The sequence below is a fragment of the Nipponia nippon genome, unplaced genomic scaffold (genome assembly GCF_047370975.1).
Source record: "Nipponia nippon isolate SJK-2023a ecotype South Korea unplaced genomic scaffold, ASM4737097v1 scaffold_10, whole genome shotgun sequence".
In the NCBI taxonomy this organism is placed as follows: Eukaryota; Metazoa; Chordata; class Aves; order Pelecaniformes; family Threskiornithidae; genus Nipponia; species Nipponia nippon.
Window position 1 is genome coordinate 6,220,750 of NW_028262291.1, and position 243,793 is coordinate 6,464,542.

At 36.2% G+C, this 243,793-nt stretch overlaps 1 protein-coding gene across 1 annotated transcript; it reads left to right on the top strand.

The window, feature by feature from the left end:
• Positions 1-45,741: 45,741 nt before the first annotated feature.
• LUZP2 (leucine zipper protein 2) lies at positions 45,742-243,111 on the top strand. The gene is made up of 12 exons (XM_087746719.1): positions 45,742-46,153; positions 134,977-135,094; positions 136,565-136,635; positions 137,486-137,567; positions 144,213-144,275; positions 174,579-174,641; positions 177,995-178,057; positions 195,545-195,619; positions 200,277-200,441; positions 229,077-229,163; positions 241,727-241,804; positions 242,492-243,111. Exons 1-12 carry the CDS (start codon positions 46,092-46,094, stop codon positions 242,594-242,596), a joined length of 1,032 nt encoding a protein of 343 aa, XP_087602845.1. The 5' UTR covers positions 45,742-46,091; the 3' UTR covers positions 242,597-243,111.
• The last annotated feature ends 682 nt before the right edge of the window (positions 243,112-243,793 follow it).

Below are 243,793 nucleotides of genomic sequence, written 5' to 3' on the forward strand. Positions count from 1 at the left end.
TGCCAGATTGAGAAACTGCCAGGGAACTTTAATTTCCTGAAAAGAGGTTCTCCTCTGTGGATTTTCCAGCAGTGGAGATTTAGGTTTCCATTGCACAGGTCACACAAATCTGTGGTCAAGGATCTAGTCAAGGGTGTACCCCAAATGGGCTTGAAATATTAGCAGTTCAGCTAGATTAGTTTTACATCCAGCCTGTATTTCACAGATGACTGAGCATCAATGACTCTCACTTCTCAAAGGACTGGAAGAATGAAGAACAAACTTCCTCCATAGTCATAGTGATTTGATTACAATTTGTTGTTGCAGCATAAACATGTCTTTGAGAATCAGTTGAATGTAAAGTACCATTTAAACATTTAAAAAGTGAAAGTTCACTGTTTGAACAGTGAGAGACACAAGGTGTCGTATATATTAACTTCTAGAGTCCATTTGTACTATAACTTGTCAAGCTAATAATTAGACATCTGCTTGATTACTCAGAAGACCTAGCCATGTTGTGCCAAAATATATCATGTAAAATTTCAACACAGCAAGGAAAAGTGTACTGTCCACAATTTCTTACCAAGAGTAATTTGCAAGAAAATGTAGAAACACTGCACTATATTGTAGGTTTTTATAAATAGTTTTTCAATTTTTTATGTATTCAAATGTAGTACTGTGCCAAAAGCTGCTTTCACTGAGTATCAAATTTAGTCTTCCTATATCTAGAAATATAAATATGCAGTTAGAAGCCTAGTTCTGTCCACCTGCTCAAGTCACCTTATATTTACTCATAAATATGGTAGCTTCTTAATCTCTTTCTTTTTACAGATGAAACTGGGATTGTTCTAGTGTATTGACTTGCTTTTAAAACTTGAGCGTTGGCTCTTGGATTTCAACATGTATGACAAAACTGATTCCTTCCCCACTCTTGCCTAGGTGTGGGCAAGCTTGACTGTTTTTAAGATCTGGTTAAATCCAAGCCGAAAGAGTTTCAGCTGCACCATAAAGGTTTTTTGGCTTTCTCTTTTTTTCTGATTCCCCAATGATGAACATCATCCTTAATGTTTTCCAAAGAAGTTCACATTCTAATACTGCCCTTAAGATAGAAAGGTTCTAAATGGCTGCAGGGGTCTCAAGTATCTATGATAAGAAGTGATATAACAGAATAAACTTACATCCAGGGAAGACTCCTGGAATCCTACTGCTAATGTATGCACACAGAGCATCGCAGCTCTGTTAAACACAAAAAACCAAAAAGCAACCCCTGACACACACAAACACTCTTCTGACAAAGCTGTGGGACTCTAGCTGAAGAAACACTAAGATGCAGGATCCACCTATAAGAACTTTTGAGTCTTTGCTAGAAGTAGGACTAAGGTAAAATAAAGTGCCAAAGTTAATTGCCTGCACAAGCTATTCATGCAGTGAGGAGATTCACAGAAAGTTAATTAGCTTTTTTTTATAGGTGCTCATTATTTTAGGAGGAGTATAAATATCTGCATTGAATAGTCCTGAGAACTGGTGGATTAGAATCCTGCTTAGTTCATAAAACTTCAGCTATTTGCTGCATCTTTAAACATAATAAGCTTTTTTGTTTAACCCTAGCACCTGCTTAGAAGAAAAACAAAATTTTACTTGTGCTACTGATTAGATGAAGTGCTTGGAAAAGAAAGTCAGGTTCTTGTATGCATACTTTGAACCAGAGCTACAAGACGAACAAAGGAAACTCATGGATGGAAAAAGATTTTCAGCAAAGCTAAGCAATTGACAGAAGTTATTAGCCAACTTCTGGCCTCAGTTTCAAAAAGAAAGTTTAAAACAACATACCTGAGGTTACATAATTGCTACAGTATGCTATGGTACAGTCAAGAACGGTCTGGTCTATGAATATGCAGTAGACTCCAACGTGCTTTACATAATATTTTTTTTTGGTCACCAGCAATTAAGCTGAATAGTTCTAGTGACTGTTAGTGTGCCTGTAGTTCTATAACATTTATTTATAATACAAAAATCTGGAGATGTCTGAAAGAACACTTCTTCCATGACTGAGATGGCAGAATATTGTACCTCCTGTATTGAATGAGTGATTCTCAATTGCTTCAAAGGTAGGGAAAAAAAATTCCTGGTTTCCAGGCATCACAGTACCTGTAGTTTTTATGACCCTGTGGTATTGTAGAGTACACTTATCTAGGTGCTACTTGTAATTGAGATATTTGGTGAGAAGCATAATATATACCTGCTGAATCAGAAATATTATCTATATTTACTGTATGGTAATATAGAACATGTTCATACTTAGGTGTGTTTTAGAGTGGAGTCTATTGTGTAAAAAATAAATTAAAAAAGAGATCCTTTCTCTCTAAAAGACTTTGCAAACTAAACCCATCTGTTCCTTTACAGGTGAAGGAGAGGAAAGAACAGATATCTGAGGCTAAGAGAATGAAATCAGTTTGCTGAAGGTCAAAGTCTGCAGTTAGGGCAGGAATCTAATTTCAATCTGAGTTTGTTACTTTACTATCAGAGCACCTGCTCTCGCAATCCCAGATAGCTGTTTTCTCAGATTATTTCTTGGATTATTTCACAGATTTCCTTGAAAATTTTCACTATTTGTTGCTTTGAAAAGACTTCAAGAAACTTTGCTGAAGGCAAACTTTAATTACTGTTCAATTAAGTGTGGCAATGACACCCACCCACCCCACCCCCCCCAAACTTGAACAGGCTGTATCTAAATATGCATGGCACATACTGTCCCATTTTTAGTGACTTGTACAGGGTTGAGAAGTTGGAATAGATGACCTCTACAGATTTGTTGCAAGCTAAATTATTCTTTGAGACTCTTTTGGCAAATATTGAAAGTATTACTTGAAAAACCCAAGTAATCGTGGCAGTTAGTAACTTTTTCTTTGTTATTTAAATGATTTACAAATGCCTGTATCTGTCTTTGGTAGAAACTGCTGCAATGTCGCACTGCACACGCATTGTACAATGTGGAGTTTGCATAATTGCTTGGCTAATTTACTCATTTTCTAATCTAATTTGGAGTAGATTGCTTTGTGGTCTATTAATCTTTCTAAATTTGCTTTAGAAGACCTGAAGATACAACAATAGTGGGGCAGTTTCAGAAAACAACTAACTTTGCTTGCAGGCAGATACATAGTTTGAGGAAAAATCTGAACTAAAGACTTGTCTGGAAAGTGAGAGCTAGGTGCGAGAGTGCTATGCTTCCCTGTAGGAATTATTTTGGTAGCTGGTTCAGAAGCAAGATTGAACCAATTAGGACTGCGGATTGGGTGAGTGGGAGGAGGATATGACAGATACGGTTTTTAAAGCATAAAGGTTCATTTAAAGTGTGCTTTTTTTTTTTTTCTTTCTCATTGAAACTAATGGGTGAAACTTTTGTGCTCGCTCTGGAAATGGAGTTTGTGATGAAGCCCATTATAAGCCAGATTTGGGCCTGTGACAATGAGTGCTGTGTTTCTTAACACTTCTGCCTTTTGATGACATAATACTACTTACTAATATCTGGAAGTTGCTCCTTGAGAACCTGACATGAGTAGAGGTTGTTGTGTACTTCTTCAGCTTCTAGGAGTTTAGCAGGCACGGAAGGATGTGTAAATACATGTTAAAATACTCTTGCAGTGTCCTTGCTTAGTTTGCGAAATGCTTCATGATCTTCTGGTAAAAAGTGTAGCTCTTGGCTGCTGGATTTTCTATATATTACCAGTTCAGTAGGAAATTATTTTTGTGGCTGAACAGCAATGCAGATTTCCCTGACAGTCGATGAGCTAATTAAGTTGGCTACTTCCATATTGACTCTCCTTTCAAATATAATGTAAAGAAACAATGATTGTGCAGAAATCCATAAAATTGGTGGGAGTTATTGTAGTGACCAAGCCTCTTCATAAAAAAAAAAAAAAAAAGGGCTGCTCTGCCGTGCTTATATATTACAACATCACTTCATTTGCATTGGGAAAGCATTTCTGGTTTCTGGCTTTCCTCAGCACTTGCTTCTTTTCTCAACCCATTCGTTACTCAGCACTCTGCACTTCTCCACTGGAGATCAGAGCTGCAATAAGAAAGGAACAGACGACTTTGTGGGAGCTCTGACCTCTGAACACAGGATATCTTTCTCTATCCATATTCCATCTTACAATTTTTTTTGGTGGGGCAATATAAGGCCATAAGAAGTAAATGGTGTGATTTAGTACCTGGTCCTCCTCCCAATCAGTTATACAGTTAGTTCCCATTTTCCACTTCGCAAGTTTGACAAGAAGTTTTCAAGGCAAATTTCTGATTATGCAACTTGTTGTCAGGTAAATAAATCAAGATGTCTGAGACTTGTAGCAGTTTGATGAAGAGTCTAGACTCTCCAAAAACAAAGCAAACAAACAGAAAATAGCTGTGACAAGATATTTTGAGTTGATTTCATTCTAATGCTTGAATTTTGAGTGACTTGGGATGAAATTAAAGGTAGCAAGGGGTACATAGTTGAAATCCTTCAGATAAGGGGATTTTTTATTTAGTGTAGCTGGCTAGTGTGCTATCAAATTCACACAGACTTGGAGATAGTGAGCTGTATTTCAGCTTTGACCCTCACCTTCACCTTCACTGTGTGAGGGGTTTCTTTTTAGGCTGGCAAAGCTATCTGGAGCTCTATGACAGAGGTGGAAAAATGGGCGGGGAGGAAGTAGCGGGCTTCTCTCAGAAGTTATAATTAAGGGGGAGGTACATGAACCACGACGCCCTTGGCACAGTTGTATTTCCTTTTGTAGCAACTCTTTTATTGTGTACAAGGAGAACTGCTTAGGTTTTTTTTATTCAGCAGGTTTATTCTGAGCTCTGTGGAGGGTTCCTGGACTCCCTCACATACTTCTATCCTAAATCCGAAACACAGTACTATAACAGCTACTAGAAAGAAAATTAACTCTATCCCAGCCAAAACCAGGACAGTAACCACATTGACAGTTTTCCAGTTGGATAGAACTTAATGAAATGCTGAGAGTGGATAGCAACAGGGAAGAGGGTGTTTGGATTAGTACATGCTGCGTAACATGGAATAATGGGAAACAAAGGAATGTTTTCTTGACTGGAAGAAAACCATTTATTTTTTATGTTCTAGAGCCCTCCTGAGAAATAGGGGATCCATTTGGGGAATTATAAGTAAGACTAAACAGCCAATAGAAGGTATTATTTAAAGAGAAGTTGGAAATGAGCATCACTTAAGTACTTTCTCTGGTTAATTCTTGGATTGATTTTTTTAATTGCATTTCATCTTGACATTTATAAGTAAATTGTACTGTTGGTTTGTACATTTAGGAAAAATACTATGTTAGCTTACCATGGTTCTCAGTCTCAGCAGTGTCCCATATTTAACCAAAGAGTACATTTTGATCTCATATATCTGATTAATATATTTAAGGTATCGGAATAAATTTAGCAAGATAGTAATTAATGTGATTAGCGTACAAGGATGAGTTCTGTAACATGTCAGATGCAGCTATGGTTTACCAGATATGCAAACATACAGCATATGTGTAACTATTTTGAGACATGCTCAAAATAGATTTCTCATAAAAAGTAAAATTGTTCAGTTAAAGAAACGTACAATGTCAAGCCACACAAGTTCAGTGGCACTTCAGAGGTTTTTGTGAAGTTGAGGGTATAGAGAAATATGAGCATGCATCTCCTGACTCTGAATCCTGAACTTTAACTACTGTCAAGCCCTGATTCAATATGAATCAGGGCATGCATCTTTAGCAGGTGAGTTAAACCTGATCCTTAATTGCCCTGCAGGCTTTTGTGATCCAACACCATATTTCCCATTTTTTTTCTTGGTTTTTCAGATTCAGGGTCCTTCCTATTAATAGTTCTTTTCCTTAGCTTAAGATCTTCTAGCTAGTGAGAAGAATCCAGTAAACTGAAATGTGGTTGGAAAAACAAAACAAAACCCAGGAGCTTTTAAACCTAGATCAGCTCCATCTTTTACCAGCTGTCTTCATCGTAGCTTTATATTTTCTGTAGAAATTATGTTTATTGTGGCTTTGGTAGGCACAATAAATATTTAGGGGTATGTTTTGTTACATTATGCATACCCTACTATCATCTTATGTGCAAACATCACTTAATATACATAAACAGTACATATTATCTCAAAATATATGCTTCATTATAAAAAGTAAGAATTGAAAAATTCCCAGTGAAATATTTTTGCAGTTGTTCAAACAGTCGTCGTCTCTGTAGTAACTGAACATATGTTGTTAGAATAGCTGATTCTTGTCAGGGCAGCTGTGCGAGAGACAAAGGAAAAGAAATGCAGTTTTATCTTTGGAGGGGGCAGAGGGGTAGCTATTTTATTTCAACTTAAAACTAGTCTTGCTGCCATTATGCTAATAAGTAGGGCAATGCTAAATTACAGTTTTATTCAGTTTCTCTGAAACATCATTGGTGTTACTTAAGTGATTAATAAATATACATAGACAAGGTCGTATAGAATACCGGTTGTGATTTTTAAGGTCTTGATGTCAGTTTTTATGTCTAATTGTACGAGACATAAAAATGGCTTATCCTACTTGTGCTAGGTATCTGAGATTGTATTCAGGTCAGTTGCTGCCTCTCATACAGTACTGAACTCGAAGCACATGTGCAGCAGATCAAAAGGTGGAGATTCTAGTAGAAGGCTTTTGTATCTGTCCCAGAAACTTCTTCACACAGTGGGTAGCTCTTATTCAGGTGGATTGTATAAAGATATACCTACAGAAATTGTGAAGTTTAATGTAGTTGCTACTGCCTGGTTGTATGGTTGTTAGGGTCTTTTATCTTTTCTGTGAAAACACAAAGCACAGTAAGCTTCTAAACAAGCATAAAACTGATGTTCTTGCCCCTGTAGCTTGGCTAAGTATTCTTTTTCTGGCTAATCAGTACTTCTCTCTTTATGACCACAGTTATGAAAGTTATGGTGTTGTTGCATCATCAATGTATGTTGGGTTTGTTTTTTTTTTTTTTAACAAGGGTAAGGGTGGTCGTGGTGATAACCCCTTTAAGAAAAAGGGTGGGGGGTGGGAAGCCTGATCCTACATATCCTTGTGGGCCCTCAGTTCTGCTGGATTGCAGTTGAAACTTGAGGGTCTGTAACAATTTTAAGGCCTTTCTGTCTTTTGACAGTTAATACTGGAAAAATTCTGATGCTTAGAATCTCTTCAGTGTATAGATAATCAGTTATCTGTATGCAAGACAAGTGCTGAATATAACAGGGCCTAAATTAAAAAATAATTAAATAAAACAACAGTGGAACTAGCATGTGCAATCAGCACTGAGAGAAGTGTGTGCGAGTAAAATGGGACTATAAGAGCAGATTTATCTATGAATTGCGTTGTGTAGGAGATTAAATAGGACATAATGATACACTGGTATGAAAAGAAGAAATAACTCTAGAAGAAAATAATCCTGCAGAGTAATATTTTTATGACAGAAATGCATCCAAATAACACAAAAAATAAACATTTACCAAACAATGAAAGAAGAGCTATATATTGTAAAGGTAGGTGACTGATTATTGCTGTAGATCTGTACAGCTTAGGATCAGTCTGGCTGTGCTGTCTATTTTTTTTTTTCCACTGTTTTTAGCATGTTTGAGTCAAACATCAGCACAACCCATGTGGCAAGGGAAAATTATTTGTGTTTATCTGTGAAAAGTTAAACAAAAGAGCTGAAAATGCAATATTTTAAACTGTATTGGCAATGGAAGGCTTTGGTTTCATTATATGCACTTTACTGTTTGTGTTTGGAAGATATTTTACATGGCTAGATGGTTTTATGGATCTTCTTGGACCTTCTGACAGGTATACAGTTGCCAGCAACTGTGAGGATTTCAATGCAGTCGTAACTCAGACCATTCTAGTTTTGTGCTTCAGTTCTCTTGTAGGTGACTACCAACTTACAAACAGTGCTAACAGCTGTCAAGAAAAATAGTGGAGTTAACTATCAACACCAGAAGTGATATTTATGTGGAAGGCTAGTTCTGCTCTCACACTGTTTCTGCATTAAGACGTATTTTGAATAATAGCATAGACCCAATTCTCAGTTTGTCATAGATTTTAAACTTGCATATAAAACTTGAATGTTTCTTCTTTTTCACCACAATTTAAAGCACTAAAATAGTCTGGAGTGTGCTGTGTTGGGATAAAACAGAATTATTGAATGTGAAAGCACTCTTGACCAGAAACAAATTTCAGTTATGATTAAAACATATTTTGCCCTTTACTCTTGGTCAGTGTATTGCCACTCTCTGAGGTTTCAAGTTGAGCTGAGCAAGTAATAAATTATATATGTGTGTGTGTGCATGCATGCATGTATATATATACATATATATATATAAAAAAAAAATCTTAAAAGAATCAACTGGATGGTATAAAAGAACAACTAAAGAGGACTTTAAAATATTGCAGACTTAGAAGACTCAAAGGGAGAATAAAAATACAGAAAGCAAAGGTGAAAGATGAAAGGAAAGTTGCACAAAAGGTTATGGTAAATAATAAGAAATTTATAAGCAACAAAAGGTCAGTGAAGGAGACAGCCAGGCCTCTGTTCAATAGCAGTAGTAATTTATTGACAAAAGAAAGTAGAGTGCTAAGAAATTAAATGAATTCTGTTTCAGCGCTTACAAAGGAGAATCAGAGTGAGATGCCAGAACCAGTCATAAATTCCCCCAGAGCAAAGAGTAGAAGTGAATAAAATAGGGGTTGTGCCAAAACAAATGCTCTAGAAATTAGAGGGTCTGAACCTGAGAGCTAACTAGATTGCACAGCTAAAGCTTGTGAGTCTACCTCAGAGCTGTGCTTAGCACAGCTAAGGGAACCTTTGTCTGTTTCTTGATTATTTTTATTTATTTTTCTTTCCCTTGGAGGCAGCATCACTCTAATAATGGAGAGGAGGTTTTGCAAGGTCCTTTCTGTCTCTTTGAGTGGAGTAGTAGGAAGGAACGCTTTTATCTTCCCCTCTTTTCAGTCAAAAGCTGATTTTTTTTCTCCCCCCTCCCCCTTCCTTGAATCACTAGTTATTAGTGACTGGAAGACAGAATAAGCCAACTACTGTCACAAAGACTAAGGATAGTTGTAGAGACAGTGATGGAAAAGTAAAAATATGGGAAAATCTTGGCAAATGGGAAACTACAGAAGAGTCAGCATTACGGAAGGCTTTTTTTAGAAGGAAAATGGTAAAAACTTTGGGAGATATGCTAGAACCTTCTGGGATGACGATGTTGAAGGACAAACATGGGCATCACCTTTGTATCCTTAGTGTTTTGGCTGAGTTTAGCTGTGATAGGAGAATACCAAGTGGACAGTGGAAGTCCATCTTGCAGGAAAAAAATAATTTGATGGATTTGATGACAGGATGTGCAAGCAACCCTCTTTTAAGTGATTACACTTATCAATGCCTTTATGTACTGGATTTGGGGAGCTGCACAGCTGAGTGAAGGATACTTTTAGTCCATGTAGTCATTTATTTTGAGACAGAATATCTGTAGCTATAATCTCAACTCTACTGAACAGAAAGGCTCCAATATGGGGATATTTTATATAAAGATTATCACATGGGGGTTTTTTTTGGTTTGTTTTTTTTTTTTTTTTTTCTACTACAGTAGTTGTGACAAATTGTGTTATTGTTGTAGACCTGGCATACTTGGTAGGTGCTTTGGACTTCGTGGTCTTGATGGCAGTTAGAGAACAGAGTAATCTCTCCAGTGAAGTAAAGGAAATGTGACTCTCAGAGAGAAATAGGGTAGTAGAAGATGAATAACTGAGTGGGGAGTATGAGTGTGTGTTCAATACAGACCAAGAAAGCTGGAGTAAAAATCAAGTAGAACTTCAGAGAGGTAGAAAATGTGTTGACAAGTTAGGGGAGGATAAAAGAGTTTTCCAGGATAAATGGCTTCCCTAAGGGGGAGGAAACAGTAGGAACAGATGAAACGTGTGGAACACTTTAGGAACATGTTACAGGCTGCCTGCTGCAAGTTCAGAGACAGGCTCTTCACTACCATTCATTTTCATTCTTCTGATTCTTGAAGAACTAAAACAGAACTGTTCAGGCTTAGGAGAGATTCTTGTGATCAGAAGCTGTTCATCAATAGCCTTCCAAGTCTTCTGCTTTCCATGACTGGCTGTGGAGAAATGCAATGAAGCTTGCAGCATTGGCTTTAAAAGTAGTGCACTACCAACTGTGGTGGAAAGGACTTACCAAAAGACTAAGTACACTCACCAGCACTAGGTTTATGAATGAAGCCATCCTAATTCACCTTGTATTCTCTTTTGTAGAGCAGCTTTTTTAAGTTATCTGTACAAACAAAATGTAAAGTACTTTAATTTTAAATTGTTTCCCACGAATGACAATATACAAATTTATTAATACAACTTGTGATCAAATATGATATCTTTGAAAAACCGTGCATAATTTTGCCTCTGGAGCAGCCACAGCTTCATTTTCATAAGTTTATCTACTCTTTGATATGACATTTAGAGGGGAAAATGTTATCCAAATTATTTGGCATTTGCCTGCACTCAGGATCTTCCAAAACTTCTCGCCTGAAATTTCAAGCTACAATTTGCTATGTATGGAATAAAAAAAAATTTCCATACGTCTTTCAGACAATGTGAAAGTATTGGATGGATCCTGATATCTGATAGCTCTATTCAGTTAGTGAACTAGTGAAGAAAATATATTTGGCTTTGGGGGGGGGGGGGGGGGGAAGAGCAGGGGTCTCTCTTTTAGCAAGCGACCTCTGAATTAATTGCGACAGTGGAAATGTAAGCTATGGCCAGATAAAACCTTATTCCACAGAATATTAATTAAAACATATTAAGATGGGCTGACCTCCATTATAAGTTTTGGGTTTTTTTGATAGTGGAGACAGAAAAAGCATCTCATGGTACTGTTAAGCACTTCAAACTGTATCACTAGACAGTCTTGTGTAGTGTGCGTCGATAGTGCATGTATCAACATTATTGGCAAATTGAAAGAGTTGTGTGGTTTTACCCCTGTTGGAATCACAAGGTGTGGATATTTTATATAAACAAAAAAATAAAATGTGTGTAAATATATATGTCAAAACTCTCATTTTTAACAACAGAAACAGCACCAATCTTTGGTTAAACACCCTGGGCAATGTTGGTTCTTATTACCTATTATTTTGTCAGGTAATACAAGCACTGCTCCTCAGTGAATGAAATCTGATCTTATGCTGGAAAGCTGAACTTGCTGGGAATGTGATGGGAACTTGGTATTCTCTCTTGCTGATGCTGAACTGCTTTTTTAAAACTTGTCAAAGTTTAAACTTTTGACCTCTGCAATGTGGAGAACTGTGTTCGTGCCAGTCATCTAGAGTTGATTATACCTGATGTAGGGCTAGGGACACTCTAGAAAATGGAAACATCTTGTCCTGAGTCAGTGCAGTATGTGCAAAATGAGTTATTCTCTGTAGATGTTTATTTTCATTGACTGTGTTAATTACAGGGAGGGTTTATAAAGACCTAAAAGCTTTAGGTGTTTTTAGTATGGATGTCTCCGTTGAGCTCAGATGAATCTCACAATAATAGCTTTCCTCTCTGGAATAAGAGGAACAGAGTTGACCTTGCCATTATAACTGAGACTTTCCTGATGGCTACCTTGCTTCACACTAGTCATGTTTAATGATGGCTAAATAGTTACGGAAGACTACACCAGGTGATGATTAGTAAATGGCTATTTTTTTTCTTTATGATCAGTAGCACTTAATATTTTTTTTTTTTTGCTCTCATTAAGAAAATATATTTTTCTTCATTCACTGTTTTGTCTTCTTGGATTTTTTTTCATCTGCCATGGTTTTCTTCCTTCATTGTTCTTTTCTGCCTCTACCCTTCCTTTTTCCCCCCTTTAATTTTTTGTTTCTGCTAGCTGGAACATCCAAACTGGTGTTTTAATCAGTGAAGAACTGCTAAGTAAAACACAGGCTTTCCTCTGCAAAATTAGGGATATGTATGTGTGTATGCGCCACGAAGGAGAATGCTGGGAAGACTGGATACTGTTTCACTTGCTGTTTAATAAATGCAACTATGTGTGCATCTAACAAATGCTTGGGTTTCCTCTTGGGCATCAAGAGCAGGGGGAGTTCATTGTGCAGTGTTTCCTTCCCCAAGAACAAATGGAGGATCACAGTATTTAATATTTCGATTTTCCCCGCACAAATGCCTAAAAGCTCTTCTATCGGTGTTACGTTATTTTGGACATTATTTTCTATGTGGAAAGATTTATTCCATCTCTGTTTTCTGATACATTTTTTAGTTCTGGCAACTGACCTTGTAGCTTCAATTTTCTTTTCATAGCATTGATTAGGAATCTGCTGCCCCTACCACATACTAATGTCTGTCAAACACTCGATTCATTCTGCAGTCTGAAAAAGTTTGAGCTCTGCAGTCTGCCAGTGTTACCAGAGTGCTGTGGACTCCCCTTCCAAGGAACTGTCACGCTGTATATCACTCACAGCTCTCGCACATCCAGCCGCTTCCCATGTGATCCTCTCCTTAGAGAGAGCTTCCAGTTGGCAGCACCAGAGACTGCACTGAAAGAAAGCAGGCAGCGAAATATTTGCCAGAAGTTTTAAGTACGGAAACCATAACTGAATTGAACACTAAAGCTATGCCTGGGTAATGAATGTCTGCTTGATTCAAATGCAAAATTTGTTGCCTTACTCTACTCATTAATGAAGGTGATGGGTGCTACTTAACTCATTTGAAATGAAGCATGGTATACAAGTCAGGTGAAATAGAAGAACTAGGAGGATGACTATAATTTTGCAGTGTTATATGTGGTATCATCTGATATGCAACCAGGGTATACACTTGAGGGGGCTGAGCAATAAGAAAGAAGACTTGTCCTCAATGGCAGCCAAAATCCACGATACTGTGATGTAAACTCCTCATTGCTGGAAAAAGAACTGATCCACCCAGAGGTTCATAAAGTTTAATATATTGTAAACTGTCATAGTATAGGGTATTGTTCATGTAGTACATTGTTTCTATGTTGCCAAACTTTTTCAGAGGTGGTTGCATTCACTAGTGAATAGATTAATCCCTCTACCGTTTTAATCTAATGCATTTCTGTGAGGCTTAATTATTTTAAGGCCTGATTCCTTGCAATAATTAGTATTTTGCTGATTCAGGCGTTGAGCATATTAGTGGATAATGTCCTTAGCCTTTGTAAAGACTATCTCAGTATTCTTCTCAGTAAAGATATCACAGAAGTGTTAAAAATACTGTTGCATAATAATGGAAACATTCTTAAAAGTTAATCATATAGTTGAAGTCTTCGGTAATGATACTTTCTACCTAGGTAATAAGGGACTTTGGGTCCATTTATCTCTAAAATTTGCATTTTAATGACAGTAAGCAGAAGGGCAGGGAAGGAATATTAAGGAAAAATCCAAGGTTGGGATAACATATCCTATAAAAGGGTCTTTTAAAGCTGGTGATAGCTATTCCTTTTGTTCAGTGGTGCCAAACAAGAAAATTGAGATAGTGATTAATGATTTGGTGAAGTTCTACTGAGTAATGCGCTGTGCTGGAACTTTATAGGCATGCTAGCTCCTTTGTGGATCTGGTTAAAGAACAAGCCTTGATTAATGAACAATTTTTTTTTTCCAATTAATTTAATAAATGGTCCTTCCCCTCTGCCCCCTTTTTCTTTAGCAGTCACTGGCCGTAGTTCTCCTTTGATTGGCATATTGTGCGCTAATAGTGTTGAGTGAGTACAGAAGAGAACTTTGCAGAAACCATACATCAAATTGTCAACAGTTTCTGGATAGTCCTTAGGGGGACCCTTTCCAAATTACTTTAGGTGACAAAGAGGGGTATTTTTTGTTTCCCACAATTTATTTTCCTACTATAATGACTTAAGCTACAAATTTCAAAATATATGGGGCCAAGCTGTCTGGTATGAATTGGTTGCGTATGTCTTTCAAAGGACTTGAAGTACGGCATCTATATTTTGTTTGACGCCTTGGATAAAATAGGTCTAAAAATAGTACTTATGCTGCCAGATTATGTCTGGAAGGACATGACTTGGTTTATAAAGAAAAAAAAAGTTTCCAAGGGTGTCATTGTGTTGTGGTAAGTTCACTGTGAGCAGAGTCAGGGAAGAACTTATTGGGTAAAAGTCAGGCATTTCAGTGTCATTATGACAGCGGTTTTTTGCCTCTGTATAAGGACTTAAAGGAAAAATGTTTCCTGGGAGTCAATCTGAGCTTAGGGTGTGCTCAGCTTCTGAACATGGATGTGGCAAAAGGTCCATCTTCAGTGTTTATAGAACATAAGATTCTAAATATGAATATAATAAATACAAAGTTCTGATGATTGTTGAGTAAAGTACCAGACAAGCTGAGATCTTTAGAAATAGTCCTAGATTTAGGTGGCCTAATTTCAATCTAAATCTCACTGTTGGCATTTCTTTCTGACTAGATCTGCACTCCATCTGTTAGAGAGCTACATCTAATAACTGGAATTAGGCCTATTGATTTTTATAAAATACATTTTGAACTACCCCAAGCAACTCTGAGAACATCAGTTAGAGAGCTTTCTTCAACTATAATTTGTACTAATCATATTATTCACAGTGAAACTATATCAATATGCAGCTGGCTGGTCGAGTGGCTTGCTAGTTGTATGTCTCAAGCTCTTCCTCTGTCAGTAAATTCTAAGACCTGTACAATAGAGAAGTACTGCATTGTTGTTCATCCCACAAAATAAAATAATGATATCTAAGAGTTGTTATGTGCTGCCTTCCAGCATCTTTGTGATTTACAATCTTTTCTCAGCAGGCTTATCCCAAGTGGGCTAGGACTAGAAATACCAGTATGCTTAGGAGGCATTGTTTGATTAATGAGCACCTACTCAGAGTTATGCATTAGACTTCCTGCCTTTGAGACTGTCTTAATTAGCTAAATGCAAAGGCTCTCCTATAAGTACACAGACAGATTGTGATATTTTAAAAACAAAAATATGATAAAAAGGATGTTAATCATGTTCAAATAACTAGTGAAAGGATGGCAGATTTTTCAGGGTGTTATTCTTTGGGGGCTTTTTGTTCCACATAGCTCTGCTTTTTTGCATAGCTTATGTATAAGAGGGTGTAGACATGGTATAGTGTTTGATGTATTTGAAGCCTGTCCTAGAAGGCTGGTGGAAAAAATGGGGTGTACTTGAAATGCATGGGAGTTTCCCAAAGGTGGGACCAAATCTTAAATCCTAACCCAAGGACAGGCAGGTGAATCTGATAGTGAGTACTTAGAACTACTGTGATTTTCAGTATCGTCAGTAGGGTGAAGGGAATCAAAATCCATTCTAGCTGGTAACAACTTCAACTTTATGAGAAAGATCAGGGCTGTTTTGGCATTAGCAATTTCATTTGCTAACTTAGTCTGATTATGGATCTAGTCTCTAGTTCTTTTAAATAGGGCAGAGTAAAGTAACTTTTATTCTATGTTAACTGCTCTGTGTACTTTTCATGTTGAGGGCAGAAGTTAATTCTCTTTCCTAACACACAAGTGAAAATCTGCAGGAATTTTGAAGTGTCCCAGCATTTCTAGAGTCATCCTACACAATTCTGGTGGCAAACCAGGAGTATTTGAGCAGCAATTAATGCCAAACTGATTTCCAGGCATTCACAAGAATGTGTGCATCTTCATGTAAACCTACATCTGCTAGAAGAACTATTCACCTTGACTCTGGTTTTTTTTTTTCCTTTGTTTTGTTATACGTACACATATTGTGAAAAGTCTTTGTACGGAAGAATCTTTAGTTCACTGCAGCTCATACATTGCTCACTGTTCCCTCTGTCACATTTCATTTTTCTAACATATCAGTTTTGAGCTCCATCAATCAAAGCGACATGGAAATTTCAAACACGTCCAGTATTTTAGTAGTTGCTAAAATTGGTATAAAACATGAATATTCCTCTTTACTCAAATTAGTTTTCTGTCGTGAATGTAAGTATGCCAGAAACTTGAATAATGCTGCTGGTAAGCTTACAATTTATAACTGCAGTTGATCACTTTTCTGAAATCAAAGGCTTTGAAATCATTATCATCAGAATTAAGAGTGAAGCATGTGCGGCTTTGCTCTTCATTAGACTGAAGAAGCTAATCTCCTTTTAATGACTTATTTCCTTGGTTTGATCTCTATTTGAAGCTGGAAAAAAGCTAAGCTGTTAGATTTTTGAGGTGTTATCCACCACCTTTTTACCATAATGTTGCAAAACTAGATCAGTTCTTGGCCGTACTAAACACGGTTAGTAGAAGAGCAGGGAACTTCCATTTCAGCTTTTCTATATTACTTGTATTGAAGTGCTGAATACATGTATTCTAGAAATATTTTAACAGTCTCTAGAACAGCTGAGAAGCAGGGGAGTGGAGGAGGAGCTGTGAGGCATTCAAAATCAACCTTCAATTCTCCATTATGAATAATAAAGAAGCCTAGTGAAACCAGCTTTAATCTGGACTAATAAAATATTACAACTCACAGAAATGTGTTGATAGTTGTAAACAAGCACTGATAAGGTCTTGCATCTTCAATATTTGTTTTTTTTGGCTTCAGTGTATTCCTAACACAAAGAACAACACTGCTTTTAATCGGAGAGGTTTCTGATTCAATATTTCTATTTTTGTAGAATAAGTATTGAGATTTTCAGCCTGAGGAATGCCTCTATTCAAAGTATGTCCAAACCTGCCTTTCTTAATTGCTTCTTACTCATAAAGTGCTTGCTTGCTTGTTTCATGATTTTTAGGTTAGGTGCTGAGCGCCCTGTCTCTGTGTATGCTCTGTGCATCTCTATCTGCTGCTGATCAAGAATCAAGAAACTCATGCCAAGCCTTGAGAAGGAGTTTGTCTGCCTTGTCCTGTACTGCACAGGAGCACTCTAATAGTATTCAGCTTCCTATAAACTGGAGAGTGCTGAGTTGTGGAAAACATGCTTCTGAGGTGAGGAAGTATTTGAACAGGAGTAATCCACTGCCGGTCAAGGGCTCTGACCTTTAACTTGCCTCACGGGGGGTTGAGGGGAAGCATCAACATCACTGTATTGTTTGCCACCCTATGAAAACAATTTAACCTTGTTTGGCTCCTTTAAAAAGGCCATTTCCATAGCCAATTTGCAGTCTGTCTTGAGTGCATAGTGGTGTATCTTCTCAGGCTGAAGAACTAGGAAGCATTTTATACCTTTCTGGTATTTAAGTTGCTTGCAAAGACTGTAAATTTTTTAGTTCCTGAGTTTCCTGGGGTACAACTTTGAGAAATATATCCTTTTTTATTATTATTTATGTATTTTTCTGTTAGGTATGGCTATCTCTGTTAGGACCATGGAAAATACAGAACAGCAGGTACAATGTGCTTACCTACATGTAAAGCATCATGCAATGAATATAGTTCAGGCTTGATTATCAGAATCTGAAGCCTTGCCTATACTTGGTTTTTGGGTTACTTAAATGAAAAAATTCTTTACTGATGTCTCTTTACCTTGCTGTTCCATCAGTTCTTCAATGCTGAACAAAAAAACCCCAACCATAACCTCAGAACTCTTTTGCAGAAATTTTGAACTGTTATCACTATGATAATGCTAATTATGTGGTGCTGATAGCTGCCCTTGGTGACCACAGTAACTGTCAGACTGTCTGGGTAAGCTAGCTTCTGTTTTCTGGGTCTCTCTCTGTGTGAGGAAAGATGACAAGAGTAACGAACTGAATTGCACCTTTCCTCTCTTCATTTTGTAGCGTGGTTTTTGATCTGCTACAGTTCAGAGTTTAAGGAGTCTGCATCATGTTAACTTGGAAATTCAGGAATACTTTAGGTGAACAACACTACAGCTCTCTGAAGCTATTTCTTTAAAGCGTGCTCTTAAAAGAGAAAACATATGCAAAACCCTTTAAATTTTTATGTCATTCTTATGACATAATAGGGAAAGAAATGTTTTGGATGGGACATTGAATCATTTTCCTATTAAAACTCTTGATCTCAAATACTTCATATTGTTCTGGCTGTTTGAGAAGTGGAAGAAAATCTTCCGTTTCTCAGATTCATGCTGTATTTGCCATCTCAGTATAATAATTTCTCAATGTTCCTAACACTATGCTGGGTAACCATGACAGTTGCTCACCAGTCCTCATACATTTTACATTGTAATGGGTCTGTTGCCCTCAAGCATTAATTTGCATTCAGAAACCTGGCTACATCTTATTTTCCTTTTCCTTTGATGCAGTACATTGCTAATGAAAATCAGATCATTAGTTGGATTTGTGGACCAACAGTTCTATCTCTTAAGGCCAGAAATAAATCTTTTCACATGCTCTTTTGAAACTGGTTCTCTTGAGCAATTTGAGCACACTCAACTAACCCTAGCAATGGAGAGGACTGGCCATTAAGCTTCTGGTTTAATTTTGGAGGTTGTTACTGAAGTAGTTAAAACAGACTGACACCTGAGAAAGCATTTCAGTACTCCATTGCTAATACAGCAGTTATTTAAGTAAAATTTCATGGTGGCAGCTCTCTATAAATGAATGACTCCTACATCTATATTTATTTTAAATGAGTTGAAGGTCTTGTCCAAAGCACAAAAAAAGTTTAAGGAAAGGGAGCTTATTTCCCCCATCTGTAGTTAGTCCTCAGCACATCATGAGTAACAGACCAAAATTTGTTACTGTTACTAAAGGAGTAAAGATGCAAGTGTTTCAGAGGACTACATGCTGAACATAAATCCTTCAAATGTGTCATAGGAGGGATCTTAGTGTAAGAAGAAAAAAAAAAAATCATCTTGCCCTCTTGCATGCATTTGTCAGTGGAAGAGCTGAGAGTAGTCTTCTACATGACTGTTCCGTAGTAGATCATTCTGGTGGGATGTTACTGAAAAGCTGCTTGTTTTAGAGGTTGTCAACAACATAAGCTAGCCCAAAGTCGATGCAGTTCTGAATAAATAACTGCATAAGTTAGGCACTGATCTAGCTATATACAGATGGCAAATGATACTGGAGACATATTTTCATTATGGATACTGGTCCATGGACAATCTGGATTCATGTGTAGTCAGCCATGAAGACAAAATTAAGGTTTTTTTCTTAAGTTCTTCAACATTAATATTAAATTTTATATTTCTTGAAATACCACAGGTATGCATGCCAAAATAAACTTTATTTAGATGTTATAGAGGAAAGGCAGGATTGCAATGAGATGTTTGTCTGTATATAATAAGCAGCAACAGTGGCTTGTTGTTTGAGTTGTCAGGGGGCGCTGAATTCACAGCTGGATTGTTAACCCCTGTGCAGCATGATGATAATGCTTTTGAAATGTTTTGGAATATTGCCTTTGCTACTAGTAAAATGTATTGTGAAAGTCAAGTTTTCCACATGCAAGTATAGATAGATTTGTGTAATAACTTGGCAAAAAAAAAAAAAAAAAGTCATGTTAGCTATATACAGACTGAAAAAGCTCCTAGTATCCTTATACATATGATTTCTGAGGAGAACAGCAACTGTTATCTAGGCTGTAAGGAAGTTAAGTGACTGGGGTTGTCTGTCTGCTTTTTGCTTACCAATGCATTTAAAGAAGTAACTGCAAGATGAAGATAACTGGATGGCAATGATATTCATACAGACACCTGACAGATCAGAACATGTAGTAAATTCTATAGACCCGATATTCATCACCTGATCTTGTAAGCTGATCACTGACTCTTTTGAACACTATTGTGATTTAACATGACCATTATTGTAAATAAGATAAGGATAGAATTACCACCACCACCAATTTAAAAGATGCATCGTGGACTATCACAGCTGTCGATGTTATTTTGGTTCTTTTCTATAGTCTCAACGTTACAGAGGCTGAAAATCTTAATTTATTTCAAAATTCAGCTAAACTGAAAATATAGGCTAACACCAGTCTAAGGTATGTTAATGGCTGATATCACTCTATGTCTGTAAGGAAGGCCAATATGCAGTATGATATCAGACAGAATCAAATAAGAATGGAATTAGTCTATATTAAAACTGTTGCTTCGATCTAGAAAGACTCTGTACCTGAATAAGGCAAATGACTCACACTGACATAATGAGAAGTCTATGCCTAATCAAACATAAACCAACATAAAACCTAGATATGCCAGGTTTTGTATATAGAAGAGATCCTTATAAAACAATCTCTACAGGATCCGAGAGAAATTATTAAATTGCAACCTAGGTGTTATAAAGGTCTATTCTCTAGGTATTACCAGTTATAATATTACACAAGGAAAGTAACCCTACACCTTATTCTATCACTTGAGTCTCTATGTAATACACCAGCAAGTATTCTCGTGCTTCTTGCAAAAGAATCCATGCAGAATTGGTGAAAATTGGTGCAAAAATGGGAAATTCAGCTTATTGGTTTAATTTAAAATAATGTAGGGCTGATGTATAGCACTTCCTTTTTTTTTTTTTTTTGAGGTGAAATGCTGTTATTAATAGAATAAAGAATAAATAATGGACAGTTCAAATAGTTGAAAGGAATTTGTGAGAACCACTATTTATGTTATGTTATATGTTACATCTTTAATGCATGAACATTATGAGCCACGTTACTGATGTGGTCACTAACAACGAATGACAGAAAGCTGCTTAGAGCATAAGGTAAAGTGATGTTCCAAGCAATATCAAGTGTCTCTTGAGTTCTCAAAAACGCTTTCACTGTTTCTCTAATACCTAAATAACTATGAACTAATAAGGTTGAAGGAGGAAAGCAGAACTAAGTGATGTATCCACTTCACAGATGGATAGGCAGAGCACTAAAGAGTAAGTGATGTACTGGAGAACCCTGTACAAGCTGGTACCCAGACAAAGTTGTTATAGTTGGGTTGCTAAACATGCTGCATCTCAGAACTACTTGTTCCCAGCATGGAGTGTGGGTTGGTTCTTTGCATGTTTTTTGTTTTAAAAATGATATGGTCTTCCAGTCTTTTCTAAATAGTTGTCGCAGGATTATACCCTCTCATGTTTCTTCACAGTGACTTATTATCTGTATTAGCTTTTCATTATTGCTAGCGGTCAGTGTTGAGGTTTTTTTTTCCATGTTGCTATTAGGATCTAAAACCAGATTCCTAGTCTAATATTTTTATGCTGTAGTATGTAGATTTGGTGTCATGTATTGTACTTAATATTTGTTATTGACTCTGTCTTAAAAAAACCCCTGAAATTATTATTATCTGTATAACTAAATATAAAAGGCTGTATTAAAATTCAAGTGTAATAAAACATGGCAATCTAAAAATTTCTTCTTCCTGACTGAAATACTTTATCAAATTATCTGTAAGAGAAATAAATATCATCCTCTTGTTACTACACTGTGTAGTGAGGGAGGAATGACTAAAACTGGGAATGTCTAAGAGTGGTTTTGCCAGCACAAAGTACTCATTTGCTGCAATGGTAGCTACTGCATGCAGTGCAAGGTACTTGAAAGAAACAGTAAGAAAAGTACTATACAGTGCTGTATAAGTTTGCTCTCAAAAGCAACTTGATGCTTCTTAGGGAACAGTACTACAGAAGCGGCTTCTGTCAACAGAAATGAAGCGAAGCTGGGGGACAGCTGTAGGCCCAAGTAACATCAAGCAAAGGTCCTGGCTATAGCTGAAAGTAGTGTAAGGTGGGCCTTGTGCCTAACTGCCATGCTTTTGCATAGCTAGCAGCTCCTCTTTTCGATGGATAGTCATGGGTCAGTCTTGCAATAGGTGACTTCAGCAGAACTAGAGTAAATGGAAGTGTGAACAATATCTGTCTTGTTGGAAAATCAATCCAACTAGGATGAAAGTCTGTGGGTTCAAGGAAGCCCTGGAAAAGCTTTTGAAGGAGAAATCCAGTGTGGGCTGTGTAAAGACCTAGGAGGTCTATTCTTCCCAGCTTTCAGTGGCTTGCACTTCAGTTCAGGGAAGTTCTTAAGTGGTCCTTCTTCAGATGTCCGTTTCCAATTGCTGTCAGAGCAGGGATGGGCTATGTGTCTGTGGAACTATTCTTATGTCCTCATGACTTGTTTTGTATGCTGGATTACTGTGGTGTTTAATAAAAAAGGAAAGCAAAACCCAGGCCCCCTAATACTAAATAGAGTAACTTATGAAAATGTAGAAGCAATTTGAATCAATGAAAAGGCAGTTAGTCTAATGATCGCAGTACTGAAGTAGGTGTGAAATACCTTTGGATTTAATGGCAGGAAAACTGATATTTTCTTTAATCAGACAGCGTAATGAAGTGATTTGTAGCTTTTTTGCAATAATTAATAGTTGTCATCTGCTGTGTTGTACACTAAGGTTTTTTGGGGAAAAATTAGTAAATCTAGTATATTGTGTAAACTATACATTAACTACATATACTTCACTTGATTTAAGCTTTAAATGCTCCATACAAGCATGTTAGAAGTAGTCGTGCTCTCTATTGTTACAAAAGTTTCTTTGCTTTATGTTCGACTTTATTAAAGTGAAGTCCTCTATATATTTCTTCGATTGACACAACTTACCAAGTTCTGATCTTAAATGACACCATTAGTAAATTGGACATTTCTCTATAGTGAAGAATAATTTGGCTTTTTTTTAATGACAGGAAAAAAAAACTTCCTCTGAATTGTGGAAAAAGTCATTAATGTACTTGTGCGCTATAGAATCAGGTAAAAGCACAAATTTGATCTACGTACTCTCTGATCAACTGACATAGTGTTCAACAGATGAGTTGATGAACAGTACAGGGGTTGCCTTTTTTGGGGGTGTGTGAACTTTTTCTTTCTTTTCATATTATTGAATATATTTTTTTCCCTTGTATTTTGTTGGGTTTTTATCTAAATCTAATTTAATTAGCTTTGCATAAAAGATACAACTAAACTATTCACACTTTTTGAAAAATTGTCAGTGGAAATTTATAACTTGTTTCTGGCTTAGTGGAAAAATTTTTGTCATGGACTGAAATAGTGAAGGAAAGACACTTAAATTCTTCCTGTCATATTAGGGATGGGAAATTTGTTTCCAAGCCAGCTGTACTGAAGTACACTATAATGATATTTCTCAGAAGTATGAGTAAAAGAGGACGACTGAAGTGGCAAAATTATAGCATTTTTAATGCATAGATATCAATGTTCTACAAAGAAATCTGCTTTGAAAGAAATTAAATGTAAAGCAAGGCTTGCTCAAAGATCTAAAGGAAGGAAATTCTCTGCTATTCTCAGTCTCAAGAAATCACATCTACTGAGTCTCTGTTGAATTAACTCTCTAAAGAACTTGATTCGACTTGATTCCGCACACAGACTCTCTACCACACCAAGGTATTGCTCAGTAATTCCAATTAAGCCTGATCCCTGTTCTATGCAAGTTTGCCAGTTATACATCTGATGACTCATCTACACTACATGGAATGATGCGTCCGATGATGCATGCATCCAATGACTTAGTCACATCACTTGAGTGTCTCTGTTGTGCACTAGCGGACTTTACGTGAATGCCTCCAGCTGTAGAATCTTTGAGCTGCAAATTCCCTAAGCATCCTGATGATGATTCATCCAGTTAATGTTTGTACCCTCTTACAGAACTCCATTTCTAGTGTCTAGCTGACATATATATATATATAAAAAAATGGGGGGGGGGGGATAAAATTACACCACCTTCTGTTATATCTAAATGTTCAAACATAAAGAACAGTCCCTTTCCTGAAAACTTGACATATATGTAAGGAAAGTTTCAGGCTTTTTGTGTCAACCTCAATTCTCTCAAGGCAAGCTTATCCTTGTTTTATTTGTGGAATAGTCAGCAGGGATTTTTATTCAAGATCTGCCACTTAGTTACCTGAAATAAAAGATACAAAGTGCCATAACTGAAGAAAAAATGTTCTACTTTTCCCTTCCTTCTCTATGGAAATAGTAAAGGGATTAAGGCTATGAGGTAAAGAGAATACATTGAAAGTAACATTTAATCTTTTTCCATTTTTTTCTTGTGAAAAATTGTACCTTCAAATTGCAGTTTGCAGAGCTGTAAGTTGTAGGAAGTTTCTGGGGTTTGGACAGGAAGTTACCGTTGTCACATATGGTTCACACTGTTGTAAATTAAATAGACTTCAGGTTTGTAGTCATCAGCAATTTGATCTAGTTCCCATGGCAGGTAAAGTGCATGAGCAGAGCTTCAAAGCATTTTTGTTGGCACTACTTCAATCTGGTCCTGAATGATAACTTTAACAAAAAATAAGATACTGAAACAAAAAAAAAAAACCTAAGGAAGTATCAGCATGAAACTAGTGCTGCCTTAAGCAAGGAGGCCCTTTTGAACAATGCCCCCATGGCCTCCACCCTTTTTTAAAAAGGCAATGATAAATTTCAAAACATCCAAACCCACTTTGTAACTTTAGATTGTTTCCTACCTTTTGGAATATGAATATCCTGAGTAAGAACTACTCCTGCAAGTCTCTAACTGCTTGTGATTTCCTTAGGCTGATAACAGTCCTGTGATTTATTTATTTATTTATTTATTTATTTATTTTTATATTTATTTATTTTATTCTTTTTACCTGATGACTGGGATTACTCCCCTAGCGGAGGGATACGTAGATGGAAAAAGAAGAAGAGCTAGCTTAGAGCAAAGAAATTTCTCTGTGGTGTTTTAGGGTACATGATAATTGAACCAGCAGTGCGTATTTATTTTCAGGATAGTAATTCAGGTGTAACTGATCTTCCAAATATCCATCCTGAATATTGGAGAACAATTCAAAGTTTGCAGTTCATTCCGGTAACTTATTCGGCTTTTGTGTTAGCTGTTTGTGAGAGATTGACAACTGCTGGCACAGCCGAGAGCCTGTTTCTTAATTGCTCTAGACTGCACATTAGAAAAATTCATCACTAACTTAAACTGCTTTCGGAAGAGAAGCTGCTTATTGTGTCTTGTGCAATAACACAGCAGGACTAAGAGTAATCAATAGTGAAATACACTGTTAAATAAAGCCAATTAGAATCCATTAAAATATCATTTTACAAGGAAAATCCTATCAGTACTTAAGTGACAATTGGAGGTTTCTTTCTTAACTGGAGCATTATTATTCAGAAAGAACAGAAATGTATGAACACAGTTCATACATTAAATATGCCTTCAACACATGCACGCACAAAACATTCGCCTGTGTTGGAATGGAGGTGTAGAGTTTTACACATTAATCTACTAAACATTTCTATTATACAGATATACAACTGTATCACATAAATGAACTTGTAAGTTGCTTGGCTTTCAAAGTCTTGCAGAGAACTTGATTTTTGCCGAGTCTTCAGGCTATATGACTTGCATAGAAGTTCCATACTGCATGGAGGTTCAGGTCACCTGGGGGTTGTGCTTATGTTTCAGTGTGGCAGAGGAATACTTCAGGTACTTTGATGCAAAACAAGGATGGTCTTGTCTATCCGCTCCTCAACAATATATCACTGAGAATCTTTCAGTTGCAGACAGTGTGTAGTTAGTCTTCTGCTCTCTCCTTTCCACGAGGAGATGAGTAACGACATAAATTTGTCACAGTGAATATTCTAGTAATTGCAGAGACTAAGTGGGTGAATGTTTTAGTCAATGAGTATCGCTTCAAGATAAGTTAATTGAGGTGAATGCAACTTCCTTCTGTGGATAAAATTTAGCGAGTGATTTTGTGATGCTGTGGCTTTGTTCTGGCCCACTGCTGAATAAATTGTATATTTAGAGCTGGAAAACAAGAGTACCCTTTCCAGTAAACATTAGTGATTCCATCAGACAGACATAAATACCCATATGTAAAGAATAAAAAACTTAAGATGAATGAATAATGAGAGGAAGTCATTACTGTGTTTAGTTGTTTTTCCTTTGTTGTTGTGTCTGATTTGTGGTTGATTAGAGGTGTAATGCTTACCTGTTTTGACAGGTAGACCTGAACTTACCTCCTCAAATGGTGAAAAATGAGAAATGGGAATGTACTTTTGCTTTTGTGTATGGAGAACAAATAGAGATCAGACAAAATCCAGTGCACTGTGACTACCGCTGTAAGGCATGATGAAGCAGTAATCCCTGAAATAAAACTTGTACCTATAACATATAATAAAATCTTTTAGATCAACATTGGAAATTATCAAAAACGTAAGACATGATCACTTATAATAATGGGACTGTTGCTCTCCTTTTACAGTGAGAAGAAGTCTTATGCTTAGTTTTTGTTGCCTTTTCCCAAATGATACCTTGGTTATTTTGTCAGTTGAGGTTTAGCAAGAATCAATATGGGGACAGAATAACCTGAGATCAGCCAATTCTGTCTCCAGAACTTCCCATCAGCTTTACAAGAGGTAACTGTGCAAGTGCTTAGTCTGCCTTGTGATGGCTCTTCTAGGCAGAATTCATTTATTTGGATAAGTCGAAAAAACAAAAGTGTTGTTTTCAATATTCTGTTGAAAGAGCACCAGTTAGTCTTAGTCATGTTGGCAATATATGCAAACACAAGATGAGAAAAAGGGGTCTGGTGTTGTTTAAAAAGCAAGAACTGACATGAGGAAAAAGTCAGTACATCAATTAAGTGAGAAAGAGGAATAAAAGGAGAGGGATGGTAAAAGAGAATGATAGATTAAAAAAATTATATGCTTCTTAAAAATAGAGCCAAAACACATTTGCTAGAATGGAATAAAGTTATTTGTAAGTTTGAATTCCTAACTTGGAGAAGTAGTATTCGATTTGGGGGTATTTGAAAGTGAGGGCTGAGTTGTCTTGCAAAAATGATCCAAGGATAAAATATAGTTTGCATATCTCTCCTAATCAGACAATGAGAGTTCAGATGGACTTGATTACAAGCAGACTATAAGGTCCTTCTTTTTCTTAACAGTCCACAAACAATGAGCAATAGCTGTTCTGTCACCTTTCCATGCAGTCATACATATCTACATAAGCATGCATTTCTAGCTATAGATAAAAATGTAGACACATTAAGAAAAAATGTGGAGATATCACATATCACTCAACTATTCTTTCAAAAATAATTCCATTTTCTTAGGGTTAATAGGCATATACTGAACACCTCAAAGCAAAATACAAGCTAGAGAATGGTTTCATATACCTATAATAGATCAGAAAGTTTTTGAATTAAAGTATAGTGTCACCAGAAGGTACTTTAATCATCAGAGCAATTGTTATTATTGATTGATCTTATAATTGCAATTTCACAAAAACTTTTGGTAAAGATTTTATGAATTAACTTCAGGAGACCAGACAGATTGTTGGTCTCGGTTAACCAAAGAATTTGGAAATGATTAGCTTTTTTTTTTTTTTTTACACAAGATGTCTGAGACCGATAAAGTACAAAGAAAAAAATATATCCCTCGATGTCAAAGGACTTGAAAATTAATGAAGATGAAATAAAAAATACAAACCAGATAATGTACTGAAACTGAAGCATGACAGCAAACCCATGGTGGTTTATGTAGCCATGAAAGAAATATACTGGCTGTCAGAATCCACATTCCTTCAGGAAAAAAAATGTGGTATGAAATAGATAAGTCACTAATGAGCTAGGAAGTTTGCAATTGCTTTCTGTCTACTTTTGTGAAGTCCACTTGATTTCTGCATAGGAATTTAGAGGGAAAGATGCCTCAGAAAGCTGTTTCAGAAGTTCTTTGCTTATTTGACGCTTTAGTAATTTCCTCTATAGAATGGATGTTGGGTTACTGTATTCTTTTTAGCTGTGTAGGTGAATAATATAGACTAAGTCAATGATAATATTTACATTTATTATGATTCTGGCTCACGGTAGCTTTTCTCCACTGGGTATCAGAGAAGCCAATGCAGTACGCCTACAGGGCCTTTCAATCCTGTACGAAAATCCAAATCAAGGATGAAGTAAATTGATGGAGTAGTATTGATGAAACCTAGTCTTATGTTCTCTGTGCTTAACCTTATGAATAGGTAGCAGAAAGTATTTTTGAGAGCAAGGCCAAATGTTTGAAAACTGGAGAACAAATATTAATTCTCTATAGACTTATTCCCCCTCACAAGTTCCCTTTGGGTTTTGAGCACAAATTCTCCATTAATTTCAGTAGACTTAGCGTCTTAGGTCTGCCTTCTGCCTTCTTTTCTTTTTTAGTTGCTTCTTGGCTAAGAAACACGAGACTCGTTGGTTACCATTGTGCTCAAAAACCCCTCACTTGAGATCCTGACATTAATCATATATTTAAAAAGAAGACTTGACTGAAAATCATACTTGCAAAATGTTTACAAAACATTTTATTTTGAGACTAAAGCTACTGAAATATTACTATGAAGAATTTTCTCCTTTCTCAGGCAATTTATTGTTGAAAGAAATAAAGACTGAGGTTTTCAAGTGAGATTTAAGGTAGGTACTTCCCTTAACCTGAATTTTAGTATGATTGAAGCAATCAGCTCCTCTAAAGTACCAACAATGTCCTAGTATAAACATAAATGATGAGACTCTTAAGCCCTCAGAAAGTCTGCTCTGGGCTAGGACTATACATTTTTCAGGACTAGCGTGAAGCCAGTTACTTTGCAGCATTAGTAGCATGGAATGCAATAGGACAGTAACAAAAAAGCACTAAACCTATTTTCCTGAAATTGTTTCTTGTAAGGCCAAGCACTGTGTTCGTCCAAGCTATCTAATTTACAGTTACTGTAAATGTGTCCTTTAACAGCATTCACCAACTGCACATAGCACTCTGGCTACCTCCCCACCTGCAGGCATCCCAAAAAAAATAAGCTGACTAACCGCAAACTATATCAGAAATTTTGGTCCAAAGTAGTCTAGGGTGTTTCAAGGGCAGCAGCCGCCTTCTCCCTTCTCTGAAATTCTAGATGACGTTTTCTTTCAGACATAAATGACTAGTTTCTGCTTCCTGTTATTATCTTTTCACATGCACATGAAGTGAAGCTGTCTACTTGGCTTTCTAACCAGCAGAAGACAGAAGTGGTTTTTTTTGTTTTTGCTGTTGTTGTTATTTGGGTGTTTTTTTGTGGTTTGGGTTTTTTGGTTTGGTGTTTTTTTTTTTCCCCTCCTTTCTGGCAAATCCATGGGAAAGATTCCCCAGCATTCCTCTTTGCAAAATGATGGTAATAGGTATAAGAAAGACCCATCAAATGGTGATCAAAGTTGTACTTTGAATACCTTAAATACATAACATTCTCTGCAGTGTGCCAGTCTGTGCTTGAAAAACACATACCTAATCATTAAATCTAATAAAATGCGTAATGGTTATGTTTGTATTGTGCGACAAGGATCAAACTAGCCTGTGAATGTGTAAGCCTGTCAGAAATAATAACCAACTGCCAGAAATAATCAATTAAATTCTCTATAATGTCTTGTAGATGAAGCATGTTGAACTAATAATAAAATTAGGTTAATAAAAGAAGGCTGCCTAGTTCAAAAATGCTGGATATCTTTCTCTGTAAACATAAGTCATATTAACCTTGTAATTCACATGCTGTGAATTACTGATCTTTTTACCCTGTATCTAACAATAGGAAAATTGTTTTATTTTGGGGTTTGCGACTGGCTAGAATAATCAAGAAAATACCCTTTCCCATCTCTTGGTGACTTAAGGTGGACTGAGAATCAAGGTTACGGAAATGTCAGGGACAAACTCATCCTACTCTTCTTTCACTGAATAGCCGTGGCTCATGAATGCAGACGTGACTTAGGCTACTGAATCTGTTTCTTGTGAAGCTAAATATCCAGCACTGCTGCTAGTCACCTCAGCTTCATGAAATCCTGATATATGCTTCTACAAAGAAGAATGCCCTTAAACTCTAAAGCTGTGTTTTGAATTAATTTTCAGGAGTTTTGAGTATTAGAAAGTTAAGGATATTTTATAATTAGGTTTTTTTTTTTTTTTTTTTTTGTCTTGCATTTGTAGGAAGGCATTTGCAAATCCTGATATGATAATTCATGCTGGGATTCAAGGGTGAAATTTTGTATGGTAGTCAGTCTAGGATTTTTAAGTTATGTCACCTTTTGGGGGCTATTTTTTATGTGACTCAAGGACCTGGATCCTTGAGGGTCCAATATAAAGGATGATCATCCCCAGAAGAAGCACTTTGAAGATAGAGGCAGATTTCCCTCTTCCTCCCAGCCTCTCTTGCAGCTGATGCAGAGAACGTGGCCACGAGGGTCTGTCTCAGCCCTAGCTCTTGGGTTCTGTTCATGCTCAGGATCAGTAGGTGGAGAAGTCATCTTGGCATTCTCCCCATGTCCTGGGCCATTCTGTATATTGCTCAGCTACAGCATTGAGCAAATACCTCTATTAAAATATATATATATATATATATAAAGGAGAAGATAAATGATATCTCAATTTCTTAAAAGCATTTGGCAAAATCCCTCTAAGTGGGTTTAAAGGGAAAAAAAAGAAATTGACTTTATATGAGCGGTAGGTAACTTTCATAGATCAAAAACAAGCTAAGAGAAAAAGACTTTAAAAAAACCCAAATGGTTGGTTCCAGCAGGGGAAAAAATATTTTGGAATGGGACTCGGAGCACAAAGATAGATTTATTAATGATTTAGGAAGGTGTGTTAATCAGTGGTGCAAAAAGTGTCACAGGAGGTGACGACACCATTTGGAAAGAACAGAGAAACTATTCCAGAAGAACTCAGCAGAAGCAGATGTCTGGCAGATTTCAGGCTGGCAAATGGAGATCAAAATCTCCATGGTAAAATTTTATAAACTCATAACTGGTAGGTCTGAAACTAACTACAGGAAAAGGACTTACTGCTACTGTAAGAGAGCAGTAGTCATCCTAACTGCTCTCCAATGCCCCCAGAAAACAAGAAATGGATACAAATGGAAAAAAAAAAACAATCCCAAACCATTTAAATAATAAAAATTAATTTATAAGAATCATAGTGGGAGTACACCTATGCTACTCCTTGACATAGCATAAGAATAGTAAATCAAATAAATTGAAAATTAATGAGTTTGAGAGATGAGTTTTAATACTCATTTAATGAGATTTTTTTCTTATAAAACTTTTTTTAATAGAACTGATTTCTGCAGAATGTCAGAATTTAAGGAACTGATTGGGGGGAAAAAAAAAAGGTTTGAGCAAGAATGAATGTAGCTGTTATTAGATTAGGTTAAAAAAAAAAAAACAGTTTTTCAAGTTTGTTTTACTTGGACATAAACAGTAAGCCTGAGAAAGGAAATTAACTATTGACTGAAATTAACCTACCTAGGAATCCTGCATTGGCAATTCCTGAATATTCTTCTGAAATAATCCAAACAAGAAACTATCCAAAGATTATTTTATGCCTAAACGATGTTTTGGGGTTCCTGTATTTGGAACTATTGTCTTCTAGTTTCTGGCTTTGAGAATATGTATGAAAGACAAAGCTCTGAAGTGAAGTGTGTTGCCTCTGGGACTAGTCCATGTTTCTAAATATGTGCTGCAGTGATACCTATGTTTTTGAGCTCTATTGTGATAGATTATGCTCTACTACGATTTCAGACTTGCAAAATCCTGGAATTGGTTCAGTTTGATTTTCATCTTGCATGTGTTAATGTTTGGCCCTTGTAAAGTGCTGAAGTTGCGATGATGTATAGCATTAGATCTTTTAGATTTATATATAGAGTATACATGGAAGTCTCACCAATGATTACTTTTTATGTTTTTACAAAGTAACAAATACTTTCTGTACATGTTCTAAGATTATCAAGGAGAGGTGTTCTTTGCAAAAATCTTCCCGGGAATTATTTATCTACTGGGGAAGGGGTGTGGGGAGGGTGTGGAACGGAACACACATGGACAGAATGAATGGAAGAGGAGGAGAAGAGAAGAATTGACAGGCAATTACATTGACGTTTGATGGAGCTGTATTTGTGTTAGTATAGCGTAAAAAAGCTAAACTGGAGGGGGGGGAACAAAACCTGTATGCTACCCTGATAGTCTAGTTACACTAAAACATCTGTCGCTTGCTTAGATGCTATTTACAATGAGATATTTGTGTGGATGACTAGTACAGAGCTTCTGAGGAAGTTATGCAGCAGTGTTTATTCATCACCACCTGCTGCTTTGTGAGCAACAAGACATATAGCTGGTATGTGGCTGAGGAGAATAAATGTCCAAAAAAGAGGATGACTAAAGAAGGAAAAAAGCATAAATCACACACAGAATTACCTTCTGTCATCGGTAATGTGTCAGTTGGATTTGGAAGGTATGCTGCAAGGCTGTATGGAAAATATAAACCTCGTTCAAAATTAAGTTAACTTGAGCAATCTGCATTTCTATAAAGAGCTTAATAAGTTAAGGCAAAAAGTGCGAAGGTTTTAATTCATAATTTAACAATGGCTACATACAGAGATCATTGGACTTCTCTATAGGTTGTTTGATCTTTTTTGTTATTTTTTAAGACCTCACTTCAAAATTTATCGCTTTCTTCAAGTATTCTTTTGTGCCCTCTCCCTGCCCCCCTTAATTAGATAGCTTCTGATCTTTAGAAAAGATGATACACTCTTATTACAAGAGAGATACTGTTAAAATTGTTCGTGAGTCTGATACATGGCATAACCCTGCCAATTCTTTTGTTTGGGATTGGGGCTGCTAGTTCAATGGATGCCGTGTGGTACTATCTTTCTAAGTAAAGAACATGTATGCAGCATCTAAAGCACGTATTAGAGTTTGGATATTGGTCAGCCCTGTTTGCTTCTAGCAAGAGCTATAAACTGAAATGCAGCGTGAGTACCTGAAATCCAGCAAGGTACTATTCTGCATATGATGGGAAAATAGTGTTTAGAAAACCTCAGTTTATAGAAACTTGAGCAAAGTGGGTAGATGACTTCACAAAAGCACTTTCAAACTGATAAAGTATGCAGGGATATCAAACCTAAATTACAAACACTTGTGTTATAAGCAATGTTCATCTGCGTGTTCTGTGTATGACCTTCTTTGAGAAGGGCGAGATCACTTGTCATTGTAGATAGACTTCAAAGTTGCAAACAGTCGAACTACTTGGGAGATCGAGGAGCTACCCAATGGAGCTTAGTTTATTGCATTTTTACACTAGTTTATTTTTCTCACTTGCTTCATAAGAAAAACAGTGAGTTTAATGCACAAAATGTCACTTTTTATTGGAGTGGAATTAAGTGCTTCTCTAAAGTAGAACAGCACAATAGCAGGGTTGAGCTGTTTTGTTTTCGAGACATTGTAGTTACTCTTAGTGTGAGTACATTTAAATAGATAGAATGGAAAAAAGGGATGAGTACACTAGTTTTGTCTCCTGTTACATAAAATCCACTGTGGTTACCTAAGCTATCTAATATTTACTTGCCTCAGAGCGTTTCTGCAATCAGGCTCAGTCAAGCCTACTGAAATTATGGTTCTAAAGGTTTGCCCAAGGTTGGGGAAAAACAATAACATAATATTGCATATTGAAGAGAATCTGTAACTGTAAAAATATGGTTTGAAGACATTTCTGTTCAGTACTATTAACAATTCTGAAGCAGGCTGAGTAGTTCCTCTGTGGAAGGATGCAAACGGGGAGAAGGCCATGATGGCTTTGAACAGTTTAAAGGTCAGTACAGTGATATTTGGAAGACTTTGGTAAAGGACGGCATCTTCTCCGGAGGACGGCAAACAACAAAACAGAAGCTAAACCCTAAATTGTATATATTATGGTTCTCACTCATGTAGTCTGTTATCAAATTAACTTTTTGGCGGGCTTCACCTTGTCACTTACAGTGCCATACCAGATTGTGCAATTAACATTTTTGTGTGACAGGCAGTTACCAGACAGCTGGGAGTGGTAGGGAAAAGCAGATAATTATATGCCTGGTTTGTGACCTGCAAAACCTCCTCTTTCTGTTAAAATCTATGACAGAATCAAGCCCAAATTAAGGAACTACAATAGGAAAGTCTTGAACCATCAAATATTAAAGGTCATTTAGTACAAAAGCATAAAGTTCAAAGATAATACAGGAAAGTTGGTTGGAGAGGATTTAACTACTTAATGTGGAACATTACAAGTTGTGGTGTTTCTTAGGGGAATGAGTAAACTAAAGAAGAATACAAAGTATTAACTTGCATTTTGTAGATACATATCAATTTTTTAAAGTTATTCTTAGCATTCATGGAACTTTCCATGGTTAAATATTGATTTAAAACAATTAGCACTTTTATACATTAGCCTTCACTAGCTAATGAAAAGTGATTAGCTGAAGGATTATATAAAAAATTCCTCATAAACTAAGATGTAATTTAATAGATTTCACAGGGCAGCCAGGGTGAAGATTTAAAATGTCATGGTTTGTCCTAGATTAATAACAAATCTCAGTAGAAATGCTCAATAATGTATTGAGTGAGTTAATCTTTGTCACGCCTGTTCTGTTATGGGTAGAAATCACCAGCCAAGAAAGTCTCTGTACAGTATGAATTACATGCTGATAATTCTTTTATACTTCAGAAATGGTAAACAAACCCTTTCATCACTTCCTATCCTTTTATTGGACTATATTAAATACTAATATATTGCTGCATACTTTGATTTGCATAATCTTGATAATAGGCTTACCCTTTGGAGAGTCACAAAATAAAAATTAGTATTGATGACAATTTAGTTATAAGTTTGATATTTGAGAAGGGATACAAAGACACTGTTTAATTTTAAGGCTACAGTAGCATGGTACTTCAACCTTATTCTCCAAGAATTTCAGCTATGTCCTTCCCTAAACTGCTGCTTTATTTATAAAACAAAACAAAAAACTCCATTATATGTTCCAGCATAGACAGAATACAAGACTAGAAGATGAGCAGAAATATGTCACAAAAGTTTTCCAGACAACGTGATCTTCTACTTTTTTTTTTTAAATAAAATCTTTAAAAAAATAAACAATTTATCTGTTACTGTCGTTTTTTTTTTTCCTTTGCTTTCCTTAATGTAATTTTCCCAATTCAGTCCTCTTCATATAGGCCAGCCTTACACTTGGTACCTTGGCTACAAAAAATGAGCCCCATTTGAAGTATGCCTCTTGCTTTACCAATCTCTCAGCAGCTTATTTAAAAATATGAAACAATATGCCGCCTTAAATTCAGAGTGATCTGCCCTCTGAGAAAGGCACAAAATACAACTTCAGAAAGATGGAGCTAGAAATGTCAGAGAAATGCTTGGTTTCTTTTGGTCTTTTTAGTGAAGGTGATGTTAACAAGGGAATATAACCACAAATTCAGGTGAAAATGTAGGAGCGGGTGGTTCTGAATACATGATTTCATAATTGTATATTATGTATTTAATATGTGCAGAAGCTGAAGCAGACCTTTAGGAAGCTCAGTATCACTGGGTTTAGCAATGTATTGTCACCTTTGAAGTTCTGTCTGAATGCATTTGGTCTCTATTTTAGACAGGGACAGCTTAAATGTCTCAGGTGCCCTTAATGTATAGTGCTCTATATCATGATAGGTGCTCACTGTTTTTTCTCAGCTTAGGCCAGAACGAAGACTCAGTTTTTCTACTGAATTAGACTGTAAAGTGTTTTTTCTAGAGGGTTTTATTGAAATGCCAGTGTACTTAGGGCCAAATCATCCTACCTCATGCAGAGTTCAAATAAATTACTTTTCCACAGAACCTATTGTGGTTAAAGAATAGGATTTGAAAGCTGCATAGTTATGTGTGTAGATGCCATGTTGCACGCTGTGCTTTAATGCCGACCTTCTCTGCATGAGCTTTTTGTTGACCTGGTTCATAGCTATGACAAAAAATCATATCCCTTCTCCAACCTTCTAGCCAGCGGTTATTCACCAAGAATAGTTGCTAGATGCATTCCCGATTACAAGAATCCCACATTTCTTGAAAGAAAAGCAGTAATGCAGTCAGCCATAAGGTGACTGAATAGAGGTTGACTTGTAGCTCTGTGCCCTGCCAGACAGTCCCCTGTGTCGTTCTTTGTTTCTCCAATTGAGTTTTCCAGCCATTAGTACTGGGACATCTTCTTTTTACTTCTGCTGGTAGAAAACTAGGTTAGAGGGGAAAGATGGGCATGGATGAAAGATTTAGATAAGTGTTGTTCCTGTGTTAACTGTTCAGTGATTTGCTCGTGAATGTTTTGACAGATATTAGTCCTAAAATCTGAAAAGACAGCTCATGAATGAGTGAAAACTTACATTTATGAATGGAAGTAATAAAGCAAAAATTTTGTTCCTGTAGAAAGAAAATGTACCTATATAGCAGAAAAAAAAAAAAAATCTGTCTATATATTTATCTAGTTGATTGTCACAGAGTTTATGTTGCTCTCACTTTAGCATCCATTTAAGCACAGGAATTAATTCCAACTGGATATTGGAAAATATCTCTGAACTCTGTTTTTGATATCTTGCCTACTTTGCTTGTTTAAATTTTCACAAAATGAGCATGTATGGGATGGTGCCTTTCACACTTCTGAAGGTGTTTCCCTTCTGTCCTGCAGCAATTTCCATGTGGCAGGAGAGGGCTCTTCCCTTCGCCTTTTTCAGTATGTTCGTCCATGTCAGTCTTTCAGGTTTTTCAGCTACCTTAAAAGCAGATTTATTAAATCTTCTTTTTAAATTACTTCTTTGCATTTACAACAGGTTTTGTATTTATGTGAACATAATTTTACATTGTACTCCATCTAAAGAAAAGAAATTGGGAAACATGGTTTGGAAGCATGTTCAAAACTCGCGTATCACTTTGGTGGCAAAGTGAGCTGGAGAAACAGAGAGCTTAAGGATCACAGTTTTAGCCTCTGGGCTCTCCTGAAATCTATTCACCGAATCAAGGTCTATTTGATACTAGACCTCATAGGTGACATGTGGCACACCCTATACTTGACCAGATTCCTAATAATGATGATAAAATGCTGTATTCTATGAAACCTAGCAATGACATGAAAAGGTAAACAGAACAAGAAATCTTACGTTATGCCACTGCTTGGAAATCCTGGTTGGTTGACTTCTTTTGTTTAAAGATGGAGAAGAAATTCTTGTAAGGTAAATAACAAATTAGGGCTACTATAAATTTTTTTGGTTTTGCTGCTTTTGGTAGTCAAGAATGCTGCAGTAAATGTGAAAATTTTGTGGTTAGTCAACACAATTTTAAAACTGCCTTTTTTCCGCCCTTTGAAATAGCCTTTTTTTTTTTTTTTTTTTCTTTTGGTGTGGTGAAAAACTGCACCAGTGGAAGATTCTTAAACAATCTTAATGTTGTTTGAAATTAAAAAAAAGAAAAAAAAATAACATATTGAGGAGTGTTCCATTTTTTGTACTAGTACTTTTTTAATACGGCTAACGTTTGCCACTTAGGTGTTTAATTTGATATACATACTGGCTTTAATTTGAAACTGCAGATCAGGAAAGAAAATACGAGATAATTCTGAAGTATTATGAAACCTTTTTAGGCCATATTTTGAGAAAATACAAAATAGTGGTTTCTTTGAAGTCAGTGGAATCATAAAGGTTTTAATGAGCTCAGTATTTCAGCTCTGAGCTTAATTTTTTACTGCATGTTTTGGTTTTCACTGTAGATAGGCTCACAGGTGTCTGTGTAGAAGTATAGATACTGTTTTCCTATTGTGATTCCCAGCACTGTATGGGGAGACAAAAGCAATGAGTTTTTTCAGGTAGAGAAAGTTTTTTCAGGTAGAGAAAACAAAAACATCCTGTCATACTTGTTCCCCCTGCTTGACTGGAACTTTACTTTGTTACCATGCATTTTTGTGGACTGTATGTTTTAGACCAGTAATGAGACATGCGATAAATCTATATTCAATTAATAGGAAAAAATAAATGTAGTGTCATGGTAGTCTGACATGACTGCTTCAGCCTGTACTTACTTTGTGTTTTAAAAAAAAAAAACCAATTGCAATTGTTCCATCATAATGCGGAGATCTGCAAGATTTTAACTATGCAATTATAACATCATATTAGTGTGACAATCTTACTGTTGATATAATGTAGCAATTTTCACTGAGTTCCCATTAATTCTATATTAATGACATTTTTATATGATCTTGATAGTATAATCCTAATGCATGTCATATCTAATAAATTTTGAATTAGAGCTGCACTTCTGCTAGCTTTTCAAAAATCAGATTTTTAGTAGGGTATAACAGAAAACAGTTCAAAATATGAGGAAATTCTCATTATTTCATCAAGGAAATCCAATTATCAGTTAAAGCCTTACATTCCTACTTTATTAAGAGAAGTTATGCAGACTTCTTTATGCAGAGGGGAAGGCACATATCACTGGTGTGAATAAGAGCACGCAACATGTTCTATTTGTAGCTTTGTAAAGAAACCGTGGAACATTCTCCTCTGAAGTCTCTTACCATAACCTCTGTTTGGCTATAAAAACACTATGACAACTTGTATATTATGAAACAGCACAGTAAAGCAAGCCAAGTATAGAAGGAAGTGGAAAACGTATTTATGACCATCATAAAGAGCTATAGCGGTTTCAGAATGACATGATATAGGTATGGTTTATGTGTGTATCTTCTATGCTACTAGTCATTATATTGCATGTTATCTGACTCTCCGTTTATACTTTTGAGAGACTGCTCGTGATGTTATTTAACATGAAGTCAGAAATATTTATTATAATGCAGGATTCCTTATAAGAAGCCTATCAACAGTAGCTTCTCTGTGTGATTTCCACCCACACCCCACCCCTCGAGTATCTCAAATTATTTTGCACCATGTGTTCCCAACAGGTAAATGGTTATCAAATTATATGTGGATTCGTCAGAAATGCTTAAATACTTTGGGTATAGGAGTCTGAGTAGTATGGATACCAGCTCTGATATTTGGATCATCTGGATTGGGATGTTTGTGAAGTTTAGACTGAAATATCCTAATGACTTCGTTGTAATAATTTTCTCTTAGATCACATTTAATCTCATTATAGCTGTAGAAGGCCAAATGCTTTACAACTGATTTAATTGGATTTAATGTCTTTCTACAAATGGCTCTTTTTTATTTTTCTTTATTTTTTTGTTTTTAAAACTAGTGGTCAGTTAGGATCCAAATATACTGGGAGAGATCATCTGCCTTACATATAAGCATAGGTGCTAGCCTACCTTTACTATTTTAAATTAAGGAGGGGCAGGGGGAAGAGAAGCAGGGAGCAAAGTTTTAAATGACCATAAATGTTTTAAAGAAAAACATCTGTTCAGCTTTTCAAGGGACCTTTAACCAGTTTCTCATTTTCTAAGTGAAAATTTTTGGATGCTCTAATGAATTGATGCTAAAAGAATTGCTGCTAAATATGCTATATTCTGCCTAAGAGGAGACAATTCTTTAAAGACTTTTCTTCCGCAATAAAAAAACATTGGTTGTTATCAGACAATTTCAGCCTTATTTGATGTATCAAAAAACCATTAGAAAAGTCCTCTTGAGCTCCAAACTGATTTTAAAATTTAAAAAAAAAAAGAAATATGTAATTTAAAATGGAAACAAGTCCTTAAAGCAATTTTTAGCATACTTCTGAGGTCTGTTGAACCTGATACCCAGAATAAGTCCATCCAGTGTGAAACCAGTAAGAATGATTTCTGACCTTTCCAGGGCTACTCAGATGTGACTGAAATTTGTTATTCTTTCCTTGTTTTGTTAAAAATGTTATTAAAATAAATACTGTTGCCAGCCTTTTCATTTTTTAAACCAATTAGTCTCACAGAAATGGAAAAAAAATCTTTTCTGATACTTGATTGTTATTTTGTCTGGAAGGATTGTCAAGTAGCTTTTGTTTTATAGAAGTCAAGCTTATCTAAGTTAACATGATATTTATTAAATGAAACAAGAAATTATTTTGGAGTTAAACAATAAATAATTCTTTAATGGACCTGTATGTAGGTTGTCAAACCACCTTGGTATGCACTTATTCTTTCTGCCTTCAGTTTTGAATGAATGCCGACTTCAACAGTGTCGAATTTTGGTATGAGAGGAGAGATTTGCCCTGAGGTATCTGCTGGATATAAGGAAACCTCAGCTCTGAGATGCTAAAAAAGGAGCTTTAAAGTCAATGACTGCTGACTGAAACACTGTGTTTCTGAAGATGTCCTAACTCCTTTTTTCTGTGACCTTGGTGAACCTGTTGGCATGTTTGATTTAGGTCTCAGTTCATGTAGCTACAGAATGAAAGAGGTGTCTGTGAAACCTTGGACTCGAAGTGCTTGGTACAGGGGAGTCTAAATAAACACCACCTGTGACAGCATCTACAAGTTATCAGGGATGACTTGTTTTAGATGTATAAGGAGAGACATTTGTAACAGCTTCCAAAGCAGAAAAATTGTTTCAAGTTTCCTAATACCAAGTAATAGACTGCAGATCATTTGTAGATGTTGAGCGTTGATCTAGTTCTTGTACTTGCACAACTTACGCAGCAAGAAGTATAGGATCGCACTTCCTTTGTACTGTTTTCTTCTCCTCCTCCCTTCCCTCTACCACATACAAATTTAAACATAGATTTATGGATGAAGAGGTTCAGCACTGCTGCCTCTCTGGTCAATGTAGGGAAGTCCAGAAATTCCTGAGTCGGTTTGTTCTGTTTTCTGAGATCCTAGAACTGCTTCTTATCATTTATGTAGTGGTTGGATCGAGTCTTGTTGTCACTACCAGAATTACTGCAGTTGTAATGTCACATAAAATGTAGGTCTTCAGTGTGGAATGAAGGTAAGTAGCCCAGATATGTTAAATATTAAATACATAATCATTGCTGTTTTGGACAGTAGAAAAACAGGTGTTTCATAGAATAAAATCTAACTCTTTTTTTCCTGTAATCACATGCTCATGAAGTTGCTCATTTCTCTGTACTTTAACAGCAAACCTATGTGGGCTGCATATATTTGCTAAAGGTTTGAATGATAATTTGAAGTCTAACCTGCTAAAAGCAGGGTTAACAATGAGGTTAAATTTACCTACATTTACTTCTTTATTATTTTAATAAACTTGCTTCTGAATTGGCTGGGTTTTAGATTTAAAATGGGTTACCTTGGAAATCTCTTACAAACTTTAAATGACCTTCAAAGGGACCTTAGCAGCAGCTTTTACTCAACTCTGATGTTTAAGCTATAACTCCAGCACTGTTGTAGCCAGGATTTTTTTTGCCTTTTTTCTTGGTTCTTAAGTTAGTTAGGAACTATCCTTGGGCAGTTGCATCATTTTTTTTAGCTGAATACAAATGAAGATGATGTATTAATGCGTTGTGAGCTAGTATTCTAACACTTTTTTGTTACGTCATATGGTCTTTAAACTTACTGCTAGAAATTTATTTTTTAATACTTCAAAAAATTGTGATAATGGCATATCAGACTTCCTCTGAGATGCTGTGAAAGTTGGATTAGCTAACTATGTGATTCTGAATATTTCTGCTATGTGCATACATGTAAGAGGTAATAATAAATATCCTGTCTCACCTGAAATATATACTTTTAAATGGAAGTGTAATACACAGTCCTAAAGAAGAAACTGCTAGAACCTCTTCCACACTTTTTACGCACTTTTGTCACTCATGAACCTTCCTTTGCCGTGCAAGCAAGTCTCCAGGGCTTCACCATTCAGAGCAAGTGGATTCCTGCTGTATTTATAAAAGCATGCGTGTTGAAGATTGAGTTGGGAATCAGTCACCCCAAACCTATTATCTCACAAAGTGGTATTGTTAATGTGTCAGGTTTCAATCAAGAGCAGTAATAAGCTGCATGCATTAATTCTTTGTATACGTTTATGCTGATTGTGTTTGAGCATGTGGATATGAAATATTAGGCCTAGTATATGGAAATCCTTCATCCTGAGATTTATGCTTTGCCTTCCTATTTTGGTAAGAGTGTTTTGCCCTTCGGTAGCTTAACAGATTTGTTAAGAGTTTAGTTAAATCAATGAGCGTTTCCAAAGGCAGAGAAACTCTCCACTGGGGGATAAAGAATGAGAACATGGAGTGGGAAAAGCGGGAAAAAAAATGGGAAAAGGAATGCCGACTCTATTTTCAAAGTTAAAGTGAAATCTTTCTTTGAGGGGAGAGGGAAATGTGAGTAAGAGCTGAAGAGGTGTCCCCTGTAAGCCACTTGTCCCTTCTGCTCCTGCTTAACCACTACTGTTGTCTCAGAAACACACTTGCACTCATCTTGGATCACTGAGGTCTGAAACGTTAACTAGCTCACAACAATTATCCTTAAGAAAAGAGTGCTGATGTCTGTGGTTTTGTACTTCTTCCATTTTTTAAGATGCCATTTATCATACTACATTTCAGAGATTATATTATTACTTGGGAACTCAGTGTGTCTGGCTAGTCTTTTTAAGACACAGAAATGCAGTATGTTGTACAGAGTGTAAAAATGTATTAAGTGACTGTTCTAGTTATCTATAATAGTGCTACAATTCAACAAAAATATATATACATGTCGATTTGTATGTGTGTATGTATATGTGTATACATACACATATATAAAAAGACATAAAAAAGCTGGTATTCTCTGCACCGCAGTGGCGATAGGATATCTGCGTCATACTGTAGTCTGCTTCACAGAGCCCTGGACATGAAATTGGGAGAGTTGAGTTCTACCTGTAGCTTTGCCTCAGTTGTAGGTTTTTTTTCACAAATAAAAATTTACCAATTGCGTTTGTAAAGCACCCTGAAATAAAATGCATTATATTTTTTCCAATGGTTGTGCCCTTATTCTTCTGAAAGTCTTTTGTGCAAAGTCTTGCGAAGGCTTCAACATTTAGAATTTTAGTATTCGACAGCATGATACATTAATGGTCTGCTACTTTAAGTATTTTTATAGAAATTTTTCCCTATTAACACATATGCATTCAAAATAACCGAATACAATATACGCCATCATTTCATGATTCCTTTTTTTTATTACCATTATTTCTAAAGCGTGAAAATAAAATTAGGACCCCTGCTATAGTAGTTACTACATAAATACAGGCATAAGTGGATGTCTTTCTGCTCTGGCAAGCATAAGCTTGTGCTATATTTCGCAAAGGAGCCAGTTGATCCATTTTCCTCTCTAAAGTAGGCAAAGATATTCTTACGCTATCAGTGTATTTAGCCAAATTTGCAAGAACCTGTGTAACAACTAGTGTTTAAAATGCCTTGGAACTTGGCAGTAATAGTTCCATTGTTTTCTTCTTATTTATATTTTCTGTGTATGGTTATTTGTAAAACAGCATATATAATCACCTTCTGCTTGTTAAGCTAGGAGTAATTATTTAGTAAGACTGTCAATAAATTTGAGCCAAGAAATTGAAAGCCTTTAATTATAAGAGTGGAAATATGGTATTTCTTAAGTGTTCTGCAAATCTAATGTGTTTATATGGAATATTTCTATCCAAGGTCTTTGAAGTTGTTATACATTAATATTTGATCTCACTTTAAGTGTACGCAGCACTAAATAAATTGACTATACAGTCTAAGTCTAAGAAAATCTGCAAACAATTCTCTCCCATTTTTGGTATAAATATATTATTCTTTGCTTAAGATGCACATTATGCTGTTAAAATACATCTCCTCTAAAAAACAAAGCAAACCCAAACCTTTCAAAACAATAGAAAGTTCTGGATCAAGGTCAGTTAGATGAATATGAGGGGAAAAAGGGATGCTTTTTTATGTCTTCGGGCAAACAGCTTGAGCACAATCAAGCCTGACAAGAGTAGCATTTAAGATTAAGTGCCCAGTCCTTAATTATAGAACTTTGCACCTAAAAATGCAGCTTTTCCTTTTGTCCTACCTGTATTTGCTCTGAGCGTTTCTCTTCACCTCTTATCTGTGTGTATTCCAACATGTAGGGTAGCAATTGCTGCAATCCCTGCTTAGCCGCTGCTGCCATCTCCTAGTGGCCTGGCTGTGAGCAGGTTGTGCCCAAGGGGAGCGAGAGCCCTCGCTCCCATGTCCTGAGATGGGAAGTCCTTTACACTGAGCCCTTGAGGTGTTCATAGGCTGAAACTGAGCTGTGACAGCCTTTATAGGATATTCACATCGAAGCAGGACTAAAGCAGCAGTGTTGGTAAGCATGAAAGCTTCCTAATTGTTCAATCAATTCTGGCCGGGATGGAGAAATTATGTAAAGAATGATAATACAATGTCTGGGTGGTATAGCACTATTATAGCTGCAGACTACCTGTACTGGGGTCACTAAACCATTTGTGGAGATGTTCTCCCATGCAAGCATGGTAAAATCCTTGAGCTGAAACCAAGACTTAGCAGTAGACCTCTGTATTCTACACCCCCACCCCCCCCAAAAAAAAAAAAAGAAAAGAGGCAGAGTGGTAACAGAATTAGAAAATAATTCCTCAAGTTGCAAAATTTCATGAGTTTTCTTAAGCTCAGTGAGCATCATCAGGCATAATTTACTCTCTTGATGCACCAGTGCCTTCCCCCCATTCCACCCTGTATGTGTGCACATAAAAGGAAGAGGGAAGAAGTAGTAGCTGCTGATACATGACTGTGAGGTGCCTGGTAGCATGGGAAGGTTGGCTTTTTCTGGAAGAGAAAATGACAAACTGACTGCACTTTTTATGACCTTTTTACTATTCTATCATTAAGTATCCATGGCAACATGACTGTTTCTTTCATGCTGGTATGTAGCATCAAAATAACAATAAATGCTGATTTAAATTATTGTGGTTGAATAGAACTTGCTGCCAGGTGTGTTGGAAAAAAAACCTAGAGTTGGGACACAAGGAAGAAGAGTTAGAAATACATTATTCCTTTTTGGCTATGTACGTTGCCTTTTCTTTTTCTTCTTTTCTCTTCCCTCCCTCTCACTTTGTTACTGAAGAAAGTAACAAATAATTGAATTTATTAATTCTGTTTGCATGCCATGTGAATGTCATCTTAAGGGTTAATAGTAATTTCAAAAAGGTTTCCATTCATTTCAGTGAATTTCTATTTGCTCTGATGGAATCCAAAATTCTCTTCAATAAATAGTTGATGCACAACCTTAAACTATGGAAACTTTTATGCATGTGATGTATAATGTAGTTTCTGGATGCCTTTCATGTGACCAGATAAGCACACAGACGACCAAACCTCCTTCTTGTAATGATCACACTTCATTCACTTGTAGACAAGTTTGGTGGTTTTTTTTCTTTGGTTTTTGGTGTTTGGGGTTTTTTTGTTGTGGTTTTTTTTTTTTTTTAATTGCATAGAAAGATGATTCTTGTTTAAATGTTATACTTTCATATGAGTTGCCATCAGATGAGCTTCACTTCTGGTAAGGTAGGGAATACTTGGAGTCTGAAAACATCTTTAACCAACACTGACTCATTTAAATCAAGATTAAGATCAGGTGAAATACACGGAAAACAGGAAAAACAGTCTTAATGGCTCTGAAGGTTTTATCAGTTGCTTCAGGTGATGAAGGGCTTTTAGAGGTGACATCAGTGTTTCAAAATACCATTTTGGAAGCTGTTTCTGCTCTAACCTTCAACTTGATGTGGTACTGGGGTGAATGAACACCTAACTGAAATAGTAAGTTATGAATTCTTGCTTTGGAGAAATGATACCTTTCCAGATGCAGTGGCAGGCTGCTCTGTACCCTGACACCTCCTTGAAACAATTCCTGCCTCTGTATCATCAATCTTGTCTAGATTCACTTCAAATAAAGACACTAATTGCAAAATACTGGTGGTGGTTTCATTGTAGCTTGCTTTTTTTTTTTTTTTTTTTCTTTCCCTTCCAGGAATTTCTCAGCTATGTTCCGCTGTAAGCTTAGAGCGAAGCGCCGGGCCCCCTGCGCTCGTCCCTCCGCGGCCGCCCCTCCGGCGGCGGGTACCGGCGGTACCGGCGCATCCCGCAGGACGCGGCCGGGGCCGGGGCTGACGGCGGGAAGGCTCGCAGGCGGCCGGGCTGTGGGCTGGCGGCGGCGGCGGCAGCTCGCCGTGCCTCGTGACATCACTCCTGGAGCTCAAATCCCCCTCGGAGCTCCCTTCCTCACTCGGTCTGTGGGGCTGTCTGCTCTGGCGGAGCTAGGACCCTCCCGCAGCAGGGCGGGCAGCTCCCTAGGCGAGGCGAAGCTCGGGAGCTGCTGGAGGCAGAGACGAAGAGGGTTAAAGAGTCGGTGTGAGGCGGATAGTGAGGAACGGAACACAGCAGAGGCGCTCCAGTATGAAATTCATCTCTGCTTATTACTTGCTGCCTCTCTTTCCTGCACTGGTCTTCAGCGCTAGGTGAGTACCGAGAGCTATTTTGCTTAGAGTTCTCCTGTTTTGTTTGCTGTTTGCTTTTTTAGATTCTGTGCTCTCAAGAGAAATAATACAGATTTCAGCTTTTACTGGGGTAGTAAGTTTAGAGCAGATACCTTCCCTGATTCTTATCTCTCCCCCTCCTCTGAAAGATACTGAGTCTTGTCTTGGTCTTTCTAGGCTTTTTTATGATGTAAAAGAGCTACTCCTGTATAAGTTGACCCACAGCTCATGTGATGTAGCGAGACAGTAGCAAATATAAGCTTTATATACACAGCAGTAATAGCACATAGACTCTGCTTTATTGGAAATAAGGAAGCCAAACAGCTGAAACTCGGAACGTGATAATGTTTTCCCTTACAGAGTGCAGAAAATAAACACTGGAACAATCTCATCTCAGTTTAGGTTTCTATATCTGGACATAGACCTCAGGCTTACCTTTTTTACTGTGAAACGCAGGTGAGATGTTGCAGTGTTACCTCAATGCCAGGATATGTGTTAAAAAGTTGCTGCAATCTAGAAGCATTCCTTTCTGTGCAAGTATAATAAATCACTGAAGAAAATATGAACAAAATCTATTGCAGCTTAAAAATAAAACCTGTTCTGACCATGCAGTGTTCTGATAAGATAATGCATACTGCTCAGTTGCTGAGAGATGGCATATTCTTCATGCTGTAGACATAACGTGTTCAGCAAAGAAAAGATAAAGCTGAGACACTCTATCCCGTTGTCTTGATGTACACAGATGGGAAGTTAATGCTGGGGACAGAGCAGATCTGTTATAATGACACTGCTCTCAGTTCAGGCTTCTTAACTTCCAGTTCTGTATCAGAAAATCAAGCCCAAATCTTGACTGTGGTGTTTCTCTGCTGTTAGAAGTTTATAGGGTACTTAGTAATAAGTCCGTAAAGCATGTTATCACAGGATATATGCATGTACATTTATCAGGGAAATGTGTTTTTTCCCTTATTCTTGGTCTCTTCCTGCAGAATCAGCATTGAAGCAGCTTTTCGCAAAGCACTGCATGTTTTAAGCCTTATTGTTCACTGAGACTTTAAAAAAAAAAAAAAGAAAAAAAAAGTGTGTTCCTGCTAAGTACTTGAAGTGAGGTACAGCAGGAGCACATCTCTCTATATACTCAAAGACAGGCAAATAATAATTGTGAAAATCTCTGAGTGGGAAAAGGCCCAAATGCAGGTAGAAATCAGGAATATCAAAATGCTTCAGTTACTCAATTACTTCACTCCTTTGGAGGGGACTGTTATTGGCGAGGGAAGGGTACTTTTTTTTTGGTTACACCTCTGATTTAGGGCCTCTACAGTGCTAGTCCATATGAACCACTCCGATGCTCTTCAAAATACAAAGCTTGGAGGAAAATTGTAATATATTGTGATTCAGTAATTGTCTCTTCTGATTTAATAAGTGGTCTAAGGAAACATTCACTAGCAGTCAAGTGTGAAACTTCTTGTCAATTCAGATTAATAATTTTTCACTCATTTAAGAGTGATACGTTCTTTGCTAAATTATGCCAGAGTTAAAAAGGGGAGGAAGCACCAAGCCAGCTTTTGCAGATGCAGGTTTGTGTCTTGCATGAACTTGTGCAGATTAAGCTGTAGTGAAGAGAGATGTGGAAAACTATTCTAAATTTTCATATTTTATTGTTTTTGTGAAGTGTCTTACAAACTACTTGAACATTTAGGGGTCTAAACTGGGACAAGGTATCTAGTGTAAAGCCCTAAAAGCAGGTGCCTCATCTTCTTGAGAAAATATTACCTGTATGAAAAAAGAACTGTAGCTCATTCTTGATAATTGTAAAAAAAAAAAAAAAAATTCCAGTCCCTCCCACCTTTCAAAAAATAGTTGGAAAGAATATGAGGAAGACGAAGTTGGCATGTGAATACTAATTATGAACAGTATGACTCTGAGGAGTGGATATACTGTCATAAGAGTATAATTTTGTGGCACATGATGATTTATATTCTTATGTAATTGAGGGATGAAAATGATCAATGCAAGAGAAATTCCAGTTAAAATTCCACCCAAGTATAGTATGTGTTGCAAAGTGAAGTTTTGCTTCTGATACCAGATTGGTCATTCTGTTGAAAGAGACTGAAACTCTACAGGAGAGCTGGAGATTTATAAAAGTCCTGGACTACTCTGTTCAGCAGTTGCTTTCAGTCGCTTGATTTTTAACTGGCTGTGTAGGGCATGGAGTAATTTTTCAATGACACGTGATGGAAGTTTAAAAAATGATACAGTGCTATCAATATGCCATCTACTGGAAAGAGATTATGCTTTAATCTCCTTCAGCAGAAGGCAATTCTGTCTGTGGCAGTTAGTATTTCTTGTAAACATATGGTTAATTCACTGGTTGGACCCAGAGCAGGCTTGCAGGAGCAGTTGCGTTTGCAAAAAGCAGGGTCTAATATCCTGCTGTATGAAATTGCTTAGCTAAGGTAAAGCATCAACCTTGCAGGACAGAAAGTTTTCCATCATGAGGATTTATTTTTCTTAAAGTTTGTACAGAAGCACAGCATCTCCATTTCATACATTGGTGCTGAATCAGTGAGCACAGCACTTGCTGCAGATGTGAACAGCTGCTGCTTTTCGTTCCTTGTCATGTGATGATGCCATCTTCTTTGCATCATGTCATGGTGATAGTTTTGGAAGACCTCAGCATGTCTCCAAGCCTAATCGTAAACAAATATGAATTGATGACTTCCAACTATGTTAACACAGCATGTCAAGTTTTCTTATTTTATAGTGTTGTTAAAAAGAGAAAAATACACAGCTATCACTTTTAAGATTGCATTCGTAATTAACTTTTGATTTTCAGGACTGTATGCAGCTAACTTCTCAGCATGGTCTAAAGCCATATGCATGAACCAAATGCCTATCAAATTACAGAAAGTTCATGTTTCTGAAGTGAACGATCTTTTCTGTATTCCCTAAACTCAGTTTTAGTGCTGCTTTGAGACACAGTGATTACTCTTAATCGTATTTCCAGTTAGTTATAGTGCAAAAGAGGTAGCAAGATTGAGGTGTATTTGCCTGTCCAGTTAACTACGTATGTTTTGACGGAATAAGTAAAAATTACTGCTTTAAAATCAGTCTTACACAAAGTTAAGGGGAACAAATTTTTGAAGGTGAATTTAACTTGGTAAAACTACTCAGAAGTTTGTGTTTTCCTGTCCACTTTTATATTTCCCTGGACATGTTGGTTTTGGCAGATCTAATGTGATAGTTGTATACGTGTTACTTTTTTCATGCTATGCTGAAGACAACGTAGTTTTTTCATATGATTGCAGAAATTATTCCCACTGTACTGAGTGCTCAGTCAATGCCCAGTGTATAATGGGCTCAGGGTCTAGTTCTGCAGCCACCTGTATGCTTTTGTGGTCCCAGACACCTAAACATTCTGACTGGAAAACTATTTGTAGAAGGGAATGCTTGCACGAAGTCAGCCATTGGTGTCAGTAACTAAGACTGCAGTCCAGATTACCTTGTCTAATGACACTTGCCTGCTTTTAGCTAAAAGGAGAGTTTTCTGAATATTACTTCAACATTACTGTTGAACAGCTGGATACTTTAATCTCTGTTCACTCACAATAATTTTTTGTCCAAATGACAAAAATTTGACTCTTTAGAAGAAGCTTGACGTGAAACAAAGCTTTCCTTTTTTTATATGACAGTAAATTCCTTTCTGTCCACGCATGAAATGTGACAAAGATGCAAGACACTGAATAATTTGATTGAAGTAGAATGCTTTATAGCTGAGAACAGGACCATAAAGGCAACAAGATGTGCTTTAATAACAATATTACAACTACAGCAACTCATTAAATGGATGTACAAACAACAGGGATGTAAAAGACAGCTTATATTATTTTAATGGCAGAGAAATGGCTAGTGGTTGCTTTTTTCTCAAGTGCAGTTTACTGGCAAGCTTACTACTCTGATGTTACAAAGAGATCTAATTCATTTGCTTCAGAAGAATGCCACCTCTGTGTTTTATAGCAAGACAAAAGTAGCGTGCTCATTTCTGGTAGGTGCATGTTGCTGAATGAAGGTATGGGTTTTGATCTGGTGTACGTCTATTGTTGGAAGAGGTAGAAATATAATGAATTCTCTTACCTTATTTAACATGAGAACATGACTTAAATGCTTGCTTTTTCCCTGGATGTATTTTCAAGGTTGACTATTTTCTTCACCTTTGTTGGGTTTGGTAATTATTTCTTAAGAAATATGAAAATACTAATATCTTTCTGTCCTCTCAGATAAAGGTGTGTCAAGGACTCAGTCTGAGACTTGAGGAAAGATAAAGGGGAGCATCTTTGACATTATTACCCTCGTGGGGGGGAAATGTTGAAAATACTTGTTTCTAGTTCTTAAGCTCTTTTCCGTCTTAGAAACGCTGTTTGGGCTATAATGATGTTGGAAGTAACTGTTTTTCATTTAGACTGATATGACAGTGGAGGGAACCCTGCCTCTTTCTGGATTTCAAGGCGGAAGAACGAGGCTCACTGTTCTTCTACCCTCGGCTGTAGCCACACCATTGCTACGTTCCCCAGCAGGCAGCCAAAAGTGATTCTCACTTTTGCTCTCTCAGGCTGAGGTCCAGCAGTGCCCTTCCTTTTCCCCATGATTGAAGGTGAACTCTGTGGTGCAGTAGTAGACTTCAGCAGAAAAGAGGATGGATTTTTGCTGTAGGTTTGCTGGATAACAGACTGTCTTAATATTGTGCTTTCTGAATTCTTCCAGAAATGCAGGGGCATTAACTATCATTTGTCTCCTGCTTAGAATTCCTTTCACACTTACTTTTGCTGTCTGATTTTTCTGGGCCATGAAAGCTTTCTGATTTCTATCAATGTGGATGGTGATGCATGTTTGGTTAATGGCTTGTAAGGACTTATGTTTGAGGCACAGAAATGGCATTTAGCATATGGCTTGTGACCTTATTATACCTGAAGAAACATGCACTTTGTTGTGAACTGTGTTTAAACATAATGGGACAAATTTACCAGTGGCACAGCTCCATTATTTCAAAGAATGTGTTTAGTTTGATAGCTTTATTTTGATGAGTTATAAGCAAATGCTTAATACAGCAAACTAGAAGTTACTTGGTAAAGCAAAGCCTTTTCCTTCTTCTGGGAGAAAAGTTTTGAGCTCTAGTGATATATTTAAAAAACCAACAACCACCACTCCTCCAAACAAAGCCAAAAAAACCAAACCCAAACAAACAAAAAAACCCCAACAAACCAACCAACCAACTAACCAAAAAAACCAAACCACCAGATGTGTAGGGAGGAGAAGCTAAATCTGTTTCTCCTTCTCCCCCCTGCATGAAGCCCATGGCCTCGGGGGTGCAGGTGCTGGGCTACAAAACTGGCAATGGCAAAATGAGAGACCCTTTTCTTGGCATGAGCGCAGTTGCCAACCATACTGCCTTAGAGTATGCGGCCATGTTGAATCTGCAGGCTGCGGTATAGTGCAGAGATTTAAGGTAGCGTTTAAACAAGGTAGGTAGGGTACCCCTATCTTGTGTAGAAAAGTAAACAAGAACCTGCTGTAGGTGGACTTCTTTGGCATCAGAATGAGATTGCTTAAAGGTAGTTTGGGAATCCCTGTACTTGAACTGCACTATATGTGCATATAATAATGTATTCTTAATGCTAGCCTCATGTAATAGACTTGCTTCTCCATGTTTGCAGCCCTTCTGCAATAGGGTAGCCACACATTTATTCTACCTGTTTGTCTTGCACTTGGGAGGGGGGAAGAGAATTTTTTTTGGTCAAAAGTTTTAAATTTTATGGGATTTTCTGCTGTTATGATAGGGCTAATTTTTGGTTAAGAATGATGCCCTTGGAAGTGGTATGCTTGCTGTGTTATCTTATTATCTGGGCTGAAACATTTAAAAGTTCTCCACAGATTGAAGCTCAGCAACCTAAATTAGAAATCCAGAAAGAAAGTCTTTCTCAGTTTGGCCAGAAATACTAAAAATAGATTCTTTTTTGATGTTTTGCCGTTTATGTTCCTGATTTCTGGAATCTGAAAGGAAGAAGAAGGGAACAAAGGATGCTGCTAAAAGCTTTTGTAACCTTCAGGAAAGACTTATTTTAGATTTGATCTAATCTACAGTTAAAATATTCTTCCATGTGATCTCAGGTAAACCTTGAGGATCTCTAGAATTCAGTCTTAATTTAATAGAATAGTTGGAATTCTGCTTGTTATGCTATGTGTAATGCATTTCTGCCCAGGAGACTTGCCATGGAGTTACTTTTGACATTTTAATGTATTCTTTGTGTTTAGAGAAATTATAATGCTGACGCTTTCCTGTTTCTTTCTCATTTATTAATTTATAGGTAGGGCAGAATACAAGGATATCTTAACCTAAACTTTTAATCCTTCTTTCTGTGAGATTGTGGGTTCGATATTGTTTTCTATATTTAACAGAAACCTGTTACCATATAGTAATCCTTATGATGTACCACTCTGCAGACAAATAAATCTCATTTATGCCACTTGTCAAAAACAGTGTTTCTTCTCATTGTCTAGTTTTGCACAATGAGTGCGCCAGCTGTCTTGTAAGGGTCAGATCTGTAAATATTCTCTGTATGGAAGACACGTAATATGTTTGTCAGAAAGAATAAAGACATTTCGTACCGTCCTTCAATCTTAATATTGTGCGAAGGTTTAAGATGTGTATTGTTATGTTTGCTATTTCAAACACATCAGAATGGCAAGTACCTTTTAGAAATGCTGAAGAATAAATATGACATTGCATCAAACAGCAGTTTTTGTGTGCCACTATACATTTTTCTCCCCTTCCTTCTTGTGCTATTACTTAATATCCCTTACCTCATATCACTCCCGTGTTTATTAATCTTTACTTTTACTGCGTATTATCTTAGCAGTGATTTTTGTAGTGTTCCTTCTGAAATCGCTGCTGTATTTGTTGAAACAAACAATATTTTGGTGAATCATGAGAGAAATCAATGTGTATGACCCTTACAAGCTGAAGAAATAGGTGTATATGGAATTTCTCAATATCTTACTTGTCAATATTGATTGATAGCTTCTATGGAAAGGAGTAGAGAAACGTCAAAAATTTTGGTGTGTTTTGTCTCCATGTGCTATCTTAAGACAAGGCTAGTATGCTGCCAGCTGGCGTATTTTACCCAAATTGTTAATTTTTCCAGCTGTTTACACATTCTTATTGCTGTCATTTATGAATGCTCATATTTTGTCAATTTATGGTGACAATTTCCTTGTGAGAAATAGGTAGATTTGCTCCTTATTTGCTGAGTAGGAAAGTGGAAGCTGGTTAAAAAAACAGATTTACCCACTGTCGGACAAATTGCAGCACTTGGAAAACTGAGTGCATATTTGCTGAATCCCATCTAACTGCAGAACTAAAACCTTTCCCTTTTAGTTGGAGATGGAACTGCAGCAGAACATCCTTCTGACTTCTCCGTACGAACTTCTTCCAGGCCACCACGCTTTTAACCAACAATGTGTGTTATCACTGGTTTTGCTACTATCTTCTCACCTAGAGAGCAATGAAACACCTTCTGAGAAAGGACAGGCAAACAGAGGTTTATGATGGGATACAGTCTTTGTAATTTCACTATAATATAACCCTTTAACGTATTTTCAGTAGCCCTTAGGGGTCTTTATAAAACTTGCTTTGCTAGTGGGAGGGAGGGGAAGACAAATCACCTAGCGCTATAAGTGGTAAATAAAATGTGGTTGTTTACTAGTGCTGTATAGTTGTTGGATTCTCAATACTTGATACTGCTTTTCAGGTGTTTCTGTCATTTTGTTGATGTGAATGGCTACAGAAGTAGGAGCTGTGGCTTTGTACCTCAGAATTGCTTGGCGAACTGGGGGACGTAGAGTGACAATAACCACAGTAATACACTTTGTCCACCTGATACATGCCGTCCTCATCATGTCTGAATGATTTTGCAGTCATGTGTTTATTTCAGACTAGCCTGTGGTAGCAAACAAGGGGGAAAAAAAAAAAAAGTGAGATTTTACTGGAATGTGGAAGAGAAGAAAAAGATGCGTGGAAAAATTGAACTGACAAGACTGAAAAGCAGCGGTACTCTGAGTGGCATTAGATTGTCTGTTGAGGAAGTTTCTTCCTCCTGATGCAGTGTAATGAAATGTGTGCTCAATGTGCAAAGAGAGACTGTCTCTCTTGAAAATGGAGAAATAAAATCAATCAAGCTTCTTTACAGCTTTTTTGTAAAGAAATATTTTTCAGGATGGGGTGAAGCTCAGCCAGGGTGCAAATCAAACAACTGTGTTTAGCAAGTAGCTGAACCTTTGAGCTGCTTTGCTGAAACCAATCAGTTGATGATTAATTCTTATTTTCTGTGCCAAAATATGCAACATAGCCATTGTATTCTTACTACTTATTAGTAACTGGCAGAGTCCATCAGGTCTGCTGCAGATCTACCCCTCTGTTCTACGGAGAGTACACAAGTTCCTGGCATGTGCTCCTCTGAAAATAGGCACTGTGGCTTTTTTGTTGGTTTTGTTTTGTTTTCTTCTTCCTTCCATGAAGGGAGCCAAGGTTTGCCAAGGGACCAGACATTTTAGAAAGGCTTAATACCTATAATCTGCAGTGGATTTTCTTTAAATGAGCCGAACGAGTTTAATCTGATGCCTTTTGAATTTCAAAAGGGGACAGCATGTTGGCTGCACTAACTTTGTGAAAATCTGAACATAAATGAGAGCTATATGCTTTGAAAATTAGACTTATTTACCTGCTGATGTGTATGGGGGATACCAAATAGTCGCGATTGTTCGCAATCCATCCTGACCTCTTTTAGAAAGTCTAGCCTTGCAGCTTTCTTTGTTTCGCTCTCAGTTGAGGAATAAGGTTATTTGGCTTAATGCAAATGGTGAGGCTTGGGAAATGAATCTGTAACCATGGCGCCTAGATGACAATGGGGCGAGGGGGGGTCAGAACCCATGGCGGCATTGCTGCTTCCCTTCTGTTTCCCTCATTAAGCATCTCTAACTTTGCATTCAGTGCAGCCTGTGCTATTTAATTTGGTGAAAAATCAATCTCAAATACTGCTTTCTGTGAAATCTCTGCATTCATACATGAATGATGTATGAAAAAAATACACTCCTTGAGTGCACAGATAGTGAATAGAGACTTCTCTGCAGTTGCTTTTTTATTTACTTGTAAAACAACTATCTGCTGTTCAGTGTACACAGATATGCTGTATTTGGCTCAGGAAAGCTTATGAAAGCAGACGTTTAATTTAATATTTTTCTTTAACTCATACCTCTCCCTCTGTCCCCGTTTCAAACATCCTAGTTCCTTCCCTAATTTCTACTCAGCTGGAGCTCTTTTGGCTCAAGGGAAGATTGTTATCTGTTCCTGGGAGCAGAAAGAATTAAATTACTGTAAAAACTAAACAGTAAAATCGGTTTTAAAGAAATACTATTCAGTTCTTCAAAAGGACTTGGAAAAACTTGCATTTCTATCTGGTTTAATGTGATAGTATACGGTATTGCCTGTTTCATATGTACCTAGACTGACAAAATTTAAATAGCTTCTGAAATAGCTAGGAAGAAATACATGGGTACATGTATAGGACATGTATACCAGAACTAAATGTTTAAGGAATATATGTTCCCTTTGTATGAGATGAGTCCCTCATCACTGCCTTATAAAATGTAATCTGAAAGACTTAACCCATTTCCATAAAATAGGCGATGTGCGGAAGTTGATAGTGCAGTAAGGGTTAAATATTATAGCATTCACTCTACTGTAGGGATATCATATGTTTCTTTGCTGCTTAAGCTTGATGATCATATCGCATATTAAAATGGTACTTTTACGTGTAATGGAAAACCTTTCCCAATAACATTTAGTCATTACAGGAACATGAAGTTTTTGTTGCACTGGATTAAACTGGTAGAACAACGTGCTCTTGACAAGAGTGTTTGCTATCAGAGGAAGGTGAAAAAACCTTGGAAGAAGCAGTATGGAATAATTTCATCTGCCTTAAATCTTTCCACGTTCTAGGGAACAAAATGATCCTTAAGGTAACACGAGCCATTCCTGTAGAGTATTCAGACAGGTAACAGAATCTTTGTTCTTGTGAATATTTGCAAGGGCCCATCTGGAGAAATAAGTAGATGTGTTTTCAGAAATTCAGTTGGTGACTGAACTAGAAACAAACATACATAGCCAAGCAATCCCCCCAACCACCTGATTTGCAGGGAAACTGTTGGGAAGTTTCCTTACACAAAGTCAGAACTGAGAAAGTACCATAGCCATTCTGCAACCTAATGGGATGAGATCCGATATCACAGGGAGATGATGGGAAAACCAGACTAATTTTTGTATCTGTTAGGAGGTAGATAAAAAGGGACATTAAGTGGTGAATGAATAAGTTAGAGTATTGATACTATTGTGGAGATACTGTGTTTACCTGTATCTTACCAGAGGCTAGCTACATCCAGGTGCTACTCTTTCTATACAACGATGAAAAATAATGCTATGTATGTAGAGTGTGAGAAAACATTGGAGGGAGGGAGACTTGTTCTGCTCTGCTTGTAACTGCTCATAACTTAGAAATTATGGGATTGGTGTAGGTTTAATTCTTTAAAAGGATTTAAAAATGTGACTTAAAAGTCTCCTAATAAGAAAGCAGTAAAATGTTAGCACTTTCACTTGAATTTTAGGGCAATAGAACGGATTCCTCGTGTGCTACAAATACCTGTGCTCCATAGCCTTAAACCTCATAAATGAGGTACACCTAATGCTAACTTAAGGGTAAATTTTTCAGTGTTCTACAGATAACACTGTTTTATAGATTGTGTGTGTGTGTGTGAGGGGAAAGCTCCTTGGTGCTCATTACTTACCACATGCTAATGAGGATGGAGAGGATTCTTACCTGTTTCTTGTTAATTTAATGAAAAAGAGTGGCAGTGGGAAAGTCCCCTCATCCGGAGTAGATGCCAAAACATAATTGTGGGTGCTGATAAAAAGAAACTAAAGACTGCAAAATTGTATCTGATTCCATAGTGTATTTTTTTGAATGTAAAAAGGTATCTTTGGCTCAAGGGAAAATACGTAAATATGTGTGGTGTATGTGCCTCTGTGTAAAGGATTTCTAGTAGTAGACACATAATGAAGTATGAAAAATTGATTTTTGGCTATCTTTTATCAGTGGCTTGAATAGATATGTATGCTTCTGCTTCTATAGAATGAAATGCTTCAAAACAGCTGAATTTTTTTTTCAGCGGCTAAGGCATCAAATTTCGATACACTTTTTGCAGATAAAAATATCAAATTATTTCTACAGATAACAGCGGGCTTTAATTTTTTTTATATCCTGCTTCTTCCTTCAAATGCAAGAAATTTTACTGGAGACAAGCATTGTTTCTGGCATATACGTTAATCTGCAGTTATTCTGCTAGCTTCCATTTTTGCAGTATTTCAGTTGGGCAGTCTTGCACTTCAATGTAAGAAAAGATAAATCTTTCTCTAGATTCCTTGTATTTCAACAGAATATTATATTTATGTTCATAATGCCCATTAGTTGCTGCCGTTATGGCATACGTCTAATGCTAGTGAAAAAGTTACTTGAGAAATTGGTGTTGTGTTAAATGCTTACTCAGCAATCTGTTACCTTGGTGGGTTTTTCCTAACTAGGCTGGGTTAGCAGCATAATCTCCTGTTGCAGCAGCATCTGACACATCCTGATAGCTGTTCCAAACAACTCCCTTGAAACAGTGGGTGCTTTTGCATACTCTTTTCTTAACTGGCTCTGAAGCTTTTGCAAAGTTTGCATGGCAGGTACCCTTCCAGATCTACTTTAGAGAAAGACATGAATTTTTTTCAAGCCTCGAATCCTTTTATGAACGGGCAGTATTTCATGTAACCTCTAAATCCATGCTAAAAATGTTAATTGCACTTTTGAAAACGACTAGGCTTGTAAAAGTGGATTTCAAGCATCATTGGAACACTGGGTGAGAGGAGCAGAATCCTGCATCTGCTTTTGAGTAATAATAAAAAGAAATAAACTGAGGCAAAATCTTAAAAAAAAAAAAAAAAAAAAATAAAAATCATGCTTACACTACTTGGAATAGCTGGGCTTCAAGGTATCTCTGTACTACCTTTGATAATGAATGAAAATGTCATTCTTCATACAATTTTTACATATAGAGATGACAAGCCATTGAAAAAGTGATCTGTGATCATAGATACAGAACTACATAAATGACAAGGCAATGATGTTATGGGAAAAATTGTTAAAATTTAGGCAATCTGTTTGCTTTGGACAGATATCAGTTGTTATAAACTGATAACTGTACATTTAATATGAATTTCACTACTTTACTTGAGAGTTGCTGCTCTTACCATATTGTAATCCTATTATAATTGGAGAAATAGTAGAAATAGTAGTCTTCTATGATTAATAATTTGTATTTATGCTGATTTACAATGCCTGAGGATGTAACACTGTCTTTGAATGGATGTTTTAATGATTATTTTCTCATTCCAGTACTTTAGCCTATTGACCCATGTTACAGAACACTGTTCCTCAAAGGAAGAGATTAAAGTAATGGAAGCTTTCAGTCAACAATGAGGATATACACTTACAGAAACCACTGTGATTACAAGATATTGATCTATAAAATTGCATCAAACAATAGTAGTACTAACTTCTGGAAGACAGGTGACTGGAGCAAAGAACAGTGTTCGTTCTTTTACCATCGTTACTATGCCTTGCAGCATCGCTTTCAATTGAGATAATTTGGAATTGATGGTCTGTGTTAGGCTTCAAATTTTTATTTGTGTGGAGGAGAAAAGTGGGAAGATTTCTCTTTCTCTCTGCTTTCCTTTATTCTCTTCCTCCAAAAGCCTGTGTGGGAATTAAGATATAAAACTTGATTTAAGCGGAAAAATGGATGAAGTCCTGCCTTCATAAAAAGCAGCTATGGGTGTTTTTGGACATGGTTAGGGTCACTACTGCTTCATTTGGTTTGGATTTTCAGCTTGGCGCTAGTCCAAAGATCATTCTTAATATGCTGGTGTAAATACTGGTTTCTTAAAATATGTTCTTTCAGAACATTTAGATTTCCATTGCAGCTTCATTTGGAGTATTGGAAAAAAAAGGATGGTATAAAAACAAATGAATTGGTGGTTTTGGTACATTTTTGGCTAAACGAAACTGAAATTCTCCCTGGTTAAACCTGTATAATGAAGGTTTGTTGCTACAACCTAGGATATGTATAAGGATTGGAGGTTGGTTTTGGAGGTTCAGTTGTCTTCCAGGTGTTGAAATAGGAATGATAGAAGAAAATAACTCTTTCAGTAATATATGAAAAAACATTATATATATATATATTCATAGTGAACATCAAGATTCAATCTTTTAAAGATTAATCTTAAAAAAAACCAAAACAACCAAACAACAAAACCAAAACAAAACCAAAAAAACCCAAGAACTCACAAACATTTTAAAAATTAAATGATTACTTAAATGGATATTACAGCATTAGAAATGTGTTCTGCCTCACTCTTGATCTTTGTTTGCTTAACAATTGCTTAGGCATTTTAAAACTTCAGGCCATGTTCACAAGACCACTGTGATCCTGGCGATAGACCTCTTCCCGTGTGGCCATGGGATACTTCAATGAAATCGATTTCAGAATAAATAAACTTTCAGCCTTAAGTGAATCCATTTATAGAACCTCACACCGCACCTGTCCTTTGCGCACTTCTGGTTTGAATTACTATTTTTGTGATACTGAGTAAAGGACTTCCTTTTATATACAGAAACCACTCTGAGCAGCTAAAGTGCCTGTATTACAGGGTATGTAAAGCTGAGTTTGATACCTGGTTTCAAACTACTGGTGGAACAAACAATATAGAAGTTTCTCTGTTATAAGAAACAGCAACAGATTTGTATGTGCATCTTGCCAATGAGAGAGGACCATGAACTAAAATATTTTAGCTCGGAAAAAAAGCAACACTAAAACTTTATTGGTTTGCAGTCTCTATGGGTCAAGGTCATAGAAGTTTGCCTTGTTCAACAGGCATGTAGCCCTGGGAATATTAACTGGCTTGGAGGGATTCCACTGGAGTAAAACTCGTAACAGACTGTAGCTTTAAATCAATTATTTGATCACCTTCAGTAATTACTAACAGAAACACCCATTTGACACCTTTGGAGTAATTGTACCACCCACTGAATTCACTGAATCACTGTGACTCTTAGAATAATATAAAGGTCCCAGGGGCATCCTCCTAGCACCTATGGAAAGAGAAAAGGAAGGAGAATAAGAAATTGGCACTCAGTTTAGCAAAGACAGAACCAAGACAACACTCAAAGATTTTTTTTGGATGGAGAATTCTTCTCTTATGTATAGACAAGATGGTTATAGATTATTTTTCAATTTGGCCTTTGATATTTAGCTCTGATTTCTCTAAAATAAAAAATCTCACTGGCTTAAGTCTTCTTGTGTAAAAGGGAGTTGGCTTTTTAATTCTTGTTTTCAATTATCTTCCACTAGCAGAACATGAAGTTTTACTTAAATTTTCTTCATGATTTTGATCCTTGAAATACTGACATACAGTGAATCCTAGTTTTTATTTCTTTCTTTAAAGCATTTTTTTGCTGATACACACCTGATTTACTACACCCTTTAAAGTCTATGGAACCACAGTAAAGGTGGAATGCATAATATACAGATCTGTCTCCTTTTTTCTTCCATAGGTTTCTTGTTTTACAACCTGCTAGCATATTTGCTCTGCTGTTCTTGGTTCAGGACCGACGGAAAAAGTTCATGCATCTTGTTTACTTGACTCTTGGGCTGTGAGGAGAAAAGGCAGACTCTTGGTACAGATCAGAGTGACTGCCACTTGTGTTACAGGAGTAATCTTTCAGGCTTTGCCCACTTCCCCTTTTACTTGTGACATGTTTGGTATCCTGGAGGATACCGTTCTTCAGCAGTTTTATAACTTTCTATTTGAATAAAAAGTACAGGAACTGACCTTGTGTTCTCACTGTCCCAACTTTACGGCATCCTGCTGCCAAACACAGAAGGGTGCTCAGGTATACTAAACAGTCTGACTTAACTTCCTTTTATCTTTCTCTGAGAGCCATCTCATTCTGTGAAATAAAAGGTATTCTGCTTTCAAGTTTGTGGGGTTTCTTTTTATTTTCTGAATGATATTTATGACTATCTGAAATGTTTGCCCTTAATGGGTATTGAATGGGTATTACAGCAGTTGTGAGACACCTATGAAATCTACAGTGTCCCAGATACATCTTTAACAACTCTAGTTTGTTTGTCACTTGAATATTTTAAGCCTTTGATGCTTTAAAAGTTGTTTTCCTCTTGTTTTTCTTAACGTTTGCTACTGAGAGTGGTTCATAGGATATCGCTAGTCCTCTGCATAACATGAGTAGTGAAAATGATGATTGAGAGAATGTTCCAGCACTCATTAAATTAGGACCGATCAACTTAACAATGTGCCTTCTAATGTGCAAAAGTGAAGAATACAGGAATGGCAAGGCTGTACTTTATCTTAGAATTCAACAGGCAACTCAAAAGAATAAAGTGTGTATCTGTAAGTAGTTGGACATTGCACGCCAACAGGAAGAGCTGTACATCATAGCTGAAGGATGGCTCTGTTGAAAACTGAATCTGAATATTTTAATGTTTAAATTGTGGCTGGATCTGTGCCACTGAGAAAAGAAGAAAACAATACTCCCCATTTAAGAGCCACTATCTGAAGTCAACGACAACGCTGCAGTGTAAGAATCACTGTAGTCCCTTCCAATGTATAAGAAAGAAATGCAGTACTGTGTTTCAGAGTGGAACTGGCTCAGATCATCAGCTGGCATCTGCAACTTTATTCCAGCTATGGATCTGGCCACTAACCAAATGGAGACATCTTTTAATTGTGAGCATTGTGTCTTTGCCAGTTCAGTTAGCACTTTCAACATTTTGATCCAAATTGGTATTTAAGGCTTGATTCTTAGGCTGAGCTGTGTAAGAACAGGCAGTGTTTAATGTCAAACAGGAAAAATAATAATGTTAGATGACCTCTTGTTTCCAAAACTAAACCAGCCCCTTTGAGATAACTGCAGCATATAAAGCGGACCTCCCTCCAGACTCCTCATGCAGGAATATGTTCTAGCCTGTGTGCCGTTTTCCACCCTTCCAGACTGTATTCACTTTGTGTGGTATCAATCAGTCTACTGCCTACCTGCCTTATTTCTTACTCATCTGCACAACTACTTCCAAAAGTTTCCTTATTTATTCTGCAGCAGGTGGAAGACATGGAGATGGAGAAGAGAAAATCAGGTGTTTATGTGGGATATAATGCTATCTAATACATCTCTTTCTAATTGCTCACTGTTTTTCACCAATAGAGAAAATTTGTGCTAAGAGTAGGCTGTTAGTTTAAGTAAACTGTAGTAGCTGAGTCTACTTTAGTGGGTGTTCTGTTTTTTTTTTTTCCTTTACTTGCTTTTAAGTATTTGCAAAACCTGGAAACATGATTAGGCTGTCAGTATTATTCCCTGATGCTAAATCAGTGGTGAAGATGGTGGAGAGCACCAGGAGGAAGTATTTATCTTGACAACTTTAAGGTGATTTGGCTAGAAATCCGTTTCTGTTTATTCCAGCAAATGGTATGAAGACTCTGAAATAAAGAGTAATTTACTTTATAATCTGTTATTGCTGTTACTGTTTTTAATTTATTGAGCACTAAAACATAGTCTTCAGTGTTTTCTGAACTTACTTTACATGTTGCATGGAATGCTTAATGTTTGATGCTAATGAAGCAGTGACTAAACAAGCAGGGCTGTAGGGCTCTGTATTGAGCATGGTTTGAAGCTAGAAGTGAGGCTCTGTTTTACCACATAGTGTTTTACCCCCATACTCTGGTGACCAGTAAGATCTCTCTTAAGACTCATATCTTTTAAGCTTGCTATCTTTTTTCCTTTGTATGCACTTAGTTCCTGCTTAAAGGAGCTAATAGTGTGTGTTTCTTTGAGTGAATTGGGCATGCTTAAGCTCATAGTTATTGCTATTAGTTGGCTTGTACCGTCTTTTTTTTTTTTTTGGTAATGTTATGACAGATGCTGTGTTAGATTTTAGTCCGATGTTATTGTTACCACGCCTGCCCTTTGAGCGTCAGGAAAGAGTGTACTCTTGTAATTAAAAACATGGCTTTGTGTTGCCATGTGAAAATAACAATTCTCAGATTTCCCCTAGCAGTGTCAGAATGTATACAGATGTATTGGGGGTAGTGGAATGTAGATGTAGGATACAGCGTTTGAGGGGAAATATAAGGTAGGATGGAGGTAGTTGAGATGTGGTATATAGTAAAAATGCTACAGTGCGGCAGTACTGCAACTACATTAACGCTGCCTTGCAGTCCTTGTCCAGCTCTGCTCAATATCACTGAGATTCAGTGTGCATGCCTTTGCCTTCAAACCTAGCTTTGTCTAGGAGGAAAGTTTTTTTAAAACGTTTGTTTGTGTACTTCCCACCCCCCCACCCCCCACCCCCCAAAATGTCGTAGGCAGTATTGTATGCTTCAACTCCATGGGTCTTGGAAATGTATGGTAAAGGACTGCATCATTAAATTATCTTACATTCAGGGAACTGAACTGAAAATATTTCTGGTTTAGCTTTCGTTATAGGATGAAAGGAATAGGGATAGAAAATCAGTTCATCTTCAGGAAAGAGGAGGAGAGAAGGCAGGTAATGGAGTGAGAAAGATTGAGACTGAAATCCCATTTATTTCTCTAACGGTGCTATGATACTAAGTGATGTCATATGTATTAAATACTAGTGTCGGGAAAGATTCAAATGGTTTCACTAGATGACTAACATATGTTGGACACACTGTAGTAAGAGTGAAACAAATGTTTTTCTCAGAAGGCAAGACTGTAACTTTGGATTTTAATGAGCTGAAGCATGAATTGTTGAAGACTTGATAAACGAAGCACAACTGAAACAGTGGTGATGCACAGGAATGCGTCGTGTTTGTTGCTCTCCCATGGTTAAAGCTTGATGGTTTATGCAGCTCTGAAGAGAAGCAGCACTTCTAGGACCTGTGCTATTAGAGAGTCTCAAGGTGGGTGTGAAAGATCTGCTCAGATGCTGCCTGGAGAAGGAAGTGGGGCTGAAAATGTAACTTGTAGAAATACTCGTCGTGCAGTGGAATTCTTTCCAACAGGTAACAGAGACAAAGTGCAGTAGCACTTCTGGAGGAACTGATAAGTAGTGAAGGATGAAGAGGAACATTGCTTGACAGAAAAATAGAGATCTAGAAACAAGTGACTTTGTAAAAGACTGAGTTATAATATTGGAGTTTTTTTTGAGAATGACCATAAAATTTATAGGAAGACTTGTAGAAATAAGATAGAGGAAGAAATGAAACATGAAGTTGTATGCATGTGTTTCTTTAATTCAAATAGTGAAGGAATATAAATGCTTTGAGTTTTCCAGTAAAATGGCAGAAGAGCCAGTTTACTACTTTCTTATACTTTACCTTACTAGTGTTGAAATCTTAGGTCAGAAATGTACTTGTCTTAGCTACAGAGCAGTGTCTGGATGGATTTCAACCCAGGATCAGAGTCATGCAAATGCAACTTATCTGAGGGAACTGGATCTTGTACCCATACATTTGTTTTGCTGTGCTCCAACTTGTCAGATCATCTTAAGTTGGTCTGTCTGCACTATAATCCTTGTTATCCCTATGGCATTTAATGTCATGCTGCTGTTTTTCTCTCCAAAGGAACATATGGAAACAGGATGAGTGAGAAAGGTTTTGGATGAGCAGAATGTGTGATGGAAATGATGGACTCTATCATAAAAATGCTGAGAGGGACACGCTGATGAAAAAGAATCCTTGTTTTCCTCTTGGATTATTCCACTGGCCTTAGGAAATGACCTTTCTAAATGTTTTTTGGTAAATGCTGACGTAATAATCTAAGCAGTTTGATTAGAGCTGTGCTTTGAAGGATAATGAGCAAAATTTGTAGAGAGCAAGGCATCAGAAGTTATGCTATTTAGAAGCAGAAAAAAAAGAAAATTATGCCCTTGTCTTTTGAGATAAAAACATTAGGGAGATATGATCTGCAGAAATTAACTGAGGAGCAGAGAGGTGCTGCATTTTAAATGGATCTTGAATCAAACCTATACAAAATATCATTTTGAGGTAGTTGTTACTCCATGACATTTTCCATAGTTGGCAGTACTGTCCAAGTAATACGTCCACCTGTCTGGGTGAAACCAGGAAGAAGTTATTTGCTTTGTTAAAGGTGGTCGGTGTGTATTTGCCTGCCTATTGTGTTTCTCAGCATTATGCTAAAGTCAAAGCCCACTCAAGCTGCAGTCCCCCTCTATCCTTGCACCCTCTCATCCCCCAAAAATCCAACTCACTCAGAATCCCACTGTGACAAAATGGTAAAGAAGCTGTTATACTTCTATTACTTTGTCACGCAAGCCTGTGCTATAATTGAAGGACATAGTTTTACCGTGGATGCAGTCCTTCTCAGAAAGCCTTTGCACCAGTTGAGTCAGGATTTTTTTGAGAGTATTGTAGGGGAAATGGTATGGTTGAAATGGTGCTTTTCAGGTACTGAAGTGTCTTTGTAAGAAATATTTCCAAGAAAACCTGTTTCTCCAGCTTTATAACGCCCTGACTATGCTCAGCTAAAGTAATGGAAAGTGTTGCTGTTGACGCTGATGGAAATAGTTACCTGGTGCTTTTGACGGGCCTTGCTCTTGAAGGGCTGAGCACATTGAAGTTAATACTTCTGTCATATAAAGTAAAGAATTGCAGACAGTGAAAACAAACTGTGATCTCCAACCAAAAAAATTTTAAATACTGGTTAATTAAAACTTGGGGGGCGGGGGGGAATTAATATTACTAACTTAGAAATTTTAACAGTATTAAAAATCTTTTATTTTGCGAGTATAAAATGTAGTATGAATATAGTCATTAGCTGTTCCTTAAAAACAGCATTCCTCAAGGGGTGTTTCCTTTGAGTTACAAAGAAGAATTGTGGGAGAGGACTGAAATACGTTTTGAATTGCCCTTGTACTTCCTGAAGTAGACTTTAGACTGAAATTATGTGGATCTTCCTGAAATATATATACTGCTTACCTCATCTTTGTCTCTTTATGTCATTTTATAAATGCACAAAATACTGTAGTATTTGTAGCTTTGGATCATAATTTGTGTTACAGGATTATGATGTTTAACTCTGAGTAACCAGAGGCTTTTTAAAATGAAAAATCTATAGTTAGCTTTTCCAAGTTTTGATAGTCTGATTCCACTGAAGTAGACGATAATGAAATAACAGCTAATTTACATTTCAAAACAAAAGGCTTTTTTCCTTCAGCCCTAAGGATTTTTTCTCTTGAGGCATTTCTTTTTGGAGATTCAGTAGGAAGCTGAGGCATAACGACATATAGTGACTTGCAGCCTGATGTAAAACCCAGAAAGGACTGGCACCCATCTCTTCTGATCAATCACAGATGTTTGATTGTTCACTAGTTCATTCCTGCAGCCTCCAGTTTAAATCAGTGGATTAAAATAGTTTAATAATATGTGCCTTTATAAAACACTAATGCACAACATGTTTTAGTGAAACATAGTTTCTGATGAAATTCAGTGGTAGGAGGTTACTGCTGAATTCTTTAATGAAAAAACATGGTAAATATTTCTTATAAAGGAAGCAATTTTGCATCAATTAACATGCGGTGGCATGTAAATTTTCTGCAACTCATCGGTGGAACTTAGAGACATTTTAGATTAAGCATATAATTTTCAGGACAAAATATTGCATTAGAAAGAATCCTGTTGTGAATGAAAACTTTTTTTTTTTTTTTTTTTTTTACTTAGCTGGTGTATTTGTAGAGATTGGTAATGTATTAGCTGCTGCTTACATTATTTCAAAATTATCCCTGAAGTTTTGTTAGTTCAAAATCATATTTCTTTTAAGCTGTTATGAGCCTATTATTAAAAAAAAAAACAGAAAATCACCCTTCTTGTCAGGCTACTGTACTCGATTGCTAAGAATTCAATATTTCATTAAGCAAGAGATGGTCTCAAATAATTACATAATGGAAAATTGGAAATGTAAAATAAATGTGGTTAAGAAAGCCTAGGAGAAGGTGGGACCTGATCCTGTATTGAACATGGCTTTGTTCCTCTTAGTTCGTTAAATATGATCTGTTTGTACTTTCAAAACGAGCTGTGCAGTTGTAGTACATCTTTTAATTTTCCCTTTATAGGCCCTATGGTGAAACATGTTGTTACTACAGAAACAGAAGATCATGAAGTATTAAACTATCATATTGGTACAACTTTTAAGACTTCATCATTTGTTTCTTTTCTGTTGCATGATTACTTGACTTGGTAATAGTGGGCACAGTATTTCCTGGGGGGGGGGAACCAAAACCAAACCCCCCAAAAACCCAAACAAACTGAAAGCTTTGGAAGAGCAGTAACAAGTACTGTTTTGAATCTGGCAGATTAATGGTTTTTAGAGAGACTCTTAAGCCTCTGATATAAGCCCCCATATATGCATAAGTAAAAGCAATGAAAATAATGAAACTGCACCATTACCGTTGTTGTGGTTTAACCCCAGCTGACAACTAAGAACCGCACAGCTGCTCGCTCACTCCCCCACAGGTGGGATGGGGGAGAGAATCAGGAAAAAAAAAGTGAGTAAATTCGTGGCCTGAGATAAAGACAGTTTAATAGGTAAAGCAAAAGCCACGCAGGCAAGCAAAGCAAAACAAGGAATTCATTCACTACTTCCCATCGGCAGGCAGGTGTTCAGCCATCTCCAGAAAAGCAGGGCTCCATCACACGTAACAGTTACTTGGGAAGACAAATGCCATCACTCCGAACAACCCCACCCTTCCTCCTCCTTCCCATAGCTTTATATGCTGAGCATGACATCATATGGTGTGGGCTATCCCTTGGGTCAGTTGGGGTCAGCTGTCCCGGCTGCGCCCCCTCCCAGCTTCTTGTGCACCCCCAGCCTGCTCGCTGGTGGGGTGGGGCGAGAAGCGGAAAAGGCCTTGACTCTGTGTAAGCACTGCTCAGCAGTAACTAAAATATCCCTGTGTTATCAACACTCTTTCCACCACAAATCCAAAACATAGCCCCGTACTAGCTACTGTGGAGAAAATTAACTCTACCCCAGCCAAAGCCAGCACACAGTAGTACTTTGGTTTTATATTTTGTGGACTGAATGTTGGTTTTGCTTGAAATCAGAAAGAAACCATGCCATTTGCTTGACTGAAATCAGAACTTGTTCCTCTTATCAAGAACTGTGTGTAAACATTTATTGGATGAATCCTTCCTGGCAACACTTGAGAGTAATAGCAAAATAGAAGCTTGTTTCTTGTTTTACTGAAGACAAAACAAGGTTTCAGCTTCTGTGATCGAGTTACATTTCAGACAGTGAAATTAGACTTCATCAACTTTCCTGTCGTGAATTAACATCTAGATGTTCTAGGAAGTTGGTGTTTTATACATAAGCAATCTCTAAGGGAATGTTCAAATAAATATATTTTAAAACCTGTTTTCAAAGAGAAAAAAGTATGGTTATGTTTGGTATTAACAGAAAAGCAAGCACGTAGGTAAGAAGTAGAAGTACCACTATGCAAATTAATGTTTAACTGCATTCTGAATCAAGTCATGAGGAAAGTTGAAATGTAAACTTTATCGCACGTAAGAGTCCTAGCACAGTTAGGATAATCCCAGTTATGTTAGCAAAGTTGAAACTGAAGAATATTTGCAACCACTCCTAGTGAAAAATGAAAAAGAAATTCTTTACCCAATATTAGTGGTTCAAGCAGCCTGGGGACTCTTGAGTGCAAACATTAGAAAGGTGCCATCAGCCTTGATAACTCTTGATGTGAGGTCCGAGTGTTACTTACAAAGTGTGAGCATATCTGATTGAGACAGAGTATCATCCAACTGACTCAAAAAGAGAGGTATAGCAGGTCTTACTTGAAATTCAACTTGATTGAATTATTTGTACCTTAAAGAAGAGTAGATTTATCTCAAAGATCTGTAGTGCCTCTCAGTGTCTCCTGTTATATCTTGCTCATAAAGCGTTTTCTGAAGATGATGGCATCAAGCAAAAACTGGCTATTTGGAGTCTTGCTGGTTTTTTTGGCTACTAGTTGTATGTAGTCTCTGAGCAGGCAGAGATCAGATCTGCTGGGATAAAAGCTTATTTTTACTCATGTTATTGAGAAAATCATGATGTTTCTGAACTACAGAAAGTTATCCTAACTCCTTTGCCTGTTCTGTCTGTAGTATGTAGCAACCTGAAGTTGTTTCCAGGCTTATCTCAGCAATCCTCTGCTAAAAATCCCAACCAAATGTAACTTTTCCTTTTTAAAAGATTCTGTCTGTTACTGTGGGCATATTAGCTGCTCTGTTACTCAGTTTTCTGACAAGAAAATGATGGTAGGGGAAGTGTCTCTCCTTCTCTGTGTCTTTTAAATAATAAAATCTGTCTGGTAAACTCTTTTGAAACTGGTATTTCTTCTGGTTCCATAGCGGGGAGATCAAGAACTCTCGTATCACATGTAGTTCTGCATACTGTAGAAAGATGTGAAGTAAAAAATTCACTTTAGTTTTTTATACATGTTATCTCTACCATGTTGTAGTTTGGCTACGAATCTTTTACAAAGTTATTTCTTAAAAAAAAATAACAGTAAATATACTTTAGAAATCAGTGTTAGATGAGAGACCTTACTGGTTGAAAGAAAAAAAAAAAAAGACAACGTACTAACAAAGTCTGCAGATGAGTTGTCCAACTTATGTACATAGCCTGTATAATTTTTCATTAACAGTATAGATTTAGACCTGTGAAATTGCTACAGAGGTCGAGTTGAGGAAAAAATAGCAAATCAGTCGATTTACTACTTGTGCTGTGCATTTAACCTGCACAGAATTCATGCAGTAATGAGGATGGTGTAAGCCTTTTGAGTGAGTTCACCATTGAAAAGTCTGCCTTTTAAACTCAGGAATCCAACAATTTATAAATCACCCACTCTCCTGGTTGATTTTCATGCAGACACATCCCAGCAAAATAGCCAGCAGTCAGAAAGGATATATTTTCAAGTTCAATTACTATTAATATTGCATATGCAACAGTGCACATTAAATGGCTTCTCTTACAAGAAGTAAATGGAAAAACTGAGTGACAAAAGCAGAATTATGCACTGTGAATTTTCAGGCTGCTATCATACAGAAGAGTAGCTCAGACCTGCTTTCTCAGGTTTTTGGCATTAATTAAGAGCCCTTTGGTTTTGGACTTGGCGTATGGTTAATGATCTTTGATGCTAGCAAATTAGCTTTGGATTTACTATGTGCAGTGCAAGTAATTGGAAATTTTTTTTCTAATGAGTGGAATAATTCCTTTTCTTATGAATTTAAAATCATGACATAGGTGTCCATCCAATGGAAATAAAGGAATGACTAAATATGAGTAATTTATTCCCTCTTTGTTACTTTCTAATTTCACATCAAAGCTATTTTTCATCTCTTTCTTTCCAGATGTAAGTCAGAGCTGTAGTTAAATCTGGTTTGAAAAAACCATTAAGGAAAATGTATTTGTATTTTCTCAAGCAATATGCCCTTAGATTGATGAGTTATATTTGTTCAGTAGAAATATATAGTTACTATTTAAAGGGCTGTATGAATCGGACTTTCTTGCTGCTTTCCGTTTCAGTGTGGACTTTTATAAATGATATTGTACAATATCATACGTGTTACAGACAAACCTATTTGGTCACAAAGATATCCAGCTGATAATTGGACAGGGGTTTGGCTAGAAAATGAAGTCAAATTGAGGTAAGACTTCAGGTTAAGAATTCATGGCAAGGAAAAGTATTTGATTGTTGTTTCAACTTTCTTTTTCGATAGAAGGCACAGTATAGCAGAATACTCTATTTTGTTATTTTTACTTGGTATCTTAAAAGTGTGTGGCTAAATCTGTTGTATCCACCTATATTATTGACTAAAAAGAAATTGATTTGTTTTCTCCTTTTCAGAAACTGCATTCCCATTTTAGAAAAAAAAAAGTGTTTCAACCAACTGAAAATGTTATCTTTTACCAAATAGTGTAGGTGGCTTTTCTGTGCTGATCAAAATTTTTAAGTATATCTACCATGAATAGTCTAATGTGAATGTCTAGTGAATTAGGAAATATAAAACAATTAAAGCTAGTATGGATTGTTTCTATATCTTTAAAATGTGCACAGTTCTTTTTAAAAATAATCTGTTGGATACAAGTATACCGGATGACTGTTCTGAAAGGATTGCTCTTTATTGATTGCCAGAAACACTGGCAAGTAATACAAGTAGTTAACCCAATTTCATTGCCTTTTATACTTCTATGAAACCCTATTATTGTAGTCTTAGAAAACAAGTAGAGAGTGATAGTTTGCTTGGTTTTACCTACTGAAAAACACTAACTTCAAGGAAGACTAATTTTAGCGAGCAATAAATTACCTTAAAAATAAACTTTCTGATTGGGACCTAAGCACAGTCTTCTGTGTCTGCTCTTTAGGAATTTAGTCACATGTAACGGCTTTAGTGGCTTATACAGTTAAAGGAGACAGGATTCTCTTTCTTTCAGTGCATTATTCTCTGTGGCCTCTTCCACTGACAGCTGAAGCATTTGAAAGGACTTTTTCCTAACTGCAATTGCAAAGTCACATATATTGTGATCAAAGGTGTTCAAATCATGCCACTGAGACTGATTTGGCCTCACGCATTTTTGTACAAGATTCATAATAGGCTTTGGGAACAGTGGGAGGAAGGTCTAACTTGATTTCAGCTCCCGATAGGAGAACTTGACTGGCACCTGAAATATATCAAATAAGAATACTCCTCTTTCACATCAGTATGAAATGATAAATGCAGATATTTGCAATATGATTTTTACTCCCTGTGGTTTCATTTATGGGTGGACAAAGCCCCTAAAACACAAACATTATTCTGCAAATTGTTAATTTAATTTTCCTTGGTCACAATTATTGATGATCTCCTCTCTTTTTTTTTTTTAATTATTTTGTAGAACTATTTTACTAGTACTATTGTTTATATAAAACAAAATTCACAAAGGAAGTAAATCTAAAATGCATTCTCCATGAGCATTTGAAGCAGAGAATAAAAGTAAGAATTATTCTAATGTGGTCTGAAGGAAAGAAGCCCTAACATCAATGGTTTTCTCTTGTCTGAACTGTAAAGGTACTTGTGCATTTACTGCATGAAGAAAAGTGGAGCGGTGGTGGTCTGTTAAATAAATGGGTCTTACTACCTCTGAGAAATAAAGGGACATGGGGGAAACAAACTTTCAGCTCTCCCTGAGGGTCCTCTCACATGCCTGCGACTGTGAAGGAGAAAGTAAAAGTGAGAGATTGTTGGAGTGTACAGGACTGTGGAGGCTCTGGACAGCATCGTAGGTTGTTATTGTGAAAGCGTGCATTACTAGGGACCCCAAGAGATCTGAATTAGGCTGGAGGCTCCACTAGTTCATGGAAGGGGACTAATTAGGGAAGGTAGGACTCTTTCAAATCATTTATGTGGGTCAACCAGTAACAAGGTTCAAATTTTATATTGCAGACTTTAGAGTATATACAAGCATGAAACAAAGCAAATAAACTTTTATTAATAACAGGAATGATGATGAAATAACTTTTTTCCACATAAGAACAGAATAAAGGAAATTCATGAAGAGAAATTATGGAGAGTACTTAAAAGTTGAAGGGAGAAGAGATGAAGGCTACATAAAGATTTGAAGTTTTATTTGTTGCTGTTGAATGCTTGGTTATTTTGGTCAGTACCTTACTTGAATCAAAATGTTGTTCTTTCTGCTCCACAGTAGATTTGGCCACTGCTTTTAATAATCACTTCTGAGAGGGGGGTTATTAATTTTTCTTCTGCTTTGGGATAAAAATTTATTTTCAATTTTGTCTCTATGAAAGTGTCTATATTTAAACATTTGTGTGGAGAATTAAAACAAAAATACTTGTTTGAACTATTTGAACAGTTGATAACTGTATTGATTAGCTCCCCTTGTAAGGTTTTGTTAATGCTCTTATCTGTAATGGGAGTAGAGATATTGCCCTGAAAGCAAGGATAGATGTGCAGAAGTTTTGTATGCATTAGAAAGCATTTTTATTAATCATATATTAATAAGAGTATTAACTTTCAATGGGTACTTGGTATTCTTTGTGGTTTTTTATAAGTGGGTAATGCAGATTATGGTTGCCATGGTGTAGAAATGTATCGGTGGTGCTTTGCTTCATTGCAAAAATGGGTCAGCTCTAATCCTTTTCCTGTCAAAGTTGTAGAACAGAATGACTCTTGCGAATAACATGCATCACATTCCTCTGTTCCGATGTTTCTTAAATAATCAACCAGTTTTGGAGGACAGAGGGCAAGAAAATGGGCTCGATTATCAAATTATCTGTTTCCAGATATATGCTCTGAAGGTAATAAAAATTTAGATGGGGATTCTGACTTGGCAAGAGGGAGGCATGATGCAGATAAACAGCCTTTTCCAAGACACTTTCCTCCTTTCCACTTAGTGCTTAGTCATTTGGTTGAATAAGTCTTGCTTCTTTTCACAGAAGTGTTTCCTAGTTACTATTAAGATATTTTTTTCTAACCAAAAGAAGGGAATTTTTTCTGGGTTAATGAACTTTCTTGGGATGAAAATGCATTCACTTCAGAATAAAAAAAAAAAAAAACGAACCCACAACACTTGGCAGAAGCTTATTCTCTGGTGGGTCAGTGGAGTTTTTTTGGTGCATTTGCCAGTGAATGTTTTTTTGGTTGGTTGGTTTTGGTTTTGTGTTTTTTTTTTTTTTTCTTTGGAGGGGTTTGTGTTGTTTCTGGCTTTTTGGTTTTGGTGTTTGTTTGTTTTTTGGGTTTTTTTTGGAGGGAGGGCTTGCTGTCTGGAAGGTTTTTGTTGTTAAGGAATTCTTATGTAATGAATGGCTAACAAAGATAACGATTCCTGAAAGCTGAATATTTTTTTCTTTCTTCCTTTTCTTCAAAAGTATTAATACAAGTGGTATCTGGAAGTAATGTAGTTCTCTGAAAGTATGTTTGTGAGTTAGTATAAGGCCAAGTATATTTTGGGCCCTCGCTGAAAGCTTAAGAAACTTGACTCTTTTGAATTGGTGAAATTGTCCCAGAAAATTCAACTGAAACAGTCAGGTACTGGTGTTGTTTTGGTACATTGGAAGCAATGGAAATGTTCAGCACTACATCTGCTGTGATTCTCTGGTGGCACCTGCTGTTTGCTTTGGCTTTCCATGTGTCATTTCATCTTGTTTATGTCTTCAACATTAGTTTTGATTTTACTGTAAGAATACTCTATTAATGTAAAATGTGCTTAGGCTTTCAAATTCATAAATGAGAAATAGTAGAAGGCCAGCCAGCCAGTTTTGTTTTCACCTGTTTCATTCTGTATGCTCTTCTTCGGTACTTGCTTTCAGAAAACCACCCTGGATAAAATTAACTGCATAAAGGACTGCAGGCATTTTAATCTCTTGAGAGAATAATACAGTGCAGGAAAAACATCAAATAGTACATAAAAGAATTCTAACAATGTGGGACTTACTACCAATTCTGTATTACTTTGTTTTCTATGATCTTAGTAATGTCACTTTTGTTTTTTGTATTTCTGCTCTCTTCTCAATCCTTTAGACTATGTTTCTGAAAAACGTGTGAGGGTTCAACAGTATTAATAAAGTAGCCGAAGTGCTTCACAGAGGAGAGGACATCTGTATTACAGAGGTAAAATGTGAGTTTAGCAGGGTAGTTGAAAATTGAGCTGTAAAACTACTTGAAAGATAGTAGGCTAATTGCAGAACTAGAATTAAGTTGCTCTTTGGTTTGGGTTTAATCTGAAATCTCTATATTTTCCTGCAGAAAAATAGTCCAGAATTCATTCCCAGTACTTTTAGAATACATTTGGATTGAAATAATAGTGAGAACATAGTGCACTTGAGCAGAATGGTCGGTCATTCTCTTCATACAGAAAGAAGTAAGAAAGCACAATTACCCACCTTGGAGAAAGCTCACAATTATGCAAGCATATTGTTTTAAAAATGAGGCCTATAATATTTTCCGTACAAACATGTTTTTAAGACCTTCATAAAAATAGTCTGCTGAGTAGGTGGAATTATTGCTCAACACTATATCGAGACTTAAAATTTAGACCTTATTTTATACTCAACAACCTGTTCAAAGATTTAGTTTTGAAACCCAAAGTGATTTTGGTTAAATATGAAAAGTGAAGTTTTATTGCTTTTATAATGAGTGTTAGTAGGAAATCAAATTATTTATGCCTTCTTAGGGAGGTACTCAAAGCCGTACCACAGTTGGTATACTTTGTATATGTATATTGTATATATATGTGATAAATGAAAACATCAAGCTTCCAGAAACTTATTTCACTCTACCCCTAACAGCTGGTGCGACGTTTTTACGTTAATAGAAATACCTGACAAATCCAAATTTAAAACCTGAAATGAGAAAGACCTTGGGTTTTTTTGTTTGAAAATAGATATATTGAGTACTAATTTGATTGTGGAAGCCAGTGAAGCGCGTTGAGTCAAAAAAAAAAAAAAAAGAAAAAAAAAGAAAAGCAACCTCTTTCTTCTGCTTTACCATTGTCTTAGAAGAAAACTCATTGTCAAACTGAAGGTGTCACCAAATCGGTCATAGCTGGTGTGTCTTTGCAGGAATTTATCTTGGCACTGTCCTCAAGCAGTGCACATGGTCAAGAGATTAAGGCAGAATGAGGAGACATGAAGATCATCAATGTAGGCAGCAGAAGAGTAATAACTAGGTCCTGAGTTTCAAGCTGAAGCATGCACTATTTTGAGCAGTAAAAAGCTATTTCCAAGCATTTCTGGTTCTGGGCAAGCCAGTTCAGTTTCCTGGTGTTGATTTGTTGAAACTACATTGTGAAGCAGTTAGAAATATTTAAAATATGGAATGGTACTGTTATCAAAACCAATGGATATCACCAAACCATCCCATGAAATATGCACATTACAAGCTTTCTGCCACGGTTCCACCAGCTGAAGGATATTTAGGTAATTTATATGGTATATGGATATTGTATCCCACCTGTGCTAGAAAAAAAAAATGCTAAAGCATAGCAAAACCAGTGAATTATAAGTGACAGTGCAGCTATCGAAGTAGAAGTATCTTCTTGCACAGTTGTTGCTGTTGACAGCAGGAAGTCTTGATGAAATAGGGCAGACTGCTTTCTAAACTCTTCTTGAATAGTGTAAATTCTCTATTAGAGAGTCAAGTATGTTGGAAAATATAAGAATAAGATTTATGTGACAATATTTGGCAACGACTCTCTATGAAGTACAAAAAATATGAGCTATGATATTTGACAGTTTCAGGGAGAAGAGAGTCATCAACTATCTAAAATCAATAATGCAACGGATTTTTTTTCATTTATTAATGAGCACATCAAGCCAGATGGCATGAGTAATGACTACAAATGTAAATGTATTGGTCGGAGACATGCTAAATTAGAGACATTCACCTTGAATGTTTTGTTTGATTATGATTTCAGAAAGTGATGTATAAAATCCAGTATGCACTTGAGATTTTTGACAAAAGAAATCGACAAATGAAGCTACAAGTACTTAGATTAAAAATCTTGAGAAGGTGTACTGTAGAACATAGCAATTTGTTGAATGTTTATACTTAGAAAAGTGATTAATGCAAAATAAAAACAAAACCCCAACCCCCCCAAACCCCAAATCCATTAATTTGTTTTAATTGTTGAATTCCTGCTTAGTGTCAAGTTGCATTCTGAAATCTTCACTTTATGAAACCTCAGCTAATGCAGAAAGCTAGTTAGAAATCTGATTCATGTAAGTATGCAAACCTCCCCCTTTACTCTGATCATTGCTTTTCAAGCAGAAATTTTGTACCTATAAATTTTGTAAACTTTTCCTGTAGGTAAATGTTGAGTCAACTTTTACTTACTGTAACTAGATATGAATGATTGAAAATAGGTTTGAAAGCTCATTTTGACAGATTAATCACTGTGTGTTTGTAAGAAACTGAAAAAAGAATTTTGTTGGAAATACAGAGATTTGGTAACAATTTGATTCTATACATAGATTTGACTGGATTTGCTCTGATTTAAGTGCATATGGTCACTGGACCCAGAGCTTTTTGAAATGGACTATTTGGCTCTTAAAAAAAAGCATGCTATGTATTCTAGCAATGTACTTCTAAAGTGATGTTTAGGCTTTAATGTGCAAATGGATTATGTTCTAAAAAAATTCCTGAAAGGCGGAAATCACTCAGTTTTTTGTTGTGTGATATCCATCTATGGTGACTTTAGCATTGTAATATTGAATAGTTGAATACCACTTTATCTAGTATCTCTCAAATCAGAGAATATATTTACTTCATGCATGAACACTTTATGTCTCTTTTTCCCCTTTCTCCTTAATGAGCAATTAGAAGAAGTATATTTGTAGGTTAGATCAAGCAAATATCTTAGAGCAATGTGCTCTGGGTCACAGGTCTGTACGCTACAGAAAGCATTTATTCTAGCCATTCAGCCAGCTTATCTAGAAGCTGCAGCCAGTCCAAAATCTGGAAAATAGCCAGGATTTTGTGATTTAGTCTGAAGTAAACCAGTAACTTCATTTTTTTGTTTTTATCTAGCACAGCTTTCAGTTAGAACTTCTGAAAAGTACAAGTTACTTTCTGATCTAGAGATATACAGTGAGGGCATGTTTGACCCTTGAGCAATCGTTGTTCAGAAACTATTAACAACAAAACAAAGCAAAACCACACAAAAACCAACACAAAACAAACAAACAAACAAACAAAAAGCAGAAGAATTAATAAAAACTAGATTTTCTCTCCTGGAGTATTTTGAGATGCCAGTTAAACTTGCTTGTTAATTTTAAGATATAAGCTTGTTCTTCAAGTGCAGTATTAAAAATATCGTGGTCTGACTGGTGATTTCAAACATCTCATATTTTGGAAAGGCATCTTTTATATACCTTACTGTGTTAAATTTTTTTTAATTTATTTTTTTTCCACCCAGAAGGTGTCAGATGTCATGACTGTACTTCAGTAACTGGTATTAGCATATCAAACAGTTTAATTAGGACCACATATATACATATATATATATTTACTAGACGGGGTTTTGATTACATGTGCATGTATTGGTTTCCAGCTCTTTATGGCTTCTATGGTTCATTTTACTAGTAAATCATATTGCTCGGCCAATAAGGAGGGTCTTTAATGTGTTACCAAGTTTTCTGGCAATAGAAAGTTGCAAATGAGAAGGGTGTACTGATGGGAGAAATCATTAGAAAAAATGACATGAAGGCCTATCTACTTGTGGAATGGCTTGCTGTATGAAGGTGGAAAAGCGTAGTGAACAGTGAAGAGTTCAAAGAAAACGAAGTGCAAATGCTTGCCTGGTGAGCCACTCTATCCCTGTTTTGGGGACCAGGACCTTCAGATTGTGTGACCCTGTAGAGCTAAATACAGACACACAAAATAGGCAAGTATGGCAGATCTTGTAGTAGAATTATTTTATATCAGTGCAGTAGCTGCACAGGTTTTGTCTTTGTCTACCAATGTGAAGTAGACCTTTAAACTAAGTTGAGCACAACTTGTCAGGAAAGAACTGGGTGTGGATGGCCTGCCACAAGGCTAAACAACAAAAGCCCTATGCTAGCTGTTTCTACACAGAGGTGGAGGAGTAGAAATAGCTTGTAACTTCAGAGCACACATGTAGTAAGATTGTGCAGCTGTAAGCAAATGAAGATTATAAACACAAAAATCCCAGCCTGCTTGTCCACTAGCACATCTCAAATGATGGTTTTTTTTTTGTCTTCATGCTGACAGAGGTTGCTAGGGGTTACAGGAATTGTACTCTGTGTTTTAATAAATAACATTGCATCCTGATTCTAACAATGCTACATACAGAAGTGAAACTGCTTTGCATTCAAATGACTCTCTAGCATACACGAAAGTGAGCATCACTGAAATGGGCAAGCAAATGGTAGAAAAATCCACACAAGCAGTCTGTCTATTCAGTGCTGCTCTGTAAGAAGGAACGAATAACGCTACTATTTGGCATAGTCACGTAGGTTCCTAAATCATGTGCTATTTAGGAAAGCAGACAAAACAAGAACTGTAGAAGCAAAATATAAATTTAAACAAAAAACCTAGTTGTGTGCATTGATACCAAGGGGGTTTTTTACTTTAAGGAAGTCAGCACTGTGTTTGTATGCTATTTAGTTTTTTGAAACTTCTTATTCCCTGGCAGGCATTCTCAAAGGAAAGGATAATCTGTTATTTCATCAGTTGTAGTGAGAAATCTGTGTGGTGTGATTAACAAACATGAACCTGTAATTAAGTAGAAGAGAAAACACTTTTCATGGTAGAATAAAATAGGAAATAAAAAAATGGTCTGACTCTACTTTCCTTTGCTCAAGTTTGCTCTTACTGATGTCAGTGGAATTGTCCTCATCTACAGGGATCTACATCTCTTTATCTAGTACCTGCATTATAGACGTGAAGTACCATGTGAAGAAATATTAGAATAGGACTTTTGACATTTTTATTCCAGGGTCAGTGAAGCAGAGAGAGGAATGCCTTTACAAGTACAGATCACAGCTAAGAGAATATAATGTAAAAACCTATACATAATGTTTGCACATCCATTTTTCATTTTATGTTTTAACCTTTATGGGGGAATAGATTCACAGAACTATATAGGTAGGTAGTGCTATAAATCAAACAAGGGCTAGGAAAGAACATTCTCAGAAATGCTCAAAATTTCAGAATCTGTTTTGAGAGATGACTCTAAAGCAGTTGTCAGAATATCCATTACTCCTAGATTATATAGCCACTACCCATAAAAGCTCACACCATGTTCTGTACAAAAGGCATTTAGATACCAGTATAGTTGGACCACACAGTCGCTTTTTGGGTAGATATTGAGACTTGTAAAGGTACAGTTTACCCCAGTATAGAAATGTGTCCTCTTAAATATGAAGTTGGCTGTGTCATACATAAATTACAGTTTTATGCTAGTGTAGAGGATTTCTCTAAGTACCTTACACTAGCAAAACTACACTGAGCAAGCAGCTGTGCTGGCTGAGACACAATACCTAATTTCATCTGAATATCTTCTAATAGAAAAGCAATATAGGTAATCTGGGCTTCCAGAAAGCTTGCCCAGATTATCTCCTTTCTCCTTATTTGTCTCAACTTTCCTGTCTCAGATAAAACCTCAGTAACTCTTAATATGGATGTTAGCTTTCAGGTAGGTAGGACAACTGTGCAACGGGAGTAATTTCTTCTTCTGTTTAGCTTGTGATCTCAGTGGAGTAGCAATATTCTTAGGTACTAGTACAGCATCTGGGGTAACCTTGATCCTGGGTATGATAGCATGCAAGATTTCCATAAATAGTAATTGTAATATGTGGGGTTGAGAGTAGCTGTACATGGAACTTGATTTTTATAGATAATTGTATATTTTGGTTTATAATTGACATGCACTCAGAGATGACAATTAACTTTCCTTTATAACACTAAGGTTTAATTCATACAAACCCTCCAAATAAAAAAATTGGTACACAGTGGAATACTGACTTTCTTAGACAGTCAGCAAGACACTTTTTTTGAAGACTACTAATAGAGAAGAGATCACTCCACATTTTCATCACTCCCAATATTACTTCGGGATAGAACTTCAGTTGTAGCTATATGTTATGTACACTACGTAGGAAAGAATAAAGTATTTTGTAGGTTTAAATCCTCTAATTAAAAGCAGTTGAGGCCAACCTTTTTGAAAACAGAAGGGAAGTGCAGGACGCTATATTTTGAGGTGGAATACATTCCACAGTGGTATGATAAAACCATAACACAAAATGTGCGTGTGTATGTAACTATAATGCAAATCGAAATATCCATATGCAGCTGTAAACCTGGAATTCTCTTTAGAATCTATTCCAGTCTGATAATTTTAAGTGACAATATCCCAGTTGCTTGACAATTCATAATTTCTGATTGAGGGTTCTCAGTGATTTCTCATGGCTATGGTTTACAAGGATTGGGTTTTGTTGTTGTTGGGTTTTGGTGTTTTTTTGCGGGGAGGTTTTTTTTTTTGTTTGGTTTGTTCTTTTTTTTAAACACCGAATAAAAATGAAGGCACTTTTTATGTTTTGAATTGCTATTATAGTCAGGTAATATCCTCTACTGAAAAGTACTAGAAATGTTGGTTTATTAAAGCAGTGTCCCCTGTGATATTAGTGTACAGGGAGATATAAAGCCTGAGAATTTAGGTGTGCCATTCAGTAAGAATAATGCATGGTTTTTGGTGGCCAAGGTTACAAATTAGTAGTCTTCCTCAATGAAATATTTTAGAGGTCGATGGCTTTTCATATGCAAGGGAACTGTAATTTTTGTACCTGCTTTATGAAGGAGAAGAGTTCTTATCTAGTGGAGATGTCATTGCGCCATCAGCTTTCAAAGGCTGCAGAAAGAAGAATGATTACTAATCACAAACATACTGTTGAAATGTTTATCTACTTACCAGTAATTTCGTTGTAAAAAGGACATAGCCTTTTTATACACTTGATCAGCTTATTTTAGTAAATAGGGTACTCCAGTTGATATCAAGAGACCTGATTCCTAGTCTTAGCTTTACTATGGACCTGCTGTCTGATACTTGAGCAAGTTAGTGCACTTGTGTATGCCTCTCTTGCCCCACTCGTAATTTGTGATTTTGCCTGTTAGCAATGTCGGGCAGAAATAGTTACTTTTCATAGTATTTGGATTGTGCCTTTCACGTAAGGGCCTCAACATCAATGTCAGTATTTCAATCCTCTGGACACTACTGTTGTACAAATAAATAATGAACTATAACAACAATTGAATTTTAGGTGGTAAACCAGAAAGAATACCTGAGCTGTTAGTTTTTAGGGACGAGCGATAATGGAGCCTTTATCTTGTTTTTACTGTGTGTATTAGAAATAGTTGTCTTCCACCTGTTTATCTGCAAACCTTGATTATAGGAAAAACAAAATCAGAAATTAATAGCTTTTATCTCTGAGGATTTTTTTATCAATGGGACACCTTATTCCATTGATGATCGTGCTGCATTTGTCCAATTAGATTATGTTTATCTTTTGAAACAATATAAACATTGCTTATCTTAAATCATAGACTAGACAGGCTCAGCTGTAGTTATAACTGCTCCTTTTTCTCAGCTTTATGAAACACAAACTCATTAAAAGAGATTAAAATTTGGAATATGTTTTCAGCATATACTGAATGTTTTCTTGCTATATGTGTCTTTCAGCAGAGTATCTTGAGAACCCTTTGACTTACTTCTAGCTAGTGCTTGTTTTAAATACAAAATATTTGGTTTGTAAGATTAATGCAGTAATAGTAGTGTCAACTAGTTAACTATGGTATTTCCTTAGTAGCAAATTTGAATAGACTTTATATAGCTTGCAAGTTAACGTGACTCCTTTATGGATTTGTCCTGATTAAGTTCCACTCCTATTTTTCCAGGATCTAAATGTTTCAGTGTTACTACAGGTAATGCTGTTTCCCAAATAGTAGAATAACACTGATTCAGTCATAAATCATAAAACTGATTCAGTCAGTTATAAGAATAGATTTAGTTCTACAAGTCTATAATAATGTAGAATTATACTGTAAAGTCTTCTTAAACTCAAGGTCTGTCCTATTTCCTGGTTATTCTACTGCATACTCTGTACCATGTGTGTCAAATTATTCATGCGAAAATTCCTTAGAAAAAGCAATTGGTGAGTGACAGAAAGTTCTTGTTTACTCTGAGGTGCTCTCTGATGTGTATTGTCTCTCTCTGCAGGATATCATTAGACACCTGCATGAGCACACCAAGACTGTGCAGTCTTTGGTCACTTTGTTCTTGATGTTCTTGAGTGACAGCAGAGGGAAATAACATATGCAATCAAAATACAACATCATGGTAAAGTGTCTAAGTCCATGCTACTTGTCACTTAGGTGACAGAAAACTTCAGGTGAATCCAGTTAAAGCATGAAACCCCTGCAACACAAAGAAAAGATTTTGTCATTCATGAGCAAGATGATCTTAATAGGTGGCTGAGACTGCTGTATGTTTTTTATCCAGCATGGGTTTTAAAATAAAAAGAACCAGCAGAAAAACAAATTTAGTGTGACAAGAGAAATAGCTTCAAAAAACCCCACATAAATACCTCATATTGCTGAATTGTTAGTGATGCAGAGTCAGTGAGTTTATGTGAAATGGCAGTGATTTGCTGATGCAAGTAAAAGTTATGCAATTGCATCCCGAGTCAGGCTTGAAACGCTGAAAACTTCAATAAAGTTTGGAAGTTAAGACCAATGCTCTGAGTAGCAGAGGTGAAGAAAGAAGAGAGATGAAGATTCACCTTCAGAAAAAAAAGAAAAAAGCAATATGCTTTTAAATTCAGATTGTCTGACTTTCAGCAAGTGACAACCTTTCAGGAATTTCACATTACTATCCCTAACTAAAATATATTACCTCCATTAAATAATACATATGACAGAGATCTGTAGCTCCCTTTAATCCTTTTACAGTAATAAACTGATGCCTTCTGTCTTCCATTGGAGGTTGATGGTATATTATAAGAATTGTAATTTCTCTTTAGACACCTTCTTTGGATGGCTAATGCAGCTTAACTCCTGTATTTGTCACTTTTGGCAGTGTCTGGTCCTGGATGCGCTATTCTGACATTGTCATGACTTTCTCAGGTAGCTTTTTTCTTGAAGCCCATCACACTCATTAATTGCTTACTGTTCATGAACCACTGCATTCTGAGCATTTTCCCAATGTGTAATGTTTTGCCCCTACTCCATTTAAAAGCTGGAGTCACTGTAGTCTTGTAGCAAGTTTGCATAAGGCCCACAAAATCTTAGTAATTTTGTAGTTTCATGTAGAGGTGATGCGTAGGAGAAAGACAGTAAGCGCATTAACGTCCAGTTAATATTTAGCACGTATTGATTTAGTTTATTTTGAAAGGAGTTGGAGCATTGATCTGGTTGGAAGATATTTTCATTAGTGAGGATGGCTTTGAAGTATTGTCCAGCTGGTAACAATAATAATGACTAATTATTGCAAGGTAAATCAATTAACCAAGACAACAGTTGTAAGCATAAACCAAAAACTAGGCTGGCAGCTGTTCATCCCTGGGTATGAGAGTTTCACAAAGCATGAATTCTCAAGTTCAGCACAATAATGTAATTTTTATTTTAATTGTAATTCTGGTCTTGAAAAGGTCTCTGACCTTTCTTGAAAATCTATAGTGCATTCTTACCCAAATAACTTTTTTTTTTTCCTTGCTCATAAGCAAACATGCAATTATTTTACCTTCTGCTGATTAAAATTAATCTTTAACTATGAAACTTTAATAATTCAGAAGCATGTAGGCTTTCTGTATTGACTACATATGCAGCTGATTGAGCAAACGTGTATGAGATTACATTTGGCATCAGTATCGGAACATATAGGCAAAATTTAATGATTAAGTATTATTCATTTCAAATAGAGATTCTTAACTAATTTTTACTTTTAATTATATAATATTAATATCCTTACTAATATCTACTGTCAGTCTAAGAGCACTGTTGGGCTTTTGCTCTCCTTTTTCATCCAGTCATTTAGAATGAGAGTGAGGAAAGCAAGAGATTTTATTATACAAAAACTTGACCATTTTTCATATACTCTAAACTGACTGCTCTTGGTTTTATCTTTTTTTTTTTTTTTCTGTGTGTGTGTGTGAGAGGAGGGATTGATTCCTCAAGTGAAAGGACATCTATTTTGATTTAAATTACTTATGTAGTAGTAGTCCTACTCTTTTGAGTCAGCAATTTTGCGAGCAGCCAGCACTTAATCTGATATCAAAATAGTGTCATGCTTCTCCTGTTTTCCGATGTGCATTTCCTTATATATGCATTAGTGTACTTGGTTATGAGGCATATCGAGGAAATGATCTTGCTGAAGCTTTATCCAAACCCTGATCCTCTCTTTCTCTGTCACTGCTTGATGATCGCTGGTGCTGGCATGAACAAGGAGAGAGAGGGTCATGTGGTGACAGTCTGTCTTCAACTTACTACAGGGGAAAAAAGAAAGGAAAAGATGCTCCTTGCTGTTGTTTTTAATTCGCTAAGCTAGCCAACTTGACATTAAGTTCCATCTATGGATCTGGCAAAAAAAATTCCAAATATATTTCCAGTGCTGCATGTTGTGATGTGTTTTACCTGAACTCAGAAAGGCAAAAACTTTCAAGATATGTTTAGTGTGTTTTAGCTACTGGGGCATACTTGTGTGTAGTATTGCATTCCTCCTTTCTGTACCTGCTGCAGTGTTCACATGTAGGATCTCTGTGCACAGCAGTATGATGCCTGATGCTGGCTGAGTCTGACGGAGTTACCCCTTTGCATCTGTGCACATGTGACTTTGGTCTGAAACCAGGTCTGTGCTGTTGGCTACAGCTTGCATGTAGCCGTAGCTAAACTGTTGTTGAGGTGGCTTCCTGATGGTGTGGTGGTCATGAGCTTCTCTAGTGGCTCTGCTCGATTACAATGAAAGGGTGTTGGAAGTCCGCACTGATGAAGCAGTTTTACTTTCTGGATATCTCTTTACGTGGGATTTGGAGCTGCAGTGGAGAAATCTAAGTAGAATTTCTAGACTTATATTATTAATTGACTTTGATAATTTTTCTTATTGATAACTTTGAAAACAGAATGATACGAGCATTTGGCAGTGCCAAGAAACTCTGAAAACTAAAGGATCTTGCAGCTGACTTCATGAGACTTGTACACTTTACACTAACTGAATACCACCATCTAGGTGCTAATGCCCAGATAATAAAGATTCATTTAGAAATAAGGTTTCATTTCGATACTATACGTAATAATAAACTAAATTTCTTTAGTTTTATTGACACTCTCCAGTCAAAGGTTTCTAAACTTAGATGGATTTTTCTAAGGTTTCTTACTTACTAACAGCCTATCAACACTGAAATAGATGCAGATCTTTGGTTTGAAACTGTCATATAAGCAAAGTATTAGTTGAGGGGTTTTATTCTTCTCATTTAAAACTGAAAGCAACATTATTAAAACCCTTTCTAATTGTTCAGAAACCTGTAAATCTACATTAGTAGCAAAAGACCTGTGTATCTGTTACACACAATACTGTAAAGATTCATTTTCCTCCTCCATTATCTGCCAGCTCTAATTAACAGCCTGTTAGTTTATCTATGATAAATACACTCTATTTAATGCAATGGGACAGTCCCTTAATTTGAGCACCTAGCATGATGTCAGCCTAAATCTCCTTCAGCTGATTTAATTAGCAAAGCTCCATGTTAATCAATTTGCAATTAAACTTTCAGACTTGTGCTAGGAAAAAAAGAATCCCTTCACAAAACAAAAAATTAGAATTAGGCCGGTGATAAAAGTAATTTACATGGGTTTTTTTAGTAAATGTGTTAACCAGTTGATGAATTATTTAATACTAGGTGTCTGTAACAGATTTAGAGATTTTAATGAGCTTTCCCAATTTGACTTCCCATACTAAATTGTACTATTCCTTGCATATTTATTAATTGAAAAGGATTCATTAGCAAAATATATTCATCGATATATTATCTCTTACTAATAATGGCACTATTTTTTCCATATTCAATGATTTATTACCTCAGTGATACAGAAATTTTTTTTTTCCTATGGGCTAAAATTATTTAACTAGTTTTCTCATTTCTTTGTGAGGAGTAAAAATGGGATTATTTTGAATCCTCTTTTCAAAGTTCTCATCTGGATGTGTTTAGTGTTCAGGAATATGGGAGCCAGTTGTAGGTGCTTCCTCTTGGTTGCTGCTCTTCCAGCTTGAAGATACCAAATTCTTCATATTGCTGCATTGAATGATAAATTTATGAGGAGACAGAAGTCCTTTCCTCGGATGCTACTTCCCCAACGTAGCAGAAGTCCCGTTTCCTCAAAACCTTCCTTGACTTTCCCAGTGAGACCCTCTGGACCCTTATTGTAATGTCTAGGGACTACAAAGTGTGCGTTCACGGGGTGGATTTATGTTCCTGCATGATATTCAGAGGTGTTGGTGCTTTACTCTGCCCCAGGTAAATTCCCTGGCAGAATGGAAATGGTATTTGCTGGCTTATCGACTTTTTTCTCTTTATTCCAATCTTTACAAATTCCTCCATAGGTGGGTTTTTGTTGCTTTTTGGGTTTTTTTCCTACATATTGAGTGACTTGAATGTCTCTTGGCTGAAGTGTGCAAAGGAAACTAGTTAGGTTGCTTTTCTGGAGATGCTTTTCTTTTTCTCTTCAGGCATATGGTCTATAAGTCATATATGTCCACATATAGTTCAGATTAGAAAATATCCATTTTAAAATGTAAATTATTTGTAATTTTGGAAAGGTTAGTGTTTTTTTAATGTTAAAGTAAATCTTTACTTTGAAGCTTCTATCAGTTTCAATAGAACTAAAGGAAGATAAACTGCAAAGTCCTCGTGATGCATGTAATTATACTTGTTCATGAAAAGATGAAATATCAAACTTATTTTAATAACATAGAGGAGCTTTTCCAAGTTCCGCTTTAATGTTCCAGTTTAAGTGAACATCTGAAATAATCCAGCCCATATATTATTGCATAAATTTGTCTCAGCAAAATAATTAGATTTTTGTAAAGGCTCCACGTGTTTGTAAATGGTGGGAAAGGAGATAAGTAAAAGAAAATAACTCATAGAAAATAATAGAAAGAGCTGGGAACAGAACCACATTTCCTCTGACTGTGATAGTTACATGTTCTCTATCTGATGTAGCCTGTCTTTTTTTAGCATGTGTTTTCCTAATATTAGGGCAGTCATAATTACTGGGAGGTGCTACATGGGAGATGTGAATTAAAGCAAGCTTGTTACATGCAAAGAGCCCTGATATTTGGAAAAAGCATAACTAAGCATGTGCTAAACTGGGATGTTCCAAACGATTAACCATATGTTTATTATTTTGCTGATCTCAGAGTTAGTGTGAATTGTTTAATTGGGGATTTGAACATAATGTAGTTTACAGTCAAAATAAATCCACTCTAGTGTAAAAACTGCATGTACATATGTAATGGAAGAGATTTTTTATTTCCATAAAGGTTGACTGTCTGTATTTATCTGAAATGTGAAGAAATAGGCTAAGTGTATACAGGTGTGAAGAAGTGAGGTAATTTGTGTAGCTCAGCTCATACAGCTGTACTTGCTCAGGTTTCTTTGCTTTCATTGGGTGTATACAAGTCAAACTAGGAGCTTGCTTGTGAATTAGTAGTGAGAATCCAAATCAAATGAAATACTACTCCTAAGATTTCCTGTCATCTCACATTTCACTGCATCACTCGGGTAAACAGCAGATTTCTTCATTTAGGGTTTATTTCTCTGGTTTGTGGTTGTTCTAAATCCAGGGTTCCCCATATGGTGAGTGATGTCTCCTCATGAGTTTCCATGATCTTTGTCCCCTTCCATAGATATTTTCTTTTTAAAAATTTTTTCTTTTGGCAGGGGAGTGGAACGGCAGCTCTTAGATACATGAATATGCTCGTAATGTTAAGCAATGCCTTCAAAATAGCTTATTCATACGAACTCACAGAAAAAGAACAGGAGCTCAACACTTTCTGAAGAGTAATGAGGCCCTGTTTAGAAACTCCTTTCTAGCCTTTCACAGCCACATGGGTATTTCAGCGGTACCTTTCCTCTCCCCACCTCACCTCCCCTTCTTTCTGTTGGTTGTCTCATATCTGTTTATCACAACTGAGGATTTTAACAATTTGCAAAATAAGATTATGCCTTTTTCTGGAACTTAGTGGTTTTACCCAGTAGCATGGGTGGATGAGGAAGAGAAATAGTAGGCTAAACAGTGATTTTTATTAATTGAAGTGCTCTAGGTGCAAGTTCTTAAATATTCAATCCTGTATTCTTCCTGTATTTAATCATTATCTGAAGTTATTGTTCCTCCTTATAAATATCTTAAAGCTACCAGGACTGTCTAAATTCTTCATCCCATTTGTATGGCATGAGATTAGATGTCATCTTCATTGAACACCTAGCTTCAAGCTCTATTGTAAAAATCAATGATTTCCTGTCTTTTTTTTTAATTAAAAGATCCAAACATCTCCTATAATGCTCTCATCAGTGTAGCTTGCTTCATTCTATTCCCAGTATTGTGCCTGAACTTCAAGAAGAGTTTTGTTCATTAGAATTACAGCTGCTTCTGAAATACTCCCAAACCAGTCCCGATTCTTGTCTGTGAAGAGATGTCAGGTATTCACAGGATTATTCACATACTTTTTTGCTATGTGAAATGCACATCAGCAGTCCCAGTGCTACATTTACAGTGCTCAAACTGTAATGATTTATTAGTCTGACCACTTCTCTCTCTAGGAAGTGTCTACCTGCCCTTTCTAAAAGGTCCTGGAAAGTTAGGATTTTCTATTTTCTTCTTGTGTTGTCCATCTTTTTCGATTTGTGTGATTGTTTATTAAAATCGTGTGGGTTTTGTTCCCAGATTGCACAGCATATTCAGGGTAAGGATTAGAATAATTAACTGTGACTAACAAATGACACAATTTTCTCTAGAAACTTCGAGATAAGTGATGATCTGTTTCAAAACAGTGTTTCATTTCAGAAAACTTTGTTTTTCAAAAATATTTGTACCTGTAGCCTCCAGGTGTAAAATTGTTTAGAAGAGGAAATAATACAAACTTTATCAAGAGATTAAATATGTTATCTTAAAGCAGAAAATGAACAAAATTCCCTAAATTGTTGCATGACAGAATAATCAAAATATATCCACCTTTCTTCAGCCAAATATACACTACTTTTGCTTTTGTTAAAATAATATGCTCCAGATGTCAAGAGCTCTGAGACTTTTTTTTTGTTAATATAAGTCCTTTTTCACAGAGTAGTAGTACTCTTAAAGGCCACTTTTTTATGGTTTGATATGCAATTTTTTTAGACAACCTAAGCCTTTTTTCCAAAACTCAACGTTTTGTTTTGTTTTAAGCTAATAGACGAATGAGACATTTCTACACTAATGGAAAACCTCTTACTACATTTCAGTGCAGTCCTTCAAAAAAGGAGATGGATACTCAGGCATGCTGGGGAGGAACTGCTTTCATGTTTTCTTGAAAGTTATGGGGCAATCAACTTTACAAAAGTATATGGAAGGTAGTACTTAGGAGAAGAAATGCTTTTCCCCTGGAATTAACCACTTGGATGAAATCCAAGCTGAATATAAAGCAGTACCTACTTGAAGTTCTACTGGGTGTTCTGGTCAAAGACCATCTTGGGCAGTTTGAGACAAATACACGGGGTCAAAGTGTTGATTAAAAATAGCCCAGGCATCAGAGCCATTTCTCTGAAATGCAGATGCATTGTCCTGTTCAGAGGGCACCATTATTTCCTTTTCCTCCTTGAATTTACTCTCACTTTTCCATGTTTCCTTCACTTACACACCATCAGACAAAAAATGAAAGCAAAATTCTGAAACCAAGACTCCCAGAAAAACAGCATTTTCCCAAGATTAAAAACACTAACCTGTGAGTAAACTTGCTCTTCTGCACTTCACAGACATGGAAAAAGAAATTATTAAAAATAAATGCCTGGGAATTAGAATATAACTAGCTCTTACATAATGAAAATGAATCCTGTTCAGTTCTGAGCGTTGCGGTGGCCTGACTGTACAGAATTTGCATTGAGTGCAGTGAGGACACAGGGAACTTCCAGTCCTGCCTTTGTTCTCTTCAGAATTCAGAGCACATGCTGAGGCATCTCTTATTTCTAATGCTCTTTAGATAGTAACTATATAGGAGAAGCCTGTGGATTTGCTTGAAGTGATCACAGTTTGCTGGTTAAATTTTTTTTTTTTTTGCCTACACTGTATATTACTTGGATGAGAAAATGATACAATTTAGCCTCGAATGCCGGTTTTCACGTTTTTTCCACACAGTTCAGATTTTTCAAAGAGTCAGCTTTTCAGAAGAGCTCAGACAGAGCAATCTCAGTTCAGTAATGCTCAGTATGCAGCAGCTACAGTTATGGAGGAGGAAAGCTGTTGGATGCTGACAACTAAATGGGGAGAAAGAAAGTCCCAAATATTGATTCTGAGACTCATATTGCGATGGGTAGGAAGGTATGCTTTCTCCTGTAGTAGACTTGCATGCCAGACTAAAAGCATTGACCATATTCTGTTGTTTATTCCATTAATAAAAATGAAAGCATTCTAAAATTTTTTCTCAAAATTATTTGTTGTTTGCAAATTCTTTAGCTGAAGTTCGCTCTTAAACAGTTTCTTTTCTAATCTAAAAAAAAAAAAAAAAAAGAAAAAAGGCCCATCTGGTAATGTATATCATGAATTGCTGAGATTGCTGACACTTTATTACAAAGTCATCACTAAAAGAAGAAGATAATGGCTGGAAGCACCATAAATGACTTTTTGACTAGTTATCTGTCATGCTTATAGTACATACAAGAAAGGGAAGCGATGAACTAAGAAGCTCTGGTACCATCCCTTTTTCGCTGAATCAGTGGCAGCAGCCTGTGCTGTGACTCCGAGCATTGTGCATATGCTGAGTTATGTCAGTTATTATTAGAGTAGTTTGATTTGGTATGCTTCTGTAAGTAGTAATAATGTTTTTATCTTACTTCTTAAAATGACCAGAGCAAAGTCAGAATGAAGTCCCATTTGTGCTAACTACTGTACAAACACAAAGTAGTAGCTTCTTCAGTTGTCTCCTCCAAAGAGAAATGACAGAAAGAAGGAAAAGAGGCATAGCAGCTAGCAGGATGGTAATATCATGCCAAAAATCAATTCTGCTGTTTTCTTGGAGGAGGGGGGTTAATTTACTTAAGTGATATAAGAAGTCAAAGAGACAGTGTACCACAGAAGGTAAGAGAGGTAGAAGTGATGTTGGAAATCTAGGGGTGTTTTATCTATGCTTTCATACATATGATTCTGGATAACAGAAATGCAAAAGAAAGTCAGCACGGTTCTAATCATCAGGAAGTGTTCAAGAATTTTTAATAGGTCCAGGAAAATGTATGACACTGCTGGAATGTCTTTCCCGTATAAAACTTTTTATCTGTGTTCATTTAATGGAAAAACAACTGGAAATCTGAACCCTGCTACTTGTGTTGAAGAAAAAAAAAACAAAAAAAACCCAAAACAAAATGCCACAACCCATAACAAAAGACAAGAAGTGGCAAATGATCATCAGCTATTTCTCTCACTTGCCTTGCTTTTCATTTTCTTCTCAGATGTTAGAACAAGGAGAAGGGAACTGAGGAACTGGTTCTGAATCGAGGACACGCTCTAAGTACAAAGCTGTATTGAGGCAGTAAGAATATCCTGGAAAAAGCAGTTAGCATGTTATGCTTAGGTGTTGATTGGCAACAGTGCTGAGAATAAGACAATCTTCCTGATCATGTGTTTGTTATCTACTAGGTAGGACCAAATTGCAGTTACCACCTGTGGTCATATAGCTGAGCAAACACTTACCAGATGGAAAGTTTTGCCTATTACTGCTGTAATTTGAAACTGTTTCAATGAGAGAGAAAATCATTTTACTCTCCTGAACTGCACCCTGGTAACATCTCTGCCATTCTTTTCCTCATTTCTTAAAACTGTAGCTTTTGAGAACTAGAATATAACCACAAAACAAGATCCAGTGTAGTGTCAAAACAACAAACGCAGGAGATAATCAAGAGGACCTGAGGGGGAATTAATGCACGTTTTTGCTATGTGATAAAACAGTGCTGAGATTTCTAGGGGAACTTTGGAACTTGTTTGAAGGTCAGGGCTGCTGACTAGGGTGCAGTGTTTTAGAAACCACAGTCATTATATTTGCGTGGCGCTGTGTACTGTTGTACAAGATCTGTATTCAGAGCTTATCTGGCTGTAAGGATCTAGGCAAATCTTTTGAAGTCCTGTGTATTACGTGTTACTTGCCTTACTTCTGCCCTCAGGGACTAGTAGCCTGCTGTCTTCCGTGTGGAGGGTAAGTGAGTTTGTGCTCTCATTGTAGAAATATTGGCTTTGATGGATCTCTGTCTGGGTGCCAGAGTCCAATACTCTGACCAGGGTTTTCTAGATACTCCGTGTGCAGAGGGTATACTGTTTAATATCAAATTTACTTATGTGAAGATGTTTGATGTTACACAGGATTTTTGATTTGGCAGAATGATACAGCAATATACAGAAATCACAATACAGGTGTAAGTTATACTTGGCAAAATATAACAATTGCAATATACAGGTTAATCACAATGCCAATGTAATCTCTATTACCGGTCTCTATAATATGCTTACTGTCATGATGCTGGCCATCTTGTCACCAGGGAGCAATATGTGGGTTGAAGCCAGCTCAAGACCATTGCTGTCTGAAATTCTTTTGTTAGTTGCTCCGTTTTCGTACTCTGTGTTGGACTGAGCCACATATTCACTCCCCCCCACCCCCACCCCCCCTGCTACCCGCTGGTCTGGCTAGCTCAGGCCTTCATACACTTTTAATGAACCCAGGGAGAAACATTTATACCACCAGTTATCCACTCAGCTGTGACCTAGTCAGTTGATCCACTCAACTGTTGATAGCTCTCTACCTAAAACAGAAGACCACTCTCTGGTCCTCTTGGTGCTATGGTGGTCAGCTCTCTGTGCAACAGCTGTGATCCATCATACCCTGTACTATTCCCTGAGCTTCATGAATGCATCGCCCTTGCCCATCTCCTCTGGACCTTTTCTCATTGTAGGGGTTTATTGGCCAGTCACACTAGGTCAAGAACTATTTTCAACCTGCACTCTTATACCTTATTAACAAGAAGTGGTAGGTATTTGTGTTTTCTCCTTCTGGTTTAGCTACAGTGGTTTAATGAGTCCTAACGGTTGAAGAAGTTGATTTCGTATTTTACATGGTGTTTCTGTTGCTGTTCTCTAGCACAAAAAGGAAATTCTGCTCTCATTTATATGGCTGGTAATAGAGGTGAGGTCGAGCTCCGTTGGTAAAATTTGATTTGAAATTTCCCTAGACTGTAACTTTTCATTTAAATGAATCAAGCCATGAAAATCACAACCCTTTGCTCCTCTAAATTATATTAATATAACTGAAGAAAAGGCATTAATTTTCTCAAAAGGTTTTAAAACCTATCTTCCTTTGTACTTTATACACTTAATGTATTTTAATTATTAGTTATTACTGGTTTAAATTCACTTATAATTTTCAAAATGACCTAGATATTGTGTAATTTCATTACTTTTCCATCTCTTTGAAGAAGGTTATGCTTAGAAGATAATACAATTTTTCCAAACTGTTCAGGAAAAAAAAGTTCCTTAAGTATTGCAATGAAATGTAGGTTAAAGTGTAAAGTTAAGTTTGCAACACTCTGACACAGTATTCAATTTTTTCCACTTGTGGTAAATGGCGCTGGGAAAACATTAAAGGAGATGGCTAAAGTTGTAGCTTTCATGGTGCAAAGTGTTTTAGGGACATCTTTGTGCAGAGGGAAGTCGACCTGTTCCATCCAAGTGGCTTCTGCAGATGAAAAGACTCTGGATCTCCTGGAGTTTCATGTGTTTTGGGAGAGTTTTCTAGTAGTACCTAAGACCGCATACTTCAAGTGAGCGAACACTTCTGAGCATATTTTCCCATTCATATTCCCTTGTACACTGTTGACTGGCCTTATATGATATCAGAATTAATCAGATTTTTGTTATCTGCACTTTTACTTGAATAGCTTGGAAATGTTAACGGAAACATGTCATGTTGGGGTAAAGGCTAGGTGCAGGTTACCATCACCGATAGAGCAGTTGCTATAGAAGAGCAAGTTGCCAAAGTAGTATACCAATAGAGATACTTCTTTAGGCTTTGTTCCATGTTTTTTCCTCTGTCTTTATTTTTAAACACATTTTTCTTGAAGATTTGACCTTTTTAAATCATTCCTCTGTTGCTATAATTTTTTCCTGTGTCACTTGGCGTCAGTTATATTTGTATCATCATAATCTGTTTTGGTAGCCAACCAAAAAATGGGGTGTGATTAGTAAGAGAGAACAGAGCTGCACATTCCTGCCTGGAAGAAAGAATAATCTTCAGTATTTTCGGGGTGCTTAATACCTTTTCTGAGCTGCTTTTCTTCTGTGCTTCTCCTCCTTTATGTGTTTTTTCACATAGTTTAGTATCTATGGCAGAAATTAGCCAACTAAAAAAGTCTGCTGTTCATGTCTATTTCCACTGTAATTAGCTGTGTAGAAATATGAATAACTTTGATGCCTTTATTTTGGTTTATGCAGTAGCTTTTCTTGCATCCTCTCTGTAGTCATCCTACTGTTTTATTACGTCTCAGTCTTTTCTCCAGTAAAAGTTGCTTTACTTCTCCAGGGACACGTAGGTCCTGTTACCATCCAATACCATGCTCTGTATCCTTGGCACCAGGGCTCTATTCTTTTGGCATACCTGGGTACCATGCGTTCTGTGTCCAGGGACTTGTGGGAACGTCATTACTGGTTTACAGATGTTTACCTGAACAGGCACCCAGCCCATAGGTCAAAAGGCTTGGACATTCCAGAGCAATATAATCAAACTGCTGTTTCTTTCATAAAATAGCTGATAACAGGCATGTATATGTTTTCATATTGATTCTTACAGGAACCATTATTATTGGGGGGATACTCTGTCTGAGTTGAGAAGAATATTGAGGTGCCTCCAACTTTCAGTATTTTTATTCATGTCAATCAAACACAAACCATTCAAATCTGAAAATCTACCAGAAACTGCACACAAGAGTAATTATTAAGCACGAGGGCATGAAAAAAATCAGACATTCCTCCCTCATTTTGTCAATTTGGCTCTAAAACATACGAACATACGTCATTCATGTAGATCAAAAAGTGTGTTTAAAACCCAGGATTCGCATACACTGGGCAGCTCAGTATTCCTGTTTTAGCTTTGTCACCATTTCTGGTGCAAAAATAAATCAAACTAGACGAATTGAAGTAAGAAGCGTCATGAAATGATGAATTAGAAATGCCGAAAATTTTACTTCAGTTTTTTTGATCAAAATGAAAAGCTTCATTCAGATGAGATTAATGTTTAATATGTGTGGCTCCTTGCTTTGATACCTTTGGGAAATGAGGTTTGGGTTTTTTTCTTGTAAGTGCTATTCTCCTGTTAGCTCATTTAGCTACTTACCCAGAACTGTTAATTCTGGATTAGTTGAGAGCAGCAGAGTGAATTAGATGTCTCGTTTTATCTATTGATGCTGGTATTGCACTTTAGATGTTGTTTTCTGGAGGAGATTGTAGTTATTGTTTTAGTTTTAAATGAATCAGAGAAAAACGTCCATCGTCTATAGCAACTCTGCTGCTGTACGGTGCTCCAAGGCTGTGCTTGAATTAATTTTATATGAACAGGGTTAAAAAAAAAAAAAAAAAAGAGAACAGCAAAAACTATTCCATAGGTCATATGTAAGGTTGATAGCTCATATGTTGGAAGAAAGGCAGTGCTGCTATGCTTGGACTAACATTATTCTTTCTATGTTTCTAGTCTGAGATAAAACAGTAGTTATGAGCTCCTCAGATAAGAAATTTTAAGTGAAGATCTTATCTAGATGATAGATTATTGTAATAATCCTTTTTTTTTTTTTAACCACTTTTTTATGGTGGTGTGTATTGGAAGGAGTAATGATAAACCAAGTTCTATAGAAAAAGAACTGGTACTTCAAGAAAGAGGTTTTTCACTTATACAATGCAGTGAGGTGAGAATACCATGGAGAGAAAATGTCTGTATCTTGAGTTACTTGGAAAACTTGGATCTTTGATTTTATGTTGAATGCTTTATTTTTTTGCGGGGTTTATTTTCATTGTTTTTCCTTCATTAAAATGAAGGAAGAATTCAAGACAAAGTGAATGTGTGGAAGAGGGAAAGACTGTTGCATTGGTGAATAATGGGCTTTCTATATAACAATATTAGCCACAGCTCTTGGGGTTTGTGTCAGCTCACAGTAAGCAGAAATCTAGGATGATTAAAAAGCATGGAAATTCTCCTTGTACAGGTGTATAACTGATCACACAAGGTAGAGAACAGTGGAGACTGTCTTCCTTCTCATTTATTTCCTAGTGATTTACTGAGACCTTTTTAGTAACCTTTTCTGTTTCCAGTATGGCATCCCAGTCCTGCAGAAGAGGTATCTATCTGCAAAAGACACATAAGCCATTTCAGACCCACACCCAAGGAACTTTTCCTGAGTCTCTTCAGAAGACAAAATGTGCAGTGCTGTGCATTCCTGTCATTTAGCTTTGAAAAGTGTGAGCAAGTATGCCTTCTGTTAAAGTTCACGTTTAGGCTATATACCTTCAGAGTGGGAGAAAATTATTATAAACCAAAAAACCTTTCATGAATCATTTAAGCAAACTTAAAATGTCTACCAATTTTCAGTGATATGTGAAAACAAATTCATTATGAGTCTGTTTACTTCCAGTGCTTTGCTTTTTTTATCCTGTTCTGTGGAAAAGTTTCTTGGAAGCAAGCTGAGAGATGTGAGTGTTCACTGGGAGCGGAAATAAAAATATAGCACTATGGAATATTTTTCAAGGCTTTCCATTTAAATCAGGAACATTGCTTTCTTGATTTATTTTCTTATCCTAGTTGTCTGTCTTGTATATTTTCTGGAATGACTAAACGTTGAAGATGGATATTTTTGAGACAAACTCTATTTTGTAATCATAAAACCAACACTTCTAAATTTCCATGATATTTAATGACTAAAATCTGTTAAAGGGACTTGCAGTTCTTTTCCACTCTAGTTGATCTGTTATTGTTTCTCATTTCTACTGCAAATTCTTGGAAATGCTGATCAACAAGAGGAACGGGATGGCAAATGAAATATTTGTTTCCTGAGGCATTACCTTCAAATTTCTGCATTGATGAGAGATATGTGCTTGCATAGAAAAATAGGTTTCAAAACCCCCAAACCCACAAGAACCCCTCAAATTTGTCATGTAGAATGGAGTGCAATGTCTATGTCTGTTTTTACTCTCCTCCAGCACTCTTTGGCATTGCTGTACTGCTCAATCTGTGTTACCATATCTGTATTAACTCACTGGCTGTCTTTTAAATGGCAATCCTAATCAAAGAAGAGGTTGAATTTTTATAGCTTCTGAAGAGTAAATATGTCTTTTTTTGTGGAGATTATTTCTGTACTTATTTACAGACTCGCTGTCCTTTATGCCTTACCTTTTAGTTATAGAGTGGTCAAATATATCAGAGTATTTAACTTCTACTTATTTGTGTGTTAAACATCTGGCACTTTACAACTCTGACCTATATTTTTGGTACTGGGTCATGGATTGTTGCTGCAACTATGCAGCTCATGCATATGTATGATCTAAAAATAGTTGCAAGATATTGCCAGTTATGTCATTTTCTTGCACTGGAAAGAATGGCATTTTCTATATATTGTTGCTGTTCATTAACTTGGGTGTAGAAGATCTTTATCTGACAGATAAAGAATGTCAAAGATGTGATCTGTTTCTCCAGGTGATAATTTGACAAGGTTTTTATTTTCCTGTATGGACATTAATTTCAACAGGAATTTCATAAATATTGTTATGAAGTTCTCACATTATGATTGAGAAGTTAAATGACCAATTAAAACCAAAGCAGCCTTTTTTTTTAAAAAAAAAAAAAAAAGATAATTCAGTGGACATTTTTTCTTTCTTTTTTTTTTTTTAATATATATAGGAAGAGTAATGATACTTTCAATAAGGTCCTGAAACTAAAAAAGACAGGACAGCATTATGTTTCTGCTTTATTTAGTGTAACCACAAATATTCTGACTTTAGTTGTTTGTAAAATGTATCAAAGTGTTTTAATTCCACTGTACTACTTTCTACTGCACGTACTCCTAGTTGTTGCTATTTTTAATTCCTTTTAAAAATAATATGAAAATATGCAACCACCACCATTGGCTGAAGGACGTTTGCATATATGCATCCTCATTACGACAAACTCAGTATCCAGCTTTTAATTTAAAAAGCCTTAACAAGAGCTCTCTTCACATGGCAGGGTTTTCATTGTTCTGTCTCTCAGATGCCCATCACTGTGCAAATAATGTGCAGGCCAATTCCTCTTTTGGCCAACAGACTTACTTTTATTAAGAGTAACTTCCAATTAATATTCAGGGTAGGCATGTCACTAGAAGAGAAAACACTGTTCTCTTTAAGACAGTATTTTGCCTTACTGTTATTGAAGTTCTGTTGAGACCACACAAGAAGACTAAGATGTGTCAGAGCAGTAATTGATTACATTAGTACTTCTGAAATCATATCAAGTACAACCTGACATAAATCTGGCATGACTAGATGCAGAGTTAGACCTTGCGTTACAGAAATTCAGAGATGTAGACATTAATCTAGATATTTTTGTGGTACGATCACTGAGCAGCTCGCTATAGGTCTTTACTGAAGTGATGAGAGTAATGACATACAAAGATCTCTTGCATGTCTAGAGGTAGCAAACATATTCAGTTCACAGGATTTCACAGTAACCAGAGCTTTACAATTTAATATTTGCTTTTAAATGGATGCTCAGTTTATAAAAAAAGGATAATTTAAACAAAAAAAAGTTCAGCACTTGTGATACTTAGAGATATTTTCTTAAAAGCTATGCTTTTGATGGGAAGCTGCAGCAAAATACTGTTGTGATAGCATTGTCCATTTACATGATGAAAAGATCTACAAAAAAGGTATCTATTACCTTAGTTGTCAAGTGCATTAAACTAGTAGCAGGAAAACATTCTTTAATATACTTTCATTTTATTTCATTTAAGTGTTACATATAGCAGGTTTTTTTAGGGAAATTTTTTGAAACAAATTATTGTGTGAAAGCCAGAATCATTTAATCATTAGTAAAGTCACAAACTTGGAACGTTTGCATTTTCTTTTTATTGTGAATTATATTTAGTATTAAAAATATATATGTAACTTGATTACATATGTTTTTATGCATATTTTCTTTGCTGTGGTTTGTATTTAAAGTGTTGGCAAACATGGTCTAATGCTGGTACTTCAGTCGTGTATATGGGATGGCTCATGTACTTTTTAATACATGCAAGTCCACAGCAGCGAAATCTGGGGTTTTATGGCTTTTGGGAGTGCCATTACAAACCACAAGGATTTAATTCCATTCTATTCTTGAAGTTTTATTTGTGCCATTACTTTCATCTTTGCTCATGTGTTGACCCATTGAACTTACTTTTATTAAAATGGGACCAACATAATTTCAGCTTAACATAGCCTATAGAGTCGCTATTCACTTACACCTGTAACAGCTTTTGATGGAAATTCCTCAGAGCATAACCCTATTTCCTGGTAGTGTCAAATGTTTTCACTACTTTTGCATTGTAGAGATAATAGCTCAATGCCTCTCTTGAAAATAAAAGGAAAAAAATTTTGAGCCTATTTGTTGTTTTATAGCACCGACTCTGCCCCCTAATGAGGTTGTGTCACTGTTAATAGAACAGCACTAAGGAGTCAAAAGTTGTAACTGCTTAGAGTAATACTTTTCCTGTAGGAATTTGCTCTCACAAGAGTTAGATTGTTTCACCTACTTTTTTAAAAATGGAAATGTAAGTGTTAATTTTTCAAAGGTTATTCTTTTTCATGAACTTATGATGGGTGAATACATCTAACCTAAAGAGCTAATGTCACAGGTAGAGAATAATCATCCAGAATGGTAATATAAGTACTTAGATTTATAAAGAATTTAAACAAATGTCTGGACTGTAGCATTCTCTGGGCTTGTTACATAGTAATTTTATATTTTGAGAAGCAGTTTGCGTGGTGTTCTTCAAGCATTTTGACATATCTTTAACCCATAGTGTTACAAACAATGGAGTATGTTGCACACAGGGTGGCACGTATTGAGATCATCATCATAAGCTTAGCAAGGTTAAAGTCTGATCGAGCGCCCGCTGAAGTCAGAAAAGTAACACAGTGAGCACTGAAACTCTGGCTAGTCTACTGTGTGACTGAAGCATCTTAATCATTAACACAGAATATAGCTTAAACTCTTCTTGAATGTTAATAGGAAAACTATCAAAGCATTCTTACTTCAGGCGACTGTTTTTCTGTGTTTGCTTTATCCAGTGTCTGTTCAAAAATGTATTGCCGATTTCAGAAGCATTAAGAAATGAATAATGCCAATTAGTAAATGATGCAACTGGTTTTGTGCTGTGGCAGTTCACAGTACAGGAGTGAGATATGAGCCAAAATGATTAACTCTCAAAGCAGACGTGGCTTTATGCTGACTACATTTGTGTAATGTAAATAATGAAATGCTAGCTAATGGATGAAGTAGCTGCATTTTAAATAAAATGTTAAATACAGCGGGGAAATAGGGCTACTGTTGACATCCAAATTGCTGGAAGAATATGGACTTGTGCCTAATACACAGTACGTGTTTTTTTAATTGGTGAAAAGGTGGACGTTATGATCTCTTAGATTTGTTTATCTGGGAAAAATATAAAATACTCCATTAAAAATGGAAGAGTAGCAAGGCCTTAAGTGCATGTTAGCAGTCCTTGTATATGTGAGAACTGCAGGGACTTGAAAAGCTCTAAAGTTTACAACCTTTATGTATATTCATTGTGATGGTATTTGGTAATGTTTGTTTTACACCAAGAAAAAAGCCTAAGCTCTTAACAGGAGTCAAAAGAAAGGAGGTTGATGAAACTTCCATTCTAAAGATATTCTACTATCTGTTGCATTTTGGTATAATAGTAAAAGAAGTTTAACCCTGCAGAGGATTTAGTCATTAAGACACTGAGAACCATCTGCCATTTAACAAAAATAGTAGAAACTTCTTGAGGAATCATTTGCATCATATTTTTAGAGAGAGTCTGTTTTTCAGAGCGAGTCGGACAAGACTAGGAAACTAGAAACAAGCTTCCAGGCTGTAAGATCTATATGTGGAAATATGTGTGTTTAGGTATATGTGAGCTCTGAGATAATCAAATGACTTAGGTGTGAAATTCTCAATGCACTTTGCCTTCTAGCCATTTAGGCATTTTTTGAAATAATAGAAGTATCATTTCTTCATTTATAATACAGTTGCAGTAAGTATTAGTCTGAATTCATACAACTCTTGAATTTGTAGAACCACAGTAGATTTTTATTTGCTTTAAATGGATCATTGACTTTTAGGGTGTCAGGATGTTCTGATTGACTTTGGTTGTTTCCTGGATAAGAGGCACCAACCAGCTTGAATATAACCTTGGCACAGAGCTTGAGAGCGTGCTACAGCTCAGTAACATGCTTGATGAGCATTCTAGGAAAGGATCACGATTTATAAATAGCTCCAGATATAATTAGCACACCTTTGCTTCCCTAAGAGGAGGAAGTAGCAGCAGCGTAAAGTAGTATCGTTGGTTGTGTGGTGTAAGGCGCGGTCTGTTAAGGGTGTCACTTGCCAAAGTGTCAAAGAAAAAATATTGGAATCATGTGAAACTTGTCCTATATATTCTATCTATATTCTGAGACTTGTGGGGAGTATTAGGCTGGATAGCTGTACTGGAACACGTGTGAGGATGTAGACTATTTTCTCTAGGAAAAAAATATTTAGAGATATCTATGTACAGTCTTGCCTTAAAAAACATCCTCAAAAACTCCCCAACAACAACGCTTTTTTGGGGCTCTTAGTTTATTTCCAGGTTTAGGTTCAGTCGCTCTATTTTCTTGTCTTTCATTTCTTTATCTGCTTTGGATGAATAGTTTTGTTACTGAAAGGCTTTTTGATTGTTGTTAATCTCAGTTCAGGTTTTTGTGACAGAGCTTGGCTGAACAGCAGTAATGTTGTTAAAGTTTTTTCATAGGCCTTTCTCTTTTGCTTCCCTTTAGCGAGTCCTTTGAAACTTAAGAAATATGAATTCCCCTCTCTGATCAAATCTGAAATGTCAAGTGCAACTTCATAAATCACACTTCTGAAAGACTAAAAAGGGGAGAGAAACTTGAAGAAATTAAAATCAGTAACTCTAGTTATGCGTATCTGCAATTTGTTTCTCCACGTACGTTAGAATTCTTTGAGGCTTTATGAGACTATTATAAATAGTTGTAAATGCTCTGTGTAAAGAATTCATTCTCCCTCATAGTCACATTATTTTTTAATTGCTGTTAAAGAGAATAAGGAATAGTATGCATCTGGAGAAAGACTGGGTCCAGCACAAAACCTCTGATTTGGAAATAGTTATAGCTTTGCTTAGCTTGCTTGAAGGGTTTGAACAGTGAGGGTGGTATTTGCAATCAACAGCATGCTTTCCTTAAACCCTTTTTTTCAAAGAGGCATACTGAGCCAAAGCAGCCCTCTGTCAAAGTTGCCTTAAAGTATTTGGTGGTGCTTTTACCTGGGGAGCAAGTAAAGTCAATTAAAACATACAGGAAATTTCTAACTTCTTAAAAGTCAATGACCCATTTAAATAGGTGAAAGTGTAGTGCACTAGGACAACTTCTCTGAAGAATTATGTAAATGCAATACTTATTGTAACTGTATCATGAAGAAAGAAAAGATATTGTCATTGTTGTTTGAATAATATGGAATAAATTGGTATATTGATTTAAAACACTGTGTGTATTATAGGTGATAACTGCAGGCAATTATATGAACATGGTTGGCTTATATTTGCAGTAAAGTCAGTCATTGATGGAAAATCACTTTCAAATGACCAAGGACTGGCATTTCTGTATATTTTTCCTTCTGCCAAGTGTTTCAGGAAGATTAATGTATCCTTTATTAACTAAATTGTCATATTAAAGAAAGTGTCATATTTCTTTCCCTCTCCAAATGAGGAAAAATGCCAAGGATTTTTTCAACTTTCTCTGCAAATTACTTTTTTCCTTTAGGTCTGGAAGGTGCCTGTTTCTTTATAGATTAAAAAAACACTAAAGTAGCAAGCAAAAACTTTACCCCCCCCCCCTTTTTTTTTTTTTTACTTCCTGAAGTATCTAATTGTTTGTCTGTATTTTGTGTTTCATATCTTGACTCGTGTTTTTATTTTTTGTTTTGGTTTGGTTTTTTGTTTGTTTTATGTTTTTGGTTTTTTGGGTTTTTTTAATACAAGTGAAAATCAAATGTAGATCTCGTCACGTCAATAAATTCTGTCAAATTAAGTTGTGTAAGAAACTGATTTCCTACTGCAGTAGAAATACAATTTTAATAAAGTATCTTAAGCCTCTTTCCCTTGCCTTTTGTGAAGGTATATCTGCTTAGTGAAACTGCATAAAAATGAAATGAGTGTGGGAACCCTCAAAGTAAGGCTCTGGGCATTGAACTTTATGGAGGAGGGTACTTATTCTGTGAGCACTACTTCAAACTCTGCACGTGTGTGGAAAAAATAGGTGCATGGCAGTAGAAAATGATGAGATGCTGTGATGAATTCTATAAAATCTTATGAAAGCTAATAAAATCTTTATCTCCTTGGGAATATTTACAGAATCACAGAGTGGCTGAGGTTGGAAGGGACCTCTGGTGATGGCCTTAGTCCAACCTCTTGGCCAAAGCAAGGCCAGCTGGAGTAGGTTGCTCAGGGCTGGTTTGAATATCTCCAAGGATGGAGACTCCACAAGCTCCCTGGAGCTTGATCTCTCTCACAATTAAAAAGCTTTTACTTATGTTCTGTTGGAATTTCCTGTATTTCAATCTGTGCCTGTTGCCACTTGTCCTGTCACTGGATACCAATGAGAAGAGCGTGGCTCAGTCTTCTTTACACCCTTCTGTCAGGTATTTACACATGTTGGTAAGATGAGCCTTCTCCAGGCTAGACAGTCCCAGCTCCCTCAGCTTCTCCTTCTATGTCAGATGCTCCAATCCAGTGGAGCCTTTCTCTGGATGTTCTCTGGTATGTCCATGTCACTCCTGTACTGGGGAGCCCAGAACTGGACCCAGCGCTCCAGTTGCATCTTACCAGTGCTGAGTAGCATCACCCTGCTGGTGACGATCTTCCTAATGCAGCCCAGGATACTGTTAGCCATCTTTGGCTCACTGGCACATTGCTGGCTCGTGATCAACTTGGTGTCCATCAGGACTCCCAGGTCTTGTTCTGCAAAGCTGCCTACCAGCTGGCTACTTTTCAACCTTCTTCATAAAAGAAAGGAAGTCCTAAAATTTTTGTGTTTCCTTTTCACATAATTTTTTCCCCTTGTTTTTGTTAAAGATAATTTGAATATGCTGTGAGATTATTAATCTAAAGTGCCCCTATTAAATCCTGAAGAGGCTATTTCTCCATTCAGATACAGGCCTGGTGGGTTCTTCAGCACGGATTCCTTTGCAGAACTGATGACATTTTCTTTGAGTTAACCTTAACTGCAAGTTCTGCAAATCAGCTTCTTCAGTAAAACAGTACAAATGATAGTTTATCAGTAAGTCTTAGAAGAAGTCAGGAATTGTGAAAGGAAGTTGGAAGTTTTATTACATTATTTCCAATATTAAGCATGCTGGTTGAATTTCTAGATTCTTTTTATTTATAATAAATCTGGTTGATTCTTCCATTATATGAAATATGTTTATAAAACATTTCGAATGTTTTCTAGGCTCTTTCTTCAAAATAATTATTTTTTATCCATTTTGTTGTTATAGCTGCCATATAGTTACTGATCTGTATTCTTCCTAGTGAGTGAAAAATGATTCCTGCAAAGGGCTGAAATACTGTCTAAAATGAGATTTAGTATTATTAATAAGCATGTGTTGTATGCTGCACTTGTCAGAGGTGTACCTTTTAATACAGCATCTGATGACTGTCAGTTATGATTACCTTCTCAAGAGGGTCCTGTAAGACACTTATCTGTAGCTGTGAATCCTGAAGTACTTGCCTTTATACTTTTAGGCCTGCCTCTAGCATGTGGGCTCTACTACGTCTTGTGATAGTGTTTCCGATTTTCAGCTCTTTTTGTAGAGAATCAGAGATGATCCAATCCAAAGTTCATTCTGGCATTTCTAACCACCCCTTTTTTGGAATATCATCAGGATATGATTATGCATCATTGAATTTAAGATTATATATTTTAAAAAATATATTATGATTATTATCCAGGTATCTCGATTACATTTGGATACTTTGTTGATAATTTATAGCGCTTTCTTTAGGAGATGCAAGTATTAAGAAGTGTACTTCAATTCTTAACTCAATATTAGCAAGAAATTAAATGAGATGCAAGTAAACCAGTTGTTCTTTGAAAAAATAGCGAAGCATGTTTTATAAGTTCTTGACCTCTTCTGTACTTGCTGCAACTATTGCTCAGTTATGACTGCAATGACACTGATAATGAGTGTTATGTATTGACATATTAGGAAATGTTAATTGCTAATTTTTTATTGCTGTTTTAATTTTTAATCAGTGGAATAATTATACCCTCCATCTAGAGCTGATCATCATTAAGCGAATGTACATATAGGAAATACAAAACAATTATGGATCTGAGCATCTGCTCAAGTGTCACCTTGCAGTCTCTTCAAAATTCTGGCCAGAAGTCCCAGATGCTTCTGAACCTCTTACTAACATGAGAAGGTACAAATTGCCATCCTTTAACGATGCAGAGATGCATCTAGTCCTGTGTTCTCAGTTGCGGCTACTTCAGAGGAAGGGGTATGTGTGCAGATATATAGAATAAAATAATTGTAGTCATCACTATTATTTTCAATTCAGATGTTCTAATCCATTTATTTATCTGTATTTTGCCCTTCACTTAACTTTTAGGAACATCATAAAATGAGAGAGAAAGAATATGATGAAAGTAGAAGCTTGCAAAGTTCTGAATAAAGGATCCCTTTTCCACTCTGTAATACATTACATGCTTTTTTCTTAAAGCATGCTAAACCAGCTTAAAACAATGCTATCTTTTTCTCTAGCTTTCATTTTTAAGGCAGGTGAAATATGTAGAATAAGCAGTCATTTACGTATTGTAACTATTGTAAATGAATGAGTCAAAGATGATCTTGCTGACATATACCAGTGGAATAAACCGGAGGCGAGGGGTGGGGGCGGCATCAAGAGGAATCTTAATTTCCTTGTAAATCTAGAAGGATTTTATCTTTCAGAGAACCTCTTCAAGAGAAGGGGGAGGAAGGAAAAAAAAAAAGAGATAGGGGATACTGAGAGTTCAAAAGAATATATATTGGGCTTAACCATTACTTGCTTAACTGAAGCTGGTATGATGCCTTGCCTGCTAGGCAATGTGAAGGACTTCAGCAAGCTCAACCCAGTGCCTCTTATTGCTTTAACGGGTTGTGGGAGACATGACTTCAGTTTGCAGCCACTCTCCGTAACTTCTATTGAACCTCCATAAACCAAAATAGCACAATGCTCATTATCTGTTGTATTATATTTAGTCTGCTTCAGAGAGACCTTATGTGTGCATAGGTTTAAACAAATTGCAAACCAGTTTCTGGTGAATATTTATTAAACTCTTCCAACTTCTCTGGCTGTATTTGGCAGGGTTTTGGTAGAAGGGCTCTGCAGGAGTGCCCTGCATAGGAGGAGGCCATGAACTCCTGTGTGCTGCTGTCGCTGGTTCCAGTTATCTCCAAGGCTGATGTAGACACCCCAACACATGCCAACGCTGCAGCCTATTAGGGGTGTATGTGGTGTCCCTGTTCAGTCATATTTAAAAAGGGGCAGGAAGATGATGTTGAAGATGTGGAGGAGATGGTCTTGGAAGTTCACTGTTGAAGATGTGCTGTTGTAAAGATGGCTGAAAATGTGGTCTTGGAAGGAGGCGCTCAGTGCTAAAGTGGGACGCTTCTGAAAGGGCTACAGCCATGCATCACCCACACTAGGGCAGGGACACCCCAAAGGGATGGCAGCCTGTGAGCCACACATGCCAGAACAGGGACACCCCTGAGTGACTGCAGCCCATGAGGACTGGGGCTGGAGCAGAGAAAAAGCACCAAGAAGCAACGAGCAGCAGAGCAAAACTGCTTTGCACTGCCCGCAGTCTCCTGTGATGCCTGTGGTGGCTCAAGAATAGCCTGTCATGTAGATAAGGAAAGTTCAGATGAGGTGTGGGGGAAAGTAGGTGTTTGGTGTAGGATGAGTGTGGGGAAGAGGAAGGAAGGATATTTACTGAAGCAGTTTTGGTTTTTTCATGTTCCCCTCTTATTCCAATACCCAAATCAGTGATCAGAAGTTGGTGTTGATAACACCAACAAATAATTAAACAATAAATTAAATTAAGTAAAAATTTACCAAGCTGAGACAGTTTTGTCTTTGACAGCCCCTAGCAAAAGAAACAGCAACTCTTTGATTCAGTTACTTCAGAAGCGGAGTTCCCAGATTCTCTGCTGAACATGCAGATATTCCTGACTTAAACTTATATCTAAGGAAAAAAATTATTGATACTATGGTACCTTTGAGAGCTGTAGAAATGAAAAGCCAACTTCAAGGTCAAGCTTTCAGTTCAATTTCTGATTCAATTTATTTATTTAACCTGAAGAAAACTCATGAGATGTAAAACATTTGACTTCCAATGTGATTCTTGAAAGAGGTGATACATTTATACTTGTACAAAAACATTCAATATAAAGGGCAGCTGTCAAAAAACTATTATACACTGAAACCAGGTTTAAAAGGAAAATTCTGAGTTCAAATCCAAGATCCCAGTCCAGTTAAATAATAAATGACAAATGCCCTTGAAATCAATGGGTTTTTTTTCGGTCAAGTTACCTTTCTGGAAGTTCTTATTTTCCATGCTGAAACACAAATATGTGAAGTGATGCTCAAAAGTACAAAAAAACCTTGTGTAATTTAATTTTTTCCGTTCAATGTATGTAATAGTTTTACATTGTGCATGCATTTTATGCTTGCATTATGATAAGTGTCCTTTCAATAATGGTGGATCAGTAAAAACACTGGATTATTTTCCAATTTTTTTTTATTGAAAGGGAGGCTGTTTTCAGTAATTTATCTTTCATTTCAGAATTGCAAACAGAACAGCTGAAAGAAGTATTTGTAGCTAATAGGAAAGTCAGTCAGATTCAGGTCTATCAAAATATTTATTTTTCTAAATAAAATTGTATTGGATATATTCAGTCTAGATACTTGTTTGGTGTTTACCACGTCTTCTACGGCAAATGTTGAGAAGCAGATTTCACTTAAATAGGTAAGAATAGTTGCGAATCTGGTCCATTGCTTGTTTCTACCCTTCCTAGAAATTTCCTAAATAAGGCAGTATTGTACAAATTGTGTTTTCAAGGAATGAGTGAGTCATCGGGGCTTGTGAGAGCATTTCCTTGTGCATGAGGAGGTTCATATACGTCTGAAAAGATAAATAGATGTATAGAAATGACTGTTTAATATAAGCAAATGCTAAATGGTTGTTTGCCTGAAACTGCCAATATGGTAGTTTCTCTCTCTATTTTTTTTTAAACTGTAAATAGACATACAGGAATAATAAGGTTATAGAAAAACTATTAGCAGTGCCTGATCTTCTCTGGCAGAAGACAGGGAACTAATTTTTCTGATATCTGCAGGCACACAGGTAAAATATTTTTACTTTGGCTTGGTTCTACATTAAAGTCTATGAAATGCTTCCTCAAATACTGTAGTGTTTTTTCTTCTTTTCTAAATGCAGAATAAGTGTTTAAAAGCCAGGTCTTGTATTCCTGTCAGCAAAATGTGAACTAAGAATACTCATGAGGTGAGTAGCAGGGTAGTAACTGAAACCATCAGAATTTTATAAAAACTGATTTAGTAAAAATGCAAAAAGCTCTGAGGGATTCTATGATGTACCTAAAAATCAGTGCAGAAATAAGAAAAATATTTAAGACAGTTGAATGAGAAGTATATGATAGCAATGATGACACTTAAAAAATACTTAAAAATCCTTTGACATAAATGTACATGTTCATGCAGTTATTTGTGTGGCTTTATCTGTGTGTATATCAATACACATACGTATACTTATTATATGTATTCCCTGGTAGGGAAAAAATTAGGAATTACAGGAAACATCAGTGCTTTTAAAGAGGCTATGTGAAATATCATGTATTAAATGTCCAGAAAATGTACTAGCTGATGAATGAGTGAGCCAGTTCAGACTAAAAATAAGAAAAGTTGGATTTTCTTTGTATATATATATATGTTATATATATATATATATTTATATATATTTTTTTCTTTGTTCTTGAATCATCCAAAGAGACTTCAGTTTTCAGGGGCCAAGTGCTGTGTGAAAGTCAGTTTTCTCTGGGCTTTTTTTTTTAAGCCAGATTCTTTAATAATCTGCACAATAGGTCCAGGTCAGTTTTATAGCTCCTAACGTTACAGCTATTTTCAGAAAAGGTATTGCTGTTGAACTTACATTTGGCCCTTTAAACTCCTCTTACTGCTGAAGAAATCTGGAGGATGGTTGTATATGAAGAAGTTATTGTTCATATACATCTAATATTGATATTACTCATGCCAAGAAGGGAAATGGGGGAAAAGGATATGATAATTCAGTGATGATGAAATATTACTGGGGTGTCTTTGGTTCTTAAATTTATGTAAAAGGATAGTGAAAGGTGTTACAAGACTGCTTCTTATGTATTGAGGCTTAGCATGATGACTTAAAAATTTTTTTTTCTTTTCTTTTCTTTTTTTTTTTTTTAAAGCCGCTAACAATTTTAGCTATCAGAGCAAATATGTGCTGGTTTACGTAGCTTTGTAGATTAAACTTCCCCAAGCGATTTGGTAGGCTTGATAATCACATTTACGAAAAGTAGATGTCAGTCTTTTATATGGTCTAGTCCCGATTATCTCATACATCAGTTTAATTCTGGTGCACATTCACTAACTTAGTAGTCACCTATTTTATTCTAGCATAGAGCAGAGCAGAATCAGGACACACTTTTTCCTCTACAGCTTGCTATAAGAATGTGATATCAATATTTTTTCATTTCCAGTAGCATGTCAGTTCTTCTGTACTTGAACGTAGCTCATGAATAGCTACCATTCTGGCTACTCTACTGAGGTTAAAAAAGACAAATAAATTACCTTATCAAATCATGCCCAATCAAAAATGGATAAATGGAGCAAATACTTATTGACCTTGCAACTTTGTTCTCAGGTTTCTCAGGCAGCTGTTTCTTCTCACTGTTTAATTGAGAGAAACCAGGAATATAAGTGACATCACATGGGTATTATAAGCATCCAATTGATTTTAGAGTGATAAATGTTATGAGAACAAATTATTGGTGTTTTGGGGAAAATTTTTAAACAGAAACATTTTCAACAGGTGAAAAGGGGAAAATACGACAGTGGTAGAGGGAAATTAAGAAGGTTTCAGTTAGAATTCATTAAATGAAACTTTATATATGTCTGTTCTGTATAATTTCTAGACCAACTAGACCAATTTAGAAGCTAACAAAAATCTGTTCATTTGTTCTACCAGTTCTAGTGCAGTCCCTGCGGGTTGGAAGGCTTGGGGCAGAGTGTAGTGCTGGATGTCAAACTTGGTACACTTCATCTGATTCTCTTTGAGGTTTATCATACCATTGATAACCAGATCTACTCATTAGGAATAGAAAAGGTAGGTAGTATTTGGAAGAAATTGATAAAATCTTGTGTTTGTAAAGGCAACTTCTTACTGTGGCATCTGCCAAGGCTTTGAAAAGATTGACAAGTTAGGTTGCTTCATCTAATTCTAATGAACTTCTTGAGCTAACTAATCAAACCTCAATGTGCTCTCTGTGGTGGGTTTTGGTGGTTTTTGTTTTTTCAGTCTAGTGTTTCTCTATTTTAGAATTTCCGTCCTTTCTTTTGCATGTGAATTCCTGCCATATGAATTGTAGTGTCTCATAACAGGTTGGAGGGTGTGCAAGGAAAGCCTGACAGCAGGCAACAGAGTGCCCTTGAACAGAATTTGCTGTAACACTGCCAGCAGTCGTCTTAGGTATTTTAATAAATGAGGATTTCCTCTGTCTCTTGCTCAAACACAAGGATGAAAGTACTATAAATAAGGAGGATATTTGCACTCTACTTAAAAAATATTATTTAATTAGGAGACTTTGCAATGAATTGGAACATTTTGGGGGGACATTAAACACTTTTCCTTTTAACTAGGTGTTAAACCTGTTATTCTGCTCCTGCTTCTGCTTTCTTTTAGTTTGCTTTCTTTTATCTGATTACCTGACAGATGCTGCTCCTATTTCCAGTTAATAAGTACTATGCGTATTCAGTATGGAGTAGAAAATATAGATTGGGTTGGAAGATAGATGGTACTTTAAATAAATGCTTCTAGGTCAATACTGGGATGGAGATGCTTTTTGTTACAGGTTACAAATCTATAAAGAGTAATTGACAAATCTACTCTCTCCGGAGTTCAGAGTTTAGGTATGCCTTAGAAATCTGCTATATTTCAGTAAAATTTGTGTTTTCCTTGATCAGTGTAAGTGCTGAGTATGACTGTCATTTTAGTGGTGCTTGCCGTTGTTTTTGTTAGATCTTGTTTAATTTTATTTGGAAACAAACAGGTTATATCATTATTTTTAGAGACTGAAATACTGCCTACATTTCTTCCTGCTGCCAATCTACAGTTTTCGAAGTTAAAAAAAAAAAAAAAGATATTGAGCATGATACGGATTTATATTTCATGCCTTTGTCCCCGCCATAATCGCTTGATCTTAAAGCAGGCTTATAGATTCATAATTTGCATAGTATCATATCAGTCTTCTTGATTACGTTTGATATTTCTCTGACGGTATGATTCATTACCATGGAAATGACAACGTAGTCTGTTTTCAAGCTAATTGCTGTATAGAACATAAAAACAAGTTCCTTGAGGTTTAAATTGCTCATGCAATTCATATTGGATGTCGATCTATGTTTGCCCAGTGTACCTGGAGTACTAATTATAACAGTAATAAAAATGGTCTGCTCATACCTTAGGAGACAAGCTGATTGACTATCAGGAACCTGCAGGCTGAGAACATCTGGAATAGGTTGATGTACCAAATATTAGACAAACAGGGTTTGGATCATTAAATAACAGATTATGGCATCAAAAATTAGCCTTTGAGCCTTATGGCATCAAAAATTAGCCTTTGAGCCTTTCAGCATAAAGCTAGTGATAATAAATTCCTAGCTCCTGGGTAGAGAGTGCATTTGTATTTTCTGTTCAGCTGCTGGAACCCTGAAGACAACTAATTTCTATATACGTTCCTTGGTAGTGTTATGTACCTTCATGAGTGGGCTGTGGACAGCAGAGCATGTGTATGAATGGAGTACAACAAAAAGAAAGTGCAGAAAACCTGCTTAGCGTAATACTAGATCATCTGTCAGTCTTTAAATGTATCTTTGGGATTGACAGCAGCATTGCACTCTGGGGATTATAAAAGTAAAATGGACCATGTTTGCTAAAAAGAGCGAGGCATTGCATTGTTTTTTAAATGAGGGTTCATTTTTCTGTTTCTTCTGTGGTGTTTACATCGGGGATTTGCCTGGGTACTCACAGTTCTGCTCCACTGGCATGTAAAGAGAGTAGCTGCAAAAAGGCCCCCAGGCCTTAGAATTCGCTTTCTGTATGTATTGTCTTTCTGTGTACTTTAAATATGGTGTTTTCCCTACCACTTGGCAGTTTTCAACTTTCAGAGAAAGCATTTGAAAAGAAGAGGATAGGAAAGCACCGTGCGTGGACTTACTTGGCATCAGCTGCTTCACTGGATTTGGACTACTGTGGAGGTCCTGTGAGTTAAATTGTGTAGGAAAAAAAATATGTATTGTAAGCTTAACAAGAGATTATAGGACCAGGGATAGGTTCTGTCTTGCATTGGATATCTGCATACGACAGAGCAAAGGAAGCTTGCTCTTTGAGTTTGTTTCATTAAACAAAAGCAATTTCTATGAAAGATTTCAATGTTAAAGCCATCAGATCCAGATGCTTCTTTTTTCCACTGAGTTTTGTCTGTTTAATGTAAATATTTTTGATGCTGTTCTAATTAAAAACCTACACTCCATAAGGTAAAGAGACAGCTTTGCCAAAGATAGCTTAAGCATAAGTTGTAAACAGGCTTTACAGGGCAAAGCTTAAATGTGTGGAGGAGGATATTGCAGTTATCAAGGAGAGTTTCAGTTAACTAGACAACTAGACTGGTTTTTGCTAGGAACAATTTAAAACACAGCTCCCTGCCTCTCCCCACCAAAAAAAGAACTGTACGAGTACTGTTTTTTCCTTTTCTTTCTTTCCTCTGAACCATGTTTGCTGAAGAGCCTTAGCTTCACAGGTTATTTCAGACTATGCAGTGGAAAATGATGAATTAGACATCAGTTTTTGAACCCCTAGGGTCCAGCGATCATCATTTCTTCAGCTTGGCTACATTAAAAATAGTAGGATAAAAATACTTAAACTAGGCTATATGAACTTAATACTGGACTTCAAAAACTCACTCTAATGTAAATGATAATGGATGAGAATTTAATATATCCTTGGAAACTGGCAGTAGGGAACTATTCAAAGATCACTCGGGAAAGTATATAAGCTTTTGGAATACTGCACGAAAGCAAAGGTTATAAGACTTGGAAAAAATACATGTGAAGCTAAAATAGAAATTAACTCCTTACAGCTGTCCTCCTCTTAAAAACAAGACACTCTCCTGCACCCCTTCTCTAATTCTTGGATGTGTGATACTAGCCAAAGGTACCTTGAAAGTGTTAAGCTGTGGAAATTTGATAATAGCGAATCCCTTTTGTGCAATCTTTATTTAAAAATGCTAGTACATCGCTGGGAGAAGAGGGCTCGTGACAATCAGTGTCAGCCCTTCCTTCCCCAAAGAAATCTGTATGCTGTATAAATTATGTTGGAGGAGTTATCTAAGAAAACACATGTGAGGGCCTCATTCAGAATCTGTTGCAGAAGGTGAAGGTTAGTATTTTATGGCCAATTCTGAACTATACCAAAATCTAGAGTGCAGACTTTGTGACAGACATCAGCTTCAAATATTGCTCTCCTGTAGCTGTTAATTAAAGAAACAGAGCAATTTGCTTTCTAATTTGTAGATCTGAGTATAGAACAGTGCCTTTGAACCTAAACACTTTATTTCCTGATATAGGAGAGAACTGTATTTCACTGGAAAGCTTAGCAGAAGCTGGAGGTGTCCCACAGTTGAAATCCAGACATAAAGAATACTGTTTTGCATTTGGTTCATTCTCAGAATCCCCCTGTCTGTCAGCAGTAGATGCATGCCTGGAACATCTTCTGTATGGTGCTCTTCAGTGCCTCCAAAAGTTGGGAATAAAATAATAATTTTAAAAAAAAGTTGAAGAGAAGATGGACAGAAAAATAATTTTTATCAAATTAAATTTTCTTTTAAATTTGTTATCAATATTTGATTGTTTTGCAGACGTTTGCCATAGTAATGATAGGTAATAAGAAATCTTTGCAAGTGACCCCATAAAAGCAGCGTGTACCAAGAAATCAGCTGCAGTTAAGGAAGAATTCTTGCTGCAGGCTCGTGAGCATAGATAGATGTTAGGCTGCAAACACAAAATAATTGACTGCTTCCAGTCCGCTTGTCCTTTCTCCTGCTTAATCTTCTATAGCTAAGCAGCAAAGGTGAACTCATTTGAAAAGAACCTAAAGAATGACTTGTCTTCAACAAAGAAGTTTTTGTCAAATGAAGTACGTGACTGCAGACGAGCAAATGTGCTGCGTGCCAAATGCATTGCCTTCAACAGAACTGTGCTGTATTATGCTAGTGGATGGTCTCGCCTTAGGGCTGATGTAAAACACTAGCACAGAAAGCCAAAACTATCGTGCTCCTAGCAGTATGCCTGGTGAGGGTCCTGAGGAGGAGTTTGTGTTAATACTACACTCGTTTCTCAAAGCAATGTTAGCAGGGCCCCACGTACCAATACTGACTGCCATTGCAACAAATGTCTTTTTAGGGAGCTAAGACTTCTTTCTCCTTTCCTCAGAAGTATTGTGCAGGATCTATTGTGAGTTGGCTGTTGATTTTGTAAAACTTTTTTTCCCGGTCTTAGTTGCCTAAAGAGAGAAAGGTAATTGAGCCCAATTATTTATCAAACAAAAAGTGACATTCATTTTTCTTACCCTGAAGGTACGTTGGACTCTTGGCGTTACCACATGCAATGAAATGAGTATGTCAAAACAAAGCAAACAATCTCAAGAGCCAGAAAGGAAACTCTGCTTCCTTTCTAGGGTTAGGGTTTTTTACAACTAATACGCTGTATTAAACATCTAATATTTTTAAACATAAACTTTTGAATATAGGTTAAAAGTGATGAGGTAGAATGAATAATTATTTTTGATTCAATTGCCAAACAACAACAACATTCAAATAAATTACATTTCATTTTTCTTAACCTCCCTCTCTTCAATGTTATAAAATCCTTCTCTGTGTTATACAGGCTGTGGATTTGTGCTATCTTTGCAGTTTAATATCTAAAATATGAAGCTAGTTAGTTACTCTGAAAGGTGAGAAGGTGAAGTACCCATCAATCCCATTTATTTACAGCTGGTTTACTTTGTATCAAATAGGCTAGCACATTGAGAATGGTTTTCTTTTTTTCTTTTTGAAAGAATCAGTCACATGAGGGATGGGATTGTTGTACTCCTACCATGATGAATATATAATTCTCTATAAAGTGTGAACAACATCAGTGAGAGCTGCTGTGTCACCTTTAAGTGCTTTAAAACCTGGTTGCTTTACATTGTGGTCAGACATAAAAGCTAAAGTAGTTGAAAATATGAACCAAACTCTCTTATGTACTCATAACTGGGCTATTGAATATGGGGGTTGTAGTGCTTTCTCCTTTGCTCCTGTAGATTCGTTGCTCCTTTTTCGTTCTAGCAAGAGCCACTTTGTAAGTCAGATCAAATTAAAACAATTTTTAAATTACTAAAACTGAATCATTTAGTATTGTGCTCTCCCTCCTCTTGTATTTTTCCAGCTTGAATTAAAAATCTAGGTACCTTCAGAAGATGATCCACTGAGTGCAGTATGCAGTTAGTCTTGGAAAATTTCTAGTGATCCAACGTGACAGAATGTTGCATCAGTCCCTGGTTTCATATGCACGCGCATCTCTGGTAATAGTGAGAATGGGTTTAGTAACAATGAGACTACTTCAGATATAAATAGTTAGAAATTAATAGTTGTCCCTTTTAAGAAAAGACATTGTGGTTTAGACTAACATGCATTAGTTTAATAGGCTGTGTAAGGAAAGAAAATGAAATGCTGTCATATTCTGGGTTCATAAAGTCAAACCTGTGTAGCTGATAGAAGGTGGCACACTTCTAATGACTATTTCATGTCATGAAGTGCAGTGAGGAAAAAAAGTGAATGAATATTTAAATGGCTACTGTTTTCTCCCCTTCCTTTCATAAAATTCATCACAAAAGAAGTATAAACATAAGGATTCCAAAGTTTTATTTATAATACAAACAAAAGAGAGTACGATAAACAGCAATCACAGAGCTGTGTAATGACTATGTAATTCTTGGCGAGTTTGCTACTAGGTTTATATCATAAACACTAAATGTTACGCTACCAAACATTTGGATCTGTTTCACTGAAGTAGATTTCAAAAGGTACTGTCCTTTCAAGTCGGCAAGGTGTGTGTATAAACTTCAGTTTGTCTAATTTTGTTACGGGAGAGTTTGTTGCTGGAGAAATACAGGATTTTATACATAGCATAATTTCTGTAGAACTCCTTTTAAATATTTAGAATCTTATTGCTCTTAATGTGCTGAATTATCTGGGATTTTTCCTATAAGAATGCAAGCTCTTGACTCATATCAAAGAGTTTCCATTACAATGACTGCCACAAAATATTTATTATGAGGGTGTGTTGCCCAACGAACTTTGACTTTGCAGCCTTACTTTTAGTATTAATTAATAACCACTTTTAATATTAAATGAACACAAATTATTGACACGTAAGTATTCATCCAAACAGAAAGACATAAAAGATTATATAGCTCCTAATGCAGCTTCCACTGTGGTCGATGTCAACCACTCTGTTGACGTAATAGTTAAGTTGGCCTCTTTGCTGTAATTAATGTGCTGCAACTCCCTTTCCTATTTTCACATTTGCATAGTCTTTGAAAACCTGACAGAAGGGTAAGGGTGTACTATATGCAAACAAAAATAATCTCTCTTTGTCCAGACAATAGTCCTGCTGGTCTGAGATGGTCTGCTATCTCTTTTTGCTACTGTTTGCTTCAGTTATTTGATCTTAATAGCAGTCTCAGTAATTGAGCTGCATACCATAAATAAGCTCTTCTAGACAAGTGTGATGATTACTTCCTGAAAAATGTGGATATCGGCCAAGTCTTGCAACAAGAACAGGGAACAAAAAATACAGGTGAAAGACGTGTTGGGCTTTGAGCAAGCCTGTAAGAACTGGATTCTTCAAGTTCTGATCTTAATAATGCTTTTGCATTCATGCCTCCTAACTGTGGCATTTCTGCACGTATATGAGGGCACAGTTGTGCTGGCTGTTGCTTGTAGCATAAACGGATGTGTGAAGCTTGGGAGTTTGAAGTATGACTATCCAAAGTCTTTTATCACAAATACCACTTTTGATTTCTGAGCTACATAGGAATGTGTAATTTTGTATGTGCAGGCATTTTTTCTAAATTCTCCCAACTGGGAGTGTGTAAATATATCATCAAGGCTCTACGTCACCTCTGCTTCTCTGAAGTTACTGAAATGAATACAAGAGTCTTGCTATGATAATGAATAGTACATATAACTAGAAAAGCATATTTTTGTAAGATTTCAAGTATTTTCAATTTGGTTCTCAAGAAAAAGAAATATAGAGGAAAATACATTATATTTTGGCTCGGTAGATTTTTAGATATAAATATGTTTGTAAGTACAAAGGCTTTTTTCCCCCACGTACAATTCCTTTCTTGGTTTCACGTAAGAATGCGCACCAGGTGCAAGGAGCAATTGGTCTGAAAACGCAGCTGTCACTTTCTGATCTTTTTGTTTTTTTCAGAATAATAAACCATTCACTGGGGGGAGGGAGCGAGCGATGATAGAATTATCAGAAAGTCAATACCCCAGATTTTGTAGACGGCACAAATCATAAAATGGATATGTTAAATACAACTCTCACCCTCTAAGCAACTAATCCTTTCTCATATCTAATAATACTGTAATTCAGTATAATTAAAATCCTTCATGCATATTTGCTTTAGTTAAACATCTGGGTATAAATACTACAAGGCAAAATACATCACTCTTTCAGAGAGTGGACTTGTCCTTGATAAGTGATCTCGTATTGTAATTCCCCTTGAGGAGACCATTCTACAGTTCAGATAAAAGCTAAATCAATAAACCCTTTAAATTGCTGTTGGGTGATATAGGTTATACTCATTTTCTAACCTTCTTGGAATGTGTAGTGGTAAATAGAAGTGTCTCCTTTACGGCCTCCTGAAAGACTGACTACTGTTCACTTTGATTGTGGGAATTTGTAACTAATCTCTGCTAAAGCTTGGGTTGTTTCTCACAGTCAGACTGCTCTTCAGCGATACTTCCAAGTGCAGTAGGAAAGGTTTTTCAAACCAAGTACGTATACTATACTGGGGAACAGGATCTTCTCCAAGACCCTGTCTATACTATCTGAGGTCCAGCAACAGCAAAATGCTCAGTTGTTTTAAGTTCTCAGTGTTTCCAGAAAAGTGATTAACACTTTTAGCTCCCTCAAAACTAAGCTATTACCGGAGAGAAGTTGAGTATAGGTTCAAACTAACCGATGTAAGTTATTTAAGTTGCTTAACTGACAAGAGATATTTAAGTGCAGTTTGACCTTCACCTTTTTTTATAATGTAGGTAAATCCTTGCACACTTACTGCACAGGAGCACAGTTTTCAGAGAGATGAGAATATATGCAGGCTAGCTGTCTTACATATTTCCATTATCTTTATTTTTTGGGGGTAAGGAATTAGGATTATTTTTAAGTTTTGCCTAGAGCTGTTCAAATTTGAATTTAATTCCTGAACAGTTTTTGAAGGGAACTCTTTTTATTATATTTATTTTATATGTGAAAACAAACAATGACCTGAATGAAATTATGAGATCCGATGCTTTGGACATTCAGGAAAATTTAAGTTCTGCAATAATATTTGTAGACTGGAAGTTGGACAGCATACATGTATTAGTATGCTGATAACTTGGGAAATCTCTCCATCAGGAGATGTATGAATTTACCTGATCACAGCATTGTTATAGTAGTGCTACAGCCTGTTCTTTCCAATCTTGATATGGTTGTTTTGAAGATCACTTGAGTGAGGATCACAAAAGGCAGTGCAAAACCTAGAAAAATGTGTGACAGTCATGCTAAGAAAAATTACAAGTATAGACAATTTAATGAAATTATGTCTGGCTCAGTTCTGATCTAGTAAAAATGGGCTGAATACAGAGTAAGGGAAGCTATTCTTTTTTTAGGAGAAGTATTATACCCAATGTATTGAACCATCCTCCTTGGTTTGCATATACGGCAAATTTCAGGCATGTTCACATACCATCCTTGGAAAGAAACTTTTGATGTCACAAAGTGTGTTGATGAAAAAGTTAGCTATGTAGCATTTTCTTCCACTGAATCTGCAATGGAAATGCCATTCAAAGCTGGTATGGAATGAGAGGAAAAAATGAATGTATGGTCACAGCTGTTCTATGTCAGTTAGATATTCTCTGAGCAGGTTTAGTTCACAAAGTTCTTGATGCAGCTGAAGAAGAGCTTGTATCACTGGGATCCCGATAAAAATAAAAACTTTGGAGTGAAGTTAAGAGGTACATTTTGTTCCATCTAGAAGATATACCAGGTGCTGGCTGCTGATGGAGGCATATGCTAAGGAAAGAGTTAGTGTCTGAGAAAAGGAAAGTGTAGGAAGTGAGATGGGCATTGGTTTTCAGCCTTTGCTTTTTATATCTGCTTATTAACATAGCTGCATTTCAGCAATCCAGAAGGATTTTCTCAACAGCAAACACAAATATACATGAAACTCGGTAAGAACCTTGTTCTTTAGCACTTGATTTGCATTCTGTATGTGGTAATTTAGCTGTTTCTTCCCTCCCCATGTAATTCTCATTATGATGTATTCAGAAAATAAGTATTTTCAATGAATTAAAAAGATTATAGTGGGAAGGGATAGAAACATTTATATTTGCACTTGATAATGCTTTCTATTATATTTATGCTGAAGAAACATCATGACCTTGTCTTGATCAGGAATTGAGTAACTGAGTGTTGTGAGCCCTGGCAAACAGGACAACGCAAACAGGAACTGAGGGTGATGAGCCTTGGTATGGTCTGCATGGTCTGCAGATCAACAAATAAAGGCATAATAATACCTGAAACTGCTGGAAAGTACACCCCCAGTATCATCGAGGGCTGATTTGGTTGTAGGCTTGTACTGACATCTAGTTATAAAACCAATCAGTAGCAGAGATTGGGGAGCAGGCAATGTAAAAAGGAGCGGGGGGAACCATCACATGTTGGTGCCCATCTGCCACACAGTGCACAACACTGAGACCCTTTGGAGAAAGTGCTGTGTTTTCCCCCATGTGCGACTGTGCCAGCTCATTGGAGTGGCAACTGGGGTGCATCTTGGGCAGTTGTATGGGGAGGGTGTCAGTGTGGCTGTGAGTGTGAGGCTTGTCCTGATGCAGATGGTCCCTTGCTTGGTCCGCTTAACAAATTGAGGTTAGCAGTATCTCATTACCTGGTGTTCCTTTTCCCCTCATGACATTCTTGTCTGTTCACTAAGGATTTTTACTTCAATGAAGAAAATGAACCAGTCATGATTCTGGATCATTCGGATACTGACGTGATAGATGCCTCAGAAAATCTGACGTGAAAACAAAAAAAATCCCCGCGTTTATGAAGTGTTTTAGGCACTGAACAAGTAAACATGGTAGGAACGCTGATGGAAAGAAGGGAGCAAATTGCCTGAACGTTTTGTCATAGACCTCAAGTGTTTTCTGAAATAGAAGTGTTAAGTGAAAACCACCAAAGATTTCATTAAGAATTGATCCAAATCTCACCAAAGTCCTACACACTAGTAAGATAAGTTTCAGAATGGATGGACGGCATGGTGATTAGTAAGTGTAATCCCTACTGACCTAAAATTTCTATTATAAACATAAAATTTTATATCCAAGTTTTTGGAAATACAAATTTGTCTTAGAAGAAAATATATAAATAAACCTAATATAAAAAAGTAAAGCATGCCTGTTTTGCTGATCTATTCTATCATGTTATCCATTGGAGTCTATCCATTCACATGTTATTCTGTTTTTTCAGATATATTACTGATGAACCATCAAGCTATAAATATCACAGGCAGTTTTTTTAGACAATTACATTTTATTAAGCTTAATTGTTTGAAGACTAACTTCATACAGACTTTATAAAGAGAAGAATCAATATGGTTTTAGGTATTGGTCCAATGGGAATAGCAGCTGTTACTTAACTTTTTATGTATCACCTTTTTTTTTTTTTTAAACTTGAGTTTCAGTACATTTTTGAGGGAAACAGAAAGAAGCATCTCACAGGATAAAGAACTGTTGAAATAATATGCATATCTCTATATATCATCTGTTGAAAGGAGGACCACGAAGTAGATAGATATTGCAATGTTTCCTCCATACAACTATTTCTGGATAACTTTCTATGGTTGAATTTGAAAGGGCTGTATCTCTGTTATAGAAATTTACAGTATTTTGGCAAGCATTAGATAGAGAAATAATTTCGCTTTTATGTCCCTTTCATTTATTTTGCATTTTTTGTTCTTTAAAATCTACCTAATTTCTTTTTTTGTTTTCAGTGTTTGTCTTTAATGTTTCAGAAATCAATATCTTTTTGAAATTGCCAGTTCTCTTGCTTGCTGGGTACTCGTGTCTACTCCTCATAATTTGTATTCACTAGTTGGTTTACATTTTGTTACTCCAAATTTCCCTGATGTAAATTGTGCTGAAAACAGTATTTTGTAGTTAAGGAGTCAGAGACACAGCAGTGGACCTGAAATTCTTTATTTAGCCCTCTTAATTGCTTACCTGGGACTTGCCAATTCTTTTGGGCTGTTCAGATATTTCTGACTCTCATGTAGATTTCAGTTTTCTCTTCAGAACTTCATATTTATTTTCTGCTGCTTCTATATCTTCTTTTCCACTCGATGACTTTTGTCCTGTTTCTGTCTTTCTGCAATTCATATTCTCTCCCATGGGATCATACGTTGATCCTTAGCAGATACAGCTGTATTTTTCTCTTCAGCTTGCCTGTCTTTTCTCTTTACTTTCTTTTTTACCTGATCGTATCACATGGAGAAATACAAATGAAGTGACGTTATGGCTAAGGTCAAAACAATAGTTTTGTTTGGTTGGCCAATATATGACCCTAACAAGCAATGCATTTTGGGACTACTGTTTAATTGTATTTAAAATAGAAATGCAATACATCTGTACAATTCAAGAAAAATGCCTAATATAGTAGCAACAAAACCAAATTCAATTATTCTCAATAGACTAGGGGCCTGCACTTAAGTACAGCTTATAAGAACATGGATTTCTATCCAGAACAGCACTTATATATAATTAGGCTTTTTGAGTATTTTAAGCAAGTGTTTGAAGTTTAGTGAGGACACAGTTCAAGATGTGGAGAATAATTTTTGTAAGTTATATAATCAGAAGTGAAAAAGACATCCTGGATGTGTGAGTGGAACAGCATCGTCATTGTGCCAATACAAACAAAAAAGTAACAAAGAGTTAATTGAATTTTTTTTTTAATATATTAAAGATCCTAAATAAGTGAGTTGCAGCATGCATGGTCCTGTGTTTTGTACAAGCACAGGATAATGGTATCTTGAGATAATCTGTTTTCACAGTGGAATGAACAAAGGCAAAGGTGGTTTGATAGCATAAAGACAAATTTAATGGTAAATTGTTCAAAGTTGTCCTTTCTGGCAGAAAATGAACTACACAATTGCTTCTATCTATTCTGCTTATTGTTCTAATGCTACTATAAAGGCGTGAAGAGCAGGTGCAAGGACAGACCCGCTAGCAGAATTGCTGAGCAGGTGACAGGCATTATAAGGAGCTTGGGTTTCACTTTTCTCATTTTGTGCCAGATTGAGTAAAACAAGTATCTAGAAATCCTTCTGCTAGGTAGAACGGAATATTTCTACTGTGTTTCCTTTAGTCTTCTGAAGGGATTTGCAGGGGTTTTCTTTTGTATAATAATCTAGCAGATGGATTAAAAAAAGAAAAAGAGGAGGTTTATTGCAAGCAAGCTACCCCCAGATAGTTTTGAAAAGTTTACCAAGAGTCCAAGACAGATTCTGGTATTCCCCTAGATGAGGCTTTAATATTGTAAGCTCAAGGATGTGATGTCAGAAGAGTCAACTAAAACTGACAAATTTTCTACTGATGTCTGGGAGACAGGATAAGAACTTTTATATATTTCTTATACTATGTGGCTTTTGTAACAATTTCTGTACAAAAAAAGTTGTTTTCACCACGTTATTGGTATTGTCTGTTTCGGACAGGCTCATGCTTGCTCTGCCACCACTCTAAGCTAGGAAGAAGGCAATTTAACATAGTGCTGACCATCAGGTAATGAGAGGCAGTCCTCAGAAGCTTGGGCTCAATGGTGTGCTATGACACCTTTTTTTTGGGATTTGCCAACAATATGTTGATAGTATCTATGCTAGTTTTATCCTTTATTTTATCCTGTTAATTTAGTAGCACCAATTATGCAACAAGTTCACCTCATGGTCTTGATGCTTTTTATTTTTCTTTAAATTCTTTTTACACTTGTGGGATATCCACAGTGTAGCACACTTTATACCCTATCATTTGGGAATTATATAATCAATATGCAATTATGAATTAATATCTTGTGGTAATAATGGTTTAGTGATATATTGACATATTGAAGCAATATTTTGCAGTGAAATGTCCCAATTAATTTGAAAACTGAATGAAAATTAAGAAATATTCACCCTCAAAGCAAAAGATATGCAGACCTACCATTTTCTGATTATAACTGAATACACTCAGTCATTCCACGTCAACCAAGTTCAGGAGCAGATAGGACTCTGGTACTGGTGATATTCCTTAATCTCAGATGTCAAAGTGCATAAACAAAAATTTAAATATTAAACTAGCCATATGGCTTGCCTACAAAACACAATAAGAAAATAAGTAGTTTACATTTGATGCCTTTCCAACCATGAGGTTGTCCTTACTCTTTATGTGCCTAGCTTATTCGAATTCATAGCACCGTGAAGGAGTAAAAGGATACAGGAGACAGTGAAATTGGATGCGACAGATTTGTTGGCAAGAGTTTCCATGATTCAGGGAAAAAAGTGAAAAAAGGGAAAATATAGGCTTAAAGTTAGGAAACTTGGGGTTTTTTTAATATTCTGATTTTGGTAGATTGTGGAAATACCTCCCAGGGGTAGTGGCAGAAGTTCCAAGGCTTTGAGCTTCAAGGGCTGAAACACTGTAAACTGTCCAACAGAGAACAGTAGGAGAAGACAATATAATAGTCAATAAAGTTTTTCTTCTTGAATTTCTAAATTTATGTAAAAATGTCTGGAACAATTTTAATCAAGTGGAGGTGTTTTTCATTTCTTCAGTTGAAAAAGTTTAAGATTTATTTTTTGTAATGACCTAGATTCAATTACATTAACAAAAGAGCATATGAAAGAAGAGAGGAAGAATTATACTGAACAGACTGTTTTATTCATGTTTGAGCAGAACTAATGTAGAAGTTTGGATGCAACAGCAATTTTAAATATTTGGAAATTGTGAAATTGGAAAAAAATAATTTGGAAATTGGGAATATTTGGAAAAAAAATGGGAAATTTGTTGCTACAAGACAAGCTTAATATAATCATATTTTGTAATGCTAGGAATTAAAATAACAAGGAAATTTCTTTCTTCCAAATTTTAACATATATATCTCTCTGTTGCTAGTAACCCAATTATTTTGTTAATACCTGCTATCTCAAACGTAAGACAGATGGACTAGCAATGCAGGTGCAGATGCATTTTCTCTAAATCCTTAAGCAGAGTAAGGATTTTGAAAATCTGTAACTAAAGTTGTGTTCAAAGGTGATGCCTTTCTAACAAGTCACTAGGCTTTGGCAGCCGAGGCTGCTCAACATGAGTGAGCCCATGTTGGCAGCCCTGGTGTGAGCAGGCAGGCTGCCAGTCTTCATCGGTATCACTACTCTACTGTCAGTACGACAGCTGTGTTTGTTGGTTTACTGTCGTGATCTGGGTATTTGTGCAATGACTACTGTACCGGCTGAATTCAGTTGTTATGTTCAGCAGCTTTGTTCCACCTCCAGTCTTTCACAGAAAACATTACCCTGATGATGCTTATTGCTAGGCTTCCTCTACAGTCAGTAGGAGAGACAAATCTCGCTAGAGAGTGATTCAGTCCTGAGTCACTGCATTCCCTGTCCGAAGGGGTTGTTCCTCTCCTTCAAATATCACAGAATATAAAGGGATTAGCCCAGGTCAGGCTGCAGTTAACTTTTGTGGGATGCCCTTGGCATTGAAGGACCACAGAAGCAGCCAGTCTGGGCCACCTTGCTTGGGCATCTTTGTGGCATTCACTTCAGCGAAGGGACTTTAGACTCCCTTAGCAGAAATCACAACTATTTTCTTATTACAGCTTATATTATCAATACAATTTCCAGGCCATCTCAGGTCTCTGTAAGTGCAGGAGAACCCTAATTTTCACACTGCTCATTGCTTTGGCTTTTCTCCCTGCCCTAATAAATACTCACAAGATCAACATTTAACTTACATTTTCCAATCACCAGACCATGGATTCAACACCTCCTTGTTCTTTTCTTGGTGTCTCTCAGCGATTCAGCAGTGTCGGGATTTGATTTCTGGTAACACAGAAGATGCTTAGGTGCTTGTGGTGCTGGGTAGCAACTGGTAAGGAATTTAGGATCTTGGTGATAAATGAAGCACATGAGTCCTTTAATTACCAATATCACCTTTATCCTGACTTCCTCAGATGCTAATTTGAAAAATTTTTTACTCATAGATTTAAAAAAAAAAAAACATGGTATGGTTTATTAATGCAATAAATCTACATTAGTAGTATTAGATTTTTGAGAAGTGCCACATGACACAAAGTGGGTAGCTTATGATTAAGACAAGTCACATTTATTTTTAAAAATAGAGTAGGGGAAGTTAATTTAACTAGCTAACCTTTTACTGTGTTGTTTGCCCTTCCACACCCAGTAGAAATGTTGAGTGGAATTTGGAATATCTAGATCATACTGCCAGCTGATCTCACTATGCATGTTCCTAGTATGATTATAGGATTCCAGCTTGAATTTAAAAAGAATACTCCTGTGGCATCTCTGCCTAGAAATGCATTAGCCCTAGGTTTATGCATCTCATTTGTGTGCACATTTATTTATGTATATATTGTGTGTGCATGGTTACGTATATAGAATCAAATGATCTGGGACTAATTTCTCATCTTGTTGCCTCTGGGTTAATAAAAAAAAAAGTTTTACAAGTTCCATTTCTAAAACTTGATTATAGCTGATCAGTGAACTTTACTAAACTAAGTTATGAAACAATGAAACAGACTTTCAGAGGTTACCCATTGACAGTTTTGTCAGGTAAAGTAGAAATATTTCAATTTCATATCAACTGAGATAAGAGCTTAGACAGAGAGTGAGATTTCCTATAGATGTCATGATGTTGGTAGGTTCTTCTTTTATTAAACAGCAGAATTAAATGTAAAATTACAAAACAACTACGAGAATAATATACAGCTAGCTGAGGCAGAAATGTTAACCTGACTGTATTGTAAGAGATGTTGGAAAAAAGCGTCGCTGGTTATCTGAGGAGACTAGTGTAACAGTGCTGTATTTAAGGGTAATAACATTAAGATCATAGTCAAATGTTTTAGATATGCAGTAGAAAATCAGACCAAATGCAGTATTAGGGACATAAATGATGAAGAATATCAGAACCGAAAAGGGTAATGTTAGCTACCAGGAAAAGAATGGTTTTGGTGTGAATGGATTTCCTATTAAAAACTAAATCCTGTAGAACTGATGTGAAAGTCAACTCTACATACAAAGGACAAGACCATATTTATGCAGTCTATACTTGAACAGTTGTAAAGAGTTTAATAACTTCCTTTTCAGAAGATGTCTGTTTGATATTACAACTGTATAAATCCACTAAGGATTCATTGCTCTAGGAAAAGTGCCTACTGAATGATAGCTTGAAGAAGAAAACAGGCTCATCACACCTATTTGTATGTTTGGGAGGATGGGTCATTTTTCTGTGGGATCAATCACAGGGTTTTTTACAGTCCTCTTTCATGATGATAACTGTTTGCTTTTGTGGCCTGTGCACTTTTCAGTGTATGAATACAAGTTGTTTTTTTTTTTTTTCTTTGGGTCATTATTTTCAGTATCACATTATACGTGGTGATTCAACTTGCTGTGTCATTTCCTGGGGGCAGGTATCTACGCCAGCTGCAAGTTTTCAGAAATCTCCTTTTGCTCATTTACTCATTGATGGGAACTGACAGTTGCATCTTTCCCCTGATGAGTCATTTATTCTACATAGCCAAGAGTCTGCCATAAAGATGCTAGATTGTTTCGGTTTATTTACGATGAGTGCATTAAAAAGTAAGAGGAAATAGATGCAAAGGACCTGATTCTCTAGTTGCTAGCTGTGTAGAAACCAAATAAAATGATACAGCGCTGCTACCATTTTGTGGGGCGTTAAAGTTAGAATAAGTCGGGCATTTAAGTATACTTAAGTGGTCATAACTGCTATAGTCTATAATACTGACAATGTGATTTTTATTTGAACTGTTAATAAATCAAGCCTGGACCACAGGATCATACATAATTTTCAGTAGGCAGGGGTGAAACATTCCAACCAAATATTTTGCACAAATTATGAAGGCCAGATAAATAAAAATTTTCCTTGGCTCACCCTAAATCCCCAAGTCTTTGTGGTCATTTTTCATCCTTCCCCCTCCCCCAGTCTGAAACACAGTGTTTAGATAATGCCCACATACAAAACACATAACGTAAATGCCATTTGAGTATGGAGAACAATTATATCTGACAAAGGCTGCATTTCAGCGAGAGTTTGTCTGCTGATCAACTTAATGCTTGTATGTTTTTTTTCAAATGTTATTGTTAATTCAGAGCTGACTGAAATCAGATAAAAATAGGTTAGGTACTATTATAGTATGTTATATATATACACACACTGTAATTATGTTTAGTAGATATTGCATACTTTTAGATAACCTGATCATTCTGTTTGTTAATCATTAATAAATTACTTCCCTCACACTGAATTTCTAGTTTAAAAATGCTCATATTTAGAGAGAGATAAAAAGCAGCATTGCAGTTGTTATTGTCAATGGTTTCTGTCTCGTTTGCCTATTTTACAATTTTAGAGATTGTTATCTTGAACTTCCAGATATGTTGATTTAGAATTGTGATGAATCTTTTTCTCACTTGAATATAGACCACACTCATGTGTACGCATCTGCCACCAAGAATATCTTTAAAAGGTTGCTTTAGAAACACCTGGGCAATCATGCACTTTGCAAGTGTACTTTCTAAGCAGTATTTACTGTTTATGATGCATGAAAAGGAATACAATCTACTCTTTTCTTAACTATTGCTGCTTTAAAAAAAACCAGCCAAACCCATGAGGCTGTGACCTTCTCATCATCTCACCTAATTTTCTTAGAATTTACAGTAAGATGACCTAAGATATTAATTGCAATTATAGCAGGAAAGTTTTAAAAAAAAAGAGTGGCTTGAGGAATATAACCGATAACAGATTTGCTGAAAGACACATCTATCTAAGTTTGTCTTAAACTGCAGGTTGTGTTTCAGTTTTCTCTTTTGTTTTAAGGGTTGGTTTTGGTGTTTTTTTTTTCATTCAGGGACATTTATGTACCATAAATAATTGAAATCTTTATAAAAGTTTTATTTCAAAGACAGGCTTTATAAACCTAGTGGGAAAACAAAATCAATTTTACTTTGTCTTGACATATTACATATTATTCAGTGAGAAATAAACTCAATCCTTATTTTGAAGACTAAAATCTTAACTTTAATATTTAAGGAAATAACAGTCAGAGGTGGAGTGATCTCTGGGGCACAAGTCTTTCTAGTTACTAGACATTTGTCTCTGTTGCAAACTGAAAATTAGAATCTGTTGAAATGTTTACTATAATCTATTAAATCATGTCAGTAAGAATAATAGAAGAGTCAAAACAGCTGACTAAGCTTAAAACTATAAGCGAATATCATTCCCTGAAAAGAAATGATATTGGAATTTACACTGACACGACATCAATCGGCTGACGGTAAAAGCAAAACAACTTGCAATTGGAGTACTACAGATGACCTTAACATGCAGAGCATTGCTAAATTGTTCTGTTTCATAATGAACATTTGTAAAAGCACGTTAATGTGCTAAAATGATAATGATTCATTTTAATCCCAGGTGGATATGCTGATAATGACACTTTATTTTGCAGAATGGTGTAACTAGTGTAACCCAATATTCGGAGAACAGATTTAATCTGTGTATAATTACTTAGCGGAGTTTGCTAGGCATGGGTTTAACTTATTTTGGCCACATATAATTATACTGCAAAATGAGTTGAGAACCCTGACAGTTTTGGAGGATCGGAAGATTGCAGAAAGTCACTGGGATTTCATGGTGTTTATGGCAGGGTGGTACACTGGTGACACATTGCATTCACTGAGTCAACTTCTTCCAGAATTGTACTGTAGTACAAAACTGGCATCCAAGTTCAGCATAAGCAAATTGTTCAGTTTAGAGCTTATTTTTCTGGCTGCAAGAATCCACTCTCCTCTATATCCACATAATTTGTCTTTACGTTTAACATTTCACTGTTTTCCTACTAAAGTTCCTTCTCTTCCTCTCTCCCACGTGGTGAGGGGTGATGCCATCCTTCTTGAAGAGCCGTATGTTTCGTTCAGGTTCCTAGATATAGATTAGGTGTTCTTTCAATTTAAATCTTCTCTGAATTCAGAGGAATTACACAGTTTAAGTCTTGTTGATATCTGGTCCAATTGCTTTACGTCTTGCAGTTGTTTCTTAATCAGACAAATAATCTTCTTCTTAGTTAATCAAATTCAGAGGAGTTTGCTGATGTTCATCAGGACAAAAATCTGTATTTGTGATTATATGTTTTGATTTATATGTTTTCACAGATGAAAGAAATATTACTATGTCATGTTGGAAATAATATTTTATCTAACATTAGCTTCAGAAAAAAAACACCGTTCTTTTAATATAATGACACAGCTGCAGAGTGTGGCCATGCTGATGTGGAAAAGTGATTTTACTTCTAGAATTGCCTATCTATCCACGCTTAAAATTGTATTGCATATATGTGTGTGAAACCTTCCAAAGAGTGCTTATCAAATGTTTGGGTCTCACAAATTTTGGTCAAAGAGAAGAATAAGAAAAACAATTGACCGTGGATCTTTCCTTAAACCCAGTCCTGAGAATTTTGTTAATATTAAAGTGTAAAAATGAAGATATATTCAGTTTTGTGGGAGAACATGAGAGCTCTTGAATAATCTAAGTGATTCATGATTAGACCACTGTATTTACCGATTTACCTTTTCTCACTTGAATTGCACTTCGTTGGTCTAAATGACACAAGTTTACAATGTAGAAATCGAGGTCACCAAAGCAGATGGGCTGATCCGGGGGTCTGTTGGCTATCACACAGGTGCAGAGTCGAATTTTACTGTCTTCAAGTACACTGGCACTGTTCTTGGACACAATGCTAAGAGTCAAAGCTTGATGTCAGAGATAATATTGTCCAGAATTTAAAACCTTTGAGGATCTAATAGTTAATAGATCTGATAGGTATGTCTTGTATCTTCATTCTTCTTTGCTTTTTTTAAAATTATCTTGTAACAGTTCTGAGGATTGAGTTTGTTTTGTGACTCACGGTGGTAAGTTGTTGGCTTTTTGTCTCCTCCTGCCTGCCTAGCGTGGCATAAAATATAATATGAAGGAAAATATAAGTGCATGTATGGTTTATATTAAATTTAATTTTAAAATTTGGGAAATGTTCTAGTTTATGCAGATTGGTATGTATCAGTATTTACAAGACAACAGAGTGAAACCTGTGCCAACTGAATACACATGGGGAAGCATAATTGGCTACTTGGGACAAGATTGCCTTTAAATGCTGAAGATAAACTGGAATTGGAAGGGGTGTGCATGTTACTTTAAAGTGATGTTAAGACAGTGTTGCAGGTCATTTTTTTAAATGCAGGGTTTAACTTTAAACAAAAGCACAACATTTCAGTGGCAAAAGAGACCAATAAGTCTAACACACTTCTTGTGATGTTTAAAGAGGAATGGAAGTGCTGACCTTACTGAAACTACCTGATTACTTTTAGCAGGAGAAAATTCCTCCTTGACCTCTGTTCCTCAGCAAATTAAAATGGGAGTATTCTCTGAAGCTTGTTAGGCTGATTACACATAACGTTGTTACTCCCACTGAGGTGGGCCAGCTCTTTTACAGTGATGTATACCTTGTTTATAATCACCCATAGCTGGAGTGGTAAAAAAATAACTATATGTTTTTCTATATAAAACTTAATGCAGGAGATTTTATTTACATTGCATATAACAACCAGAATACTAATATTTATCAGGTATTCTAGCACTGCCTAGATTTAATTCATATAACAGTAGGTCCTTTCATTCAATTTGACAGAAAAATTTGAACCAAAGCCTCCATTACTTATGAGTGCTGTTTGGTGACTAGTAGGTGCTCATAGCTGAGTCCTGGCATTACCTCCTTACACTGACTTTACCCAGTCATTCTCAGAGTCAGTTCGTGTTCCCCCACTAGATCTGCAGTTTTTCTTTTCCCCTGGTGGATGAACATAATCGAAATGGTCTGAAAACACAGCTTCTTAAAATGAAGTTCCTCCACAAATTTAAAGAAAAAAACAAAATTTATAAAGGGAATAAAATACTGACAGCTGAGCTTTTTATCTACCAGCTATGGAACACATTAGAAAGACTGTAGTTTTTATTTTACCATCCTGGGAAAATATTTTTGGTATTAAGGGGGGGAAATCTCTCTCCTCTTTTCATTTTCAACTCTCCTCTAAAAGAGAACTACTGTAAAATGAAACAGACGACCTAGCAATTGTGCTGAAGATCTTCACTGAAAGTGTTGGGTGCTCTGTTGCAGACCAAAAGTTGCTGGGTTTTTTTTGCAGCAACAAGCAGAAATTGGAGATCATTTGTGTTTCATTAGATATGCAAACTCAAAGAACTCTATGCTTTTTAATTTGCAACGTTCTGTCAAAGCTGAATATAATTATCGCTGAAACTTCAATATAATGTTAAGATTCTTTGCCTAAAGTCTTGTGTTGATGAAAGAGACATTTTATTCACTTTCATCTCTTCTAGGTATCTAAGGTATTTAAGGTATCCAGGTATCTAAGTATCATTTAATAGAGAATATTTTTCTTTTTTCATAAGTCTAGCATATTTCATGAGCTGTCTGTTGCTAAAATAGATAGGACTGATATTAGATAGCACATTTAATTTGCTTTAGTGAGTTTCTTTGCTGAAGTGTGTATTCAAAATCCATTAAAAGAGCATTAAGATTCCTGTTTAACTTCAAGGTCTTGAATCCAATAAGATGTTAGTATTGATGTGTTGCAGAGTTGAGGTTCTTTATTCCCCCTCCTTAGAACCAGAGGTATAGCAAGGAGGAAAAAAATAAAATAAAATTAAACTTAAGTTGTAGAAGGAATGGATGTTTCAATTCACTGATCAGTCTTCCTCAAAATGACAATTATAAATGAAAAAGTATGTTGTTTTAGAATTAACTGTAATGTTTGGGTTTTTTTTAAATGGGGTATGAGAGTTGGATCTGTATTTCATTCAACCTAAACCAATACGAATTGGATTTATTTCATTGGGGATTTTGTAGAAACTTTAAAATGTATAGTTACATTCTGGGTAAAAATTACCATTTTGAAAAGGATAGAATATTTTGACTTACCCATTAATTCATAATTAGGTTTGATTCCTCTTAGCATATCTGTCAGTTCTAGTTTATACTGTAGGGATGTTTAAGTGAGGAGAAATTGTGGAATGAAATAAATTTTACAAAGTTAAAATAGATCTGAATCATCCTTCCCTCAAATTACTGGGTGTCACAAAACCTCATACTTTCAAAGTTTTGCTTGGTTTCTTGCATGGAATATCTTTTAACACAAGAAAAATCTCATGCTATGTCCCATCACTCATGTTAAATACATCCTTTCTGTCTCCTGCTCATCACAGACAATACACCATTTGCAGTGTTTCAGTCTGATAATTTGCATACTTAGATGCAGCACATCATTTTGACATATAAAACATCTATTTATCTATGTTAGGAGAAATCAAGTTATAATATAGGTGAATGGGGGACACACTCCAATTTGGAATCTATAAAGAGTGTTGGAATTAATTCAATTTGGATGAACTAAGACTGTTTTCAAATGCATTGAGTAATGTTTTGAGAAGATCTCATGCTTTTATTTTCTGTGTTAGACAGGGCTATGAAGAACTGGAAAGACAGCTGAAAGAAGTCTTTAAGGAAAGGAGCAATATCCTTCGTCAACTGTCGAAGACTTCTAAAGAACTTGAGGGAATTAAAGTAAACCTCCAGGTTAGGTTGTGTCTCAGTTTCTGTAGGTTTAATTACCTTTATTTTTTTCATATTGATATCTATTACAAAAAATACGTTTTTTTAAAATACGTGAATAATTATTATTTTGTCAATCTTGTACTTAACATAAAACCGATGTTTTTATGGAAAACACAGTCCTAATGAGTTGGGCCCTTTGTCCACTTCCTCAAAAAAATTAAAGAAAATATGAAAATAGAGCATAGTAGAACAAAAAAGGAAGGGAAGGAAAAAGAATAAGCTGTCTTCGTGGAGTTACTGCACATTTGTCCTGGCAGCTACTATAAAGAATTTCCTTTGCTGTTGCAGGTTGCATCCTTGCTGATGAGTTACATATACTCAGCCTAGTTTAGCTGCTCACTTTACCTACCCGACGTGCCATCTACATGGACTGACTGGATTTACCACAGGACATTACTTTACAAGTTTAGCTGACAAATTTTGCTAGATAAGCCTGCGGCTAGAGCTGAGATACCTCTGTATTTAACTTTTAGGTATCATGGGTAGGCTGACAGGGCAATAGTCAGATTAACTCTGGAATCAAATTAGCTCCTCAGAGCAAAACGTAGATTAAAAGTCCTTCTCTGGATTTGAGGTAAAATCACCAGATATTCAGTTAGGAACCTTTTCCAGATATAGTCTGTTGGTCTGGTAAAAATATTCAGACTCATTATCAGTTGAGATTTGTCTCTGTATGTCATGCCATTTTAAAGGATGGTATTTTCCTGACATTGCATTTTTATCATCATGTTGATGTAAGCTCGATGGGAAAAATATAAGGAGTAGCTTCCCTATGTCTGTTCACAGGAGAATGCTGGTATTGTGTCTCAATACTGTGCTGTATTATATTATTATATTGTGTTATATTTCAGACTTCTCTGGTTCGAACTAATGTGAACTAGTTTTAATTAATGTGAACTGTGGCCTGTTGAACCTTTTCTCCTCTTTTTTTTTTTTTTTTTTTTTGAGTGCTTTAGCATTCTTTGTTATTGTAGGTGTTGTCTTCTTTTTAGATAAATGTTCTCCTTGTAACAAAGTTAGTTAAGAATGGGATTTTTTTATGCAGCACAGTTGAAGGTAATACTCAGCAAAATTATGAGTTATTTTATACTCAACACTGCAGAGATCCAGATATAGACAAAATGTTGTAGTATTATCTTCTGTATATACGCACACTTATCTTTATCATACAATCCTAATGCTTTTAGTCATTTGTTTGTTTCTAAATCTACTTATTTGGTCAGCTCTCATTTAATATTTGAAAAATAGCTGTATACAGTTAGCTGTGCTGAGTTATGGTAAAAGAAAAGTCAGGCTATTCCTCTGCTTCTCACAAGTGGTAATATCTGTAATTCACCAGGAGCATTTTATGAAAGAGGACCAAATTAATCATTTCACAGATGAATAACATTAAAGATCTCTTTGGTAATAGATTTTTTCCTTTGCAATCAGTCTTTGAAAAATGATGAAGCATCAGCCAAAAATGATGTGCAGAAACTTCTGGAACTGGGCCAAAAGCAAAGGTAAGAACCCACCTCTTCCATTCTCTTTCCTTTTCCAGACTGAAAGCTGTCAGACTAGAAAATTCCATCTTTTCTTTTACTTTAATCTATAAACACTACCGTCTGTATTCCAGAGTCTGCTGATTGTAACAGTAAAATAAGGTCAGGGAATGCTATTTTAGGAAGCTTTTGAAACAAATCATGTATTAGCTGATATTGGACAGGCACAGCTCCACAGTGTGTCATATGCTGTGGGTTAGAAAGAGGTGGCTAGCAGAGGATCTCAGCCCACTATAATTCTCGCAATTTGAAGAAATTCTCTGACTGCATCAGTAATGCAAAGGGTTTTTTTGATTCAAATAAAGCCCAATCCAAAAAATTATCCTCTTGGGTTTTTTCTTGTCCAGTTGTATCCCAGAATCTTCTACTGAATTTTGTGTTGCCTGTCTCCAGAAAGAACCAGATGAAGTTTGAATTTTATTGAGCATTATTTATTTATTTATTTTAAAGCAGATATAAACTAGTTCTTGTTGATAATAGTGTGGTTCCATTTTGGCATGTTTTCAGTAGCCCACTTTCCTCACTTTTTTGTTGCCAGTCCTTTTTGCTAGAAGTTATACACTAGCAGATGTTTCGCACAGCAGGCTACTCAGTAGATGTAAGAGGTGGCCAATTTCCATCATAGATAATTTTTGTCTTGCGTTGGCACTATAGTTCATGGGATCATTATGATTTTATTAGCAAGACTCATAGACACAGGACATCTGTCTGTTAGTATGAATAATTAAAGGTGCCTTTTCTAGAATCTGAAGAATTATTTCTTTATGGACACTTGTGATGAAGTTTGTGTTCTGTGTTTTCAAAAAACTAGGGAAGAAATGAAATCTCTCCAGGAGGCCTTTCAAAAGCAGCTTAATGAGGCAACTGAGAAAGCAGAGAAGCAGCAAGCTACCGTGAGTGATTCCCTGTCCTTCTTTCGTTATTTTTGTTTGTTTCTTCTGTCTTTTTTTAATCCTTCTGCCTTGAGAATTTGTCATTAGCTCAAATAACTTTGCATGTAAAAAACTTGGATTTCAAGTATGTGTTAGTACTCTACAAGCTTCAGAAGAAAGGAGCTGAAAAAAGTTCAAAAGCCCCAAGATCCCTGTCTTCACTAATTTCTGTGCGATTTAGGTGTGTGTATATGCTTTTGGAGATTTGGGCCTGGAGACTTGGACCTAAGTCCTTTCCCTGATGAAGTAATCTTTATGGACCCTCATGTTTCATCTGTTACCAACGTACACTGTCATACGTCCATTGACTTTTTTGGAATGACTGCCGATTTTCAGCAACAAAATAGAACCATAGTAGAGTGTCCAATTTTGACCATAGTAGATCTAATTATCACTATAGGAAGGTATCAAGTCCCATTAAGGTTTCATGCTTTAATGAAATTCTGTTTCTGGGTAAATTGTACAATTGGTTGGATTTTTGTGTAGCACTGTAATACTATGGGGTATAAAGTGCCACACCTTGCTGCTGGAGAAAGAAAAGAAAAAAAAAAAGTAGAATCATGTTTTCTGTTCAATTCTAATATGTAAAAAGGAAATTTTTCCTATGTTGGTTTGTAGTAGTCTTATAACGTGAACACCATTGAGCATAAGTTGACTAGATAACGTCCAGAGGCCCCTTCAAACACCAAGTGTTCTGTGATTGTAACTCTAGACTTGAAAACAAGCTGCTAGAAGGATTTATAAAATATCTGCACTGTATAAGATGGTTTTGTACTGAGGCAAGATGTATTGTCCTGAAATAAGAAAAAACAAGAATCTAGTCTTCACTGCTAAGTACTCAGAACATGCTGGTCAAAAGTTGTCTTTTTCCAGGTGCATGGACACGTTCCTACCAGCTTAATCAGCACAATGAATTCTAGTCCTACAAATTAAAGGCAGAAAACATATTTTGTTATTTAATCTCTGTTCAATATTCAAGTCTAATTCAGCTGTGGGTTAACTAAATCTCAGATGTAGTGAATGGATTATGGCTCTGTTGTTCTTTGTGATATAGTGCTTTTTCTAACCTGAGCAACAATGCCTTGTGTAAATTCAGTCCACACCCTAGCACCGGGGAAGAGCACAAAATTTGTTCTACACAAGTCAAACAAAATCTACTGTTAACTGTAAGCAAAAATATTGCCTTACTGCAGAAACCAGGAAAAACCCCTCTGAGTTTATAACACAACTTGGTTTGGAGTGTTGTCAGCTGGTTAGAGAAACTGAATTCCTGAGGTGAATTCTAAAATTTGCCAATAATAAAATATTAAATTTGCCACTGATTTTAAGGAAAGCAGAACTGTGTCCTTGGTTTGTGACATTTATTTCTTTATGCTTCAGGGTAAAATGTACCTAATGAAGCTTACCAATACAGTGAGACTGAATGAATATTCAAAAAGTCCTTCAGGATTCTCAGATGAAAGCTTCAATAGAAATGGAAATAAATATTATTTCTGTCACATAGGGTTACTTTACATCTGGTTTCTCCATGTGTTTCATGTTTTTCTGAAAGCAATATGAATGCTATGAAAGAAGATCTAGGTACTTTGAGGCAAGCCTAGCTAGACAATGGGACCTTGAATTTAATTCTAATTTAATGAATTGTGAGTCTTGTTTCTAATCCAATTTAAGCACATTTTATTCTACAGGATTTGGTGAAGTAAAACTTGATTTTCATCAGAGTAAATAAGAATGGAATTATATTTCTCAAAGCCACATGAGTAAAATACTGGAGGGGGGTTGGAAATACAGATTTCTGCACTTGCCAAGGAGGCATAGTACAACGCTTACTGTATGTTAATTGGCTGTATATATTCAACAGGGAACACCTGCCTGAAGGCGTTCTTTATTAGGTAAATGCAAAAGTGTAACTAAGAATTTACAAGAATTAAGTCAAATTACATGAAAAATAACCTGGAAAGTATTCAAGAACTCTGACCAAACCAAAAGAACAAAGGAGACGCCACAGCGATACATTACGCTTTGCATCCACGTCTTGTAGAATGTATGGCAAGACTCTTCACTATCAGTTGCTCAAATGATTCATCAGAAACAATGTTATCAATGTTATTGTGCCTGTTTATCCATTTTTTTGGCTCTTTAAGACTAGAGAAGCCAAGAATGGTAGGCAGCTAAAAAGTTGCCATTCTGGGGATCTGCTGGTGGGCACAGTCTCTCAGAAAGCAGACAGCGGAGCTGCTGCTAGGTAGTAACAACTTTCTGAGGGAAGAAGCAGCAACTCAGGCTTGAGGAAACAAAAATGAGGTTTAAAGACGTTCCTCTCCTTTACAGTACTAATCACACTGAGGACTGACCTGGGGGCCCTTAGCAGGAGTGAGCACTCCCTTTCTGGGTCTTTAGTCTTCTGCATCTGTAGCACTAACATATGAAGAACAGCAGTCTGTCTTGGGACAGGTCTTTTCTAGAAAATATATGGCAGACCTCAGATAAATTTATGCCTCTTGTTTCAGTTACTCTATCTGGGATAGTAAAATGTGCAGAGGAATACTGGTTATGATAAGGATGGTTTAAATTTTACAGTAGTCCTATTTTGCAAAGTTCAAGGTCAAATAAAGTCTTCCAGAAAGCCTTGGGTTGTGAGGGAGCTTCCTTACAGACCATCTCACACTAGAACTATGTATTATTTGTATATCAAAAAGCATTTCTTAAATAGAAAAAGCTTGTTAGTCAGAAGCACCATATTGGGTTTAGAAATACAACATTGTACATAAAATGTGTAAGACACAATTCCAAATAACCTGTTGTCCTCTTTAACAACTGATAAAGGTTGACAGAGCTTTTTGGTCTGCATTTAATATCAAATACCTAAGCAATTCATAATAGGTTGTTATGCAGTGAAAAAAAAAATTAATGATGTCACGCTATATCTCTAAATGTAAAGTGGAACCACTTCTTCCAGAAGAGGATTAGGAACCGTAGACTAATTTTCACTTTTGTTGACAAAGAGGCAGAGGGCAAATAATACATGTAAATTGAAAGTATTTTTTTTTCAGTGAATTTGAATAAATAGGGTAAATAGTGATTCTGTATCTCTGTATTAGGTTAGCAGGTTCTTAGAGCTTTTTGGAGAAGGGCTCTTCACTTGACTGTGCTTCATGCTAACTGCTTCTATTGTAAGAAACAGTTATTTTTTTAGGAAGTGACCTTGAGGTTTGCAAAGTTGTTTCCTATTAACTGCAACTAAAGTATATGGAAAGAGCTGGATAGCTCTGGATGAGGGAGAAGTAAAGAAGGAAACAGGGAAATACTCAAAAATAGTTTCTCTAAGTAGACTAAGCTTAGTCTGCATTTTACATTTTGGTAAATGTAACATACCAACATTCCTGTTGGTATTTTATATCGTGCTAACAATTTTTAAGATGACATGGTGATGGAATTGTTTGACAATACAATTATAGTACAGTTTGTCAAAATAAAGGAGAAAATATGTCCGTGTAAACTCCTTTTTCCCAGTTGCTCAGTGTTCACTATGAAAAAGGAGAAATAAGTAGCACATTATGCATGACTTGTAAAAACAAACAATAAGCAATATGGTTATTTTGAAATCAGTAGGGTTTTTCTTATAACAAAAGACTAACAGAATATGGGGAATTTAATTCAGACATATCCACCACCAAACAATAATCTTAAGAACCATCACAAACTCATGCCTGCAATATTTGTGAATGAGGTGTTAATGAATGTATTCTACTCCCATCTTAATTGATCATGTCTTAGTCCTGAGCAAAATACAAGAAATCTGGAGGTAAGCAAATAAGCATACAGCTGAGCTTTGACTGTGTGGTAATGATGCTATATTGGTATTCTTCCATCCTTCGTCTGTAGTGACTAACTAACTATTGTCTGACTCTTAGAGTTACATCACTGCCATCTGCTAAAACATTCTGTATTTCAATGGGGGAAAATTTAATTTGAACATTTCAAGGTCACAAACTGCTGTGAGTAAAGGCCACTGGATGGAAGCTGTTGCCTTTAATAAACGTAATGAGCTCTGAAACACACAAAGCTCTGAGTACCTTGGATGTCTGTCTCCAAGAGACAGAAGCAGTGTCCTTGGTTAATATTGCAAAGTTCAGCCTTAGAACAATATATTTTCATTATGTATTTTCATAATTACAGCTAGATAGTAATTAAAGGCAGCCAACATTTGGAAAGAGGTGAATGTCAAACAAGAGCAAAGAGTGGGTGGAAAGGAGGAGGAGGTGAAGAAAGTTTCTTAGTTTCGGTTTTTCAGTTTCTGTGCCTTTTAATTTAGAGATGGGTATAAACGTCCATTCTTGTTTATTATGCTAGCAGGACTTGGTGACTGAAAGTAGAATTTTTACATCTGTTCTGGTAAATGGTATTATGCCTTGTCCTTGGGACTGGCTAAAAGCATCATGCAAATGGTCTGATACAAACCGATCTGCCTTAAAGCATGAAATTATAGATGCACTTAAATTGCTATCTCTATATTATCTCCAGTAGCCAAGCCATATAAATCCCTCCTAGGTAGCTCTCTATAGCTATACTTTATGACTAAGTAGCTCTTCAGCTGTTAGAGATTTAGTAGAAGTGCTTTAAAAATGCTGTTATAATATGAAAGAAAAATGAATAACTTTTAAATTAATACTGGTATTATTTTTAAAAAAGAAAGGGACTTCATTTTTTTTTAATTATTCAGATAAGCTAAAACAGTAAGTTTGCACTATCTATGATGTCCATATCAGTGATATCAGATGCACGTGTATGTGAATAGTAATTAACAGAAATTACTGGTTTAACTAACAGAGATTGCTGGTTAAATTAACAGTACTGTGGTGTCTTAAATGTCTCTCTGCTAGAAGATCCAAGCTGATACTTACAGGCTAGGTATAGAGAGCACACAAACAATATTTTTGGTATCATATCTCTTTAATTATTTCATATATGTTCAGATTTAGAAGTGAAGTGCTTTGAAGGAATGTTCATATTCTCTTGAGAGTTAGGACTAAGAAATGGAACATTCTTTAACAGAGGACAGTATATTTTTATCAGTATTTAATGGTAGCTGGCAAATCTTTTGAACAGCTGAAAAATCAAAACCCATCATGTGAATAGTTACTTTATTTTTTTCCCCAGCTAATCCTGATCCCATATTTTGAATGTAACTTTTATTTATTGTTGTGTAAAATCTTCATATTTATTATAAAATATACATGGACTAAATGTCACTATTTGTGGATGTGATTGCTAGGCAAGTGCTGAATATATTAATCTTCTGTTAAAACATCATCCTCGGTGTAGTTAGTGTATGTGTAGTTAGTATTTCCACAACAAAACCACTTAGACAAAATTTTGGAAGAGTTTGCAAAAGAAATAATGCCTATGCATGTCAGTTGGCAATAGTCTCATGGACCCCCTACCTACTTTTCTCTCATAAGTGATGATAGTGTTCTCTGACTTCTCTTTTGATACAGATGAGAGTGATGTCAAGTCCGGTGATGGTTTTCAAATTACTGACATCTGTCTACTTGAGTGTGAACATGATTCTAAGAACAGCTGTCATATCATGCAGATTCACTGCCATTTTTTATCTGCATGACATCCAAGCCATTACTCTCTAGGTCAATGTCTCTATAATCTAAATCTATTTTCTTACAGAGGTTTTGTTTTTCTTAACAAGTCTGGTGCAATGTCAGATGAACTGTAGTTTCCCATGAACATAGGCGGGCTTTTGTATCAATGGGGGAGGGAACGCGGCGTGGGGCATTGGGTATATAGGGATGAGTATTTTGCTAATTAAGGTATCCAAGAGCATCCTCCTTCAAAGTGAAAGGAATGTGTTCCTTTAATCCTAGTTGTTATATCCTCCTTTCTCCCATTATGTTCCATAAGCCAGGAGGAAAGCTCAATCCTGAAAGAAACTTACACTGATTTGTAAAAACAATATTTTAAACTGTGTTTGATTAAATTCTGTCTTAAAACTAAGATTGGAATATCTACTTTCCAAGGCAAGTCATTGAATTAAATAGAAACTAAAGACCAGATTTATAATACAGTTTATTCCACAGGTGACTGACTAGAAGCAAGGGGTTTATCTCATTAGGACCAGTACTGTAGCATTCAAATCAAATCACTGTGTTAGAAACCTACTATGGTAGATGTGGTGTTCTTAGAGGGTTAAAAATTTCTAGATCATAAAATCAGCTAATATTGTTGTAAAAATCATTAGTTCTTTGAAGATCATATGGGATTACATTGTGAAAAATAAACACTATCTACTGGTGCAAAAGTAAAGTAAGCCTATTTATGTACAGTGGTTTTCCTCTCTTGATTATAAGTTTTCTAGTAAATATCATGCTAAATGTTTGTAGATTTAGCAAATAGCTAACTGTGGCCTATACCAAATTGGTATACAAGCAGAAGTTTTTTAAGATAACTTATTGCTAGAAACAGATGTCAGGTGGTGGTGTTTGGTTGGTTGGTTTTTTTAAAGCTGTGAGTAGAGTAAAAAATAATTAATGCTTAAACTGATGTTCAGGTACATTTCAACAACTCACACTCAAGATTTCTTTAAACTTCTAGATTAACTTTCTGAAGACTGAAATGGAAAGGAAAAGCAAAATGATCCGTGACCTCCAAAACGAGGTAAGAGGAACATTTGATTGTCATCTCTGTTCAGAGTTTACACTGCAAGAGATTATGGTTTGGCTTCATATTGAAAACACATGTTGTAGTAGAAGGATAAACCTTCAGCGAAATACTCTAAATACAAAAGCAAACAAAAATGACGGTGTGAATTTAGAAATAGTATTTTATTGAATGCAACTGTTGACTTCTTGCTACTGGTGCATAGGTTCGTAGTACATCACTGTAACTTTTGCTGTACTTATGAGCAGTGCTTTTTCAGAAAGGAATACTTAATTCAGTTTTATAGATTATTAATAAGCAATGAAACTTCATCCACAGTGTTATTACCTGCTTTAAAAATAAACAGCAAGAGGAGGAGAAAGGAAATACAATCTCAGAATTGAGATTCTTAATAAAATTTTAAACAAACCACATTTCAAAAATGTTTTCTTAAGCTTTATATGTCATGAATATTAATCCCAAATTGATCCCAAAATCCCAAATAAAACATAAAGCATGTTTTATTTAATTTTTGTTAGTATTAAACTGAATTTATTTTTAAATTTGATCTTGGAATGGAAACTTAAGACATTTGAGTAGCATCTTATTTTTTTCCTCCTTTGTCTAAATTTGACAGTTTGACAATTTGTCTAAATCAGGATATACTTTCCCTTTTTATTGCTTCATTTTGCAAAGAACTTTGCACTTGAAAATATTTTATTCAGATGATCTCTTGTTCTCTTAACAACCAGGCTTCTTGTCTTTATCTGTTCGGTTCAATTCTTACATTTTGCTCTTCTAAACTATTCTGAGCTTGATGTGTATGAAAACTTGATCTCCTTAAAGCACTTGTTTAAACAGTGATCTTTGATGTGTTTGGTCTGTGAGAGTGTATATATACAGTCAATCTTAAAAAAGTACACATTACTTTTTAACTTGCAAAGGAAATATTGTCTATTTCAGTTGCTCGTGTTATTTAAGCCATATTCTCAGTTGTCTTCATCTACAGTCACAACCGCCTTGCTTTCTTTTCCCACCTGTGATCATTGGATGCTTTGCAATTGCACCTGTTAATTCTAATAAATCATATCAGTCCAATCCTATTGACCAGCTGCAAAAAATCCTGTCTCTTATTGCACACAAATAAATACTTCATTAGTCAACATTCAAACCATCTGGCTGCTAATGATTTTCTTACGTAGGTCAGTAGACTTCTGTAATATTTAGTGTATTTAGTGAAGTTGCAAGCGCTGACTGTGTAACCTGGATGTACTGATGTTGCAAGCATTTTAGGCCTATCACGGAGCCTTTCAGAGAAACATCTGATTTGTATACAACATACGTATAACATGCATTTTATGTTTCCCGTTGTGTGTCAGTCTGCAGAGTGATTAACCATCTCCATCACTACCTAAAATGAATGGGCAATTTAGAATGCTCAACATTGTTTCGATTCAAAACATAGATATGTTGACTTGGATACCCACAGATGTACCAATTCACACACATTTTACATTTGTGTTTCTCTCTTCCTCTAAAAAAAAAAAAAGGGGGGGGGGGGGGAGAAGTCAGGTGAAATTCTGGTGTACCTGAAATCAGTGAAGGTACATCAGAAATAAATTCAGGCCAGTGGCAAACCCCAGGGGTCACCATAATCTGGTGGATGGCACTCTGGGTGCGGCATGGTAGTGTGACTCCTCCCATCTTTTGGATTACAAGAACATGAGAAATGCTCAGTGGTCCATCAGTCTCAGTGTCTTGTCTGTGACAATGGCAATAGCAAACGCTATTAGGGCAGGGTGCGTAAGCCTGCCTTACCTCCCACAGCATCTGCAGTTGCTGGGTTTGGGATGTTGGAAGATGAATCTGTCTATTCCCTCTAGAGTATGTTTATGAACGTGCTGTCCATTAATTTTTCTAAATCCTTTTTTGATACTGGATACCTCTACAAGTCCTTACACTGTCAAATTCCCTCACTCTTCACTGTTTATGGTTTGTGGGGTTTTTTTTTTAATGTCCTTTCCTGTTCTTCTCCCTTGCGCAGGTTTTTCTAAATTCTGAGTTTTTCCCTGTGTAGCCGCCTTAGTCATTCAATGTTTTAGGGGCTTCTAATACAGCGTTTTTTAACAGCTTCTAGGCAGTTTGTATGTTTTTTGGTCATTTGACTGTTCCTTTCAGAATTTGTTACTATTTGCCTTATTTATACATTGTACTCTTTCATAAGGTTGAATGTCTGTGTGCTGAATTTATGTGTGCTTTGCTGTCCTGCCACGGTAGTAACTGTTACTGCACTTCGTTAGCAGTTGCAAACAGTCTGCCATTAGCTCCTCTTGAACTCAGCCCAAGGAAACCCTTGAGAGCAAACCAGAATAATGTCTTTTCTTGGGCGCCGCAGGGCTGGCTGCAGACATTTACTGTGTAGCTTCTTTCGGTCACATTGCAAATGTCTGGCGCTAAATGAAGCTTCAGTCCGGTTGGGGTCTGTACACTATATGAAGAATGAAAAAGATTATGATTTTTCTTTAATATCTTGGCATATCCTTAGAGAATAGATAAACACACAGGGAAAAGTATAAAAGTATATATAAAAAAAAGTATAAACTTTTTTTAATGTAAAAAAGTATAGAAGTATACAATTTTACTTACAAAAGTAAAGATGTAATCTGAGTGACTGACATTTATAAGATCATAAATATTTAAGGAGTACTTTTGATATGTATCTCCACTATCCTGCCACACCTGGCTGTGATTTTGTCTGAGTTTTTAGGGAAGTACTTTGACTACGAAAGAGCATAGAAGATGGACAGGAGTTTTGTGAGTCACTGAGTGAATAGTTTCTAGAGTCTTGTATAAATATTATTTGGGGCATCTGTGATAGAGGCTTCTCAAAAAGGAAAAAAGAAATGGCATATTGAAAAATGATAATTAATCTTAGAGGTAGAGCAATGATTAAACTAGAGATATTGGTTTAGATGGGAAGTAGAACACATCAAGCAAATAACACAAATTTCCAGTTTCCTGAGGCCTTCAGTGATGTGTGTTCTACTCTAGCTCACCTGCTGCTTCTTTCTCCTCCATATATCCAAATTACATAGGATTTAACTATCATTCAAATGTTCCTGAAATTATTCAAAAAGATCTGTCTAATTTGTATTACTTATCTCTTTCAGGTAATAAAATTAAAAAGGAGGGGTAAATTTTACTGAGAAGAAAAAAGCCACATTCTTCCCTAGGGAGTTAGTGAATTAATGTCTAGATTCTCTAAATGGAACTACAGAACCTCCCAGTACTTTCTACAAATGTTTCAAACTTGATGTGGGAAGAGAAGCATTAAGTCTTCCAGAAGAAGTATAATAACAAAGACATAAGTAAAGGAAAGAGACTTGATGTATGCAGCAAAGAGGAAATGAGGTGTAGAAAAAATGCAATGAAGATTTGGTCTTCTAGGTTTTCAAAATTGCATGAGAAGTGATAAAGGCTTGTTTCCTCCCCACCCCCCCACACTCACCCAAATGCCCCCCTCCCCAAGATACAAGGGTTTTGCACACCTGTATATTTAAGAGCAGCAATGATAAGTAGCTAAAAAAAAGGGGGCAGGAAAAAGTTTGATGCAAGTACTTGACAGTGCTTGCATCCAGGTGATGTTTCTGGCATTCTTTTATTACTACCCTATCCAAACACATTCACATAGGTAAATACTGGAAAAGTCTGCGCAAGTGATCTACTTTTTGTTTGTTTCTAATTTAATCAAAGTGCCTGAAATATTTCTGGTTTTTTATGTTGTCAACTTGCAAGATGTTCCAAAAGCTGTAGGAAAAGATTGTGGGCACTGTTTATTTTGCACTTATTTTAGGAGGAAACACAGAATAGTTCTTGTGATTAAAGAAGCAATATGGTCCTAGCGTGCCCTGGAAATCAGAATCTCCAGCATTCTGTTCTTGGCTCGGTCAACTAAACTTGCCTTGAGAGAAATTTGATTTAAGATCATTGCTTAGTCCTTCTGTGCATCAGCTACTGTGTGGAAAAGGAACCAATAGCTGTACCTACCTAGTGGCTTTCTATTAAACTTCTATACTATGTTTGCCAGCTCCCTAAAAGTAAGTCCACTAATATGAGGTTTTTTTGAATTTCAGTGATGGTTTTTGTGGGTTTCAATAAGGACTTCGTATTTTGACAAAGATTTGACTGAATTTAAATAGTATGATTTTGAGGAAACATTATGTTATCTAGGTCCTGCCTCCAATCACTGAATATACAGTATGCTTTTAAAAATCTTGTTTGTAAGATTGGATATGCTATATATTTAAAGAATTGGTAGCATTTTCTATGTATTTTTTAAAAGTGCTACCTGCATGCAGATATATAGAGACAGATAATGAAAATGGAATTCTTTTCATAGCTACTTTTGTCCTTTCAAATATCACATTTACCCTCAGTTTGTATTGGCAAATTGTGAATTTTGCAATCTCAGGCTCTTCCAGGAATGTAAAAATAATTCCCTAATTAGTTCTGTTCTTTCGGCGCATGCCCTACTGCCGTTCAGCTTTGCAATTCAGAGATAGGAAAAGACAACAGCAGCCTTCCAACTGAATGCAGCAGCTGTGATGTGGCGTATGAAGAGAGGACATTGTACAGAAAGGCAATTTTCAGGCTATTCAAGGCTTTGGAGAAAAACAGTTAACAACAAAAATAGTTCCTGGTGCCGAGGGAAAAAAGCACCAGATACAGCGCATAGGGATTATGTGTCTAAAAATCCTGTCTTTTTTAGAGGTCTCTAAGTGCTTCCTGCAATACCAGAAAAAATCTGTCAAACTTCCAGCTGTAACATCATGTGGATTGTGTTAATGTAGTCTAATAATGGATTGACATGTAAACGGATAAGCTCTTATTTTGAGAAGTTTTGATTATTGACAAAGAAACCAAGATGTCTGGAAATTCAGAAGCACTGGTGGAGTTAAGACACTTGGCAAAAATGTAGACTAAAATAGAATATGTATAAAATACTGTGAAAATTTTCACTTTTGGAGATGGCCTGTTATGGAGTGAGCAGCTCAATTCTACCATGTCAGGCGTATATCAGTTGTGGAAAATGATGCCAAAACTGCTCTAAAAAATGAAGCTAAATCAGGATGCTGTGTTAACCCTTGTTTATATCAGAAAAATCATGGGTCTTAACAATTGCTATTCGGCATTCAGAACTGATAGTTTTGGGTGCAACTCTGAACATGCATATCCATGATGGATTGATTTCTTAAATGAATGTCTTTTCTGCATTGATGTGTGTTGTGCATTTTGTTAGTTTGTCATTCATTTTCTACTGGAAGACCTATAAAAGCCATCTTCAGTTAAATGTAAGTGTCCTAGCTGATGTACACTTACATGCGATTTCCTTGAGATAAAGGAGTCAGGAGTTTTCCCTAAAAGTTAATACATGGTGTATATTCTTTACTGGAAGGTAGTGAAATGTTATTCAACTTTGTCACATGGATGCTATAGTTGCCTCACATTAGACTTAGAAATGTGTATAAAAAAACCTTTGCTCTTATTTAAACCATTTAATTACATTTGTTTAGATAAGAAATTACTGTCTAGCTTGTCATATTATCTTTGGGCAAAGCATTTTACAATATCTCTGTGTATACCTCCATTAAGGTATGTTAATATCGTTACAGATTTACAACAATCCCTTGTATTTGTAAAGTTGATCCAGTGGTTTATATCAGGCAATATATTTCTTTGCTGTTTAGGCTGTGGCAGAACTTTGAAAAACATGAATTATATGAAAGATGTATAGTAGTACAGGCAATACAAAGTAAACCAGAGTGGAAAATGAATTTGACTGTAGCTCTCAGTAATATGTGTTCTTTTTGCAAAGAAGCACAGTTTTAAATAACTACCTTGTAAACAATACTTTTGCTCTATTCATGTATAAATTGTAGTTATAGCTTTAGGGTCGAGTAAATCATCCTAAAACAGAATTTTCTTTAATCTCTCTGTGCTTAGCTGCACTAATAAAAGGTAAAGTCACAGCAGTTTAAAGTCTCACCTGATCTATTGGAAATTTCATGCCCTGCAGGGTGAATTCAATCGAATTGCATTGAATTACAGTGGAGAAAAAAAAAAAAAAAGGAGAAACGTCTGTTAGTGAAGCAGAAATGAAATTTTAAGGCTTCAAGACTGTATGCTGATACTATTCTGTAAAGCAGGACATTGTAGTTCTTCACTCTCCATACTCTGCAGATAAAACTAACTTTTTTTTCTAAGTATAAAAGCCTGTCCTGTGAGAAGAAAATTGGGTAAAATCCTGTTCCCTCTTTGGGTACTGCATTGGTTCTACAATTCAGAAGGAAACATCCACAAGTGTCAGAGGCAGGGGCACTGCCCAGGGAAAGATGAATGAGCAGGAAGAGTACAGGAGCAGCTTCAGATATCATTCTGCTAAAGGGCTTTAAATGCGATGTTGTTTCTTGATTGATTACACCTTCTTTTGAAGTAAAAAAAAAAAAGTCCTATTTTAAAAAATAATTTGCTTAAAATTGTTTTGTGAGGGTTTTTACTGAAAATGATAAGGAAAAAGTAGAAACAGTTTAATCAGTTGAAAATGGATCTTAGGGGACAGTATATGAGATCATACAGAAAACAAATCATACTGCATCAAGATTGTCAGTGAGATATATTTATAGTGACAGAGTAGTGACTGCAGTGAACGTTAGAATAAGCTTTTGTTTTTAAAAGTTTTGTTTTCCTGATCTTGTAGACCCAGGAGTGTAGGACACATTTTCTCAGTTGCTGTTGAGTGATAATCAGAATCAGAGCATCAACTAAAGGAATATGGTGGATCTGCTGTGTCTGGACCCCTCTCTCCTAGGGGCCACCATATTTTTAGATTCTTCATTCATTCTTTAAATCTAGAGCCAGGGTGTAAAGAATCTAATTTACAGCCATGAACTACTAGAAAGTGAAGGAGATGCTCAAATAAGAATGTTCAGGTAAAATGTATCCTTAATGAATGAGAAGATGAAAAATTAAATGTTATACCTGTTAGGGCTCTCTTTTCAACCTGTACTTAGCCACAATGTTTAGAAAACTGTCTGCTTGGATTTGGCCCAATATTCTTTGTCATCTTTTCAATTAACCATGATGTTGAAAATCATGGCAGTGTTCTTTTGTAGTTTTGCTGAAGTTATTCTGATGTTTTTACTCATGCATTTACTCATCCTGTGCTGCCCAGGACACGTTATTAAATTCTTATTTCTGACACCCTGCTTCATTAAGGCCAAAGTTCCAAAATGGGTCTGAATTCTTTCTTTTTCTTACTCATCTAGTCTCAAATCTGAGTAACAGGCTTTTTATCTCTGAAGCTTAGTCTTTTTCAATTGTCATTTGTAGCAAAATATCATCCGTGGGGAAAAGAAAGAGTACTTTCCCTTCATTTCCTTTCATAGGAAATTGCTACTGGTAATTAGTGCTCCTGGATACTGATGCTACGTAATGTGGTAGTGTGTGAGGTAAACTTCTATAAGCATTTCAAAGATCAGATTATACAGGCCTTTGGGATAAGGGAGATGCTGGAGTTCTCTGATGATCATTTAATTTTATTTTTATGCAAGTATGACCAGTATGTTTGAAGCTAAGGGTTAAGAATAGAAAGTCCTAGTGATTCCTTCACTATGTTTTATTTCAAAAAGGCAGCAAAACATGAAGTTTAAGAGATTATCTTGAAAAGTCAAGTTTAAAAGAGCTGTATTCCATCCTTTGCACACACAACTCTCCATGACATCTGTTGCAGCTTCACCAGGCAACAGGAGCGGCATGGAACCTAATTAAAATCTTTGATCTTTGAACTTGTACAGAGAGTGTTGTGAATCTTAGTGTTATCCAAATCAGTGTTTTCCAGCACTACAGATCTCAAGAGCAAGGTGGCTCAGAGCCAAGCTCCAGAGAACTTTTAGCTTAGATCAACTTTTATAATTAATGTAAAACTTTCCCTGAAGCTAGTACAAATTTTGCCAAACAGGAAAAGAAAAGTGCTGATCTAATTTATTAATGTTATGCAGACAAGTGGAAAAGTTTGCTTTTAGTACCAAGATGTTAAAATTATCTAGTGTAAAGACCACTTAAAAGGAAGTAACGATGCTATATGTGGTTAAAAAAAAAGAATGTAAGTCAATCCTTCAAAATCTTGAGTAGACACTATTGATTCTTATCCTTAGATGAAATAATAAAAGAGCATTTAATAATCAAATTGCCATGGTTCATAAAGAAAGAGAAGGCAAGCTGTTGATTTCATCATTACAAATAATGCTGTCAATTACTGATATTTGTCACTTAGGATCAAAAAAAAGGGGTCACCCTTGAGGAGATCTGAGTCATCCAAATTCAGTATCAAGAGTATTCTTTGCCTCTGAAAACACCACACAGGACTTAATAACATAAGAATTTATAAAGGTATGTGTGACATGAAAATGTACTTGGCTTATTAATTTTAAAAGTTGCTTGAGAAAGTTATGTTACACCTGGAATGCTCCTGTCCTGGCCTGAGAGCTCTCCAGAGGCTATGAAGCTCAGACTACTAGATTAATGGGCAGGGACATGGCTCTCATAACTAGATTTCCGTGAAGGTCAATAAGAATTTAGAGAAAAAAGACTGGTGAACCCCAAATTGATCATATTATGGTACACCATGCAAAACTTCCATTGATTTCAGGGGAGAAGGCTTGGAGCGTTCGCATTTTCTTTAGGATCATACTGTTGAATACAGATGTTTATTTGCTAAGTTCAGTGGAAGCGGAAAGTGATTTTAAAAAATATTTTTTGCTATTTAGAGGTTTAAATTAAACTGGACTGCTGTTGTTTTCTAATTTTTAACCTTAATCAAGATGAAATGTAGCTGGAAAATGTCAACTTTATATGGTGAAGTATTTTTCGACTGAGGGTTGATAGCCTGTGACTTTATAAAGATTATAGTCCTCTCCTGAGACTCATTATCCTCCAGTCTTAATTTGATCAAACTAAATACAATATTTGGAATGATAATTCCAACTATGTATGGATATTCAAAGAGGATAAAAAGATAACAATAATAAAATACTTAATTGAAATTCATGTTAGAATTATTCTAGAAAAAAAACCTCACGTAAAATTCCTAAATTGTTGGTTATGTTACTACCTGAGCTAAGGTGTCTGTACAAGCTGTTTGGCTGTAATGTGACCCCACTGTGTTATTCTAAAAGAAGTACAATCACATGAAACTGGTTTTTCTTCACAGCAAAAAGAATTGATTCTCATCTACTTTGCATCTATTTCAGCCTGAAACCCTGGAATATTTTCAAATGCAGACATTTTTGTCCGTGCAAAAAAATTCAGCCATCTTAGGAAGGATGTTCAAAGCTTGTTCAACTCAAATACTTATGTATCACTTTTCCTAATTAATATCTCAGCCTTGCTGGGGAATTGCTTGCCTTAAAAATGTGAAAACATTGATTGTACAGTGGAGTGGGAACAAAATACTCTCAAATTTGACTGGCCTCTTCCTATAAAATCACTGCAGCAGTTCACTATATATTACTTTAGTGATAGGAAATAGTTCACCCTCAGTGTCCAGTCAACCTCATACTGAGTCTTAAATGTAGAAATTGTTCTATTCTGGGCCACAATTTCCAATTTTGTGCTATCCAGAAACATTTTAAACCACTTAGTTCTGGAGTCTTCTCTCCCACACTCCTTTTTCAACACTGTTCAACCATATTTGGGGCTGCAGATGTTATTGGAGAAGGAAATATTAAACAGATCAATTGACTTGTCACTAATTTTAGGCATAATAACTCGAGTGAGTTGCATTGATTTTATTTAGTTTTTGTTTAAGTACTTATAGCTATGCTGTATTTTAAAAATCCAGTTTTCATTAGACTGCCTTAAAGTGCCTTTGCCATATCTGTCCCAATAATTTTGTTTGTCAAGTTTACCTATAAAAGCTTTCCCATGTAATGAATCTTCTGTTCCTCAGATTTTGATTTCACAATTTTTACAACCAAAAATGTTTAAAACAACAACCGATAATGCTTGAATTATTCCTTTTTTTAATGATCTGTGTCCTGTAAATTATGTAATACATGCATTGTTTAATAGATGTGGAAATGTTTCTGAGGTGAAATTATAAGGGTTTTATCCAGCAGATGCTACTTAAAGTATTCTGGAAGGTGTCTTCATTTGCTTTTGTGAATAAGGATCTCTGAAGAGTGTTTTGTTTAATCAAATAGATAAATGAACTCGGGAAAGGTCTGCATGGCTTAAAAAAAAATATTTGTAAGAATGTCAGATTCTTATGGTTCATCCACAAGCTGTGCTGTCCTTTAAGGTACTGTGATTACTTTCTTTCAAATGTAAAATATTTATTCTATTTCAGATTATAAATTTAGTCCTGTGTGTCAGGTGTCCACTTCCTGGTCATGTGCGTGTGTGTTTGTGCATATATTTGTATGTATGTATTTGTGTGTACATTTAAATCAAAAACATTCTTTACATATAGATTCAATACATATTTATGTGTGTATGAGAACATAATGTGATGTCAAAAAATAGCTTAAAGGTACCAAAATGCCAGCAGTTGATTCACTGAAAACTGTAATGGCTCGGTTTTTCTGGATGTGCCCAGGAAAATTTTCTCTTTCTAGTACTGATTTGCTGATCTTTTTTTTTTTTTTTTTTTTTTTGCTGAACTTCAACTCTTTCCATGTCACTCCTAAATTATTCTGTTTGTGGCAGATTTTTTTGGTCCTTATGTAGCATTATTTGTCAGATTATTTCAGTGGAGTTTTGCTCATTTACTGAAGGAGATAATTTGATCTTAAATTTAAAGTACTTCAGGATAGCACTTAGCTAGAAAATCCATGTTTTCAAAATTAGACTCAGCAGTTGTGTCAAGTGCTAATCTATGGAAATGCATCCATTTAGTCTTTATTAAAATGGTATCCACCTGCCATCATTAATTTTGACAATGAATGGCTGGTATTCTGCAACAACAAGTACCTTCAAGCATGAAGGATTTTATGCCAGGGCATGTGTTGAGAAGTAGGTTACAAGGACAGAGTTCTACTTGCACAGTAAAATAACATTTCAATGGAAGACTGTGGGATGTGCTGTGTAACGGTGGGCATGGTATGCTTCAGCTGTATGACTTTGGGTGCTGTGCCACTGGGAGGCATGAAAAGGGATTTGGGGAGTTTTTCCTATGTAGAAAAATCCTCCGATCAATACAGTAAAAGCCAAAAAGTGAAGCATCTTCATAAGAAGTAGAATAGCCATTAACAACTTCCTTCTGTTTGGATATGTGTACTTTTTGGCTGTTCACTTGTTTTTGAAGGCCATATTTTGTAACAAGCAAGATGGTAGAAAAATTGTGATAAAAACAAGAATGTTTTCCTGTTCGGGTGAATGCAGGTGGCAGGATTATCTTTTCTTAATTTCCAATTTGTCAGTTTCTGATAAGAAACTGCTTTCCATTTAAATTGATGTACACAGACAGCAAAAAATATTGGATATTAGAGACAGTGAAAGAGTTGTGTAAAACAAAATTCCCAGGAGACTCGTGAGGATGCCTCGCTTGATGGCTAGCTATGGGTTCAGCTCAGCCTAAATGAATGACTAGGAGTAGACGGACGGTCAGTCAGCCTCTCTGCTTGTACGCTGCTGCACTGCTTCAGTAGTCACAGAGGCCAGATGAACTCGATTAAGTTTCTGTGGTAATTCCTATGTATTGTCTGTATTAAAACAAATGCTTGCTATGCTGTAAATTTCTCATATTTTCTGCTGCACAGAGTCTGTAGGCAGATTAATAGACTTTTTTTTTTTTTCTCCCTGAATTCCGAATAGCATAATTGGTGCTTTTAAAAAAAATATTTTCTTGCTGTGCATTTGAGTGTTACAACCATGAGCTTTAGTGTATTTGGTTTAGCCGATGCTAGGCACGCAGCATTTAAACTGTAGATTTTATGCTGATAAACTCTAAGTCTTAGGACAAAAGAAGTGAAGATCTGGAACCTGAGAGTTAGGATCTCCTCCTTCATTTGCGAAAAAATGGGCCTAACTAGATCAAGGAAATATTAGCAGCCAGGCATGAAATTCATATCCTGTAGCTGTTCAATGGATGCCGATTAGTTTTGGGTAAAAGGTGTAAGTAACCTGCTATTTACTAATGCTTCCTTCCTATAGTGATGTCTCTCTTGTTGAATCAAGATGAGGATTCACTAAGATGCCTGATGGGGTTGTAACTGGTTCTTGTTATGCAGTCCATATTTTTTGTTCTTTTTTACAATGTTGTCACCGTATTTTAATTTTACAGGAAGACAAAATGTGACCTGGAAATTCATTGTGAAGAGCACGTTATTTTTAGCAAAAATGTAAATATGACATAGCAAAGAACCAGTCAAACCCAGAACTGCTGAGACAGATACAAGGATGCAGTGATTCAATATTCTTCATGAACTACTTCTGCAAAGTCCCCCTACCTATACAGTATGCCTCCTTGGTATACTCTACAGAATCTGAATTTCTTTTTAAGCTTCATGCTGCTCCTTTAAGCATCATTTCAACAGTACACAAGAATTGGCTCACTGAATTGGCTCATATGATTATACTTAATTGTATCCTTTTCTGGGTCAGAGGGTGACTGTTTTTCTGCAGCTGCAAAAGGAGAAAAAATTTCTTGAACCTGCTATTGTTGCAGCAAGCAAAAGCAGATCTAGGTTTATTGCTAAAATATGCACAACTAAATTAGAAGCAGTATTATGGCATTGCATTTCACTAAAATGATTGCTTAGGTGGAAAACACATTGTAAATATTTTTGTCTTCATTGATGCAGATTCCCAGTGACTGTTGCCAACTCTTGTTTTTATCATTTGGGTAAACCCCCAACTTATTTACATTTGAAAGAGGCAAGTCTGTATGTGCAGTTCATAGAAATCTTATTTGCACTGCATTGCTTACTACGACTTACATCCTCCGCACAGAGCGAGTACAGTGTAGAAAACAATCAGTTGGGTAGCACTTTGTGTACTGCATGGTTGCTATGTGCTCTCTAAAATTGTTGTAAAGTAATACCTAATTGTTATGGTGGTTTAAGCTCAATGAATGATGTAGAAATCAGTAATTGTAAGTTAATTATTTTTAATCATTAAACAGCCCACATTTTTTCCTTTGAAAAACGTTTGATTTTCCTTTAGTCATTCTGGTCTTTCTAATGTAACTAGGAGTAATCCTGCAAGTGTTAAAAGGAAGGAAATTAAAACGTACCTTTGCCCTAACCTTTGGGGTTTTTCTTCTATTATTGTCAGTGATGTTTTAGAGTGTATATTTCTAGACCTAATTCAGATTTCTTTTAATGTTTGGTTACATATACTTTTAATACAGCCCAAGTGATATTACTTTGTTCCATTCAATTAAGGTTGACTTTAAAATAGTGTTCTATGTTTCTCATGCTGTAACTCTCTCACTTGCAAAGGTGGGTGGAGGGAGCCAGACAGGACGCTGAACGCTATAATGTGAAGTACTGTTAGTCTTTGCAAGCTTATAAGCAGAACTATATAAGTTTGTGAAGTATTTGGACAATTAGACTGATCCAGTTTCATCTGTTGAGCTTTGCATCAGGATCCCTGAAGTACACAAGTATTTGCTGATTCTCTTACCTGGTTAAGCCGTGGTACCAGCATCACCTCCGAGATGGATGCCTTTGCTGCAGTGTGGGTGATGGTAGCTCGGTTGGCTATTCTTCTTCACTAGCCCCTAATCAAGATGCTGATTGTTCTGTGCTTTATCTCCCCCTTTCCTTACTTGCCAAATACCTGCTTTCTCAGGTTAATCAATTATTCCAAAGAACAATCAGTAGGACCAATTATTCTTAAACAAAGTAAAATGAGATATTATCAGTTGTGTTAAATATAATAATTGGGAATAGGACCACATACCTGCCTGGCTTGGCAGATTTAATGTCTACATCGTGATTATGTCGTGTCTTGGCTGGTAGTATTTCAAGCATAGTTACTCATATTTGCCAGAAATATGAGTCTATGAATCTATGAATTTAAATCCTGAACTTGTGGGAGTTTGGAATGACACAGCTTTATCATTGATGTGGGATTTGGATTTTAAGAAATAATTATGGATTCCAAGACACAGCTGTTGAGCGGTATGTTCATTAAAAGATTGCTCTGCTGAAAATGCAGCTGCGTTCACAAATACTGAAATATATTTTGCAGATAAAAACATACCACTTTTCAATAGCATGCATAGTCAGCTGTAGCTTTAAGAAGCATTCATGAGAAGTACAGCTTCTATGACCTAGAGCCAGATCTCTAAGATAGTTCTGAAAAGTATATGAGCATAAAAGTTATTAAATCTGCTGGGCAGATGCATTACTTAGATTGCCTGCCTATGACTGACAGACCAATATTCTATTTGATAACATCGGATTGGGTAAATTACATTTTTACATCCTTTCTTTTCCAAGACAAGTATTAATGTGAAATCTGCTGACTCAAATTTGCTTTCTTGTCCAAACCTATTAACGCTTACTTTAAAATAAAATAAAAATGAAAGATCTAATAGGTATTGAAATATAAAGTATGGTTAAATAAAAAAAAAAAAAAAAAAAAAAATTAATCCTGCACAGATTCTTGTGGGTACTCTCTTAGGAATAAGTGCCCTGAATGTTTACGCATTTTGTGCAAAGCGGGAAAGCATTTATAGAGGGGAGTAAAATTTCTATACTTTTCCTTCCATGACCCTAAAGTACTAAGAATTCTGGGATTAGAGCACCCCTTTGAAAAGATGGCTATGTGGGTGTTGGATCTGCACTCATTAAGAAAGAAGCCAAGCTTAGGTCTTCCACAATCTCAGTGAGACACAACACGACAGCTCTCATTTTGTGAGTCTGTGAGGTGAAGGTGAGCTGCTGAACTGCTGAATGCTGGCGAGGCTGAGACCTGCCCAGAAGCACCGTGTTAGTCCTATGAGGTTTTAATACTGTGGACTGAAGGACTTGAGAGCAGAGAGAGAGAAGATGACCAAGCATTTATGCATTTTAAGTATTTACCTGTGTGGTTGCAGCTTTTGGTGTGTGACTTGTTTGCAACTTGGATTTTATACAATGTTGAAGAACACAAACCCTGATAAGGCCTGTTGTCTGACGCTTGCTTAGAATTAAGTCAGCGGAATTCAGTTAAGCAATTTCAGTTAAGCTACCTGACTTGACAGCAGCTATTTGGATTCATATTGAAGAAAATATGGATCTCTTGCACTGATTTTGTGCTTATTGGTTTTTTTTCTTGACTCTTATTAGCTTATTTCACTGTGCAGAATCTGCACCTAATGAGCACATAGCTGACACACTTGGCCTTTAGCTTTTTGTGTAAGCCCTTTTCTCTTATGGGAGCAGTAAACCATACTGGGCTGTTCTACATCATTTACCTGTCCCTGCCTTTGTAGGGGAGGTATCATTCATATCTTTTGCTTCTGTGGGTGTGCATGGGTTTTCTTAATGTATTGTAGGGATAAATAATGTGTATGTCATTTATTTTGCTTTGCCGCATTTCCTGGTACTTTATTCAGATAGCAGACCCCTTTAGGATTGTGAAGCCTTTGATGCTGGGGGAATGCTCACAGCAATGTTCTCCATGGTTATAGCTGCATTTGCCAGCTCTCAGAGTTGAAATCTCAGGCTGAGTCATAAATTTCATGCAGCTGCATGAAAATTTCCGTGTTTGTTAATTCAAGGCTCTACATAGGAATGATGGACCTGGTGCACAGTTTTCTTAAATCACTGGACAGACAAGTTAATTACTTCCCCTCCCCACCTTTTGGTCTTACAGTTTTGTTTTGTTTTATACATAGCTTTGTCATCACTATTGTATCAGTGTGCACTTGATGCAGTTAGCCAGCACTGCGAACTGATGTCTGGGGGCAGGGGATGTGTTCCGCTCATGACTGACATTGCACATACTGATGCAGTCCTCAAAAGATAGGCTATCTGGCTGAGTCTCTTCAGGTTTTCCTCATTCTCTTCTGGCTTTCCTGGTCTTAGGATATATTTTTCTTCCTCTTTTTACTTTGGGATGTGCAACATTTTAGTCCCAACCAGATGAGGTTTTTAAAGCATTCGTGATAGTTCTCCAGGTGCATAAACTTTCTTCAGTTTTTCCAATCTATCAGCATGTAGTGTTTTCCCTTCTTAGTTCTGAATCCAGAAGGAATATGGACAAAGTGCAACTGAGCATTAATTCTGATGTAATTTTATGCATCACTTACCACATTCACCAAAATATTTTGCATCATTATAGTCTCAAAGCAGGAACATAAATGTTCCTTATGCACATTCATAGTCCTCTGAATATTTTAGTGTCTTTGATGTCAAGATGGGAGAAGTGAAGAACTCTCCCTTTCTTACTCCACAAATTTTTTTTTTGGTTCTATTTTTAGCATGAAAGGTTCTGTGAAGGTTTAGTTGAATCAATACCAAAATAATTACTATTATGTTTAATATGCCTATAGTCTACCCAGCTAAATAACAAAGATCATAAATCTAGAAAATGGCAAGTATCTGTTTCTCATAAAGCATGTTTCCAGTCCCAAAAATACCTTGCCAATGTACATAGACTCCACTTAAGCTACAGAAAACACAGCCAAACAGATTTTGTAAATACCATTTAACAAACTATTGAATCAAATACAAATTTGAGTGATAACATATTGACAGTCGAAACTGATATTTTTTGCAATGATTAAAGTAAGGAAAAAGAGACTTATAGAAAATTGCCATCTGCAAACCACTCTTCTGTGCTTAAAAGACAGAGCAGTCTCTAGCCCAGAAGGTAAGAGCACAGCACCATTTTACTGGCTGTATTATTTACCAAAGTAAGCTTTGCGTGCTAAATATTTTAAACTGTGAGGCCATTCAAGGACAGATGTAAAATCATCCAGTTCCTTTCAAACCTCTTCAGAGAAGATTTAAAATACTTTGCTAACACAGCTTTCAAAGTCAGGCCTTGGAAGCAAGGTCTTTTCATTGCTACCTCATGTAGAAGGAATAATTCCTTAGTCCTACTTTATAGATACTGGCTGTTGTCAGGGGGTGAACACTCAGTAAATCCTACAATTTCTATTGACATGCATGTTCTGTTCTCTGTTATTAGGTCCTGCCATGCTTTCCAAATGGCTTTCACTTGGATATCTGAAGCAAGGCGGGTGGGAAACAGTAATCTCAGAAGAATATCTAGACTTCTTTTTATGGCCACCACGAGCAGCTGCATATATGGGCCGTCATTGGTAGATAAAGTATCTGGGAATGTTCAGCAGTCCATTTGACTAAGTGGTGGCTCCTGTCTGAAATGTCTGAGTCTTCTGTTTTTGAAATTGTAGCTTGGAAACACCGTGTGATTTATATGACCTGTACAACATAACCATGTAATTGCAAGATTGCAGATTCAACTTCGGATTATTCATGGCTATGTTTGCTTTCTATTTAAAACCACATTTTGTCTTGACACATTTTGACTGTACAGGTCTTTACATCTCTCAGACGACTAACATATGGTCTGTGAGGTTAAGGCAGGCAAAGCTTTTCCCATCTGGTCTCTTCTTCTATGTGTGTATGGAGTTGAACACGTACAGTTGATCATTTATATCATAAGCTTGTTCTTTCTTCTAATTGATCGTTTGTCTTTATTACACTACGTGCAGTATAACTACACACATTACTATTTACAAAATGCAATGTGTACATTTACACTTGACATGTCATCCAAGTAAAGCTAGTGTAGTAGACTGGCTGAAACGTATTTTTATTTTGGAAATTTCCCTAAAAATTGAACATTTTGGGTCTTGTCAAGACTCATCAAAAATGATCAAAGGCCAGTTAAAATAGATCAGAATGCACTATATTCTCCATTTCTGCTGTGCTTTGGGAAGGTGAAAGTACGGCAAAGAAAGGCAAGATGCTGGTTTAGGGATGCTAATTCAACATGCTAAGCATTGGAAAATAGCTGGACTGGCTGAGGTTCTGGTCTATAATGGTAATAGTAACTTGAACTGAATGGATTATGACCTAATTTATGAAAATAGGCTTAGAGGAAGTTTTGGTGTCAAGCAGTCTGAAACTTGTTTTGTTGCAGAAACAATATGCAACAAAATGTGCAGTTAATCAAGAATTATAGATTTTTTTTTTTTGACATTTAAATACAGTAAATGGCCCCAGTACTTTGAGGCAAATTACTTTTTACAGCTTCCACATCAATACAGCTATTCAGAGAACATTATCAATAATAGCTGACATTTGGAATGTGCACAAAAGCAGGATGCCAGGAGATAACAGTAAAGACTAACAGTTTGGTTAGAGAGGAAAAGATTTCTTTTGAATACTGCCTTACTTTTCAGTGTATATTAAAAGATATAGCAAAGTGCTAATAATGCATTTTTCTGAAAAAGGAAGCATGTGCTTTTCTTTTGTAGGCACAGTTGACTGCCAAATTTTGGAGGTATGCCTTTGCCAAATGTGATAGCCTGTTGAGCAGAGATTCAGAGTGGAAAACAACACGTGCTTTTATACCTTAAGTATTTGGGGCTTTGTCCGTTCTAATATAATTCAGAATTGCAGTCTGTGTAATTTCACAGTTACACAGTACAACCTCTATCGTTTAATTATATATTGTCTGAGGTAAATGATCAACAAATTTCCTTTGACCTTTGCTGAACATCAGTACTGAATTTTGTCATCAACATGAAAAAAAAAGTGATAGTTTATCTACAAGGAAATACATTTTGTGGGAATAATTTCAAAGAACTTTGCATTGTCACATAAAATACTTCTAAAAGTGGCTGTTGTATTAGCATTGTCCTAAGAAAATGTTATTTTATAATATTAAATTGTTACCGTTTTAGGGCATGACCCCACATCTTGCAGAAACCCTCACTTGACTTTGAGATATTCACTCAAGTCCATATTCATGGCAGCATTAATGAAAAGGAGATATTCCTGTCAGAAATAGGAATTGATTTGCAGGTGACCAGGCAGATCACCTTCTATTCCAGGTGTTCTTAGAGGGAATATGTCCCATATCCTCTTGATTGATTAGGCTTTCTTATAAGTACTAAGAAATGTTATCTTCAACTTCTTTTATGATGGTTTTTAACTGAAATATCATTTATTGATTTTTATTTTTTTCTGAAAATATTTATTTAGTTTGTGGATAGATGTTATTTACTCTCAGACACCAAAGAAGTTTAAGCTGTACTCAGAGCCTTTTTTTATTTTTTCATAAGAACCCTTAGTGGCCCAATACGAAATATCTGTATCTTATGTTCCTGTACTAAGCTTGAATAGCGGGAAACACTTTTCAATAATGTGGAAAAGTAGCTCAGTTTAAGCTTAGGATATACTGCTTTCCTCCTCCTTCCCAAGAGGAGGGATCCTGGTGTCCTGGTGCACCACCACACCTGGCATAAAAAGGTAAGTTCGCTATCATGGGTAGGTCAATGATTCCTGAAGAAACAGTGTTAATGGCTCAAAAAAATGTCGGTATGGGTCCTCTGAATTAGCTGACTTCTCTTCATCTTGCTGAATGACTTTTAGGAAATTATTAAAGATTAATGATGATTGGATTAGAGTTCTGTGCCAGTAGAGTAAGAATACCCCTGACTGCCTATGCAAACCGTCCTGTCCCTACATTTGCATTAAGTGAGCTGTTTACTGATTTACTCCATGCTGCTTATAGATGGCACAGTCTCCCTGTTAATGCAGCCAGGCCACTTCAAGGCTGAAGATCATCTCTCACGTCCTGCCAGCTTCAACCATAGGTAGAGCTTGTGTTGCTGCCTGCACCTGATACAGTAGGACAGTGGATGGTGTTTAGGTTCTGCTTCTGATGTTTTGAAGTTACATGGATGTGGCTTATGTTTTTACTATACATGCTGACTGTGGTAAATTGCTACAGTGATTTGCTTAACAAAATATAAGAGAATGTGAACTCATTTCTACTTCATCTGTTCCAAAGATGGAGCCAGCATTACATTGCCTCCTGATATGAACTCTACCCTTACAGAAGTCTCACCTTTCAAACATTGTAGCACTGGTGATAGTGCCTGCATAGAATATGTGAATTAAAAATAATATTTTAGAAAGTGCTGGAACCTCCTAACATGGAAATTATTATACTTCGGGAAATCACTTTGTGTTCTGTAGGTGGGGAAACACCATATCAGGACAGAGGCAAGAAGAGGGTATTATCTAGTACCTGTTATGTAGGTACTTATCTCTCAGTATACTGAATGAGCACAGCATGGTGGAAATATGTTTAATATGTGAGTCAATCTAGTAAAACTGCCTCAGGGATATCTGTTTCCTAATTGAAAGATATTGTAGTAGTTTCTTCATAACAGCTGATGTATGTTTTAGATGTCTGTAGATGGCACGTGCAAAACTTCTTTTAAAAATTAAATATATTGGCCAAAAAGTTCTGTAACAACAAATACTCAGTGCACTGCTACTGAGAGAATTCAGGAGACAGAACCTGTTAATATTAAAGTGAACCTGAGTGATATGACTCCACAGAGAGCAGCATAAATGTATTCTTTAGTCATCTCCTGCCCTTCTCCTTTCATAACTATGCCATTTATGTTTTAAGACAGGTGTTGACAATTCTGGGATGCATATGTGCAAGGATCTAAAATATGCTTAATGCAGCATTTCATCTCCTGCTGCTGGTACAGCAGAAAAAGTGAAGTTGTAGAGCAGAATGTAACAAGTATGGCCCTTCACTCTTCTAGTCATAGAGGAGCCTGTTTTTTGAAAGTCAGAAATGCATTTTATATTTAGATTGTTTTTATTTACATGTTTGGTCACATTCAGAATGCTCTTTTCATTTCTGCGACCTTGCCTTAATAGAGCTCTTGCTGAGCTTTTTTTTTTTTTTTTTAATAAGCCTAACCTGCAGCTTGCAGCAGCACCAGCTTCTTTTCACCATTCTGTTCACAAATGTTGAACAAATGAAAAGAAGGAGCTTCAGGCGAACGTCTACCTAACTAGGTGTTCTGCTTTATTGATCCCACAAACCATTCCCTAGGCACTCAGCCACATCTACCAAAGGGAAAGATCAAAGAATTGTCAGGTTTCTTCTCTAGATAATCTTGCATGGCATAGGCAATTACCCTTCATTTCAGATATAAATCCTGTAAAATGGGATTCTGTATTTAATATGCTGCTATGTTTTTAATTAGAATATCTGACATGGAAAGAATTAGAAATGGCGTTTGCTTTCCCATGACAAAATCCTGTTGAAATGACGGAAAGGTGTAATTGAAAATTAAATCAGTCCAATAAATATTTTTGTGTATTATTTTCCCATCATGAGCTATCTTTACTCAGAGATAAGGAAAATAAATTGCCCCGACCCCTTCCAATCCAAAAGCAAAAAACACCCTGGAAAAAAAGAATACTTGGTCCAGTACACTGGTTCATTGCTGTAACATAGAAATCCACTGCTTCTGAATGATGAGAGATTGAGAGAATTTTTTTCCCCAGTGAACTATTTAAAACATGCATAGAAAAGATTGCATGTACCAACATTTGATATTGCATCCTAACCCTATAAACAATAATAGTCATTCAGGAACTTGTTTTTTTTCTGAAAACAATTTTTTTACCTGTGGGTGTATATTTGTAAACTCTGGCAGATTATTAATATTCAGGTGCGTGTTTTAGCAAGTGTGAAAATTTGCCAAATTTCAGTTATTTTGGATAGAAAGAAAAGCTTTGGATTAAGGAAGAGTGCAGCAAGTTCCCAAGTATTAAGAGAATTACCAGTGTACTGTAATCTTCCTTTTACAGAGCAGATCTGTCTCCAGTGCTCTCTTTTTTAAAAAATTATTTCATTTACATTTTATTTACATTTATTTTATTTACACATGGAAATGGAGTGAAGCTGGGGAAGTTCTGATTGGACATTAGGAGAGGGTTCTTCACTGAGAGGGGGGTCGGGCACTGGAACAGGCTTCCCAGGGAAGTGGTCACGACACCAAGCCTGTCAGATGTCAAGGAGCATCTGGACGACGCTCTTAATTATATGGCTTAGTGTCAGGTAGTCCTGCAAGGAGCAGGGAGTTGGACTCAATGATCCTTATGGGTCCCTTTCAACTCGAGATATGCTATGATTCGATGATTTTATTTTATTTTATTTTATTTTATTTTATTTTATTTTATTTTATTTTATTTTATTTTATTTTATTTTATTTTATTTTATTTTATTTTATTTTATTTTATTTTATTTTATTTTATCAGTACATGGAGGTGATAGCAGGTTACAGGCTGCTTACAGGACATAGTGAAGACTCTGAACTCCACCTGGTAAACAGAAGGAATAGTGATAGCTCCCAAATGACTGTTCACCATGAACGAATTGCAGCGTTCTGCGTAGGCATTGTTCACTAAGTGATTCTAATTGTGAGGACTGGACAGGAAATAAATCTCACCTTAGATGAGCAAAACCTATTGTGACTTGGAGACATGCAATTCAAAATACAGACTAAAAGGGATGAAAAACAAACCCTACATCTTTAAATGTAGTGCAAATTGTAGTTCAAATATAGTAGTCATTACTAAAATTAATGTCTTTGATCAGAATTTTAAAGAGCTTTTCAGCCACTGTTTTTACCTGAAGAAAAGCTAGTCCCAGAGACTGCCACATAGCTGGTGATTGAGTAACTGCATTATGAATTTCTCTTGAATTCAGAGCAGAAGTATTTCTAGTAACAATCATGAATGATTGAGCCCTAAAGTGACTTGATTCCTTAGATCCCATAGCACATTTTTAATATAAAAGACTGCTATGGAAAATCGGCATCTTACCTCATTCTGTAAAAACGTTAAAGTTTTAAAACGCACTAATCCTGTTCAGAATGCTAAGGGTTTGTCAGTGAATGACAAGGGAGAACATCTTAAATCCAGCTGCCTTTCAAGAGCACTTAAACACTTCTTCTTGGGCAGGGGAGAATAGTAGAATTTTTGTAGGCATGAGCTTTTATGGAGAAGGCAGTGTTCAGACTTTCCGTGTGGAAACATTAAAAAGCTGAAATACATGCAAAGATTCTGAGAAAAGAACAGGTGCGTGAGGAAGGCTAGATCGAAGATGAGTTACTCTGTATTTGCGTAACAATATTGTAAGTCAACAGATGAAATGCATTTTTTAGATACAAAGAAACTTCTAACTGCCTCTAAGCTGCTGTTTCCTTTTGAGTGGTAGGCAGGCTCACATTTACACACTGATCTGTTCCACAGTTAGGATGGAATCAAATCTCAACATGTGCTACAATTTTTTCCTGTGTTATACTTTCCAGGTTTTTTGCATGATCAGGTGGGAATGTGTCTAAAAAGTTACTATCTATACTGGATCCAATCCAAGATACTGCAATGTGTTACCTTGTTATGACTTTAAATATATAAATATATGTATATTTATCTTCTCATGTTTCCACTTAAAGAAAGAGATAGAGAGATTAAAAAAAAACAACCAAATATCCAAACTGTATACTTTTTATTATTGTTGTTCTGTATCTCCTTACTCTGGTTCATTTAACACTGTGCTGTCATTGTTACAGCACCTGTTTTATGATGCAGCAAAACCATGGTTGTAGGCATGGCTAAGAGATGTCTTCAGACCACCTCATGCCACTTCACTAGTGCAAACCAACCAAAACTCCCTTAATGGAGAGATTTGCCGGTGATGCGCAGCAATGGTAGTAGAGGCTACCCCCAACAAACTTCACCTAAGGCAGGACTCGAGTAGCAGAAGCGTGTATGGAAGCAGTTGCCTGAAGTTATCGATGTTGTCATCTGGCAAATGTTAGATGGCTGATAAAGCACAGATAGAAGATAGCGGTGTTGCATTTCAGTTTTACACAATGGGATTATATGGGGCACAACTGCAGGCCATACTTACTGTGCCTCAGACATAAGGAATTGCTTATTTGCTGGAGCAGAGACTTTCGTATAAACTTAGGCTATTGCTGTGCATAATTGTCATATATGCACAAAGGTGGGATACTAACAAAACCTGGTTTTGTCAGGAGGGAGCTCTGTGTGCCTGGTTGTATTTCCTGATGCTGCCCTTCCTTTTCTCTGCTTCCCTGGAGCACAAGTTATTCCAGGTTAATGTTTTGAAGAAGTTGTGGACACAGCACTTCTCAACTAAACAACAAAAGTGTGTGCTCAGTTCACTCGAAGACTGCGTTGGTGTCTGGGCTTCCCTGCGTGCCTGGGGATTCATGGAAACAGTGTGCTTCTAAACAGTTGTACCTGTGACCTGTGGCACCCAACCCAAAACGCTTGCTAAAAGCTCAAATAGGAGCTTTTTGTGTGTTGCTTATCAACTCCTTCAGCTCAGCTGGACTATCTGAAATTCGGGAGAAAAAATAGCAGCCTCTAGTATTAAAAGAGATAGATATGTAGAGGAAAAGAAATGTATACTTTTAGTTTGGGGAAGCTGGCTCTTATGTGCCTTTATCTGTAATGTAACAGTGTAAGACAGGGGGACAGGTTACAGAAACAAACCCAAACCAAAAAAGAGGACATTAAAAGTCCAAATACATCTCAGCTTACAGCAGCAGCAATGTAATGTGTTTGCCGGGGTTACCCAGTTCGGTTGTCAGCTTCTGGGTGTTGCATGTGTCTCCTAAGTACAGCGCAGGCAGAGGTGTCAGAGGGCATTTCTGGGCACGGAGAGGCTGAAGCCTGGCTGTGGTGAAAGTGGGCTTTTCCCAGGAATTCAGAGCGAGAAGGAAAATGGTGCTTTCTGAGTTTAAATCCGGACAGATCTGAAAAATGTGCAGTTCATGTATGCATCATCAGTTCTGAAATACATTGATGGGGAAGAGTCCTTCAGCTATGTGACACACTTGACCACTGAAAAACTGTGGGGAAAAGAGACTCAAACATTCTCAAGAATATCAAGGCAAACTCGTCCTCTTACAAAACATCACAATGTCTTCACAGGACGTAAAGGAAATGTAGAACTGTGGTACTTAAGGTCTTTTCTGAAAAACCTTACATAGTAGAGTGCAGGAAGCTCAGTTTATCTGTCTCAGAAAGATGAAGGGCTGAGCCAACCCTGCTGGGATTAAAGCAGTCGCACTGTTTCATGCTATATAAAACGTTTTTCATCATCGTCAAATACAAAGCTAATATCCAAAGCAAAATGGGTACCAATATGTTGTGATATCAGATAAGTCCAGATATTTGATTTTGGTCTGTTGCTGTCTTCTGATTTCCCTCCTAAGGGCACAGTGAATGGCTTTGGTTTACCAGGAGATGGAAAACAGTTCATCTTGGCAATTGGCCCTGACACTCCTGCCGAGCAGAGTCCACGTTTTTTTGTTGTTCTTGGGTTTGGCTTTTTTTTCTAATAGGATGCCCATAAGAGAGAAATGTTCCAGTGATGAGCAGGGGCTCAGCCTGGTTTGATTTGTGCCATTCATCAAGGGGAGGCAAAGCCAAATTTATCTTGTATACAACAAACAACTGCTGTCAGACCTCAGATAAAATGTCTGAATTGAAGTTGATTGCTGGGACTAATTTTCTGAGAGAGAAAGTGATTTTCTTTCCTCGAACATACTTTGTGTCCTCACACTTTCAAAGCTAGCAGGCAAGCTAAACTTGTTTTGTACTGATGATGTCTACATTGTATAGTTTTTTCATCCTGGGTTGAGATCTTGGTGCTGTTTCAAAGAGGTAATACTGGTGTTTCAAATTATGAAACATAAACATGAGAGTATTAAAGCAGTCATCTCTGTGGCCAGAGGTCAAGATAACCTAACTTCAAGAAATGACATCTGAAAACTGCCTTTTACATCAGTGGCATAATTTTACCCTTCTGTAATATGTGATACATCAGATAAATGTTAATGCTCATAACGTCAGATTTACGATGATGATAAACCCCTTTACACTGGACCCAGGGGTAATTTGTCACATTTAACAATGCCTATAAACTATGACTCTTGCCTCGTGAGGTGTTTATGGTATATGCTAAATAAGGAGGGGATATTATGAAAAAATACAGTAAGTAGCTATATAATTAATGATTTTTAATAAAATGAGTTTGCAGAAAAGGAAGGAACTAAAACTGCAACTGTAAAAGTGCTTCTATTGAGTTTTTAAGTGTATAGTTTGTGTTTTTCTTTTTAAGTCTTCGTCCAAGTTTTCCAATAGGGAGATGGGAATTGAAAAAAAAAAAAAAAATTACTAAAAGAACCCGTCACACTTCTCAGCCATTATGTGTTGATATTGTAGAGAGAATGAGATGGGAGAGGGAAGGAAACCTGAATTTTGTTGAGATAAAAGTTAGTAAAATTCTTTAACAATATGAAAAGACAGGACTACTGGCCTCATGGTTATTGTTTCCTAAGAATGCTAAGGTAGTCATATCTCCGTGTTTTTCTTCCCTCTCTCCCCGTCCTCTGGTGAGATGATGTGCTGAGTCTGTCACGGTAGGGATTGCTGCTTTTGTAGCAATGTATAGGTGTGTCTCTTCAGATGTTTTGGCAATTAATTTGGCTGGATACTGGCCTTTGATTCAGGAGAATAACTGACAGAAGTGAAGGGATTATTTTCAAAAGTTAGGAATAGAAAGGAATATATACCCCTCTAGCCAGCAAGTAAGGGGTTTTTTCCTTGCAGGTTCCAAAGGCACACTGGCAAAGTAGCTATGACACTGCAGCTTCTTCTGTGTGCTTTTATATCAGTGGGAGATCTTTAGGCAACCTAAATATGGGGTTACTGTCAATATTCATATAGTGAATTCAGCTTCCATTAAGCCTGGTCTCACATATTGAAAATAAAATCAGAACTCAAAACAAAATATGTGAATGTCATGTCAGTATAAGAGGAAAGGAAAAAAAAATGCCCAGGGACTGACTGACAGATCTATTTAGGAATGAGGCAGAAAGCTTTTTATTTTCAGTATGGAAATTCTGTGAAGAATATGTTAACAAAACTGACAAGCTGTCATTGAGAGTTCTCACTTTTTTGGAGGACGCTGATAGCCACTGTACTCAGGTGTGGTACTGTTTCTTGAGTGTGGGTACCAGGACTGTAAGAATTGACTGCATGGGAAGTGACAACAGGATTCCTGCACATGTGGCAACCACTGACAGCAGTTTTCTGCACCTGAATTTAGGGATGCAGTGAAGTTACTGGTGCAAATGAGTTAAAAGGTTTAGTAAATTAAGAATTAGATACTACAGTAACTGGGCTTAATGATGGGATTACTCCAGCTAACAATTTGTACTATAAGCTTTCCAAGTTGTTCAAATACATTAAAATACCTATTTAGTTTGAATATAATGGTATCCTTTCTCTAAGTCTAAAAGGCCATGTCTAATTAAAATCATTATTCTGCATAATTTTTAAAGAGGCTGTTAAAGCGTGTTTACAGATACTTCATTCATTCCTTAAACTTTTATTGGTTTTTAAACTTGAAATGTCCAAGACCTCTTCCATTCAAGTACTTCATAACAAATAAAATGTTTGAAATAAAAACTGTAAATTTCTAGTTAGTTTACCTTATTTATTGTTGTTCTTTGAAGGATGCTCAATAGGAAAATAAGAAGCATCCTCTTGAATCCTTATCTAAGACTTAGAAGTCAGAACTTCTGTCCTGACTCAACAAGGATTTGTAACCTAAAAATCTCATTGATTAATTGGTCTGATTTGGAATAACCCCTTTCTAGCAAACGTACAGAATATGTACCTGATCAGACTCTTCATTTTGAAACATTTAATTCAGAATCCCAAACAAATCAGGCTCTATTATGCTTCACATGTTTTTACTGGCATACTTCACATTCTGCTATAGAAAATGATCACTATTAATTAGGATGCAAAGCTATATTTGACAGTGACGTGATTTGCTAAGTAACGTAAACACTCAAATTGTAAGCAAGAAGTTGTCATCTACCTCTGACAATCTCCTACTTATTATGCTCTTGATAATTGTAACCTTTAATGCTTGCTCTCATTTCTAAAAACATTAAGTGCAGATTAAATCATGACTGTTTTACCTACATTCTGGTAACCCCGGGGTTTTTTTTGTTGCTAGTAGACTGGATAATGAGACAGTATTGGTAAATCCTGTTAAACCTAGCTAAATTTCCAAAATGGAGCCCATCTCCTAACTTTAAATATTTTCATTAAGTTTTTTTTTGAACTATATTCTTTTGCGAGGCTACTTTGGCACAAAATGTGGAAATTGCGACAACCATCTAATACGACGTGTGTCCTTTTGAGGTGGTAGGCATTCAGTTCTTTGCATTCTGGGTTACTGCAGGGCCTTCTCAAAACAGCACGTGTAAAAGTTACTTGCGAGCTGTTAATGTATTAATAGAAGTATTTCCTAGTAGCTTATGCTTGGTAAAAGGAAGATAAATGAGTAAAAACGGAAGGATTACAACTCATTCTTACTTTGGTTCTGAATTATGGGTAGAGTCTGTTACCTAAACCAACGATCGCCAGGCTGTAGGGGGACTGAAGAATAATGAAGCTAGTTAGTCAAAACGAAGTGATGCCTTGACTTCCTGGGCTAATGAAGTGCAGTTCCCTAATGAAGCTGTGCCTTCGGCACATCTGTTTGGCCATCGCCCCGAGAGGTGATGCCGATCTTTTATGTGAAACCAATCACATCTACTGTGTGATCACTGTATGATATAGCTCTTTACGGGTGCACCCCTCGTGAGCAATAGATGAGCTGGGTGTGCTTCATCTCTTTGGCTTCTATTTGGTTTATCTTTGTTCATCCTGTATCTGCTACCCAGTTCCCTTTGTGCAGAAGCAGTTGTCTTGTTCTGTATTTCTACAGTGATTAGTACAACAAGGGGCTGCTCTGTGATGAGCTACAACATAATTTTCAAATAAAGAACAAAAACTAATCAACTTTGAGACTTATGAGAACAATGTTTGTTCTCCCTCCCCCCACCCATCCCTTTGCAAATCACATTTTGTGAGGCAGAATCTGGCTTGTCGCATTCAAAGTAACATCCCAGCTCCTTTTTGTTGCGTCATAGAACTGTAGGTGCCCGTGTCAAACAGATGGAAAAGATGTATTGTTTTTGCAGTGCTGTATGTTGGTGCATGTTAGATAGCAACAGTGAAACGTGTGAAATGATGTCATATCTTCTTCTTATTTTGGAATTGTGCAAAGGAGGTTTCAAATGGAATTGTAGTTTCTTTGCATTCGCTTTAATAAGAAAAGTTTTTTCAAGAACAATTCCAAGCTTCTGATTTTGGAAATAAAGCTTCCACTGTTTCAGTGGGATGTGGGCCTAAATTTGAATGGATGTCTTGGATGGAATTACCCTTTTTTCTCTAATGCCAGCTTGTTCTTGTGCATAATACTCAAGAAAGCTATTGCTATTCAGTAATAAATATACATTCCTGAAATATGATGGGCTAAGTTTCTGTAGGTGTGTTTGCAGTTTGTTAGCACAGGAGAAGTTGTTTTTGGTGTTTTTTTCATTTCTTTTTAGTGTAAGCATGTTATGTCTAGCACTTGAAGATCTGCTTATTGAATACTTATGTTTCTGAACAGTTTTGAAAGATGTCCACACTACAAAGAAATCTTTAGCCTTGACTGTCAATTATGGGATAATATGAGTGAAGAGTGCAGAAAGAATTACCAGACTATTGATAATGCATTTCATCAAGGTTTATTATTTTCCCTGAACATGAGAAGAAATACGTTTAAAACTCCTACATGAAAAAGCATATTGAGTTGGCAAAATGTTATCAGGTAGCTAACCTTCTAAAGTTTTTGATTACTTGGAGTTTTAAATTATGAAATTTAGCAAAAAGACCCCATGAATTTGATCATCAAGGTCAAGTGATGAGATCTTGGCCCTGTTATGCAGTTGTTAATGATTTACTGAAAATGATATTGAGCTAGGCAGTTGACACCAGGTAGGGATTAGAGGGTTTTTTTCTTTCCTTTTTTACCTCAGCACATCCAATCTAAATTGCTTTCAGTTGCTGGAGTGTTTTGGAAGGTTTCTATGTGCAGTCCTGTTCCTGTGAAAGCAGGTTTTAATGCGAAGTCATAACCTTTTAGAATTCTGTAGGAGAGGATATGGTGCCATGATGCATCTATCTCATCTTCTTATCTGTGTCTTTGCTGGTGACTTGAAGGTGTTATCTACGTATAAAATAAAACTAGTATGATCAAATATTTAAAGTGTCTCTTAATATTTCAGTAACTCTCGGTAATAAACTCTATTATTTTTTTCCGCCCTCTCAGAACAAAAGCCTCAAAAACAAGCTCCTGTCGGGAAACAAGCTTTGTGGTATTCATGCAGAAGAGGTAAGTAAGGTTTCTCTCTATTCTAAATCTAACATACCCAAAAGAAGTTTGCGTCGAAGTCTTTTCTACTGAGGTTCTGGTATAGGTTATATATGATGCATGTATGGTGAGTGTTCCTAAAGCACTCTCATCTCAACTTATTTCTGTGACTTCACTAGAAGCAACTCAAATATATTAGAAAGCAAGCTGCAAACTCAAATTTCAGACAAATAAAATAAAGTTTGGGCATGCTTATGAAAAGTATATCTAGCTGTGTAGACGTATATTGTACATCTATAACATATATAAAACTGATTTCCTTTCCCTGATCTCCATGCCTCGAGTAAGACAGGAGTAGCTAAATACCTTTTTAAAAGTAATTTCTAGAGACAGGAAAGATTTATTATTATTGATTCCTAGAATGTTTCATTACTTCAAGGAAAAGAGGGTCACTTTATAAAATGCAGAGAAAGAAATCTCCCCTCTACTGAAGAGCAAGCTAGCAAAGATAGTTGATCACAGAATCATAGAATCGTTTAGGTTGGATGATACAAAAGTCCTGTTGTTTTGCAAATATGTAAATATACAAGTAACTGCATTCATGCAAGCAGTCCCTTTAGCTATTTAACTTTTCATTAAAGAGAATATAATTATATATGAATCTGATTTACTCATTTACATGACTTTAGTCATGGTTTTTGCATATATAACTTCTGTGAAAGTGATTGCACCTTGCCAGAATGAAACAGAAGCGTAGCACTTTTCTTCTTGACTAAAATTTTCATAATTATGGTTGAATGTGTTTTCTTCATTAAAGGCGACTTTTTAACTTAGAGGTCAAAAGTGATAAGGTCAAAGTAATGATTTCTAGTTATATTAGCTATTTAGCCTAACTGAAGATCTGCAACCACTGTTTCTGAGAAATCCTCAGTGGTAGGAAATAATAGGGGTTTGGGTGTTTTTCGCTAGCTAGTCAAAATCTGTATTATCTTCCTATATCACCATTGTTGCTTTCAAACCTGCCACAGTATATGAATACAAATTTATTTTTTTTCCCTTGTTGACTGCTAAAAAATTGGCAGTGAGTGCAACATAGCTTTCTGTTTTCCCCTCTTTTTCAAGTTTGTTTTTCCTAGCCACATAACATCTTGAATGTTTGGTAATTAACTTGAAGATCTTTTCCCTGATTATGTCTCCTTTAATATTTGCAACATAAATGTCTTTAAATCTAAGGGTGAAGCCTAAGATTAAATTAAATTTAGTGTAGTGTGACAAGGCTTGCTGTCAGAGAATTTCAGAAAACCAAACATAAGCTAGGTAACTCTCAAGGCAGCAGATTGCGAGTGTATTTTAAACCTTAAGAATCTCAGACTTTATGAATCATCCTGGCAAATTCGTGGCTTTTAAGTGGGTTAGTGCCATTAGAACAAGCAAAGATGCTTACAGGAGCATCCTTTTTTTGTTGTTGTTTTGCCAGTTAGCTGGTGTGAGGCAGAGAGACACAGTGTATTTTCTCCTCTTTAATTAAGTACTATGCTCACCAAGCATAATAACTGTGTGAAATCAGCATCCTTTTAGTTATTGGATCAAATACCCTTTGTGGATAGAATTCCCTACCAGGAAGCTCCTGCTTCGTTCTGTTCTCTCAGGCTGCATGCAAAGAGTTTTGGTGAGCCCTGTTGCTCAGTTGCGTAGACAGGAGCATGCTTGTGATCCTATATGGTTTATATGGCTGACTTTTCTTCTCCAGGAATTCAGAGCCCCAGAGAGAGGGAGGCAGCATGATGCAAACCTCGGGCTCCCCAGGGAACAAAAAGGGGCATGTGCCAGGGAAATATTCCCAGATGCTGTGGTTTAGAGATTGTTATCAGCCTGTATCTAACGATGACCTTATCTGGCTGACTGCATGAAAAGGTTTTGTATATCCTCTCCCTAGAAGTGCAGAAAAACCACAAAACAACCAAATTTTATCACAAAGAATTACACGTCATATACGTACTTTTGCGTCACTTATATTACACAGTGAATACACGTAGCTCCGTAACTCCTAATTTCATCACAGGTTTGTGATTTAGCAAATGAGTGATACCTTAATTGTAACTCTTAGATTCCTCTATAGCCATTTTGGGTACCTTGTATGTCACAGAGACACGTATACTTTCTTAAGCAGAACTCCTAGAATAGTCAAAGTTGGTTAAGGTTTTCTCATTGGTCTTTAGTTGAAGTGGAATATATTCCATAGCTCTACCAATTGCATTGTCCAGATGAGAGGACAGAGCTATTGCGTGTAGGCAATTGGCACATTCTGCTGTCTAGATGAAATAACAGCAGATATAGTTAAAGAAGAAAGAAGTGAACTGAACTGATGTTGGCTATTTGTTTCTGATTTTACAGAATACAGTAACCAATTTGGCCTTACTTCTTAAATATTTAAAGCAAGGTCTAAAATTTTACCTTTAGATTCATTCATCCTTCCCAAAAGTCTGTCACTGAATTTGACTGCACCAATTGGAAAGACATCAAATCTTTCTAAAAGCTCCAATTTACGAAAGATATACTACCATCTGTAATATGTTATGTTTATGGATGTGCTGTTTCAGTAAATGTGTAACAGACTTCTAATCCATTCCAAGGAGTTCTAAATATTTGGTATTAACTAATGCGAGAAAACTTATTGAATATCAGTTGAGATTGTGGGTATTATTAAATAGAAATTATTATTTTGACAGAATTCTTAGATAAGGGATGAAATAGTTGGGTGTAGTATAAAACACCCCATTTCTATTATATTTTGTTTAGATAAATAAAAGAATGTATAGACCATTACCTAAAATTATTGTAAGGATGAATTTAACAATATTTAAAGTAAATATCAGCCTAAGCTGATATAAATCAACATAACTATGCCTATTTTAGAGGACATGGTCACAAACTGAGAACCTAGTTTATTTGGATACTATCTGGATCTCCCTGGTCATTACAAAGAATAACCTATGCAACACTATGGAAAATTTTTCCCTCTAAGAAAAAGAAGATTCTTTACTATGGAGGTGATGCCTTCAGTTGTGCTTCATGGAAAGTATTAATAGCATCTTATGTCTAAAATGTGTAAGCCAAACAGCTATTCACAATAGTACTAACACATGTATGTGCTTTAGGTGAGTGCCAATCTACATTTCCCTTGATACTTTTGCCTGGTTTAGACATGCTAACCTGGAAAAGCAATTAACTTTGATTTTGGTTATTTTTCTGCATTGTAAAGCTGATCTAGTTTCTGCTGTTGTCAGAACTTGCTACCTTTTTTTCTCTGATCTTAAAAGTAAATATTTAAAATAAAAAAAAACACACCCTGATTTTATTATCCTTACTTTCAGTCAAAAAAGATCCAAGCCCAGCTGAAAGAGCTTCGTTATGGGAAAAAGGATTTGATTTTTAAGGTAAGTCTTATTTCACTATAGTTAGATAAAGTATTAGAATTAATATAGTATTGAAGTAATGTGGGAAAATGATAGCTGCCTTTATTACTGTAGTTCTAGGGAATTATTTCCTTCTCACCATACCGAAAAAACTCAAAACACCAAAGACAGACATAATACCATAATGTAATTTCAGAAATATCATCTATTTTCGTTGCTTTTGTTTTTTGCAAAACACTCTAACAGGGACAGTGCTTTTTATTAAATTGCTTTCTGAGCCAAGGAGGAGAAGATTCAAAGCCTAGGAAGTTGTCTGGTGTCTTTGATTTTAAATATACAAAAGCAGTGGAATTTATTCAGTTTATGAATATCTGTATTTACACACTTACATAAAGCAATGTTCTAGTTTCCTGCTGGTGGCCAAAACCTGTTGCCCTATTCCATAGATGCTGTAACATGTTTTTCATCTTTCTAACTGAACAACAGAATGTTTTACAGGTCGTTCTTGTTTTTTCTTTGATTAGCAGTCCTCCATGGCAATTTCAATTATTGTTAACACTTAAAGCAAATCTTTGTGTTTGTGACAAGCTTGAACAATCCTTAGGTTCCTGTAGCCAAATTCCTGTTATAGGCTGAAACATCTTTACCAAAACTGAAGCTTCTAGAAAAAAGATGAAATGTCTGTGCCTTATACAATTGAAATGAACAGCCTGTCTAGCTAGTGTATTTTAAAAAAAAAAAAAAAAGAAGGGAGGGAGGACAAAACATACAGACATTTTGCTGAAGGGCATCAAGTCCTTGTTAACACAGGGAGAAGTTAATCCCCATTAAAGAAGGAGAAGAGAGATTCAGGTCACCTGACTGGAGGCTGCTAATTGAGTAGTGCTTTTATTCCCTGCATAAAGGATGAAGATAAGTAGTCATCTTCAAAGTGACTAGAGCTAGAATTACTTAAAAGTAATTCACCTCGATATGAGGTCCAAATTGCCTTCTGGAGTATTTAACTCTCTCTACTGTCTTTCTGTTGCACACATAGTACTGTAAAGATGGAATAACGTAGGCCATTTAAAATATGCAGCGTGATTTGTGTGATTTTTGGTTTTTTCCTCCCTTTTTTTTTCATGTGCAAGTTGATTTCAGGGTTTTTCAGGAACACTTATTTCTGGTCATCATAAGACCCAAACTAGGGGAGCAGGTTTAGAGATAAGACCTAGGCATATTATACATCTAGGCAGTTAAATTTTAATACCAACTAGCATTAACAAAAATAACACTTTTTTTTCTTCAGTTTAGCTATAATTGAGAGTTTGAACAGAGGAAAAGATTATAGCTTCTAAACTTGCCTGGGTGTGAAAGCTTGTTTTCATTGGCTGAGGCAGAAGGACTGTTCAGTACTACTATCTGCTTGTTGTGTTCGTTATGCTAATATGCAGTGATCCTGAAAATGTATCTGAATTATCAGGTCATGTAGTAATGCTTATGAAGGGAACACTCCTACCCTAAGCTGCCGACCTGAAAACGGCTTACAGAAGTGGAGAAGGAAAACACGAGCATGAAGAAGTGAACAAATGGGAAAGACTGCCTGGCAAGTCACTGGCATACATAAAATGAAATCTGCCTTCCCTTGATCCTGGTTCAGTAAACTATTTAGAAGGCTTTTCCTCAGGAATGACAGTTTAGTGGTTAGGGTATAGATGTAAAGATCAGGGTTTTGTGGTGGAGGGGAGGGAGTTTACTTGTGTTGCAATGGACGCAATGTGTCTACGGTGAATGGGAATAGAAGTGGGTCTCATCTGACTGGATATGGATGTCTGCACTGTGGACTGCATTTCTAATTCTTGGAGGGTTATTCAGTACTGCTGCAGGAGTCTGGGAAATACATCTTCTCCTTAAAGCCAATGTCTACATTTGACCACATGAATTATGCCTTAAAATCCTTGACCTACACTGAATAGACATAGTTCTTGATCATGAAGGAATACTAGGGCCACCAGCTCAGATGTAGGTCCCAGGTTACGTAGGGTGAGTTCTGCTCTGAATGCACTTGCAAAATAGTGAAAATGTTGCTGGCCTTTTAGGGAAATTATGAACTAATGTAATTAAAAATGCTTTGAGAACTTTAGATAGACAATGTTAATGAACTGTGAAATGGATTCCAAAGCCCATGTACTGGGAATTACACGTGCAAATAGCTGAAATATCTCTTGCCCCTATGCAGTTCTGTATGTGATTGCCTGATTTTCTAATTTGATATATCCTTTATGTGTAGGCAGAAATATTTTTGTCAGGTTTATTTGTCGATCTTTTTCCTGACTAAAGGGAATTTGATTTATGAAGAAAATGGAACAGCAAACGTGGTTCAGTGTGCTGTTTTGTGTGTGTTTCAGGTCCAAATACAGACATACTGAATAGAGTAGAAGCCATTTGGTAGAGGGCTGAAAGCTTTTTAAATATCTGTCTGATCAGAGAAAGGCTGCTAGGTTTGGGCAAGAACAGGTGGTATTTCATTTCTAGTTGCTTTGAGACTAGAAACTAAACAGATTTCATGTTATCATTACTGTTGAGGCCGTTTTGTGAAGCTCTGATTCTTTCTGATAAAAGATCAAAATGGTGGGTGAATAGTCTTCTGCCAGCACAGAGCACGAATGGTGCGTGTGAGATAATCTCCTGGCTGCTAGTTACCATCATGTTATGTGACTTCTGCCCTTTCCCCCTTCTGCCACGTTCCCACCCCATTAAACCTCACGTTTTCTGTGTGCCTTGCTGAGGACTTTAGGGAATTCTGTTCTCTGTATAGCTCTGAACATTGCAAGCTTCTCATAGCAGTTCACTAGAAGGATGTAAACTTGAGGCTACTAGATTTCTAAAGGGCATGAGGGACTGCTTCTGTTCATGCCCATTAAACTATTGCTTTCTGTGGTGGAATTAATGAGGATATATGTGAAGTAAGTCGGGGGGTTTTTTTGTTTGCTTTTGTTTTGCATAATCAACATCGAGAAACTAGTTCTTAAATTCTGGTAACTATTGTCAATGATTCTGTACCGACTGAGCTGTGGGGATTAAGTGGGAGAAGAAGATGACAGGGGGAAAAAGACGGCTTTCTCCTTTAAGACACCAGTGAATTGGTAAATTATATTTACTTTTAACAATATGTGACAGTAACTTAACAAGTGGTAGTAAATAAAACATGAGTTCATCACATTTGGCATGTATTTACTCTCCTTATGTTTTCGGTGTTTTGTAATCTAGCTGATTAATTATGTAGCATGTGTGTATGTATATCTATATTTTTTTCTCTGTCTCTGTATGTGATATAATGCCATACGATCGAGAAGCAGTGAGAGTCACAGAAATTAAGTGATGCACTCCAGGCTACAGAGGTTGTCAGTGTCTCTACTGAGATTAGAATATGAGCTCCTGTCTCTTTGTCGAAGTTCAGTCCCTTAAACCATGCAGCGTAGTATCCTTAAAGAGTTGACAAAAGATGAAATTTGTTTTGTATTATAATGAGAAAAATAAGGAATGATTAATAAAAATTTTCACTCAAGCTTCTTAATTTTATAGCTGCCTTTTTAAGTAGGTACTTACTAGTTCTGAATGAGTCCACTCTTAATTACAATAATTTAATTATGGTTCTAAAACCCTGATTCAGTGAAGTACTCTTAAGTTTAAATGCTTTGCTATATCGGCATCTACATTTGTTTCGGGCATTCATAACCCCTTGTTTTCAAATTATTCCTCCTTCAATAACTGTCTTTCCATCATTTGGCTATACTGTCCTAGAAGTCGTCACATGTTTTACTAAATTAGAAAAGAATTAAAAATAAATAGTGTTTCAGGTACTGAGCACTCAACACCTCTGAAGGACTAAGCAGTACCATATCAACATCTCCAATTTAGGCTTGTTTTATAACCACTTAGGCAATTGGCACATTCTGCTGTCTAGATGAAATAACACCAGATATAGTTAAAGACGTATAAGAAAGAGAAGGCAGGTTTAAAAATAATCTTTTTTTTTTTTCCTTCAAGGACTTGTTTTGAGGAAGTATTTCTTACTGAGAAACACCTGAATTGACTATATATGTAAGGGGCAAAAGATGTGTTTTAATGACTTACCTAACTAAACATGTACTTAAAAGTCTGACATTTGTAGTCAAAACCATTTTCTAAATTCTTTGAAACACATAGTGCTACACCAATCAATTCATTATTTGGATGTGTGAAAATACTTTAAACCATACATTTGATATTGTAAATAGAGCCAAAGAAAAGCAAAATTATGTGAAATTGTTTTCATATTGTACTGACTGGATGTGGAAATATTTATACCATTCCTCCCTCTAAAGTAAAATTGATGCCACCTTATGTGTTTTCCTCTTTATTAGCAGTAGTTAATTCCATGCCACTGTGAACCTATTTCCCGGAGTTACAAAGTATTTATTTCTGTGATGCAGACTATGAGATTCTGCATTCCCTACAGAGAAAGAAGTGAAATGGTTAAAGAAAAACTAACAAGCAAAAAAAAACCCACCACAAAACCACTGAAGACCTGACTTAGCAGAAAACTTGTGTGAAACATTAAAATATAAATGACCTTGATATCTGGCCTTGAAATAATTGATTACATTATTTTAAATCTTTGATAACCTTTTACAGAAGTGCTTTGTGTGCTTGCACGTGTATGAAGATGCAAAAGTTTTGGGTTTTCCAATACAATTCTAAATATTTGTATACAGTTGGCAGTCAGGCTTGATCCAAATCCAGCCATTCCATAAATGTACATTCACTTCACCCATGATTTGCACCTGCTTGTATTAAAATTGTTATCAACCACAGAATTCATCTGACCTCGCATGTTTGAAAAATTAGTCCGTTTTACACATTTTAAAGGATTCTTCATTATGTTCAAAGTACCATAAAACAACTTCTTTCCTTGAAGAAAGCTTTCCAAAAAAGCAACATTGTTTTCCTTAAACTTTATTTGTACATTGATTTATTTAGCACAAAAAGAATGTGCTTATCTTTGCTAATGCTTTTACATTGCCCTGTAATGCTGAATGTAACTTTTGTAGCTCAATGTTAAAAGGAGATGATAAGAGAAAACTGAGGACAGTTTCCTATGGGCCTGTCATATCAACTTCCCTGAGAGAATACTCAACTCATCTCACTTTCAGACAGGTTCTCTAACCTGCAGTGTGTTTATTCATCCAATGTGTTTCCTCAGCATTTGCATCTTCTGCGACTTCCCTTGGGAAATTTAGCAATGCTGCTTAGGAAAAACAAAGCAACAAAAAAAGCTATTATAAAATATCAGTTATAAACATAAATGTAAAGCAAAATATTAGAGATTTTTTTTTGCAGAGATCTTAAACCAGTGACTTTTTTAGGGATAAGAAGTTCTGTAAGCTACAGGCTGACTTCAGCATGTTGCATAACAACTGAATAGAATCTGGAAGAAGAGACTCACTGGTTATTACACATTTAATGTAGAGTATTTTTAAGCATATTATTTTGAGAGAATAACTATCAAAAGCTTCAGATAGGAAAATGTTCTCTAAAAAGTTTCCCTGGACTTTGCCAGAAATGACACAATGAATTAAAGTAGCAAACTGAACCTCCTTTTACCTATGTTTTTATTTATTTTATGATGTTTTCTATTTGATAAATTTAATCTCATTGGTCTACTGTGGGTTGTATATTATTCTTTGATGATTTTATTAGCAAAAAAGAGGTTCTTTTTCTTTGGATTGAGTTTATTTTTTCTATAAGCCTTTGCTTTTCTTACAGAGGATGAAGATGAAATTAAAAGAGCCCACAATGCAAGCAGAGTCTGATAGATGATGAAATGAAAAGTCTGAAAATAATCTTATAGATTTTTCCTTTCAAATACATAAATAGGAAACGTTACTTCATATTTACTGAGATCAAAACTTCTTATGTATATGTGTCAATCCCATCAGCACTGCTTCAGTTTTGGCAAAAGCTGTTTTCTTAGGAGACTATGAAAAATAGAAAGGGTGTTCCATATTCTCTGACTCCACAGAAGGTTCAAATATGTATGTCTTATTCTTTCACAATGCTCATCTAATTTTTTTCTTAGAAACCTGCAGTAGTTCAAACTCTATGTATTTCTGCTGCTTTGGTCTATTCTAGTCTATTAGCCTTAGTAGTAGAAAATGTTTTCTTACATGTCTTTCTTACTGACATTGAAGCCAATTAGTTAATCATGCTATCTCCTATAGACTTGGAGAGTAGATTTAAAAAACAAACAAACAAACAAACAAAACCTTCTTTTAAAGCAATATTTTGCATATTTTGAGATTATTATCCCGTCTCTCTCACAATGTTGTTCTTTTTTTGGATTAACATATGTAGAATTTTTTTTCCAGTCTTGCTTCTCAGTACATGTTTGCACACCATTAATGCTTCATGTTAGTCACATCTGAACTTGTTTTCTTTGGTCTGTGTCCATTTGCAGTGCCCTAAAATGGACACTGAAGTCCAGCTGGACTTTACACTCATGCTGAACAGAGCAACAGGCTTTTTGTAGTCTGTACCAACAGTGTTCTTTGGCTTTTCTACAAAAACACGATATATTCAGTGATGATATCATCTTGAGTCATTCATCCCTACTACGCTATATTCTATATTTGTTTTATTGATTATTCCTGTCCCTATTTAGCATCTTATACTTGTCTTTAGTGAATGTCATCCTATTTTTTCCAGTTTGTCAGTATAAATTTAGATAAATCCCATCTTCTATGACACACACAGTTCTGGTTTGATGTCACCAGAATATTTAATGAGTATATGTTTAGTTCACTGTTCAGTTCATGAATGATATATATAACAAATAAAACTCTGTCTCCTAGAGAGGTAGTCTGATTATTCTTTTCAGTACTTCTCCAAAAATGAATGTTGTACTAATGGATCTATAAGTCATGACCTCTTCAATTTCTGAAGATGGGTGTCACGCATATTCTTTCCAGTCTTCAGGTTCTTCATCCATCCTGATGAGTTTGTAAGGAACTTAGAGCCTAATACCACTTCCTAAAGCAATAAAAGTGGTGATGCACAAGCATGGCTAACAGAAAACAATCAAGTGAAAACTCTTGTAAATCTGTACTTGGACAGAGTCGTATTAGAGAGAAAAATGATCTTTTATCTAAAACAATTTGCCTAAAAATTTAGGACTACACCTAAAAAAGGAGGTATTGTGTACCATAGCATTTAAATTTGGCTGAAAAGGGGTGGAGGTGGTGGTGGAAATAAGTCATATATCAAACCACTAAAAAAAATTTAAAATAATTTGGGGAAGAAAGGCTTAAATAATACTTTGTATCAAAGATATCACATGGAATTTGCCCCAGACCTTGAGAGATGTCCTCCGTAGAATTATTTTGAGCAATTATTTCAAACTATGATTTGTTCTTTTGTAGAAAATGTCTTTGAGTGTAAGAGACAGCATCATGGCAAGTATTGCAAAATGCTTTTCTTCATCTTTAGCTCAGGAATTATCATCTTTGTGTTAATATTCTAAACATTTGTGAGTAACAAATCCAGTGATTTGGTGGCTATACATGCAGACCAGGTTGTCTATAAACCCAGAGTTTATGGAGTGGTTTGCATTTCGTGCTCTGGTTCCATTTGTATACATTGGTTTGTGCAAAGCCAGACAGAAAGATTGATGACATTTTTTCTTTCAAAGCATTTGCAATACAAGGTAATTACAAAATCAGTAAAGTTATATGTTTAATAGCTTAATCAGTAATTAATGCTCTTTCACAGAAGTTGCTGTATCTGGTGATGTATGACAGCCAGGAGCACATTGCTAAGGAGAGCTGAATAGGGAGAGCTGAATTTTCATGTTGCAGTGTGATGATGTACAGCTGTTACTTTGATGACTTGCTTGAAAATAGGTGTGCTTTCTTGAAGGAGTATCCTTGTTTGTTGAAAGTCTTCAGGATGGCAGGAAGAAAATTGTAAGTATATTCCTCAAAGCAACTGCATTGATGGATGAGGGAATGGAAGTATAGTGTAGATTTTATTCATGTTAGAAGTTGTGGTTATATGAAGATTATTCTATTTATCTGTGGATTTCTAGAGTGCAATAATTTTACAGAATTCAATTTTTGCTGTTTTGAGAATAAAAGGATTGAATATGAAATTTGTGCCAGGACTTTTTTGCTGATCAATGTGGCAAGTCTTATCCTGAGGTGGATGACTGATGGGGTAGGCTGTGCAGGGGTTTATGGGTTAATGTCATGAGTGAGAATTGCTGTTTTCTTTGAGTCCTAAGATAAGAGATTGTGGGATCTTCCTTGAGGTATTTCTGCTCTGTGGTATAATGAGTGTTGGACTTAGTCTTCATGATTTAGGTTCCCTATAGCTCGTGCTGCATGCGGTAGTTCAGTCTTAGAAACTGCTAGATTTTGTTTTTTCTTTCCACGTGAGAAGGCTTATGATATTTTTTCTTTGTTTTTATAATGCTTTTGTTGATTATTCACTTTGGGATTTTTTTTTTTTCCTTGATCATGTCAATGTGTTTGTACACTTTTAGATACGTATTTGCATATTGCCTAGTGTTGGATGTATAATTTTGGTTTTCAGGTTATCAATTATTTATGATTAGATCTGGCTACTTATTGGATGTAGAAAAATGCTTCAAGACAGGATATTACTGAATTGTTTTTCTCAGTAGAAGCTGAGGCCCGTGGGAGAGACAGGAAATTGAAATTTGCTTAGTTGTTTTTTGTAAAATTTATTAGGAATCTTGCATAAATATCTGTCATTGGTATTTGGATGGTAAGAGATGGCATGATTACTTTTCAGATAGCTATTTGGTTGAGATAATATAGTTAGCATAGGCACCATTTCCTCATCTTCTGTTACATGGTCTTTTATCACTGTATGGTGAGTGAGTACTTCTTGTTTTCACGAAGCACAACATCTTATTTTTTAATTTGATTTCTTTTGTAGTAGGTTGTTTCTCCCCCCGCCCCCCCGCCTCCCCCCCGCCTTGAGTGGTGGTATAGTGTATTTTCACAATATCAACAAAAATGTACGGAGAAAGTCTTATCTAGATTACGTGTGTTTTGCTTTGGAAGTAGATGTCACTGTTTACCTTGGCATCTTTTTGCTGGTGCATATTTTCCATTTCAAATGCCATATTTTAGCATTTTGTATATTGTTGTGATGATGTTATAATCATTAGTAATGTGTTAATGTTAGCACATTATGTTAGCATCACAGGAGGAGCCTGAAGATCTAAACAGAATTGGCTGCTGAAAAATACTTAGAAGCTGTTTGCAGACATGGGAATTTTTTTAATATAAAGAGATAAATGACATACAAGAAGGTGGAGGGATGTCATCATATATATTTCCCAGTAAGGACATTGGACTATGTATTAACATAATTCATTTATTTCCTTATTGAAATAAGTCTCCTACTATTCTACTATTTTAATGGTTTCATGCAGTTTTGGCAATTATGGATTTGCAAAATGTGAATATCATTTAGTAATTCAGGTCTATTAGTTTATTGTCACTACATTTTTTACAACACAGTTTTGAGCATGAAAAATTGTTGTAACTTTTTTAATGAACTGAAAAATCCAATTTTAAAAGTTACTATGTGGCCCTGAGGATGTTGTGTTAAGGATGTGGACTTGCATTAGACGGTAATGCAGTCTTAAATACCTGGTTTGAGTTACTGTGTGAGACAAGGGTAGTCAATAGCCGGCATGAGGCAAGGTTACTTAAATCTAGCAGCAGCAGCTCCATGTTTAACTGGCAGCATGCAGCTATTCAATCAACTTACAGACTTGGTCCAGCTCCCACTAAAATGAAGAGAGGTTAACTATTGATATCAAATTGAAATTGATTGGGACTTTGACTGACATTTTCCAAATGGTTTATTTATGATAATGATTTTGAGTCTGCTCCATGAGGTTGAAAAATTTAAAAACTTTTTCACGTAAAGTATTGAAAAATTCCAAACTGCCCAAAGATCAGAGAAAAAAATAAGACTGAGGGAAAGGCATATAAGAAGCTGAAAGACGAGTCAAAACTTTATCTTGTGTAAACATGTAGGAGGAAAAAGAGGGAATCTTTCCTATGAAAACTGTGGACTGGATCCATGTGTGTTATATGTCTAAAGGGGGCAAGATGTTGTATGAGTAATGCCGATTCCAGAAGTACACTTTGAGAGCAACTGTTTTGGCACAATCATTTTTCTTCAACATTTAAGCTTCTGCAGTGGTAGGTGCTGTAGAAATTGCCAAGAAAAATGTCTTTTTCTGAAATATTAGAACTGAAGACATTTTATCCTGAGGATATCAGGACACGATGTGCTGTCAGCCTCTGTGCCGTAAGGGAGAGAATGGTCAGGTACAAATATCACAAATTGTGAAAAGGAAGAGCAGACGCAAGCCACGGTGCCCACACATGTTGGCTTTCCCTGGAACCAGAGAGGCTAGAGGAGTAGCCAAGGTGGTGCCTTGGGCACCAGGTCCTTGGTAGCACCTGGCACATGTTGGAATCCAGAACCAGCTGCTCTCCTGGCCCTGGGGCTCCTCGATGAACCATGCTGTGGGGTGATTGCTTGGGAGATCACCCAGCTCCAGGCAATTAGCATCTGGAGCACATTGACATGTATGTCCCATATTGGGTGTACTTCCTAGCAGAGGCCATTTTGAATATCTCGGCATTTGCTCCAAATCAGACAGAATTAAAATTATTTGAGATGATAGTTCTGTATCACTTAGTCTCCCCTTTGCTTGATCCTGTTTTCTGGGGTATTGCTGACAGCAAATTCAGAACCATCCACATGATGATCTGCAGCATGAAATTCCCAAAATAAATACAATAAATTTGATCTGTATTTTGGGAGGGTTTTTGAGATTTCTGTATTGCTCATTGTTGGCTGATTTAGAGCCACTTTGCCATAATGAATATGCAGGTGTTAATGAATAAGGTATGTGTTGGATGTTTTAGGTTTTACTTTATTCATCAGCTGAATATGAGGTAATGTTTTCAAAATAGGAAGTTTGAAGATAGCTATCTCTTGACAAACACTTTTAAGTTAAGTAATATTGCCCAATATAGTAGTTCTGTTTTCTTTGTTTTGTATTTTCCTGGCTGAATTATGCTTTTGACTGGAATGGTCAAATCTTAGAAAGAAGCCCCCAAACCAAAAAGTTGAAGCTTCGAGCAAGATGTAAACTAATTGTTCCTCAAGAAAAGAGGAAAGAAATGTTTCCAACACACTATTGACAGAGATGCAGAGCATTCTTGTATGCCTAACATGAATTTTAAAATGCTTACCCCATGTTTGTTGACTTGCTGCTAAACTAAGCAATACAATTGTTTAAAGACTAACTTAGAAAAGAAAGAGCAGCAGGTTGTTGTAATCATGCGGATCGGTTATTCATCGGAAAGAACAACTAGTGCTAAAACCTAAGGTGCTGTGGCCTGATCTAAAGGGAGGAAAATCCCCTACGGGAGATAAAAAGACAGACCAGGCACAAGGTGGGTGACGTGGCTCTTCTCTTCGTGTGCCTTGTCTGAGCCTGTTTCTGCAGAGAAACAGTTATTTTCCTTTAGTTAGAGGTTGAGCACTTTAGTAAGACCCTAGCAAACTGCTATTTTGCTTTCATTGTAGTGAGTTTTATGAGAAGGGAAAACCTGAGGGTTGGGGAAGGAAAAGTGAAATTTCAGCTGATAAAAACGCACAGAGATCTTATTTCCTTTTTTGATGTACATCCAGAATAGATACAAATGAGAGATAAAAGCTTTGTGGCAGTAATGAGCATTAAGAAAACGTACAAACTGTGAGACAGCGCAGAAGTGATGTTTTTAACTGACTTTTCTTCTTGTTGTAAATGCTTGAAATATAATTCAGATGTTGCTGAACATCTGGGTTTTGCTGCACATCTGATTAAATGGAATAGCTGCCAAAAAGTGTTATTCTTGGTTATATTTAACATCTTGTGCTATAGTAAACAGTGCAATTTAGAAGCACAAGTCTGTTTTTCTAAGATACAAATAATGCTTACAGAATAAGCACAATAGAATACTGTTTACTAGTTACTTTATTCAAATTTCCGGTTAAGTGGTTTCCAATTAAAAAGTTGTCCTAGTTAGAAAATATATTTATTTTTAAAATAAAAAGTTGTACAGTAAATATTGTATCTTTTTTCTTAAACATTTGTTTAAGGCATATGCGGGAAAAAATGGAGTTCAGAATATCTGATCTATTTAACGTGTGATTAAACATCACTTAGACAATCATGTTTTCTAATTAAGTAGAATGTGTGATAATTTTGTCCTCAATAAACAGCAATCCTTGTTATGAAATACAATAAGTCTTTACAAGTTTTGTGGTAACCAAATAAAATCCCAATTTATAATGTCTTGAAGTGAAGAAAACCCCATCATGACTATGCTTATCTCTGCACATATGAGTAGTCCTTCTAACGTGAAGCCATAACCTAGCCTTCTCTGGCAAGAAAAAAAAGCCTTTGAAATTTTGTATAAAGAAAAGAAAGGGAATAGATTATTTTTTTTCCTGACTATTTTAAGCAGTTGCAAGTTAAAAAAAAAAAACAACAAAAAGCAAAAAATGCCAACACCCCCACCCTCCCCCCAAACCCAACTACAACAACAATAAAAGCCATCACCATTTATCTTACATTCCACATTGACATGCTGTATAAAGTTTCTGGGAAAGAAATGCTAAAAAGCCTTTGAAAAAACATTTTTTGTCTGCACTAACGAGTGTGCAGTATTTGTAATAGCTGTACAACCATGCAGCCCTATCACCCGCCAGACCTGAAGGTTGACCCTTAATTATTCCGGAGGTGGAATTCATGTCCCGCTGTTAATGTGGAATAGATCTGGGATCAAATAAGAGTGAAATGTTAAGGTGGGCACCACTCTCTCTGTCCTCTCTCTGACCCATGCAGCACACTTGGTGTTTGATCGTACTAAGGGATTCTGTTTCTGGGACTTCTCAGAAAGAAAGAGGATTTTTTTTTTTTTTTTCCAACGTGTCATTGTGCTATTGCGTTTGTTAAATCATACATAGAAATAAAATCATAGCCTGGTTTTGCTGCCCTGTACCTTCAGGAAAAGTGTAGTAACTCACCTCATGGGTGAGAAGCTTTAGGTTTTGTCTGACTCCGGAAAAGAAATGGGAGGACTTGGAGGGGGAGATGTCTGTGGAAAAGCCTATGGACTAACCAGGTTTGGGAAGAAAGTTCAGATCTACCTTTTCAGAGTAAAATACCAACAAGAACACTTAAAGGAGCTGTATTTGGAGCTTATTTGTAGAGTACCACATTGTTATCAAGGATACATAACCCAACAGTAATTTATTCATTGTATTTATGTGGGTATGTTTGTCCCAAGAAAGATCATTGAAAGGATTAATTTTTTAGAACAAACAAAGGTTATTCTAAAGGTACACAAAAGACCACTAGTGAATGTTTTTTTCCTTCTAATGTGACAAAGGAATTGAAAAGCATAAAGCTTCTAGCCACTGTTTTTCAGATTACAAACCTTCGCTCTTGCCCCCCTGTTTTGTTGCTTTTGTGTGACTTTTAGGAACATGAACATCCCAACTACTTATATTATATTGATATGATATTGTGGTGGGTTAACCCTGGATGGATGCCAGGTGCCCACCAAAGCCTCTCTATCATTCCCCCTTCTCAGCTGGACAGGGGAGAGAAATATCACGAAAGGCTCGTGGGTTGAGATAAGGACAGGGAGAGATTATCCACCAGTTACCATCATGGGCAAAACAGACTCAACTTGGGGAAATTAGTTTAATCAATTACCAATCAAATCAGAGTAAGGTAATAAGAAAATAAAAACTAAATCTTAAAACACCTTCCCCCCACCCCTTCCTTCTTCCCAGGCTCAACTTCACTCCCCATTTCTCTGCCTCTATACAGATATTTATAAATCCGTGAACATTCAAAGTCATCATCATCCCCAAGACATGTAGACATTGCCCTCACTTTATTTATATGCAGAAATTCTTGCTGGTCTGAATTACTCATTATAAAAAATATTCTGTGTCAATTTGGATCTCTCTATCTACTTGAAATCAGACTAGTCGTTTTGCTTTTTATATTTATGCCTGGAAGAATTTAAATATGGTCATTTTGTGTAATGTAATTCACAATGAGTAAAGGTAAGTACATTCATTTAAGTGAGTTACAAAAGTGTACTTCATTGACAGTAATTGCTCAGTGCACTCTTGCAGAGGATGAAAAAATGATTTATCTCACTCTTTCCTCTGTAAGACCTGGTTCTACAAGAATGCTGAAGAGAAACTTAATATTTTTAAGTTTTTCCAGGCTGTGCTTTTTAAAGGCACTTTACTTCTTATCAGAATTGGCCTTGTGTAGTCCTACTGGTATTTTGTTCTTTTTCTTTATTCAGTACGCAAGCCACATTAATTGAGTTAGGCTCCCTAAAAAGCTTCTAAATTAAAACAGCAGTGAAACTATTGCAATATGAATTCAGCCTTGATAGACAAAAATTTTCAGAAAAAAAAAATTATTATTCTGCAGTTTTGGGACTAGGATGTAAATAAATGTCACTACTTTCAAGTGAGTCGTTCATCAAAAATGCAGTTTTAATGCCAGGATTTTATTCTCACTTGATGTCAGTTGGATTGGTATCCCTGGACTATTGGCTCAGTAATCTGTGAAATAAAATAAATATACATGAAAGTTACAGAAAAAGTCCATCAAAATAAGACAATATTACCAAAAATAAGAGTAAACTGTGCATTCAGAAAGACTTTATTAGTACATACGAGCCTGTCCTTTGGAAAAATACCTTTTCACCATAAACTGAAAATGTTTTCCTTGATGTGAGCAGTGTTATTACAATATATTAATTCTTTCTAATGGGAGGCAGCAGTTAAAGAAATTAAACACTTTTCCTCCAACTTGAGTTCCATTGCGTACAATGTTATGTAGCACCAGACATTCCCCTGTAAGGAAAGAAACAGCAGTCGCCTGTAACCACCGTTACCTGCTTCCTGTCAACTACCCAGATTTTCAGGTGCCTATGTAATGCATGTGTTGAAGAAAACCAGATATCCTGAAATTCATACCTTTAGATCTGGTATTCCGCTTATTTAAACTGTAACACAGATGGTGCTGAATGGAGAAGTTGCCTAGTTGTCTGGCCCACACCATGTGGCAATCCATCATTTTCCATGTGATTCTAATCCTTTAGCAATGCACATCATCAGAGATGCCATCCTGGTGTCTCATTTCTCATGTAAATGTTATTTTATATAATTTCCTTTTTAATGGTAATTCAAATTATTTAATTATATATACTGTTTTTCAAATCTTGGTTCTCATTAATTTAAAATGTATTAATTTGAGTAACTGTATTGTAAAAATATTTTAATAAGTAGCAATAATTAAAATGTCAATGATGTGAGAAATTACTTGGTCTAGTTGTAGTATCTAATGAGAACTTTCTCTGCGTCAGATAGAGCCAAGCCTAGTGTTCAGTCTTTCAAACATTGACTGGGCCCATGTTTATTGTGAGTGATATTAAGTACTGTATTTAGTTCCTGAACTGTAGAAAAGTTCTTATATGTTAGTAAGTTTTTTCTCTAATAAGCCAGTGATAAGTCCAGTTAAATTTTGCAAATTCTAATGAAATGGAAGGATTCTTTCTGTATTGGATGCTCTGTTGCCAGACTGAGGAACCAAACCAGTGGTCTCATCTGTATGTTCTGCGTGTGGTAGTGACTGGTATCAGGTGTAAGCAATGTGACGCAGTGGAAATTAGGGACTGCATTCACAAGAGACTTCCCCGCCTCTAAGCAAGCAGTTGACTTCTGCTTTGAAGCAACATTGCCTAATCGTACATGGTTTTGACTAATGAAACCCTGGCTGCTGATAAATCCACAGATAAATGCCTAATCCTGTTTTAAAATGTGACTAAGTAGTTCTTTACATGAGCAAGGAACTGAAAATGCCAGGCTTTTGTCATTTTATCAGCCAGTACAGCCTATGCCTAATGCTAATAAACATCACTTGAGGCATCTGCTGAGGACTGCAGGCTTGCCCAAGCTATGACATGTGCTGGAAGTACTGTCATTGCCCCAACACAGAGACTAAGTTAACCATGTTTTGTGAGGTTTACGCTAAACAGCATTTATGTTGTGTGGCTGTATGTTAAGCTGTGCTACAGTCAGCAGAGTTTTGAAAAGTCTGGCAAGAAAATAGTATCTGGCTGGGGATGACTTCAGAAACCTGGTGAGCATGGCGTGGTGCTGAGGGAAAGGGTGCTTGCAAATATTTGGTCAAAATTAAACTGAGAAATGAGAATTTGATCCAGTTATTCTGTATGCACAAAATGTGCATTACCTAATCAGAATTTCAGAGGGAAAGGATAACTGGTTAGTCCAGTGTCTTTCTCTGTGGTTCCTTTCATAAACACAGAAAACAACTACTGGGCAGTTTCTGCAAATACAACAGTAAAAGACAACTGTACCTTATTCCTTTTGGTTGCATAGTAATGTGCTATTAATGACAGGGCTGAGAACTGCAGGAATCTGGGAGGTCCTGCTTCCCTAAAATGGAAAGTTTTTGCAGAGAATGTATTTCCCTGAAACAAGCAGTCTGTTGGAGTGTATCTACCCCAAGGGAAGGGGAGAGAAAATCCTTGTCTTTATTTACTGAGGATTTAAAAGCATCTCCGGAACCCATGCACTCAATGCGTTGCATATACATTGTAAAGAGCCAGATCTCCTCCTGAAGGACTATACAGGAGACTAATGTTATGTCATATAAAAAGCCAACGCTCCTTCCACGCAGCGTGCAGGCTGCTTGCCTGACCCCGACTTCAAATGCAAATCTCCCCAAATGCGTTCTCACTATGTAGTTGCATAACTAGCTGTTCTTGTGAATTTTCCTGTAATATCTCCAGGGAAGGAGATGGTGAAACAAATCTGGGGTTAACCCCTTCTATACCAGCAGATAGTAGCATTTCACAAGGTGTCTACATGCATGAACTTTTGGGTGTTTTCTAATTTCTGTATTTATGCCAAGTTACGTTAATGTTAGCATCTCAATGTTTAAAACTACAAAACAGTGTTTCAAATTACAAACAAGTCAGATACATCAACAAAATAATAAAAACTGTTTGAATTTTCTAGAAGGGTATTATGGCGTAATTCTAAATATAGTATGGAATTGCTTTTGCTACTGACATTAAAGTTAGGGTAAACTTGCATTCGCATAAATGGAGCAGATTTGAGCCCAGTTTCCCACATAAAAATACACTTTTTCTCAGGTAAAAAAATACCCCTTGAGGCCTGGTCTTTTTGCAAGCAATTCTGACCCAATTCATATATATTACTTGTAAAATTTATATCCTTTCCTCTCTCACAGGCACTGCATGAAAAATTATGGGAAAAAATGCATTGTAGATCGCATCAGCTTTTTCTTCTTTGTTCCCACAGGCACAACAGCTAACAGATCTGGAGCAAAAACTAGCAGTTGCAAAAGATGAATTGGAAAAGGCAGCCCTTGACAAAGTAAGAAGTGTAACGTAATGTAAGCATGTTTATCTCTATCAACTGTGAATGTTTCAGTGTAATTTGACAAAAACAAATTAAAGTCTTGCAAAGATTTAGATGCATACTTAATTGCATGTACCTGGGTGTAATGCTACTGAAGTTGGTGGAACTAATTATGATGCATGAAGTTAAGTACAGCTGCAAAGTTATTTAAGAGGAGGGCAATCAAATTAGAAAGAAACATCTCAAAAACCCACAGAAAGCCAAATGCTACAGTTCTTGAGGTGCAAAAGTACGCTAATGAGAATGTGCCTGTAACCGATATGATTTTTATCTGAGATTTAGTTGTAGTTCCAAGTAGGATGCAGCCTAGAAATGGGTCAGTCTCTGGTTAGGGTGGGACTGATGTGACAGAGCTAACTCTTCCGTGGGCAGAGGTGCCTGTTCAGGACAGGGAGGCTGTGGGGAATCCCAGGATGGGGACAGAGCAGGACACGTTCACTCCAGTCAGCTGTACAACAGGGGAACTTTTTTCTAGACTTAGGGTAGCTGGGAAGAAAATGTCATGCAATAGGAAAGCAGTTTATCAGAAAGGAAAAAACTTCAGTATTCTATCAAAGACTACTTTTTTGGTCTGGTTTTCTAGTATTTTCAGGTTCTGTTAGACACTAAAAAAAAAGTATGCCCCTTGCACTAAAGCATGTTTATTTACTCTTCAATATTGCAATCACTGAAATCATCCTCTTGACTGAGGATTTGCATCCAGCATTGCAAAATGTAATCTATATAAGCAATGCTTACAATAGCATTATCCAAACCTGTGTCTGCGTCTGGTGATATATCATGTTTCCTGTTAGTACACTCACCTGAACTGCTCCATGTATTAATTTAAAAATTAAGTATGTTCCTCCTTTGCATGTATAACACTCAGATGTAATCTCTAACTAGTGCCAATATACTGTCTGTGGCAATGGCAAGAGAGCAATGCTTGCAGTAAATATCTTCTAAGTGCAGTTTGTTCATTATAATGCAGACAGTTGTGAAGGAGAAAGCAAAGAACATTTGACATCAGGAACTTTTAATGAGAATGCTATTAAGCGATTTGGTCTGAAAGTTAAAAAAGGATTTGCAGCACACCCAACTGACTTCTCTGACCCTCTCTTTCTTTCCTATTAAATATTATAGAATTTTAATTTAAGGCTCAGTTATGGTTCCGTAGGCTTACCAGAAGCCCGGTGTTGCCATTTTGCAAATCATCACGGAGAGAGTTTTGGATGGCACCATTGCTTACATGCTGCAAAAGTGCAGTGGAAATGCCAAGCGGGAGTAAAAAAAGCAGTGCAAATGAAAGAAAAAGGCAAAGTTCATGCCAGTGAGAATTGTGACACAGTTTTATGGGACTAGAAATACCCATGTTCAGCTAGTTCTAACTGCAGAGTAATAAGACCATTTAAGTTGTAGGTACCTTTTTCCCCTGGTTAAGAGCTTTTCTGTATGAACTATGAACTGAAAAGAGTTAAGAGACAGCCAATGGTCCATCCACGTCTTCAGTGACGGCGACTTGGCCTTAACTGTTTTGACAATGTTAGCACACATAGTTTCAGCTAAAGGAATGGAAGCAATGTGTAAAGCAATGTGCATTTCTGGAACATGAGCTGTATTTGAAATGAATAATTGAGTGATCAAATCTCAAACTACCTGTAAATAGGCATTAATTTGTATTTTTCTTTTGGGAGGGTATCGGACTTTTCTATTAAATACTAGTTGGTGCTGACAGTGGACTGAGTGTCTCTAAAGTTTATTTACACTACAGCACTTTTCTATTTCCCATGGTGGACCCTTGGAAAATTGACAAATTTTGCATTACCACAGCCCAAATTATTCTATATTGAATCAACCACATGACAAGACTATAAACCGATCTGGGAAATCTGAAGACATGCGTCATATGTTGGCAGTATTTTGACCAGCAAACAGCCTATTTTGACCACAGTCACATCTGTGCAAGGTTATCGAGAACTTTGTCAAACTACACCCCTGGTTCCAATAGTGTTTTCTTAAGTTGTACTCTTCTGCTGCCCATTTATACATCTCCTATCAGCAAAGTCAAAATTGAATTTTGCTCCCCGCAGGATGAAAACAAAATAACCTATTCTGCTTTTACCTTTGGAATGGCAAAATGGCTGGCCATAGCTAAGGCAGAACAAGCACTGGATGGCAGGGGTGGGAGATGGGAGGATGAGAAATTATCCAGGGGGATTTCCAGACCGGAGGAGTGTGGTGTCAGATCAGTGTGATTTGTGGGGAGCACTAGGGTCATATAGTGCTTATAATGGCTGAGTCTGTATCTTCAAGCAAAATTAGGCAGTGTCGTGATTTAACCCCAGCTGGCAACTAAGCACCGCACAGCCGCTCGCTCACTCCCCCCACCCCAGTGGGATGGGGGAGAGAATTGGAAGGGTGAAAGTCAGAAAACTCGTGTGTTGAGATAAGAACAGTTTAATAATTGAAGTAAAATGAAATAGAATAGTAGTAGTAGTAATAATAATAATATACAATAGTAATATACAAAGCAAGTGGTACACGACACAATTGCTCACCACCCACCGACTGATGCCCAGCCCGTTTCCGAGCAGCGATCACTCCCCCCTGGCCAACTCGCCCCAGTTATATACTGGGCATGACGTCATAGGGTATGGAATAGCCCTTGGGCCAGTCTGGGTCAGCTGTCCTGGCTGTGCCCCCTCCCAGCTTCTTGTGCACCAGGCAGAGCATGGGAAGCTGAAAAGTCCTTGACTGGTGTAAGCACTACTTAGCAATAACTAAGCCATCAGTGTGTTATCAACATTATTCTCATGCTAAATCCAAAACAGAGCACTATACTGGCTACTCGGAAGAAAAAAAAAAAAAAATCAACTCTATCCCAGCTGAAACCAGGACAGGCAGTCTACTACCTCTGCCAGTTTGGTGTCTGAGCTTATTTTGACTATGTCAAATGGTGATTTATGTTCTCTGTGCAGTCACTTCTTGAAAAGGTAGGAGAAAAGACATGTTACATGAAAAGAAGTATGCTAAGATCTTCTGTTGTCAATTAGAAATTAGAAGATCCCTGAGTCAGATGGATAAAGTAATCCTTTCCGTTGCCATTAGGTCAGAGACATATCAGCCTGACTCGAGGTTCATACATTTTAATAAGTGGTTATTCATACACAGTGCTGTCCTCTTTGATGATAATCTAGCATTCCTCCTCACTGCACACATCTTAAGGGAAAGACATTCAATTTTGTCTGTTTGCGAACAAAACAAACTCCATTCCGTCTCCTGTTTCTTTGATTTTCCATATTGTGCTATGCATTAATAGTCTTGTTATGGTTGTTTTTCATCTTACCATTAAAATGTGCCCTACTAACTGTTTTTGTTTATTTTTAAATAAACACTCAGATTTTCCCAGTTATGACATGTATTCCCTGGGTCCAGTTCAGTGGAAGTTATATTATCTGATGTAAAACACGGAATATTTGTCAGGTTCTAAAAAACACTTCTTCAGCAAATAAACTAAAATAAGGTGGTGTACACTGAATGCCGTTGCTTAGGATTCATATACCTGTGAAGTATTTTTATATTGTGTAGGTAATATTTCACATACGTAGTACATAGTGTGTAATATGTTGCGTATACCTATATTTTCCATCAACTTTTGACATGGTATACATCACAATTCTTCATTTATGTATCTTCAAAAAAATCTTTGTAGGTCAAAATGTGCTGATGTAGCCTGTTTTGATAGGCACACTCTTAAAACAAAGAATAAGAGCAAGATTTTTTTTTTTTTGAGGCCAAATGCTGCCTAATTTGACCTGAAATAATATAGCGAAGTTACCTCAATATGTAACATTTGACTCTAATTGACTTGCTGTGATGGAGCAAAGATTTAAAATGAGATTTCTTCAGTGCCATAGTTATCTCAGTGATCTTGCTGTCTCAGCTTATTTCAATGACAGACTGGTATTTTCATTAATACATCTATCTGTATTTCTGTGAGTAGTGTAGCAGTGTTCTAACATGAGTTGCAAGCACTTCACCACTTAAAAGTTTTAGTTAAGCTTGATCGACAGTAATGGATCTGGACAATCATATTCTTAACAGATAGAAAGACCTATGGTTTATTTACTATACAGTGCAACAGCATAATATGCACAGGTATGTTCACGAGGGAGGTCACCTTTCTGTTGGATTAAAATCAATCTTTATAACCTGTGGAAATACGCTAATTATTCTGAACATTATAAACACAATTCCATGCAAAGTCTGTGTCTCTGCAATACTTGTGAACACCTACTTCTCCCTAACTATTGTATGTAGAAGTCTGGACTCTATACTGTATTTTTGTTTCTTTTGAGATAAAGTAATATTTAAGAATTATTTGCAATAACCAATGTGGATAAAACTGCACAGAGGAAAGGGAAGAGTGCAATGACTTTCTAGGCAGTTTGGTGTGTAATGCACAGTAACCTAATCGTATAAAAAAACTGCTTTAAACAGCCTTAATTTCTTCTGTTAATAAGAAAAAACAGCAGCTGCTCATAAATGTTTGGTTTAATGCAGAGAGAGAAAGCAAGCAATTCTGTTCATAAAAACACATCTTGGAGAACTGATGATTTCTTATTTTCCCCAGGAGTCACAGCTGAAAGCTCTAAAGGAGACCGTGCAGCTTTGCCTGTCTTCCGTTCTGCACAATCAGCCTCCTGCTATGAATCTAATCCCTTCAAAACCAGCTGAGAAGCTGACATCATCAGTTACAAAGGGCTCAAAAGTTCCATTTCAAGTGACAAGCGCCAAGGTATGGTTTCTCTCTCGTTTGTTTTTTTTTTAATGCATCTTTGAAAGTTTGTCCTGTAAGAGCATCAAACTGGAACTAAGGAGGATTTTAAATTCATTGAAAGATTAGGATGAATTTTGAGGATAATTCTAAGCCTGTTTCTGATGTCAGTAAACTTTCTTGAAAGTTGGGAAGCAGGTACTTGTTTTGCTGAGGAACAAAATTTTGTCTATTACTTGCTAAATGGACCATGTCTGCATAACAAATCTACAAGGAAGATGGATTGGCACCTAAAATAAGTGAGGATGCTAATTCATAGGATTATTTATTTGTCAGGCACTGATAGTGAGTTTGTGGTAATACAGCACTAAACAGTAGGACAGTTTTTGCTTATTGTGTTTTTTTTTTAGTGAGAAGGACTGATATAAAAACATAAAATAGGCTGGGGCACCCAAATCAAGTTTGCCAAAAGGGGTCTACGGAATTCATACTAGGCCATAGGGAATATTCCACTCATGCAAGATGGAAAGGGCAGTTTAGGAGAAAGCATGAGAAAAAAATTTGTTGAAAAGTGTTTTGATTCAATAGATTCAAGCATTTTAATACAGTCAAGATTTACAGTGATTAACAATTGTCCTGATAATTTTCATCTCCAGGGTTGCATTTTGCTCATGTATTCAACTGATTCAATAGATCTAGAAGAAATCTGTGATTTCAATTAAAAAGGAAGTTTTACAGAAGAATGACTGAAGGACACTTTAATGTCCTCCTTAAATTCCAAAACTCTTCCCTGAAATATAAATAGGAATTGCTAACTCATAGCCAGTTTGTAATTTTTACACGGCAGCTGTCGCTATTCACTATTAGTAAAGAGGAAGAAGCCAAAAATTAGTAATCTTTCTGTATGTTATTAAAATTGAAATATAATTTCAGAAAGCAGAATATAATTATAAAACTGGATCTCACATTGCTACTCTTAGAATAATGATTGTCGGTTCCTTAATAACTGTTTTATAGGAAGAAACCTTCATTCCCCAAAATTATTACCTCTGGAAACAAAGCACTATTAATTAATAGCAGCATATGGGGATATTGGTGCTCATTTAGATTAAGATCACTGGCTCTGTGTTCTGCAGGAGAGTGGACTCTTCTTTTGTAGGTCATGCAGACTGAGCTTCACTCTGGGATCTCAGGAGCATGTTTTTCCTAATTAATGTGGCTGTAGAATTGCCTGTCTTGTTCTCATTGTCCTTCTCGTCAGGTTGGAAGCGTTTGTGCCTCTGTCATGACAGCATGGGTGTACTGAAGGATAAGGCCCAACAAGCCACTATGCCTGTGTTTAAGATTGGAATAGGGTCAGAACCTTTGAAGCATTTGAGGTCTCCTTGGTTTTATGGGTATTACTGTAGTGCAACAAAGGAAATGGGAACACAGTGTAGAGATTAAAATTAGATTTTTGACATTTGACTGAAACACAGAATGTTCTCCCTTCTTTTTTCCATGATCGTATAGATTTTATGTTTAATGTTCCTGTTTGTAAAATGTATCAGTATTTCCGTGCTCCAGCCTTTTTGAGAACCAACATTTAGCTGTCTGTATCCAAAAGTGCTTGAATAAGTTATACTGCCTCTTTAATAGGCATTGCTCACATTTCTCTGCACTTGGCATATGCCATGAAAATGTCTTAGAAAGTAATGGTCTGCAGTCCTCTTCTTCCACACATTGACACCTCATTATTATAAATCTGTGCATTATCTGTGATTATAAAACCACTTAAATCTGCTACTGTGAAAAAGGTTGTCAAAGAATCAAATTCAGTCCAGAATTACACCCTCTGCACTTGAGCTGTATTACAGAAGGCTTTTTTTTATAATGACATCCATTCTTATGAATCTTTTCCTTGTCTTTTTCCTCCTTTTACAAACCAACTAACTCTACCCATGTATAGCTTGCTTTCTTTTTTAATCAGATTTGCATAAACAGTTTGATATAGTAGGCTAGTATTTTTTAGGTGAATATAAATGTGTGTGATTACTTAAATATGTTTTCGTATGTAAAAATGGGAACTTCAGATGAGCAGCACTTATGCATCTTGTCATGTCTGATAAGCAGCAGTTTCACCTTCAGGAAAGAAAAGATGATTTCTCTGGTAAATATCTTATTTCAAAGATATTCTCATCCAGCCTAAAAATTGCTTTCTAAAAATGTCAAACTTATTTTAAATCCATTGAAGGGTACGTCATACGGTGTATGATACCTGTATCGCTTTGAGACAATCATCCCTGGGCTTGGGGTGCTTCCTGCTTAGGGGGAAAAAAAAAAGGTGCAAATAAGTAGATTCTATGTTTGTATTCATAATTGGTAACCGTAATATGTGAGTGCTTGTTAGAGATTATATTTAACACATAAGCGTGGTGTAGAAAGGATAATTAGGAAAGCAACTTGCCAAATTTCTTGGGAAGGTTCATTTTGAAAATTGATTTCCTAGTGACGTATTTTGGTCTTTCTAGAGAATGTGATATAAAGAAGCATAAATCAGGTTTAAAAAATCAGTGCAAATCAGTGCATAGAAGTGCCTGAATCAGTGCAAAAAAGTTGTTGATCTGGATAGCTCGTAATTTGGAAGAGTGGGTAGTAATGGGAAATTCTTACATTTAAATCATAGAAAAAGTTCCCTTAAAGTGATCAAAAGCAGTATGAGTCTGAAGTGCGTTTTGTGACACATCTTGAATGAGTTAATGTTGACAATGTACAAGAACGTAAAATACAGAATTTACCATGTGAATTGGCACTAATATTTCAGACCAAAACCATTTTACCTGCCATGTACCTGTCAAAACACCAATACTGGTGCTGAAAGCATTGACCATTACAAATGGATTTAGGGCTCTGTGCATACAAGTTCAATGACACTAACAACTAAAACCAAGCATAACCAGAAGGCTGATCATTAATCCTGAACTATGAGGTCTTTAACTTTCTGGGTTGTTGACAATTATTTTTATTATATAGTTTCTTTTGCACTGTAATGTCGCAGCAATAACCATTCTGTGTTCTGCCAGTGGAAAATGCTTCCAAACTAGTTGAGAGTAGTTGGATCTGGCTTTTGTTGTAGCAATTTCCTTGCCTCATTCCCATTACAGAAGTGATGAGGAAAGAGAAAAATGAAGAGAAAGGAAAAGGACTGAAACTCTGCTTTTCTTTTTAATCTCCAGATGAGCGCCTAAGGACCTGGGTACTTAACGAGTATTGTTAATGGATGGAAACTGTAACATTTACTAGGTTGCCTGCTGTGGGAAATGTGGGGTGGTATAATAAGTAAATCAGAGCACTGGTGCTGACTTCCTATTGAGGCATTTTCTGCACTTACTGGATCTTTGCATAACAAACAACTCTGTGAATTTATATGGAGTTAGATGGAATGCATTCTTACTCCATTTGTTTTAATTCCCCTTTCTGAAAAAGGTTAATATTATACCTTATAAAAAAATAAAAATTGTAATAATAGCTATCATTCAAATATCTTTGGCCATGCAGTGTAAAGATACCTGTGCTCCAAATGCAACAAACTGAACTTTAGTAACACTGTGGAAAATTAATGGCCAATCAAAATCAGAAGTGAAACGGAAGAGAAGTCTGTTTCCAGTAGCGAGGTTGAATACACAAATGACGGGTAATACAGTGACACGGATACCAGAATAATAGTGACTCATTTGCTCTATGGTGTTTTTGCCTAATGCAAAAACATTGTTTCATGTATTCCCCAAATGAATTCCTTCATTATAAATGCCCTGTGGTTTTGGTGTATTTTATGAAACTGCACTATTTTAAGAGCACATGAATTTCAAACTGTGAAGAATAACCCCCCCCTCCAATATTGTACATAGCGTAGGTGGAAAGACCATCTATGAATGCCAGTTCCGTGTCCTAGTCTTGATGGAGGAAATACAGGCTGAATACGAATGAGAACTCTCCTTCTGTAGAAATGTATAGTACAGACTGAAAGGGGAACTGCCACTCCATTTTTAAAAGGTTTGAAGATCTCAGTAGAATAGTAGAAATGATTGATATAAATATTTATGTAAAATAATAATAGAATCGTTAATTATTTGTACTAAATATTATTTATACTATTATCATATTACTGATAATACTGTAGGATATTATAATGATATAATTGACTAGAAATTTGAAAAACATTATAGTTATATGTGTACATTTCTTTAAAATATGCATACACAATTTGAAGGAATGAAGAAATGTTTAGAATGTGTAGGCTGGACCCAATCCATATTTATCAAGACTGAACAAAGTCTTTTTTAACTGTCTTTTAAGAGTGTTTTTGTAGATCCTAGAAATCTAACAGAATAGCTTCAGATTAATGAAAAATTAACCAGCTGAATGTAGCAATATATCACCTCATCTCTCGCCCTTTGTAGGTCAAGACAGAAACCTAAATCAGAACAAATTACTTAAGGAAATAATTTATGTTTTCTAAAATCAGAGCCATTACTGTTCCTATGATTTATCATCATATTCCAGTATAAATGAAGGTTCTGACCCTTTGAACAAAGCAATTGCAAATTCTTTGCTCAAGAACCTGTGAAACAACACAAATATAATTATGGCCTTATTTTTGCCCTTAGTAGGAAAGATTAAGATGCTGAAAGATTTTCTAATGTATCTGATTATCTTTACTCAGGGTGACCTCTGTATAACATGCTGAAAACATAACTTGGAAGTTATTGCTCTTTAGGCATTACATTTCAAACTGACATTAAATCATTATGTCAGGAAGCACCCCAAATCCTGTGTGTAATAACCCCACTCCAGAGACTGAAAGATGGGCAAATGGACTTCTGAAAAGTAAAAGATGCTAGGCTGAATTTAATAAGATATTTGTGAAATGAATTGGATATCTGAAATTCACAATATATATATGCCTTTTGGTAACATAGTCTCTGTTTTGTGGATTTGGAAAACCGAAGCTTTAAAATGTAAAATATTTGTGACTGTTCTTTTCCAGTTCTCCATTTCTGCGTACTTGCTCGCTGTTGCCTGAATCATTCTCTGCATCTGTCTCGTATTTCAGACCATGATGGCAGAGAAAGGCTCTAGTAGTCAGGTTTTCTCCTCTGTTTCCCTGCTTATTTTCATTCTCCTGTTCTTTGTTGCTAAATACTTCTCCTCATTTCTTCTAATCTACTACTTTTCAGCATTATTCTCTCATTCTGTCTAGCTAAGTATTCCCTTCTGACATCTATTCCTTCCTTAAACTTAAGAATAATAAATCTCATGAGGCTATTTCTTTTCCTATAAAATAACCATTCAGATCTCAGAGAGCAGTGGGTCCAGTGTTGTCTGAGGCAGCTTTGTGAAAGGGTCTGTTTCTAAAAGGTCATAAAATATAAGGTTAGATTTGAAACAATGACGGGCTTTAAACAAAAATTAAGTCTGATTTGTTTCCTGTTGTGGTAAATGAAATTCTACGTAATTGTGAAAAACACGTAGAGCAAAACTTTACATTTAATTGAACTCCAGGATAATACACATCAGTACAGATATAGCATGGCATGCTTGGATTTATTTGGAAATTGATTGTGTGCTTACAATTGAGGGGGAAAAAAAATAGTTTGTATCCTCATAACTTTATTAGAGGAAACAAAGGTTGACCCTAAGGGCAAAAAATATAATATCTGTGGTCAGCTGTAAGTAAACAGTAAGAGCGTTGAGGGCAGTGAATAGATTTGTGCTCCATTAAAGCCTTAGAAATTCTGCTTCTGTGGTACCTCAGTGCTTTTCTACTTTTGTTGCCTCAAACTTTGCTTTTGACAGAGTTAATGAGATATCACTGACACCTGCAGGTTCAGTGACCTGGAGATCATTGCATTCAGCACAGGGACAGGAAAACCATAATTAAAAAAAGAAAAAGGCAATTACTAAATGCAGAGTCAGCCACATTTTGTAATACACAGTAATGGCATACAATCATATAACCCTTTCTTCATGCATAAACATTATAAGAATAAAATAGCATTGAAAAATGACACTGTCCATTCTGTCCCACAGAATTTAATTTCAAAGAGAGTAAGAATACGTGTCTCCTTCTAAGGTACTTACCATAGAAATCTCAGGTACTGTGAGTATCTGTAAGGGTAATGTAGTAAGAAATTTGTTTTTAAAAAGATAAAAGGTAATTTAATTGCAGAAGCATGACTAGCATGACCTATTTCTTCATGTAAGTCTGTCTTGTTCTATTCTGCTTTTTATAGCTTTCTTCAGGCTTATAGACTTTGATTCTCATTATGATCAACTAGATGCCAGCCATAGCCTTGTATTATTGTTAATGATGATTCATAAGAATATGGCAACTCTTCCTCATATCTTTTATTTCCAGAATTTGCTTCAGATTGAGTATGTTTTTGCTGTTGCCTCAGAAAGCTTCCACAGAACTTTTTCTACAGCCCTCTTTCTTCAGTGACTAATTTGTAATAAAATTTTATTACATGCTGGAAAACATTTAACACCAGAGATCATTAAATTGAAAGCTGAAGCTCTTTGCTTTTATTACTTACTTTAAAGAAGTCTTCATTATTAGCACATTATCTTGATAGTAAATTAGTTTTACAGTTTTTTTTCAACTGAGTACAATCAAGGGAAATTGGAAAAAAAAGCACCTGGCATGTATTTAGTCCATAACCCCAAACCAATATAATTCTCCTTCACATTTTAGTGACACGATCTTTATAATTATCTTCATTTCATTAACTATTCGACCTCACTCCTCTTTGTTACAGAGTGTAAGTAGCTGGACTGGCCCATTGCCCCAGGGTTCAAGTCTGAAATTAGCAGTGGGCTAATGGGCTGAAGAGGTAACTAGTAACCATTTATTACTGCAGTTTTTGTGGCTGTTAACTGCAGGTCAGTTTGCCTGTGTATGAAAAAAACTCCAAAGTCTCACTCTAAATATCCTCTTTTTTAATTAATGTCTTTACTTATCAGATGTTTCTATAAAGTCTCCCACAATCTAGTACATAATATGTCTCAAAAATGCTGTGGGTTACTGCTTGACAGTGGTTGTAAAGGGATATGAATATATCAAATTCAAATTTCTTAAGGGATGTTTTAAAAAACATCAAAAAAAAGATTGTTAGGTATGGCTAATGGTCTCTTGTGGACTTGGGGATTAGCACAGACAGCTTACATCCATCTTCTGAAATTCTGCTTCAGTCTGAAACCAGGCCCCCATGCTAGAGCAGCCTCAGGCTTGCTGTGATGTTCAGCAGCTTTCTGGACAAGTTTACTTGTCTTTTTCTCTATTAAGCGGGAGAAAGAGAAGATCCCCTTAATTACTTTTCGGATGTTATTATTTTAGAGATATCTTTCCTCACCTACTCATATCTTATATCAAGTGATAGTTTTTTAATGTTTCTCCCTCTCTTTCCCCACCCCCCCGCCCCAGTGACAGTGAAGATGATGGGGGAAATGCACAGTAATTTTGGTTAAAGCTGCATTTAGCAGAAAAATAGTAACAGATTGTTTTATCTTGTAACTTTCCTAGCTGACGTGTTTGTTACATATTCTGTGAAAAAATATGTGTACGTGAGCAATGAAAATGAAACTGAATTTATGTGCCTTTGCAGTTGCACATTAGTAAACCTATTTTAAGATTTGTTAGTATTGGCACTTTTTTCTACTGATGTTACGCATAAAAGAAGACACAGAATGTGCAGAGGATCTAATTAATCATTTTAAGTGGCTTACAAACTTGAATGTAATTGTGAAAGTACTCCCAAGGGAATTTTGCTACCCAAGGATATATTAAAGATTTATTTGAAAATTATTAATGTGGGTATCCTGTATACAATATGTACTGTTAACCTACTGTTACAAAGTTTTACTTGATACGTGTATATGGAGCCAAGCGGGAAACATTACAGAGAGTTAAGTGATCTTTTTCTTTGATTTGAGCAAAGATGTGATTTGGAAAATATTCACAAAAAAATACTGATTGATTCTGGGCATTTTGGCCATTAATACAAATTTTCTAGCAATTTGATTAAAAACATTGCATTGAATCATAAAGCGTAAGAAATGCAGAATGAACTGGTGATAAATCCAAGGCATTCAAGTACAATTTAATCTTGAGCAATTTAAGAAATCACCTACTGGCCTACATCTGAAGTCTCATCATTGTCCAGAATTGTTAAGCTCCCCTTTACTCTACATTTATTATTTTATATTAAAATAATAATAAATAAAATGTAAAATAATAAAAAAACCATTATTTTATTGTCAATGAGGAAGTAACATACTCTGAAGGAATGTGCTGTCATATAATGGAAAAGCAGACATTCAATTAAAACAAAAAAACTTTTAGTAACAAGCCTGTATTTGTTCAAATCCTTAAAAGTTAAACGGAAGGTGCTTAAATTGAATGTTTGAGGAGGTGAAAAATGGAGTCATATAATAAATTACTACTGAATCTTTTTTATTGCTAAATATTTTGAGGTAATTTACAGATTATTTATGGAATCCTATTTTCTCTTATCTTTTGAAAAATAATAGTCCTCTGTTGATGGAACTGTGGTCATGATGGTAATCATATTGTCAGGTGTTTTTTTTATAAAAGCAACTGTCTTTATAAGAAGGGACTTAAAGAAATAGACAATTGGCAGCAAACAGAGTTTATTTTGGAAAAGCTTTCTCTACTAGGATTCCTACCTTTTCTTAAATCAATAAGAAAGCCTCTTTTGAGGCATGACTGGGGAAAAAAGTCAAAGTCTCAAAAGGAAAAGCATTTCTCCAGGTAACCTCATTTATGAAACCCAGCTGTGGTTCAGAAGGGTTCCAACTTCACCGAGTTGGTCCCCCTGGGGTCTGTAACTCTTCCGGGGTTGGGCATCTTTGGCTTTGTCTTCCTGAAAATACAGATGTTCGTGTCTGCGACTGTAACTTCAGTAGCTGCTTTTGCTCATCTGGGAAGACTGTAATTGCCTATAAAGCATATTCTGACGGTGTGTATTATTGCTGCTCTGAAGCGTAAGAAGTGTTATACAGTGTTCATTACCTCACAGATAACTGCTTTTTCCTGGGTGATGGCTGTAGAAAATCAAGACTGTTATTGAAAGAATGTGTTTATTTGGTTGTTTTGGTTTCTTAAGTATTATAACATCAAAAAACCTACCTTACAAAGCCTAAGTATCTTAATAGTTTTATAAAAGAAAGTTTTGATATCTTCTCCTCTACAGTGAAAGATAGCCTGTTTTAAAATTTAGAAATGGTGGAAAAAATGAAGAGAAGAAGGTGTATTTATACATGAAGTAGAAGATGTATTTATACATCTAGTTGTACCCTTAAGTATATACTTATCTCTCTAGCCATCCTTGAACTTCGCATACTACAAACTATTAGGTATTCAAACTTGGCCACTCTATAAGAAAAACTGATGGTAAAATTTAGCTATTAAAGGAATGTGAAATTATCGGTTTATATATAATGTAATATAGGTAATTGACTTGTATAAACAAATTAACAATTTTTTCTCTAATAATGCTTATTATATGTAAGATGACAGAACAAAAACTTCTGTTTCTCAAACCTAATTAATTCTATTTCCTTTTCTTGTTGTTTTAGCAACAGATATATTTACAATAGACATCTAGAGTTACTGCTAAACAAATGGTTATTAGAAGAAATTTGAAGTGAAATGATCCATATCAAGTGAGCTAATTGCGTTCTGGCATTAGACATAAATGTTCATGAGTAACTAGGCCACTCAAAAAATAGACTTCTGCTGTCTACCCCCAGTCTCTGATACCATGTTGGAGTAATATTTTGGCATCAGTGAAAGCTGCTTTTCACTGTGAATTTATTATATCGTCATACACACTAAGGACAGAAGAAACTCTTGTGGACCTCTACTCACACCTGGCATAATGTTTGCCACAAAGGTTTTCTATAAAAATTTTGATGTATACCTTGAAAATTTTATTCTACCAGTTTACCACTTGTATAAAAACTCCTTAATAATGCTTTCATCCATGTCTTCAGTACCAGAAATTCAGCAAAAAGGAGATATAAGCATATAACTCGGACCTTCTTTTCTATCTTGCATGTTCTGAACCAGTGTAACTGAAGTCCAGATTCTGCCTGTTCTTACATGGACATTCATTAGAAGAAAAAAAGTAACTCTCCTTCTCCCTCTGTAATCCATAGTTCAGCTAGGCAGAATTATAAGCACCCCTTATTGTCCATTACCCTTAAGCGTATTTTAGTTATTAGATATTAGATAAAAGAGCTGAACAGACAAAATGTAGACCAGGACAGTAAATTTCACTACACAATAATTCAGCATCTGAGATATTGTATAATCATTGCTGAGTGCTCCTAGAAGCATTCTACTGTTCCGAGGAAAACACCACCTGAGGCTCTAGGACTTTGCTGTCCAGCCCATTATTATTTATTATTTAAATTGGGCTAATGTGAGTTAAGCTCTTTCCAAACACATGGAATGATGCATTTTGTACTTTTAAGAGCCTGCATGGAAACGTCTTTCCCTGTCAAGCCAATATATCACAACCGACTCTAGTGCAGCCCTGGCAAATTACATACTGGCATGTAATCCAGGCAGCAGCCCAAAATGATGAAGAAAAAGGACGCAGATAAGCACATGACTTACTACTAAGTCAAAAGTTACCAGGAAAAAATGTGATTAATGACGTGGAAACAAATTAACGCATTAGTAAACAGTATGTCCAACAGCTGCCTCTCTCCCTTGTAAATCCTGTCTGTTCTTTATTGTGAAGATTGCCACTATCTTGATGAAATTTGGGTTTAGACTACCTTTCATTATTCTGAATTATTTGCTGTAGGAGTCATTAGGCATAGAATCAAGAATTATGGAAAACTTTGAAAGGTAGAGATGTTAAAACTTAAGCTCTTCTAATTATGGTCCTATTTTTGGTTTTATTTTCTTCTTTAATTTCAGATTTTATTTACAAACACTTTGTATTTATGGGAATACAAATATACATCTCATATTTATAATTTGTCAGAAAATACACTTACTCTCTAAAACAGAAGTGCCATAAGCTACAGATAATGGCATTTGTCATGGCTGAATTTATGTACAAGTACTACTGTGCTGTTTATTTAGGCATCAGAATGCTAGCATGACCATGGACCAGTCAGTTTGGAAATATGTGATGGCATTAATCTTCTGCAGTTTTAGTACCCTTCAAATATTGAGTAGAAGGGGACAGAAATGTATAATTCCTAGTACACTGGCATAACTGTAGAGAATAGTAAGGAGCTTACAATTTTTATTTTTCTCTTCATAAATTTATGTTCCCATTACAGTAATGAAGTATAAACAGTAACCCCAGCTGTCTTTAATTGAGCTGTCCTGAGCATTCAGAGCAGCCCAGCTTCAACTGGTAGAAAAGACAGTAGAAACAGCTGCAGAAGAAGAACTAGCAGCCTAGCTGGTTTAAAGCAAACTCTGTCTAGCCCCAGCGACATGCCGTTCGGTATTTTCTGACTCTCCTTGCTTTGTAGGCAGATTCTGTCGCCTTTGCTGTTTCTTGGTTTGGTTTTTTTGTTTGGTTGGTTTTTGTTTTTAAATATTTTAGATTTTTCCAGTAGTTAGTCTAGACTAGAAAAAATCTCAACAGGACCGTAGACGAATGTTTGTGATATCAGCAGACCTGTGAGCGACATACAGCCCCTTTTGCCAGGAACAGGTGATAAACTATGCTTGTAAGTACAACTAAATAGCGCACAGGCAATAAAGGGATGAATTCCTTTCAGCTTGGAAATCTTCCTTATATTTTAATTAAACAGTGCAATAAAAAACTTGATGCATTTCTAAAACGCACGTTCTTTGATAGAAGCACGCATGTATCGAGCAGACCTGGGAGCTACAATGCAAAAAACCAATAGTGTAACATCTTTTTCCTCTATTTCCCCCATTGCATTTGCCATCACTTCCTCTGCCCCAGTATTGCCAACATTGCTGTTAGTGCTTCTACTCTCTTTAAAGAACTCAAATAAAAATACAGCTTCAAAGTGCATGTACAACCTCTACACTCATTCCCATCTCTAAATACCTGTGGAGTACTTAAAAGATTTTTGCCTGATACCTTTAGTTCCTTTACTCCACTTTATGGTGAGGTTACTTTAAGTGCATGAAGTATGGGCTAATTCAATTATTTGAACTTTTTATTTATCACGTCTCCTATGCTGTATCTCCTGATATGAAGTCCAGAAGTATTTCTCATATTTATTTCCTGTTTATTCTTGAAAATATAGGATTTCTACTACAATTTCTTGTCACAAATTCTGCTGTGAAGGAACATCTGTAATTGAAATAGGAACCACTAGGTTAAAATGAAATTATTTGGGCTTTGAATAGACTGCTGGTTCTCTATTTTTGAATAGCAAGTTCATATTCTTGGTCCAAAGTAAAGATTGTCTATTCATTGAGTTACCCAGATGTGTCGCCAATCAAGTACAATTAGAATGAAAATATCAATGGTTATATGTGTGTTTATAGAGATAAGTTTATTGCCGTATGAATTTATTTATAGTGATTTTATGGTATTTTCTCTTTTCTGATCAAATAGTCTGCCTTTCAATAACCACAGAAAGTTCACAATCCAATCCTCTGTGTTTGTATACAAGTGGTTTCTTCTGTGCCTATACAGTAGGCAACATGAGTGATTGATGCACAACACAAAGAAAATCTGTCCCACTGCCAACAACAAACTTGTCATGAGTTTTTGTTCATAGCTTATCTTGCAGAAAAAGTTAATAAGAGGAAAATTTATTTGGTCATGGTTACCAATACTCAAATTGTGAAACTGTTTTAATCAATGAATGTTAGAGATGCCTCATGTCTGGGTCAGAATTCCATTAGCTGCTCATTGAATCCAACACAGAAGAGCAACAAAATGTATTTTGTGATTGTGATTGCTCATACAGGCAATTGCTCAAATTTATTTAGTTACCTGAAGAAAATCTACATTCCTATTTAGCAGATAAATAGTCACAACAAAAATAGTGCTAAGTACAAACAAATAAACAGGTTGTATTTCATCTGACACATCTCCAAATCTAAATTTTGCTTAATCTTGGTTGACTGCGAAAAGCCTGTGCTGAATGAAAAAGGGATGGGTGATTCAGGGAATTTAAAAAGAAAAAAAAAAGCCCACATAGAAGTGCAGAAAGAAGTGAAATAATCTTGATAATTTAACACTGGGAGAGAAACCTTTTAGCTCTAAGGATGCCTTTGAATTCAGATGGCTAAGAATTGTGCATAATTCAGAAGAAAGCTTATAGGAAAGCTTGGGTTTATTATTTGTAAATTATTTAGCATATGAAATGATCAATGTGGGGCTATGGAATACCTCATCACTGAAGAAATGTGAATAGGATAATGAGTAAATCCTTCATGATTGTAAGGCAGCGCACCTGTACTAGCTGACAACTTGGCCTAAATTGTCACTGATCCAGTGTGGGTGTATTAACTGGAGAGAGAAAAGAGATGTTCTCTCCTTGTGCTTTGTGCTGTAAGTTGTGTCCTTGCTCCTGCCTTTCAGTGCTTCTAAAGGAGGGTGAGTAACCAAAGGAAACCTGCTCCCTCCTGTTCTTACAAGGGTAGGAAAATAAAAATTGAAGGTAGTCCTTTCTTACATTTATTCTTACAGTTTTATTCTGTCAAATATTAACAGAATATTTGTGGAGAAGTGCTGAAGTAGACACTTACGTATGTATCACATACCTTTCCAATGCTGTTTCTTTAACCAGTCCCCCTCTGTATTTTTTGTCTTAGCGTGTATGGCACCAGTATGAAGAAATAAGAAAACCTTTTGCATTAAATCTAGTTTCACAACACAGGATTCTGATGTTTTGCACCACATCCATATGCATCTGTAAATGCTCTCCCTACTAAAAGGCGTGTAACTAAAATCCACCATACCTATTCTTAAAGTCTGAAAATGCCACTCTTCACTGACAAGTTTTCCCATGGGGGAAGGGTATATATGACTATTATATGTTTTGAGAAGTCCAGGTCTTGACCTTGTGCTCATTATTTACTGAGGAAACCTGTGAAAAATTGATTACAGCCCTCAAGATATTTTTTCTTGTTGAGAACACAATTTTGGATGTTCCTTTTCCATGTACTCTCCAGCTCTTTGAACGTAAGGGATTCCTCAAATGATTTACACTAAAACCAGAAATAGTCTGACAGCATTTGGAAGCATCTTATACACAATCAAAACTACAGGTGTGTTTTATCCATATGGAAGTTTTACCTTTCTGATATCTTATTCCTTTATTTTAAAAATTCAGTGAGATTTCCAGTTGTTTTAGAATAGCTACAATTGATTGGGTCTTATATTGTGGTTTTGGATAATTTTCTGAATTTAGACTCATTCTGAAGATGCATTAGAACTGCACAGTCCTTGAACATAATCCTTTCTTGATAGCACATCTAACAGAAACAGAGTCCAGCTTCTCAGCTGATTTGTATCAGTATCTGTGCTGATTCATATCAATATTCCTCTGTTTAGGTGACTGGTTATTTCTTTATTAATATTAAGGATCCAAGTCAGAATACCACATGATTCTTCCAACTCTCAAGTAATTGTGCAGGTTCAGGCCTCACTGGGAACAGAGTGGAAAAACTATTACATTTCTGACACTGCTCAGGTGAAAGTGTGGGTACAGAAGAAGCAACACTTGATTTGTCTGTACTTAAGATGACTTTATAGCTGCTGTTGTTTCCCTTTGAAAGTTTGAAAGGAGATATTTAGTATCTTTAGTAGTATGTCACACTCATCAGTTTTTGCAGAGTTCAGCCAATTGTTTTCTGTTTGTTCATTTTAAATTGCTATACTATTGAAATGAATACTAAAGGCACACAGGATGATACAGTGGCTGTAGACTACCTTACAAATTAGTTATTTACATGTTGGCATCATCTGCTGTCCAATAAATTACAGGCACCAGAGTACTTACAGCTCAGTACTTGGGCTAGAACCTGAGCTCAGTTGAGCAAATGTTAACTTTGAGGGAACCAACTGCCTTCCTCTCAATTTCCAGTTGTAAATGTAATATCATAGTTTGGACCATCATGAAGTTTAGCACAGCCGTAGTTTCAAATTATGAGGCATTTGTAAAAAATATATGCGATTTGGTGATTCCATGGTTCATCTTCCTTCGTTTTTCTGTCATGATGTGGCAGAGCACTGGCATAGAGAACTAGGCAAAGATAGAAAGAAAAGGTTAATGTCTGACTCCCACTGCAAATCAGCTGGGAGGTAAAAGGGAAAAAACATCATCTCAAATGCATGATTTTAAGATTAGACTAGCCTCAGTAGAGTTGCATAAAATTGTTTCAGTGTGAATTTAGAGCCAAAAATAACAGAAGCACATCAGCTAGCTTTTGTCTAAAGTACTCTACAAAACAAAGTTACTGACTTGCATAAAAATTCTGCTGAAAGGCAGTAAAGTGGTTACATAAGTGCCAAAAGCAATTAAACTTGGTCAAGGTGACCCTTCATCCTCAAACAATAACCTTGTGCCTAGATATTTATAGTATATTCAGTGTACTATATCACACATGCTGATCTGAGATCTCCAATCACAGCAAGCAAGCCTAAATCTCTATTAGAAAGACATTAAAAAACCCAGCTTATCTCCAGATACATCATTTAGAGATTAAAATATATATTATTTATTGAAGAAGTTTTGGTGGTGTTTTTTTTTTTTCTCACAGTGCTAGGAGCTCTAGATAAATGTGGAATACTGATGTGGTAGGTATCTTAGCACATAATACAAATGAAAGGCCAGACCCCACCGTGCTGTGCAATGTAGTACTTCTACAAATGATGTACAACCTGTGCTCTGCAGTTGGATATTTTTAATTTTTTAACTTTTTAATATAGCATATTTCTAAAGTTGATATTCCTATGCAGAACGTAGACTGCAGTTTACTTCCATCCTGATTTATATCTGTTCCCATCTTTATATTTTAAATGCATGTGAAGTCTCGGGAAGCCTAAAATGTATTCACTCACTTCACCTGTTTAGGGCCTAAAAGAATACTTGTATCTGCTTGGAGATGGAATTATTTCTGTATTTTACCACAATATTCTTAATTTTGATGGACTGCTATTTCACTTATTGTCCCTGTGTGGGGTAAACTGTGTAAAACGCAGCATGGGCAACTGAACGAAACAAAGTTCTATTCCTATTATTTCCACTAATTAAGTGATCCTGCAGTTTGCCATGCAGTACTTCTGGTTTCTCATCTATGAAATTAGGGGCAGTGTCTACTGCAAAACACGGTAGGAAAGCTATTTTGAGCATGCTGTTTGTTATCAGGTCCACACTTTTTCGTTGCTCCAAATAGCTTTCAATTTATGATGTGACAAGTAAGAATGAAAAATAGAGAGATGAGATGGAGACAACCTCATGTGAATAACTCTATCTGCTGTTGTTAGTGACATGCAAAGACATTGTCAAAATATACTATATTTGCTCTTTTTTACTTATCATTTGTCTCTAATGCCTCTCTATTTTTTTAATATTACACTGGTTGCCTTTTTCCTTATATGCTTTTGGACATCTTGTCCTTAATTTCTGGGTTTGATGGGGGTCATTTGGGTTTTTGGGCTGGGTTTTTTTTGTTTGTTTTTCTTTTTTAATGAGCAGCAGTATTTAGGTGATGAATTTTCAGCTACTCTAAGGCTCTGATTTCCATAGGTCAGTCAGATAGTGCTCTGTATCTCTCTGTCTTTGTAATCCTTCAGCTAGTCTGACTGCTGAATTGCTTATGAATCTGGGTTGGTCTTTGCAGGTGGCAGTACAAGTACGTAGAAAGTATAATACCCAGAAGCGGAGTGAGTGTTCTGGCTGTACTGAGAGGAGCTGTAGGGGATTCTGCAGTCTCAAGTTACATACTGAGGACTATTGTCTTCAAGGTGTGCTGGGGAAAAATATTTTAAAATCTCTTGTTTATACTTAGAAAGATCTCCTGGAAATAAAGTTCATGTAGTATGTTGCCAGACAGTCATAGAAGGCCCTGAAAGTCAAGAGTTTACTCTCTCTTTCTTGGATTTCAAAAATGTACTCAGAAATAAGAGTTGAAGGACACTTTTGTTAGTGTAAGGCAGCAAAACATAGTAGAGCTAATCCTGCCTTTTAAAAAATTATTAGGAAAATATTGATATCTAAGTGCTTTGTATCAGGTCTGTAGCATAGATAATATTCCACAGAACTGATCCTTTGAATAATTATGGGATATGAAAAGCACATATAGCTTTTACTATGTCCAAACCCTGTTATTTCTCAAGGTGCCCCCAGTTCTTTTGCTTGACTTAGAGAAACAACAAATTAAAACTTTATAATTGAAATACAAATGATTAATGGAACAGATGCTAGAAGTCTGTTACTAAGTCTGTTAACAGCACAATAATTCAAGAAAGTCTTGATGTGCTATGTGGCAAATCCAGTCATATTTCTAGGCCAACTATATAGAGCCTTCAGTAATAAATGTAATTCTTTCCTTGACCATTTTAGGGGTTATTCTACTTTTCCTTTTATCTAGGAAATATAGGTTTAGGTGTACTGGGTGCAATAAAGTGCCTTGAAAGCAGTTTAGCAATGATATTTTTATGCTCTTAACTATATCCAATAAGATATACATGCCTATATGATATAAATAAGGGTTTTAGGATCCACTTCTCTTGAGATATTTATGCAAAGGCTCTCTGTGGACCTTAACAACACACTATCAGATGAATTATAAAAATGTCTGCAGCATAACTTTATGGTAACCCAGTGACCTAACTGTAGTGCCATGAGATCTGAACTCAGGACTGAAATCCTGTAGTACTACACAAACATTTTCTTTAAAATCTGTGGCAGAATAGGAAATTAATCTAAGGGAAATCTCAAAACAGAAAGGTCATAGAAAAAGGCTGCATTTGAGGATTAAAAAAAGTAGAGGCAAGGGATGTCTTATAGGAATCCCACCCTTTTTTGTAAGTCACTGAGCCTGCTCAGCTTCCAGTGAAATTGCTATGGTAGGGCCTAGGAGTTTGCAGGACTAAACCCCTAACGTGCTATCAACAGCTTTCCCGCAGCAGTCAGCTGTCCTCAAAATAGGTAATATATATGCAGCTCACACTTTACTACGTCATCAGAGGCAGCACTAGCCTTCAGAAAATGTTTGTATCATTAGCCCAGTTGACTTCAAAGAAAGCAAATTGTATAGCGATAGAGTATTTCTCTCACCTGTAAAAGTCAGAATTAACAAAAGCTATGCCTGCAGATGGACTAGAAGAGATCTAATACAACTTGTTAAATTTTTGAACTGGATTATACAAAGTGTAATTTATTTTTTGTCCTTTAAGGCACAAACTTTCATATACTGGTATACACTCATTGAATAAGAGATGTTTTTCAAAAGATATTTTTCTGCTCTTTACGTATCAGCCAAATGATTAAAGTGAGACAGAAGCTGTAGACAGCTGTGGGAACACCTACCTGGTCGCAAACAAAATCCCAACAGATAATTATACAAAGCAAATATTTTACCATTCCACTGGCTTTTCTTATGGAATGCACTGTCACTTGCTGATGATAATACTGAAATCTTGTATTGCTATTTACTGACAAAATGTAATTTTCATTTCCATGGGCTCATTTTACAGAGTCTTACATATATCCAAATTTTAGCCTGGTATTTATGTAAGGATACTTTGTGTAAGTTTGCTGTATGAATAACAAGTTTGGATATTTTTAGCAAAGGCAGACCTGTTTGGGTTTGGCAGAATCTAAGACAAGTGCCCTTTAAATTCATTTTGCAATTATGTCCTCTACTAAAATGGAGCAGGTAAACAATAGGCTAAATTACTACAGGTAATAAATGAGAAATTATGTAGATGCATGATGCTAAATATTGCATTTTTCATTGGATTAGCATAAAATTACTGGGCACAGGTGCTTTTGTAATTGGGACTCATTTGGAAAATGTTAGTGTTCAGTGACACTCAAAGTTGAATAGCTGGTTTTTGTGGTGTTGTTATGATGCAGTGCCATTTCAAGTCATCTCGGAATGCCATCTGTCCTCACGATTTAATAGTTTTTCTTACATTACAGAAGACTTCTGTATGTATTTAGCTGCAGATCTCAGTTCTGTTATCTGCAGAAAATTACAAATGTCTTTTATTAAGAATCTTTTTTGTAACTGCACAAGTTCTCATCATCCAGAAGTGTATGGCAGTAGAAGAATTGCCCTGTACACAGCATGTGCTTGAATATGCTCCATAGTAAACTATTAATAAATTTCAGACTTCTACAGGTTAGCTCTCTTATCACTGGAATCAAGCTGCACTTCAAATGATTTTTTTGTTTGTTTGTTTAATTTGGTTTTAACTCATAAGGAGGCACACTGAAAAAAATGCAAGCTAGAAGAGTCTGGCAGCCAGAATGATCTTATAGAACAAATTTAGCTTGTCAGAATGTACCCAAACTGAAATTTTGCTGGGTTATTATTAGGTCTTATGTAGATCTAATGGGAGTGATTAAAGATTTCCATGACTGTAAGAGCCTTAAGGAAATGCTGTCTGATTAGTTCTAGACTTTGGGCTGTTCTTCAGCCAGTTGTGATTTTCTCCACCCTATTAATGTGAAAGAGAAATAAAATTAGTCTAAACATAAGCTCTTTAGGACCAACAGTGTTTTGGGGGAGGTGGTATCCGGAGGTATTCACAGCTTTAGAGATAGTAACAGATGTAAACTGCAACACACCATTTTATTGAAGGTTAAAATACCTTTATTGTTTTAACTTTCTAATTTTTTTTCATACAAAAGATTCTAATAATAGAAGAGTGAAGCATAAAACAAGAGAACATAGACTTGCTACAGTGAAACAGTAAAGACTAAAAAAGTGGGTAACCAAACAGCTTTTAATGCTCTGCTCTCAGGTTATTACGCATTTATACAAACTCGAAAAGTATCAGTTTCAGTCCTATTGTTCTGCCCTCTGCAAAGAGGGGCGTAGAATTGTCATTCTTTTCTCTGCTTATTTCTATTTAGAGCACTTGATAGCCTGGGCATTGCAAGCGTTTACTTTGGAAACTACTGCATAGGCTATTCAAGACATGTACAACTTTAGAATGGAACAAGTGCTTCACAGTGAATAGTTTATTTGATTAATTTTTCTGTTTTTTCCTGTAGGCCATCATGACCCATCTACAAGTAGTTTTTTTCTTGCTACTATTATTATTGTTAGGAAATATTCTAAGACATAAGGGCCATTCAACTCCTGTTAAAAAAGACACTGGGAAGTTGCTTCCTTAGAGTCCTTAGTGCAAGTGAATGTCTACTCTGTTAATCGCAGAGTATTTGAAAATATAAAATGGGTACTGTCAAAAAAAGCCCCAAACCCAACACAGAAGAATAATGCATGCTCCAGAGCATTTGCAGTGACCTTCAAATCTAAACATCGGCAAGTGTAATAACAGTTGGTTCAACATTAACTTTGTCTTCTGAAAGAAAACATAGGAAAATACGTACAAAAAAGAACAAACCCATCACTTTCTCTAACTCTCATGAAAGGGTCACCTTGTGAGACTTACAAAATGATCAGACTGTTTTTTCCTTAAATACTGGAAACATACCTTTTAATATCATAGTTTATTGAACTTTGGTTTTATCTTGTCTGTTAGGAAGAATAAGAACCAGGACATTAGCATGACCTGATTAAAAAATGAATTCTGTGATTAGACTGATGACATTTAATCTCGATCTTGGGCTATCTCTCTCTTCTTTCACACTTGTGCACACACATACACATACATGCAATTGTGTCTAAATTAATATATTATTTATATCAAGATTATGTATCATGCTATATATTAGATATCATGAATTATATATAATTATATATGCACATATATGGGGTATGTGTGGACTAAGCACTACTTAGATTCTTTTATAGTGGTCATTATTGATTGAAATATAGTTTAGACTGTAAATGTTTAGCCTCACTAGGTTCCAAAATTGTGTGATATATGGGGTTCTCTTTAGTTTTTAATTTTCCTGAACAGCCTACCTAACAGCTGACTCCAATAATTCTGGTTTTTCATTCTCATTTGTTTCATACAAACATATGCATGTCTGCTATGTGACAAAGAGATGGTGATGTTTTGTCCTCAGCTTAATGCAGATCATTATTCATGGGTTTCACAAGGTCAGTACAAGGAAAAGTATTTCTAAGTTTTGTTTTCAGTTAATTTAGGTAATTTTAGCTCGCTCTCTTGTATAATCTTACCAGAATTTTGTTTTGTTTACTTTTGCTTAATCTTCTCGAAGCATGTGACTTAGATATCCTCGATCTTGTTTGCAGTTAAATATAAGTAAATACATCATTTTGACTCCATGTTGAAAACTGAAGCACAATGAGTCGTCACAGAGCTGCTCTTATTGATCCTGAGAAAACTGATTGCATACATTTTCATGAGGGTTTTTCCCCCTTTAACTACATGGAAATATAAATAAGAAGCTGCAGTTGTTACAAAGAAGAGAGGCAACTGAAAATGTCGGTTTAAGGTTCTACTAGAAAACATGTATTTAAATTATCTGAAATATGCAATGCTTTCAAAATAAGCTGTATTAGAAAAAAAACAGCAGAATTCAGAGCTCAATGATAAACAGATGTGACTTGTTTTTGTTTGTGCACAGTTACGTATTTTGGGAATTGCTTTAAATTGGCATCCATTGCCCTAGAATAGCTCTCCAGCTATTTCTGTAGAAGGGCACTGCTCTACCACAAGTCCTGCCTCCTTTACCAGCCCCTTGCAGCTGTCTTGGAGGCATTTGGATAACAAACACTAGATGCCTGAGTTCCACTCCATGCTGTAAATGCAAATACATTTTGCACGTTACCAGAGGAAGGTGACCTATTATTATTTTCATCTTCTGTTTCTATGCTTCTTTCTTATCTTTAAGTATATTTGTGAGTTTGCTACACATCGTGCTGGACTCACATGGAGAGGGTGCTTCGCTCTGGTCTCTGACAGTAGATTATTGTCCTCCAGCTCTCTGGAGTTCAGGGAGCACTGGACTGGCTCTCATGTAGAAAGGATGTTCAAGTTAGAGAGGAGTTCCAGGGGTCTGAGGTGGTTAGTAACTAGCTTTTTCTTAGATTGACTTTAACTGGCGGAATTATGTAGTAGGAAATACTACAAACAGCGCTTGAAAACTTCAAGATATCTTCCCTAGCTCTTGACAAATGAGACTTTTTAATTTTTTTTTTTTCTTTTAGAGTAGAGGGGTTTCTTTGAGAAAGGAAGGACCCCAGAACACGTAATAAGAAAAATTCAAAAACATTATTGTCCATATTACTTCCAACATAATATACTGCTGGAAGGCGACTGCATGTGTGAGGGGAAATTCTGCACTCATAGTAATGTTATGAAAAGGATGATTCAGGAAATTAACACCTAAATAGTAATGTTATGAAAAGGATGATTCAGGAAATTAACATCTAAATATGTCATCTATCATACCAAATGATCTATTTGAAAGAACAAGTTCTTTCCCTCTGATGGATGTTAGAGCCATTTGAGGTTATTGTGAACATTCATCTCAGAGAAATTCCATTACAACCAACACAAACGCATGTGAAATGTGAAGAAAAGAAAATTCAGTCTTTAGGTATCCATGTTAAAGATGTCCTAACAATTTTCACTTTTAATGGGAGTGAAGCTGTCCTAGATTCCTTGCAAAACTTCTGATTGTTGTGTGCAATGCTCAGTGTTGGCATAATGTATACCAGTAAGCAGCTATTTTCCACCTTAAAGATATTTTAATATAATGCAAATGAAAAAAAGTAATAATCAAGGGCAATTCTGTTTACTTAAGAAACAGTATGTAGAACTTTAAAGATTTGGTATATTGTAAGATTTGCAGTCCTTTGAGAAGAATTGCCCTATATAAATGTAACTCTGTAGATGTGCATTAAATAGAAATAAAAACTTAGCTATGTCTCTCCCACTTATTGTTGAATAATATTGACTGTGCAACAGAGAAAAGCTAGTTACCTTTACTGTATACACAGACAAATACATGTATATGCATATACAGTGACCATCACAGTCACAGAAATATATAGGGTGATTACTGTTATTAGAATTGGACTTCTCATTTATTTCTGCATGTCAGTTAAACTGTGGAAGATTAAAGTCAGGACATAATGAAATGTGATACAATGATTTCCTTTATACTATATGTAGATATTAATACATATTTATATGCGATTTATGTTGTGGAAAGATATAATAGGTACTCAATTACTTTAAAATGTCTGAAATTTATAAAGCTAGGAGAGCGAGTCAAAGGTCTATCATACAATCCAAAAAGCAACTGTAAACTTCTGTAATTGCAAATGGTGCTACTCAAAAAAGAGGGGGGAAGGAAAAGGTGATAGGATTGACACCTTTTTCTTGACTGAAATATATATATGAGGCATTAGGTGGCAGTTGGCCTGTCTGCGCATGTGATATATAGACAAATTCCCAGGTTTCCAGAAGCAGTCAGACAGAACTGAGTTTGGAAAGGAGGTATTTCTGGCTCTTACACTATGCACCTTGCCCAGAAAAGCTCTGACAACTTCATCCACCTGCTACATACAAAACTGCTCTAGTTTTTCACAATAAGTGCTACAAATCCTTGAGCAATTTTGGATTTCCTAGACATGACAATAAGCCATTTCCATCCCGAAGGAGTAAGACGACTCCCAGAAGAATACAAACAGTTTGAGAAGTGGGGATGACTCAGGCCTTGGTTGTTTCCTATTTGTAGCCACTTTGCAGACCATCTGTTTAGTAACCTCACTGGAGGCAGGTGAACAGAAGCAACCCCCAGCCCAGGGGGGGTCTCTGAGATTGGCCTCACTCAGTGTGCCAGACGGATGTCACAAAGTGCAGCCAGGCACAGCAGGCAGGCCAAAGTCAGGCTAGCAAGTCTTTGCTGTAGGTAGTTTTTTAATTGGGCCAGTGAAGCCTTTGGTACCAAAAAATGTGTTTCTGGGTAAACTCCAACGATATCTGCATTTAAAGTTTGTCAAAAGAGGCTATGAATATGCATATCAAGACATTGCCCGTAATTAGGGAAAAATCATCATGGCTCTCACAGAACTGGGTTTTTTTGGTCCTCAGGTATCGTGAACTTGCACTCTGCCAGAAACTGCTTATTTTGTTTGCTTACATTCCAAGTGCTGTGCAATCTTCTTGTTAGATTGGTATGAGTATCCTTAAATATTTTTTTTAACATGGAAACTGAATATCACTAGAAACCCTTAGTATAGAAAAGAGTGATCTGTGGGAGTCTAAGTAACGGGAAATAAATGCGTTGATGGAACCCATATTTGTGTTGGCAGGTCATCTGGAAAGCAGTCCTGTCAATAGCACACTGGCATCTTACATGAGCAAATGCTGACTAGAGAAAGAGTTGTGCAGTCATGCCAAAAAGCCATGTGGGAAGAAGAAAGATCTGATAAGAATATTTCTAATATAGGAAAGAATTGAATTATGTATCAAAATCAAAAGTCATTATGAAAGATGGAATTCAGTTGACCTAGCTTTGCAGTTTTATTTAGCAGTTAAGATGAGGATATTATAATAACAATGCATGCTTTGCGAAGAAAATTTGTATGATGTTAGAAATGGAAAATATGTAAAGCATAACTGAAGGAAATTTCAAAGGCATGAAGCAGAACTGGGCTCTTGTCATTTATTCCAGTGCAGACTTTGGAAGAGAACTCAAAGAAATAACGAGTTTGGCTTGCTTCTCTGTCATAAGTATTCTGCAAGTTTTGCTGCAAGCAAAGCACACACCAACGGAGTCTAGTTTCATCTTCAAGCCTATATGCATTGTAAACAATTTTTCTTATTTCAAGTGACTGAAATGCAAAACTTGGTTTTTAGTCAAGCTTGTAAGGCCTCACCAGGAAGATGCTGTAATACCTAAATTATTTCAAAGAAAAAAAGATAAAGAGGTTGATGATCCTTGAAAAAATGTTCACATGCAAAATCCTCTATTGAAAAGCTTTGAGGAGGGTTCAGAAAGCTTTAAGCAAATTGGAAAGAAGTTCAGAAACTGTTTCCAAACCGTTTCACTCTGGAATATTTGATGGCATTTTTATTAGTTAAGCTGTCAGTCTAGTAAATAGGTTTCATTCAGACAAATAATAACATATTCATTTTTTTATTAGGAGACATTATTTTTAATAACAAAGGATCTTGTTTGCAAAGTCTACCTCAAAGACTCACACATCATCAGCAAACAGATAAGCCTTCAAAAATATTAATTTTGATTTTGATTCTGGTTGGGGTTTTTTTTCCATGTAAGAAGTCAGTCTTAGTCTCAAAATGTTACGGATTAAAAGTACCTACATAAGATGCAAGAAAGTCCTGTGGCATTCTGGCCATAAGGACAGAACTCAGATCTGCAGGACCTAGCTAGGGCCTGGCAAGACACCTTCTTGCCCTGTTCTGCTGTCCTCCTTTGGCTGCTGCAAGAAGTGTGGTGTGGTCTTAAACTAGAACTTGAGACATAGAATCATAGAATCATTAAGGTTGGAAAAGACCCTTAAGATCATCGAGTCCAACCGTTAACCTAGCACTGCCAAGTCCACCACTAAACCGTGTCTACCCTTCTTTTAAATACCTCCAGGGATGGAGACTCAACCACTGCCCTGGGCAGCCTGTGCCAGTGCCTGGCTACCCTTTCGGTGAAGAAGTTTTTCCTAATATCCAACCTAAACTTCCCCTGGCACAACTTGAGGCCGTTTCCTCTTGTCCTATCGCTTGTTACTAGGGAGAAGAGACTGACCCCCCACCTTGCTACAACCTCCTTTCAGGTAGTTGGAGAGAGCAATAAGGTCTCCCCTCAGCCTCCTCTTCTCCAAACTAAACAACCCCAGCTCCCTCAGCCGCTCCTCCTAAGACTTGTTCTCTAGACCCTTCACCAACTTTGTTGCCCTTCTTTGGACACTCTCTAGTACCTCCATGTCCTTCTTGTAGTGAGGGGCCCAAAACTGAACACAGTACTCGAGGTGCAGCCTCACCAGTGCTGAGTACAGGGACACTATCACCTCCCTGGTCCTGCTGGCCACACTATTCCTGATACAAATCAGGATGCCATTGGCCGCCTTGGCCACCTGAGCACACTGCTGGCTCGTATTCAGCCGGCTGTCAACCAGCACCACCAGGTCCTTTTCTGCCAGGCAGCTCTCCAGCCACTCCTCCCCAAGTCTGTAGCGTTGCAAGACGCAGATCAATGTCAGCTTAGTGTAACAATACGAAAAATAATTGGAGATTAAGGTTATTCAATAGCTGAAGTGATGCAAAATTATCAATTAGAAACCAGACAGGGAATGAAGCAGACCCATCGCTGCTCCCTAGCTTGGCTGACGTCTGAGCACTGCAGCTGTGGCACGTGATTTTTAAAGGCTGTTACAGAATCTGGTCCTACTGGTTAAGGCAATCACATGAAAACTGAAACACCTTGAAAAATGTTATCTTTTGTTTTGGGGAAAAAAAAAGGGGAATGCTTCTAGGATATAATATTGCACTTGACTATTTTGAATATTAAAGAGGATGAGAATTGGAAATTTTCCAGTTTTCCATTTTCCTAGAGGTAGGAAGTGCTGTAAACATTTGAAAACATGACACTGGGAAAGTGTTTTCTTGATAAGAGCCTCACCTGAATATCCCAAACTTCCCCTTGTTCTATAGAAATAATTACAACATGCTGAAAAATTGGGTATATATGCTGCGTGTGTAATTTGCTAATGGAATAATGGGAACAAATTTAAGTTTGCAGAACTGTATTAATTCTTTCAGTTCAAACAGGCAAATTGCTCAATACATGTATGAAATGACATTCATTATTTAACAAAACAATTACTTATACTGGTCTTTTTAATCTGTTCACCTCCTCATCACTTTTTCTAGTAGTCAATTGCTCTATAAAACTAGCAATTCCCCACTGAAGAGCTGTTAAACAGAGACTATATTGCAAATAGTAACCAGCCAGGTTTGCTTTCTCCTGTTCTCCATCATTTTTTAAAACTTTGTATTCATTAGTGATTCAATGCAGTATAAGTGACATGAGGAAAGCATGGTTCCAGCTTTCAAAACTGGTGTCTGAAGTTCTAACTTTTCTTTGCAGAGAAATGAGTTTGGTTTGTTCCCTGTCCCCATTCCTCTGAGGAGTTTCAAGATGTCTTACAGACAATTTGATGGAAGCCAAATCCCTAAGGATAGTTACAAACTCTTCATGATCTGAAACTTATAACAAAAAGAGAGGCTCATCAATGCTATTTTTTTAATTTGATTATTTTCTGGGAATATATTGTACCAGAGTAAGAATAAGTCATTACATTTTGATTTGGGTTGGGGGCTTGTTGGGAGTTTTTTGGTTTTTTAGCAAAAGTATATTTTGGAAACACTTATAAATCTTACGTAATTTACATTCCTTCCATACATTTCAGTGGACTTTGAATTAGTCACTGGAAGATGAATGCTTTTTAAACAAATAATTCTGCAGAACTAAGAATAACAAGGTGGTCATAACGATCATCTCATGACTATCAGCAAATTATGGTGCATCCAACTGTTTTAGCTACTTTATGTCTCAGTAGAGAATGCCATCGTGGTGTACAGGCAATGATACATGTATCAGGACATCCAATTAATTTAGTAATACATTTTCCAGATTTTATGGATCATTTCTTTTTGAAATAATTCCTTGTCATGTTATGCCATGGTCTAGTATTTAAGGCTGCAAAATTGTGAAGTTATCAAGCTAAATTAAAAAATACTGTGCTATAAATACAGTGCGAGCTCTATATTAGAAAAACAGTGTATATTCTTCCTGCTCACATCCCTTTGAATCTTAGAAGTTGCAGGAAATATGGAAAAACATAGCTAAAACAGCCAATATTTCAGTGGAAGGAACTTCACTACTTATATAAAGTGATAGCCTGGATTGTAGAGTAACTGCCCCATAGAGCAGTCCATTTGGAGTGTAAGGAGGTAAGTGAAAGGCATGAAATGGAACACATTTTGCCAGCTCACAATGATGTGAGGTCCCAGCGGGGAGAGACTGTAGACAGCTGAAGTAAGCTAAAGCAGTTTATAAACAGCTTCAGCACAAGGTCTAAATCTTTCCCAGAATCCACAAGAGTCAGAGAAATAGGAGTTTTGAAAACGCTTTTTTTTCCTCCTTTACCCCCCCATCCAAATGTTTGCACAAAAGAAAATGTAGTTTAATTTGTACTTCATTTGATTTTGCTTAACATACAGAAAAATATACACTTTTGTGTGGTCAGTTTTCAGGTAGAAAGTCTTGATTACTTATATGGAAGTAATCCTTTATAAGGGTGTGCTTTAATGAGAATGAATATTAAAACATTGCCTTTACAAAATTTGCTGAAAATGCAGCGTATAAAATAGTTAACTTTTTGCAATATCTGACCTCTTGGTTTCTTGTCGTTATCTTGTTTTTTCAAATGTGACTTTTCTGAAATTTTATCTATATTGTTTCTTTTCTTTTCTTATTTCTTATGTCCAGCAAAATGCCTCAGCAGAGACAGAGAATCTTCACGTGGCCTCAAGAAAGGAAGAAAATCAGAGCATCCAGGAGTGCGATTCTCAAGATGTAAGCTTAGCTCACCTCGGTGTAAGCTTAGCTCACCTAGAGATCAGGGTCTAATCTAGATTGTATGAAAACATTAACGCCTTAGGCGATTACCAATGTGACTTACTTTTCCTAGTCAAGCTGGTACCTATGTTTTATAAGCCAGCTGTATTCTGCATTAAAGTGCTGAGGAGCAAATGCTCTTCACTGTCAATCTATGCAGGTATACTCTCTGGGTTTCTTTTAAGGACTACTTACTAGAAGTTGTAGAGCTGTTGTGGGAAGAAGAGCAGTGGAAAAGATACGATTTGATGTTTAACCTTTTCTAGAATTGGCTTGTTCCTAGTTGAAGAGCTGCTGCCTTACAGTGAGATGCAGAACCTTGTTTGCATAATGTTTCCACTAATAATCAGGCACAGCTGTCACAGATGCTTCATTTGATAAAACAAAACCTTCAGGGAGATGTAAGAGGTGACAGTGTAATAGTTGAAAGCATGTAATCTCGTCCACTGCCAGTCTAGGAAAGCCGCAAGCTGTGTTTTTCTTATGACACATCTGACAGAAAGCTAAATCTGCTGCTTTTACTGAGGCAAAACTCTCATTCAAACAGCATGGTGGGGGCTGTTAACAGAAATCCCAAATGCATGTATTATGGCTGTAATTATAACAATACAAATAAAACAGGAAAAACCAGAAAGAGTGAGAGGGACAAAAATTGTTGAGAGAGCGTTTTGTCTGCTTAATAGTCCAAACAGCGTAGCGCTACCTTAACTAATTTGCAGGTGCAATATAGAAGACAGCAGGAAAAAGCCTGTCACAACAGCTCTTGAATGAACTACTGAACACATTACCTACCTCCAAATATGGAGGTAACCATACCTATGGAGGTAACCATACCTCCTGTGGAGGTAACTGGGCAGCTTGCTGGTAGCGATCATAGCAATGTGAAGAAAAATTTGGAAAACAAATCTTAGATAATTCAGTATCCAACAAATTGTAAAAAGCTTTATATGTTATCCATTTATTACAAATATGATACAAGTTTATTCAATTGTGACTTCCCCTCTGCTGCATCCTCTAGAGGGGGGCAGAGACAAGGAGAAATTGTGTGTCCAGGGGAAGAGTGCATAATTTGCTGTTGCACCTTAACGTATAAAGACAAAGGAAACTTCATTTCTTATTAATAAAAATTGAAGAAGGAGAAGAAAGAATAAGATGTAAAATTCTGAAGTTGGAGTGAACTCTGTTTATATTATGACTACAGGTTGGTTACCACCTGGGAAAGTTATGGAAAGTTTGATGGAATATAGGTTACTTTAAGTAGATGCTGAATTTTTTAAGGCTGAATATTTGTGGAAAGAGGTTCAAGTAGCCTTTTTTTGCAGAGGTGAATATATTAAAGGAGAGAGAGAAAAAAAAGTTGTTAACACATTTCACAAATGAAGAAAGTATTTAATTTCTGTATCAAGTAATGCAAAGAAAGACACCTAAAAGATGCACTTTTATATATAATCAAGGATTTAGTTATTTTGATTAGGGGGTGGTGGTGGCTTTTTGTGGTCCTAGCAACTTGTGTTTTTAGTCAACATAGTATGCTGCTTGGTATGAAAAATTTGTCTGAGAAAGGACAAGACAACTCCAACTGGAGACAGAAGCCGTGAGGAATCAAACTATTTTTCATAATTCAAGTTAAATTCAAATCTAACCCTATTCTCTGCCTTCGTCTATGTAGCATTATAATTCAAAGAAAAAGAGATTAGGCTATATAACTAAATTTGAGTAATAGGATTAAGTTTTATATCATTTAATCTCTCTATTATCATATTTTAAGACCAATTTTGTATTCTGTGAGACTCACATTTCCTTTAAATTTTAAATCTTTAAGGTTTGTTAAGTCCATATTTGACAAAACCTCCTGTATGGAGGAAAAAGTAGTAAAATTAGAGAAAACATACCATAGGGGTATTCAAATTCACTGTGCCTTGTTAGATAATGTTCCATATTGGAAAATTAAGCAGGCAATAGTTTTATTAGTCTTATCTGGCTTTTAAACATGTTGCTGCTATAAATTCATTTGCCAAGTGAAAAATGGGTATTGTGTAATATTCATAGTTCCATTCTGTGTCTTGCTTGCAGTGTCTGTTGAAGGAATGAGATTGAGAGCCAAGTTACGAAAAAGATAGTTAGGACAGCCACACCTCCAAGCAAGGAAGCTATAAATAGTTTGGTATTTATCCCGAACAGAAACAGAATCGCCAGTGTAATTAAAAAACTTGCAGATAAAGGAAGACATGTTCTCTTTACATTAAGTGGGACTTTTAAGGTATATCTTCTTTTATTTATTTCCATGTTCAATTGGAAATAAAAATTGTTCGGTTTGCTTTTTGTTAATATAAAAACAATTGATTGGTACAATTCAAAGAGAATTCCAGGAGTTAGTTCTTTGTGCAGATAGCTGCAAAGCAATACGCAGCCAGGAGCCATTTTGAAGAGCAGTGACCTGCATAGTGGGCAGCATGGCCTCTGGCACGCAGGACAAACTGCAACAGTCCGGTCCTAAAAGTGAAAGAGTAGATCTACGAATATAGCTCAGGTAAAACACAATATACATAATATTTTAGAGAAATACTTATTTTCAAATTGTGGCTGCACTCAAAGCACTGGATTTTCTTGCCAGAGGGGCATTAAATAATTCTTTTCTCAGAGAATTTTCTCCCTTTCTATGCTACCATCCCCACACTGACCCGGGAAGTTTTATGAGAAATCCATCCGCGCTGGCAGGATTCCACACTTGACTTTTCAACAATGGCTCATTGGAGCCTCATGGGAGAATAAAACATCCCAGTTTGTCAGAATCTCCTGATCTCACTTTAAATACCACACAAACTTCAGTTATGAAAATGGGAAAGTTTTCTTGTAAACCTAAGGATTGATTAAAAAAAGGCAGTAAAATTTTCAGAGAACTAAAGCATTGAAATATATTTTTCACAAACCGTTCCAACTATTCTACAAGTCTAAGGACCTGCCTTGACCACTTTTGTCCTGTGGATTGCTCACAGTGATGAGTAAACTAACTTTCCTGGTTGTTGTTGAAGTTGAAACTTTTTTTTCTTTCTCTTACACTCCATCTGAACGTGGACTGCATGGGACATAACAACAGTGCAGATGATGACATTGGGCTAGCAACCTCCTCCCACCTTTTAATTTTATTTTTTATATCTTATGTTAACAGATACATATTTTTTAGAGACAAGGAAGAATTCAAATTAATTAGTTTTCAGAAATGAAATAAAAATATCTCTTTCTGCAAGTAACCCTTATGTGATGACTTTAGAGATACCACCTTAAATCCTGAAAGAACTAAAAGCAATTTATTTTCCTAGAGGTTCATATTACTTCAGTAGTACAAAGCTGTGATTTGTACCTTTGAATACTATCACTTTGAGAAAATTCCAGACTTGGGAATATATTAGAGTTTTTCTTGTAATTTTATCATTATTTGGTTGTGTGTGTTTGTGTGTGTTTTTATCAGAAGTTTTTACAGCTGCTAAACTCCCAACAGGGGAAGTATATGCTGGATGACAGGTTCTCATGTGCCATTAGTTTAAGAAAAATAAGTGAATGTTGATGCCAAGATAAAAGACCAGGGCCTTAATGCCTATGCTTAAAACCAAGATGTTGCTTAGAAACCTAATATTTCAGCAACACTTTCTCAGAACTTTGCAAAGATCCTCTGATTGTCTCTCTGATAAACAAAGTGTGATTTGTGTTTTGGAAGAATTACTTTAGTAAAGACTGACTAGAGAAGAACATGCAATGTTTCAAGACAAGAAATAAAGGGAAATTGCTAGTTGCTTGCCTCAAACATTTTTTAGTCTGTATGGCTAAGCATCCCACCCCCCCCCCCTTCAAATTTGTAATCCCACTGCAATTTTTTTTTTGGTGCTTTTATGTATGTTCATAGTAATTAATGTAGTTTACACTGGAACAAATACAAATGAAATTTTGTTTACTAATGGGATACATGCAGGCCAAATTATATTAGCTGATTTTGAAAATAGATACGGCTGACACCTTTGTTATCATTAAATTTGACATGGGACCTCTAGCAGCCTGAAGTAGGTAGGATATCCTGTAATGTATCATCTCAATTACTTCAAATTTGTGAAACACAAAAAGAAACTTAACTTCAGTTTTCTTTTATTTAGATTATTTCCATTATTTAGATTATTATTATTTTAGTAGAGGAATCTTGTGAATACTATTTTTTCTTAGTCTTATATGGAGATGTTTTCTATATGACTGGGTCCTGAAAGTCTCTGTGCAGAACTAGAGTTCTGTAGAGCTCTTTTCCCTGTACCATTTCCCCTTTCCCTCTTCCCAAAAGCTTTTGGGAGATTTTTTTGGCTTTTACACCAGAATGTACTTTGTCCCTTTTTCATATCAAATAATTCTTATGCATGTAACATGTCATTTAAAATGACCCGTTTGGTAGTGCTAAGACATCAAACAATTGATAAAGTGATTCTTTGTTCTCTGTTCTCATCTTAGATTTCTTGCTCTTTCTCCTTATAGTCTTCTTTGATAAATAAAAGTGATAGTGCTTTTATTTACTGCCTTAATTTCCTGCAGTAAACAAATGCTTCATGTTCATTAATCATTCAGTGACAAAGGACACTGAGTATCGGAGCAAAACTTGTACATGTTTCTAAGCAACAACAGAATTTTCCTTCATTTTTCTCTATCAGTTTCAACTGCAGAGTTTTGATCACATTGTACTCTCCCATTGCTTTCCCATGGGAGTAATGAGAGAAAAAAGAAATCATCGTTATTACAAAATTTCAACCTGATAAAATTCTTAAAGGGAATTCAGTAATTCTGTTCCTCAAATGAGGACTTTGAAGGTCATATGAAGTTACATCATCATAGTTTAACCATCCAGTCATTACAGTGTGCTCCAAAATAAGAGAAAGATATGAAAAATTGCAGAGGTGTCTTATGAAAATGTATATGCACACTTCACATACATCTTGCCCCATATCTTTCTTCTAAATAATGAGGGTCAGAGGAGATTGAAATATACAGATCTGTAATAAATTCATGAGCAAATCTGATAAAACATGTCCTTTAATAAACTGGACCTAACTTGGCTAATGACAGCTAAGATATCTAGTTCGTCAGTTGACCTAACCATTCCATCGTTTTCTCCCATACCTGGTTTAGTTTCTTCAGAACTAGCTCAGTACTTTCTCCTCCATTGTACTCTACAAACATCCTGCATATCTGCTTTAGTGCCCACTGAAGCCAAAGAGAGGTCTGTAGTGATGCGAAGGAATGCTGAAGCTGCAATATTTGCTCTACTAAATCTGTATGATACCCTTTAGCAGCGGTGGAATTATTTTCTGACTGTAAAAGCTGGATATAATATCACTTATTTAAACTTCTTGATTTCCTGTCCACTTGTGATATGTTGGATGATTATTTGAGCAATAAAGCCAGTTCTTATTTGCTGTGTTGATGCAGTAGAATACCTTTCTAGTTGCATTGTTCAGCGGTTTGCAGATCAAATTGCATAGTTTGATAGCCAAGGGACATGCTGAATTTTAACTGGCTTTTTGAAAATTCTTTTTAAATGAAGATGCATACTTGGCTGATCCACCTTTGTAATTTATACATCCAGCTGTGAACCTCTCCAGCTCTGCTGTATAATTCACTAGGTGAACTGAATACTGTAACTTCTGATATTGTGCGTACTTCACTGATCAAGCTGCATATTTTATAACCAGAATTTCACACAAAGATACTTTGTTAATCAAACTGCACACCAAACTGATAAAGGCAGCACAGTATTTCAAGACATATGCCCCACCTCAGTTTTCCTATCTTGCTAAATTTCTCATTGTTCTAGATATTTTTTTTCCTCTTGTATATACAAAATATATTGCTTAAGGCAAAATGCGCTTATTCTATGAAAATTTTATTTTACAAACACAAATAGGTCGTTAATGTGTTTCTTAAAGTTTATGTAGGGCAAGTAACAAGCATTCCACTCACTGAATTTGGTCTAACTGCTTCTCTACTGTGTAGAAGAAAATCATAAGACTTCTGTTGTGCTTAGTCATAAAAATTGTATATGTTGGCCAAACTAAATTTTAAGGAGATGTTAAGAAGAAACTATGCAATTTGAAAAGAGTTAATACCAGTGAAAAGAGTGAAATGGCATGGCCAACTATCAAATACATTTGAATAAAAGTTTCCAGAATTTCTTTTTCCTTAAGTCTTTTCTTTGGGAAAGGTTTAGCTTTCACTACTTAGAATTCTGACTGCTGTGTGTTAGAGCTTTTAAAGTTGAGTGTTCAAACATTAGATCCTTCTTGATGTTTTATGATAAAAATACAGCATATGTAATTTAATGAATATAATGTTTGTCTTACAAATATGCCCATAATTACAAAATGCATGGCAGAGATACTGGAAATACCAGTGTGAGCAACTTAATGGCAAGGTAAAGAATGCTTCTACACATAAAACATAGAGATTATTCTGTAAAATTAATTCATTCATCAGTGAAATTCTGGGATCTGTCACTAATGGTTAGATACAACACATTAAATTATTATAGTTTGTGTTAAAATAAGGAAATATTAGGGAAGGAGAAAAAAGAGATAAGCCAGGACTCTTAAGCTGCAGAGAAATCCATCTTTCTGTCTTGTTTCACTGCTCTGAGTCATAAAACTACTTCAAGGACTAGTCATCATTTACTTAATAACCGTGTACTTGGATAAATACTGTCCATGATTATAAGTATTGAAGGTTTGCTTCCTGAATCTAGAAAAAGGGAGCAGCTTGTGTGGGCACATGCTACTGAAGCTAGGATGAAATGTACTTGATTGAGAAGTATTTAGGAACTGAAGAAAATATCTGTAGCAGAATCCCTCGTCATCTTTGATGAACCTATAAATGTAATGGTTGCAGTTAAAGCTTTAATAAATGGTAAGCTTCGCTGAGTGAGGAAAACAGTGAAATAGTCTGAATGCTCCTTCTAGCCTGGTGAGGTAAGCATTGTTTGTGGCCAATGGATAGAGTAAATACTAATTGAATCTCCAAAACATCAGTTTAAAGTATAATGAGAAATTGGAGAATTGAGAATTTAGTGTAAAAATGCATTTAGCTTGCATTGTGTTTTAAATACCCGTAGACCACCTTTTGTGAAATATTTGGAATTGCAGTAGTGTATTGATATAGGGAACATGGGGATTGTGCTTCTGAGTGAGACCAGGAGTTAATCTGCCAACCCCACTCCCTTTGAAACTGCCAACCTCAGGCTCCATAAAGGAAGGCAGAAGAAAGCACAGAACGTGTAGCTAAGGATAAACTGCCCATTTTGTTCTAAATGCCAGTGGCAGGGGATAAACTTAAGTAATGAAATTGGAATTTGAGAACATCATTAGCTTTTTTGCTGTCGGTTTCATAAATGCAAAACAGCATGCTGAATTTTTTTATAATCTTGTATGAAAAGTTCACTATAAGACATCTTTTCACCATGCTAACAATAATTTGCACTTTTTAAAATGTTGCAAGATTTTTGTCACCCAGTGTTTTTCAGCTAGATCAAAGCACGTGTGTTGAATGATTGTCTCCTTAACTTTATAGCTTCTCAGGTATTTAGTCTTGTCTACCTCTGCCTTGTCCTCCACCTTTTGGTTTGTATTCTTTATCCACCTGTCACTTGGGGCACAAACAAGAAAATAAACAACATTATTAAGTTGTATTATTTTGTTGACAATAGAGCCACATGCTACACTTCTGGATCCCCAGAAAGGCATTAGCTAAGGGACAAAGGGCAATCATCTAGATACGGTGCCTTCATTTTTCCCTGGGTATTAGAAATTTTTCTTTTTTTAAAAATTTTTGGTATATAGCTTAAGACTCTAGCTGAACTTCTCTGGAAGCACTAAGAAGAGGGACAGGCAAAAAATTATTTTATATTTATTCCAAACTTTAAATCATTGCACTGAGGTTGAGTTATGAGACTGCATTGCCTGCTGGGTTACCTGGGACTTGTTCAGATGGTGACAGAACAGTAGTGCCTGTTCTCTGCCCTCCCATGAAGCCAGCACAGATGTAAAACTTACCTGTGACCAATAGAGATTATGAGCAGACAAAACTCTCTCATCCTCTGTGCGATGTTCCCGCTCCTCTCCATACAGCTTTCTGCACAACAGCTGGGGAAAGAGTCCATATTGTGAAATGTCGTGTTATGCTTGGCATGAAAACCAGAGCATCCTTGGACAAGATTTACAATTACAACCTGCTTTGTTATGATGGTACAAGAGGAGTCAATGGTGTTTCATTAAACTAACAGGACTGACTTGAGACCTTTTTTCTGGGACTTATTGCTTTTCTTTTTTTACTTTCTGGATGTTGTTTCTACTTCGATGTTTTTAGTCTTTTGTTATGGTCTTAGCATTTTATTAGCTTTTCTAGTAATGATCTTTCCTAAAAATGTTCATTCTTTGGAAGAAAAGCAATTGACCTTCTCTGAGAGAAATGGGGAAAGCTGTTTTTTGCCCAGGTATATGTATCTCTGTACAAGCATACGTTGAAGGGGTATCGTTTTGTACCAGTCTTCCTCCTCCCTGGTGGTGCAAGGAGTGAAGACAGTGGGTTATGAGGAGTACAAGGATGCTCTGCTCTGTTCCATGGCGTTAATGGGTTTGTGTGTGAGCTGGAAACGTAATTGTCCCAACAGAGGCTTTCCCAGTTGGCATCTTCCTGTTCCTCTCCCCTTCCTCACCCTCATGTCTCCAAACAAGGCAGCAGGAATGCCCACTTGTGGGAGAAACACACAGGTAGGAGTTTGTCCTCACGCCCCTGATGTGCTGAAATCTTGATTCAAAGCTTGGCAAAATCCCAGTATCTCTTCCTGCTGGCACTTCTAATCTCATCTTCATAAAACAGAAAAATCACGCTGACAACATTTCAACCCCTTTATTTTCCGAAAGCAATTATTTTTGCTTTTTGCTAGTTTCCACCATGTCAAGCTACCATTCTGTATTTTTTTAATTAGTGTACCTCTCACAGGAGTGAAGCTGACAGAAAGAGAGACTTGCACAGAAGAGCGAACGAAACAGTCTTTCCACCACTTGGCACAGAGGGAACTAGCAAAAAAAAAAAGTTAAATATTTGGCTTTTTTTGGTCTGTACGTCGCTTATGGCTGTGACAGGTATTCTAGTGCATTGGTTTTGTATTTCCCCATCTGTCTGAGGTGGTCTTTAGCTGAGGGAAAGGGGGTGCATGTATGTTTGTATATTTATGTGTTTATATATGCATATATGTACACATACATATACATACCTCTGTGTGTATGTCTGTCTTTCTTTCCTGAACTGGGGGCCCCAGAAGTGGACACAGTACATATACTATACACAGTATATACAGTATGTATATATAAACACAGAGGTGTGTATATATATATATATATTTGCATGTGTTTGTTTATAGGCGTGAGGGTGTGTATGTAGGGGATTCAGTTTAGGTTGTGTTAAACCCAGTTTACCATTATAGCAGGAGATGCTGTTATACCCATCTGTCTCAGCTTTAGGAACTGAACTGACTTAAAGATGAGAGCCAGTGGACGTATACAGCTCATCCATAGTGACTAGTTACAATTCTGGCTATTGAACTGCTGTTGACTGATGGCATATTGAAAGTCATTGCCGTTGTTCAGTCTGTAATTTATTTGTTAATGATATACATTGTTTCACTGTGAAAAGGAATCAATAATGAATGCTTTATGCTTTAACAATATAAAGACGTGGGGTTGCTTTGTTTAGAAAAATGTCCCATTCTACTGTCTTTCTCCAACAGTGATCCATATGGTGGGTTACTAAAAAGGAAAACAACTGTAAGTGAAAAAATATTAAGACATAATATTTTTATGTCTGTAAGACTACAGACATAAGTCTTCACTTCTGTTTTCCTGCCAAGATAGCCTTTGTCATCTGGTCTGTGAAAAGAGTATGAAAGATTAGTCACTTAGAAAGTGTTGTTTTTGTCATTAGCTTTTATTTTCTCTAAGGCAACCTTTTTTTTTTTTTCTTTTATACATGGTTGTATATATATGGTTGACCTCCCATATTTTTATGAATTTCAATTAATATTTTAGGATTCCTATCTCCTATGTATTGTCTTGGTGAAATACGTTACCTGAATTTTTTTAGTATATACAGTTAGAGTAAATTATGGATTTGTAAATAATCTTATATTTCATTAGTGTTATTTCTGTCCTCTTCACTACCCAACCTGAAATGCTGCTCCTTTTTTGACCTGTAATATCTTTTGTCCTCAAGCTGCTCACCCAGAAATTTCTGAAACCTTCAAATTTTTCTAAACATGACTAAGCTGAAAACATTTTATTAATCTATCTCACTAGTAAATATATTAAACACAAGATCTGCCAGGATCACATTTTTAATCTTTTGAAGTATTAAAATTTTATTAAAAATTTCTATTCTTTGTCATCTCACTCTTTAGTCTTTATCTAGAATGTAAATCACCTGTGTTATTTCATTTTTTTCATAAAAGGAGTAGGTGCTTTATCAATAGATTTTTTTTTTTATCAATGCTACCCTGATTATTCCTGTAACTTAATATTAATCCAACTTTTATTAGCTATTATGTATAGTGGGAAAAATTTGAAAAGGAGTCCGCACCGTCAATCACTGCAATTGCACCATCTCAGAGGCTTACTTTAGTAGCTTAAACATGACTAAAACCCCCCTGAAGTACTATAAAATCCTTGGCAGTACCAGAAGCTTTCAGGAGGGAGGCAGCCATCTCCTCTCCAAGTAGTTTTCTTAATAACATGTTTCATTTTCATATTCACACCTGCTCATAGATCAACTTTGTTACGGGCAAGAGACTGTCAGAATTTCTCAAGTGCAAAAACTTAATTAATATCTTCCCCCCCAATCTCTTGCTTTTTAATTAACTCCAATCTAATGTCATTTCTACTGAAAGGGTATCTATAAAATTTCTTGATATTTACTTTGCATGTTAGGGTGTTTATTTTCAGTGTTCTCTGCTGCGTGAGGTAATTTTTATAGTGTCGCGATTTAAGCTGCTATAGGATGAACTCAGATTTACTTTCCATTTTCTTAAGAAAGTCTGTCTAAAAAAATGCCTCAAAACATACCATTTAGAGACTTTTTTTCTCTTTTCATTCATGATTCCTTTGCTCTCCTAGGTACAAATATCTTATTGTATCCTAGACCAATGTTATCAACCATAATATACATAAAAAAAAAAAACCACAAAAAAAAGACCAGAAACGCCAGCAAACCTTGTAGCAGATATTATTGGGAGTTTCTTGTTGAAGGCACGTTTGCATTCATATTCCTATGAGCAAAGCTCATGTCCATACACTAATGATTTTTTTACCTTTTTTTCATTAATACGTTGGATTATGTCTGATGTGTAAAAAATATTCTATCCAGGCTTGACTTAGCTTCAGAAATCTTCAAGGGCTTATGCTAAACAGGAAACATTTCAGAGGAAGAGTTATGTTAACATTTAAAATAAACAAAATTACTGTTATGTTGGAAAGAGTCTTGATGACTTAGAACTTAAAAAAAACCCCTCATTTATTTTCACTCCATTTAAATGTATCCATTGTAATAGCAAAACAAGTAGAATGTTATGTTGGAAAGAGTCTTGATGACTTAGAACTTAAAAAAACCCAACTCATTTATTCTCACTCCATTTAAATTCATCCGTTTCAATAGCAAAACAAGGAGAGAAATTCCAGTGTGAACGTATTTTGAAGTAATGACCAAAGATTATCAATATTTTACTGTATTTCACATTTTAATTTCTTCACCTACGGCATCATTAATCCCACTCCTGAAGGGACTTTATTTTAATTATAGCAGAAATTTCAGTGCTGGGTAAATCTCTACCTAAGACTTGCAACACAAGATCTCTGGTTCAAAAATCTACTGTGTAATTAATTTTATTTATGCTGTTCAACTCTGTTTTCCCTCATATTAAAAAACATATTGGCAAAGAAAATTACATTATTGCTGGAATAAAATGACAGCGATGAATCTAACCAGCTTTTACATACCTTGAGAGTCATCTGAATTCCCCATTCAGGTAATTATTATACGTATCCCCACTCAGGGATTATTTTATGTAAGAGATCTAGCAGTTTAGACAAGGGAATAGTAATAGAGAAGTCCTAACTGTAATGCTAGTTTTCATCTGTTTGTTACTATTTCCTCACCCAAACCAGACAATTATAATTACTTATCTGTTCCAAGGGACCGCTGTAGGAATAAACTTCACTATTTGTGATGAGAAAAAAAATGCTAAGTAAGTGTTAAGTTGTTATATTTTCAGCCACATTAGACTGTTACAGGGGTGATGGGAGTATGGCATTCACTTAGCTGTGATAACTTTGTTTTCCTCCATTACATCAACTAGGCTAAAAAAACCACTGTAATTTTTTTTTTTAGGAAAAACATGAATATTTTAGGAAAATATTTGACGGAGTAGTTATCTCTGACGTTTGTATTGACAGGTTGGCAAGACATGTTTGGGGAATCGCAATAATTCAACATCTCGTTTGAAGACAGCAGAAACAGAGACAAACTTTCAGGTACTCTGTTTCTGAGGAATTCTCGGGTTTTTATTAAAAGGTCTTGTAAAGCATGCAGTTACTTGAAGTGTATTTACGCATTCTACGCTAATGCTTTTGAAACAGAACTGCTTACTCAGTTCAGACTGACTATACTTGATCGCAGTTCATCTGGTCAAAATGGCTTCTGGTTGGTAACAATTTGCAAAGCTATTTAATACTTGAAGAGCTGGACTATCCTAGTGGTCAAATGACTTACTTTGATACTGTGATGTCCATAGCACTGGGAATAGGAGAAGGGAGAGATTTCTAAAATAGTTATATATCTGCAATTACGTGAAGCTGTATTCAGCCATGTTACCAATGGAAAAGTCTTAAGCAAGTTGCACACCTGAGCTCTTAATTTGGTAGACCAAGAGAAAAAGATAAAAATCACCATGATTATAAAGCAGCATGAGACTTGTATGGTTTTGCACTGTCAAAGATTGTTGAATATGCTTCCTTTATTAGAGATCAGAATCCTTTTCTAGATGCAGTTCATGAATATCATATTCTGTTATAGTAGTTTAAGACTGGTACATCAGTTTAACAGAAATACAGCTCTGCATGCGCTATTGCCATGAATTTTTAACATACTTTTTTATTTGCTTATGTATGTGCATATCGTGTATGCGATGCTTACACTGATGCTATTTTCCCCTTCAACAGAAGTTGCACAGCCCTCCGTGGACTAAACCCGAAGACAAAAAATCACCTGAAAGAAATGAGAAAAAAATTGAAGAGTCTGTTAGTACAAAAGAAAAAAAACTCTAAGCGCTACTAATCTACATTAAAAATGCCCATCACTTACTTCCATCTTCATGTTCTTTTTAGTCCAGAGGCATGAAATGTACCAGGTTTCTAAAGCATGCATTTTTCACTATTTCATGAATGTTTGTAAATTAGTCTAGCATAGACCAATTAGTACCTTTCAGCAATAATCCAAAATGGATGTTTGAAGAAATGCTTTGTAATACAGTCTGGTTTTCGAACTCTTGTTCCACCTGATCAGTAACTGCATACTATAAATCAGTTTCTTTGTAAACAACAGCTATTCTCAAGTATTTTCTCAGTCTGTTCTATTTCATGTATCTTTATGGCAGACTAGGTTTTAAATCAAGTTAAGAATTAAGGGGCAGTTAACGTGGGGGAAAAAAAATATCTGTGTAAACATAGTTGAAGTACAGTACAACTCATAAAAGCAACTGTAAAAATGGAACAGTAGGGGTCCATTACTTTTCAGTAATACCATTTCAAATCTGCTTACTTAATAAAAAAGTGTTTGGTTGGTTGGTTTTTTTTTTTCTAACTGCTATCACATCTAGTCCATTTTTGAGCACTGAAGCATTGACAGAAATGCAGAATTAAAGGGATGGAGATAGAGAGAATCATGGCTTTTAGGATTCAAGTTCTGCAGGCAGAACTGAGTTAAAATTTTATAGGTTGGGTACAAGTCATGGGAAGTCAGTTCCATCCCTTATGTTTGTGCTGATCTCAACAGGATAAAAACACTTTAAATGCTAAACCCCCACGTTGTCCACTGCAGGTGGCCCTTGGTCACTACAGCTGAGAGGAGCATTTTGGTTGGGGTAAGCTTTGTGATTCGTAGGGTTCTTCCAGTTTCTCATGGGTCACATACTCTATGACAAGAAAGCAGAAAGGAGGGGAGGATAAGGAAGAGAGTGCTTTTCCTTTTTTGTGTATATGTCATTATTGGTCTAATTTAGGAATTCATATGCCTCATCTTGTTGAGAAGCAGATCTTTCAAGTGCCTTAGAAACAGTTAATTGCCTGATGCAACGCTTTCATGCTTTCCTCTTGCCTGAAGTGTTTTAAGTAGTTGTAACTTGTAAACTCCCACGTTCCTCTTACTACACACAGCAGTACATTACAATGTTTACTAGATTGAAAGCAGTTTACTTTTATTAGTTTGCTCTTCCTTGCTTTCGAATCAGTTGAAAAAGCAAATAG

Bases quoted from the DNA above. Each gene is read 5' to 3' on its own strand.
- LUZP2 (XM_087746719.1), top strand. From the start codon at position 46,092: ATGAAATTCATCTCTGCTTATTACTTGCTGCCTCTCTTTCCTGCACTG. The intron at 144,276-174,578 runs GTAAGAGGAACA...CCGCCCTCTCAG, and splicing joins TCCGTGACCTCCAAAACGAG to AACAAAAGCCTCAAAAACAA. The intron at 200,442-229,076 runs GTATGGTTTCTC...TCTTATGTCCAG, and splicing joins TTCAAGTGACAAGCGCCAAG to CAAAATGCCTCAGCAGAGAC.